The 245418-nt window shown below is 39.5% G+C and overlaps 16 protein-coding genes across 27 annotated transcripts; 9 read left to right on the top strand and 7 right to left on the bottom strand.

The window, feature by feature from the left end:
- The first annotated feature begins 2931 nt into the window (after nucleotides 1–2931).
- On the top strand, nucleotides 2932–18174 carry pmt (phosphoethanolamine methyltransferase). Of its 4 annotated transcripts, none has more exons than XM_072673595.1 (12): nucleotides 2932–2996; nucleotides 5292–5472; nucleotides 8251–8406; nucleotides 10627–10763; nucleotides 11857–12014; nucleotides 12804–12998; nucleotides 15195–15284; nucleotides 15371–15460; nucleotides 16011–16133; nucleotides 16464–16595; nucleotides 17606–17722; nucleotides 17826–18174. In XM_072673595.1, the coding sequence occupies exons 1-12, from the start codon at nucleotides 2969–2971 to the stop codon at nucleotides 17934–17936; spliced, it is 1518 nt and encodes a 505-aa protein (XP_072529696.1). In that variant the 5' UTR covers nucleotides 2932–2968; the 3' UTR covers nucleotides 17937–18174. The 4 variants fall into 4 exon arrangements, with proteins under 4 accessions (XP_072529696.1, XP_072529700.1, XP_072529698.1 ...); XM_072673599.1 differs by lacking the exon at nucleotides 2932–2996 and adding an exon at nucleotides 3207–3334; XM_072673597.1 differs by lacking the exon at nucleotides 2932–2996 and adding an exon at nucleotides 3250–3334 and having other exon boundaries at nucleotides 5295–5472.
- A 3900-nt stretch (nucleotides 18175–22074) lies between these two features.
- On the top strand, nucleotides 22075–46726 carry LOC140545742 (MORC family CW-type zinc finger protein 3). Of its 2 annotated transcripts, none has more exons than XM_072668711.1 (17): nucleotides 22075–22287; nucleotides 22376–22448; nucleotides 23951–24083; nucleotides 27592–27812; nucleotides 28437–28584; nucleotides 31517–31679; nucleotides 31813–31941; nucleotides 32905–33024; nucleotides 33151–33254; nucleotides 33394–33555; nucleotides 34813–34932; nucleotides 38621–38698; nucleotides 38923–38962; nucleotides 41693–41853; nucleotides 41967–42639; nucleotides 44019–44287; nucleotides 45485–46726. In XM_072668711.1, the coding sequence occupies exons 1-17, from the start codon at nucleotides 22249–22251 to the stop codon at nucleotides 45633–45635; spliced, it is 2784 nt and encodes a 927-aa protein (XP_072524812.1). In that variant the 5' UTR covers nucleotides 22075–22248; the 3' UTR covers nucleotides 45636–46726. The 2 variants fall into 2 exon arrangements, with proteins under 2 accessions (XP_072524812.1, XP_072524819.1); XM_072668718.1 differs by having other exon boundaries at nucleotides 41693–41835.
- Nucleotides 44386–208468, top strand: rpl26 (ribosomal protein L26). Of its 3 annotated transcripts, none has more exons than XM_072668772.1 (4): nucleotides 44386–44389; nucleotides 205826–206000; nucleotides 206260–206400; nucleotides 208300–208468. In XM_072668772.1, the coding sequence occupies exons 2-4, from the start codon at nucleotides 205833–205835 to the stop codon at nucleotides 208426–208428; spliced, it is 438 nt and encodes a 145-aa protein (XP_072524873.1). In that variant the 5' UTR covers nucleotides 44386–44389; nucleotides 205826–205832; the 3' UTR covers nucleotides 208429–208468. The 3 variants fall into 3 exon arrangements, with proteins under 3 accessions (XP_072524873.1, XP_072524865.1, XP_072524857.1); XM_072668764.1 differs by lacking the exon at nucleotides 44386–44389 and adding an exon at nucleotides 180496–180499; XM_072668756.1 differs by lacking the exon at nucleotides 44386–44389 and adding an exon at nucleotides 204909–204968 and having other exon boundaries at nucleotides 205828–206000.
- Nucleotides 47853–72737, bottom strand: tbc1d9b (TBC1 domain family member 9b). Of its 2 annotated transcripts, XM_072668690.1 has the most exons (23): nucleotides 72453–72737; nucleotides 70252–70362; nucleotides 68331–68449; nucleotides 67963–68191; nucleotides 67242–67500; nucleotides 66388–66595; nucleotides 64023–64202; nucleotides 62736–62903; nucleotides 62162–62312; nucleotides 61144–61358; nucleotides 60522–60639; nucleotides 60097–60299; nucleotides 59706–59788; nucleotides 59092–59221; nucleotides 58863–58961; nucleotides 58682–58750; nucleotides 57472–57712; nucleotides 56986–57051; nucleotides 55188–55259; nucleotides 54716–54766; nucleotides 53219–53281; nucleotides 52901–52998; nucleotides 47853–51286 (listed from the first exon to the last, which is right to left on the bottom strand). In XM_072668690.1, exons 1-23 carry the CDS (start codon nucleotides 72568–72570, stop codon nucleotides 50645–50647), a joined length of 3693 nt encoding a protein of 1230 aa, XP_072524791.1. In that variant the 5' UTR covers nucleotides 72571–72737; the 3' UTR covers nucleotides 47853–50644. The 2 variants fall into 2 exon arrangements, with proteins under 2 accessions (XP_072524791.1, XP_072524799.1); XM_072668698.1 differs by lacking the exon at nucleotides 54716–54766.
- bbs12 (Bardet-Biedl syndrome 12) lies at nucleotides 75518–79107 on the bottom strand. Its single transcript, XM_072673600.1, has 2 exons — nucleotides 78966–79107; nucleotides 75518–77573 (listed from the first exon to the last, which is right to left on the bottom strand). Exon 2 carries the CDS (start codon nucleotides 77571–77573, stop codon nucleotides 75639–75641), a length of 1935 nt encoding a protein of 644 aa, XP_072529701.1. The 5' UTR covers nucleotides 78966–79107; the 3' UTR covers nucleotides 75518–75638.
- Nucleotides 79322–83241, top strand: cetn4 (centrin 4). Its single transcript, XM_072673601.1, has 5 exons — nucleotides 79322–79415; nucleotides 80994–81149; nucleotides 81519–81647; nucleotides 82663–82800; nucleotides 82938–83241. The coding sequence occupies exons 1-5, from the start codon at nucleotides 79413–79415 to the stop codon at nucleotides 83025–83027; spliced, it is 516 nt and encodes a 171-aa protein (XP_072529702.1). The 5' UTR covers nucleotides 79322–79412; the 3' UTR covers nucleotides 83028–83241.
- il21 (interleukin 21) lies at nucleotides 115007–117881 on the top strand. Of its 2 annotated transcripts, XM_072673603.1 has the most exons (7): nucleotides 115007–115097; nucleotides 115218–115312; nucleotides 115406–115447; nucleotides 116400–116513; nucleotides 116745–116783; nucleotides 116895–116978; nucleotides 117373–117881. In XM_072673603.1, exons 2-7 carry the CDS (start codon nucleotides 115262–115264, stop codon nucleotides 117391–117393), a joined length of 351 nt encoding a protein of 116 aa, XP_072529704.1. In that variant the 5' UTR covers nucleotides 115007–115097; nucleotides 115218–115261; the 3' UTR covers nucleotides 117394–117881. The 2 variants fall into 2 exon arrangements, with proteins under 2 accessions (XP_072529704.1, XP_072529703.1); XM_072673602.1 differs by having other exon boundaries at nucleotides 115020–115312.
- Nucleotides 147343–148523, top strand: il2 (interleukin 2). The gene is made up of 4 exons (XM_072673604.1): nucleotides 147343–147418; nucleotides 147535–147576; nucleotides 147983–148129; nucleotides 148233–148523. Exons 1-4 carry the CDS (start codon nucleotides 147404–147406, stop codon nucleotides 148335–148337), a joined length of 309 nt encoding a protein of 102 aa, XP_072529705.1. The 5' UTR covers nucleotides 147343–147403; the 3' UTR covers nucleotides 148338–148523.
- On the bottom strand, nucleotides 151114–163386 carry adad1 (adenosine deaminase domain containing 1 (testis-specific)). Its single transcript, XM_072673605.1, has 11 exons — nucleotides 163209–163386; nucleotides 162963–163097; nucleotides 162551–162718; nucleotides 161985–162059; nucleotides 161716–161841; nucleotides 156881–157004; nucleotides 156511–156681; nucleotides 155789–156021; nucleotides 155367–155601; nucleotides 151955–152087; nucleotides 151114–151389 (listed from the first exon to the last, which is right to left on the bottom strand). Exons 1-11 carry the CDS (start codon nucleotides 163384–163386, stop codon nucleotides 151276–151278), a joined length of 1692 nt encoding a protein of 563 aa, XP_072529706.1. The 3' UTR covers nucleotides 151114–151275.
- On the bottom strand, nucleotides 170521–178769 carry tcof1 (treacle ribosome biogenesis factor 1). The gene is made up of 8 exons (XM_072668679.1): nucleotides 178558–178769; nucleotides 175612–175667; nucleotides 175234–175298; nucleotides 174401–174468; nucleotides 174123–174297; nucleotides 172021–173841; nucleotides 171822–171904; nucleotides 170521–170978 (listed from the first exon to the last, which is right to left on the bottom strand). The coding sequence occupies exons 1-8, from the start codon at nucleotides 178672–178674 to the stop codon at nucleotides 170916–170918; spliced, it is 2448 nt and encodes an 815-aa protein (XP_072524780.1). The 5' UTR covers nucleotides 178675–178769; the 3' UTR covers nucleotides 170521–170915.
- On the top strand, nucleotides 192931–196500 carry arsia (arylsulfatase family, member Ia). The gene is made up of 2 exons (XM_072673606.1): nucleotides 192931–193289; nucleotides 195102–196500. The coding sequence occupies exons 1-2, from the start codon at nucleotides 192988–192990 to the stop codon at nucleotides 196498–196500; spliced, it is 1701 nt and encodes a 566-aa protein (XP_072529707.1). The 5' UTR covers nucleotides 192931–192987.
- On the bottom strand, nucleotides 198210–200930 carry LOC140549859 (interleukin-17B-like). Its single transcript, XM_072673607.1, has 3 exons — nucleotides 200910–200930; nucleotides 200483–200796; nucleotides 198210–198462 (listed from the first exon to the last, which is right to left on the bottom strand). Exons 1-3 carry the CDS (start codon nucleotides 200928–200930, stop codon nucleotides 198210–198212), a joined length of 588 nt encoding a protein of 195 aa, XP_072529708.1.
- Nucleotides 208469–211696: 3228 nt separating the features above from the next.
- atp6v0e1 (ATPase H+ transporting V0 subunit e1) lies at nucleotides 211697–214249 on the top strand. Its single transcript, XM_072668831.1, has 4 exons — nucleotides 211697–211913; nucleotides 212505–212552; nucleotides 213698–213826; nucleotides 213915–214249. The coding sequence occupies exons 1-3, from the start codon at nucleotides 211810–211812 to the stop codon at nucleotides 213789–213791; spliced, it is 246 nt and encodes an 81-aa protein (XP_072524932.1). The 5' UTR covers nucleotides 211697–211809; the 3' UTR covers nucleotides 213792–213826; nucleotides 213915–214249.
- On the bottom strand, nucleotides 214116–220714 carry LOC140545820 (thiosulfate sulfurtransferase/rhodanese-like domain-containing protein 2). Of its 2 annotated transcripts, XM_072668811.1 has the most exons (10): nucleotides 220610–220712; nucleotides 220338–220493; nucleotides 219106–219395; nucleotides 218009–218117; nucleotides 217794–217916; nucleotides 217583–217688; nucleotides 217370–217485; nucleotides 217125–217283; nucleotides 216885–217023; nucleotides 214116–214779 (listed from the first exon to the last, which is right to left on the bottom strand). In XM_072668811.1, the coding sequence occupies exons 2-10, from the start codon at nucleotides 220467–220469 to the stop codon at nucleotides 214547–214549; spliced, it is 1407 nt and encodes a 468-aa protein (XP_072524912.1). In that variant the 5' UTR covers nucleotides 220470–220493; nucleotides 220610–220712; the 3' UTR covers nucleotides 214116–214546. The 2 variants fall into 2 exon arrangements, with proteins under 2 accessions (XP_072524912.1, XP_072524921.1); XM_072668820.1 differs by having other exon boundaries at nucleotides 217583–217649; nucleotides 220338–220714.
- A 24-nt stretch (nucleotides 220715–220738) lies between these two features.
- On the top strand, nucleotides 220739–230852 carry LOC140545801 (nuclear cap-binding protein subunit 1). Of its 3 annotated transcripts, none has more exons than XM_072668784.1 (23): nucleotides 220739–220923; nucleotides 222338–222426; nucleotides 222614–222714; nucleotides 222816–222972; nucleotides 223066–223173; nucleotides 223255–223376; nucleotides 223863–223932; nucleotides 224354–224569; nucleotides 224759–224856; nucleotides 224959–225022; nucleotides 225252–225362; nucleotides 225643–225707; nucleotides 226079–226141; nucleotides 226400–226474; nucleotides 226560–226663; nucleotides 227147–227269; nucleotides 227384–227486; nucleotides 227768–227861; nucleotides 228560–228663; nucleotides 229042–229159; nucleotides 229474–229617; nucleotides 229833–229946; nucleotides 230176–230852. In XM_072668784.1, the coding sequence occupies exons 1-23, from the start codon at nucleotides 220890–220892 to the stop codon at nucleotides 230287–230289; spliced, it is 2391 nt and encodes a 796-aa protein (XP_072524885.1). In that variant the 5' UTR covers nucleotides 220739–220889; the 3' UTR covers nucleotides 230290–230852. The 3 variants fall into 3 exon arrangements, with proteins under 3 accessions (XP_072524885.1, XP_072524893.1, XP_072524902.1); XM_072668792.1 differs by having other exon boundaries at nucleotides 229477–229617; XM_072668801.1 differs by lacking the exons at nucleotides 220739–220923; nucleotides 222338–222426; nucleotides 222614–222714; ... (2 more) ...; nucleotides 223255–223376; nucleotides 223863–223932 and having other exon boundaries at nucleotides 224408–224603.
- A 1114-nt stretch (nucleotides 230853–231966) lies between these two features.
- Nucleotides 231967–242674, bottom strand: slc49a3 (solute carrier family 49 member 3). The gene is made up of 10 exons (XM_072668857.1): nucleotides 242532–242674; nucleotides 238508–238666; nucleotides 236394–236610; nucleotides 236230–236306; nucleotides 235997–236134; nucleotides 235632–235748; nucleotides 235231–235383; nucleotides 234983–235140; nucleotides 233716–233828; nucleotides 231967–232329 (listed from the first exon to the last, which is right to left on the bottom strand). The coding sequence occupies exons 1-10, from the start codon at nucleotides 242667–242669 to the stop codon at nucleotides 232157–232159; spliced, it is 1443 nt and encodes a 480-aa protein (XP_072524958.1). The 5' UTR covers nucleotides 242670–242674; the 3' UTR covers nucleotides 231967–232156.
- Between the last annotated feature and the right edge of the window lie 2744 nt (nucleotides 242675–245418).

Raw genomic sequence — 245418 nt, forward strand, 5'->3', positions numbered from 1 at the left:
ATACAAGCCCAAAACTCTCAACATGCTCAAACCACACCCTGGTTGCCCTTAAGGTAATGCAGTTTGAGAGACGTTTTGGGTTTGTATTTATGAAAAAATTGGAGGCTATTGACTTCTATTTATTAGCAACAACTCATAGCCCAGCACGAAACTAAAAAGCAAAAACTGGACACCAAGCTTTACTGATTGTCTGAGTGACCAGATGTCCATAGTGCAAATTGGATATTAAAATGCAGTCCTTTCCACTTCTGAATATGACTCACATGATTTAGATTATTGACAGAGGGGGTGTGCTGTTGTACATGCTGATCTACTGCTATTCACTGGTGGAAAATGCAGATTAGGTCACCATAACCGTGACACTGGACTTTGTACGTGCAGTGTTGGAACCCTGTCAAATGTTAAAACGACAGAGTTATCAGTGTGTCCTGAGTTGTACATTATACTTCCATCAAGGTTACTGTGTCCGACCAGGGACACCTGCCCAAAATGACTACTTCAAGGCAACAGTGGTGCAGATAAGCAGGCAGATGTGTTCGGAGTGGGTTGGTTTATACTGAAGGCCCACTTCTTACATCACCACTCTACACTCTGTCATCAGACTCTGTGGCCTCATTTGTACAACATACAATTGCAATCAAAATGATTCAATCCCAATTGGAAATAAGTTTTTTGGCAAAGGACATAGGAACAATTTGAATATCTTAACACAGTTAAGTTCTCCAAATTCAACACTAAATTCCACTTTTAATTACATCTGCAGTCTCAGAATTATTCAACCACTTCATGACAAGCGTCTTTAGTTTTTGGTAGAGACCCTTTTGCTGTTATGACCTGCTGCAAATGTGATGCATACCCAGACATCAGCTTCTTTGAGCATTGCTGAGGAATCTTTGCCCAGTCCCAATGGGTAGTGGCCTCTAGTTCACATTCTTGGGTTTGTGTGCTGCAACTATAGTTTTCAATGGGTTTTCTATGGGATTCAAGTCAAGTGACTATGATGGCCACTCCAAAATCTTCCAGGACTTCTTCTGAAACCAAGTCAAGGTAAACTTTTAGGTATGCTTAGTATGCTTAGGGTCATTGTCCTGTTGGAAGGCCCAATGATGCCCAAAAACTTCTGGTTCCTTTTCCTTGATGAAAGTTTGTATGTCTTCCTAATAAATCTAAATTACATTAGGGGTGATAATCATGTAACCATAATTATAATAATTATAATAATAATTATGATTGTAACTGTGTAAGATAATTAACCATGCTTATTGCCACTTTACAGGACCAGTTGGTAAACTGCAGGCTCACTACTAGGTTATTACTATGTAGTGCCGTGTATATAAAGCCTATGGTTTAGACTTAGTGGTTTTCAACTCTAGTCCTAGTCTCCACTGTGCTGAATAGTTTCAACTATTCTCTGGTTCAACGTGCCAGATCAAGCTCTGGAAGGGCTTAATTGTTATTTGATGAGCTGGATCAAATACGTTGGGGCAGGGAATAGCTGGAAGTATTCAGAGTACTGGGTTGCCAAGACTAGGAACAAAAAAACACTAGTTTAGACTTGATATTGGACAAGAGAAGCTGTAGGGTCACTAGATAAAAGCAAATAAAGTGTTATGTTATAAATACGTCAACAGTCAAGTGGAGCAGGATTCAGAAATTATTTTTCAGACAAAGAACTTGAAATTGAAAGATCAGAACTGGACAGCATTTATCTTGTTAGCTCCATTCTGATTCCTTTCTCTTGTTTTCCCTCATGATCTCAGTGGCATTTTCATGCCATTGCCGCGCTGAGTTTGTTAATTATTAGTAATAAATTAATAAAAACGTGAAAGTAAGGCATGTTAAAGTGAGTAAAACAGTAAGAAAACATCTTCTAAACCTTCCTGCCTGAGCAAAACATTTAGTAGTATGCACACGGGTCACAGACAAATGTGGTTGTAATACGTAGCATATTGTTGCTGTCCACTGAAAAGCATGTACCTCCAAAATAAAAGAAAAAAAATACAGGAGAAGGCAAAATGTTAATGAAAGTCAGTGTAGTCACTCTTCACTCTTGGTCTATTCCTTCTGAAGTAACTACACAGTGCACAGAGTTCAAACAATGGAGACAAATGAAAATGGTCGTCAAGTAAAAGGTTACATCTTTGCAATATTATCAATATAACAATCCAGTTTCTGTGCAAGATCAAGAAAAATGGTTCTTCGAGCAATGCTATTGAAGAACCACTTTTGGTTCCATAAAGAACCATGTCTGTAATACAGATGTGTGAAACCAAGTTTCTGCAAGGTTATCATTCACACATCTCATTAAAAAAGGTAAAGGTGCACGTATTTGTCACTGTACACTGTACAGCGAAATGTGTCCTCCGCATTTAACCCATCTGGTAGTGAACACACACTCACATGTGTTAGGGGCAGTGAGTACAGACACACACCCAGAGTGGCGGGCAGCCAACTCCAGCGCCCGGGGAGCAGAGAGGGTAAAGGGCCTTGCTCAAGGGCCCAACAGTGGCAGCTTGCCGAGCCCGGGAATCGAACCCACAACCCTGTTATCAATATCCCGGCGCTCTAACCGCTGAGCCACCACTGCCCTTTAACTCTATTGTGTCTCTTAAAGAACCATTTGTAACACCTTTATTTATGGTGTACTCCATGTTTACAGATAATATTGTGTCATTTAGTGTCAAAAACGCATCAGAAAGTCTATTCGGCCTGCAATTTGCATGGTGCTAACCGGTGTCTATTATTTTGCTACTTATTAACCTCATTGCTCCAAAACTGGCCAACATGTCATAGCTGATCAACTTCATTTAAAATAAAGGAGGTGGCTTTTTGTCTGAACTGCCACTTTAACTATTATAAGCCACTCTGCAGCTCTGACCACTGGCTCTGCTCTGATGTCCAGGTCACAGTTTCAGCAGCTGCATGAGGCAACATTGCGCAACCCTGCCACAGCAGCCAAAAGCCGGGCATGGGGGCGGAGTCAGCAAGACCTGGAGGTACAATCTATTACAACTGAGGACTTTTATTATATGATAACTCATATTATTCACTGCTATTTTAAGATGTAGCGCTCTGTCGAAACGGCTATTATCCATATCCTCAACACGGCGTCCTGCGTCTTGATTTTCTCCTTAACCAATCAAATAGCGCGTTGATCGGCTTATATGCGCTCAGCTCCGCCCACGTTCACACGCCGCTCCCAGGCTGAAGCCTCGCGAGCCAAGGTGTACGACAAGTGGCGAAGGAGGGGGGCCCGCTACGAGCTCGTGCTGCAGAAGCAGAGAGGAGTGCAGGGAAATCCCGCTCCACCTCATCACGCGCCACACATCGGACGGTCAGGAAGGCTATTCTTTAACATGATTATTCATGGATAGCTCCCTTCTCTCCCCTCCCCTCCCCTCCCCTTGCGTGCGCGCCTCCACATGGTCAAGCTCGCGCCCCTGCATGCTAGGACCGTGCATTAGTATTTAAAGGGAGACACGCTGGCAGGGTTCAGTATGATCATTACAGTAACGGGATATTTACCCTGACGCCTAGTTTAATGAAAGGCATTAGACGCCTCTGACTGCTTGGTTTGATAAGATTTGCTAACTTGTTAATATTAATTAATATTGTTTGTATCATTTCTGAACGTTCTCGTCACTAATTATGGACAAAGGTAAGAAGATTCCCACCAGGATAACTTTTGCTTGTACGATCAGGTGGTCTTGAGGGGCACATTGTATTTGGCAAGAATGGAAACAGAGCACAGAGCTGTGAAACTCACCTACAGAAGCAGAATGCTTTGATTGACAGCTGTGCTTTTCAATGGTTTGTCATGATTCATCATGACTGCAGCAGCTCACAGGGACACGGGGACAATGGTAGTTAGAATGGTTCAGCTCTTGGCAAAGCTTACTGGCTGGTGCAACATGTGGGTGTTGGAGTGGGTACCTGAAAAACTGTATTATAGAATTGAATGGTAATTATAGATCTAGTGTAGGTTTATTATGTAGAATTGGCATGTAAACACTAAGAGTTATCAGGTTACTCTTGTTTTCTCTTGTTGGTAAAAACTTTGTTTGCTTACTGCTGTGTTAGTGTGCTACAGGCTAAAGAGAGTGGACCATAATGCATAGTACACATAGATTTGTATTGATCATTTATCAGAAAGGGTAATATTACTAAATATTATTACCATATTATTAAAATGGTACTAAACTGTGCCTTGATGGGTCTCATTACCATTAGGGAACATAATTGCACCATGTTCCTTTGCAGTTGCAGTTTTTAGTTTGCACCTATTTGGACTCCAAAGTAATTATTTGAATTAATTTACTTTACGAAGTGTAAAGCCTCTATGTTTGGAGAAAGAGAATGTAGTGTTCCTTTAAGACCCATTTAAAGTACATGACTAAAACTGAACCACCTTAACATTTACATTTACATTTACATTTACGGCATTTAGCAGACGCTCTTATCCAGAGCGACTTACAAAGTGCTTTGCTATTTACCCAAGAAAAGCCTTAGCTAGTTAGAATAGGCTAATACCTTAAGGACCAGGTTGTACCTTGATGTTTGTACCATTATGAACAAAATGCACTTGTAGAGTATAATGTATTTATTCATTGTTAAAGTGCCAGTTTTCACTTCAAAAGGATTTTGTAATTACCAAAGATGGGGCTTTCCTCTCTGATATTTTCCCCAATTTAGTCATTTCCAATTCCCACTCACCAGCTAGGATTCCCCCGTCATACAATTCTACCAGTGCCAGGAAGATGAAGTCGAGCGTGTGCTTCCCCCAAGTCACATAAAGCCAGCCAATCTCATTGGACAGGACACAACACGCTTGGAGGAGAACATTAACTGCCAGTTCTCTTACATCAGCTAACAGATGTCCACACTGACTAGCATCACACTGATTTATGGAGCGAGGGCCATCCTAATTTTGCTGTCTTGGACTCCGAGCCAAGATCTACTACAAGTGATCTACTGATAATAGGACCAATGTTTAGATGAATGTGGCACTCTGAACTGAGCTGAAAAAAGAACAGAACGTGTATTTTAATGTATATTATAAACAGTGAGACAGCTCTTTGTATGTAGTTATTAGAGCCAGTAGAGTGAGACCTTCATAACTTCGCTTTGGAGAGAGGAATATCGACTGCTTGATTAATATATTTCCCACACAAAATAGGTTTCTACAAACTCTAATAAAAGATTGTGCAATTCATAAATCGCCCTGCTTTGTAAGCTCCAACATAACTGCTCTATCAACATTACACGCCCTGACATGTTATAAACTGTCTCAGTAGGAAAAGAACGGACCAGCATGACTGAGTTCTGGAAAGAACATTCCCAGCAGGCTACAGTAGAGGAGATGATGCTGGACTCCAACGCCCGTGTGTTGACCCAGCACGAGTTACCTGAGATACTGGAGCTGTTGCCCAGCCTGGATGGCATCAATATACTGGAGCTGGGAGCCGGCATTGGGTTAGTGATCTTTTCACAGACATGCACAGGCAGGAGTACAGAAGCAAGTAGTTAATTCTAAATATTTTACATCAGTTTCCCAGCTGACGACACAGTTACTGATCTAGTTTAACCAAAAAGGGCTTTCCAAAATCCAATTCAATTAAACTTAATTCAAACTTATTTATATAGCGCTTTTACAGAGATTCGGGTCCGAGCCTCTTTTGAACAAGCTAGTGGCAACAGTGGCAAGGAAAAACTCCCTCAGATCGAGAGGAAGAAACCTTGAAGACTCAAAAGGGGAACCCATCCTCCTCTGGTCGACACTGAATAATAACAATAACAAGCAAAAAATTAATAAAAACAACAATAAAACAAAACTGAATTAAGAGGAAAATGGCAAATGTGCCGTCAAGCCATAAAAGATGAAAATGTGAGTGAGATGAAAAAATCCATGCAGATAAACAGTCAGAATCATAGTCATGCAGTGAGGTGAGGATGAATTGATGGAAGGCCCCAGAGCAGGACAGCGGGCAGAAGGGTAGTGGAGAGCCATGTCTGGTGGTACCAGGATGGAACAGTTGGAACTGAACATCTCAGTACATGAGAAAGAGACAGAAAGAAAACAGAAAGGAGGGAAAACACACAGGATTAGGAGGACAGCAGCAAAATCTTATGGGAAGTTTTTACAGCGGGATGGGATCCAATGGGTAGGCAAGAGCAGCCAACCACAAACGGACTTGCGGAAGTGGCAAGCAGACAGCAGGGGGCATCTCAGCACATAGGGGAGAGAAAAGAAAAGAGAGAAGTGAAGAAGTGTTTAGGAGTTTGAGTTGGCTGATGTATGAACTGTAAATGAAGTAGATTAGAGAGACTGCAGTACTGATCAGAGACCTGTGAACTGAGCAGTAGAGCAGTACAGTCCAACCATGTTAGTATGCATACATCATGCTACATCAGCGAGGATAACAGTACAGTGCATTGGAGAGCTTGTGGAAAAAGGTAGGTTATAATGTACATTTCAACACAGAGAGAGGTTCTCTTCTCTACTGTATTTTATGTTCTTTGTTGTGGTAACTACAAATCTACTTGCACTGATCAGTAGAGTTTATGTTTATGTTCGTCCCTTATTACAAAAAAAGGTTTATTTAGTGTTTCTTCCAAACACTTGGATTGTTAGCTCATACTGTAGCTTATATCCCATTCTGTAGACCTGTACTCCACAGTCCAAATTTAACAGGCTTTCTCAGCTAGACTAGCGTAATCATGCTGCAATCACCAGTGCTAATCAGATTAATGGTGCTTTCTATTATGTAACAGTATGGAGCTTTAGAGTGGACTGTATTAGGTGTCACAGTAATAAACGCATATTGTGTGTAATTACACAGAATAAATATGACATGTCTGTGTGAGTTTAAGTAATACTGAAATATGTTTTTTATTAGTCCAGTTTTAGGAGGATGATGGCTGTGGCTCCTTTAGACTGCCATAGCATACAGTGAACTGGACTGAGAGTCACTGACTTTTACAAATGATGAATTTTAGTACATTACAGGAAGTGTAACCGTTTAGAATAAACATTTCAAATGTGATTAATATTTAATTACATTCATATATAGAGAATTACATTTTCTGTATCATTATCTTCACTGTTTATGCAGTTTATTTATTTAGTTTTTAACATATTTTTGATAGGGTTGACGTCAGGACTTTGGGATTCCATAGCCACCTCTGATGTGTTTTTGGAGTCGTCCTGTTGAAACCTAATTGTGTCAAAATTGTAACCATCTAGCCATCTTATGATTTAAGGATATGCTAAAGACTTCTGACATAGTCCTCCTTCTTAATTATTCTATCCCCTTTGTGCAACATACTAATTCCACCAGCAACAAAACAGTCCCAAAACATGATGCTACCACCACCATGCTTAACAGCTCATGCAGTGTTCTTAGGGTTAAATGCCTTACTCCTCCAAACATACCTCTGGTCATTATTGCATAATAACTTAATTTTTGCCTCATTGACTGTAGACAGTGGCACTGGAGTTTTAGCAGCTCATGTTAGGCCCATGTCGTGGTGGTTTTTGGGTTGTTCTTTACCATCTAAACTTTCCTCTCGTGTGCACTTTTTTCATTCATTTACATTTACAGAACTTATCATTTTGCCATGTGATTCCATGGTGAGTGTAAGCTTGCTACCACAACAGTAAGCCTATTTACTAAAAGTTGTAATGCAATGTGGGTGCTTATTGGTTGCTTTTATGACTAATAACAGACATGCACTATTATGTTTATAAGGAACATGGTGATGAAACCAGTGCATGGTCGATATTTAGCAAATCAGACCTTTAGGCAGGACATGGACTTTGCCACTTGAATGAGAACACTCAAATCGGTAATCTGTTTGTGTAAATTCTGTGGTCACAAAATGGCTTGGTAGTATATTAACATCCTCTGGCACACAACAGTTATGGGTAAAAGGTGATCAGCAGATCACTGTTTTATAATACGACCATTGTAGTAGAGTCCAACACAGTTGCATGAAGATTTAAACCTGTAGAGATTTAAATATTCAACACATTAGGTCTGTTAGTACTTTCTGTTTCTTAATATCTTGTGAAATATTACATGAATTAAAAACAATATGAAGAAATGTGGACTCCTAACTACTAGTCAAAGTGCTGTAATGGTTAACATGAAATAAATGTTCCTCAAAAAGAGGACCTAAGTGGAGCATAATGATAACAGTGGGATGCTCTTTACATTTACATAAATAATTACTGAACTTTGACCTTCCCAGGCGCTACACATGTCATCTCATCGGCAAGGCCCGTCATGTGACGGCTGTGGACTTCATGGAGAACTTTGTGGAGAAGAACAGAAAAGAAAACAGTCACCTTGGCAACGCAGACTTTATCCAAGCTGATGTCACACAGCTGGAGCTGTCTGAAAACAGGTGGGTTGAGAGCTGAAGAAAGGCAGTTCACAGGTGCCTCTGATCCTGTAATACATGTAGTTCCACTGGCACTAATAATGAATCAATGGCGAATGAGCACACAAATGCTATTACTCCCAGTGCTGTACAAATGTAAATTTGGTCTGTGTCAATCAGCATTTTATCAGCCTTATGATCCATAATAATGATTGATAGCTCAATCGGATAGGTTTATGTCCATGTATACACTTCATTCAGAATACATTAGGCCAATTAAGGCTTTTCATCATACAATCTATTTGACTGAACACACTGAGAAATCCTGTGAATAGTCTGTTAAATAGAAAAGTAATAGCCATGGAAACGCTTGTGTTGCATTTCCTTCAGTATACTGCTGTGGAGCAGTGGAACGATGTCCATCCAATACTTTGGGGATAAGTTGAGAGTTGGGGATGAGGTGCGGTGGTCACCATCCAACATCCTGATCTCACCAAAAACGGTTTTGTCGCTAAATGCAATCAAATCCTCACAGCAATGCTCCAAAATCTAGTAGAAAGCCCTTGCTTGACAGTAGAAACAGTTACTCCAAACAAAAGCAAAATAAGCTCTTTTTTTAATGCCCTTGATTTCACAAGAAACAGTAGTTGAGCAGGTATCCCAATACGTTTGTCCATATAGTGTATTTTCAATCTACATTTTCCCAATCATTACTAAGGTATTAAAACTAGCAGCAGTTACTATGACATCAACCTCAAAGTTAAATTGTATTTACATTCATTGTGCATCTTCTTCATCTGTATCGTCTGCTTTAGTTTGCCTTTTTTTGTCAAGATCTTATTACAGGCATTTCTATACAAACTGGTGTGGCTATTCTTTGGTAATAGAAGTTTGTACTTAACACTTTTTGGCAGTCCATATGCTGTTTCAGACAAAAAAGCATTTCTTATTGCATGTTAAATTACAGAGTGGGGTCGCTGAGTGCTGAGGTACACTTGCTGTTAGAGCTGCAAAGGGGTGCTAACTCCATATTAATGCCAATGGAAATAGAATGGCTTATGTTATAAAAGTTCCTGTAGGTGTTATGTGCTGTCCCAATACTTCTTATATACTCTTCATATAATGTAATGCGAACATTTACAGTCTGTCATAAAATAAAATAAAATGGAATCTAAAATGTAAAGTCATAATTAGCAAGGAAGAAGCTTTTTTTTTTTTTTTTACAATTATTACAGTTATTAAAATGTGCCAAAGACTTTTCTCAGTCCTAGTGTGAAGAAATATTCTAGTGGTTTTCAGAAAAGTTACTCCTTAAAGGGTTTTAGACAGGATTTAAAAAGCATTTCTGATACTGATTATGTCTTTGATACTGATAATGATTTTGTCTTTTAATCAACATCTGCACCTTAAATACCATCTGTGCTGTAATATCACATAATCACACTTTGACATGAGGGAAACATGATTTCCCAATGCTGTCATTACATTTACAATCACATTTAAGACATTTAACAGATGCTCTTATCCAGAGTGACTTACAGAAGTGCTTTGCTATTTACTCAGTAAATATCCTTAGCTAGTTTGTACAGGCTAGGATCCAAAAGATAACTCTAAGCTTAGATGCTACTAAATACAAAAGGTATTATGGGGACCACAATACTTTAAAATACACTTCGCCCAAGTACTCTTAGAAGAAATGGGTCTTGTCTGTGTTTGAAGGCAGCAAGCAGACACCCATGGGGTAGTTCGTTCCACCACTTTGGTGCCAGGACAGAAACATGTCTGGATGCTTGTCTTCCGTGGATCTTAAAGGATAATGGGTTAAACCGAGCTGTGCTTGAAGATTGAAGGGATCTTGGTACAGATCGGGTTCTGAGCATTGCCCTCAAGTATGGGGGGCTGGTCCATTCTTGGCTTTGTAGGCCAGCATTAGGGTTTTCTTACGTTTTTGTGTTTGTGCCACAAACCACTATTTTGAGTAAGCAAACATGCTAAAGTAGTAGAATGAAACTTTATACTTTGGTTGGCTTTTATTGTTATTGTTATGATTAAACCCATCAGAAATAAGTTCTACGTCAGGGGTGGGCAATTCCATCCCTGGAGCACTTGTTTTGTGCATATCCTGCTTTACTGTGAATTACTAGGTTTAGGTCTGTAGAGCAGAAGGATGTAGGAGTGTGGAAGATGTAGTAATTAAACGCAAAAGTGGATTGTGTTTGAATAAGTGTCTTTTTTCCCTCACAGTTTTGACCTGATCTTCTCTAACTGGCTGTTCATGTATCTGAGTGAAGAGGAGCTGCACTCACTGGCAAAGAAGCTGCTGTCCTGGCTCCGCCCTGGAGGATACCTCTTCTTCAGAGAATCCTGCTTCCACCAATCAGGTTATCCAGAGTGATATATCCAAACAGCCATTCCCAGCCCTGAGGGGACACTTTTTTGTTTTCTATTATACCTTATTTAACTCAGCAACTAAATCCTTAATGAAAGTAAGTTAGAACAATAAAAGTGCAAAAATATACAAATAAAAGAGAAGAAGACTGTAGTATAAGATAGTAGTAGTATTTACACCTCTGTCTTTATTAGTGCTCAGGTGCATCGTATACACTATATGGACAAAAGTATTGGGACACACCCCTTAATCATTGTATTCAGGTGTTTAATTCAGTTCCATTGCCACAGGAGTATAAAATGAAGCCCATAGTCAAACACTTTGCCTTTACCAACATTAGTGAAAGAATAGGTGGTATTAGGAGTTCAATAAATTCCAGCGCCGCAAAGGGGGACCAACTTAATATCAATGCCTATGGTTTTAGAATGTTAAATGTTATTGTGAAATGTTATTTTATGGAAAATGGAATAAAAAATAAAGGTCATGATTAGCAAGGAGGAAATATTATATACTATTATAATATATATATTATATATATATATATATATATATATATATATATAGTTATAGTATAGTATATATATATAGTTATAGTATAAGTTTTGTAATTATTGCAGTTATTACAATGTGGCAAATATCTTTAGAAACCCTAGTGTGAAGAAATATTCTGTGAGCTAATGGTTTTTGGAAAAGTTACTCCATAAAGGGTTTCAGACAGGATTTAAATTAAGCTATTAATAAGCTTAATTGTACAACAGTTTCATTAAATGTAATGCACCTCTTGTGCATAGCTTTAATATGAGGTTAAAAGACTAAGATAATCAGGTTTGTTTCCACTGCTGGACTAGTCCAAAATACAGCGGTATGTGGCTTTCAACCCAACCTGTTTTATTTTAGTTTATATATTTTAGGTTTTGACTTGAAACTGCTATAAACTATGCTAATAATGTCCTATGTCAAAACTCACATGTAACATATTGTTTTAAACACTCCCCCAAAGAAAGTCACACAATTATACATTTGTAAATGAATACCATAAGTTTGTAACATGATTCTTTAGTGTTTCTGCTTTTTATATTTTATAGGAGACTGTAAGAGAGATTTTAACCCCACCCACTACCGCTCGCCAGCTCACTATAACCACCTGATGACTTCTGTGACAATGGAGGAGTCAGGGGAGGGTGGTACACACTCCTATGGGTTTGAGACGGTCCTGTGCAAAACAGTACAGACCTATATCAAGGTAACAGAGGAGTATGTTTTATTTCAATATCATATAACAGCTATAGCTCAGTGTACAAGCTCAGTATTGTCCTTATTGTTTTATCTCATTATTATTCTAAGATAAGATATTTATATAAGATTTCTCATCATGTTTGCATGCATTTGCATGTCTTTACCATGTAACATAGGACAACCTTTATTATGTACTTTTAGCATTCTGTATACTTCCCTTGTCCTAAGGGTCATAAATTACCTGATGACAATCTTATTTACCCTGTGGGTGTACAGCTTTAATGGAAGTATGAACAGAGGCAGTGTTTCACTTTTTTCTAATGTTGGGGTCACTCAGTGGATAAAAGGATTGAATAGAATGATTGACAACACATTTTCATTAAACCATTATTTAATAAATATTGAGAGGTTTTTGGACTACCTGCACATTTCTGCTACAAATTAAAATATCTACTTTTACTTACAAGGCAGTGTCAATTATCAGACAGGTTTTCAAACATTAAAACAAACATGTTTACCTAAGGCAGCATTATGTCAGAATTGCCATTCCTTGCTCCTGGGCTTGATTGACATTGATTGATTGATTGACTGATATTGAAATCAGTATGCTTTCATGGTCTTAATTAGCAGCCCCGAAACCACATTTTATTGAACCTTTGTAAAAGATCCCTGCTCCATTTCTCCTTGCATTAAGATGTTCTCTGTGTTCTTATAGGCTCCCTTTTTCGCTGATGGTGTTGTGGGAATATCTGGTATTACATTAGAATCTCTCTCTCTTGATTTCTCTCATTCGCAGATGAAAAAGAATCAGAACCAGGTGTGCTGGTTGATGCAGAAGGCTCGCCGGGACACAGTCCAGCAGCACCAAGGCGGTTTCAGCACATTCCAGCAGTTTCTGGACAACCAGCAGTACACACGCAGGGGCATCCTGCGCTATGAGAAGATGTTTGGTTCTGGCTTTGTCAGCACTGGGGGACCAAGTACAACCAAGGTCAGGAATTGAGAGAACATGGTGAACATGGTTAGGAGGTCAAGGAAAGGAGAGCTAATTAGGCTATTAGCTATTATCTTACTCAACATGTCTCGTATGTCTCCTTTAACTCGCAAAAACCTACTTAACTTTCAATGGAAGTCAAAGGATTTTATTCCTAGTTCCTAATTTTGGAGCACTGGTCCGTTCGTCATGAAATGTCGATGCAGTGTATAGAACTGTCAGATTCAATATATGTCAAAAAGTTAAATGGTAAAAATGGAGATACAAGATGATAAGGTTTTTGTATGACAGTGGATCATAACATTTAGTATATACCTTGCAAAAGTATTACATTTTTCGAGTTTTAATACCTCACAACCTGGATTTTTTATGGATCATTTGAGAGTTTGCATCATTTCATTTACAGAACGTTGAACTTTTTTTTTTAAATGACAAAAACAACAAACAGGACAAAATAACAGACAACTTCAGTGTGCATAACTATTCACCCCCTAATGCCAGTACTTTGTAGAGCCACCTTTTACAGCAGTTACAGCTGCAGGTCACTTTGGATATGTCTCTGTGAGCTTACTCTGTGAGCTTGCATTCGCATTGAACAGCAATATTCCAGTCTAACCACATATTCTCAATTGGATTAAGGTCTTATTGTGGTCGTATGGATAGATACTCATTCTCTGTTTGGAAAAAACTGCAGCTCTTTCAGGGTTACCTTTGGTCTCTGTGCTGCCTCTCTGATCAATGCCCTCCTTGCCCGGTCTAAGAGTTTTGGTAGGCGGCCCTCTCTTGGCAGCTTTGTTGTGGCATCATGTTCTTTTCATTTGATGCTAATGGATTTGATGGCGCTCCGGGGGATCATCAGAGATTTGGATATTTTATTATAACCCAACCCTGACTTTTACTTCCCTACAACTTTGTCTCTGACTTGTTTGGAGATCTCTTTGATCTTTCATTGGTGCCTCTTGCTGAATGGTGTTGCAGCCTCTGGGCCTTTCAGAAAAGGTGTGCATATACATAGACAGATCATGTGACACTTAAATTGTACACAGGTGGACTTCATTTCACTAAGCATGTGACTTCTGAAGGTAATTGGTTGCACCAGAATTTTTAAGGGCTTCATAGCAAAGGATCTGCACATACATATGCTCACGCCAATTTTCAGTTTTTTTTTATTTCCACAATATTTTGATATATTAATGTTTTGTGAAATTTTGAATCAAATAGAGGATCATCAAATAACTCAGGTTCAACACCAGATGTTCTGTATAAAAAGGTCCCTTAATTTCACAATTAACACAAACAAACCAAAAGCAAACCTGGCAGAATGCTTTCAGCTTCACAATGAGACTTGCTGTTACTCACCACTCACACTGGATCGGGAGAGCCCATAGATCCTGGTAAGAGACAGTCGTCTCAGTAAACCACCGAGCTGGACCTGCAGTTCCACTCAGCCGACTCTCACCAGAAAAAGACGAAACCCTTTATATCTTTAACAAAATGAAGAACTGTGCGTGGACGGGGGCGGGGGCCAACCGCTCCCACCAGGCACCCAAAACCAGTCTTCCCTTAACCCTTAATTCCAGTGGTTGATAGCAGCACCCTCAAGAAAAACAAGTTATAATTGATTATATAAACGTTAGTTTACAGTATTACATAACCCTTGACTTAAAACAGCTGTATAGACCTGTTTCAACAAATTGCCAATACATTATGACCATACTATGATTATGATACTTTTAATATAAGATGAACATGGACATTATACCCACTTATATTCTGATATGTAGACCAAATTAGCATGGTTCTGCAGTGCACCTGCACTGCTTCGTAATGCCTTTCATAGTACAAACACCCTTGCAGCCTATCCAAAGCAGTAGGCCTCTTCCTAGTGGTTACATCCAGTAAGTTGCTCATATGATACAGTGTGTACTAATTGAACGAGTGTACTCTAAGGCGATGTCTGGGCTTCCGCAGGGCAGAATTTATTATTATTTTATTATTTTTCTCATTTCACTTCACCAACTTAGAATATTTTGTGCAGATGCATCACATACAATTCAGATAAAAAAAATTAAATACAGGTTGTAATGTAACAAAATAGGTGAACAGTCAAGGGGCATGAATATGTTTGCCAGGCACTGATGCAGGTTGTGCTAAGTCCAGGTTGTGTCTTCTAATATCTTGATTTCAATTCAGGAGTTTGTTGACCTGCTGAATCTGAGCCCAGGACAGAAGGTCCTTGACGTTGGCTGTGGAATAGGGGGAGGAGATTTCTATATGGCCAAGGTGAGCCACAGGGTCACTGACCAAATGGTCAGCTTAACAGCATCATCAGAGTCCTGGGGTCTTACTTTTGTTTGTTTGAATGACAGAACTTCGGGGTGGAGGTTTTGGGAATGGACCTATCAGCAAACATGGTGGAGATTGCAATGGAGAGGGCAGTACAAGAGAAACTTCCGTCTGTGAGTGACTCTTTTGACATAATGTTCATAATCCAAGGCCATAAATAAGAAGTGCAATGTCTTCTTAGAATTAGAAAATTAGAGAAGTGTTATCCTTACAGAAAAAGGAGCAATTTTCCACCTACCTCTAATGTAGTTATTTAAGATAAGAGTATGAATTCTACATCAAACCCATCTAAAACATCTGCTGCAAAGTGTGTTTTTGTCCACTTTCATAGTTTATGGTGAGTCATACTGTTCCCTAAACACCACAGATGAGTCTGTGCAGTGTAGTTCAAATTTATGGTGATATTTGTTTTCATATTTATGGGAAAGATTTGGGTGATTATTGACTACTAGTGTTTGTTAATAAGGTTAAACTTGTAGCTCCAGCTCTAAACTAAACAGAAAATGTCCTGGCTGTTGGCAGTTATACCTGGTGGAAAATGTTTTAGGGGGTTACCAGTACATTGCTTACCAAGGTTCTGAATGTTTAAGCAAATGATATGAAATAATATGAAATGTTTTTGCACTTTGAGAAAGTGATGTGTGAATGTCCACTCTGCGCCAGGTTCAGTTTGAGGTGTCAGACGCCACCAAGAGAACATTTCCAGAAGGCTCCTTTGATGTGGTGTACAGCAGAGACACCATTCTGCACATCTGCGACAAGCTGGACCTCTTTAGAAAACTCCATGTGAGTCTGTGTGAGCATTAATGCGTTAGCAATACAGCACTTTTTGTGCAAACTGTTAACTTACTTCAGTGCTGTCTCGGTTACACAAAGGTGCCAAGCTAAACAAGAAAAAGAGGCTGCAGTAAATGGCCCAGTTTAAATCCCACAAGAAAAACAGCGAGGGGTCACAGTGCCCTCTTCTGCTCAGATTGTAGATGTGCGTATGGTGAATCTACTTTTACCTTCACATGACTTGAAAGGAAAATGAACAGGAAACGAAGTGAATCGCGTGTGTCAGTGTATTTGTTGTGTGTTTAGCTCTATGTGTGTGTTTGTGTGTATCTGGTATAGTCGTGGCTGAAACCTGGAGGGAAGTTGCTGATCAGTGATTACTGCTGTGGAGAGAAGCCTTGGACTCCTGCCTTCCAGGAGTATGTTAACCAGAGAGGCTACATCCTGTACACACCTCAGAGATATGGCAAGGTGAGGTAACTACTGGAGGTAACCCACATTTGATACACAGCACTGCAGGACATGGACAAAACACTGCTATTGTGATCATATTGTTAGATATTGCAAATCTGCACCACATTAGTTAATCAATAATGTGAGATGGTTAAAGACTGGCCTTGGAGAATCTTAATTCATCCTGGTTAAGATGCATGCAGCACTCTGAAAAAACACTGATGTGATTGGCTGAACTGCTCATTTGTTTAATGCAGTCTGATACAAAATAGCTAGACATAGGATATCAGTATGACAGTTAACAAACAATATATCATGAACCCCTAATGTTTGCATATCCTAATAAACTGACAACACAGAGAGCACGCTTGATCCTAATGTCAGAAACCTTGCTCAAAGATGGATACTTGTTTCCCAGATCCAGAGTACATCCTGCCTTTCTTTTGTCAAAATTATTTACAGCTTAAGATAAGTTAAAAAGTCCATAAGTATAAATATGGAGTTGGTCCCCCTATTTCAGCTAGAACAGCAGGTTTGGAACTCCGCAGTTATTAAGTCAGCAGAGCGTTGCAGACTCTGTGACCTCGCTCTTTAACTTTCTGTGGTCTGCCACTTCACAGTTGAATTGGTGTGGTGCCTAAATACTTTTCAATAATATCACTCAGTTGATCATGTCATTTCAAGGAGGAAAAAAAAACTACAGACTAACTTGTTGCAACCACGTTGAAATTTAGTGAACCACCCATTCTTTCAATAATGTGTGTAAAGGCAGACTGCATGGCTAGGTGCTTAATTTTTTTTTTTTACATCTATGGCAATGGAACTGAATGAAACAGCTGAATCCAGTGATTAAGAGCTGCGCCCAGTGAAACTGCTCAAACTCTGGAAAATCCTGGAATCCTTAACCATGGTAAACAATAAGTGGCAAGAGTGGCAAGAGGTCTGAAGTCTGTACCCAAGTGTTTTCCTCATGCCACAATACTTCCTTTGGGCATACTAACAGTGTGTGTGTTTCTGTATGTGTTTAGTTTTTGGAAGAGGCGGGCTTCACTAATGTGAGAGCAGAAGACAGAACTGCCCAGTTCATTCAGGTGATAAAGGACGAGCTTAAAAGAGCAGAGGAGATTCAAAACGAATTTATACAGGTGACAGATCACACACACACACACACACACAGTAAAGAAGATCATAAGGATGATTATATACAGTTTATCAGTAGTTTATAATAGTTTGTCTCCTTCCCTGTAGGAGTTTTCTCAGGAGGACTATGACGCAATTTTAAATGGCTGGACAGAAAAGCTACAGCGCTGTGAGGCTGGAGATCAGCGGTGGGGTCTGTTCTTTGCCACCAGAAACTGAGAGAGAGAGTGAGAGACACATGTAAAGGGGGGGGCAAGAGAGAAAGAGTAAAAGAAAGACATTGGGGAGAGAGGAAGAGAGATTGAAAGAGAGAGACTGACAGAAACATGACACTACATGATCTGTTTAAAAAGTTGAATAAAGCTAATTCCACAATCAAGCATTCTGTAAATTACGAGACCAGTAGTTCTTTATTTTTATGTATTGTCAAATTCCTTAAATAAAACAATGTTTGTGAGCTGAAGTTGTTTCTGCATGACTTTAACACTCAGAAGTCTCAGAAGTTATTATACTTGTGTACTGTACATTTAGCTAATATTGTATACATACAATTAATGACATTTACGTTCATACATGTAAAAGAATGATTTTAACATGACCCTTATCACATGTTCCTGTGGAAATGTGATTGGTTGTACACAGATCGGTCATTACATCTGTCAAGGGGTGTAATGTATTAGGTAGTAATTGAACATTCAGTTCTTCAAGGTGTTGTGGCATTAGAGTCTGAGCCACTAAAGCATCTCCAAGACATCAGGCAGGTGTTCTGGGGTGTTTCTGGTATGCAGTGATTAGTACCTACTAAAACTGGTCCAAGAAAGGACAACCATAAACCGGCGACAGGGTCATGGGCACCTAAGGACACATGAAGGCCCCACCGGACGGACCACCGGATATGTACCACTGGGAATTAGATGTTTTTGTTCTGGAAGTAGATTTTTAAGAATGCAATCAAATCCAGGGCCCAGAGGCTTAACAGCAAACCAGCAAAGTTATGGCATGTGTTCTCTAAGACCTTAATATATATGGGTTGTGTCAGTTTATGAAAGATGGTGTTCTGTGATACAGCTCAAAAAACATTTTGTGGCACCTTTATTTTTCAGAGTGTAATACCTAAAGAATTGGGATTAATAGCTACACCAACCTTTTGGGGATTTATACCCCTTCCCATTATAACTTCATATGAATGCTTGCGTTGTTCGGCAAGAGAGGCAGCACTTGGGTTTGCCAGAGATCTTCCAGTGAGACAAGCAGATTTCCTTTAGTCCCTGCCAACACACTTTAGCCCCAAACATTATGTTGAGTAACTGCAGCACATCAATCACCTGAAAATATAGGACATGTGTTCTCCTAGACATAAACATAGGTTGCCTACATAGAGAGAAACAGAAACATACTCCTATGCTCTTTATAGGTAAATGCAAACTCATTATGGATATAACTGTAACTCTAAACGGTCGTTTATATGAAACTGGGAGAACCCATGTACACTCCCTTTATGAGTTAATATTTGGTAGGAAGCCCCACCTAAATGAAGAGATATAGTCTGATGTACCAAAAACACAGAATGCAGTTGAAGCAGTACACGAGCAGTATACTGTGTCCAACCCTTTCACCAATGCTCTTGTGGTTGAAAGCACTTGTGGTTAAATGTCCTATTAATATCATTGATTTGATATTGAACACTGGATGAGCAGATGACCACATATTACTAGACATAGTCTAAGTGGAGACCTAGACACCTAAGTGGATATTCACATCTAGATTTGGGAAAAGATGGTTCTGAGAAACCAGACACACAGTGAATGCTTGTTTGTTAACATAAAAACCTTGAAGCAGTTGAAGACACACCCTTTTCATACCCAGACCCCAGATTTAAATAAATAAATAAATAAATAAAAAACATAATAATAATAACAATAATAATAAAAGAGCCATATCACATCTAATCTAAATCTATAACCTGTAGACAAGTGTTTTATTAGTTGTTTATTTATGTATTGTTGTTATTTATTTATATAGCAGACAAACAAAAACATGTGTGTGTTTGTGTGAAGTGTAAAGTGAATGCGGAATGGTGTTACCCGAGTCATGGGTAGGTCTTCTCACTGCAGTGGTGATAATGCTAGCAGTGGTTTGGTTTCCTGTGTATAAAATAGTTTGCTATTTTACACCTTAACATCACCAGAGGCCATATGATGCCAGCTGATGTCATTGTTGCAACTCTATGAGAACTTCAAACCGTGTTTTTAGACAAAGCAGCTATAATGTTTAGTTTGCTTTGTGCAGACTTTCAGAGAATCAACATCATTTTGATGCAGTTCTTTAAATACTATTCCACAATGAAAGAAAATAACCATAAACAGTAAAAACGTCAAGCTATTTCAGCTGCAGTAAAAAGTCATGGGATAGCAGTATGGAAATTGATTATAAAGTGGCGTTACCTCAGGGGGCGGCTAGGGAATGCCCACAGCTGTATAGTTGTGAGGTGTTATCCTGTGAGTGAGGTTGAACACTGGCCAGCATGCTCATGGCAGGGTAACATGAATTATGAGTTCATACATAATTTATGAGTTTGAGTAAGGCATGATAGTTGGTGCCTGATGGATGACATTCTAAGTTGTGTAAGCACTAACATTCCTGGATCCACAGCAACACCTGTGTACCAGGAACACGTCATTGAAGACATTACCACCCACAGTGGACAAGAGTGCTTAATGATCGTGACTGGTGGCATCAAGCTAGAATTGTCCTTGCGAAAAGACAAGCCATTCTGGCAGATATCACATCCACATTCAATGCAGGAGGTCCAACACGCATATCATATATACCTGGGCTCTGGCGATTGCTAACCGGACTCTAGCGGACAGACGAGTCACAGTACCAACTGATACAGGCTGATAGATAGGGTTTGTGTGGCACAGATCGCATGAAGCCCTGGGGTCTGACATGAGCCCAAGCAGGAATTTATGGGATGTGGTGAAGAGGTCCATTTGCAGCCAAGATCATGCATCTACAAATACCATGTAGCTCAGGATGGCTGTCCAGATGGCATGGCTCAACATCCCTTCAGACGTCCATGGCGAGTTGCTGCCCTTTGTGTTCCTACACATGTTAGTGTAAAGCCTCAATGACCTTTTGAACTAATTTTCTGAGAACTAATGAGTGGATTATGAAAGTAAGTGAAAGACATTGGCCTCGTTACTCTTCTCAGGGCTATATATATATGACCATTCTCAGTACTACATGGTGTTTTTTAGCACTATATTGAACCCATTTTCAGTACTACGTAGTATTTTTCAGCACTATACTGAACCATTTTTCAGTACTATATGAAACCTCCTTTCAGTACTGTACAGAAACCTGTTTTGGTACTGCATAGAACTCTTTTCAGGGCTATATATGACCCTTTTCAGTACTATAGTATTTTTCAGCACTGTACTGAACCCATTTTCAGTACTATATGAAACCTGCTTGTATAGAAACCTGTTTCAGTACTGCATATAATATATATATATATATATATATTGTTTCAGGGCTATAAATGACCCTTTCAGTACTACATAGTACTATATAAAAGCTAATTTCAGTACTGTATAGAAATCTGTTTCAGTACTGCACAGAACTCTTTTCAGGGTTATATATATATGATCCTTTTTTAGTACTATAGTATGTTTTAGCAGTATATTGAACCGATTTTCAGTACTATATAAAACCTCAGTTCAGTACTGTATAGTAACCTGTTTCAGGACAGCATAGAACTCTTCTCAGGTCTATATATGACCCTTTTCAGTACTATAGTCTTATTCAGCACTATACTGAACCCATGTTCAGTACTATATAAAACCTCCTTTCAGTATGGTATAGTAACCTGTTTCAGTACTGCATATAACTCTTGTCAGGGCTATAAATTACTCTTTCAGTAATACATAGTCTTTTTTAGCACTATATTAACCCCATTTTTATTATTATAGTATTTTTCAGCACTATACTGAACCCATGTTCAGTACTATATAAAACCTTCTTTCAGTACTGCATAGAACTCTTTTCAGGGCTATACAGGACCCTTTCAGTACTATAGTCTTTTTAAGCACTATACTGAACCTGTACTGAAATTGTCATGACTTTATACAGCACAGCCCTTTTCAGTATTATAAATAACCCTTTCAGGTTATGATATTTGCAGTGTGTAAACTAAAACACACTCACAACAAGCAGTTCAGGACAGTGGAACAAACTGCTGTGGGCTTTAGCTGGAACTGCCAAACTTTGCATACCGTGCATCAAACGCGACGTCGATTGGGGGATTTCTGAAGCCCTGCCTGCCAAAGCTGTGTACGCAGACGCTCAGAGGCGCAGACAGAGCAGAGACACTACGCGAGGGCCACCGCAGAAGTGAAAGAGGAAGCACGACTAACGATTTCCTCGGCAGAATGCGAGACCGCGCGCGGCAGGAAGACTTTTGGTGTGTGTGATATCGCTGTATGTTGCAGTGACGCGCTGCGCCCGCCGTATTCAGAGGAATAACACCATGGCGAGGCTAAGCGAGCATGGGATCCGCCTCAGTTCCGTGCGTATTACTGATGCACACAAACTACTGCAATATGGCTGTTGTGTTGTTCTGCAATGTACCATGTCCTGCGCTTGTGTCCTTCTAGATGAGCCCATCTTACCTTGACAGCAACTCCACCAGTCACACGTGGCCTTTCAGTGCTGTCGCAGAGTTAGTAGGTAAGGCGTCCTGCTTGTTTCTCGCAGCCTGTAGAACTGAAAACTTTCCACCAAGCTTTCACTTTAGCAGATCCACTTCCGCAGTGGGAACGCTGAGTTTGGCTCAATCTGGGCACCTGCTGCGCCTCCAGCCGACCATTGACCTGTGCGTTATGGCTGAAAGTGTGCACACCAGGATCCTTCTCAATCTCAATCTCAGTTAACCTGTGTGTTTCCTTTCCTGTTCGTTGTTAAGAGTATCTGCCTGGCCTCCAGTGAAAACCCAGCAGCTAGTGCAGGGAACAGACATAAGAATTATTACATCTTGGCTTTTAGTGATTTGATCTTAAAAATCTAGCCTGAATATCTTAATATTAATATTAATATTAATTATCTTAATATTAGTCTTGATTTGAGATTGCTGTCAGATTATTATTTTTTTTTCCTGACTTTAGTTTGTCTAGTTAAATTGTCTTATTCCAGCATCAAATAATTTTGCTTATATCAAGGAAAAATCAGTATAATTCGGCTTATTTCAAGATAAATCTGTAACTATTCTTATGCTTATATGTAATAATGGAGATCATTTAGCTTATTTCACAAAAACAGTGCAGACAGTATTACTTACAATACTTGCAACTATGAGTTCAGTCAAGTAAAACTGACAGCTCGTATGCAGTATTTGCTTACATTAGTCCCAAAGTGACAAACGGTTGTTCTGATTAGATCTGAAGATGATTTTGCCTGAAGATATTAGGGTTGTAGTGTGGTTGTGGACAGAAATGCAAAAATGCATAAACAAATGCATGCAAAGATGATTCAGTGTGTTTACAGTTTACACCGTACCATTGCCTTACCCATAGTCTGTCAGGCCTTTGTAAATTTGTAAACCGTCTTGTCAAGGTTTGTTAGTTTAGCAGTGTGTGGTACACTTGTTTTAGAGTCAGCTTCACTCACCGTGGAGGGGATGAATGCATGTGTTGCCGTATGACTGAATGAGTGCAGAAATAGACTGTTCCTCTATGACTCATTTGCACCCACAACTGTTTGAGGAACATGTGTAACTGAGCTGGCTTCTTCATTTGTTATCTATCTGTGACTGTGCATTCCCCAACTTGGCTCATCAACACGACTGTGTGTGACTTACGGAGAAGTGAAGTGAAGAGAATAGAGTTGGTTATCTTGTTACTGTGGCACCTGTTAAGATCTGGGATGTATTAGACAGTGAGTGATCAAGCAGTTCTTGAAGGTCATATGTTGGAAGCAGGAATAATGAGCGTGTAAGGTGTGTAAGTGTAAGGGTCTGAGCAACTTTGAGGAGGACCAGATTGTGATGGCTAGACACATGTCCCACAGAGGAACTACTGTAGCACTGCAGTACTGTTAAATTGCTGTCAATGTCTGGGGGTCGATGCCTTGATGGCTCAGAGCTGTTTTAGTGGGTTGAATGGGGGGGGGCTACACAATATAAAGCAGGTGGTTTTAATGTTATGTCTAATCAGTGTAATCTCTCTGTGTGATAGATAATGCGTCTGATCCTGGAGTCACAGCCAAGCAGATCTGGATCGATGTGGTAACTGTAAAGGGGCATCACTGTCTCAGTTTTACGGATAATGGCAGTGGGATGACGCCCAACAAGCTGCATAAAATGCTCAGGTGAGTTAGGAACTGTTATTTATAGATAGTAGCAAAGAAACTCTCATGCAAGAAAACTCGCTTCCTCAGACAAACACAGGGCAGATTTTAGTTGGTCTATATTTGGGCCCTGGCATTACTGCTGCTCTATAAATACAAGGTTAATTACTAAATGAACTCTACTAGTGTTAGCCATGTCACACATACAGTCTGGGTTACCTATGTGCATCACTAAATGTCCACCCAGCCCAACAAATTGTCTTGTTTCTTAAAAATACACCATTGAATTAGAATGTTTTATAAAGAGTCTGAGAGTCTGTTATCTGTCATTGGGGCTGCATCATATGGACATGATGATAAAAATATGAATAATCAAACAGGCCTAATATTTTTAACAAGATATGCATCAATCAGTCACTCAAGGATAAGGTGGGTGTATACCACCCATAACCACCCCATCCCATGGCACCCGCTTCAAATGCCCAGTGCATCATAATATACAAGGAATTGGAGGTTGACTACGCACACTGTCTTAATGTTATATATTTTGTAATTCATATAAATGTGACTTGCATGTGTTGTAGTTCAAGGTAATCATTTAAAGGAGTGATTCTCAAGCTTTTTATGCTTTATTTAAGCACCCTTTTTTAAGGGGCTTTGAGCAGGTTGTAATCTTTGGACATATCTTATGACAGAAATGTTCTTGCCTGTTTCACAGAGATCTAAATTAGTTCTAAGCTGTCTATCTTCGTGTAATGAAACAGGGCCACTGCTAGCCTGGAGACCACAGCACTGCTCATACACCATGCATCATTTCCTAATTCTCTAAAAAAAACTCATAGACTTAAAAATGAGCTCATGGCCTGTGCTGGTGCTGGTGTAGCTGCTCTCATATCAAACGTGTGTCATGTTCAGGTTTAACCTTTGAAGTTATTACTGTTGTTTTGATAAACATATGATTTACGTGACTGTATTACATGTAACACAATTACACCAACAGGTTTGAGTCTGAACCTCTGTCTTTTTTATGGTCTGTGTTCTTTTTTATGGTCTGTGTTGGGATGTCCCAATCTGATCCAGTGGCATGGGATCGTTTTTTTTTATTATTATTATTTTTATTGATCGGGTTTTGGCTTTTAAAGTACTGATCCTTAGTTTTGTTGTGGCGTGCTCTCTGTGCCTTTAATAGATTTTTAGATTCTGCAGTGGGGAACCTAGACAGCGTTAATTTGTGGCATTATTTTGAGCAAAAAAAGTTCAGGTGAGAGGACAACTTTAGCTTTTGCTGTTTGCTCAGAGTCTTGTAATGTGATGCAGCACCACAAATGACACACAGAACAGCAGTTAAAAACATTAGTTAGTTTATAGTCAAGTCAAATTTATTTGTAAAGCGCTTTTTACAGCTGTTGTTGTCAGCTTTACATAATCAGTAATACAGTACAAGACAGAAAAAAAGAAATAACATAAGAAAGACCCCCAGTGAGCAAGCCAACGACGTCAGTGGCAAGGAAAAACTCCCTCAGAGCTGGAGGAAGAAACCTTGGGAGGAACCAAGACTCACAAGGGGGACCCGACCCATCCTCCTCTGGTTAGAACTGTTTATAAATTATTGACAAAAGTTACCAAACCATCTATACTGTTGAACTGCTCAGGCTGCTGGTTAGACTGGTAGGTGGCAGCTGGTCTGACGCAGGTAGAGGGGACCTTCTTAGCGGGCAGTCTTCCAGCAGGTCGGGCTGGGTGACCATTTACTTATATGTCTGAAGAGGATGATTTAGACAACCGTTTTTGTCCTTGCTTTCAAAACCTCCCAATTTGGTTTTACTCGTTCATTGACAGATATTTTATTCCATTATATCCGTTTACTCTTGAATTACGCCTGTTTAGACACTAAACTATCTTCCAAATGCTCCGTTCTGCCAGCAGGAGAACCATTTTCCTTTCTTTGGTTCTTCTAAACCAGTTCTGAACAGTGTATTGAGAACCGAGGAAGAGGCTAATGCACACATCATAGAAAAGCAAATAATCGCTCATTTAGTCTTGACCAGGGCTCACTGGTAAAAGAGATTTGCGCGTTGACCTTGCTAAAATAAAGGTGAATAATCAGTGCACCGTAAATTAGTTATTACACATCAGTGGTCAACAAACAGCAACAGCTATCAGTTCAGACACACTTACACACGGTAAGTGATTTTACAGCAGCTATCTAAACACTATAAAGTTATTTTAAAAAAAGTAAAATCTGGTTATATGAAACATTTACTAAAATATAGTGATTTTACTGGTGTTTGTCTTCTCCGCCCCTGCTCCTTCTTCTCTGTCATGTCTCTCTCCTTGTCACTGCCATGTGTAAGTTACTCTTACGCTCGTTTTCTCTCTCTCTGTATTCCTTATCTCACTGTTGTTAAGACTGACAATAAACAAGTATTTCACTCAAACTCTGGCTTTAACATGTCATTTCACCTTACAAAATCATGGAGGATTAGACAAGGCCGATGTGTCCGCATTTTCTGGCATGTGTGTATGTGTGTGGACATTGAACACATTAAACGTGCTAACTAATTGATTAACACACTATAGACTGTATTAAGAACCTCAGAGGGGACCCCAGGCACTAGATGGAACATGCTGGTTATTTGCTGTGTAAGCGTTGTGTTGTCAGTTGGAGAGGGACACCACACTGAAGGAGGCTTTCCAGCTACTGCATCTTTGTTTTGAAGTGAACTCAAGCTAGTAGAGAATATCAAGGGACTCTTGGCTGAGCTAGAACCCACTTCCCAGCCGGATGGCTTTGGACTTTTGTGATGGGCCTGGAGGCCACACAGGGCCGTCGCACGTGCTAAAAGCCGTGGTTCCTCCTCCACAGAAGAGAAAAGTAGCATCCGTCGCCAGATGTGCCTGAGAGCCCAGCTTGCTCCTGGAGCCCAGCTTGAGAAAATATCCGCTTACACTACATTGGATAGTCAATAACACCATTATCCCATAGGAACGCTAATGTTATCACCATGATGATATTTAAACAACGCTGTGTCACCATCAATAACATAATTTACCATCACTGCACCAGGTCTGTTAAAAGCTGGCATAACAACAGCCAGCCATGTATAGTCAGCCCCCTATTTTCCAGTGTTCTGATGGGGCTGTAAGCGTCTACATGCAGCATGGACAGGTTTGAGGTACCTCACACTAAATATGCTGGGCTGTTCTCTTCACAGATGTTTGTGTAGAAGTGTGTCTCTATTGAGATCTTTACTTAACTCATTGACACAGTGTGTTAATTCCTAATGTATCTGCACCATTCCTAGTATCTAGTTACGTCCTGGTATCTACACAATACCAAATAGTAAGCCTACGTGTTTAAGACATGATGGTTGTTGTCTCTATAATGAGATAGACTCCTCTGTATCCTGTACATCATGGAACATAGAAAAGCGATGTGTTTTCCTTTACTTGACGACTTGTTGTAGCGTGTTAATCACTCTTGTCCGTCTGTGTGTCTCTCTTTCTCTGCCGTTCTCTCTCTTTTTAGTTTTGGTTTTACAGAGAAAGGATCTGGTAAGGGCAGTCACCAGGCCATAGGAGTCTATGGTAATGGCTTCAAGTCAGGTTCAATGCGTTTGGGCCGCGATGCTCTGATCTTCACGAAGAATGGAGGATGTCAGAGTGTGGGCATGCTCTCACAGACATTCCTGCAGGCCATCAAATCTCAGGCTGTCATAGTACCCATCACTCCCTTCAACCAACAGACCAATATCCTTAATGAAATCATTAATTATAGTATTACCACTCGCATGTGCACACACACACACACACACACATAGATATTACATGTGTTATTCGTAGTGTTACAGTTTTGCTTGAACACTAACAGTGTCGATTTAACACTGACAAATTTACTGTGTGGAAGATGAACCAGGAACCATTGTTTTATAGTGGCGGTCTGGTTTCTCTCTTCATTCACTACGACTTAAAAAATACAGTATTGAATCTAGTTGTAGTGTTGAGGTAAGAGGTTAGGTGCCAACCAGACACAGGCTTTGCAGTTGCTTGACCGAAAAGATGTACCATTAATGACAGTTGAATGTTATGTTGATGTAACAGAAAATGTGTATTTGTTCAAAGTCTGTATAAATGACTCTAGTTATTTAAATGCTTTATATTATGTACCGTAATTGTTGCATCATTTCTTGTCATAATTTGTTATAATTAAAAAGAATAGTTACTTAAGAATTGTGTTTAAGTAGTGTTTTAATTATGCTTTGTTACTCTGCAAACTCCAATTAGTTAAAACATGATGCCTCCAGATTTACTTAGGAATTTTGGATGTGTGTGTGCTTCCTTCCTGCCTTCCATCCTTAACCACCGCTCTCTCACAGTCTTTGGTGATAACAGAGGATTCTGAGGCGAGTCTGAGAGCCATACTCACTCACTCCATTTTCAAGTCAGTGTTTGAGCTGCAGGAACAGCTGGATTCAATCCCAGGCAAGAAGGGCACCAAGATCCTCATCTGGAACATACGGAGGTATGTGGTATACCAGCAGGGTGAGGTAGAAATCTCTAAATAGGACATTAAAGTCATAAATAATGCTCAGAAAATGATATGTGTATTTTTTAGAAAGAATCTCAGCTGGGGGGAAGCTCAGAGACCTCGAAGGTCCATCGAAGCCATATATTTTTAGAATGGGGTTCTGTTGTTGTATTTTATCAGACAGTAATGCACAAAGAAGTTACAATTCATTGGTTAAACGTAATTATGATTGAATAAACTAAAATGCATAAGCATAATAAACGACAAGGAAGGAGATCCATTTATGATCAACTGAAACTTCTGTGAGATGAACTAGCCTGCACCCTCAAGGCCGTTTGAACAATAACTCTATCAGCCAGCTAGGTTTTGGTAGTGATAAAATAAGATAAGCTAGAGAGTTGCTGAGCTACGGCCTTAAACTCAAAGACCTTACATTGCACTCGGTTATATGAATTCCATATATCATATGTGAGTTTATATTGGTTACTTGCTGGTTACATAACCACATGGGACGCACTGCCTTGTGAGGTGTTGGCTACACCGGTCAGTAATCAGTAAGTGATCCACTTTTTTATGTGCCTATGTTTTGACAAGCAGCAGCTAGCCCAGGTAATTCTTTCTTTGAATAGTTTATTTTAATAGTAGCATTTAGACCACTTGATATCTTTTGCCTCACGTGCAATGTCTGTTTATAGCACATGTACAACAGTGGTCTAAACAGAATGCAGAAAAGCAGTAGTGGATTGGTCTTGGTGGCTCAGCGGTCAGAGCTATTGATGACAGGGTTATGGGTTGAATGGGTGGGTCGGCAAGCTGCCACTGTTTTGGGCCCTTTACCCTCTCTGCTGCCCACTGCTCTGGGGGTGTGTGTGCTCACTGTCCCTAGTTTACTAGTGTGTGTTTGCACATCCCTAAATCTGTGTTGCTAAAATATAGAATCTAAAGCTATGTACAAATGTATAAAGCATGTACAGTGCACAGTTTAGTATTATTAATTCAAGGTGTTCAAGTGGACTATGTGAAAATAAGTTAAATGTGTGGTGTGAATCACTAACAGACGTTTAAACTCCAGCAGATGTTAATTTAGCTGATGTACAGTGCTTCTAGAAAGTTAGTAAGCCTTCATAATTGGCTCAGCGGTTAGTGCAACCCTTAAGCAAGTCTCTTAACCTTCTCTGCTCCCAGGACGCTGCAGCGATCACTTTGCACTATCCACTGCATGTGTGTTTTCTCACTAGTGAGTATATATGTGTGTTTAGTGCACAGATAGGATAAAGGAAGAGGTCAGATTCTATCACTAGTGTCGAACACAAATGGGGAATATGGTTGTCTTTGTCTTCATTTATATTTATTGCTTTCTGTAATTGGTGGCCCACGTGAGCAGCAATACCTTCAACCAAATATTTTTAGTAACTGGTGATCAGACCGGCAGAACAAGTAGAAGGAATTGTGCCCTATTCTTTTTTACGTCTGATTTAACTCAGTGATGTTGATAAGCCTGCTTCCACAGGTCCTTCCGCAACATTTCTGTTGGGTTAAGATCTGGACTTGCCATGACTTGGCAAACCATCCTGGACCCAAAGCATAATCACAAATCATGATAGCACACCCCTGTGCTTAACACGTGGGCTTTTAGCTTACTGATGCAGTCTTAAGCAAACTACAGATAGACAGCAGTGTTCTTTTTGGAGAGTAGTAGCTTCCTCCTTGCTATCTTACCATGCATACATGTTCATGTTCAGTGTTCACCTGATGGTGGACTGGTGAACATACAGACAAGCAAAAGAGACCTGTAGGCACCTGAATGTTACCTTGAGATTCTGTGTGACTTCCTGTAATAGTATTTGCAGTTGCAGTGATTTTGTCCGGATGACCATTCCTTGGTAGAGTCCATTTATAAAGGATCTGCCTCACAGTGGATCGGTAGAATATAAACTTCAGAATTGTTTTTTGTAACCTCTTTTGAGGCATGACCCTCTTAAACCTGTATGATGAAAACCAGAGCGTGATAAAGAAGGTCCACGGTTATGTTATGTTAAAACGTGAGAGGACCTGGTAAACTCACCCCAGATTGATATACTCCTAATTCCTGCCGCTGACTTCAATTACACTTGTCAATTAAGTCATACTCCTAGATGTTCAGCATGTTTTGCCTAATAATATAAATGTGAAAAAATAATATTTTAGAGCTTAGAGAATTTAGAGCTTAAATAAAGATCTGATCGCAGGTTGAAGTTATGCAGAAAATGGAATGTAAAGGGTTCGTAAACTTTCTAGCAGCACTGTAAACTGTTCATCTGGAATTTATTTATTTTTATGTCTGTGGATTTGTGCAGGCAAGGATGGAGAAGAGCTTTTTCCCCAACATGAGAAAAATGAAAAATATATTATATATATATATATATATAGTTATATTTCTTCATTATTACTTGACACTATATCTGTATTACCACATCACAGCCTTCTTGTCCAGTGACAAATCGACCCTAGGTGTGCACACATGAGTTTCCAAGAAATGTGCTAGTTCATTTAAACTAGAATTTTTCCATGATCAGATCACCTAAATGTGTCTCCACATTGACCAAAATTTGATTTGCAGATATGCAGATATGCTTAGTATGACCTACTTTAAAGGTCTGTTGAAGAGCTGTTGTCAGTCGGTCTACAGGAAATCAAGTCTAAGATGGGATGCATTTCTAGCACATCATTCATTTGCATTATTTAAATAGCCACATGAGTAACCAGCTAAGGTTTCATTGAGACAATGCACCCATGGTTTGTCCTGACATGAAGTGATGGCCATGTGCTCATCAGTAACATCAGTGCACTGTAACAAGGGTGTAGTGTGTAGTTTTTAAAATAAAAAAGTGAATGAAAATGTCTCTAAATGAGCGTGTGTTTTGTGTTCTCCTTGCCTCATTGACAGGAACAAGGACGGAAAGCCTGAGTTTGACTTTGATGCAGACAAGGAAGACATTCGCCTGCCAGAGATCCGTTCTGAGGAGATGGAGGGGGTGAAGAGCAAAAGGAGTTACTTTGGCCCTCGCAGAACTGACCACATCGTCCCAGAGATGGACTATTCACTCAGGGTAAGGGGGGAGAGGGAGAAGGGGGGGTGAGTTTTAAAGTGTTGAATAACAGGGTTAAGATAAAGTAAAGAGTGAAATAAGAGAATGACCACCTCTATCTCTTTCTCTCTCTCTCTCTCTCTCTCTCTCTCAGGCATATCTCAGTATTCTGTATCTGAAACCCAGGATCCAGATCATTCTCAGGCAGAGAAAAGTTCAGACCAAGCTAGTGTCCAAAAGTCTTTCCATGATAGAAAATGATGTTTACAAACCACAATTTATTGTATCCTTTCACACACCTCTCATCAGGTGGACATTGCAAGAGCTGAATACTTTTTAAGTATTATAAATAAATGGTTAAAATCTCTTAAAATAGCATTGCAACAGCATTGCAACTTTACAGAAATAGGAAAAAAATAAAAAGTCAATGTAAGGTTTAAGTCAATGTAGACCAAATAAGTTCACAACCTCTACAGAGACACATATCTTCACATTCTAAAGCATATATACTGTTTATATGCCTATTTTCTTATTTTTGTTGCTTAAATGGCATGAAAAACCTTGAGCTGTTAAGCCAATAAGATATTTAAGCATATTTAAGCTGATTCTCTATTTATTAAGGTTTGTAATGCTGAACTATGTTGGCAGATACACCAGCATCATATCATACTGTTTAACTTTATGAACGGATACGTAAGTCACTGCTCTTTACACAGATTTTGTCATTGATGACTAGGTCATCCTCACACACATTGGCAAACATCCCAGTTAGCATCCTTTTCCTCATACATTTTCTTGCTTGCTAGAACCATTAGAATTGTAATGTTGGATGCAAGACATCATGTATTCACATGTTTATCACTGAAGAAAAACGTTACCTGTTGTGTTAAATGTGCAATTTTTCACTAATCAAGCTAAGCTGATTGTGCAAGCTAACACTATTTGTCCATCTTCACAGGCAGCTCTGAAACTGATTACATTACATTTGTACAACTATTCACCAAGGGATTTGTATCTCGTGAAACAGAGTAGCATACAGTTATACATATGCAGAGAGGCTTTTAATATGCTAGTTGTGTACTACAGTACATGAAACATGTCTCTTAAAAGCCTTGGAAAATGTTTTTCTAAAAAGAGTGAGAACCCTGAATATGTTGAATTAAGAAAAGAAGTTAAGTTTGTTCATAAAGAGGATTTGTGTATCTGCGAACCAGACAAAAACAATCCCTAACCATACCAAAATCAGAATGAGCGAGTGAAGATTACCTTTGGCTTCAACCGTAAGAACAAAGATCATTATGGCATCATGATGTACCACAACAACAGACTCATTAAGTCCTATGAGAAAGTGGGCTGCCAAATTAAGGTACTGAATGTAACACTCATTCCCCATAAGTGTGATTATCTTCAGGAGGACTGGGAATATCAGAATATAAACATTGCTGATTCATTTTCTTGTGGAAATGTTCTTTGTTCATTTTCTCTCTCTTAGTCTTCAGGGCAAAGATCAGGAGTAGGGGTTATTGGAGTCATTGAGTGTAACTTCCTTAAACCAGCCCACAACAAGCAGGACTTTGAATATACCAAAGAGTACAGGTATAGCAAACACTCTCATTGCCTGATTGCTGCTTTTTACCATAGTACTGCTTCAGTCCATGCAGACTATTACCGAAAACAACTGCTACACTAGATGTCACCACTGAATAGACTTAATTGTTGATCTCTTTTTTCTTAGGCTCACTATAGCGGCTCTCGGCATCAAGCTCAATGACTACTGGCGCGAGAAAAAGGAAAAAAAAGCAAAAGAGAGAGCTTTCCAAGCCTTAGAGAGGAAAAGTGTGGACGGGAGTAAGGAGGAAAAGGAAGAGGATGAGGATGAGGAAGAGGAGGAAGAAGTGTAAGCTGTTTTATTTGCCATGTTGCTGTTGGACAACACTGAAAACTAGGGCTACACAATATGGACAAAACAGCACATGATGATTATAGTGTTATGCACTGCAATAAGCCTAGTAATACATCCCGTGACATTTGATATTAATTTACTGTATTACATGAATGCTTTACTTAATGAAACACCCACAGAAATAGGGCAGCAACTAACATTTAAAGTAGAGATCACCAATCCCCAATGGACTAATGGGCTAATGCTAATTCTAGGCCGATGCTGATATTCAATATTTTCTACCTATCTACCTAAGCAAATTAATCAGCATGGAATAGCTTTACAAAAAAATAGTGTATTTGTAGGGGATTACAAACACAGTAAAATAAACAAAATGCTGAGATGGTAGTGATGTGCTAATATTATATATTCACTATATTAGATATTCATTCTTCTTCAGCACTTACAGTTGACCAGGGCGGACCTAGCAGTGCAGAAATGTCATAAATCCCATGGCCGTGTTATGTTTAAAGACCTTATTTTGTGTGCTTGATTTTATACAGCTGTAAGCACTAGATGTGGCTGAAACACCTGAACTCAGAAATGAAGATAGGACTAGGACTAGGATGCAGGTCCTCCAGATCTCTCCACATAAATAGCTGTATGGAGGCTATTCATAAGCAGTACATACATACTACATTAATACAATAATACATGAGATTAAAAATATTGAATGATTTAAATGGTTGAATGGCTGACATACATCTGATATGTTCAGCTCCCTTGGAGTGAGCAAATGAATGCAGTGTATTTAGTTACTTAGTTACTGTTGGTTGGTCGATTGATGAATAAAACAGAGAAAATTAGGCTGATCTAGTAAGGAACGGGCTGTTGCAATAGCAGGCAAATTTTCTGTTAGACCACAGAGTTCACACATCTACATAAATTGTTCACACACGCTCTCTGCGACTCTCAACGCCTCACGCACAGCCAACCTCAGACCTATTGAGCTGGTGATGAAGATAAGGAAACAGTCTTGTCAAGTCTACAGCTGAGCATGAATAGAACCCGGAGGAAAGTGAAGGAACTTTATCTGTAAATCAACTCAAAAGGAAATAGCAGCTGGTTTTGCACCTAACTGAAGCGTACACATGATAAAAATATCTGCTCACTTGCAAAAAAAAAAACTATAACGGTTCATCTGCAGTGGGATATATGGATGGAAAGCTATACTGTTGAATATAAAGAAACGTATAATTCTTTCTCTTCCAGTGATGTGTCATGGATTCAGTGTGAGGAGTGTATGAAGTGGAGAGGTATTCCCACTCATCTGTTCAGAGGGAATGTTCCAGACCGCTTCACCTGTAGCCAGCATCCCAACTCTCGGCTCAGGTTAGAGTTAACACTAGGAAAAACTTCACCCACTCACACCTTGATGGCTCTTAAGCTCAGAGGTCACAACAGGTTACGTTGGCTTGAAAATACCAGCTGTTCTCTTTATAATATCTTCTTCCCTCCAATCAAGACATTTACATTTACATTTACATTTACGGCATTTAGCAGACGCTCTTATCCAGAGCGACTTACAAAGTGCTTTGCTATTTACCCAAGAAAACCTCAGCTAGTTAGAATAGACTAATACAAAAGATACCTCCAAGCTTAGACATTGCTAAACACAATACAATAAGGCGACCATAGAACTATTCGTCCAAGTACTCTCTGAAGAGGTGGGTCTTCAGTCTGCGTTTGAAGACAGCGAGCGACTCTGCCGTTCGGACATCCAGGGGCAGCTCGTTCCACCACTTTGGTGCCAGGACAGAAAAAAGCCTGGACGCTTGCCTCTTAGGTCTTGCCACACTCTTTGTACCATAGTAGAAGTGCTTTTTCTTATTAATTAGACATTTATTTTTTATTTTTTAAGTATTAAAGAACCCGCATCTGTAGCTTTTTTATTCATATTTTCTCTGAAGTCCACTTAAGATACTTGTGGGGATTGATGAACCATGTCGTAATTCATTAATTTTTATATGAACATTTTCTGATATACGTAAATAACCTCTATTCTGATTGGCTGACTGGTATGCCTCATTCAGAAAGCAGGCCTCCAGTAATGTCATGTACCGCCATAGTACATTGAGACGGATTGTAAAAGTGGATACTGCCCAACACTGAACTCTATGAATAAGATACTAATCACTAAAACAATAGATTTAAAAAAAAAAAAACATTTCTGCAGATGATATACCACATGCAAGGTATACACGCTTGAGTGAATGGTATTACATTCTTAATAATGTTAACATATTACCTCAAACTACAAATGGTGAGCACCACAGATCACTTAATCAGCTGGATGTGTACCAGAATGCATGTGTCTGTTGTTACTAAGCAAGCAAAGCATTAGTTAACATTAATGCTAAAGGGTGTGTCTACTCTAAACGAACCCAGTCTGACTCTTGACTCTCTGGTGAAATATTGCTGTGAAAATAGCAACACTAGACTAAAAAGGAAAGACCTAGTTTGTTGACTGTCTGATGTCCATTATATACTAAGAACTCTGACATCTGAGGTCTAGAATAAAAAGTGTAGCTTAATCAGGGTTGCCTATTTCCCCTTTACGTCTCCAAAACAGTGATGCTCATTTCTACACCTACAAATAAGACTTTAGCCTAATAATTCTAATGGCACAATAAGTGTCGCAGTTAGAGCTGAAGATAAACAACCAAAGCACACTGTGCTAACTGTTATTAGTAGCTCAATAGAGTTATTACTGTAGTCTTAATTCATTACCATAGATTGTTCAAGTCCTGTATATGTCTTCTTTGTACTCTCAGTTCACTCTATTAGGGTCTTGAGTCTCACCTCCTTCTCAGGGGGAGGTGTGAATATTTAGTAAGTGCTAAGCTTTTATGACCTAGCAGTCAAAAAGTGCTTGCAGTGCAACACGTTTTTGTTTTAATAATGCAAAATTGGCAAAACAGAATTGTTTGACCTTAGCCAATGTAGCCAATATGGGTCAGGGGCTGTGTTAATGGAAAACATCTTGCTTCTGAAATCCTGTTGTATCTGTTTAGTCACCTTGGCAACTTTAGTTTTAAATTTAAGTCATGAGATATCCCAGAATAACAGCTTGAAAAGAAAAGAGCAGAATAGGAGAACGCAAACAGTGTCCTAACTTAACCCTCTGTTTCTGCAGTTAGTGTGAGAATGATAACAGACAATTCTGGCAAAAAACAGTCCAGTTAAGGCACTTGTGGGTCATTTTTGGCAATGGTGTTTTGTGTATTGTGGTGCCAGCTGTGACAGCCACATGTAAGGTTTATCATGGCATTTAAAACATCCAGGCTGCCATGTGACATATTTATACAGCATTTCTTTTTTGGCCTAAAACTTCCCCAGCTGAAGGCAGCTGTGGCTGTGTTCTGGCATCCAGATTTCATTGACATTTTTGGCATCAATCCACTGTTTGTGTGCTACAGAAGTAACATCAGTGACTAGCAAACTGTTATTCATATTTAATAAGACTGGTTTCATTATGTGTGCATGTTTTTCTGCAGTTAAAAAAATCCTAAACGTTCCCCCTTATTACCTACTAGATGTTGTTGAAAACCTACCAGATAAAATATTGCAGTGGTAGACTCAGATGACACAGTCAATCATGTGGCTGCTTATTTACCATATCAGCATTTAAAGCCTTGGTAAATGAAATGGCAACACCCTGGTAAAAAGCAGGGGGCACACTGACTCTTTACAACTTCCAATTTATATTTTTTTAGCTGGCTAACAAACACAGATTTGTTTGTGATTAAGACTCAGCAACTAGTGGTGTAACAGATCGAAGAAGTTTAACCATAACAGTGAGGAACACTGCCGCTGTTACTTTTTACAGTAATGATTCCCTCAATCTGGACGCAGAGATGCAGTAAAAACACAGACTGAACAGAGTGTGTGGGTGAACTGCTGAGCAACACGACCACACACCTGCAGTGACGTCACTCTGGTGTGTGAGTGGAGAGCAGAGTTCTATTAGTGTGAGGAGTGGGAGTCTCATATGTACACTGACAGAGTGTAAAAAGAAGAAAAGGAAGTCAACCTCAGACCTATGGACTTTTAATGTGGAACATAGAGCTGGGCAATATGACTATATTTTATCGTACTGTGATAAATTGTGTTATCGTGATACACGGTATGCTTTTCTAAGCATATCGAGGATACTGTTAGGGCTTAATAAACACTGATCAGCTGCAGTTTTTTTCACAGTGTAATTAAACTGGTGCAGCAGATATTGAATAAAAATCACTCTATTCAGTACAGAAGAGAATCTGAATAGTAGTTTAAAAGAATCTGTTGCTACAAATGTATTTAGTCTTACATGTATCGTGATAAATATTGTGTCTCGGGGAAAAAAGTCTTTAAATATCGTGATATAGTATTTTTATCATATCGCCCAGCCCAAGTGGAACCTATGAAGAAAATTGGAGAGTGAGAAAGAGGCACTTACTCCACTCAGCTGCTACATCACATACACACTGTCAAAATGAAAGTCACTAATCCAAACAAACGAACAGACTGTCCAAATAAATCACTAATACAAATGAAGCAGTAACACAAAATGTTCTTTTTTGCTGATCCAAAAAATTATCCGATACTCAAATGGATGATCCAATCTTACACCACTTCTTGCAACCTCTTGGAATAACATTTGAATCACTTAGCAACATCATAGCAACCACTGCCTAGCAGAAACCCTAGCAACCACCTGAGACAATAAAGCAACCACACTATATACTTTGACATCCTCCTGGAATACTAAATCAAACACTTTAGCAGACTACATATCATATTAACCACTTAGTAACACCCTAGCAACCACCTGCTTTCTTACTGTGTCCTTTCCAGTGACATGTAGGTGCTTCTTTTCAACAGATTCCATCAGCACTGCCTCTCATGCTTAGAATGTATGTTATGTCTGTTTGAAGAATGTGTGTATGGGTCTGAATGTGTGTCCATGTGCATGAACACACTGTCATCATACAACCAACTGACCTGATCATGTTACCTTCATGTTGTTTTCTTTAAGGAGCTGCTTAGTGCCAGAGGAACCAGAGGAGACGGTAGACGAGCTGACACCCAGCTATGAGAAAACATACAAAAAACAGTAAAGTGACCACTAGCCACCAGTGTCTTTAAGTGTGGGGGTCTTTGTGTGTGTGACATTGTAGGTGTTTCTGTTAAACCACATCCTGAGTACTCAGTTGTGAGAATAGTGTATTCCAGTTGGGTGTAAAAAAACCACACCTAATTTTTTCCATCTAAATTATAATTGGCTTTACATTAATAATCTGCCACAAACATTAACCAAGTGTGTTTAATTGTTTATAGGGAACAAGGCCCTGTCAAAAGAAGAGGAAAGTCTGTGGAGGTGAGGAGATACTAAGCATGAGCATGTGCACACACACACATACAGACACACACACTCTAACACACACATGCATGCATAATCACACAAAGACCAGTGGTGTTGGTTTCATCGTCTACTTTCTTGGAAGGTATGTTTCTGTCTGCAGTCTTAAGTACTGTATAATAGAATAGAAGGGGAAAAGACACTGTAATGAAAGCTAGCCAGTCAGGTGTTTTGGAAGGCTAAGGGAGGAAAATATTTTCTATGGCATCACTCAAAGAACTCTTTGTAGCGTCTTTATTTCTAAGTTGTGTGGTCAAAGGTATAGGGACATCTGATCATTCATTGTTTCTTCCAAAATCAAGGGAATTAAAAAGTGTTTATCCTGCTTTTGTTGGAATAACTGTTTTAGATTTTAGATTTTGGAACATTGCTGGGACGATTTGATTGCATTCCGCGACAAAAGCGGTAGTGAGGTCGGGATGTCAAATGACCACGTCACCTCACCCCAACTCCCCAACTCTGCCCAAAAGTTTTGAATGGAGCACCATCATTCCAGAGAACACAGTTCTACTGCTCCACAGCTCAATGCTGGACGACTTTATACCCTGTCAAGCCAACACCTGGCATTCGCCATGGTGCCAATGAGTTCATGCTTATCTGCTCCAGGGATTTTTGCACATCTGTACATCTGCTATGCAATGTAGCTGAATGCATTCATTAGAAGGGGTGTCCATAAACATTTGGCCATATGGCTTAAGTATTACACATCTAGTTAAACATGCTCATATGTACACATACACACACACACATACTGTGTACAGTTTTTCTCTTTCTTCGTCTCTGTCTGTACAGTGTCTATAAATTTGTAGAAAAGGGGAAATGCTATGTACATTTACAGTGTGAGAGTTCACTGTTAGTCACCACAGCTTACATGTACACTGAGCGTGGTTTATGGGGGAGGAGAAGTTGTGGCTTGTCTGGCAAAAACAGATGTTGCAGTGCCTTTGCACAGACAGGTTATTTATATAAAATATTACATTCATATAAAAATTTATCCATATCATTCATCTGACAATCATCCAGTCTGCTTGCATTTTGACTTCAGTGTTGACCAAATAGTAAAAATAGCAAATAGACAGCCTAAAACAAAATTAACCAAACAATTTGGTATGCAGATATCACTCTTGAGGGGCTTAATATGTACTAACGCGAACATGCCCCCACCTCTCTCAGAATACTGGCAGTTTCAGGTGTTTTTTTTTTTTTTTTTGGTTTGCATGGTTTTTGGTTCTACTACTGGGAGGCTCTGACACTATCTATAGTAGCGATCAAGAGGAAGTGAATCTAAAGCCATGTGTTAAAAATAGTCCAGAGTAGAACCTGTTTATGTGGAAACTCGTTTCATACTTGTGCTTGCAAGGTGAGAAACAATATTTTGCATGCAGTAACCTGTCTTCCTTTTTGCAGAGTGGGTGGTAGACCTTTCATTACACTGAATTATCATTAAAAATGCAGTAAAAAAAAAAAAAAAAAAAAAAAGGTTTTACACTCTCTCTACCAGGGTTTTTCTTTTCTTTTTTCTTTACCCATTTCATGAACCCCTAAACTCACTTGATTGAATTCAACATTTCAGAGAACCAGTGTTTCCATAAAATTGTAAATTTAGGAACATTAGGCATATATGTACCGGCATATTTAAATGGTTTAATCAAAGTTCTTTGTAAGCAGGTGTAGCTTGGCTAGCTGCATGGCCCCATTGGCTGCAGCTGTAAAATAGATTACATTTTGGTCCACTATCAGTGTTTTCTCTAAAACCAGACTTGATGTAGGTATTTTAAGCAATTTACTGTGTTGGTGTCACATTTTATTGGCTCAGGGAAATCATGATAGATCATGATAGAAGAATCATGGCCTTATACATTGATTTCAAGAAGTGCAGTAATTATTTCATTTACTCCATAAACGTCTATCAAATGAATGTGTGTGCAGCTAAATTTTAATTTAGAGATTATATTCAGAGTTCAAAATCACATGCACACATTTCACATATAACAGAAATGCATAAAAAGAGTGTTTGGATGATCAAGTAGAACAGAGGGGTACTGCACATGTCAGTAAACCTAAACCAAACTAATATTAAAGTTTGTAAAATATTGTACAAAGGGGCCAGGGAATAGGCCAGTTTACCTCAGCGACACTGCCACTGCTATATCCCACTGCTGTGTCAATGAATTTATCTGCATATATATAAGAGCATATCACATAAACTGAATACAAAAAAGCAAATATTTAAGATAAGATAATCCTTTATTAGTCCCACAGTGGGGAAATTCTCAGTGTCACAGCAGAAAGTGATAGCAAGACATTCAGATGCAAAAACTTAGATAAATTACCAATATATACACAATAAATAAATAATATAACAAATAAAAAATAGAAGTAAAAAAAGCAATAGCAATATTATTTACAGATAATTGCAAATAACTCTTAATTGCACATGTGGGGGGAGGTGGTTATGCCTACTGGTTATATACTTTAATATATGTTTTAAACTCATCCAAGCTGGAAAGCATGGCAGCTTTTAATGTTAGGGGAGATGGTGATGATGTCTTAAGTCTTTACATGAACTGTCACTGACATAGTTTATCATTTCTATCTAACAGTACAATCCTTTAAAGCTGAACATCCTCACTCCATGGTTACAGAGACAATATAGAAGAAAAAGAATTTTGTATTTGTATGTTTAAGGGCAAGAAAAGTGGAGCTCCTCCTCAATGCAAAGGGGTGTCGGAGCCCCCCTCAGAAGACACAGATGAGGAAGCTGTTATGGACATCACAGAGCCTGAGAACAAGGGAAGAAACTCCACGCCAGAGTCGTCACAATCCCAAGGGTCTGAAAAGAATATACAGTAACTTTGCAATTTAGTCTACAGCACACAGTATATTGCAAGCTTTTTCAGATTATTCACAATAACTATTCACCACAGCTTGTTAACTCTGATGTTTTGTTCCTCATGCGTAGGAACAAAAGGAAAGCAACATGGTCAAACAGTGAAACAGAAACCAAGTCCCCAAAACGCCCTGAGACCACAGATCTTTCTGAAGAAGCAGAGAAAATAACACCCACAACAACTTCAAGTACAACAGCTGAAAAAACTTTAGAAACAGAGGAGGCAAACAGCAAAAAGGCCCCGAGTATGGTGCCCCAAGAGGACAAAACACAAACTCCTACAGAGCCTCCTGCTGTAGACTCAAACCAGAGTCCCCCAGAACAGCAGGCCTCACAGGGCCCCCAGCCTAAAGAGCAGCCCAGGCTTGCCTCTGGCTCCCTTGGTTGGCCACCCACTCTCAACCCCCAATCTTCCATGGCCTGGTCCCATCCCCTTCCGCCAGCACAGACCGTTGTGGTGCCTCCCCTCAGCCGCACCAGCCGCCAGTCAGTCTCTCCTTTAACTGTGGAAGGCCTGGACCGGCCAGCACTTACGCAGAGACTGGCTCAGCTGGAACGGGAGGCCAAACGGCTTAAGAGGACCCTCGGCCTTCAGGACCCAGCTGTGGAAACAGCTATGTTAGCGGAAGGGGAAGTGTCCGGATTGGCAGGAGAGGGGGTGGCAGTGCCCTCTCCTCAGAACGCAGAAACGCTGACCTCTAATGCGGAGGTCCAAACCAAAGCAACAGCTTCTACAGCATCCAAGGTTAGAAAGAAAGCTTTTCAGAGTCAGAGGTACAGGCATACTCCATATCCACAGGAGAATACCTTAAGGATTTGCATGTACCAGCTTACATTTACACTAATGTAGGTTACATTTCAGCACAAGAAAAGTAATAATTTAACCTTTACCAGGGTAGGCCAGGGAAGCCTCACCTGGAAGGCCTCACTGAACAGAAAACATTAAGGTGGTCTACAAATGCAAGTCATGCAAATATCAGAACATCAGATTACTTAAAATGCTCAATCCAGCCTTCCTATTCGCTTTGTGGTGGGTCCAGAACCTATCTGGAATTTTTTGGTGCAAGGCAGGGATGCCCAGGTAGTGCTGGATGATATGATTTTAGATCAGTATCACGACTAATAGAACATTTTACCTTGATTATGATTAATGGATGATTGTAGATTGAAGATCTGTGCTGCTCCGGTTGCTCAGTTGACTCTGTGCTTAAGTTCTCCTCCATGTTGCATCCATATCGGAGTCACCTGACTACACACACAATAATATGATTTTAAGGGGACAGTATATGAACTCACACAGTGGGCAAATGACTTAACAGAATAGGCCCTTTTGGAAACTAAACAAATCAAATCACATTTTCACACACAAAAAATCTTGCTCTTAAAGTAATGCTGCTAACATGTAGTTTAACTAGTCTTTTAGGTCGTAACAATATTTGCAGCAATACAAGCGTCCTATCACCTTCCACCAGCTCAGACCGTTGTGGTGCCTCCCCTCAGCCGCACCAGCCGCCAGTCAGTCACTCCCTTAACTATGAAAGGCCTTGATCAGCCACCAGTTACGCAGAGACTAGCTCAGCTGTATGCAACTTCATATGTCAGTATTTAAACCCTAAAAAATGTAAACCCTAATCTATATTAACAGGAATCATCTTAACAACACCTTTACTGTTAACAGTCTTGCACCCCCATGGACCCCCAGTGTTGGACAAATAGTAACATAGAGGCGTTTTATGTAGCTAGCTAATTGTTACAGTTACGTTGCTGAGCTAGGCTAGTTAGTCTGTCTTACTATATGGTCAGTGATGATGTAGGCTACTGCTTTCTATATGAGTAGGTCAGGTTGTGTAGTCGCTATACCACTGGTCAAAGAACCTTCAAGTATTAGGCAAAACGGGCAGAAGTGAGTTTACTTTCTTGATGAAATAAAAGTAGAGCAGTTGGTAAGAGCAATATTTATATTGTGCTGTATATATAGATATGCACATGTATTTTACATAACATTTAAATAAGAGCAGCAAGTGGAAGGTAGTTTCATTTCAGTGATAACTAAGAGAATTGCTGTAGGGCAGCACTGATTTAGAATGATAACCCTTAAATTTGTGCTTTTCTGTCCTCCTACAGAAAGCAGGGCCTCAGCCAGACAAACAAAGCTCTTTGCAGAGAAACAGCAATCCTCCAGGCGAGCAGGAGGCACCAGTGAGCCCCACAGATGAACTGCATTGGACTAAAGCATTGGCTCAGCTGCAGAGCCAAAATCAGGCTCTCTTTACAGAGGTGAACAAACTAAAAAGAGAGCGAGAGCAGCTCCTGGGCAAAGTAAGACAAGGAGAAAGAGACACACGGGAGAAGAGAGACCAAAGCACAAGCACACCCTCTAACGCTAATGACAGGTGTGTACACATGCATCAGAAAATTCTTTCCTTCTCTTTACTCTTCTCATCTTTCTATTTGAAGGTAAACCAAGGCCTTTCTCTCCACTGTAAAGGAATACTCTAGTGTTTTTACAATGTGATGAAGTGGTATGTGCAGTTTTGTTTTAGCTCTGTCTAAGGTCTGTAACTGTTTATCTGTTTGCAGTGAGGCTATGTTTGTGCCAGCTGTCCAGAAAAAAATATTAAATTATATATAAATATATAACTTATATTATAAATTATATAGTATAGAAAGTTTGAACAGCTTCTTTTTATTTGATCAGCCCATTTGATTACAAGAATGGAAGGACAATTGTCTCAGAAAATGAGAATTGCTAGCAAGTGTGTACATAATAAATAAATCATCAAATAAATATATATAACAATTTATTTATTTTTATATAATAAATTTATATATAATAAATATAAACATAATGTGACTCTTTCTACATTGACTTCCATTGAAAGTGAAGGTGTTTTTCCTTCTCATGTGAGTCCCTGCGTGATCTCTGTAGGTTGTAGGTTGCACCAACGGCCGCCCTTACCACTCCATTTTTTTACACACTATATTTTAGCCCACTGTACCTCACAGAATTGCTTCAGCTTAGTGACCTTCATGCAGACCTTCATGCAGGAACGGTACATCAGGCCCTACCATTTCAGTAGGATTTCTGCTGAAACTAGACTATACCCAAAATCTATGTTTATTGTTTTTTAACCACTGTGAAGTAGACCTGCCTGTGTGCTTGATATAAATGTATTGTTCCCTCAGTGGTAACAAGGTGTCAAGGTACTGATGCACAAAGCATCCCCTTCATGCTGCCACCACCTTGCTTTGCAACATGCATAACAGGGCCCACGGCAACCAAACTATTACTACTGTGAATTTTGAGCACACAGTTTTTCTGTTCAGTGAAGCATGGTCCATTTGTTGTTCATAGTAATCAATGGTACAATAGAATGCAAAAAAAAGAAACGCGAGAGTATTCCTTTAATCCTCTTCCTTCCCTGTAATTCATACAGCTCAGAAACATAATAAACACCTAAGTTCCACCCCGCTACTCTCTACACTACATTTTTATTATTTTCTTTTCTTATTTCCAGTCTTTCCGTATTCCTCTCTCCCTGTTATTGACCTGAAAAAATAAGCTTCTCTTTGGCTGTTTCTCTCCACAGCATTGCACTGGAGCGTTTACGTGCTATCCGTCGGAATGTTGTGTCTCTCCTCTCCTCCATCCTGCCTAATTTGGACATGCATGGTATCAGCTATGACACGGGAGATGTGGACAGCATCCTGCAGCAGATCATCCAGGCTAACAACCTCTGATCTCAGTACAGTGCTTAATAACTGAGCTCCACAAGAAGGAAGTACATACAGTTGGAATCGCAATCTTTCAACCCCCATTGTGAATTCAACACATGCCGCTTTTAGTGACGGCTGCAGTCTCAGAATGATTCAACCCCCCTGAATAGAATGCCTCATAAGAGCAAACGTTTGCAAATTAGGTTTCAGATTGAGGGCTTCATTATTTGCATCACACATCGAATACCTGGACTGGCTGGTGGCAGGTGCTCAAAACTCTTGCAAAAGATCCAAAAAGTCGCCAAAGGCCTCGAATCCCGTTCAGCTCCAAACTGCTCAAAACCATAAAAATAAGCCACAGAAGTTTTGGGATTTTCGTTTGTGGAGTGAAACTGGAAATTGGAACTTTTCGGGTCTGTGGATCAGCGGCATTTCTAGAGGAGAAGGAATGAAGCATATGCTGAAAAAAACCCTGCCTACAGTGAAGCATGGTGGTGTCTCAGTGGTGCTCTGGGGCTGCTTTGCTGGGCCACTGACCATGAGGAATGGGCTAAGATTCCTCAGGAAGACCTCCAAAAGCTGGTATCTGGCTGTGCAACACGTTTGCAGAAGGTCATAACAGCAAAAGGGTCTCTACTAAGCACTGAAGACACTCATGAAGGGGTTGAATAATTCTGAGACTGCTAGCGTCATTAAGTGTCAGTGTGCTGAATTTAAAGAAAGCACTTGTTCTGTTAGTTGTGTTGAGCTATTTAAAGTGGTCTTGTTTAAATGGTTCAAGGGTTGAATCATTTCAATTGCAACTGCAGGCCACAAACTTCTGATCTCAGTATAGTGCCTTAACAAAAGAGGCTTTAATCTTGTTACATAGCATCTAAGCGAGGCTTATACATTCTTATATATTATTTTTATCAGTGCTGGCAAGTAGAGAGTGCTCCAAGTAATAGTCGGCCTAATATTTTATGTTGTTTCTTGTTTCTTTTGGCCAAATCCCTTTTTTTATGAAAAGACAGTTATGTTTACTATATTCTATTGTGTTACTGCTTATTTTTCTCCAGGGATATTGCAGCAATAAAGGAAACCAGTTTTTTTTTTTATTAAAACAACACAATGTACAGCAGCTTTGCATATTTTGTTACTGAGAGACCTCTAAAAGGAGAATTCCACCACTCACAGGTGAAATAACATTGATCACATTGTTACTGTGACACCTGTCTGGCAGCAAGAGAACAGTCGGTTCTTGAAGTCGAGGTGTTGGAATCAGGAAAAATGAGCAAGGATAAGGATCTGAGGTCCAGATTGTGATGGCAAGACAACCGGGTCAAAACATCTACAAAAAATAAGGTCTTGTGGGGTGTTCCCAGTATGCAGTGACCACAATCTACAAAAAGTACTCCAAAAAAAAGGACCTGGTAAACTGACGACAGGATCATGGGCACTCAGGACTCACTGATGCACTCCATGGAGGCCTCACCTCACAGTGTAGAAGATCTGCTGTTAACATGTGTTTCACGGTGAACCACTCAGAACCTCTTGTTTATAGCTCTACAGTTGAAGTATGCAGAAATCTTGGAAAATGGTCTCAGAGCGGCTCAGTGGTCTAATGCAGGGGTCACAAGTTTGGATCCTGAGCCATGCCACTTTGCCTTCATACGCCATAGTCAGGGAGAGCACAAATGCCCACGCTCTCTCTCCTCATCACAGTTAAGCAATGTTGGCCGGCACAGGCATCTGTTGGCTGGTGCAGTGGCACTGGGGACCTGGGGCTTTCCTCCAAGCGTGTTGGCTGCCTGGCAATGCCACATTGAGAAGAGTTTGAAAAGAGGCGGTTGTTGGCTTCATGTGTATCAGAGATGTGTCTCACCCTCCTAGTTTCAGGAGCGTTGCAAGGCCTAGGGGGGAGTTATGAACAGGTGGGTTCATTGGCAGTACCAAATTGGGACAAAAAGGGGGGAACTCTACTTTAAAGTTGACATGAATGAAGCACCTTTTCATTCTTTGCTTTGAATAAACCATCAGGTATAAGGGAGGATCTGCTTTTTGCAAGATGAGGAAAAAAGCGGGGGGGGGGTTCGAAAAATTATGGGTTTGTAATATTTCACCTCCGTCCATTGCTGCATGATAATGTCATTTTAAAAATCAGAAGAGAATTTAGAGGTGACAGAAGTCAAAACATTTCAGTGAACTCTTAACAGGAAGTCCATAAAGCAGAAGACCACACTCAGAGCTCAGACACAAGTATTTTAGTTTATACATTTCTTTATTACACAGTATAATACAGTACTGATCAATGAGGAACTTTAAATTGAACAAACTTTAAATGAGCAAATAACCAGTAATATGGAGTAAATACTGTAAGTGTATTGCGACTACATCTTTCCCACTGAGACAAACATGAAATTCAGTATGAAACCAACAAAACATTTTTTATACATTAATAAGCAGATTCAGCAAAAGATACTGGTTACACTCACAGTGTGGCATGGAAATTATGAAGCATTCACACACTTGGTTTGTTGTAAGCTGTTTACAATACAGTTCACAGGCACAGGAGGAGAACCAAGAGGTTTGACAGCAGACTGCACATTTACACATGCTTAGTAGTGAGTTACGGGATTAACTGGATATATACAGCATATTACCATATACCATGTTAGCAGGTCAGGCTACTACTTTACCTTTTCTTGCCCTGATCTGCCAGGATTCACAACAATGCAACAGCATCTGATCTCCACCTTTCCTCAGAATCTGTCCACCACAATCCATATGATCAGAATATAGCCAGCTTCACCTGTCCGCGTGAACGTTTTCCTCCAATAGCCCAGCTAGTTAGCAGGCGGTACCTGAGGGGTGGACATTAGGGTTAAACGAAGTGGACAAAGTAGTGATGCACCCTGCGATGTATTAAAAACGTATTGTTGAAGCACTAATGAAACACTGATGGGTAACGTTTTGTATCCATGTTATTTTACATTTGACGGCTCATAGGAACTCTTTAATTACCCATAACACTTATCTGGAGCATGTGAGATTGGTCCAGTTGCTTACACATAAAATAAAAAATCTTGTTTCATTCAGTTTCTTGGGCTCATTAACAGATTGCATCCTTCCACAATACCAGTATCGCAGAGGCTGATAGTAGGATATGATTCTAGTGGATATGTACTGGGGCTACATAAGGGGTTAGATATTAGTGCCGTCAGCCAAGCGGCAAACGTTGGAAAAAAAGTATGAAACAATCAGACTCCACTCCACCATTATCAGATTGAAGTGGGTCCAGATGTCTTCCCGGCAATGAGTAATCTTTTCCATGGACAGGAGTAGTTCAGGGCCTGTTTAAAGTTAGAAACCAAAGATGGATGCTTGGACTGGCATTTTCTAATGGAATGTAAATGAAAGCAGTTGTAAATGATAAAGAAGGGCATCTTTCAGCACGTGTAGTCGGCCTCAATTTGATCAGGTTAGAGATTGAGATTAATTTAAAGCTATTTATTCAGTACAAAAGGTAAAAATTAAAAAATAGATAAAGGGAAAACTAATGAAATGGGGAAAACAAAGCAAGAAAAGCACTGACAGTGAAAACAGCTGCATTATTAAACACACAATAATAAAAACAGGTCATACAAGAATATAAGCAGATATTTACAGCTTAAGACAACTATTAGCGAGTGCTTAACAGAGATGTTGCATATACTAATTAGGTGGCAAGCAATGGCCATGATAAAGTGACTAGAACACAAGGCCAGATTTCAGTCAAGAAACTAAGAACATGCCAAAACAAGCACTGTAAAACTCTAGAATGGCAGCTGGTTCTAGACTCGCCAGTCAGCATGTTCTGTCCTTCTGGGTGGCTGAAATGTAGGCAATACAGTAATGACTTCTAGAAAATGTAGTTAGCAAATAATAAGTCTGTGATTGTACTTGCATAACGCACTAGTGTTTCAAGAATACTGCAACTAAAACTAAATCTAGGTTCAACAAGAATTTTAAAAATATGAAATAAAAGCATGGATGAGAAGAACTCTATTACTTTAATGCTAACGGGTAGGCGTTGGTTACTGACCCTCCAAGAAAGACACAAAGGAAAAACTTTGTAGTTTGTAGTCCCTGACTAACAACTTGTCATTCTGCTCACATCCATAACAGACTAGTTCAGTAAGGCAAATGATATACTTTGGAGGAGAAAGCTGCTGAACACACATTCATACGTACAAACACACGCATACACACACAATCTGAAAGTCCCTTCAACCACAGCTAAAAGTGTAACGGGAATAACGGGATTTTAACAAACCCTGTTCTCACAAAGGACACTTCCTATTTTAAAACCCATGTCTGAATATGACACATACTTAGTGTAGGACTGATACGTTTTCAAATGTATCCGTCAGAAAACGGACGTGTGATTATGGAATAAAGTGACGCTTACCTTTCTAATCAAATATTTACTATCTGAACAACAGCATGTTTGTTTTCATCCTGCTTACTTAAATGAGAATTCCTTAAGAAAAGGTTTCTTTTTGAAACTTAAAATATGCATGTTTAGAGTCCAAGGCTACACGCTCCATCTATGATCCGGCGGTCCAACAGCAAACTCTACTAACCAGTACTGATCTCCGGTCAACGACCAAGCCTAATCAGCAGTAAACACAAAGCAACAAAAACACAACACTGGCCTAAGTAAAACAAAAGTACTGGCTGAGGACTGAGCTCAGATCTACAAGTAGAGTCTAGCAGACCACGCACACAAACAGTAGGCGAAAATAGCTTACTGTTCAGCTTGTGAGACAAAAAGCAACGGAGCAAAAGTGCTGAAGTAAGAAGCTCACTACATGGTTGGAAGGTGACAAGAACGAGAGAGTGAACATTGATGGGCTAGCGATCGTAAAATGGCAAATCTATGCACATAAACATGAACCGCTGCTTGGGTAAACACAAACAGGAAAAACAAAACAGGCATGCTTGGTCTGCGTAGGTGCAACTGTGTTGGTGTGTGTGTGTGTGTGTGTGTGTGTGTGTGTGTGTGTGTGTTCTCAGGTGGAGAGTTGAGCTAGCTCGTGGTCACTGGATGAACTGATCTGTCTTTCTACAGCTCTCTGGGACTTATATGCAGCCATCTTGCTTTTTATATCGTGTTTCTTCTCAAAGTAGTTAACAAGAGCCGGTTCGGTTAGCAACGATGCTAGCACTTGCTCGAACGAGATCGACCAATCTGCATCTGGTGCACTACCCCGCCTGCAATCATTCCCGCTTCCAGCTCCACCCATTCCACCAGCACAACCAATTAGAACAGTGTCGTCTGCGATATCCTCGCACTGCAGGGAGCCTGCGCTGACAACAGAATATGACGAAATCGATGTGTCGTCCTTCGCTTCCTCATCTGAGCCATTTGCTGGCGGAGTAGTGTTCTCCAGCTGGGCCTCCGCTAGTGCTTTCGACACCAGGGACTGTCCAGATCCAGCCTCCCCAGAGGAGTCTTCTTTTTCAATGGCTTCTTCTGCTGGAGGAGCCTGGAGCTCAGACTTCTTGCTGCCATTGTTGGTGAACTTCTTGCCCACCTCTCCAATGCGAAGTAGTAGGCTGGCCACTGTAGCGATGGCGTGATAGAGCTCCTGCTCCTGTGGGTCCTCACTGAACATATTATAGAGAGTCTTGCACAGCTCAATGAACTGTTCCTGAATTAAAAAAATAAATAAAAGATTCATGAAAAGTCAAAATGTGCAAAGATTCTTCTAAAACAAAGAGCTACATAACAGCTATATAACAATGTTATTTTTGTATTCTTTAAATAGTAGGTTTTGCAAAGCAATTTGAAGCTTTCTTCCCCAAAGAACTGACGTCTTGGGTTGTTTGTGATCTGGGAAAATGTCCAAGTTACTTCTCTTTAGGTTCTACCTTCTCGAGTTACAGAAGCTCTCGACTCTGTGGCCCAATTGTGGCTACTACAAATAAATTGGTTACTTAAAAGGCTATTAAAATTATTGATCAGCTTCAATTTTCTAAGGATAAACCTGTCTGACCACAAGCACAGTAAAGTTAGGTAAATTTCAAAGGTGCTGTACATTTTAAAGGCATTAGGACACATCTCTGACCTCATTCAAATACTTAACTAAAACTGTTGTGAGCAATGTCTCCGCTCATTAACAATATTTCTCCTTAACAATCAGTGGGACATGAGTTCTAAGCACCCCCTACTGGCCAGAGATAAAAGTGCTTTACTGTGCTTCCATCAACATGAACACAGAGAAATAAAAAAAATGTACATATTTGCCAATTAACAGTGGTGAACTGAGCGATTATAGGTAACATGAGGCATTGGGGTGGGAATCTCTAGGCACCTTGACGCATTTTTTTTCAATAAAGGAACAACTGCAAAGATTTGCAGTGGGTTATGGCGGGGAAAAAAAAGCCTTACCCTCCCTAGTAGCCTCGACACAGTAGGCAACTTGAGCACTGGCTAAGAGGCCAGGATTAGAGTGTGTGGGCAAATTAGTGGGCAAAGCATTTCACATGCAGAAATTTAGCCAGTTCAGCAGCAACAGCCATGTTGGAGAGTCATCAGTAACTATATCTTTGAGTGAGCAGCCATCACTCATTTTGGAGGAGATTGAATGCTAGCTGCCACTCATCAGTGAAAAACGTGCAGTTAAGGTGTCACATTTGTGGCAACGCATGTCTACGCATCACATGTAAAAGCTATCCTACCTATTTGACTTCGATTTTGGTCTCGTTGGAGGTAAATATATCAGTCACAAATTTGGGATGGCGCGCTGCTGTATCTCGTCTTCAAATTGCACAACATAGAGCAGAGGCCCCGGTTCTCATTGACAGAATATGGAGGCAAAACCTTGGCAATAAAAGGTATGGGTTGAAGCTTTGACACCACTTGCTCTGTGGTCCTTTGGCAGCAAAAAATGATTTTTGACATTTGTAATTAGATTCAGAATCGTCCACATCCGCAGAGACATGCATCTAAGAATCCAATTTTCCTCACACTCCTATGAGCCACAGTTATTATTCTAAACCACTGGCTGAATTATTTATATTAATGTTTTTTTTCCCCCCACAGGTGCAACTTAAATTAGATACAGCACCAGTACCACTGTTTAAGTGCCCAGTAGTGGTATGGCAACGGCTAATAAATTTAAAACCCACCTTGGTGGTTTCTTTACTAGAACTGGAATACCAGTTACAGAAGCAGATATCTCACAGTGCAGTATGTCTTTAAATGTATCAACAGCTGTAATTCCTCAAACACAAACAAATAGTAATGTAGTCACTCCATTTACCTGGTTCATTCTGGGCAGGTCTTTGATGGTCTCCTTCTTTGGTTCTTTCTCTTTAGCCCACATTCTTAGGTAATACTTATAGTCCTTCACCTTCTCTTCTGAAAGCAAGCAGCAGCACAAGAACAGCAATGAAAGCATTTCAGTAGCAGGTGATGACTTTAAATTCCCAACAGCATGCAACAACTAAAAACTGAACGTTCTCTGAGTGCATCAGTGTTCTCTCAAGTGGCAAAAATCATGAGCCAAGAGTTGTTGTTTTTTTTTCTCCTATACCAGTAATGGATCATAATAAAAGCAGTAACCGGGCATATGCTGTACCTTTCTTCTCGTCCGAGTCTCCTCCTGCTTCACCCATCTCCTTCGCTTCCTTTACCTCTTCACCTACAGAGTAAACACGTCAGTAACATGCTAATAATGTATTTATAACAATTACATCCAAAGCTTTTAGCATAATCGAGAAGTGTTTATGTTGGATATAAATGTAGGATTAAATGTTAAGACTTTAAATGATAAGTGAATGAATGAAGAGCCCACTAGAAAGGTTAAACTGGGAAATGGCATGGGAAATCCCTTTAAGGTAGTAGATTTAATTATTAAAATGTTGTCCATTGTATATAGTGTGAAAGGAAAGAGAGGAAAGGTATAAGTAGGAAACTGTAATTTAGAGGTTAGAAACTGGTGTATTAGAAGTGCAGGGTTTTAAAACACAGCAAACAGATAAACATTCAAACTTTTAATGTTAAATATGTTTTGCCTAATTTTGCCTAATGGGAATAAAGTTGTGCACCTTATAGTCCTAAATACCGTTGATAAAAGCACACTTTCTATTCAGAACGTATGGCATTAACCCATTCTCCAGTGAGGAACCCAATCTTACATCCCTGTCCGTTTATACCCCTCTCAAGGACCCTTGAGCAGTTACTACAGATACTGCAACACCCTCATCATGCTATTAGCTAAGGTTAGCCTGGGTTAGTCTACCTATTAGCCAGAGCAAATTGTCTTGCATTTGTCAATTAGCACTGCCATAGCAATTTTACATGCTTGGCTAAAGCTGGCTTTTTGTTCAAAGACACACTATATGTCCGAATGTCAGTCTAATGAATGCATTCACTTTTAATAAGTTGCACCAACTGCTGACACAGATCTGCAAATTCATACACAGAGCTTGTCCACTCCCTGTAGACAAGCTGTGTGTATGAATCTCTGGAGCACCATGACTAATGCCAGGTGTCGGCTAGAGGGATATAAAGCTCCCAGCAATGAGCTGTGGAGCAGTGGAATGGTGTGGAACAGTGGAAGGATGGTGCTCCATCCAATACTGGGAGGATTTGGACATGAGGTGCAGTGATGATTATCCAACACCCTGACCTTACTAACGCTCTTGTCACTAAATGCTTTTAGTTCGATTCCCCAGCCCTTAGTTAACAAAACTGTTGGATATGTACAATTCATACAATAATGTTGAGATAATGTTCTATATAATAAATGTTATAAATACAGCACTTATACATGATTTTTAAATTTGAGATGATGTCATTTATCATAATAATATTGGTTTTGAATATTCAAACATTCTGACTCGTTTCTACTGTACACTGAGAAAGGGGCATTTGCAAAGTTTAACACTGTTATAGCTGAAGGTACCAAGTGATCGAGTGCTACAAACATCCCTGGAATATGAAATCACACACCCACACACCCACACACCCACACACCCACACACCCACACACCCACACACCCACACACCCACACACCCACACACCCACACACCCCCTAAAAAGCTTTTCTGTTGTTACATCACAAACACAAACCTGAGGCCACTTCCTGGACCAGGAAGTCCAGATGAGACAAGGAGGGAGGATCTAGAGGTCAAACAGCAAGAGAGGTGAGAGAAAAAAAGGATAGAGGAGAGCAGAGAGCAAAAGACAGAAATATTGCAAGCAAAATGGGCATTCAGAGCATTTGAGACAATATAGAAAATGAGACTGGCCAGATATTAATGCCAATTCTGTTACTGATTAGTAGAACTGAATTGTTCCATGCAGAGACACATGCAGGGATGCAGTATAAGTCTAGACATCAATTTCCTTTTAAAAAAGAGGGAAGAGACACTGAAAAGACATTATCCATGTGTGGCGTTCACAAAACTAAAATATTCCAGGAATGTAAGATGAAGATGATTCCAGGAAAATTAAAATATATACATTTTCCCATGAAGTTGATTCTAATGTTTGCAGCTAGTAACATTTCACGATCAGCGTTACTGTGCGTGTGTGTGATTACCTTGTGGTGTGTCATCATCAGTGAAAAACTGCGTGGCCTCCAGAGCAGACTCTGCCTCTTCCGGGCATAAAGCTGCAGTAACAGTAACACAGTCAACAGCTGTGTTAAAGTCTCACTTTAGCAAGACAAACACTTCAGCCACCAAAGCTCACCCACACATCACTAACACATAGAAAATGCCAAACAACAAGAATGTGTGATGACAGAGGCAAACTCATTTCCTTAGCTTGAGCTACTGACTCCTCTCCAAACTACAACAGGCTGTGTTCAGACAAAATGGTAACCTTAAAAATAGATGAGTCTGGTGCAACTTCACTATCCAACAAGATGCTTAGTAAAATTACATGTTTAAAGCAGAAGTTTGAAGTTTCAGAATTCAGGCCTTCATCTTCACAAACATTTAACAGATCACTGGAGCTGTGAAGTTCCTCCCTGCTTTAAATGCTCCACCATCGTTCCAGTCCCCAAGAAATCCTCCATCACAGGACTGAATGACTACAGGCCTGTCGCTCTAACATCTGCGGTCATGAAATTCTTTGAACGTCTGGTGCTGTCCCATCTGAAGGATGTCACAGGACACCTGCTGGACCCCCTACAGTTTGCATATCCGGCAAAAAGGTCAGTGGATGATGCAGTCGGCATATGTCTGCATTACATCCTGCAACATCTCGACTGCCCAGGGACATATACAAGAATTCTGTTTCTTGACTTCAGGTCCTGGACATTCTGTCCTCCAAACTCTCCCAGCTCACTGTTTCACCTGCCATGTGTCAGTGGATCACCAGCATCCTGACAACCAGGAAGCAGCACACAGACTGTCAACATTGGTGCTCCTCAAGGATGTGTTCTCACCACACTGCTCTTCTCTTTCTACACCAATGACTGCACCTCTAATGACCCGTCTGTTAAACTTCTGAAGTTTGCAGAGGACACTGATGAGTCTGTATATCGGCAAGAGGTTGAACAGACAGTACTCTGGTGCAGTCAGAACAACCTGGAGCTGAACACGCTCAAGACTGTAGAGATGAGAGTGAACTTTAGGAAACACCCTCCAGCTCTGCTGCCCCTCACTGTCTTCAACAACCCAGTGTCAGTTGCAGAGACCTTCAGTTTCCTGGATACCACCATTTCTCATGATCTGAAGTGGGAGCCCAACATCTCCTCCACCCTCAATAAGGCCCAGCAGGGGATGTACTTTCTGCGTCAGCTGAGGAAGTTGGGTCTGCCTCAGGAGCTGTTGAGCCAGTTCTACACTGCAGTCATTGAATTCATCCTGTGTACATCCATTACTGTCTGGTTAGGAGCAGCCACAAAGCAGGACAGGTACAGGCTGGAGCAAACAGTGAGGACAGCTGAGAGAATCATCTGTGCTTCTCTGCCCCCTTTTAGTACTGCTCAAGAACCAGAAAACGGGCAGAGAAAATCCTTACAGACTCCTCGCACCCTGGTCACAACCTCTTTCAGCTGCTCCAATCTGGCACAGAACGCTACAGAACTATGTCCACTAAGACTGTCAAGACACAAGAACAGCTTTTATGCTCAGGCAATCACCCTCATCAACACCTGTCACCATCATCAGCTAAAGGCCATAAATATTACTTTTTACTGCACCATTACTCATTCCACACTGCTGTGGTTGCACAATATTTCATCTGTATATTGCTGCATACTGCTATTCTGTAAATAACACTGTAAAGCACACTGTATAGAAATGTCCTTGTTAATTTGGATTAAAATTAGTCATTATAGGAGATTATAGGAGGCGTAGCCCCATGCTGCATTAAGTGGAAGTGTGTACCTGGAGGCAGATGTAATTTATAGAGCAGCTTCAGTTTCTCAGTCATATCACCATGATACATCCCACCTGGGAAAAACAGAGGCATGGAAAAGCAGGTGAATCTCCATACACATTGCTTATTAGGTCTATTAAATCAAGTACAATTTTACATTTTAAATTTTATATATACACAATTTGATCATACTTTGTTATAACATTAAGTGCTTGTTTTAATCATTCTGGCTTGATCCATTTTTCTTTTTTTTTTTTATCAAGTGTTAACAATTAACGTAAGTACTAATCAATATAAAAAAGAAGTATCTAGGACATCTATTCAACAAAACCAGATAACTTTGTATTTTTAAAAGCGTCTATTGTTCAAACTAGACAAACCATATGGTCACCTGCAATGATGACACAGTAATCCACTTTCAGTGTCCTGAATAATGACTAGTCAACCAGGAAATACAAGCAGCTGAGCAATCCAATTTTGAGATGTGCACTCACTGAGGCCAGTGACGAACTCTTTAAAGTTGATGAGGGAGTCTTTGTTAAGGTCGAGCAGACGGAACAGGCGAGTGGACAGCGTGGCCGTGTGCATGCCGCAACTCCAGGGTGCCATCGCTGTGAAGAGCTGACCAAACTGACCGCAGTCGATGCGGTACTGCTCTAGATAGGGGAGGCTTGGGTCATGACGCTCTGCAGCAGTGCTACTCGCCCCCCAGTAACAGCTCATTATGTGCTTGGCCTGGAGGAGAGAAAGACAATGGACCCAGTGGGAGGGGCCTTGTAGTAGCCTGTACACTGTACAAAATCCAAATACATCCTGCGCATGTATTACCTCACACATTCTGTAACAAAAAATATTTTATATAATATATAATCATCAGTTTTTGAAGTTCTTCTTGTGCTTATAAACGCAACCATTGTACAGATGTTTAGATTTGACCAGTGTTCCAAATTGATATTCAATGATGTATTTACTTCACAAAACCCATATAACAATATAGTTGTATCAAACAATATAGTTTCTTCAATACTACTCCTAAATCCTACATTTTAGAAATGTTAGTGTATCGGCATCAGCGGATAAACTTTATGGCCAAATGTATGTGGATACCTGACCATCACATGCACATGCTGTGCATGAGGTTGTTGACATGCAAAGTCCAAGGGTGTTAAAATAGAGTTCCTTCTTTGCAGCTCTAACAACCTCCACTTTTCTGGTGTGTCTAGAAATGTATGACCATTTTGTTAAACCATTTCTAAAGATGCACTGACATTTGATGAAATGGCCTTTCATTAATCTCCTGACACAGAATTCTACCAACAACTGATGCTGCTTCAAAAATCAGCATTAAAAAAAATGTGACAATAAAAATAATAATAATAATAATAATAATAATAACAATAATAATAACAACAACAACCAGTTGATCAGGGCAGCTCTAGGAGAGCAGAAATTTCACAAAAAGACATCATCGGACAGTGGTACTTTTAAAGTCACTGAGCTATTCAGAAGAGGAGATTTAGAGACTGCATAGTTATGTGCTTGTTTTTATACACGTGTTAGAAATGGGAACTGAAACACAATAATTAGGAGGCAAAATACTCAATGGTGGGGAGAGAACACAGTCAATTAAAGTGCATGACCTTGCATAGAGAAAGACGTCCACATCCACACACAACGTGAACTTAGCAGACAGCGAGTTCTTACCTTGAACAGAACATAAAGATCCTCCAGCTCCTCAATAGTGAAGGCAGACTCGGTCATGATGGCCCTCACCTGCCCACACACACACACACACAGCTGTTTCACAAAACACAGTCCACACACATGCATCCCTTAAATGTATATTTAAGCGCACACACACACACCCACAAACATGCACACTCACCACACTCCTCTTGGCTGTGTCCTCTAAAGATTGGATGACCTTTAACCTTTGCTTGAACCTCATCTGCTCAATGACATCAGCACGCAGGCTGCCAAACTTCTACACAGAGAAGAAGAGAGAGAAATGGTGCATTTAACAGAAAAATGTTTATTATCAGGGACACTTTTTTTCCAGGGAAAGATATATATGACAACGAAAAAGAAACATGCACAAGTTCTTCCCCTCTCACATCATAGGATGTTTTAATGAGCTCAAAGACGTCAATCTCTGGAGGTGGCTCATCACCACTGGTCAGCAGGGCGTGAAGGTGGGGTATGGGTGGAGAAACTGTCTGCTTGTTCACAACATTATCCAAATACCTGAGGAACAGGTCAATCAGAGAATTTAACATTATTGTTTTCTCTACACAACATTAGGGACGTGCACAGGTTCTCAAGTACTCAATTAAACATTCCAGGTGCCAGCATTCAAGTACTGAACTGACTATTAGACTTTTTGAGTGGTTCACAATTAGCACAATCATACACAAAAAGGCTCTGCACAGCATGTTCAATTAAGTCCATTTTACAAATAAATCAGCATTTAAATAAATAAAAATTAACAAATAATAGGCAAAAACAGTAAATTATTTTAATAAAGCTTCTACAATTTTTCCATAAACAGCAATTCAATGAGCCTTACTGTGTGAAGTAACAAGGTTGAAGTTCAGACACAAATGTAGCAAATACAGCATTGCTTACAGCATCAAGCATTTTCAAAAATACTGGGCAGTGGACGGCATTAAGAATACATTTGTTGCTTTTTGTGCAGTTGCTGGTCACTGCCCTCTGATTACAGACTCACCTTCCTAGTATTGTCATGGCCTCCCCCTCATCTGTGCAGGCTAGCAGCTGCTCCATGTTAGCATGAAGCACGGCTAGTGACACCTAAACCAGAAGAGGACAGGTAGAAAAGTCAATTACCAGCACTGACCCAAAGTCCACCATGAAGTCATCATTGGGAATAATCTAAACTCCACTTAATTAATAAAACTATTACCTATTATTGAATTTTAAGAAGTTACAATGGGACATCTTTCTCCTATAAAGCCCCCCCAACTCTGAAATAAACTTCCTACTGGCGTTCGGGACTCTGATAAGTCATCTGATAATCCAGGCTGATAAGTCATTGTGAAAATTGCTATATAAATAAATTTAAATTTGTGGACACATTTGGTATCTGTTTATGTCCTAACCTGGAAGATGACTTTTATGCCCTCATAGAAGAAGCAGTCAACAAGCAGCACAGCGCTGTCGAAGGGCATGACAGACAGGAACAGGGTAAGGAACCAGGAGAGAGAGATGGTGGAGATCACACCCAGCTCCTGCATGTGCTCGTACAGCAGTGGCAAACACTCCCGTGTAAGCTCCTCAAACACACCTTGGTCCACCAGTGCTCCTAAGAGATTCGGACAGAAGAAAAACAGTACTTTTAGCTTCGGAATGGCAAACATAGGGAAACACCACATTTGAACTTTTATTTAAAAGCAGCAATACCCCGTACATGCTTTAATATCTATATATCTGTAGAGATTATCGTCTGTAGAGTATTGTCAGCTTTTAAAACATGACGTACAGGACCAAAAAACTGTCTCCTGAGAGTCACAGAAGTGTGACTCACCTACGACTCTGGTGTTGTAGTAGTCAGGTAGCATCCTTTCACACAAGGCCACCAGCAGCCAGAACGCCTCTTCTTCAGTGCAGTACAGCAACAACACTGACGTTACTATATTCATGGCCTACAATGAGATACACACAAACAACTCTGATATATCGGAAATACCAGATGCTCCGTCATCAGGCAAATGAAATATGAACAGTTCGGTCGTTGTATTTATATAGTACATTTTAAAGAAATGTACAAATGTGTTTTCAAAATAAACAAGATACAGACTATAGACTGGAACACAGATATAAAAATGTAGTAACATACAGGGGAAAAAAGAAGAAAAGAAAATACAAATGAATAAATTAAACCGTAAAATAATTAAAATGGAAACTGGATAAATGGTAATAAAACAAAAATAAAACCATAAAATGCAGTAATATCAAAGAGGGGGGGGTGGAGAAGATAAGTAGTGACCAAAAAAAATGCAAGTTCTACAAAATAAAATATATTTACACACTATTTAAAATTGCAATATTAAAAAGGGTTGTGCTGAGTGATTTTGCCTCCAAGTACCTAGAAGAGTTTAGTTTATTTGAATGTATTTCAGATCTCTGCGGTCTGTTTGTGTGTCTACCTGACAGTAGCCAATGCCTGGGTTGCGGTAGGCATATGCAGTAAGCACTCTTCGGAGAGCAGCTATCCCCATCTCATTCTGGAACGCATGGTGCTCTGGCATGGAGCGATGCAGGTCTCGCTCAATCTCCTCCGTCGCCAGTGTACATTTTCCCATCGCTGCCTCAACCAGCTCTGCATAGTAACCTGGATGTGTCGCCATCTCATTTTGAGCACCTACAGAGCGAGGGAGTGTGAGACCAGCAGATACAGAGAGAGAAAGACAGATACAAAGAGAGAAACAGAAAGATGTGTGTTTAAGATATGTGTCTAAAAGCATTTCCACAATCATGTCTGTGAATGTGTTGATTAGCCAGTTCCATTAAAACACTACAGCCCTAATGAGATCTGAATAATGCAGTAAATGCTGTAATTAATTTGTAAAATAACTTGATGCACTTTCGATATTCAATCGGTCCAAGAAATAGAGTTTTGCTCAGGATCTGAATAGGGCAAGGAAGAATACTACCAGTGTCTACCAATTAATGCTTACATATGCACAAACCAGGAAGGCAAAGGACATGTGACTATGAAAGCAAACCTCAAAACCTGTGAGCATCCCTAAAGAGGACAGGAGGTATGTTTGTTTTCACATTAGTGACTCATGTGATCATGAGGAGTCACAGACTGGGGACAAAAGTTCAGGTCAATGCAGTGGTTACCATGGCTGCATGTTACTCACCCTGACAATGGTGCAATTACAAAATCACGAGTCACTTCATGCAGTCTCATTTGTGCAATAATTAAAGTTTAAGATTGCTTTGCTTTTGCCTCATTTTCCAAATTCTTTAAAAACTTATAATCACAAGTCAGTACCTATCTAAATACATTATAATATAAATGTTTAATAAGAAAAAGAACTTCAATCACCAATTTTGTGAACTACAAAAGGGTTTATTTTGTTATTTTTGAACAAGGGTTACAAAAGTGTCAGAGGACATGAAAGCGCAATGCCCCTGTTGAGAAGAAAGAGGAATTACCTGAAAAAAGTAGCCAGAGCTCCCCTCTCAGACTCTCAGGAATTCCTTTCAGCACCAGGTCTCTCGTCTTAGACGTTCGGTACATACACACACCTCGCCCAAACTCAAAGAAATGAATATTCCACGACTCTTCTTTCATCTTCTCTTTTGTCTAAACAGCGAATGACATTGAGTGAATAAAGTAACAATATGCTCTTTTAGTTCTTAGCCAAGGCTCTGAACCAAGGAAAAACAAACAATCAGTCTTGATTAGGCGTCCCCTTGCCCATAATGCGACCTCAGTCAATCCGCTCAGGTAAGGATTATCCATTTTAATCCACGCTCCCACTAATTTTGTGCTTCGTGTCGAAGCAGAATACTACACTGACCCTCCATAATCTGTGGGGGGGGGGGTGGAACAAACATGAATGAATCACAGGACACCAGACCCCTAATTACCAGTTCTCCATTTGAAACAGCAGGTGAAATGCTCTCTGAAGAGACTGATGTAATTCTTACCTGACAGAACTGACGCTGGCAAGGGGCTAGGGGGTGCACTGCAAAGTATTTAAGAAAAGAAATAATGTATGCTTACTGCTTTGGGTCCCAGATCTTCAGGCTGGTCCTTTTGGTAGATACTGAGCAGGCCCTGCTTAGCGGTGGGGAGGCTGGAGCTGTAGTGTTGGACCTGAGGGAGCTCTCCTGCTCCCAGTACTGGTGGGGTTGGCGGGAGAGAAGTAGGGGTGCTGGGACTTGGAGTTTCCTGGCAGACAAAAAAAAAAAAAGGTGTTAAATAAAAGTATAGTGTCCTCTTACAGGCCTTTAGTCCACAACACAAACTTAAGAAAACCATAGACACAAAAGTATTGGGACACTGAAAGGAGCTTTTATGACCATTCTAAATCCAATGGCATTAAGAGCAGGTTTGAAACTCAGCACTCAGAGACACTGCTCTGTAACTTTACATGGTCTGCCAATTCGTGGTTGAGTTGCTGGTGTTCCTAAATGCTTCTACTTACAGTTGAAATATCTAGGAGAGAAGGAATTTCATTAACTGACCTGTCGCAATGGTTGCATCCTATTATAGTACCCATTCTTTCATGGCTATGTGATGCAAATATTTTTGTCTATATAGTGTATCTAGGGGAAATTTCATGCATCATTTCTGCTAAATCACTTGCTTACACAGCCAGATTGAAGATAGTACTGAGTAAACAGAAATAACAGGACACAAGTGTAATCGATAAACAGATTTAACAGGTTATTGACTCCTGATAGGTTGTTTTATGGATTATGCTGAGCCAACACTATGCACATTTTAGCCAGATAAGACCCTTCCCAGGTCAACTCCACTGGAAATGGCAAAAGGCATGGATGACCTGGTGATTGTCAAGAAAATAATTACAAAAAAAAAAAAGAAAATAAATAATAATAAAAATAAAAAGAACATAAATAAATCAATAAAAACTGCAGGGACATGGAGAGACCAGTCCAGTGGACCTAAGAGGTGGATGAGCTTTACCTTACAGTGACACTCCGTCACAGTTGACAGTTCATACAAGCAGGCTGCTTATTACTTCCAGCTCCTGCTGTAGAATATACAGCGAAAGGTGTCTGCATTTCCACAACCACATATACATGCCCCATCTTTGACTAATCATTAGTTAAATTAAAGGCAGCTCAGCTACAGAGGTCAGTCCACAGGGAACTGAACCAGTGACCTTCTGGTCCTAAGCCCTCTTCTCTAACATTTAGGCCACAGCTTCCCCACCGCTTGTGAACTTCATATGTCTTAAGATGCTAGGTTTCTTTGTTTTTAAAATCTGCTAGGATTTCACAAGTCATGTAATGGAAGCCCAGTTTTACTGTTTGTGTGACTCACAGATTGTCCAGCAAGTCCACAGAGTCGGTCAGGAGTGCGCTGCAGAAAGTCTGATATGCGCTGAACCAGGAAGTCACGGTCTTTGAGGTTGGCAAACAGGAAGGTCATCTTATTTTTAGTGCTGATGGACAGCGGACTGGGCAAAACACTGCTGCTATCAGCTTTCTCTACTATAGAGACCTACAGAAAGAGGAAGAAAGAGAGTCATATGATGTGAAATTATGTGCTTGTAACGTAAGAGCATGTGTGTGTGTTTAGATTGCACAATGTGGGACTATCTCTCTGAGGCAAGTTGTGTTTGTGTGTTCATCAGTGAAAGAGAGGGAGAATGATCACATGACATTTCTAAGCTCCATGAAATTGATCGTGATAGTGTGTATGGCCGCACAATATGCAGACAGTTAATCACAACAACTTTTGAAATACAGATATGCAGGCTGCGATATGCAAATGAGCTTTCTAAACAATGACAATATTTTTCACTGGATGCTGAGAGCGACTCAACCAGTTAGTATTTCTGTGCTTTGATGAATTAAGGTTTTCATGTAATCGAGCAAAAGTGAAATGTGATGTTTAATAAAAGACGTTAGATATCTATAAAAAAAAATTAAAAAAAGTTTAGAAGCAAAGATTGGTAGCAGACAATGGTTCATTGTGTGTTCTTAGATGGCTTCAGATCTCATGGTTATGGCTGTATAAAAAAGTAAACTGTCCTTTTTACTCAGATTTTATGCACATGGCAATAAATCATAATCCCTGCATAATGGTATGCATTGTCTCACCAGGTTCTTGCCAATATACAGCCCTAAGAATAAACATAATGAACAGTTAAAAGGGAGTACAGAAATGCTCAACTGGCCAAACTCGTTGACCTGGGACATTTACAGAAAAGTTGACTAATTAAAATCATCACCTGTCAATTTAAACCTAATAAAGTAAAGTCATAGCTAATGACATCACTACCGCAAACTAGTACAATTGTAGTGCACAATAAGGCTGTTGGAAAAGTTGAGGTTTGCTAAACAGGGGTATACAGGCTCCAGAAATATGTGAATATGTATTTATTTCATTAAAAAACTTTTTATGGTGACAGTAGCCATTACTGCTTCACATATTTTACACACCACTCTGGAAGAGAGAATTACCAGCATATTCAAAGTGTATTTACAGGGTAGCAGTGAAAGAGTAGTTTTTAAGCTGTGCATTTTGTCAATAGCCATTTAGTTTTGCCTGCCTTCCACATTTCACATTTGCCACATTTACTTTCACTGCTCACACAATCACCAGAAAGCACTTGTTTGCTTTTTAATATTACAGTCCCACCAGCCAAACAATGTTACTTTGGCACAATATTAGTTAATTTGATTTGTTGCATTATCACAGCACTTGTTTGTGCAAAATGTAAATGACAATAATTTTGTTTATTATCATTATGCTAATTGCTATTTTTTTGCTCCTGGGTTGGGGAGTGTAATTCATTTTAAAACCACTGCCAATATTACTGAAAAATATTTACCACTCTTATCCTACAGTTACTGCATTACTGCACCATTATTCATTTTACACATGTGTACAGTGCTGTGGTTACACAATTTAATCTGTGTAGTGTTGTATACTGCTATTCTGTGAATAACACTGTAAAGCACACAGTATAGAAATGTCCTCATATAGTCTATGTATACTGTGTATATTATTGTTCTATTGTTCTCTGTATATTGTGCATTGTCTGTAAATTATATGAGTAGCTGTACATTGTTAATACTAGAGAAACAAGGAATTTGTTTCCGGCTGTTAGTGTGAGTGTGAACATACTTGGTCAATAAATCTGATTCTGAATATTTAAATCACACTTTAAGCCCCTCCCCACAGAAGCTATCAATCATTTGTTGACTAAGAGAAATACAGCCCCGGCATCTGAAGTGAAAGAAGCAAGTGGACTGACCGTAATACTGCAGGATTTTAAACAAACGTGTTACACAGCTCTTGTGAAAGGTGTCATGCCACTCCAACAAAGTTACAGCGCAGTAGCAGCATTCCGTCCTAAAGTGGCAACGACAGATGCCATTCTCCCTACTACGGTCAGTGTACAATCAAAATTATGTTGAAGCTGTTAGTTTAAGCTAAAACGGTTTCATAATGTTGATTTAATGCCTATTCTTTTTTGTTCCCATTGACATTCTATATTGACAACACAATTGCCTGTTGTAATAGTACCAAAATACTATCATTATGTCCAGATTGTGCAACCTCAATCATCCCTTATGCTCTAATGGCTGTACATGTCAGTACTTCTGGAGAGAGTATGAATTGACAAGCACTCTTCATGTCACTGAGTGAGTGAATGAGTAAGTGAGTGAGTGGTGACCTCTCTGAGTGGTATGATGAGTTGACACAGATCCTCCTCTCTGCTGGCGAAGCAGATATAGTTGTTGGAGACAAACATCTGGCCGACGACATGCATCTTAGCGAAGGGTGTCCACAGGGTGCAATCTGTGTGTCCATCCAGCCGTTCGTCCTGCGTCAGGCGGAACAGAGCTCGGTAGCGCTCATTTTTGGCCCGTGCATCCAGGTCCCTGACATAAGCAGATAAACACAAAACAGATGTGTTTTCCACTCTGCGACTCTGTGATAGAGCACACTCTACGCAACACGAGAAACAGTAGCGATAATAAGCTCCCAACGTTTTTTGGAACTAGGACAAGTTCCAGGCCACCATCAACCTGCAGTGCTGTGCAAAAGGCTTGGACCACATGAGAAAATTACAGAAGCATTTTTAATGCCGGTCAGTGAGATGGCTTAGCCAGTTCCAAACCTCTCTAGAAGGCTATCCAGTATATACTAATCATCTTATACTTGGTTGGCCAGTCAATATCTGAGTTAAATCAGGCTAAATCAGGAAATGAAGAAGTGTATACAGTGCTTGGTGTCTACTAAGGAAAACATCAATCAGACCTCCAACCATCTGTCTGTCTGTCTGTCTGTCTGTCTGTCAAACCATCTCACAAGATACCCTTACCACTTTCTTTGTACTAATGCAAATAAGCAAAAACATTCAATATAGTTTACACTGTTTGTTCAGCGGACCGGAGTCTTTAGCACTTTTTTCACTATATAATGTTTCATATTAATTCAACTTTGTAATTTCTAATCACTCAAGAAGCTCTGTTGGTTAATTCCAGTCAAGGTGCACACAAGAAGCCTGCAGGACTGGTAGCTAACCTCTTGAGTGCAGAGACATTTTTCAGGGTCTTGCAGGGCTTTGGGAGAGAGCGATCAGCAGCAAAGCCCTCGTTGTCCAGGAGCTGCCTCATGGCAATGTTTGCCAGCTGCTCCATCAGCTTAAAGGTGTCATTGATGTTTAGGAACATGGAGAAGTAATGCTCAGTGTCACGGGTGCTCACACGCACACTCTCCGGAAACACCAGCGTGGCATTCTTATCCAACTGAGTCACATCGGTCCACTGCACCACCAACGTCACTACACACAGAGGGAGAGGGAAAGGGAGAATGAAACCCTAAAGAAGTGCAAGGCCAATTGTGCTCTCTCTGTTCATAGTGATCACCACTGAACCCCTTAGAGATCCCTGGCAGTTGTTCTTCACACAGAGTCATTATTTCATGCTAAATGATAAATGGTCCAACAGAAACGCTCCAAAATGATCTGAAATAAATTACATTGACTTGAACTGAATGTTGAAAGTTTTTGCTTTTGCGGTAAAGCTGCCATTTTGGAATTAGCCACAAAGCCACTTTTCCTGAGGAAAAGCAAATTGGAGTAAATTAAAGTAAATAACATTAACTATAGGCAGCTGATGAGAGAAACACAGCATCTCACTTTCTTTCCACCCTAATTCTCCATTCAGTCAATCCTAACTGCATTAAATCCTGTCTTTTTCCATCCGTTCTGCCTTCATTCCACCTGCCTCTCTCAAACACTCACCTTCTTTCCCAAGTAAAAAGGAATAAAAGCAAAGGTGATTGACAGAGAGGTAAAGCCAGCCCTGCCGCGGAACTCTGCCCTTCCAGTAACTGCAGGAGTAGTAGTTCACCAGCTTCTCCTCCTCCGGCATCCCAAACAGCTTCCGCATCTTCAGCTCTGCCTCTCGAAACTTCCCACAGTCCTCGTCTTCCTGTGCCTGACGGCTCTTGTTCTCCTCAGCAATGATGCCCTGTGGACATGGGGGGGGTGGGGGGGGTGGTAGACTTGGGGTTAATTTGGTTAATTTGGCCCCTCTCCCCCAGTGTGAACTGCAGTCATACCCTACAGTACAGTCTGAAGCTGTTAGTTGGCATTAATTGGGGGCTCACCTGAATCTTGCCTTTGACAAAGGTGGTGATGTCATCATCGTTGTCAAAGATAGAGAGAGTCTGCAGTAAATTAGTCTCAAGCCATTCCCAATGCTCCGTTATCTCCTTGCGAGATGAACCTGATAAGACACACACACACACACACACACCATAAAAATCAGCAAAGCAAAGTCACATGACACAGCTTTTAGAGTTCCTCCATTTTCAATTATGACTTTTTCATGATACCAACAGAAACTTTCCATGGCTTACATTCAACAGCCAAACAACTGAGAAGGGTCTGACTGCAGAGCAGAGGAGCCACACTATTACACCAGCAGTTTCACTCCTGAAGTTTTAGGCCAGTGGCACTGAATGCATGGGCAGTTGGAAGCCGTGCTTGTAAAGACCAGTGACTGTTTGGAGACGGGTGTTTGTATGTGTCACCATTCATATTACCGTTCAAAAAGGGATATCATTATTATTTCAATAAAATATTAATGCCAGTTTAGAGCAATTTTATTTCTCCACGTGTAAGTGTATACATATAAGCCAGATGCTACTGAAGTCTACTTTCAACCTTAAATTAAAGGTTCAATTCTATATTTTATGCTCATAATTACTTTATTAAAAAGTAATACAATTACTCATAAAATGCTAATTTAGGTATTACATTCTTAGGCCTACATGTTAGTAAAGCCAACTATCAACTTTGACTAAAAGTCAATGGTATTTAAGCTACATGTCTACACAGGCCATTAGCTTACCCAGACTGCATGAGCTGAAGTGTGTGTACTATTTACCCTGCGAATGTCTAGATGTTTAGCCCAACGCAAATTTATCACAAGTATGTCATAAACCCACCTAAAATGACTGAAATTGCTTAGCCTCGCTAAGATAAACCGAAACAAGTGCGCATGAAACTGTTGCTGGCCTGAAACTGAGGCTCTGCAGTCAAATATTATTAAACTGATTTTAGATTTTTAGATTTTATGCATTTACTTGACCAAAGTAGTTTTGAGATTGTTCATTATAAACATTTTAAATAGCAGAAGTCTCCTCCATTTCATTTAGTTTTGTGTAGTTCTTTATATTTAGACAGCTTTTCAAGCATGACTAGACTGCATGAAGGGAAAGAAAAAAATTGGAGTGAATGTTTTTGTGAGTGCATTTTTATTTAAACCTTTAGAGAAGGTTCTTTAACTCCAGTCTTAGAGAGGCAAAGTCTTAAAACGTTCAGCGATTGAATTTCCCTGCTCAAACACACCTGATTCAACTTATCAGTTAACTGCCAGATTTCATTTGTGTGTTTGAATAGGAAGTCAGCAAACTCTGCTGGACACTTCCAGGATTTGCAGATCTCAATGCACCCTGAAGTTGATGGAGTCAAGATCTTGCTATTTTCAGGTCAGCTGGAGAATTTTCTATGAGATTTTTTCATTTAAAGTTGAATAACCAATCATAATGCATCTCACATTTAAAATATATACATGCTACAAAGGGCTCTTTATACCACAGAAAAAAACATTTTGCAATTAAAAAAATGATGTGTGAAGAACTATTACATTCAGTAAAAGGTTCCTCAAACTAAAAATAGTTGTTTGCACATAAACATCTCTTTTACAAACAAGGTATTTCATGAACCCAAAAGTGGTTCTTCTAGGCACTGCTCAAAGAACCATTTAGAGCACCTTTCTCTTTAAGCGTGAAACATGGTGTCAGAGAGGGTCAACTTTTTACACGGGAGCGGCGGGAGAGGAGAAAATGACATTGTTCCCAACTTACACCTTTTTTGGTTGACATACTCAGAACATAAAGTGCAAAGTGTAATAAGTGAATATAGCTTTGTCATCACTCTGAACTCTTCTAAAATCCACACAAACCTCAGGATTTTCAAACTGTCGATCGTCTCAAACGTAAAAGTAAGAGGTTCAGTACTGACCACAGGCAATGCTCCAAAAGAGCTGCGAGTCTCCAGTCTGGTGCAGGATTCTATATGGAGCTACACGAGCACTGGAGTCCAACACAACGTCAAGCGTACCAACGAGAAGACCTGAGGAAGAGAAATGAAAGCAGAGTAACTTCACTTTCCCCCCAAATAACAGATTCACAGGTTGTGCAGAGGCAGATGCTAGAAAATGTAACACACAGTGTAGAAAGTTCACTCCTTGGGTCAATAACAGTGCAAAGCCCAGTTCTCCTTCCTAGGTCCACATACTTCAGTTAACTCACTACATACTAAGAACAGCATTTTTCCCCACAGATTTTACTCGACTGACTCAGCCATCTCTCTCAACAGGCTGTTTGTGTCAGTCATTCACTAGACTCCCAATACACAACAATTGTAACAGTGCTTGCTTGTGTGCATTTCTCTCATCGGAGTCTGTACTCTGATCTCCAGGCCGCACAAGTAGTTAATATGCAGCAAGAAATCTCAGTGATCTCAGCATGGTGGCAAATAAATGGACTTACACAATTGCAAAATTGGACTATGCATCCCAAACTAGGCCAAGACCTTTTGAAGTCTTGCAACTGCCATCTGTTGAGCTTGAATATTTGTGATTTAACTTAATTTCTGGCATCGTTGGGGGAAGAGGTTTCAGAGGCAACTTGTGCTTACAAGTGTGAAAACAAAGGCTCTGTTGTCTGATGTGACGCACTCTTCCTTAAAGAAGGAATATTTGTTTTTACACAGTCTGGGAGGAGTTGTAGTCAGAATGCATGGGAACATTTAGACAAGCTAACAAAACAGAAAAAAAGAGCTGTAAAATGAAAAATCAGCCCTTCACAAGCAACTAAATTGTGTATGAGTAAATAAACTTTTCACAGAACTTATGTGCTGGGTTTGCCCCCCAAAATGTGTTAGCATCCTAACACATTTTCATCAATTTAGAGGATCTTAACAGGCTTTTGGAAAACTGGACCCTAATTGATCTGAAGTGAGAACATGGTGGGTGGTCAAATCTTGAAGGAGGTGGGCAATATGACAACACTTGATTGTATTATTAGCCTTGCTTATTTGAATGGAGTGCAGACATTTCCACCAACTACACATGGGAGACTACTTGAATAAGAAATATATGGAGTTCCTAAAATCTGCTGCTACTGATGCACCATTGATTTGCTGTGGTCTACATTGCATAGCCACTTTACCACTCCTTGCATTTTTTATTTTTTATTATATACTTTATTAATATTAATTTTTTTTTTCCGCATGTAATTGCGAAATCTTCATGCTGCTGTAATATGTGATCTCTCTGTTGGGTAGATATTTATTTTCTATACGTGTCCAAAAAAAAAACAAAAAACAACAAAAAAAAAACTCGTCAGCCTATCGACTGGCCTTACTCGTGGTGCTCATACTTTTCCACTATTTTGATCAAATCAACACACCCACGTGACCTACATACTCTTTTTGTTTGTGCTCAGGCAAAGTCAGGTATCACTATAAACTTCAGACAAGGACTTAAATTCTATGTTATTAATTTCTGTGTCTAAATCATGTATTTATATGTGCTCCTCTGCTGCTAGTAGACTAGCTAGCACTCGCTCCTAGATGGTAAATAATGATACATGGTGTTTTCCTATTTGCACGCCAGGGCAATAGACTGTTCCCCAACCAGAACACCACTGTAAAACCAAATAGCGACACTGGGGTTGTTAAAAAAATCCCCATAATCGAAAAAACTAAAAATATAAAGCTTAAAAATATAAAAACGTTTAGCGCAAAAAGCAGAAGAGCAGCCGCCCCTCTGCTCACGGAGCCACACGGGGATGATTCAGTGCGTTACACCGACTGACCTCATCCACACCAGGAGACACACAGCCTGAAACACAGCCAGTCGTCTTCCTGCACTGTACAAACAGCTGTAGTGTCTATCTGGGGCGAGAAATGGCAGTTCTCGGACGTTACACCGAATCTCCACCACGTCAACAAACAGCAGCTAGCGAACGCTAGCCAGTGAGCTAGCTAGCTAACCAACCTGCAGGGCAGTCAGGGCTGGACCGAGTAAACACCCAGCAGAGCCACCAGCCCCGGTGTCATTCAGCACACTAGCAACACATGGATGCATGGTGGGGGTTAACGCTGTGTTTTACAGTAAATGAGCACCGTAGCCCCGCTTAAACTGCACAAACACACACCCGTGATGCCGCCTCCTTTGCCATGTCCCTTCCTCCGCTGGAGGATGAAGAAGGGGTTCGCCCTCTCGCTGACCCACAGCGCATTAGCGAGCAGCACCTCCTCTGGAGTAATCCACATGATCTGCTGCTCAATGTCTTCCTCTCTGCCCCAGAATCAGTCGTGCCTCGCTAACATCCACTCTGACCATGCCAGACTGGACAGACTCCTCGTCTGCCGTCACTGTTTGTCTACACGGGCAGCAGCAGCAGCAGCAGCAGCACGGAGGAAAAGCAGCAACTCTGATGACATCACCAACATGACGCCGCGCTGGAAACCCTTTCAAAATAGCAGTGGGCTTCACCTTCCGGGGTCTCCACCATGGCGGCCCAGGCCATTCTGAAAAGCCCTATTCTATTCTAAAAAAGTATCAGGGTAGAAAAACAATATTTAGAGACAAAAATCAGAAACTTATAGGAAAATTCAGTTTTCTATATTTAAAAAAAACAATTCTCTCAATTTATTAAATTATACCTCTGATTTAAACAGTAATTCTCTCTTTAAATAATTATTTTCTTCAATTACAAAAAATCTCTCAATTTAATAAACCATTCCTTTAGTTAAATCTAGGGGAAATTTTATGAAACTGAATAAATTATTTATTAAAAGTCTCTTAATATTATTTTTTACCTTTTACCAAATACATTGCATTACATGTGTTGATCTCGTTCATTTAAGCTTACTCTACACTATTTAAAAAGTGTGTTTATTCATACTTCAGACGTTTTTGACTGTACTCTCTTCTTCTATAATCGTATTTCTCAAGTAATAAGTGTTCTGCTTTGAAAGAGATGGTAATCAATGATTGGTTTATCATTAATTAGTTAATTAGTTTATAATCTATTTAACGAGTAGCTTGATTGCTTGATTGATTTAGTCACACACCTAATCTCTTCTTGGTGCGTCACACTTGAAGAGCACGGTCTCACGGACTTTTTTAGCTGTAACAAGAGGAAAAGGCGCCTCTTAGTGGTGGATGGTGGTAAAACACTGCATGTTCATGCCCTCTGGGCTCATCTTTATGGCAGCCAATTTGGTTGTCAGCATGTCATGAGCTTCTGCAGGCCCATGACACTGAACCAATGATGAGTCTAACACATCGAGCTAATCAAAAACAACGTGGTCTAGAGAGGTCTAGCTATGAAAAGCTTTCACAGAAATTGAGCTGCTATACATTTTCTAACTTATCACTCCAGTCACTTGCAAGGATCCACAAAGTCTCCTCACAGGGTCTCTGAAGAGACAGTTGATAGGCCTCTCTCACAGTCATATCTCCAATGATCTGGACCAGACTCCCTAGTAGAATACAGTACCCATACTTTCACTTTCTGCACACTTTCTCTGGTGTTTTTTTACACCACTGAGTAAAATACACTCTAGATACTGCTTTCCAGCCAAGTGTAGCCAAATATATCTGTGTGCTATGATGTGTTATGAACACCTGGACTATTCTTGGTGTACTTGACTCAAATTGAAACACTCGGTTTAACTGTGTTGCTTCTTTCGGTAACATATACTTTTAAATCAGCCACTGTAAGAAACCTTAGACAACTCCATTTTTATTAAGTGTGTGGTATTACTGTACTTTAACTATTTTTAATAAACTACTGAATAAATGCAATAAATAATTATATGAATTAAAAACTTTTTAATAAGCTAATTTCTACAGAGATATTGATTCTGCATAAATGTTTTGTCCTGTGGGGTGGGAACTGTATACCTGGTTTGATGTGTTGCAATTTATTAGCCTTAGCATTTCTGAACATCACCAACTTGGAAAAATGTGGGACAGGTTCGTTGTCATGATAATGAAAGCTGTGTTCTTGAAATACCACTGCAGGCTTTGACCTTACATCTTTACAATCAGTGAAATGTTTTCTCTACACCAGTGGTCCCCTAGGCCCCTCCACACTGATCCAGGTGCTTGAAGAAACACATATTGAGAAAATCTTTCTTAGAAAATATAACAATAAAGATTGGTAACGAAATAATTATACATAAACAAATACATGTGGATGAGGCTTTATATTGGGACTGTCACCAAAACAGTAACTTTACAGAAAATGAACAAAAACCATCTGAACTGAATGGAAATCAGTGTAAAGATTCATGTATTCATGTTGGAGCATTTCTGTTTGTCCATTCATCATGAAATTCTGACAACTGCTAGATTCACATTATGCCAAAAAGTGAAAAACATTTATAGAATGAAATAGAGACGTGGAACAGGTGATTTGTGATGATGATTTTTAAAATTGTGATGTGATTTTTAAATAGCATTTCCTGAAACTACTATGGTTTAGAAACACTGTGTTAATGTTATATATTAATGCTTCCATCAAGTCCTACTTGGAAATTCCTACTTATGACAGCAAAGGTCATATGAATGTGTTCAAGTGGTTTTGCTTGAAACAACATGGAGGGGAAGGTGTTTTTTTTTTTGTTTACTTTTGGTTTCTGTCATCAAACAGAGAACATTTGAGTGTTGCAACAAAGTGCCGAATGTTTTTCTCCATTTAGAAGCATCACATGGCATATGCTCATATCTAATTTTGTATGTTGCTGAGGGATAAACCATTATGAACCATCTGCCGAATAACCTCATACCATTACCAGTGGGAGCTCGGATTCTTAAGTATCCAGCTCGAAAAGTTGTGGCTCATCAGAAAATCTAGTAATTACGACATTGTGGTGCAAACATTCATATGTGCTCCACGTGTGAATACGATATGACACAATATGATTTTTTGGTGGGCCAAATCAAACCTCTTCAAGGGCCGAATTTGGCCAGTGGGCCCCCCTTGCAGCAGCTGTGAAATCTAGCTGCGTCTGAAAAGCTGAATGAAACTTTCTTGAATTTTGCCTGATCTGGCAGCCATGTGGATCTACCTGTCGGTCAGACAAAACCAAAAAAAGCAGACATGACAGGATCATATTATCCAGACACAGCCTCTGTGCAGCAAAAAAGCATCCTTCATTTAGTCAACACTTGATGACTAGATGTTAATTAAGCACTTTAGAGACCATGTTTATATAAAACACTTTATTTAGTGTATTTTTTTCAAAAAGAAATGGGTAAAAATAAATAAATAAATAAATAAATAAATGCTTAGCAATACAGCACATGGGACCAAACATATTACAGATTGTCAGAGAAACCTGACATCTCCACACTGCCCTTCACTCTCATTCATTCCTGTAATAATCTCTGTATCTGTCTGAAGGATCAAAAACACCAGATCTAGAGCTCTTCTCCAAGCCTCAAACTTCACTGTCATATTATCATAAACTTCCAACACCTCTCCTTGTCTCTCTACCATCCCATCTGGCCATCCTAGAGGGCTCTTGCTCTTAAAGTCCTTTAGGTGTTGGACAATACATGTCCATGCCAGTGCTTTGCCCTTGACCTGACCAGCATTTACCATAAGAGTGGAAATATAGTCCATCCAGCCCTCCGCCATCATCCTCAGAATCACCTGCTCATGGGGTCCTGTTGCTCTAGCTGCATCGGTCTCTCTGCCTGTAGTGGGCCGGTCCACATATTTGTAGAGCTGGTGAGTGCATAGCAGTTCGGTCCCCCCTGCACCGGGCAGCAGCTTTCCGTCGCCGAGTGCATGGTGCAGACGATATGCGCAGCTCCAGAACTGGTCTTCCAGGCTCTGGAGCTGAGCATGGACTGAACTAGCGATGACTGCCGTGACCAGAGAAGTCCCACTTGCCACAATGTTCAACAGGGTCAATTCCGCCTTCCCTGTACCACAATAATCTTCCAGCACGTTAACGTGGACTCCAGCGCCCACACACCGCGTGCTAAGCTGTGTGACATAAGCAATAGGAACAGCTCCGGTGGTTGTAGCGAAGTGATTCAAAATCGTGACCTTCACATGCTCAATAACCAGGACGTTGTGTCTGAGGCAGTGGTTCTTTAGCTGTGTGGAGACCATTCCGCTCACAAGGAGAACGTCTACGCTGAGGTTCAGAAGTATTCCCAATGCAAGGTCTGTCCATTCCTCCTCCCGACTGTCCCCTGTGGAGATGCACTCACTAAAGTAGGTGGTCTTTTTAGGCCTGTTGAAACCTATGTGACGGTACGCCTCGGTGAGGTCACCATTCACAAGGCCAATTTTTAACATCCGCTCTTTGAAATGCTTGATTACTGACACCTGCTCCACACATGACTTTACAACATACCCATGGACTACACGAGAGTGCTCCTCAGACAGCCCTGGCAATGGGCACGTTACCAGTCTATCAACATCTAGAACACTGCAACGCTGACCTCCAGGGCCATATCTAGACTGAATCCTGCTAGCCTCCATCACTAACCTCATGGAAGCCTCACATCCGTGGCTGACAGCTTCGGCTAGCTGTACTAACTCAAACGTCTTTGAGTATTTTTGGTATGAAGTTTCCACAGACCGTGTCCCCTCAGCCTCTGTGCTACTTGAATTGAAGTGCCTGCTGTGCTTGAGCTTTATTCTGTGCTTCAGAGAAAGGTTCTCTTTGATGGCCCTAATAGTTACACCATTAGTTACACCATTTCTGGCCCTAATAGTGTCCTGAGATGACTGCTTCACTCCTATATCCAACAAAAGCTCTGTAGATAAACCATCCGCAGCACTCACATGGTACCCACAACTCGGATGCTTTAGTAAAGCAGTCTTACTGACAAGCTCCTCCACAGTCACCGCATTACACCTGCAAGCTTCCACACACAGGTCCAGGCCCTTTGACATGCCAGCTATGATGTGTGGAATTGAGATGCCTTTGTGAAGACACTCCAGCACCACCCTACTCCAGACCCCTGCAAGGAAAACCAGTGTGCCTGTGCCAGAGTGGAGCGTCTCTTGGTGAGTCCGAGTGGTCTCATGCAGCAGTTGCCCAACAGAGCTGCTGAGCTCCAGCTGCTCCAGGAGACGGTAACAGGAGCAGACCAGTGCTGCCTCCTCACTCGCCTCATCTTGGATGAATTTGTAGCGTTTGTTAGGGCCCAAAAAAGCATTGGCGGCAGCAGCTATGGCTTCCAGCTGCTGGAGCCCAGTATGGCGACCCTGGTTTAATGCTCCAGTTCCCAGTATTGACATCTGTGAAGATAAGGGATAGAAATGAGTAGAGGGTTAAAATGATGTAGCTGCTTGCTAGACTGCAGTGAATGTCTGTGATTTAAGACACAGTATGTTGTAAATTTGTCTTCTAATTAGTATCTTAATACAGATATTCCTCAAAAACTACCAATCATTTTGCTGGATTAAGTTCTATTTCTTGAATGTAGACTATTGAAGTTGTTTCACTGCCACACTTCAATTTATAACATCTTATATTCAATCTGCACAGCTCAAATAATCTGTTTTTTTATTGTTGCAAGATGTGAATTTAGCTTACACAATACTGCATGTACAGTAAATTTCTACAGTCACATATATTAATATTACTATATCATACTTTAACTATCTTTTAAGAAAAATGTTTGTACTGGGAAAAAAAAACAAATGTACAAATGTTTACTTTAATAATTACTGTGTATTATGTGTATGCTACTGCACAAAATGATTTCCATTTGGTATCAAAATTAAATTTTATACTTGTAAAGGTGCACGTATTTGTCACTGTACTGTACACCGTACAGCAAAATGCGTCCTCCGCATTTAACCCATCTGTGGTAGTGAACACACACACACACACACACACACACTAGTGAACTAGGGGCAGTGAGTAGACACACACACCCAGAGCGGTGGGCAGCCAACTCCAGCGCCCGGGGAGCAGAGAGGGTAAAGGGCCTTGCTCAAGGGCCCAACAGCGGCAGCTTGCCAAGCCCAGGAATCGAAACCCAGAACCTTGTTATCGATAGCCCGGCGCTCTAACCGCTGAGCCACCACTGCACCAAATTGTTCTCTTGGCAGATTACAAATTGGAAAGCCTGGGTAAGAGTGCAGGGTCCTCTTCTCTAAAACTTATTTCTGTATGTATGTATGTATGTATGTATATGTGTGTGTGTGTAATATATATATACACATACATATACACACACACACACACACACACACACACACACATACATATATATATATGTGTGTGTGTGTATGTATGTGTATATATATATGTATGTATGTATATATATATATATATATATATATATATATATATATATATATATATATATAGTCCCAAAAGTATCAAGGTACAGAATAGTATATAGCTAGCTAGTATTTAGAGATTAGTTTAGATGGGGTATTTATTTATTTATACTTATTTATGAATTATATTTAATAATATATTATATGTATATTTATTTATTAAAGTAAAGAAATTATTAAGAACTTTTCAAGCCTCTAAATACGAGTCATCTACGTTGTCCCTTTAAGGCTCCGTAATAAACTCATGCAGCTACATTAGCCAGTGCTAGCACTACCGTTAGCCCTCTTAGCGAGCTCCCTCTGACTCCAGTTAAACCCAGAAAATAACTGACGACTGACCGCGTAAGAACCGGCCAACCCTTTAACCTCGCCGAGCAGAGAGTCCGAGGTCCAGCTCTGACTGAGTTATCTAGCCAACAGAGCAAACAACAACCTTCTCCTCCAAAACTCGCCCTCCTCTTTAGCCAGCAGCATCGCAGCCAGCGTACGCGCAGAGCCGCCACACACATGCGCACTGCAGGTCAGCCCCAAATCCCCGCTTGTTGCTAAGAGACAGACTAAACGAACGCACAACTGCCAATCAAACGGCGAAGGCCCGCCCACACGTTTCTGATTGGTCTGCTAGCATAATTCGTGCAGGAAAACTAGATTTCTATTGAAGCGTTTCGCTGTCAGTCTCCTGGTGGCCACGCCTATCAGAAAGTTGAACTAACCTAGCCGAACGGCGGAGTATTTACGTTTGGTCTATCCTGAAGAGTAGCTATATTGTTTGGAGACAAGTTTAGTATGGTAAGACGTTCGCTGACCTGCTCGCTTATATTTACTCCAAAATACGGGTTAAGATGGGCAATTCTACCTTGATCGTAACTTAGAAACAGCGAACACCTGACAGATGCCATTGTTAGCTAGCAGGGAAGCTATAGCTAACGCTGGGCTGTTATGGTAACACTAACGTTAACTAGTGCTAACGGACTTAGCTAGCTAGCTAGTTCTTGTAAGCTTGCTCTTTCGTTATCTAGCTATACTTTCAGGGTGACAGTGAGTTAACTCTGGTCATTCAGCCTGCATCACCAATACTGTGTCTCTGAATGGGTGAAACTACGTCTCATTTTACTTAGCTAGAGATAGCTAACTAAGATATATAGCTAGTTAGTTAGGCTTCAACTCAGATGTCCACATGTGCACACAGCATTAATGTTGACCATCTCAGTTGCCTCTACCCTAACCCTCATTTTTAAGGGATTAAAAAACCTTGAGAGCACCTAGTTTTGCTTAGGTAACTCATTAATGTCCATATCTGAATATATGTTAGTCCTGGGGACACCTGGATTGGGGATAAAATATTAGGAGCTAGCTAGTGTCAAACTTTGATGGGTAGGATACCCAGGCACAAGCTATCGCCTTTTGTTTTCTGCACAATCATTGTAATAGTATATAATAGTATGTGTTTATCTGTATTTATTGTTAAGAACCTTGGTAGTTTTTGACCAATTAGAAATTTGAGAAATATTAATAATATTTAAATACAGTTAACCTGCAGTTAATCCACACTACAAATGAAAACATTCAGTGAACATTGTTTCCAACACCCAACCAAAGAAAACTGTAGCATTAAGCAAAGTGTAAGCAAACCCTACAACTTACCCTAGTAGGCAGGGTAAACTGTGACGGTTGTAAAAATATAAATGAAGCTATGTAAATGTTATCAACTACAGTTCTGTGTTTGCACCAAATGAGCTTTCTAAGCTAAATACATAAATATCTGCACAAAGAAAATATTAAACCACAAAATAGAAGAGCACATATCAGCACAACAAAACTTTAAATATATTTCATTATTATTTTGAATTGAAAAATAGTCAATATTGAAAAATTAAAAATTATGTACAGTAGAAGAAAAATCCGTGGTCAAACAGATTTATTTTTTAATGACTGTTAGGGCAACTCTGTTCTCTACTGCTAGACGGTCATTTAAAGTATATACAACATTTTGGGGCTCCAAGAGGCTCAGCAGTCTAATATGCTACCACTATGATCCTGAGGTCGCAAGTCCGAGAGAGCGCAGTTGTACGGGCTGTCTCCAGGTGTGTAGATGGCACGGCCTTGCCTCATCACTCTTAACTGATGTTGGCTGGCACAGGCGTCTGTTAGCTGGTACGGTGGAGGTGAGGACCAGTGGGTTAACAGGTGGGTTAATTGGGAGAAAAAGGGGAAAAAAAAAAAAAAAGGAGGTACAAACATTTGCACAGTAACAATGAATCTATTATTGTTTCAGTATGTACAATTTCATATTTAATAAATGATACAGTTGTGGCATCTGTAAGTGAAAATACAGCCAGTGGATTCACTTTCTTGTATTTCAAACAGGCATCAAGCTTCAGAAAACCCAGCGCAGCGGCAACCCAGCGGAAAAAAGCCGGTCCCAAACTGGATCTGACAGAGGAACAAAAGCAGGAGATTCGAGAAGCATTTGATCTGTTTGACACTGATGGTTCAGGCACTATTGATGTTAAAGAGCTTAAGGTAAGAGCAAGTAAATGTATGTTACTATTTATATGGAAAACAAATCACAGGCAATCCCGTATTTAATTCTAATTCACGCGGTCATTAGGTAAAATAAGAATGTGAATCTTATACAGTAAAGGAACTAAGCAAAAAAGGAACCTGCAATAGCAAGACTACTAGTTTAAGCTCTCGATCTAGTTTCCATTCCTGGATTTTGTAATGACTAATGATTTATCCAACTGTTCATGTAGCTGAACTGGATTACTCTGATCCCTTTGCTTTAATTTTAGGTCATACATGTACAAAAACATATGACAATGTTAGTAGAATAATTGGTGATTGCCACTGATCTTGTGAATCTGTAATAATCTGTAATAATTTATTCAGGTTGCTATGCGAGCTCTTGGCTTTGAGCCAAAGAAGGAAGAGATAAAGAAGATGATTGCTGACGTTGATAAAGAAGGCTCAGGCACCATCGACTTCAATGATTTTCTCTCCATGATGACCCAGAAAATGGTGAATTGTCTAAATCAGCAGAAAAGTAAAACGCATGAAGAAACATCCCATGCCCTTAAAACATCATGTTGAATATAGTGTGAACGGGCTTTTAAAACATGACCAAGCATGTGATAAAAAATATATAATATACAGTGGCACCCCTGTTTACATTTTCTGTTCCTGCCAATAGTTGAGTAGAAGGTGTACTGATTCCCAAAAGACAGATGACACATCCCATTCAACATTTTAAAAAAGATTAGTATCTTTGTTTTTGCACAATTCTGGAGTTTAAAAAAAAAATTAAAGGAGCACTATGGAAATTATTTGAGCTCAACGTTACATTTTAACAAGGTCTCTGATCCTAATTAGCCTATGAGGACTATCTTTTTTTTGTATTTTTCTTCCCCAATGGACGCTCAGAAATGTATTTTCTGCCGTGTCTAACTGGTGGTTTTATGTGTCCGTCATCTGCCTCTCATATGTAATTGCTGGATTTGTGCGACCATCTATGTGTTGTGTGACACTGACCAATAGACCCTCAGAAATGTATTTTCTGCCTCTCGCTGTTTATAAACTAGTTTATTCAGACATTTCACTGCTTTCATGAATCTCACACTCTGGTATATCCATTTCAAGCACAAAGACAATTTATTCATCACACTCATCCACATGAGTATGTATTCAAAAGAAATGAACGAAAAAAAATCTTCAATCTCGTCACACAGCTAATGACACCTAGGTCATATGAGGTCTCATTATAGAGACAGCTAAAGCTATTCTGAACATTGATATTAAACATGTGGGTATTATATGCTAGTACTTTTAAAACGTGGTTAAGGAGATATTTTACAAAAAATATTAACTTTATGTTTTTGGAAATCTGCTCCATAGACTTTTGCATGCCACTGTACATATCAGAAAGGTGGTCTGTGACATACATCAGCACACTGTTCTAATACTGTATCTACAGCAAAACAAGAATGCGTTCTCTAGGCTTGCTGAATATTGTGATTTTACTGATTTTCCAATACAGAGTGAAAAAGACTCAAAAGAAGAAATCCTGAAAGCATTCCGATTGTTTGATGATGACGGGACGGGCAAAATTTCCTTCAAAAATCTCAAACGAGTTGCCAAAGAGCTTGGAGAGAATCTCACAGACGAGGAATTACAGGTGAGGATCCTTTCATGTTTCTGATCACGCATATAATTAAGAACAATCGGCTGATGGCATCAGAGAAATGCTTTGTTGTCGTTGCTTTTTGGTCATTTTGTTGTACATTATGCCAACATTCATTTCCTCTCTGTCAGGAAATGATCGACGAGGCAGACCGAGATGGAGACGGAGAAATTAACGAACAGGAGTTCTTGCGGATAATGAAGAAGACCAACCTGTACTAAACTCTGTTGTTTTCTTTCTCGCTCTCTTTTCTTACTTCGTATTGTTTGATCAATGCGACAGCAGTTCGACAATTTCTTTCTCTTTTTTTTGCAGCACGGCAGAAAATGTTATACAGCTTATTTTTTTCTTTAATAACATTTGTAAAAATACAAAAATAAATCTACAGACATTTTGTACAATACTGAATAAAAATAAAACATATATTAGATATTATTAGGTTTTTTTGTATATGTATTAAGTAATAATGCATTTAACGTTCAGGCAGTTAAAACTCAGCTCTTAGCTTTTATTTTATAGACAAAAAGAGTTCCTCAGGTTTAATGCCTGTTTCGCTGTAGGGGGCATCCTTGTATTTGCTTGGCCTTGTGTCAAATGATAATCAAGTCATTCTGAAGCCACAGATGTAGATTAAAATCTGCAAGCAAGAGAAAAGCTAGAACCATACAGTATACATCTGACAGTGTTTAGCATCAGGTGAACAAATGCTAGTGTTCTTTAAATCTTTTAAACTTAAGACAACAGATAGCAATTAGCAATTTATCAAGAGCACAGTGACCCTGTCTCAGCTTCAGGTCCTGAAGAGACAGCTTAATACTCCTGGAAATTACAACATGCAGCATTGTGCAAAATCTTGGTCCACCTGAAAAAGTAAATGAAGTCATTTATCTGGGCAGGAAGCAGCTGAAAGTGTATGGAATTGAACAAATCCATACAGTGATTTGAGTTCACAGAGAAGTCAGAACCAAGCCCATGTTCTTCTAGCAACATATCAATGTAATTCTGTGAACAGTACTGTGTGTTGAGTCCAAGAGTACCTTGGGTGAAGTTGAGTGCACTTTGAAAGCCCACCTTATGGGCTTAGATAAAAGGGACACATTTATTGCTCTATCCAAGATTCCAACAGCGGGTCGAGATTCAAGATTTAAGAGTTTTATTGTCATATGCACAGCAGACAGGCAGCTACACTGTACAGTGAAATCCTCCACTTACACATGCGTTCAAGACATATGATAAAGACTATACACATAATTAAACTAGAGATATATTAAAATAGACATAAATAGGTAGTTTAGCTAGAGTTCATCCAGTCAGAGGGATGGGATTGAAGAAGTGACCAAGGAGTAACCAACTTCAGATATAGTTACATGATAAAAATGAAGAACCTTTATTTAAGAAACCTTTGTCTTTAACATTTTACACCAATGGACATTTGATCTATGGGATATAAGAGATTGAGGTAATTAAACTGAATACATAAAATATATATATATATATATATATATATATATATTTTTTTTTTTATTTTTTTTTTCAGAGATCATCTAGACAATGGCCAGGACAGGAACAGTGTGCTTTGGACAGATGCATCCTGAGTCTAGCCCTTATGTTTGTTTTTTTGACAGCAAGTGTTTCCTTACTGCACATCTCCCATAAAATCAAACATGTGCTATAGTGCTGGGTGATATGACCTCAGATCAGTATCATGAGTAATTAAACATTTTACCTTGATTATGATTAATGAACATTTATTTAAGCTGCTTGAGTTGCTCAGTTTGTTTAGTGTTTGAGATCTCCATGTTGCTTCCATGGCGCAGATGGGATGGGGAAGACTACACACATTACAGTACACGAGACACATACAGACATAAAAAAAAAATATATATATATATATATATATATATATATATATATATATATAATTTTATTGTTATTATGTGTCTCATGTACTGTAATGTGTGTAGTCTTCCTAGTCCCGTCTGCGCCATGGAAGCAACATGGATGGATATATAAACACAGGCAAGACAACACTGACTAGAGGTTCTGAATGTTGATTTTGATTCATTTTCAATTAATTGCTCAGCCCTAGTGTGCCAACTTTGACCTTGACTGTGGCAAAAGCTACTTGTTGGTCCTGCAATGGCATGCTAGGACAGCCTGGCTGGGGCATATTGGCATGTTCAAGCTCACTGTTGCACATAGCATCTGAACTGTGCGTCCATCTTCCTAAGAAAAGCTGCATGAGAATCTTCAAACCAGACAGCTCAATAAATTCTGGGTTTTCCGTGTTCATTTAGCGTACATCGCTTGTAGGCTTTATATTACAGTGCAATGTGGGATTGTTACAGTTCACTGTTTTCACAACCCCAAAGCACCTAAAGTAGTATACTGTATGGTAAATATGACACCACTAGACTTCTCCAAAATTCTCTTCAATGAAGTTCTAATCACCTCCAGCTGATGTGGAGCACATAAGTCAAATGTTAGGCATTTTAAGTAGTAATTAATGTGGAGGTGGTTTCCCTCAAAAAAATCTGTTTAGTTACATTACTCCCATATTTCCATATAAGTAAAATAGAAAGAAGTCCATGTTTAAATATGTATTTAAAAAATACAACAGTTTTCATTGGGCGTCTTTTTTCACATGACTGTATGTTGTCATTTTCAGTACATACAGCACTGTGGAATTGGCAGAGGCTTGTCTGATCCCTTAAAACCTCATTTTTAATTTTTTAAAAACCTACCTAACCTATATTAGTTTTGTAGCAGTTCCTGAATAATAAGTCATATTCTTCAGCTTATTATTTAGTTATGAATCAGAATTTGTTAAAGAATTAGCCTGTATTTCAAGTGTTCAATGCCTTTGTGTGGGGCGAAAACACTGATAGACGTTCACTTCAAATGAAGGACAGATATGAGTTGGCTTACAGTGGACTTACAGACATGCCTTCAAAGTGTAGTGCACTCCAGGGCAGCAGCATGCTGCATCATGGGGCAGACCATCAGCAGTGAAAAGTGCACCAACAAAATGACTCAGCCTCAGTGAAATGGTCTGCATATTACTGAAATGACTGAGACCAAACACAAATGACTAATGTGTCAGTAAAAGTGATTTTGAACTTGCTGTTTGGAAAAGCGATCAGTAAAAGTGATTTCGGATTTAAAGATGAAGCCATAGAACAGACAATGAACAGGAGGCTTCACAGGAACATGTGTAACATGGCTGTAAGGCAATTCGGGGATACTTTCTTTTTGTGAGGGTTAGTCTACAAAAATACTCTGTTTGAAACCTGCCTCTAGATACCTTATACGGCCTATACCTGAGTTATAAACAGGAATTTTGTCATGGTGCTCATTTTCCGAGCGCTTTGCAAAACCTTCAAGCGTTGGAGGGCAGGCTGAGCGTGGGGTGAAAGTGCTGTTTACAAGTTTCAGACACCAAAAAAACTCAAAATGGAAAGAAGGAAACAGAGAAATCAAGTGCGTCAATCTGTTCATAGTATTGGCATGTCAGTGTCTTAAATAGCCTGTTGGTCACCTTTTCATTAGTCGCTTGTAAACGTCATGGTGTTTTCAAAAACCTTTTGAACCTTTAGGTCTTAACCCTTAGTACATCGCGGACGTGCTGACAATCAGATTAAAGCAAAATACAACCTTATCTGAACTGACACTTTTCGTAGAGGCAAGCCGAGCTCTATTCTCCTGCCTTGGTGGGTTAAAAATTCAGTTGTCTGAAAGAATTTTAATACGTTGTAAATTGGACAGATTAGATCCAGTGGGTTTAGCTGATTCTTGGACACGTAGACTCCATCCCACCCAGTGTGTTTTTACCTTAGAAATCACAAGCAGTCTAGTCTTTTCAACTCTCATTTGTATCATTTAGGCCATTTCAGAAATGTCAGATGCTGACAATTTGTTCAGTCAGATTAAAACTGAGTGGAGCGTGGTCCTGCAGCTTGTCGTCTCCATGTACGTTAACAGTCTAAATGCCAGAAAACAACTCTTCCCAGAAGCCTTTTGAAAACATCTCGCCACATTGCGAAAGCGTGCCCCACTTAGTACCATACCTCCAGCCTTATAGGAAAATTAGCTTTGAAGTCAAAAATAAGGCTCCCACATACAACATTCTGGACAGGAACTGGCCTCTGGTTTCCTTTAAATCTCACAATTTCCACAATAACATCAAGCTATGATTCTTTTAGCAAAAGTCTGTCAGTTAACCCCTAAAGGTCAGGAATGTGTCATTGCTTCAGATATGAGGTACAGTAATGCCACCGATAGCCCGGATAAGACAGGACCCCTCAGTCTGAACCCGCCAACAGCCCTGTCAGCTCTGAGTTGAGAACAACTGCTGATCACAGCAAATGGTATGTACTATATATATTACCACTTTCCACTTTAGTGTGTGTCTGACACGTATCTGATCAATCAGCATTACTAAAATATTTTATGTGTGTGGAATCCTATGACGACTTCCTATGATGCACCAGTATGGTTATGTTTTCTCAGTCATATGTATGACATGTTTGAAGTGCATTTCAAATATAGAGTAGCTGTAAAGTGATGTACCAAGAGCACCGATATGGAAACTACAAACCCAATTTTGCCCATTTTTGTGTTTTTTGTCCACTATAAAACCCACACTTAAGTTAAGGAAGGGCTTTTTATTGGCTTTTTTAGCCAATTAGTCAAATTGGGTGTGTTTGAGCAGGGAAAATGTATATAAACAAATATGCAGGACAGATGTTCTACAACACCTAACACCCTGCTGGTTTCATATTGTATAATAGTTCCAACTTCAGTCTTTAAATGAAAGGGTGTTTACTGAAAAGACTGAAAAGGCATTTTATTATTACTCTCTGAAAGCAAATTGGCATGAATGACAATACATGGAGCAACCATGTACATGCTGTACTTTCAGATATACTTAATACATATAACTCATTCTACTGTTTTTCTGGATAGCAAAACATCTTAAACAAACATCTTATGGAAATCAATAAAGTACGACTAACTGAACTAAGCTCAACTCAAACTCATTTCCAAGCTGACTGATTGCTGTCATAGGGTTATAAATAGGATGATCACTGGTATAGACACAACATTTTAGTATGGCACACGCAAGCGTCTGTAAACCGATTATTCCTAGTGTACAGAGCCACCCATACAGGCCATCCCCCACCTACACCCTGCTGCCTTCCTGTATGCTTACCGTAATATCTGCAAAAGTGCTTTCTCAGTCTGAATAACTGTGAAAACTGAAACATGTATGTCCTTTTACATGACATCAATATCATATTAATGTCCAGGGTTGCTGATTTGTAAAGGCATGTATGTGTAATATATGAGCAGTGTGAACATGTATTAGTTTCTCATTTTGACTTTATGCTTGCTGCTCCTTTCTCTGAAATCTGATTCAACAGCCATGTTCTTGTTAAATACTTCACTGTACAAGCTGTTTTTTTTTTTTTAAGTTAAGCCTGCTCTGTGACTTGGTTGGGTAATTTTCTCAGTACTAGGTAGTGTGTTTTGTTGGGTAATTTCTAGTTTTGGGTAGTTAACCCACTACTGGAACAACCCAGCCAATGGGTTGGTTTTCCTATTCCACAGTGATCGAGGACTGTCTAAAAGAGAAACAGTTGTTGGATTTAGCTCTTACAATGGAGGTGGGGGGTTAATACTAAAACAAAATGAAAATACTCATTATATATTTTATTCTCATTATTTTAGGTCTTAGTTGTATACTTTTGGCCAGAAGTGCCATCATGTAGTAATGTTTTAGCAAAGATAATTGGGTTACCAAACACTTGATTAAACAGACAATAAAAATCCATTTGAAATATTACTAAATAAAATGTATACAGTTTATAGATTAGTTCATTAACATTTTATTTTAATTAATAATACAACCCTAGAAAAGTAACACATTTGTTGATTTTCTGTAAAGGAAATACAAATCCTCTACATGAAACATAAAGTAGAATAGCCAGATAACATAGGATTAAAGGAGAAGAGCTGAGGGACATTCAGGAGCATGTTAAATCAGATCATTTTAAACTGCAGGTGAGTTTCTGTGTCTTTGCTACAATAGCACAGGCATTTCAATAATGCACTCCTATATATTTAATCCCAGCTGCAATTCTATTCTGAAATGATTGTGTGCTTACATACACACACACAAATACACACACACATAGCTATCTGCTTGATGTTTTTATTGCTTTATTGAAGACTGACATAAATCTACATAAATATTTCTCTTAACTCACTGAATTACATCAAAATTGACAAAAGCCTCCTTTAAACTTTATCTTAAAATTTATGTGAGTTTATTTATGTGAGTTGTTCAGGTGAGTCTTGTGCAGGTGTCATGCTGTAGCAAACTTTGACTATTCAGTATAATCTGTCTGTGTCAAAACTTTCAAATAGAAATCCTGACTGGACAATCTTTCATTTGTTGGTTCAAAAAGGAATAAATAAATAAATAAATAAATAAAATTAAATTAAATTCCTAATTCTCAGAAATAATCTGAATAAAAAGAATTAAAAATATATATTTTCTAATAATTCAAAAAAGACTCCTAGTGAGCAGTTTTGGTAGAAACTTGTGTGATAATAAACAGATTACTGTCTCATTACTGGATTTTTGTCTTTAATTTTACAAACCTGTTTCTACAGTTTTGGCCCACAGTGTATACATATCCATATCCAAGTATTTGGACAGTGCAATATGTTTTTGTAATTTAGCTGTACATGGATTTGAAATTAGGCAATTAAGATGTTAAGAATGAATTTAAATAAATTAAAAGGGGTTTCAAATACTGCATTAACTGTTTGGAGGCACTAAAGAGAAATGGCTGTAATTCCCAATGAGATTTCTCTCCTGAAATGCTTTGCCAGGCCTTTTCTTCAGTTGTTGCTTGTTTATTGGCCTTTCTGCCTTCAGTTTTGTCTTGAAAACCCTGAAAGGATTATATTTCCTGACAGGGTTTCTACTTTCTTTGCTTGGCCCATTGCCAGTTACCATGAACTGGACTAAGAGGAAAACATTCTGATGATGATGATAAACACATTAATTTTATCAATAAACACTACTGACCAAGTTTCATCGGCAGCTAAACATGCCCATGCCATAACAGTACATCTACCATGTTGACAGATAAAGGTGTGGTATACTTCAGATTATGAACCCTCTCTTTTCCTTCTCTGTACCTAATCTGGATTTCATCTGTCCCAGTAATCTTGTTCTAGAACTGGGCAGAGTAATCTGGCTTTCTGTTCTCGAGTGTTTCTAGTGGTTTGCATCTTGAAGTAAACTCTCTGTGTTTTAATTTATGAAGGCTTATCTTGATTGTACACTTTGACAATGATATGCCTACTTACGCAAAAGACCAAGGACAGATTTCCCTATTCTTCTATTCTATTTAGTTGTCTTCCAGGGTGTTCCAGGTTATTTTCATGTTGCCGAGCTCGCCAGTGTGTTCTTCTTTTTAATAATGTACTAAACTGTTAATCTAGCCACTCCTAGTTTCTGCTCCCTCTGGTCCTTTAGTTTTTCAGCCTAATTATGGCCTCCTTCACTTGCCTTAAAAAGCCTAGTTTCCCCAAATTAACTGACCACAAACTTAGACACACAAAACACACTAATTTAGGTGACATTAGTGACATTACATGTGCTATAGAAACCATGGAAATAAAATTTAATTAAATGAGTAATCTTAATTTCACTTAGACTATATTATTATATGTTATATTTCTTATTTTAGTGTCATCATTATTTTATCATCATTAAAACATAATCACAGCATTTCAGATATCTACAGTATATGTATGTATGTAGATTTTTGTACTTTTCAGAGACAAAAACAAAAATTATACATGATTACTTAATTATTAATTATTACTTTATTATATAATTATTACATGATGAACTTAAGCTGATTCTAGTAGAAATTCAAAAATAGGTGGGGGTGCTGGAACACGACATTGTTGACTGATCATTGTTGACAGTATCTTAATCACACAGCTAAACAAGCTTCCCCTTAGGTTGGAACTTCATGAGTAGAATAGTAAGGCAGTGGGATTTTATAAAGTGACAGTACTAAAGTGGCGAGTGGAAGTAGGGTCTTCTAATAAAGCAGATGGCATTAGACATTTAATTTGCATAACCAGTGTGACTGTCATTATTTTCATAATTAATATTTTCATTTGCTGTTACGTCCTACAAGAGTTTTCTTACGCAGCAGGTCTGACACATGTATTTTGTGATCTGGCTCCGTCAAATCAACAAATGTAAACTGACAAAAAACGAAGAAGAAATCACATTAATTTTAGACATTATTTTTCTTGTAAAACTGACTAATACCATATGATTTGCTACTGAATGCTAATAATCTTACTACTTACTAGCACATTAGGATCATTTTCCATTTTTGTAACTATCCACTAAATTGTGTATATATATATTTGGTAATTACATAATGAATGGATAGTTACAAAAATGTAATTGTTCTTGATCCTAATATATATATACACACACACACACACACATATATATATATATATATATATATATATATATATATATATATATATATCCTGATGACAGTTAGCAACCAGCTTTCCAGAGTGGATGACAAAAAGAAAATTTACAGATTCAAAGTAACAAAAGCTCCCAAAAATAGTCAGGAAAATCTAATCAAAATGTACTGCCCACTTTTGCTGCAGATCAGTCCTGAGCTGTTTTTATTTTGAGTTTTTGTTAAATAACCTCTCGCCAGACTATTACATCAACAAAACATCACCAAACTAGCTGCTGTCAAGCATCTGATAAGTAAAAGTAATAATCTTTTGCCGCTTGTTTAATGCTTGTAAATAAAACATAGTGACCTATTATGTACCTATTATTAAGTGTACAAGTTATACAAGTCTGTACCTTGATCTTAAGATAAGATAAGATAAGATAATCCTTTATTAGTCCCACAGTGGGGAAATTCTCAGTGTCACAGCAGAAAGGGATAGCAAGACACTCAGTTACAAAAAAAATTTAGATAAATAATTTACACTATATAAATAAAAATTCAAAAAGCAATCACAATATTATTTACAGGTTATTGCAAATGACTCTTAATTGCACATGTGGAAGGGGGTGTATTGCACATAGTATTTTTACATTGAGGGACCTCTGTTCCCTGAACATGTCTGTGTAGTTTAGGTGTGTGTGTATGTGGTCCGCTGGGAGCAGTGCTGGTTGTGCAGTCTGACGGCAGCAGGAAGGAAGGACCTGCGATACCGCTCCTTCACACACTTGGGGTGAAGCAGCCTGTCGCTAAAGGAGCTGCCCAGTGCTGCCAGAGTCTCATGCATGGGGTGGGAGCTGTTCTCCAGCATGGATGCCAGCTTGGCTGTCATCCTCCTGTCTCCCACCACCTGCACTGGGTCTAAGAAGCACCCCAGGACAGAGCCAGACGGCCCTCTTTATGAGTTTGTTCAGCCTGTCGTTGAGATGCCATTAAGTGACCATTTAAGTGGAGAATTAATATAGAATTGTTATTTTGAAGTGAAGTGCTTCATGAAGTGCATCATGTTTTCTTTACAGGTAATTTGTTATACTATTACACATTGGAGGAAACTTTATGCATATTTTTAAATCACCTTGCAGATAAAACATTGCCTTTAATCTGCCAAAATAGCTGACCTATTCTCCTCTTAAACATATGACCGAATGCAGTGCTGTTTTCCCCACACAACAAATGCACGTCATTTACACCCACCTGTGAAAGGTGACACGCTCTAATAAGAACAACATGCAAAGGAAACCTGGTTTTACAGGTTAAGGGGTCCTGTGGTTAAGGTGTAGTTCCACTGCAAGCCTATTAAAGGGAAACCCCCCAATGAGCACTTTGTCACTGATCAAAAATAGCCAACATTTTTGTCATAATATTAGCACTACTCACAGTATAAAGTACATAAACTCTCACTGGTTTGAGAAATACTGGCAGGTGTAGAAAGTACTGTTGAGAGTGAAAGCTGACAAACAGCTCTGTATGATGCCATAATTTGTATTTATTTATTTTTCAATGTTATTAAAAGGTAACTAAAACATTCTACAATTAACATTATCATAAAAGAGTAAAAATCTATTATGTTGGCTATAGAAGAGAAACTGAGAGTTATGGCATTATGGGGACTTTTATTCGTTCGATTCGTTCAGTGCAGATTTGTATTTGCTTAAGAAGAACTTTAAGAAATCAATTACAACAATTCTGCAACTGCAGTACATGTTAAAAGTGTTGCTGTTGTGTGTGTGTGTTACTGTTATGCTTAGAAACAGTAATGCTCAAACTGTTGCAATTTTCACTTTACATTCAAATATTTTGTACTTCATTAAATTACACTTGTCTTATACTCTCTAATAACAGTTTAGTAAGTCCAGCTTGTTTAAAATAAAAGCTTGTATCCTCATTAACCCTTTGTGAACTCACTCACCAACAGCTTATACAGTGCCCTCCATAATTATTGGCACCCCTGGTTAAGATGTGTTCTTTAGCTTCTAATAAATTGAGTTTCTTTCTAAATAATATAGGACCACGATGGAAAAAAGAGTAAAATCCAACCTTTAACTCAAGTGAAATTTAAGGGGGAAAAAAAAATCCCTGACTAAGAAATAATTATTCTTCATAAAATCACCTGTTCCACAATTATTGGCACCCCTAACATTTCTTAGGAAATAAATGTAATTAAAGTATTTCTGTCAATTCTACAGTCGTTTACGAAGTTGATCAGAGTATGTAGGAACATTTAATTAGTAATTCACAACTTCCTGTTTTCCTGGGGTATAAATATGACATGACACAGAGGCCATTTCTCTTCAACATGGGAAAGACAAAGGAACATACCATTCAAGTAAGGCAGATGTGTGTTGACCTCCACAAGTCAGGCAATGGCTACAAGAAAATAGCCACTCACCTACACCTGTCCATATCTACTGTCAGAGGAATTATTAAGAAGTATAAAACAACTGGAACAGTGGTAAACAAGCCTGGACGAGGACGCAAGTTTATTTTGCCACCACGCACAGTGAGGAGGATGATAAGAGAAATAAAAAGGTCTCCAAAGCTCACTGTTACAGAATTGCAACAAATGGTGGCTTCTTGGGGTCACAAAGTCTCCAAAACAACCATCAGGCGCTATCTGCATGCCAACAAGCTGTTTGGGAGGCATGTACAGAAAAAACCTTTTCTCACTCACAATCATAAACGCAAACGTTTGGAGTTTGCTAAGCAGTACTGGAACTTCAACTGGGGCCGTGTGCTTTGGTCAGATGAAACTAAGATAGAGCTTTTTGGCAACAAATGCTCTAAGTGGGTCTGGTGTAACACAAGAGCTGAGTATGCAGAAAAGCACCTCATGCCCACTGTGAAATATGGGGGAGGATCAGTGATGCTGTGGGCCTGTTTCTCTTCCAAAGGCCCTGGGAACCTTGTTAGGGTGCATGGCATCATGAATGCTTTGAAATACCAGGACATTTTAAAACAAAATCTGGAGGCTTCTGCCTAAAAGCTGAAGATGGGTCATCACTGGGTCTTTCAGCAAGATAATGACCCAAAACATATGGCCAAATCTACACAGAAATGGTTCACCACACACAGAATCAAGCTCCTCCCATGGCCATCTCAGTCCCCAGACCTCAACCCCATTGAAAACCTGTGGGGTGAGCTGAAGAGGACAGTGCAGAGGAGAGGACCCAGGTCGCTGGATGATTTAGAGAGATTGTGCAAAGAGGAATGGTCAAAGATCCCTCTATCTGTATTCTCCCATCTTGTGAAACATTATAAGAGAAGATTAGGTGCTGTTTTGTTGGCAAAAGGGGGTTGTACAAAGTATTAACATCAGGGGTGCCAATAATTGTGGCACACATGATTTGATGTTAAACAATTATTTCTTAATGTGGGATTTTTTTCCTACTGAATAAATTCACTTGAGTTAAAGGTTGGATTTTACTCTTTTTTTCCATTGTGGTCCTATATTATTTAGAAAAAAACTCAATTTATTAGAAGCTAAAGAACACATCTTAACCAGGGGTGCCAATAATTATGGAGGGCACTGTATATCTATCTTGAACAGAACCAGTCAAGCTGCTGATGTTTGGCCAAAAATATGTTTAATTGTCAAATTCGATTGTACTGCATGGCAGCTGCTCAGGCTGCAAGAACAACATGAGTGTCTGTAACTTATCAGGGAAGGAAGCTGTTTACTTCAGCTGGCTGGGTCAAACAATAACAGACAGGTGTCAGACATAACTGCTGTGTATAATGACAGTTAACAGCTAACTACTGATCTGTGAAGTAACATTAGACACAGTAAGCAGAGGCTGTTCAATTAGTTTGTGAAATTAGCTGATTAGCTCACGATGAGCTGATTAGTGGCCTGGATATTTTTGTTTACTAAAATAGTTGATTTTTTTTTTACTAAAACTATTATCTATTTTAATACTAATAATTTACATTACAATAATTAAATAACTAAAGAAAAAAGTCTAAAAATAGACTACATAAAAAGCAATACATTTTAATCAAAAGACATGCTATGATATCATTTAAAAGGTCACGCTTAGAGAAAACTGAATTTTATTTTCAGTTTTTCAGTCATGGCCCCCACCTGTGGAGTTACCTCACCTAGTAACCTCAAAGTCTCAAAGCTACTGCACTTAGATTTTTCTTCTGATCTGTTTGTTGGCAATGGCAACACAGCAACACAGCTTAAAATCATGTTGATTCCTCCTGTTGGAGGTCTGTCAACTCTGTCAACAAGGTCTGAAAACACGAGAACAGGAGATTTGCTGTGAGCCTCAGGTAGCATCTGATGATTACTGACAAAGGGCAATCCAGTGTGACCCAGCTGTATTGGCAGCATACTTTGGAGAAGTTCAGATGTTCATGTTGATGGTACTCTGCACTCTCATTTAGCTTCCACCACTCCGAAAGGGCATGATCACTATCCCTAGGTGAATGGAAGCTATAGCCCCCCCACACACATACTTTAACTGGGTCAGTTCCAGCTGCAAGGGTCCAGAGCAGTGGACAGTCAGAATTTTCCCTTTTATCTCTACTCCCACAACACTGTGTTTTTTTTTTCTTCTTAGGAACGGTCATACCAAGGCACATGCCTGGCCTCCCACAGCAGTAACAACAGTGTTCTTTTCAGTCTCAAGGTTCTTAACAAGGCCTGCCTCAACTCTACAGACGTCAGCCTGATGAACATCAATGTGAATGCTCTCTCCCTCTTAGCTAGTGAGGGTGTGTGCAGAGACAAAGTTGATGTTCTATCGTAGACCATCTCTATTGTCTTTATCTCAAATTATTTATTATTTAAAAACATGTCATGCTAAATGCCTGTGATTGGTCGTTTTATATGTCAGTCATACAGCAATGGAAACTTTCCTGGTCTGGTTTAGGAGGCTGCATAGGTTGTGGAATTGGTTTCATCTTGCTTAGCTTTTGCACAAAATAAAGTACTCTAGGGTTTGTGATTTCCAGAAAAAAAATATTTTTGTTCTCTTTACTTCAGGGACTTTGGTCAATCAGGGCAATCTTCCCACAGGGCAGACTAAAGGATTTGGTAGTTGAATAGTCAATAGGCAACCACTAATGCTAAACAGTAAACGTCAGATGTGAGCTCTATCAGACCAATGATCAGTTTCCTCTTCATGTTTTGCGCGACTCCTTACAAACGACTGGGCAGTGCAGCAATGCACACAATGACCATTAATCCTAATCCAACGTCACAATATGGACAAATGTTTTATTGGACAAATAGTTTCTTCTGAAATTAAGGGTAACAAAAAAAAATGTATTTTGTTTTTGTTGGAGTAACTGTCTCTACTGCCCAGGGAAGGCTTTCTACTAGATTTTGGAGCAATGCTGTGAAGATTTGATTGCATTCAGCAACCAAAGTGTTAGTGAAGACAGATATTGGATGATCATGACCCCTCATGCTGAGGGGGGTTATACTCCTGTAGCCCAGGACTGGCATTAGATATGGTGCCAATAGGTTAATGTTTGTCTGCTTCAGAAGATCCTATTATATTGACAGTACTTCTCTAGAAGGACTAGACAAGCTGTGTGTTTTTACACATGTACACATCTGTGCTGTTTTCTCTCAAACTCAATTCCATGGTCACAGGTATATAAAACCAAGCACCTAGGCATGAAGACTGCTTCTATAAACATCTGTGAAAAAACGGGTCGCTCTCAGGAACTGTGAATTCCAGCGTGGTACCGTGATAGGATGCCACTTGTGTCCAGTCGTGACATTTCCTTGCTTCTAAATATTCCACAGTCAACTGTCAGTGGTATTACAACAAATTGGAAGTGATTGGAAACATCAGCAACTCAGCCACAAAGTGGTAGTCACGTAAAATGACAGAGCAGGGTCAGAGTCAATCGCTACAGACGTCCAAAATGTGGCTCTCAGATTAGCTCAAGAACAGTGCATAGAGAGCTTAATGGAATGGGTTTCTATGGCCGAGTAGCTGCATCCAAGCCTTACATCACCAAGTGCTATGCAAAGCGTTGGATGCATTGTGCCAAGTGTAAAGTTTGGTGGAGGGGGGATTATTATGGTGTGGGGTTGTTTTTCAGGAGTTGGGTTCAGCCCCTTAGTTCCAGTGAAAGGAACCCTTAATGCTTAGCATACCATGTGTGCGAAGGCAATCTAATATAATTTTGGCAATATAGTGTATTTCTACTTCCTTAACATAAAATATTGTTCTTCCTGTAGCTACTTCAGCAAAACTCATTTAGTTTTCCCTTACAGCAGTGTAATGAGCCGTGAAGTCATAGAAGAGGTCACAGAGATACCAGACGAGAGGGCTATGAATCAGCCAGCTGTAATGACATGCAGACCTTTTAGTTTACAACTGCAGAGGACATTAAGACACTAAAAAAACAAAACAGTACTTAAAAGAAACAAAACGTAACAACCTATTTCAACAATAAACATTGCATAGAAAATGCTAATAATCAGCTAACTGGTTATTCTCCCAAAAACACTGCAATATATATTTATTAATCAAATCATCAGTAAAATCAACGGGAAACATTGTAATATCTGAAGTATCTTGGTTAGTTTTATTTATTGTTATAAATAAAACATAAAACGTATTGCTGGCACAATTCCATAGCCATACCACACTAGACGACCACTACAAAACCAGAACTGCAGAATGCAACCCACACTATATTCACAAGCTAAACCAATAAACAACGTACAATTGCCAACAGCCCCACTGTAACAGCCAAGGGCAACTAAGATTGTTTGAAAAATCTTTAAAAGATATGAAATATTTTACATATATGTTTTTTTTTCTCATAAAAGAGGGGAAAACACAATAAACCATACATAGCGGAAACTGTTGAACTGTGCTTTGGCTAGATGGTTTCATTCAACCCACAACTTAGACTTTTACGCTTCAAGTTCTAACTTTGATATTCAAATCATGTGGTTCATGTTGTGCAGACAATCTGCACATAAAGGGTTTTTTTTTACAGCAGCTGTTGTATCAGAAAACTTATTTCCAACAGTGCAGCCGGCTTACAATTAGCTAAAAGACTTTAAATACTTGTTACTTGTTCCCCTTAGATTGATTAACCAATAATTATGAAATTCAGAACATTGGGTATGTTAAGCACTTGGCTCCCCCAAAATGTACACGTCCACTAGCGAAACCTAATGGCAAAACGCAACAGCCACTCCAGGAGAATAAGGTGTTGATGATCCTTGTTGTTCAGAACAGCACCACTGGACTCTGCTAGTTGTAGTTACCGGAATATGAGCTGCTACGTGAACCCACTCTCCATGACCTTGGCTTTTCTTGTGCCAGTGTCCACAGAAGAGAAGCTCAAACAACCAGACGTTTATTCCTGAGGCCAGCACCAGACGACGCAAAAGCTGGGGAAGCTAGAAAGAATCCGTACTAGGCCTTAACCTAATGTTAGCCTGGCTTTTACCATCTCTTCTCTTCATCGTCCACTCCCTTAAAAACAACCGGACTACCTGATTACCAAACTGGAGCTAAACATCAGAGAGGAAAGTATCTGCTTATTTTCGACTCGAAAAGGACAAATGCGGGGACACAAGCAAGGCTAAAAGCTAACTCAGCTACATCACTTTAGCTTGCTAAAAAATTAACCACAGTGTTTTTATTACAGAGTTAAAAACTAATCTGTGCGGCTCCTGTGAGTCTTTGCGGTGCTGTAAGAGCAAAACACTCATTCACTCACTCGTTGTTTTTTCCCAAGAGGAAACTCAGCCCAAACCAGGACCACATACATAAGTACAAACGAAAAGTAGATCTAGCACTGTCAGCTGTAGCGCTTTATTTAGGAGTTCTTAGAATGCAAGTCCATTATTGAAGAGTGTACACCTCATTTACCACAGATCAGCTTATGGTAGCGAAACTCCATCTGTTTGAGGAATCCCCAGCACAGCGTCACACTCCGAGAGCCGTCCCTCTCCACCTGCCTGGGGGTCACCTGGGTTTTTCCCTATCATAAAGACACAGAACAGGCATACAACAGCTGACCATCTCCCCCCACCGCTTGTCCTGTAATCCTGGGGTTCTTTCACATGTGACTTTATTACCTTTATTGAGCTGTATAGAAGTGATGTTAACAGTTAGGTCATGAAATCTAGGAACGTAGCCACGAATGAAAACACATTACAGGCAATAAAAGAAAAATTAAATAATAGCATTAAATAAATTTATTAAAAATAAAAGGAATGCCCTTTCAGGGGAGGTTCACCAACATGCTATTTTTATCTCACCTACTATAAATAAAAACAAAAACAACCTGTTGTTGTCTTGATTCAAAACAGTGAGAAGTGAGAAGGCCCACTCAGCTGCAATCATACACACACAATCTCACACACTCACAGAGATCTGCTGCTGATTCAGAATGAGAAGAGGAACTGAGAGCTCTTTGTAGTTTCCTTGCAGAGACGAAGAAAGTCTCGCATATGTAAACCCCTCACACACGTGCCATTTGATGCACCTCTCGACTGAACGCAAAGAGTCACATTAATCATTAGTCACTGTTTATTCCTGAGGTTTTCCAGTCTCAACCAAGAAGCGTTTTTCTGATGGATTATAAATAATAAAGGTAAGCGTAGTAGTTACGTGAATCATCAATTTATTAGAGCTCCGATCAATAACCAACATGTGACTAGAACAGGTAAAGGGGACAGTGGTGCAGGGCTTCCTCAAACAGGGTGCAAAATATGTTTTAAAAATGACTTCTATTCACCAAGTACTGACACTGGGCTAAGTGACATGATATTTATATTACAGTCACGTTAAACCAGTGGTCTAATGTAAAACCCTTAATATGTTGAAAAATGTTATAAAATTTAGTTGTTAAAATGTAAATGTTTTGTTGAAAATGAGATTCTAGTTATTCGTGGTTCTGAGGTGAGGAGTATTTTTTTTACTATTATTTTTTTTTTTTAGATTAAGTTTTTTTGTTAAATCTATTAGTCAGTTTCCCTAAAAAAAAGCCAAATAAAATATACATCAAACAAAAGAGATTCAATTATTTCTTCTTTAATAAAAATGTATTCACTTTTGCAAAGCAATAAACAGGATGTAATGACTGATACAGTGCTTATATCTCCTGAGGCCTTTAATGTTTGTAATGTGTCTCTTCAGCTTTCTCTCTCACTTGTCAGCGAGAGTCAAAGTGAGAGAGTAAGTCATGCGAGAGTTTGGAGAAAGTGTGTTTAGTTTAGAAGAAATCTGACGAGTAATCAAACAACTGCACGTCTGTGGGCTGCTGAAATGGTTGAGTTGCTTCAGTCTTTTCTGCATTCAGCGACGTGACAGTCCTCTCGTACCATTATGAAAGTAGTCTTTTATTGCGCTACAGCATATTCTATCTTCTGTCAGATCAGACCAGACAAGATAGCCTTCACTGGCCTCAAGGAGAAAACACCCGGTCGTTGGTTCATGGTTTGTGACTAAGAGCACCCCACAAGCCTTGCCATTGTGGAGAAGTATATCAGTTGTCACATATCAGTTGTCAATGTAAAAAGATTTCTTTCCCAGTCTTTCCCAGCGACCAAATTGTCAAAGTGAAAATTGGAGGTTTTTGCCCATCAGTGACTATATACTGCATATGATGTATGAAGTGGCATGCAAAAGTGGGCTCCCTTGGTCAAACTTTGTTACCATAAAGAGAGCTAAAGAGCCATTCCCTCAGTCTGTAATGTAAGCAAGCAAGGACTCTTGTCGGTAAATGCAATCAAATCCTCACAGCAATGGTCAAAAATGTAGAAAAAAAGCTTTCCCTGGACAGCAGAGACAGTAACTCCAACTAAAGCAGAATAAAGTTCCCTTTTGCTAGATCGGATCATGCCTTCAGTTTATGGGAAAGGACCGTGAGAAAGGGGGTGAAACTCAGGAATATTTTCAACTGAAGCTTGGCTGGCTTTTCTTTGTGGTAGGAATCCCAAAAACGTCACGGGAATCAGGAACTGGTCTTGGATCACTTTATGTAGGGTACACCTGGACACCGGCAAGCCAAGTGTGACAAGTCAGAGGCAAGGAAAAACTACCTCAGTAGGGAAACCCATCCTCCTTTAATTGGCACCGGATTGTGGAAAGATACTTTGATCTTGTAGACATGTTTTAGTTATGGGAGTATTAAGAGTCAGTGGAGGCAAGAGATGGTTGTAAGGTTGAGATGGATGTTAGAAGGTCAGAAGAGTGGCTTGTGAGTATTGGTGACTTATTCAGATGAGTAATCTGGAGGCGGCTGATTGTGCAGCAAGAGTTAGATGGTCTGTTTACTATGAAAGGTGGTTCAGTCATGCAGGTAAGAGTCCCCAAAAAAGGCAAAATATGCCAGATGCCAGATGCGGTTGCAACAGACAAAGGGGCCAAGGGAGATAGCCCAGCAGAGCCAAAAGGTCCGCAGGCAGCAAAGAAAGCATCATGATGCCCACAGGGAGTCGCAGGGTCCAGAGCAAAAGCCAAACATGCTGCAACCCAACAGTGGTCCGACCCAGGGGAGGGGGAGCCAAGGCAATGTTGGGGTAATGCAGTAGGAGAGAGTAAGGCCTGCAGCCAGGGGCCAGAAAAGGAGATGATGGAAGGAAAAAAGGGAGAGATGAAAGGGGCAGCCAGGTGTGTGGAAGGGATGAAGAGGACAGAACCAACAGCCAAGGACCAAAATGGAAAGGGAGGAAGAAGAGGTAGAAAGAGGTAGCAAGAAAAAGGGAGCGGGCTATAAGGAGGAATGATGCGCGAGAAGAGTGCAGTGGAGCTGAAACGGTTGGGGTGGGACCATCTAGGTAGAGTTTAACTGCGCCAGACAAAGTAGAGTCAAATTAAGTTGGGAAGTTGAGTGAATTTGAAGAGTGCAAGGAGGAGATTAATTGAAGGGATCCGTGCTGAGCAGAGTGGAATGGGGAAGAGCCGAGAAGAAAGGAGACCAAGGAAAGAGATGAGCAAGGAATTTACAGGATGTTGGATTAGGGAAGCGTGGCTTTAGGCATGTTTCTCCTACCAAAATTCAGTTATTTCATTAAGAAACAATGAATAAGCAGATGTCCCAAAACTTTGGTATATATAGTGTAGGTCTGGTGAATAAAGGTGCAGAATTTTATTAAAAGTATACCTCACCAACTATTAAGAACGGAAGTGGGTCAATAATGCTTTTGTGTTGCAGCCAGTGGCATGGAGAACATTTCACTGGTAGGGGGAAGAATGGATTCAATTAAATTCAATTACCAGCAATTCCTAAAAGCGAACACCACTATCTGTGAAAAAAAATGATAATTCTAAAGACACCTTAAAATCCCCAATGGATTTGCCATTGTCCTATTATGTATTCATGTAAATATATATGGATTTATACTCTTTTTTGGGTGCCATAAAGTCAAGTCAAGTCAAGTCAAGTCAAGTCAAGTCAAGTCAAGTCAAGTCAAGTCAAGTGGGTTTATTGTCATTTCAACTACATACAGAGTACACAGTGAAACGAAACAACGTTCCTCCAGGACCATGGTGCAACATAGACAGTGCATACAAGACACAAGTGCAACACAAACAAACAAGTGCGGACAGACAACACGACACAGTACAGACAGAGGATAATAAATAATGACGGTAGTGTGGAAGTTGTGCAATGTGCAATAAATAGAGTCCAGTGAGGTAGTAAAGTTATTAGTGCAAATGCTTGTGCAAAAAATGCTTCCCATGTTATTTGGGGTAAATGGTTGGAAAGAAAGATGGGGGAAAGTCTTTTTGTATGTCTTTTTTATCTTTAAAATGAAAAAATCAAAAAAGGAATCTGTTAATAGACCTAAAAAGATCAATGCAAGGTCAATTATCTTACAGGACTAGAAGCTTTTTGCTTAGAGAAATGACAACAACTGAAAGTTACTTAACTAGCATATATAAGCTGTAATATATACAAAAAGTGGTAAAAAGTGCCCGGCATGCTGTGTGTGTGTGTTTTTATTTCAGGGCTGTAAAATGGTTACAAAAAGGTATATATGCTATTGTACTACAATAGACTAAAACTAAATAATATGATATGACTAAACCTAACATTTATAAAAAAAATAAAATAAAACAGCAACTAAAAAAAACAATCAGATGTTGGAAAGATGTATTAATAGATAGAGAAAAGCAAACATTTTACTTTCTGACTTCCTGGGAGAGTTTAAAAATCACATCAGTAGAAAATACTTTTAAACCATAATAGCTGTGCTGTAGCAACACCTCTTCTAAATCTAAAAAGAAAATAAACCCTTAAAGGATATTGATGAGAGTACACAAGATCCCAAAATGGTAACATCACTAGATCAGCCACTAATTTTGAAACAAAAAAATGTCTGCTTTTGACGTGGCGGTTAACCAAAACCTTGTGTGAATAGGCATGTTCTCAGTCTAGAGTTAAAAACTGAGAGTGTGTCTGAAACAAGTGTGAACTGAAGCAGGGAGGTTGTTCCAGAGTTAGGAGGCCTTGTGAGCAAAAAGATTAACCTCCTGCAGTGTTTTTTTCTGGATCCAAAGAGTTCCCAGCGCAATGCAAATGAAGTGTGTGTGATGGATTATGAGACTCATCAGTCAGATAGTGAGGGGCATGGCCATTTGGCTAATAAAGCCTTATTTGTCAGAAGAAGCACCTACTAATCAATTTGCTACTGAACTGGCAGCTTGTGCAGGGATGTAAGAGTAAGAGTGGCAGAGTCAAATACTTTTGAGTACTCTAGCTGCTGCATTTGGGAGCTGGAGCTTTTTTTTTTTTTAGATTTAGAGGAAGGAGTAGCCAGAAAGGACATAGTGATGATCTAAACTCGAGGCTGTGATTAAGAACAAGTACGAAAGTTAAGTAGAATTAATTGTTTTTCCTGTAGACCTTTCTTTATTTATAAACCAGTATTACACTATATGTGCTGATGTAAATCTAATCTGCTTCCTCTAATCTGCTTCCTGACAAACATCCATGCTGTCTTTGATATTTCTGAATAAAGTGTGTACTGTCAACATGTCTGGTTTTGTTGCTTATGTTCTTTTAAAGAGCTATTAGTTGGTTTGAGAATGTTCCAAGCACACGGTTTATACCTACTTGCTGTTAGAGCTGGGCAATACGACAATATTTTAGCATATTGTGATAAATATTGTTTTCTAAGCATATTGAGGATATTGTTATTGCTTAATTAACACACATCAACTGTATGTTTTATATGTAATTAGACTGGTTTAATTACATGAAGTGCATCAGATGCTGAATACTGTACTCAGAATGAGAGATTATCTGAACAGTAGCTCTTATTAGGAAAAATGTCTTTAAATATTGACATAGTATTTTTACCATATCACCCAGCCGTACTTGCTGTCATTAATTTTATGTTCAGAAGTAAAATAATAATACCTGGATGGCGAGTGATGCACCATTCTCTATCTAAATATTTTTGTTGTTGACCATCAGAACATATCCAGAAAATAAGGCCTTGCATAGTTGTTTCTAATATAAGCTGTTGTTGAGAAGTAATCAATTGTCAGGGTTAATAATGACGCCTAACAACACACGTCTTAGACACACTTGGTCTCGGAGAAGGAGGCAAGTCTGGACTGTATCTTATGAGGTGTCGCTGGTGTCTACTGCCCAGACTCTGGTTGCTTAATTTCTGTAGAATGGAGGGGAATGGAACCAACATGGCCATATTTCACTGCTCTTGTGCATCAGCAACACCATGTTGGTTCATGGTTTGTCCCTCCTTCGACCACTGGCGATATGAGGACTCAAGCCTTTACGTACATCACGCCTTTACGATACCATGATCATTGTGTTTCATGAAAATGTCTTCAACTAATGAGATTTCATATTTTTAGCCATTTTCCCTTTTTTGGAAGAATTTTATGATTAATTGCAATTGTAAAAAAAAAAAAAAAAAAAAAGCACCTACAAAATGTCACCATCTGGTGGCAGGTATGAAGTACTGTAGCCCAGTAGAGCCAACTCTTTAACCAGCAAGCTAATAGATGCTACATTTGTCACTAAATCACTTCCATTTCATTTGATAAATAGGCTTCCTTGTGGCATGTATAAACATATTATTCTCTTAGCCCACCAGCATTAGTGTACCAGTTACCATGTTAAAGTATTATGATGCATTAATCTCAAGTGAACAGCTCATATTTTCTCCGGTACGTAATATTCACTCATTAACTTAAAAACATCACAATGAGTCACACTGCATGAATGTAGTCACTACTTTAAGTTGCTAACTTGTTACTGTCACAGATATGCAAATGCACATACACACACAGCTTGTCTAGTCCCTGTAAAGGACTCTATAGAGAAGAGCCTAAATATGAACCTATTGGCACAATGCCTAATACCAGGCATGGGCTAGAGGGGTAAAATGCATTGAGCAATGATGCAATGATGGATGATGCTCCAGCCAAAACTTTTGGGATGAGTTGGGGAGTTTGGGATGAAGTGGGGTGGTGATCATCCAACATCCTGACCTCACTAATGCTACTGTTGTTGAATGCAACCAAATCCTCACAGCAATGCTCCAAAATCTAGTAGATGGCCTTACCTGGACAGTAGAGACAGTTAGTCCAACAAAAGAAGGATCAACTCTTTGCTAATACCCTTGCTGTGTTTTTATTATATTAGAAATGAGACATTCTTCCAGAAGCGTACATTTCACTTCTAAACATCTTGGTGGAAAACAAGTATCTCCTTCACAAATCTGAACACAGAATCATATAGAAGACACATATCGTGCCACTTTAGCATGTCGTAATGCTTGAATAAAATACATTTAATATGCATTTCACACCTAAAATGTCAGGACCTGTCACATGTATATGTAAGAAAGGTTTTCTAATGAATTTCTTTGGCACATAGCATTTTCTTATTGACCTCATGTCCCTGGTTGTGTAATTTCTACAAGAAATATAAGCAACATTTTGGTCACCTGTAGTGGCAAGAACAGAATTACCACCAGGCACTCATGTAACTGTGTATCATAATGTTCTATGTGACAGGACAGATGCTGCGACAGGACTGACTTAATGGGGTTTGCTGTGTTTTGTATTCTTTAATTACGCTTTTCATTTCTTATTTTGATGTTGATGTAATTTTACACTATTTTATTTCAAAGCTAATAAAAATTACAATTATATCTATATGTACTGAAATATCCTCAAAAGCAGTGCGACACAGGCCTTGGTAAAGGACAGACCACATTTAAAACATCTGTCTATGACTATAAAAAGGTTCAATGCAGGCATAAAATACATTAAATGCAATAAAGACAATGTCAAGGAACAATGCCGTTCATTTGCAAGGCTCTGTTACAAGGCTGTTAGATCTTGTAATGCAGGGCTTGACGTGACAGCAATTCTAGATGTGATTGTTTAGCCTCAAAGCTGTTGGCAGCGAAGCAAAAATTCCAGAAAGCTTTTTATTCATGTTCTGGATTTCAAACAATTTCGTCCTTTTCTGGGATATTATGGCGTGACAGGGCCTACAGTTTTGTATCTTCCTTGAAAAAGTCAAGCTTAAAATCACACAATTCAACAAGAGAAGTGAGCTATGATCAACTTCAGCATTACTTTGGTCAACTGATGTCACTTCCTCTAAGTCATAACCCTTACATTAATTCTGTAACCTTTTTAGGAAATGTTTTATGTAAATGTGACAAGATCTTGTGGAATTCAGATAGCCTAATGCATGACATCCTTTACAGAACAGCTCACACAAATCAAATCAATCATCTTGGCATCTTTAGATGATACAAGTTATATTAACTGTAAAAAATGTCCAGGACAGATAATGTAGGTTTCTGGTAGAATGTCCCAAATATTGTAAAAGTTACTTTACACCCCAGCCTTTAACAGATACCAATATATTTAGTACAGCAAAGTTACTAGTTAAAAAATATAGTTAAAACAACAGTTTAAAAAAGTTTCTAGTTAAAACAGTCAAAAACAAAACTTGTAAACTGAATTTGTAACTGCAGCTGAACTCTCTTCATCATGATAGTGGCTTCTGCCCTTCATCTCCTGACAGCTTCAGCTCATACACAGCATAACAACAAAGGATATATCATCACGTAAGCATCCATAAGGGGGTAGCTCAGCAAGCAGGAAGCATTTGTTACGTTTGAAACAGCCACTGTTTGCATTTGGGCGAAGTAAAGAACTGATGTGATGTGTAACATGATCTTTACTGTTGCAAGCCAAAGTCTATGGGGGTGCAAAAGCATCCGCTGCACCCTCAGTGTTTTTTAACATCTCTGCATAATGCACACTATAATGATGTATGCACCCCCATTTATTTCCAGTGAACCCTCGGTGATTTTGCTCTGGACCCAAGTCAGTATCCCTGTAACATCTCCTACTATTACTCATCTCACTAAATCTTTTCTTTTGTGGCTGACATCATGGCTTGCTACAAAACGGAAATGTGATAAGAGGTGTATGAGATAAAAATGTGATGAACAACAAAGGAATATGTTGTTTATAATATACTAATCTCTGTCCTTAAAACCACAGTTTGTCCTCTGACACAGGTGTCTCCAATCACTCCTGAAACCTGATGAGTGTTTTAGACATGTGATTGTCGTCTCCTCCTGGGGGGTGGTTCTGATCTACAGAGCATTTCAGTGGATATTGTAGAAATATCTGAATTCATCAAAAATATACAAATAGTTTTACAATGACTATAACATTAGCACCACTAACAGGTGAAGTGAAAAACACTGATTTTCTTCATCTACCGTGGCATCTGTCAAAGGGTGAATATATTAGACAGCAAGTGAACAGTCAGTTCCTAAAGGTCATGTGTTAAATGCAGGAGAAATGAACCAGTAGAACTATGAGACACTTTGAAAAAGATTAAATTGTGCTGGCTAGACGACTGGGTCAGAACATCTCCAAAACAACGGGCAGGTCTTTTCTGGTATGCAGCAGTCAGCACCTCCCAAAAGTGGTCCAGGAAAGGACAAACAGTGACTCTGCAACAGGGTCATGGGAACCTAAGGCTCACTGATGCTTGTGGAGATACAACAGATACCACAGGGTGCCTTCAGAGATATCGTGGAGTCCATGCCTCAAATGGGCAAAGATGTTGTAGCAGCAGAAGGGGAACCTAAGGAATATTAGGCAGGTGGTGTTAATGTTATAGCTGTACACTGACAGTTTTCTGCTATACAGCCAACTTAAACTTTATTATTAATAGTGATTTTTAGTGGATAAATGCATTGAAATTTAAAGAGCATGCTCTTGACCTGAGTTCCATGAGATGAGTCAAATTCTCTGATTGAAATGAACTGCATATTGGTGAAATGACTGAGACCATATCCATATGACTAATATGTCAGTAAAAGTGAGGTGAAGTTTTTAAGACACTGAAGTCGGATAAATGTGGAATAAGACCTAACAAGGAATAATGGATTTTTAAAGAAAATAAAAATTTAATATGAATTTCTAGGCTACCTAGGGGTCAAATGTTTATTGCCATGTCACATGAGCACAGATGTGAAAGTGAGTGAAAAATGTAGGTTAATTGTCCCTCATAGTATTAAAATACACAAATATATACACAATAAAAATCTACTGTGGTCAATACTATGGTCATATATATGATGATGATGTGTGTGTGTGTGGGCAAACATAGGAATAGGCGTTAGAATCTTAGCCACTTTGACAAGTACTAAATTGTGATCAACTGAATCAGAGCATCTCTGAAACATGAGGCAGGTCTTGTGGGGTTTTTCTAGTATGCATTAGTCATTTACTACCAAAAGTGATGCATGAAAGAACAACTGGTGAACCAGAAACAGGGCCATGGGCCTAAGGCTCACAGATGCTCATGGAGCATCTCACGACTTACAGGACTTAAATGGACAGATCTATTGTAGTGGCACAAAGGGGAGGGGGGTACTTAATATAAGGCAGGAGATGTTAATGTTAGGCTGTCGGTGTACATAGTCGGTATGACTGGGCTGTTAGTTCCAGTTCCAGTTAATAAAGTGCAGGGTGCAGAGTGTGCTTATAAGGGGTGAATAAGATAAGAACGCATTTTGCCAGGATGCTCATTTTCCGAGAGATTTGCAAAATGTTAAAGCGTTGGAGGACAGTCTGAAGAACTGTTTGAAGGTTTCACACAAAATCAAACTTGAAATGGAAAGTAGGAAATGAAATGATGTGTTAATTTGCCAGCAGTTTAAAACCATGTCTGTTTACATGTGCAATATCGGTCACTTATTGATCAGTCGCTAACAAATATCATGATGTTTTCATCCTTTAAATGTTAACATGGACATGTTGATCAGATGTAGCAGATTACAACATGCTTCATGATTTTAAAATGCATAGTTTATGTATACACTTGGTAGGGAAATATACACTTTTATACTTAAATCTAAAAAAACTAAAAAATGTGTAATTCATAGGAAAAAAGATATATGATAAAAAGATTTTATTAGTCGACTGATAACGCCACCCACCCGTTTCAGCGCTTGTATGTTGGTGTTTTAACCACATGCGGTTTGGCCTTTTTTAGCACTCATTTGAACATTTATAAGCTCCAGGCCATTTTAGCAATATACCATATACTGATAAATTGTTCAATCAGATAAAACAAACATGGGTGCTGTCCTATAGCTTTTCCCCGGAAACCTTTTGAAGACACATCGCTGTGTTCAAATCGCAAAGAATACTCCCACACACAACATTCTGGACAAGAACTGGCCTCTGGTTTCTTCTAAACCCTCTGTTTCCACAACAACACCAGCCTGAAGTTCTTGCAGCAAACAGCTGTCAGTTAACCCCTAAAGGTCAGGAATGTGTCATTGCTTCAGATATGAGATACAGTAATACCATTAATAGCCCTGATAAAGACAAGACCCCACAGTCTGAACCTGACAACTCGCCTGTACTCTCTGAGTTGAGAACCACTGCTGATCACAGCAAATGGTAGGTACTCTATACATTTCCATATTCCATGTACTTCAGCGTATGTGACACATGTTTGATGTCATTGAACAGCGGTTGCGTCATAGGCAGTGTTTTATGTGTGTGGTGGTAGACCAGTGTGTGGAATAGTCAATTAAGTGTATTAAATTGAAATGGAATTCATCTAAATGTATAATATTTAAATGAAATCAAGTTAAGATATTACTATGTAAATACATGTTTAAAGTACATTTACATGATGCTTAAACTTATGTTGCATACAAAACATACAAACTTAAAGTATGTTTTTGAATATAAAACAAATTATGAGTGTATAGTGGCTAGTCAGTGGCACTGCAGCTTTTTTAAAAAAGGTCTTGTATCTAGTATCCTAGTATCATTTTGAAGATTGACTATAGTAATGCAATTGTAAGGTTTTATTAGCTTTGACAATATGGTTTTACATGAGAATATATTATTATTGTTATTATTATGAATTATAATAATAATACTAAGTTTTTATTTTAATGGGATTTAGAGAAGTGTTTGGCATTCTTGGGTTCAGTAGTTCTCGTTGTTTATCCAAAAACAACACTTCCTACACGTTAACATGTTTTCAGTCATCTAGCTATGTGATAAGAATGAGAACTAATAACTCAAACATCCTTCTAGATGATTACTGATTATAGGTAGAAATTGTATACAGGGCGACACTTACTGAGAAAACCTTACTCACTAAAAAAACAAGGGGAATGAGTGTCAAAAAAGCCAAAGCATTCAATCATATATCCTCAGTTTTTAGACATTTTATAATGTACAAATTATTAGGACAAAAGACCTCAAAAAGAGAGATGCCAATAATGTATCAATAAGTTAAATATAAACATAGCTGACTTCCAGGTTGACTGATACTATTCCACAACTATAAATAGGACGATCGCTGATGGAGGAACGGATTCCATATAAGTATGGCACACGCAAGCATCTAGACTGATTATTCCTAGTGTGTAGAGCCTCCCATAGAGGCCATCCCCCACCTACACCCTGCTGTCTTCCTGTATGCTTACCGTAATATCCGCAAAACCGGCGTGCTTTGTTCTCTCGGTCTGAATAACCTTGAAAACTGAAACCGCATGTCCGTTTACACGACACCAATATCGCTCATGTCCACAGCTTGTTTGTAAGTGCATATATGTGTTGTGCCAATTTTATGTCTGTGTGTGTGGGTTGTTTATTTTGACTATGTGAGATCATATAAGTCCACATCAAAAAAGAAAGTGGTTACGGCATGGGTCCATAATTTTAGACGTTTTCGCAAACATTTAGGCCTCCTAACATCCTGCCATGGTACACTGATGCTGGAGATATAACACACATAACACTGAAAACACTGAACCACACAGACCTTTTAATATTCCTCAGTACAAGTTGGAGTTTTAAGCAATTGAAGCAAATGCAGCACCAACAACTGAGGAGCCAACGTCCACTCATCAGTGACCTAAAGCAATTGCACAGCAATGCCAGTAAACCAAAGTGAATATTTCTTTCATCTGTGCATGGTTTCTATTTTAGTATATGATACCAGTGAGGGTGAAGGAGTAGAATTCACTGACCCCAAATTAAAATAATTTGGAAAGATATCAGATATGAGCATGACTCAGTGACCTGAAAATAACACTCGAGTCTGTCTGATTACTCAGGGAGACTGGTGAGACTCTGGCCTGCCTCCACTCAGCTGGGTTGTGCTGGCAAAATTCCATTTTTGCTCAACATTAGTCGACCACCACAAAAATACAAGCGTGCGTAAAGCAACCCCCACAATAGTCACAAGTGAAACAAAACCAACAGCTGTCAGCAGCCCCAACTGAGGCAGCAGCCAAAGAGAAACCGAATGATTTGTATCGGCGCTGCCCAATGAAGAACGCGTATCTCCAAAGAAGGCAAACATTCTCTTAACCTTAAATGAAAGTCAATGTAAAAGTCAAAGTCATTTAAAGGATTTTTATTGGTCTATTCATTCAGAATGAATTACACTCTGTCCCAGGCATCTACAGGGTTCAAACCATGGAGAAAACTAAAAACGGGCAAAAATGGAGATACATGGCTTTCATTAGACAGCAGCAATATAAACTCTGAATCAGGGGGAAACATTTAATTAAAGAAAGGTGAAACTCAAAGATTCATTTTTGACACATGCTTTTAAATGTTCCAACACTGCTATTCAAATGATGTGGTTTGCAGGGGCCTTAATAGAAAAGGGTGAGTAAGAATTCTGTGTAGTTGCTAAAATAAACCCAGATTTACAATGATTTCTGCATGGAAATACGCAAACTGAAACCAGCTTGTTAGCTGACAGGTTTTCAGTCCTTTTTAAAGATTGTAGATGCATTTCAAAAGTCTCCTTTTTTTTTAAACTAAAGTTTTCACTGTGTTTGTACTGTGTAACATTATAAAATGGCCTGTATAGCTATATATACTACAGCTACATACACAGAAGTATTACAAATATATCATATCAATATTATGTACAATAACTCAATTTTTTTTTTTTTTATATAAATAACAGCTCATTTAAAAGTCTCTCTTAACCAGTATATTACTGCGTTGGGTGCTAACTTTAGATTAACTTTACTCAGAACCAGAATAATCTTTATTTAAAAGTGTGTTACACATACAAGAAATTTTACTTGGTGTGGTTAACATCTTTACAGCTGTGCAAATAATCATAGTCATAAATGTATTACTCAGTGCTGTAATACATTTACAAAAGGCAAAGCTGGGATCATAACTGCTTGTGGCTATCTGTTATTCTTATTATTATCATCATTATTATTATTATTACTGTTCTTGACCACTTTTTTTACATTGTTTTAACATTTTAGTTTGACTTTACTGATTTAGCTTTAGCTAGAGTTCTGTTCATATTTCATGAATAAATATATGCTGCTTTATTTGCTATCAAATACATTTTCCCAAGCAGTTCAGTTTTTTTTCTTTGGTTTTGCTTCTTTGACCACATTTCTTTTTCAAGACTACTGCGTTTAACACTGCCAACCACAAACAACCATATCCTTCATTCTCCCTCTCCCCTCTCAATCACACATTCAAGTACACAGCACTGGGCAGCTCCTTTAGTGACAGGCTGCTTCACCCCAAATGTGTGAAGGAGCGGTATCGCAGGTCCTTCCTTCCTGCTGCCGTCAGACTGCACAACCAGCACTGCTCCCAGTGGACCACATACACACACACTTAAACTACACACTGTTCAGGGAACAGAGGTCCCTCAATGCAAAAATACTATGTGCAATACCCCCCCGTGCAATTAAAAGTCATTTGCTGTAAAGAATATTGTTATTGCTTTTTTAATTCTTATTTATATTGTGTATATAGTGTTAATTATTTATCTACATTTTTGTAACTGAGTGTCTTGCTATCCCTTTCTGCTGTGAAACTGAGAATTTCCCCACTGCGGGACTAATAAAGGATTATCTCATCTTATCTTATCTTAAGATTTGACCTGAGGCACCCTGTCAATAAGTAGGCACTAAACTTCGACAGTGTGCACTTTAACTCCTTATCCAGGAGTCCTCAGCATGCATGTCCATCATTAAAGAGTTCACACCTCATTCACCAAGAGTGGCTTGTGGTAGCGAAACTCGGCTCCTGACACGATTACAGGAGGAAAGTTGTGAGTCATTTCGTTTTTACTTGAATGCATTCTCTTCCATGAGCTGAGACAGAGACTCCATCTGTCAGAGGAATCCCCAGCACAGCACACTCGTCGTCCCTACCGCTGTCCCTCTCCACCAGCCTGGGGGTCACCTGGGCTTTTCCCTACCATAAAGACACATGTCCCCCACCCACCGCTTCCTGCTTAGTCAAGCCTATGTCCTGTCATTGGTCGACGTAGGGGTTCTTTCACAGGCTCAAGCGTGACTTCATTTCCTTCGCCGTGATGTATGCTTCTGATTATGTCATTAAGACCAGGCAGTTACCCACTAATGCCACAAGTGGAGATGACACAAACACCCATGCAAATGTACATGTAACACATACAAACAATTCCCACAGAATTCTGTGTGGAAGAATCAGACACAATGGGGGGGTGGAGGGTGAGGTAAATATGCAGAAAATCATAAAGTTAAGTCTATTATGATCTAAGCAAAACCAAAGCAAAAACCACACAATCTAAAAAATCCAGTGTTTGGATGGACAAAAGTTTCGGGGTGGGACTGGAGTTTCACAATGACCTTTTTTCTTTTGGTGCAAATCGTTGATCTTCCCTTTTCAGAAGAAGCCAATGTTACAAATCTGCTATTTTTATCTGGCATGTAGAAAAGAACATTAAAAAGACTTCCTGTTGTTGTCTTGAATCAACATGGTTTTGAGTGGGAAGGCACATTGAAAAAGCACCTTTCTACACTAACATACGCTCAGCTGCACTGACATCTCTCTGTCACACACACACACACACACACACACACACACACATACACACACACATACACACACACACCCCTAGACCCGCTGCTGATTCAGAATGAGAAGAGGAACTGAGAACCCTTCGTAGTTTCCTGCAAAATGTGCAAAAAAGACAGGTCAGGTTCACACACACACATAGACATACACATACACACACACTCTCGCATCCGTACACCCCCCCACGCACGCGCCTTTCGACGCACCTTTCGGCGGCAGTCGTAACGGAGTCAATGGAAAAGAAAAAGTCATTAGTCACTGTTTGTCCCTGAGTTTTTCCTTTCTCAACTCAGAAGCGGTTTTCCTGAGTCCCGAAGGATCATATAAAAAGGTAAGTGTGCACCTTTAGTCAGTATGAACAGCACCTAATCAAAGAATCAGTAGTCCATTAGAGCTATAGTACAGGTTAGGATGAGGACGATTTTCTCTTGTGTTCTGTGTGCTCTGCTAGCACTGGCGTGCTGGACTGAAACAGCATCTGCTTCGGATAGCAACATGCTCCACGCTACAATTAAACTTCTAACGCAGTTCAACTTAACAGTAAAGGTTAGTTGCTCATTTTAAACATTTGCCTTGATGTTGTGCAATGTGTCTCAAAATTGACTTATTTTTAATAACTTATTTTATTCTGCTTTGCAGCAAACAAACACCCGTTTCTCCACGCCTACCAATGGCATTGAGGTAAGCAACCTGATATCTGTTCTACATTGTCAAATAAATTCAAATGTGTTCTTCAGCTGAAATTTCTTGCTTCAGGCTTACAATGAAATAAAACTTAAACATCAAATCAGCTGCATCATGTTAGCAGTTATGGATATTTAAATAAGTGCAGAATTGAGAAAATATGATTCATTACAAACCACTGTTATTTAATACCACAAAGGATTTATTTCACTTTTGCAAAGAAGTGAATAGTTAACAATGAGATGAATGGGTTATAGTCATCATAAAATCTGTGTCTCACTGTGCAACCTGCTGAAAGAGAGACAGTCTTTAGGGTTTTAAGTGTTCTCTATGGCTTGTGAGAGAGAGAGAGAGAGAGAGAGAGAGAGAGAGAGTCAAAGTGAAAAAGTAAGTCATGCAAGAGTTTGAAAAGTGTGTCTAGTTTAGGAGAATTTTGATGAGTAATGAAACAATAGCATGTATGTGGGCTGCTGGAATGGTCGCGTTGCTTCAGTGTTTTCTGCATTCAGCCTCTCCCGCGCTCTCTGCCAGCGCGGAGAGTCTCCTTTTATCAAAATGAGTCAAAAACTGACATTTTCCATATTTAACAACAAACATGGTTGTTTTTGTAAATGCAGTTGTACGTTCTCACGGAACAGTCTCAAAATACAAGTAGTTTCATGTGGAAATTATGATGGTTCCCTGTTGGTTCTGTGAACTGAGCTCAGGAAGGGGAATTCAAAATAAATGCACAGCACTATTTCTGAGAAGCAAAGAGATGTTGATCGTAACATTTTTTTTGTTTTTTTTAATCTTCGGCATCACCGACATACTTGATGCCTTCACTAAACCAGATTGTTGACTCAGAGTCTCCTGATCTCAGATTTCATAAGATGAAATTGAATTGATGAAATTTCATAAAATGAAATTGAACAAAAGGATTTACAAAATGCTTCTTGTTTGTGTTTAGGACTGCTGCTCCCAGTCTGCCCTAAAGTGTTTCCAGTCCCAGCTGAATACAATTACCAGCAATAATAAGGAACTGCAGCACAAACTACAAAAGAATCTGCTTAAGTCCAGCATTGTAAGTAGAACCAAGTTACTTGAGAGTGTCACAAATCAATAGCCTTTCTTCACTTGGTAAAAGATTTGTAGGTCTATTTTAATAACCAAGTTGTCGTATGATAATTTACTATATATAATACATAGAATAATCTATAAGAAAAGACAAAATTCTATGTTTCTCTATTGTCCTTAATGCAGACGTTTTTAAAATTGTAATAGCCTTAACCCCCTGTTGTTGATGTTGTTGTAGGTGAAGGGTGTGGACAGGTGCACTGTGGAAGAGAAAGCGGTGAGTATCAACAACAAGGCAGAACACTTGCTACAATTTGATATCCTGTGTCTTAGACCAGATCCCAATATGCCAAAAACTGATTTTATCTGCTCTGTATTCCATCTTTAGAGAGTCCAGTGTGCGTCTTGCAACTCTTACAACAAGACCGACAGTCAGGTTTTCCTGAAGAATTTACTGCTCCTTTTGCAGAAGGTGAGTTATTTTTTACGAATTCACTATTATCTGTCTGAGCACATGACATTTCCTGGTACCCTCATTGAAAAAAAGTTAATATAGTGTAGATTTGATCAGTGTACAGAAAGGCATCTGCCTGGTGTCAGGCCCTCTGTGATGCTCATACTGATATCATTGGCCTCCTTTGACAAATAAATGAATAATCTACCATCTGGTCACATGCTTCTTAACTAATACCACGAGGCCCCTTTTGGGCATGGTCAGATATCCTGCTCACAAACTTTTTGTTGGCTTTTGGCTGAAACTTAAACTGGCCCAAATTTGCAAGCTTTTTTGAATAATGAGGGGGAAATGTGTGTCTAATAGATACAAAATCTCAATCTGTGAATAATATTGTTCTTTTCTATTGCAGGCTTATTCACGACTAAATTAAGTGTGATGATAATGATGGAATGCGAATGTGTGGACGACACTACCTCATGAAGACTTGGTGCAGCCTTCTGGACCAACTTATCTATTTATTGACTATTTATTCATTGTTTTCTTTATTATTTCTTTTTGGTGAGAAATTGTCTTATTTTCTATATTTTTATATGTTTTCAGAGTGGTTAAGAGGTGGAGCAAATCTTTAGAAATGTCTATGAAATGTGTTAAAAATGCATAGAAATATTCAGTAATGAGTGTCAGACTGGTCTAACGTTGTTAAAAAAATGGTATAGGAGGAAGAGTTAATCTAGGCCTGATGGATTTATAGATGCTGCTATAGCTCCTCCTATTGTAAGGGCAATATAATGACAGCCTTGTCCTTATATGTTTACCTCTTGTCCAAAATGAGCAAAATCAAATGTCTCAAAGGTTAATTGAAGTATCTTCAAGAATGAAATACTCATGTCTCATAATGAGACTTACTGTATCACAACTGTCCTGAATTCAACGTGATATTTTTATATTTGTTATTTATTTCCTATTAAAAGTATTTTAGCAGAAATCATGGTTGTGGAAATGATTACAAGCTAAGCTTTTACAAAACACAGCAATACATATAGCAAATAAGTAAGACCTTCTGTTTGAAAAATTGCACACACATCTAGTCAAACAAAAGTTTGCAAGAAGTGCAGAAGACAAGAAAAAAAATAGAAAGGATGGTAAAGATTTCCACTTTGACAGCACCTTCCTTGTGAATAAAGACCTGGCAAACCTATTTATATCCCCTTTCAGACATGCATGGTCACCCAGAACTATTTCAAACATTACCCAGAGGAGCTGTATGTGTGAATGCAAATGTCTGAGTCATTTGTATTGGACATTAACAGGACTTTATCCCTAGTACAGAGTCCGGGTAATGTCCGATTGGAGCCGAACGTTTTCCAGAAATTTCACAGCTTCATACAGAATTAATACCTCATGCACACACTATGCTGGCCGATGCCTTTTGTCTTAACCAGGTGAAACGTTTAGTGAGAACATCTCCGGATGTATGCGTCTGAAGAATCATGTCTGGAATTAACCTGCTCAAAGGCAACAAGACATCTTTTGCGGATCTGTAGATCAAACTGTGCAACTCGAGCTATCCATGTTGAGATCCCTAACATCATGTCTTGTACCTCACACAGCTCAGCTAGGGCCCCAAGAGAGACATCATATTGTTGCTCCAGCAAACTAAGACAACCCCTTTCCGTAGGAAAACTCTGCAGGACTGACTCATGTGATGCCAGGATCTACATAGGTTTACCATATCAAATTTATTAAAAGTTAGGAAATCTGAAAGTAAAAGAAGCATGTGGACACTACAGGATTTTATACAAATATGACTTGGGTTACGCACCATTTCACAGTTCTTGCAAGAAGCCTTGTGGCCAGTCCACCAAAGTTACTTGGGGCATTAGCAGCGCTTTGGTTATCAATCAAAATTCATTTATCTGTTATTTTAAGGTACAATTGCTACATAAGTGTACATAAAAGGAAAATAATATATACGCATTTATATTTGTGTGGATTATATGCTCATTTTTTGCATCTGCAAATTCTAATAAGGAAATCACTGATTCTTGAGGTAAGGGACAAAATAATTCTTTATTTTTTTTGTACAATTATGAAAACTGACATGTATTCACTTTATAACTTTATTTGTGTCAACTCAGTCAGACACACCAAAAGGCCTATTTTATTTTCTCAATTCAACAAGAATGTAAACTCTTTAAGTACCTAATAATGGGGATCTGTAAGGAATAAAATGCATTATATTCATTTTTTATCTCTTTTCATACTATTTATTTTTGTTTTCGATAGGTAGTTTTTATGGTAAATAATTTCATTTTATGTTTTATGGGATATTTATATTATGCATTTCTAGTATTTAAACACTTTTCTGGCAGTTTAGCATTATGACCTCTTGCTGAGGACAGACTAGGTTATGTATTTTTCCAAGTTACAACAGACACTGAAACCAATGTTTGCAGTGTTTGCAACCAAGGTTAAGCCTCAAAGAATTTATTGACAAGTATATAGTGGTGCCATCTAGTGGCCTTTTGGTCCTCTACAGCCTTTTGCTAGTCATAATGTTGTGTTCTACAATATATAGATAATCCTTCTAAGATAAAAATTGTTATAGCAGTGGTTAATTTCACATAAAAAAAATCTAAATACATAACTAGCATATCTACAGTTATCTACAAAAAGACCAGAAGCGGAATTTAATATGACTGCAAATTCCCCCTGAAATGTATTCATCAGTTTCAAAAAATATATCATGTTCTCAACATTCTCAGCAAATACGGCATCAGCACCCTTCTTTCTTTCTGCATTCTTAAAAGGGAATTTCTCCTTATTTAATATTGCAGCCCTAATATCTAATTACTTTTTAGGTAAATTCCAGAAAGCCCAAGTGGTTTTATACGAACAATCAGTTTAATCTTTTTCATTGGTTGCAGCCTCTATTCCTAAATTAAAAGAGTAATTTATAGTCTTAGTAGTAAATTTCTTTAGCACAGCACACCTTTTTTTGGCTCATTTGCAGTGTTAATACTTGGCATACGGTGACAAACTGCACACAGAAAACTTTACACAAAACCTTACCTGACTTGAGTGGTAATCTAGCCATTTTCTATTGAAATATTTTGAACTAGAGGTCACTCCTTTACTCTGGAAACATGTAAGTTTTCATTCCAGTCAAACAGAGGCACAGTTTATATAACTAATCAAGCACTGAAGGGTGCTGATGAAACTGATTGTGAATATGCAGCCACAATAGCCCTTTTTGGATAAAATTGGTGACTCCTGCTATAAACAATGTGGGCAGTATTGTCATGACGTACTACTGTTTGCAAATTCTTCTGGTAGGTAGTTCAAAATGTAAGCAAGAAATGGCATTTAACTAGATCGGTGTAAGTTGAGGTCTGGAAACTGCTGGTAGGATTGAGTTTGGCCTCCACCAATCCACTGTGAGGTAGATGACACAAATAGAGGAAATTCAGAGCTTCTGTTTTTCTCCCAATGAGTGGTTGTCCAGCTAAAATATTACTCCAATGGTTGAACAATATTATGGGTCACAATAAACATAAAAAAGTGCCTGCATCTCCTTTCAAAAGAACGCAAAACCAAGACATCTACCTATATACAAAGGCATTGGGGCACAGCACCTAATCATTGAATTCAGGTGTTTTAGGTCAGGTTTTATTCTGTCCCTTTGTCACAGGTTTATAAAATCAAACATCTAGTCATGCAGTCTGCTTTACAAACATTTTAGAAAGAATGGATGGTTTTAAAGAGCTCAGTGAATTCCAGCATGTTACTGTAATAGGATGCCACCATTTCAACAAATCAATTCAACAAAAGCTGATTAATTTTATTTCCATCTAGATATTCCATAACCAACTGTGAATGATATTATTTAAGTATTTAAGTGGAAGCGTATAAAAACCACAGCAACTAAGCCACAAAGTTACAGAGTAGCTGAATGCAACCAAGAATATATATCACCAAGAATAATGACATGCATTGGATAGAGTGATGTAAAGCATACCATCGCTGGACACTTATTCTGTGGAGTGAGGAATCACGATTTACTATCTGACATTCTGAGGAATGAGTCCGAGTTTGGCAAATGCCAGGAGAACATTGCCTGCCTGTGTGAACTGCGCCAACTGTAATGTTTGGTGGAGGAGGGATAATGCTATAGGGTTGTTTTTCAGGGGTTGGCCTAGGACACTTAGCCTTAGCATACCAAGGCATTTTGGACAGTTGTATGCTTCCAACTTTGTGGAAACAGTTCAGGGAAGACCATTTTCAGTTCTAGCATGGCTGTGCCTCAGTGAACAAACCAAGGTCATAAAGGCATGGTTGAAAGAGTCTGAAGTCAAAGAACTTCAGAGCCCTGAATTCAGCACTATCATTAACCCTTCGGTAAATGAAAGAAAAACCCACAAAGATCACAGAAATAACATGAAATTTGACAAAAGTAATAATAAATATGCTATGCTAAGAATATGCTAAAAATGCTATGAAAATGAGCAAATGAAAATCCAACATTGATTTTGCACCATGGTTCAACAGAATTATTTAAATAAATAAACTCATTAAACAGGCCTGGACAAAAATTATGGTACCCCTGAAAATAATGTGACCAGGGACATGTTAAATCAAGGTGTGTCCACTAATCAGCATCACAATCTTGTAATCAGTCAGTAATGGGCCTATATATAGAGCTACACATAGTCACTGTGCTGTTTGGTGACATGGCGTGTACCACACTCAACATGGACCAGAGGAAGCAAAAAAAAAGTTGTCTCAGGAGATTAGAAAGAAAATTATAGACAAGCATGTTAAATGTAAAGGTTATAAGACCATCTCCAAGCAGCTTGATGGTCCTGTGACTACAGTTGCACATGGGACACAGGGTGTCTTGAATCTGTGCAGGGTACAATGAAATCTCAAGACTATCAAGGGATTCTAGAGAGAAATGAGCTGCCCAGTGTCAGAAAGCTTGGTCTAAGTCGTAGGTCATGATCATGAACACACAGCTAAAAACACCCAAGAATGGCTAAGAGGAAAACATTGGACTATTCTGAAGTGACCTTCTATGAGCCCTGACCTAAATCCTATTGGGCATCTTTGGAAGGAGCTGAAACATGCCATCTGGAAAAGGCACCCTTCAAACCTGAGACAACAAGAGCAGTTTGCTCATGAGGAGTGGGCCAAATACCTGCTGAGAGATGCAGAAGTCTCATTGACAGTTAAAGGAAATGTTTAATTGCAGTGATTGCATTAAAAGGTTGTACAACAAAATATTAAGTTAAGGGTACCATTATTTCTGTCCAGGCCTGTTTCATGAGCTTATTTTTTAAAATAATTCTGTTGAAGTATGGTTGAAAAGCAATGTCTGACTTTCATTGGTTAATTTTCATAGCATTTTTATTTATTATTACTTTTGTCAGATTCAAGTTATTTCTGTGACCATTGTGGGTTTTTCTTTCATTAACCGAGGTGTACCAACAATTTGGTCAACATGTTTATGTGGTATGTGGTACGGCAGTCCCAATCATTTAAAAATTCCAAAACTTTATGGCTTGGTCACATTTCACCTGGGCCTGTGAGGGTCTCTCTTACATCTTCATGTGAAGTCTAAGAAGTTCTAGCTCCAATTCCACTGTTTTGTAGTGCCTGAAGAGTTACCAAAAGATAAATGTTATGACTTTGTATTTAGTTTTTGAGCATATTACTGAGGTCACCTCTGTTAACATACAGGCTTCACAAATCAACAAAATATATACTCTAGCATTACTCTTGCTGCATTTGCTTCAAAAAAAAAACAAAAAAACATTCCTTCTCAAACCTGAATGAAAGAGTAAGAGTCTATTGAGTGAGAGAGTATGCATTTAATGAATGGAATTGTACCCTTACCTTGATCTTCATTGCTTGGTGGGACAGCACTTCCTCCCCTTAAGGATCACTGTGGGGTTAGCACCAGCACGTATACTTAAAATTTGATGGGTAATAAACAGGCAGTTAATTAGTAATATTATGATATCAAATTACAATTCTCTAGTACTGTCTATTGCCTTGAAGTTACTAAATAACAAGTAAAAGGTTTGAAATGGCACAATAGTGGTGACATGATTAAACTATTAATAATTCACATCCCAATTTTTATAAAACAAGCCCCTTTCAGACATGTACGGTAACCCCAAATTTTCCAGACATTTCCTGGAGCAGCTGGATGAGTGAATGCAAATGTTAGAGTCCATTGTTCACATGTGAAAATTGCTTTAGTCAGCAAATGCAGTAAAGAATCGAATAGTACTACACAATTTGACAGTCATTGTATTCATTCATTCAATTCATTAATTAAAATGTTTATTCACAGCATAGCATCTCACACCGTTTCTTTCAAATGTTGCTAGTTTTCTCAAACATATGGGTTATTACCCCCCCCCCCCAAAAAAAAAAAAAAACAAAAAAAAAAAAAAAAAAAAACAATGAACTACTTGGGATGAAATTGTGGTATTATTGTTGTCTTTAAATGATCAGGTACAAAGTAACAGGTTGCAATGACACTGAAACTAAAGGGCACAGAAATTGTAAAATTGTTTTCAGCTGGCTATTGCATCTCCCAATAGGTGAGAGCATCAGTTCTGCAGCAGAGAAGCACAAAATGTAACTTTAATGCTACAACGTACAACAGTGTGAATATACGTCAAAATAAGCTACAGTGCTAGCTTTGGCCTTAGCTAAGAAAACAGTCTCTGATTTGATGATGCATTACTCACAGGGCTCTATGATTTCCACAATGATAGATAGCTTATAAATAAACAGATAGCTTATTTAGTTTTTAGTTTTCTTTAAAGTTAGCTATAAAGATGGAAATGTGCAAAATCAGACAGTCAGACAGTAAGTCATCAACTGATTATAAATCGAATTTTATTGAACAAACATCCCAATGACAACAGCATTTTTTCAAAAATAGCTCAAAATGCAATTTTCCAGAATATTACGCACAACACAGTCAAAACATTTTATAGATGAAAAATCTGTTGCATTTACAGCATTAAAAGTCACATTTACTGAAATCAAGCTATTTTAATCAAAACAGGCCAAGTGCAATGTTAACATGGGACCCCTTGAGATCACCTTCACAATTCTTGCATCCACTGAGCTTGTGGGTTTTTGTTTCTGCTTGAATTTCTTTGCGGGATGTCAGAATATCCCCTGGAGCTGCTGTTCTGATATGAACTGCCTCCCACTCTCATAGATCTTTTGCTTGAAGATACTTAAAAGGTTATCAATAGGGTTGAGGTTAGGGGAGGTCGGTGGCCACACCATATGTTTCTGTCCTGCATATTGATGCATATTGATGGTGAAGATGATTTGCCATGGCTTGGTTCTTCTTTTTGTACCATGGAAGAAAGTGGTCAGTCTCCCCCATGATTCCGACCCAAAACATGACTCCCTGCTGATGTTGCAGCCTTGTTGAGACATGGCGGCCATAACCAACCATACACTACTCCATCCATCTGGACCATTCAGAATCCTACACCTTGAGGTTTGCAGGACTCCTGAGGCAGCAGCTCCAAGAACCTGTTTGCTGCTTTGTAACGGCATTTTAACACAATAAATTTGTCGGGCAAAAACCTTCCTCATTACGCCTTTATCAGCATGAACCCGTATGTGCTCTGAATCAGCCACAAATCTCTTCATAGTACAATGATCACGCACATTTTTGTGAAATATCTAATGACGCTTTTCGGCAGCAGAGAGACCCTTTTTCCCATATTACTTGAAACCTGTGGCCTGCGTAATAATGTGGAACGTCCTTCTTAAGTAGTTTTCCTTTAATTTGATTGCTTTCAATGATCCAAAGCCTTTAGACACAATACCATCCATGAGTTCAACTGAAAAACAAAAAAATGCATCATATTTTAAGGTGCATGTATTTGTCACTGTACTATGTACAGCGAAATGTGTCCTTTGCATTTGACCTATCCATGAGCCCAGAGCGACGGGCAGCAAACTCCAGCACTCGGTGAGCAGAGAAGGTGAAAGGCCTTGCTCAGGGGCCCAACAGTGGCAGCTTGCCAAGCCCGGGTACCGAACCCACAACCCTGTCATCAATAGCCCGGAGCTTTAACTGCTGAGCCACCACTGCCCCTTAGCCACTATTGTCCTTCTTTTTCCTTCCGCATTATTATTTGCACACGGCATACTTAAAAAAAAAAAATGATTATACACTGAGGCAGAGGGCCAGAAAATTAGAGCAACCCGTGTCATAACCAATGTACCAATTAAATATATATTTAGCAAGGAATATTACTGCATGCTGTTGCAAAGGGGGTGTTCTACATTCATTATGTGGCTGCAAACATGCATGCAGTTCGTAGGTGTATTTCATTTTCAAATGGTGCAACGCTATGAGTACTACCTCTGCCCTCTTGTGGAAACTAACCTAAACTACAGATGGATGTATATTTTCCACAATTCTATAAACATTATTTTTATACATTGTTTACATAGTAACACTATTTTAACCCACAACTCAAAGGTAGCTTGGGATTTTACAGCCCTGATATCAATGCTTAGACAAAAACAACTTCCACTTCATTACCATTATTGTATCATTTGCTGTAACATTTATTAAAACAACTATACTGAAACCACATTGGAAGGAGGTCTGAGACTGATCCCTTTGTGAGTGAACTTCGAGAGGTCTGAATTAGTTTAAGATACAATTAGTTTTAAATTAGTTTTGGAATTATGTTTTGATACAAATAAAAACATGGCTCAGGGATGTGAGACCACATGAACTGTTGACACAACCCACGTGTGAAAACACCAACGAAGCTGAGCTGCATTTGTTTAAGAAGAACTATGTGACCATTTAAAACCTTAAAACATACTGCAGAAATCATACCAAGCATACATTAGGATCATAAAGTGTTTGGATCTCACAGTAAGCCTCGATCAATCAATAATGAAAAGTAAATACATCACGCCACCTACACACATTCTAAAAAAAGCTTCCCTCAAAACTCAGCAACAAAGCATGATGTAGGCTTGTGAGGGAAGCCACAGACACCTAAAAAATCTAAATCAACCATAGACCATTCAGTGGCTTAAAATGCAGTCAAACACATTTTTACCAAAACAACACGGGGGGAGCTGGCAATTGACCCATACTACATATTCACAGTTCACACAACTTATTTTGAAAACAAGGACACACAGGATATTTGATGCAAAGCACCAAAACATAAAGAGTAACAGTTTAACCCCTTTGTGGAGAATTTTAAGATATCCTAGATTACAAGACAGGCCCATTAAAGTTTAAGTAGACGTTGTATCTTTAAAAAAGGTACTCTTTCGAACTATTAACATACAGAATCAGGCAAGACACTAAACTGAGAAGCCCGAGCAATTTTGCAACTGCGGCAGCTCACTGACCTGGTAAATGCTTTACTGCAATGCACAAACTATTGATAAGGCTTGATCACACTGTGAAATGCATTAAATATAAGCTGCAATGTTTAGAACTACTAAATTGCTAAGCAACATTTGATGTTCTTTAGGGCAAGCTCATGGAACCCTGCATTGTTGCTTATAAACATCAACATGGCAACATTATGCATTTGAAGAGGACCAATTATCATTCATGTCCTTGAGTTTGTAGACCCTCTGAGAGATGGATTAAAAAAAATGTTGTGTTATGCTGGCAGTTTTATGTTCTGAAAAGAAATCTAATAACGATATATATATATATATATATATAGAGAGAGAGAGAGAGAGAGAGAGAGAGGAATAGGTCCACAGACGTTTTTTCTTTATTATATATATAATAGGTCTGTGGACCCATTCCTCTGTGTCACAAAGAGGACGGTATATGTTTATCCTGCAAAAATAAACTAATGTAACATATTAGTAGGATATGTAGCTAGCTACTAGGTTCACAGAATGTACACATGAGGTCTGTACTTTTTTTATACGGTCATGGTTCTCCCTCGATGAAAGGTCAAAAATGCAGGGCATTCCTATGTTTGTAATACCCACTGATGAATTAAGCCTACTTTAGTCCTAGGACATCGAAGGTTATTTAGGCTGTAAGAAAAAAGTTATTCGAATTAGAGTGACACAAACAAACTAAATAACTGATTATTACATCTGTTAGTGTGCTTGGCTTAACTATTTCCAAATCGCCCTAACAGGGAACCTTGTAATGTTTGGCTAATCAGTTATTTAATAAACTAAATGAAATGTAATGGTTGTGAAATATATGAAATCTATGCAGCAGCTGGAATGAGTGAACACCTTAAAAGCATTATATTCTTTTAGCTTCATTTGTTAATATATTTTTAATACTGCTGAGCTAAATAGTTGTAAACAGTTCCAATGGCTGCCTAATGCTGGGATAAGACTGCAAGAATTTAGATGAGATGATTTTCACACAATATTGTTAAAGCTGACAAATTGCCATTGTTGGGCCTGAATATGAACGTTGTAACCGGCGAACAGCCATGTCGCGAGACCTACTCGAAGAACAGCAATTTGATGCCTGGGATACTGCACGACACCAAATGTCACTGTTCATTGACGGAGGATAGAGGTTTCAGAAAAAGTCTGTTGAACTGTGGCAACAAAACCCAACTGATTTTTTCACTAAAATCTGTGAATCTAACTGGCCTGTCTGAGAAAAGAGGTACAGGCAAAGTAAAGACCACAATTTGGAAACCTCAAGACTTTGTAGTAGTACTAGAAAGTGGGACCAGCAGTGGGCAACACTGAGTGAAAGACAAGACAAAGAGAAATATATATATACACAGTGGGGAAAAAAGTATTTGGTCAGTCACCAATTGTGCAAGTTCTCCCACTTAAAAAATGAGAGAGGCCAGTAATTGACATCATAGGTAGACCTGATGTCTCTCACGTAGAACTGTGAGAGACAAAATGAGAAAAAAAAAAAAATGAGAAAATCACACTGTCTGATTTTTATAGAATTTATTTGCAAATAATGGTGGAAAATAAGTATTTAAAGTTCATCTCAATAAGATAAGATAAGATAAGATAAGATAGTCCTTTATTAGTCCCGCAGTGGGGAAATTCCCAGTGTAACAGCAGAAAGGGATAGCAAGACACAAAAATTTGGATAAATAATTTACACTATATACACAATATAAATAAGAATTAAAAGAGCAATAACAATACTATTTACAGCAAAAGACTCTTAATTGCACATGGGGGGGGGGGGGGGGGGGGGTATTGCACATAGTATTCCCTGAACATGAACATGTGTGTGTAGTTAAGTGTGTGTGTATGTGGTCCGCTGGGAGCAGTGCTGGTTGTGCAGTCTGACGGCAGCAGGAAGGAAGGACCTGCGATACCGCTCCTTCACACACTTGGGGTGAAGCAGCCTGTCGCTAAAGGGAGCTGCCCAGTGCTGCCAGAGTCTCATGCATGGGGTGGGAGCTGTTCTCCAGCATGGATGCCAGCTTGGCTGTCATCCTCCTGTCTCCCACCACCTGCACTGGGTCTAAGAAGCACCCCAGGACAGAGCCGGCCCTCTTTATGAGTTTGTCCAGTCTCTTCTTATCTGCCGTCGAGATGCTACTGCCCCAGCAGACCACTCCATAAAAGATGGCAGATGCGACCACTGTGTCGAAGAATGTCCTCAGGAGTGCTCCCTGCACTCCAAAGGACCTCAATCTCCTCAGCAGGTAGAGTCTGCTCTGGCCTTTCTTGTAGAGTGCAGCAGTGTTGACTGACCAGTCCAGTTTGTTGTTCAGATGAACACCCAGGTATTTATAAGAGTCCACACTCTCGATGTTCATACCCTGGATGTTCACTGATGGAGGGGGGGTGTCTGCACCTGCAGAAATCCACCACCAGTTCTTTGGTCTTTCCAGCGTTTATCTGAAGGTGGTTCTGCAGACACCAGTCCACAAAGTCCTGAATAAGTTCTCTGTACTCGCTGTCCTCCTCATTGGATATGAGGCCGACGATCGCTGAGTCATCAGAGAACTTCTGGAGGTGACAGGTCGGTGAGCTGTACATGAAGTCAGCAGTGTACAGGGTGAAGAGGAACGGTGCCAAGACCGTTCCTTGAGGGGCTCCTGTGCTGCTGACCACCAAGTCAGAGACACAGTCCCGTGCCCTCACATACTGTGGTCGGTCGGTGAGGTAGTCCAGTATCCAGTTTGACAGGTGACTGTCCACTCCACAATGTCCCAACTTGTCCTTTAGAAGCCCTGGCTGTATGGTGTTAAAAGCACTGGAGAAATCGAAGGTGATCCTCACAGTGCTGCCGGGCTTCTCCAGGTGAGAAAGAGCTCTGTGTAGAAGATAGATGACAGCATCATCCACCCCGACACCAGGCTGGTAGGCGAACTGAAGAGGGTCCATGGATGGGCTCACCAGAGGGCGGATGTGGTTGAGGACCAGCCTCTCCAGTGACTTCATCAGATGGGAAGTCAGTGCCACCGGCCTGTAGCTGTTTAGGTCCTTTGGGTGCTGTGTTTTGGGCACAGGTACCACACAAGATGTTTTTCACAGCTGTGGTACTCTTCCCAGTTTCAGGCTCATGTTGAACATATGCTCAACTACCCTGCACAGCTGATCAGCGCAGGACTTGAGGAGCCTGGCACTGATTCCATCAGGACCTGTAGCTTTCTTAGGCTTGATCTTCCTCAGCTCATTTCTCACCTGGGTTGTTGTGAAGGACAGGTTGGAGCAGGGGGGCTGGGTGCTGGAATGTGTGAATGGGTGGTTGATGCTGCCAGACGATGAGCCATTAGGGAATGATGATGGTGATGATTGTGAGCCAAAAGTTCTGAGAGAAGAAGAAGGGGGAGGGCAGCATGATGGTAGTGCTGCTGAGTGGGGATACAGCAGGGGTGTCTTTGTGGGGGCAGGGCTAGGTGATTGATCAAATCTGTTAAAAAATAGATTGAGATCATTCACCCACTTCTGGTCCCCCGCCACCTGGGAGTTGGACTTTGTGTGGCCAGAAATGGTTTGAAGGCCTTTCCACGCTCCCCTGACGTTGTTCTGCTGCAACTGTTCCTCCAGCTTCCTCTTGTAGCTGGCTTTCCCCTCCCTGATCTTCCTTCTCAGTTCCCTCTGCACAGCTTTCAGCTCATCCTTGTCACCAGATCTGAAGGCCCTCTTTTTCGCTTTTAGGAGAGCCTTTATATCTGGATTAATCCATGGCTTGTTGTTGGAAAAACACCAAACAGTCTTGGTGGGCACGGTGTTATCCACACAGAAGTTGACGTAGTCCGTAATGCAGTGAGTGAGATTGTCAATGTCCTCCCCATTAGGATCACACAGTTCTTCCCACACCGTTGTTTCGAAGCAGTCCTTCAGAGCCTCCTCAGACTCCTTAGACCATTTCTTCACTGTACGGGTGACAGCTGGTTCCCTATGTACAATACTTTGTTATATATCCTTTGTTGGCAATGACAGAGGTCAAACATTTTCTATAAGTCTTCACAAGGTTGGCACACACTGTTTGTATGTTGGGTCATTCCTGCATGCAGATCTCCTCTAGAGCAGTGATGTTCTACTGTGAAATCTACTGTGGGAGCAATAATCAGAAAATGGGAGACCTACAAGACCACTGCTAATCTCCCTCAATCAGGGGCTCCACGCAAGATCTCAGCCCGTGGGGTCAAAATGATCACAAGAACGGTGAGCAAAAATCCCAGAACCACACGGGGGGACCTAGTGAATGACCTGCAGAAAGCTGGGACCAACGTTACAAAGGCTACAGTCAGTAACACACTACGCCACCAGGGACTCAGATCTTGCAGTGCCAGATGTGTTCCCCTGCTTAAGCCAGTACATATCCGGGCGCGTCTGAAGTTTGCTAGAGAGTATTGGGAGAATGTCTTATGGTCAGACGAAACCAAAGTAGAACTGTTTGGTACAAACACAACTCGTGTTTGGAGGAGAGAGAATGCTGAGTTGCATCCAAAGAACACCATACCAACTATGAAGCATGGGGGTGGCAACATCATGCTTTGGGGCTGTTTCTCTGCAAAGGGACTATGACGACTGGTCCGTGTACATGAGAGAATGAATGGGGCCATGTATTTTGAGTTTTTTAAGTGCAAACCTCCTTCCATCAGCAAGGGCATTGAAGATGAAACGTGGCTGGGTCTTTCAGCATGACAATGATCCCAAGCACACTGCCAGGGAAACAAAGGTCCTGGAGTGGCCTAGCCAGTCTCCTAATCTCAACCCCATAGAAAACCTTTGGAGGGAGTTGAAAGTCCGTGTTGCCCGCCAACAGCCCCAAAACATCACTGCTTTAGAGGAGATCTGCATGGAGGAATGGGCCAACATACCAGCAATGGTGTGTGCCAACCTTGTGAAGACTTACAGAAAACATTTGACCTCTGTCATTGCCAACAAAGGATATATAACAAAGTATTGAGATGAACTTTTGTTATTGACCAAATACTTATTCTCCACCATTATTTGCAAATAAATTCTTTAAAAATCAGACAATGTGATTTTCTGATTTTTTTTTTCTCATTTTGTCTCTCATAGTTGAGGTCTCCCTATGATGTCAATTACAGGCCTCTCTCATCTTTTTAAGTTGGAGAACTTGCACAATTGGTGACTGACTAAATACTTTTTCCCCCCACTGTATATATATATATATATATATATATATATATATATACACAGTCATGCCCGAAAGTATTCATACCCCTGGCAAAGTTTGATTTAAATTTACTTTTATTTAACCAGAAGTTATATTTTTGCCTTGAAACGACACAGGCATCTCCCAGGAGATAACACGATGATGTACAAGAGGCATCATTCTGGGAAAAAGTATTTCTCAGCTTTTATACACATTTGAACAAAAAGTGGCATGTCCAAAATTATTCATACCCTTTGAAAACTGTCACAGTATATGGGAAAATCCAAAGTTCTATACCATTCCAAATAGTCCAAGCTGTTTTAAAGCATCCTAATTATCCTGATTCATTGGGAACAGCTGTTTTAATCAACTCAACAGGAGAAAAACAGCAGCTCTCTGCAGTTGGTTTGTGGACAGTCATGGCTAAGACAAAGGAGCTCACTAAGGACCTGCGGCTGTGCATTGTGGCCGCTCACAAGTCAGGAAAGGGCTATAAAGCCATATCAAAATGTTTTCAAGTTCCAGTGGCTACAGTGCAAAGTATTATTAAAAAATACAAGAAGTTCCGCACTGTGGAAAATCTCAGAAGATGTGGTCGGAAGCCAAAAGTGACACCTGTGCTGGCCAGGAGAATAGTGAGAGAGGTGAAGAAAAATCCAAGGATCACCACCAAGGCCATCCTGGTGAATCTGGACTCTGCTGGTGGCGACATCTCAAGGCAGACAGTTCAACGGACACTGCACACTGCTGGGTTCCACGGACGCAGGCCAAGGAGGACACCACTTCTCCAGAAAAGGCACACAAAAGTCCGCTTGACCTTTGCAAATGCTCATCTGGACAAAGAAGAAGACTTCTGGTGTTCTGTTTTATGGTCAGATTAAACAAAAATTGAATTGTTTGGCCACAATGATGTGTGCACCATTTGGCGTAAAAAAGGAGAAGCCTTCAACCCTAAGAACACCATCCCCACTGTCAAACATGGTGGTGGGAACCTAATGTTTTGGGGGTGTTTTTCAGCCAATGGACCAGGGAACTTGATCGCAGTAAATGGCACCATGAAAAAAGAGCAATACATCAAGATTCTCAACAACATCATCAGGCAGTCTGCAGAGAAACTTGGCCTTGGGAACCGGTGGACATTTCAGCACAACAACGACCCAAAACACACAACCAAAGTGGTGAAGAAATGGTTAGCAGACAAAAACATTAATGTTTTGCAGTGGCCCAGCCAGAGTCCTGACTTGAATCCAATTGAGAATCTGTGGAGGGAGCTAAAGATCAGGGTGATGGCAAGGAGACCCTCGAACCTCAAAGAGTTGGAGCTCATCACTAAAGATGAATGGGCAAAAATACCAGTGGAGACATGCAAAAAGCTGGTCAGCAATTACAGGAAGCGTTTGATTGCTGTAATAGCCAATAAAGGCTTTTCTATTAATTATTGAGAAGGGTATGAATAATTTTGGACATGCCACTTTTTGTTCAAATGTGTATAAAAGCTGAGAAATATTTTTTCCCACGATGATGCCTCTTGTACATCATCGTGTTATCTCCTGGGAGATGCCTGTGTCATTTCCAGGCAAAAATATAATTTCTGGTTAAATAAAAGTAAATTAAAGTCAAACTTTGACAGGGGTATGAATACTTTCGGGCATGACTGTATATGTTTTTTTTGTTTTTTTTTATTTATGGACAAATGTACATTTCCACAGGCAGTTTGAGAGAATCAGTGGGTGGGCCTGGGCTCACTGGGCTCCTTCACAGCACTACCACTGATCTAAATGTATATTAGTACTGATGTACTAATGAATGATACTGAATGATACTGATAAGATAAAGGCATGCATAGATTTCTCATCTTTTTAAGTGGGAGAACTTGCACAATTGGTGACTGCCTAAATACTTTTTATATATATATATATATTACAATGTTTTCTTGTAGTCCTCCTTAAGTCCTCCTTAACACAAAATAGAAACAATTATTTAAGTAATACAAATACACAAAAAATAAGTTATGAAACTATTAAATTACAGTCTCAAGATCAAGACCGAACTCAGGTATTACATTTATCAAACTCACAGTCAGACCAAAGCCTTTTATAAAGTAAACCAGCATCGGTTTCTTTAAACATGTCACAATGACAAGCTGAATTAGATGATTATAGCCCAAAGTCTGATGATTCTGTTACCACTTACCAAACTGGTCAACATAGTGAACAACTAAATATACAGTTAAAATATGAACATAAAAGCTAAAGCTCTAGTTTAAAGATGTTTGAACAACGCTAGGTGGACATCTGGGTCACACCAGAGGGAAAAGTTTTTAGCGTCTCTTAGAGGTTACGGTTTTCCATTTAATTTTTATCTACAGGGGAAACACGCCCTCATGTGGTCACAGACATTCTGATACTGCAGCAAAAGAGAAAAAGTCATTGCCTCAAAGGATGTATACTAATATACTCACAAATAGCCACATAAATTTGTTCAGTGCGGCATTAGCATTAGGAGCTACATACATTGCTAAAAGAATCACATAATGAAAAATCCAATCTGGATTCAGGCCTCATCATAGCACTGAGACAGCTCTAGTTAAGATAACAAATGATGATCTTGCCACCAATCAAGGCTGCATATCCCTGATGGTGCTACTCGAGTTTGTAAATGTAAATGATGCATCTTTTAATTATACATAAGAGACGTAGAATCCCCCAAGGATCTATTTTTTACCATTATTATTCACATTATACTTTATAGTTTACTACACATTATAGTTCTTCAACTAGTTTAAAATGCTGCAGGAAGGCTCCTTACTAAAACTAGAAAATCTGATTATATCAGTCCAGTTCTATCAGCACAATTTCGTATTGAATAAAAATCTTCTTCTATTGACATATAAACCTTACATGGGCTTGCTCCCTGCGAGTGCCTGCGAGACCTCATGTCCTATTATGAACCATTATGATTATAGGGTGCTGGCTTTTTACTAGTTCCCAGAATTCAAAAGGCTTTGGCAGGGATAAGAGCCATTTCGTTTGAAGCCATCAATTCTGGAATAGCCTTACAGATAATTGCCAGGAGTCAAACACAGTCCAAATTTTCAAGTCTAGAAAACCTTTTTTGGTAATTAATTTTCCCTTTGGAAAAAATATGCAGATCTTGGGGTTCATGGACATGGGGAACTGTGGTAACAAGGATAACTGTGGTGGACCATCATCATTATCCCTGTACCAAAGAAGTCCCTAGTGTCCCGAGATGCTGGCGCCATCATGCCACCACCTGCACATGATTACTCCAGTGTGTGGGCAATGGAGCAGATGCCAGGGTGCTCCCATGTCTGTGTTACCTTCTGGCTCTCTCTTTTTTAGTTAGGCTGCTATAGTCAGCTCTGCCGAAATTGCCTGCCAAACTCCGATAATGTTCATATTCTCTGTACTCTATAAATCCAAACAGGACAAATTCCACCAATGTTAATGACTGCCCACCTCTCCGACCTGACAATAATGGAAGCTTGGACGTCAGGCTCTCCTGTTACCCGCCTCAAACAACCTACTTCTTCAGCTATTGCCCCCCCCCCTCAGACTAGGTGCACACCTAACACTTATTTGGAAGGCTGTTGGGTGGTGGAATTCAATGATTATTATTCAAATAATTCCATGAAAAATCCAGTATCAAACTTGACATAAATGTCCATGCCGAGTGCAAATGTCCACATTTTAGACAGTACCTTAACATATGTTCAGAGAATGAATATAGTAATTAGACCAAATATGACCCAATATCCTCCAACACATAGCTTTTAAAGTCAGGAATCTCAGCTGCTATAATGGAAATGGACAGATACAGTCAGTGACTGGAAGGCATTAATAACTTTTTTTAAGATTTTATTTTTATAAAAGCACTATGCTTGAGTATGAAGAGTGAGAACAGTTAAGAACAGACTCCTGAGTGTAAGTTTTTTCAGTACAGCAACATTTAATGTTTTAGAGTGTTGCTTGTTAAATCTTTGGCATCATTTTAATGTGTAAATTGCTGAACTAACAATATTATTTTTCTTTTATTACAGAGTTATGATATGTGGTTAGTCAAAAAAGTCCAACTGCTCCCTACATGCTGACAGGTGCACAAAAAATGTTTTGCACAGGTGTCTGTAGATTTGTCATTACATGCATCAAAATACCACAAGGGTATGATTTCCAGCTGGGGATTTCAAGTGGACAGCCACAACAGCTGCACATCTTCAAACTGCATACACAACAGTGACAACATGCTGTGTGTGCACTGTCTGAAAGGACTAATGTTTAATGCACTGCTTACCTCGTGCATACGCATTATGGTGAGAAAGCACTATGATGTGTTTGTCACCTAGCTATGGACACAGAGTCAATACCATACTACAGAGATGAACAGATCTGGGCCATGTCAGACCACAGTGACCAGGGTTTTACTCTCATGTTGATGTAATGTTCGTATCTCATCAACATGTCTCAACCTAGTTGGGGCATATCACTGGCATGACTGACATAAAAAAAAATTGCCAGGTAAAAAAGGTTAGGTTAGATTTTCACATATTCAGTGTTAATTACAGATAAAGATATAAACAGTGATTTCAAGCTTAAAATACTATTTTAAAATACTTAAAATACTGGTTCACACATTTAGTGGCGAAGCACTCTTATACCTATGAAGTGAATGATTTTATATTTTAACTAACAGAGGGTCCATTAATGAATGATAAATTGATGAGAAGCACTACAAAATTGATGTTAAGCGTTGAAAAATGACTTCTGTACTAATTGCTTTTGTTTAGAACAACAATCAAAGAACAACTATATATTTTTAATATAACTGCTTGCTTGGTTAAATTTAAACTTAGAGTGGTTGTATATCTGCTAAATTGCTGACTAATCAATGCTCACATGCATAATATGCCGAACAATTTCGAAATGAAACAAGCAAACCAAATGAATGACACTATTTCACTCTCTCATACTCTCACACAGAATAAATAACTTTTGGAAAGTGGCTTTTTTACCGGCTTAGGTAAAAAAGACAAACACATTTCTTGAAGCCTCTATCTGGCCATTTTCATGATTCACATCTCCGATCTGCTTAAAAAACTGATCAGTGTTAGCAATAAGCTTCTTTCACCTATCTTCCCACACATTCAATCTCTTTACAACCAAAATTGAAATGAATCCCTTCGGAAGTATGGTCCCACCACTGGTATTTGCCGTGGCTGGGCCCTGGTTGGCGTGGTCCCAATCATGGGATTGGAATGTAGAACGTGATGTAACAATCAGCTTAGTTCCACTAGTTCATCCAACCTGCTTCCACCCAGCCCACGGCGGGTCTCGACAACACTAAAACACCCATGTTAATCAACACAAGTTTGTCTGTCATACTAGTCACACGCTTGTAGTCTCAGTTCTTGCCTGTTGATCCCCCCACACCGTTCTACAAAGATGGACACTTGATTTGGTATGTAACGGTCAAAATCTAGTTGCGCTGTTGCTCACTCCACGCAGAACGTTACAGAGAGCCAGAACTCACTTTGTCTTTTACAGCACCAACACCATTACTGACACAGGTGTTGTTTATGTTGCCAAAGTGATGCCACTACTAATTGTGTATTTTCAGAATTCTGGACAGCTGCTTAGAGGAGCCCACTGCTGCTGATTTAGTTCAGAAGTCAGAGTATTTATAAAGTTTTTTGAATTTGCATCATCTGGCCTTTTCCAACATTGCATGTGAACTTGTGCATGTCACTGTATATCCTCCACACAACAGGGTTGGTTATAAACACAAATGGACAATGACAGAAGTCCCTCGGAACCTCTCTCTCTCACACACACACACACACATACATACATATACATATATATATATATATATATATATATATATATATATATATATATATATATAATACAAGATAATCCTTTATTAGTTAATCCTTATTATATATATATATAATAATGGGTGGGCCATTTATTTGGATACACCTAAATAAAATGGGAATGGTTGGTGATATTAACGTCCTGTTTGTGGCACATTAGTAAATGGGAGGGGGAAAACTTTTTAAGATGGGTGGTGACCATGGTGGCCATTTTGAAGTCGGACATTTTGGATCCAACTTTAGTTTTATCAATGGGAAGAGGGTCATATGACATCAAACTTATTGAGAATTTCACAAGAAAAACAATGGTGTACTTGGTTTTAACGTAACTTTATTCTTTCATGAGTTATTTACAAGTTTCTGACCACTTATAAAATGTGTTCAAAGTGCTGCCCATTGTGTTGGATTGTCAATGCAACCCTATTCTCCCACTCTTCACACACTGATAGCAACACCGCAGAAGAAATGCTCCCATATACTAATGTGCCACAAACAGGAAGTTAATATCACCAACCATTCCCATTTTATTTAGGTGTATCCATATAAATGCCCCCCTCATATATATGTAAATATATACATATACACACACACACATGTAAAATTTTGTCACGACCTTTTCTCATATTTACTACTCATGGCTACAAAGTTGACCATCCAAAATGCACAAGCAACCATGTAGCCAAAAAGGCAACAGATATTACACAGATCAAATGTCCTGTGCTTTACTAGAACACCATGATAATAATCTTACACAAAATACTTTATCCTCAAAGCAGAAAATATTTCTGCTGTCCAAAGTCATCTGTACCTAGTGTTTTCAATGAAGCCACACAATGTCAATAAAAGTTGTTGAAGGGTTGTGCCTTGTAAGCCTTGTAAGTATTTCATTTGGAACTAATGCTTTGGTGTCAGTGGAAGTGGTACATTGAACAAAGTGGATGGAAGGAAAAAGGAGGACTGCATCTGAATTCTTCAGCATAACCTAAAACTATCGATATAGACAGCTAAAACTGGGACACAATTGGGTACTCCAACAAGACAGTGAGCCCAAATACACATCAAAGGTGGCCATGGAATCGATAAAACAGGCTATCATTAAGCTTTTGGAATGGCCTTCCTAAAGTCCTGTCTTATGTGATAGATCCTGTTAGGTCACTCTTCACAAATTGGTCACACCAGCATATTTTTTATATTTTTAAAATATCTTCAGATAAATGACTATGGTGGCACAAAGTCAAAGTATTAATTTTATACCTGAATATCTGTGTGTACCATTTTCTCTACATGAATTCTAGCTGATATTTATTCCTGTACTTGTTTGTGTACAAGATGCTGTTTACAAAACCAGAATGGCATACGTTCCTGAACTCCGCTTTACTCTTTTATGTATCATTTAAACACACAGCACATCCCTTCTCTACATATTTGTATTTATTGTCTTTGTACTTCAAGTCAATGCACCCTGTCTTGTGTTTTGTCTATTGTATGTCCTACCTATTCTGCACTGGAAACTTAGCCCAACAGTGTTTGGGTGTACTGTACAATGCTGTATTAGTATAATGACAAAGTTGCATTAAATCCCATTGAATCGTTGTCAGTCTCTGAAAGGTTTCGTGTTATGACAAGTTTGCAATTCCAAAAATGTTGATGAATATATACAGTGAATGAGAATATATATTTAAGGTCTTGTGTCATCATACAGAGGTTTACTATGCGCTTCTATTTAAAGTACACCACCAAGGTCCCCGGTCAGTGTTAAACTGTGTGACACACTTCAGAAGATTTGTCATGTTCCCCCACACCCACACTTTCTAGGCAAGCTACTCTATGTGAGTAAAATCTTCAGAATATTCCAGTTCTGAGTGGAATTCAACATTTTGCTGTAAAACTGAGCTATTCTCTTTGTGTGAGGTCAAAAGCCCAACACTACTACACCACATTTAACACAATGGGCCAAATATGACATTTGTGATTCAACAATACTGATAACCTGGCTCTTTCTTTTCTCTCTCTCTCTCTCTCTCTCACTTATTTTCCCACACACCCATGTGAGAGTTTTGTAAGTGGGCAATTACAAAACCAACTGTAGAAGAAATTAACTTACACAAGCCTACAGAAAATATCCACACTATAAATATTTCTATGGCAATACCATCCAACCTATGTACAGCAAAGATTCATAGGTAACTGTTTAAAAAAAACACGAATTTAGTATCTTAAGCCTTTGAAGTATAATGTAACATTATTGTCTTAAGGTTTGCAACTCCACTTTTAGGGTATAGTCCATAGCATAACCTTCATTTTCATGTTTTCTGAAGGTTTTCTGAAAACAGAAGAACTGACTTGAGAACAGACATGTGACTTCATAAAAATGGGGTTGTTGTCTACAGAGTCCTATTTAAAATAAAATAAAAACTTCTGTTGCTCTTTGGTCTAAATACTAATCCTCTGTGAGCTCCATGCGCTTAGTTAACACCACACTCCACAGCGAGCCAATTATTGTGATGGCTTTTTTTAAGATAAAGTCTCAGACCTCAAAGGGCAATGGTTTCTTCGAAGACATTGTTAGGAAAGTTTAGGTGGTGCCAATGTTGAAGCTTTATAAACACTTCACAAACCTTGTCTCAACAATCAATCACTCTTGGGCTGCCTAGCACTGAAAATTACAATTACTGATGTCCACAAAGCAGGAGGAGGCTATAAGTAAAGCGGTTTCCTCAGCTTATAATGTAATATGAAATGAACAGAAATGGTGGAGTTTTACTATCTGTAAAACTAAAACCTTTCCATTCTATCACTAAAGTTTGGGCCATTAAAAGAAGACACATTGTATTTTAGTTGGAGGTGATTGCACTGAAGTTATACGACTAACTGAAAGAAACCGCATCCGCAAGTAAAAAACGTATTGATTAAAACGTTTAAAATTACTGACTACTTTATCTAGCAGGAATATAAGGGCAGCTAAATGGATGCAGGGTATATGTAATTCATTTGTAGGTAATTAAAGCTTTAGGTTGAATCTTTGGCGTTTCTTGTGTTCCCATTCCATTGCATTTTGACAGTCATCCGTAAAAAGTCTCAGGTTTTCAAGTGCTGCAATGCATGTCACAGTACTTGCGCCTATATTATTTTATCACCCCCCATTCTGTCCAGGTCAAAGCATAGCCAAACAACTTAGCAAGGAGTTCATACAGCCTACATTCAAACATTTTGAAAGTTAATATACATAATGTACTATAGTCATGTATTTTATGGGTCTGACAAGTCTTCCACTTTAAAAATACAAAAATAAAAGCCAGTTATCCTTGACAATCAGTCCTTCACAGTTTTTAAAATCATATTTATTTTAAAGAACATATTTATATATATTTTGGTTGCAAGGCTTGTTTAGATAATGCAGAGTTGTGAACTAATTGTGTTTTGAATCATTTTACCAGATTATTTCAGTAAAAAATTACAATGACTCCCTTAGTCCTTTGCAACTAATCCCACATATGGTGTAACACTGTAAATAAATTGTTTTGGCTATTATTGTTTGTTTTTGTATATTATTCTCCTTGTATAATGTAGTATAGATTACGCATTGCATGAGTATTGTGTATATTGTATGACATTATATGTGCATTGTCATATTATATTATCTGTATATTATCTGTATAAAAGACACCTATCCACAGCCTCAAACAAACTCCAAACTTAACCATGGCCAAGACCAAAGAGCTGTCGAAGGACACCAGGAAGAAAACTGTAGACCTGCACCAGGCTGGGAAGAGTGAATCTACAATAGGCAAGCAGGTTGGTGTGAAAAAATTGTGGGAGCAATTCTAAGAAAATGGAAGACATACAAGACCACTGATAATCTCCCTCGATCTGGGGCCCCACGCAAGATCTCATCCCGTGTGGTCAAACTGAACGGTGAACAAAAATCCCAGAACTACACAAAGGGACCTAATGAATGACCTGCAGAGACCAAAGTAACAAAGGCTACCATCAGTAACACACTACGCCGAGAGGGACTCAAATCTTGCAGTGCCAGGCGTGTCCCACTGCTTTAGCCAGTACATGTCCAGGCCTGTCTGAAGTTTGCCAGAAAGCATATGAATGATCCAGAGAAGGATTGGGAGAATATCATGTGGTCAGATGAAACCAAAATAGAACTTTTTGGTAAAAACTCAACTCGTTGTGTTGGGAGAAAGGAGAATGCTTAGTTGCATCCCAAGAACACCATACCTACTGTGAAGCATGGGGGTGGAAATATCATGCTTATGGGCTGCTATTCTGCAAACAGGACAGGACGACTGATCTGCGTTAATCACCTACAATATGATTTCCTGGATTAATTCTCATTTTGTCTCTCATAGTTGATGTGTACCTATGATGAAAATTACAGACCTCTCTCATCTTTCTAAGTAAACCTGCATAAATCAGTGGCTGACTAAATACTTTTTTTGCCTCACTGTGTGTGTGTATGTGCATAACAGATCTGCATGTTGGTTGCTTATGAAAAATATTAATCTTGGTCAAGCTATATTTAATTAATTAATTATATAAATAAATAAATGTTAGGCCCTGCATTCCCTTTCCCTGACTAGAACATGAAAAAGGAATGCTGGCGAACATCATAATGGTGACTTCAGAAATCATGACAGCTGCTACTGATTGCCTCATTCACAGTAATAAAAGACCATTCATCATTTGAACAATAATGGTGTTATTGCACATAAAACCTGCACATTAAGATGACCTACTGTGCACCTAGTGGGCTCCCAGGTGGCACAACTACCTAAGCGTTGGTCCAGTCGGGAGAGCATGGCCACACGTACACAGTTGACCTCACTCTGTGGGTTGGTAGAATGGCCTTCACTTTCACTCTCAGTAAAATGCTAGCCAACAAGGATGTCAGTTAGCTGATGTAATGGAGTTTGCACCATTCTCCACTATGCCAATGACGCTGTGGTGGTTCGAAAAGATGTGGTGGCTGGCTTCACGTGACTCAGAGGATGCACGTCAGCCTTCACCCCCCTAATTTAATAGTTTAGTGGCATTGTGTGTGATGGGGAGACCTACTAACAAGTGAAACTGGTAATGACCGCATAGGTAAACCGGGGACAGGGCTTTGGGTGGGACATCTCATCTAGAGATGGTGTACAAAGAAACCCTGGAGATTGATAGCATGCTTTTCCATGACAACACAAGTCACAGAATTAGCCACAGAATGACACACACTCTTCCAAATACAACAAGAGGGCTTTTCCCTGTTGACCTGCCTTCTTTCTCTTCATTTTCCATACAGCGTTGTGGCCATTAAAGGACATAGTGAATTAGTGTATTTTATGCTGGGTAAAACTACATCAGTAACATTAATCTGCCTTTTTTGCATCAGCTCTTACCTCAGTACCTCAATTACCTTCAATTACCATTCTGCATATTCTGCATGGATTTTTTGCAGCCCAAAGAAACAAGCAGTCACTGCCCTAATTACTCAGTTGCCCATGTTGAAAACATGTTGAAGACATAGTCAGTTTAGGATTCCCTGACCACCCTTAATTGCTATTCCCCCATAACAGCTTCAAAACAGTTAAATGTCCAAAGATGTTTTCTAGCAATAAGTAAATTATCTACTTGCCCACACATATTAAACTCTTGCTGCCAACAGAGAAGGCGGACATCAGCAGTACATAAGATCTTATCAACAGTCTTCACAGTGTGGCACATCAATGTCAGAAACCAAAAAGTGTATGCAATGACAACTGTTTATGACAAAAATCTATTATCTGTCCAATTATGTTAATTGTAAGCTTGTCCTTCAAAAGTACCAGGATGCATCTTAACATTTTCATGCTTAGCACCCTCAGATTGACACTAAGATAAGATGGCTAGAGATAACATATGGAAACCCTGGAGAGGTGTAGCAGACTGTTCCATGACCTCAACAGTCCGTTGACACCATTAGGATTAGAATGACACTTGTGATTCAGACGCCCACTCCAGAGGATGCCAGAGGGCTTTTCCCTGCCAATCTACTTTCTTTCACAAGTCTCACTGGTGTTTCCTATATGACTTATAACTGACCACTAAAGGGCAGTTAGGGTGTATCCTATGGAGGTGAAAACTGTTCTTATAATAGCATACTGATAATATTTAAATCATTCCTAATCTCAAGATCTCCTGTAGTGTAAGGCACTGAGGGAGCTTTGCTTAAGTCAACTTATACACAACACTTCCTTGTGCACATCAAAGGCAAATCATTTATTTAAAGAAAAATGAACTGGTACTTCCTTATATGATCTAATGAACAGCTCAGTGACCAACTACCAAAATGAATAACCAGTGGTCTATAAAAAAGTACAACTGAATATCACATCCAATGGTTAGTTTGACTCAGTGGGAACTACACAACTGCAGTAGCATGTCCCATTTACACCTAAACCACATTTTGACGTCATCTTGGACCTGTACCAAAAAAAAAAAGTTTATGACCCCCCCGGTAACAATGAGCCATAAACTATGTTAAAATACATTTTTTTGCATCTAAAAGGCAAAAATGTCTATACCGTTTCTAAAAATGGTATTTGTCTATTTGTCATAGACAAATACCATTTAGTAAACACCAACTAGGTGCTGCACAAAGGACATTCTGCATTCATAAATGGACATTCTATTTTGATATTCACTTCAATTATTCAATTATTACTATGTTACTGTTTATTACTATCTACTCACTATTATCTTGCTAACTACACCATTTTGAACTGTATATACACTTTTGCACATCTGCACTTTATAATAACATCTTACCACATCCTCATTCTTCCTGCATTAGATTTTAAACTGCACATTAAAACTATTCAATACCTTCTCCTATCGTGTCTATCTTGTCTTTCATGTTTCATATTATCGGACAGTCGTCAAAGCATTTTACAACTAGTTCTATTGAATATAACTGGGCATGTGTGTAAGACATTTTGATTTGATTTGTGTTTTAGAATTAAATTAGATTAAATATCACATTTTACTCTACAACTTCCACTGCTTTATGACCTAAGTATATTTAATAACCATCAAAATTAAAATATTTAGGATTTGTTAGCCTCAAAAGCATGTTGTATAGCATCAGTTTATACATTGTATAGTACAAAAAAACAGGGAACAAGGTAGAGCTGGGCAATATGATGATATTTTATCGTATAGTGACAAATTTTGTTATCATGATAATATGCTTTTCTAAGCATTTCAAAAATACTGTTAGTGCTTATAGAACACTAATCAACTGCAACTTTCTTTACCAACAGTGTAATTAAACTGTTTTAATTAGATTAAGTGCAGCAGATGTTGAATAAAAATCACTACATTTAGTATGTGAGAGTATATGAATAGTAGTTTTTAAGAATCTGTCACTAGTGATTTAGGTGATTACATAAATAGTGAGAAATATTGTGTATCGTGAAAATGTCTTTAATTATCACAATACAGTATTTTTACCCTATTGCCCAGCCCTAGAACAGGGTCTTTGTCAGTTAGGGATAAGTGATTAAGTGACTTGTATGGTTATTATTATTTTGCCACAAGTCATGAATACAACACTACAAAGGCTGCAAATAAATAGATAAACCAAGACAACATGTCAAGACAAGTCACAACATGTCAAGAAGCATGGTCCCATGTGTGTATGGTAAAGGTCACCAGTCCCTAATTTTCCACTTTAATTTTACTCCACTTTCACAACTGCCAACTATTCAGTGTCATTTTGCTGCATAGTGTCAGTACTATACTAACAGAAGTTGGATTTCCCAAGAGAGGGGAACCCCCATTTGTGACACATACAAGACTTAACACTTGCACACCTGTAGCTGTTTTTTGTTGTTCAATGTTTAGCCACTGAACACTAAAACTGATCACACTATTTTATAAGGCGGCAATTGTATCTGCATATATGCTACATGTTATTGTATATGTTATTGTAATTTCTTTGGTGTATATGTTTTTTAAAGAGGACTTTCACTCACTTCAACACAGGTTCTTTCACACATACACACACTCACACACACTTTTCCCTTCTGCACCCACTCAACCCTGTATTTCACAAATTTCTAGGTGACTTAGAATGCATTAGGAAAAAATTAGGGACAAAAATTCCCTACTCGCACTCTCAATACTGTATTATATGATTCTGATTTTGACACAAATAAAATGTATTAACCTTACCATTCTGACACACAAAAGTCATTATCATGGATATGTAAAGATACATATTTTACATTACAAACAACTTACATAACCAATTTAGACCTTTTACATTCCATCCCCAAATGTTGTCACTGCCAGTTCCTACCCGCAAGTTAGGTCTCCCCAATACACGGCCCTACCACTGCTGTGAAGGTTAAGGCTAGCATGTGCTTCCTTGTGAAATGTGCCACATCGCAACATTACTGGACAGCTGAATGCGCCTACAGGGAGAACACTGCCTGCACTGGCTATCATGATTGGGGGGGCGTCAATTATGATCTCTTAGACAACTGGCCATGGACCAAGGATCAAACTCTCCTAATGATGGAGACTAACACTCTGACAGTTGTGATCTTTTACAGTCCTTTGCTCATTTCTGTGTTCAAAACATCATGCCTAAAACATGTCCTATCATCCCGCCATCAGTAAAGGAGCTGAGCTGAAACTGTAGGAGCTTAAACTAAATTTTCAGAAAACCCTGAAAGTTTCTCCTCAAAACATTTTAAAGTGAGCTTTTGCTCAAAAACAGCTAAGTGCAAGTTTAATTTACCCAAATGCTACACAATATCTGATTATGGAATTTGGAGATTTATTATAATTAACATAATATATTAAGTCTTCATCAATCATCATCCAATTAGTCATCATCTAGAGATGAGCTTCAAGTACTTTCCTCCAATATTATGTTGATCACTAAATTTTCTATTAGTTTAGATGCAAAAAGAGAGCAATCTTTTATTTTTTTATCTTTTATTTTAGCAACTGAATCGACTGAACAACCTTCTATGCCCAAATTGAGTAACAGAACTGTGTGTGTAACTTTGTGGAAGAAAAATTCCAAGCTATACAAATACCATACTTTAGTTATTTGACAAAAACTGGGATGGCACATTTAAACTGGATGAATCGCATGGCCACCTCCTGCAGTTTATATGTTTCCACTGCATGAAAATATCAGTCCTGTAATTAGACACAGTGCAAAGGCATGATACAGATGCATCCTTTAAGCAGATCTGTGGACTCAAATGTAAATCAAAGAAACTGTGAAAAAGTGTATTTTTTTTTACTAATGTTCTACTGTTTGTGTGTATATCCGCAAGAAATAAGTAAGACTGTTTAAACAAGCTTATCGAACATTTCAACAACTAAATTAGAGTCAAAACTGGCAGTCAACCATCTATCAGTCAACCATCTGTACCTTCATCATAATATTACACAATATAACCCACAAAGCAAGGGCAAGGTAGCAGGGGTTTTTCTGTCATCCTTTAGATGGACCACATACTCTCTCTTTCCTTCACTTACTCTCTATCACACACATGCACGCAGAGAGGCGGAGGGGGTGAGGGAGAAAGAAAAATCCCAAGAGTCATCAAAGGAAAAAAAAAAACCTTCAACAGCTGATTGAACTTGCTAATATCTAGTCCTCGGCCCACCCATTCAATTTTCCACACCTGAGAGTGTATAAAAATGCAGGCAGAAATAAACACCCAACTATAAGCAACTCAAGGTCTTAAACTGAAGACAACTCGGTGGAGGAATTATTTAACTAACACCATGCCTTCTCTACATTGGATACTAGTCCTGACTGTGGCTTTTCTACACTACTTGACTGCTACTCCTGTCCCCACGCCTTCTGCTAGAGAGGATATAGAACAAAAAACGAAAACATTACTAAGCATAATCGATCTCTTAATGAACAGCACCTGCGTAAGTGCCACACTTAAAACTTCAACCCGGTATTTAAATAATTAGCTTTTTATTTAACCATGTGTCTTACGATTTGATTTAAAATGCTATTTTTTTTACCTTTAATCTCACAACAGAAAGAAGAGGATTCTACATTCTACAGTGCCTCAAATGTCCAGGTAAGCAAATACAAAAGTTGTGGGGTTTTTTTTCAGCCATAGGTTTTCTTCTCTTTCTTACACTAAATGTTTTTTCCCAACATACACTCGCTAAACAGATATAAACTGATCAGTTACACAGGAAGAAGGTTGCTTTGAAGATGCTAAACCTCAAGCCAGAATACAGAGCTCTCACAGCTATTCTCAGAAAGGCAGAGAGAGAAAAGGTTAGGGAGGTAAAAGACTGCAGACAACAAGCACTCTTAAATTCAGCGATAATTGAGAATGAGTTGAACGGTAGTTGAAGGCATTGAAGGTGCAAATGTCATTTTTAAATCAACCACTGTAGTCTAAGATGTTTGCTGCAGTACAGAGCAAAATATTTCATAATCACAAATCTAACCTCTATTTTGTCCTCTCTCCCCAGCCTGAGAATATCGGGACAGCGCTGACCTGCACCATGAAAGAACTGGCAACAGTTCCAAAACAGTGCTTTGATGACAACAAAAAGATACGACACTGCCTGAAAGCAAGTGGATTAATAATGAACATTCTGGACATGAGTCCCAAGACAGTAAGTATTCATCTTATTCTCGATCCAGCTCAAACAACTTAAACATTTCCAGTGACATTTAAAACCAAACAGACTCTCTGAGCAATTTTTCTGTTTGTTCTAGAAACAAGAGTACAGTGCATGCGAGATTCATGAGGAAAAGCCCTATAAAGAATTCCTCAGTGACCTGAAGAAACTCATCCAACAGCTATTCAGCTCTACAGGATAGACATCAACCTCAAGAACTCAGCTGACTTAGGAATATTCCTTAGTTCCAAAAATACAGAGGAAAGGTGCCTCTATCCATTGAAAATGAATGAAAAAGTATTTCCTTTGTATTTATTTGAGGTGTGGTTGTCTGTGAATAAGTGTTAATGATAGCTGATGAATGTAACTTCCATGAAGATAGTGAAATTCTAGAGTAAATTTCTATCTCTCTCTCTTTACATAAAGCACTAGAAAATTAACATAAGCTTGCTATGTTACTGAATATTTATGTATTTATTAAAATATTTAATATGTAATTTATACAATAAATGCTGAAAATCAAAAGAGAAAAGTACTGCATATGTTTTTTTCTAAAACTCTGTGTTGTGTTCATTCAAAGAACCTGCTGGATTTTAAACTGTTAAGAAAAGCAGAGGTTTCCATTGGGGGAGTCTGTAGGATTAACCTTTACAAAAAAGGCTTTAAATAGCTTGTTCAGTGTTTCACTGCTAGGTGGACATTAGAGTGACCTCATATGGGAAGTCCCTAGGTCGCATGATGGTAAAATGAGGCTATGAACAGCATGGAAAATGAAGTTACCTTCACCCACTTTTACCAACAGCCTACAGTTATGTCTGCTTTGTCTGTGCTTGGACACAAGCATTATCTCCTAATCAAACTACACATGCAGATCCAGCACAAACAGTCAGCCAGATTTGTAATAAAATCATAATAAAATCATAAAAAAAAATAAGATTCTGTACCATGTCTGAAAGTAGTTTTGTTAACATGCTTGTAAAATCATATAGCAATCATCAATCCTACCAGTTCTCCTTTCACAAAATAATGTACAGTTGCCATGACCTATTATAGGCAACATATGTTCCACAAAAAACTACAGAATAACATCACGAAGAAAGGTTTATAGCTTATGTGGCAATTACTACTGCTTTCAGTCAAAACACAAGGCAATATACCCTTTGATACAACTTAAGGCACATTACGCTCAGTGTACAAAATACACCCTCTTATGATGGAGTCACAAGCCAGATTTATGTTTCAGGAAAACCTTAAGTCACCTTAAGTAGCTTTCTAAAAAACATCTGCATTTCTTTACAATAGGAGAAAGTACTACTATGTGGGTGTGATGTTTTGTTACAAGTTTTACTTCTGTGCATCATACTCTGATCAGTTTTTCCCCCAAGAGAGTGTTTCTACACACCAGCTTGACAATTTTGGCCTAAAAAACCTGAGTGAGTGAACCAGAAAAAAAATACCACCACAATGAGTAGTCTATCATACTCTACTATCAATCCCATCACACATTCTCCTCATCTTATTGCTAAAAATCTGTCAGTAAATGTTATATGATGAAGAATGGATGGGTCCAACACAGTGTGTATGCAAGAGTTACAAACTTGTTACATATCAGGTAACAATTTTTATTATTTTTTTTTATTAAATACGTTTCACACCTTTGTTGTTATTCAACAGTCACAAGCTAAGTAAGGGATGCTTCTGAGAGGGATTTAACTGCATTAAATAAACTACAGCTGCATCCTAAATTAGGTCTGTGTACAACACATCAGCACATAACAGTAAGCCGGCCTTATTTGTTTACTTTCTAGCGTAAGAGTTGCCCCCCCCCGGCCTGTGCTTGTGGGTAGAGCCAAAATGGGTCTTCCTGTACCGAACTGCAATGGGTTTGCAAGTTAGCATATCTCCAACACAGCTAATAATAGTTTTTAAATCCTGCACACCACATTACTTTTGTTTCTGGCATGCAGGTGCTCTTAAGTGGTAATGTTGATATTAAGACTGATACTAATTTTAACAACAGGGCATTTGCAGATTAAACAAATTGCCAATAAACTGAGTAAATCTTAAACATCAAACTGCTTCCCGGCTTCAAAGCAAGCAGTGCACATTAACAATCTTTAAGCTGCATGGTCCCCCATATTTGTTCTTGCGGGTGGTTTCCTGTGCCTTTCCACACTAATAGCAGGCACTAACCTGATGAAAAAATTGCATGCATCAAGCAAAAACACAGGGCCTCTGGAAAAAGTTCAAATTGGTACATACAGAAAATGATGTTAGTAATATCTGATCCATAATCCTCAGAGAATGTGTATGCCCAACTCTCCTTCCCTTGCAAGTAGCACATGGCATCAAGAGTAAAATTTTGATCCTCTCTCTCACACTCCCTCTTTTACACATATAAATACTGAATGCATCTAGTCGCAGTCTCGCTTTTAACAGGAAGCCCTGAGGTTTCCTGTATACTACTAGTAACAGAGAGGACGCACTCTCACCTCAGACCCTCACCTTTTGAAACTATCACTTCATAAAGGAAGACCTCTCATCACTACCCTGTGTATCTTACAAGACTTGACACTCTGGAGCATGAATAATATGAACCTAAAATGATGAACCAATTTCCAAGTGAAACCTAAGGGCATATTTTTTTTGTCACGGTTTAAGTGTCATTCACTTTAAGTGTTTCTTTTTTGAATGTTTATTTTGTCAAGCTTTAAGTGCCATTCATTTTTTTACACAGGTCTTTTGTTTAACACAAGTGCCACTGGTCATCAGACTTACTGTTCCTAAGTACAGTTAAATTCTAAGCAGAAGTATTCTACTGCAGTTAACAAACAATAAACCATTACTTTATGTCAGAAAAACTCAGCAAGGTAAACAATTATGTAACAAACATTTCCTTGGTCTCTCTATGTTTCAAACTTGACATCTTTTAGAGCCCTAATTCAAAGAAAAAATAAAACCTTCAACAGAAAATGTTTGTCAATGTTTTCAGAAACATAATGTATCATGAGTTTCACACAACCAAATATTCTTTGATTTAGGCCATAAACTCTTTCAAAAATGTAATGGGATAATGTAATGGTTCTAAGCCTCCTCACATAATTTTCAAACCTGTCTTCAACGATTTTCATCTGTGGACTTCACATTGTGAAGTGATCGCTGATTGGTGGTTTCTCTACCCACTGTCCGTAGCCCCTTATGGCCAAATACGACTTTAACACACTCTTCGCTTCCTGGTATGGCTTGGCCATCATCTGGATAGCAACAGAAACTCAGTCAGACAATTAATATCAATAGGAAGGGATAGACATGATCTTTACAAACATTAAGTAAACAAGACAGAAGAACACCGGGCAGTTTTGATGCTTGATTAAAAGTACTGGATTTAAGATGCATCTGTGGACCTGTTCAGAAACAGGAATCCCTTTTTAATGATCACAGAAACAATCAAACTCAATCCCGACCCTTCTTTCTTGCCAGTCATTGTTAATTGACTAATTCCTTTACTATAGGGTCATCATAACATTAACAGAAAACATACTGATGTTGCTAGACAGTGGTACTACAAAATCTGCACTATAAAGTTGCGGCACTTTATTCTTAGTTACTATATGAATAAATGAATAAAACATTTATTCATTATAAAATTCTAAAGTGTTTATTATTACAAAACCACTTCAAATGCACGCATCAAGATGAAATTAGATGGGAAATTTTGTTATATAATTAATATGACAGTAAAGACTGCTCGTGATGTTTTCAGAAGAAAGCTGGGACTTGTGGAATTGGAAGAGCAATATCAACAACCCCTTACAATACCTTGGCCTCCCTGTAGGATACAGCAGCAAGCAGCTCTTCTCTCTGCGCCGCTTTCGATACCAAGTTGAAACGACTCAACATGGCAGCCTTACACAGACGACTGGCAAGAGCAGGGCCGCTCTTAAAGGGAGACCTGAGAGTTATGAGCATAGAAATACAAAACAGTGATTAAAATAATAATGCTGCATAAACTAGATTGAGATATCTAAAATCAAACAACCCAGAGTTTTTTGCAGAGAGCTTCATTGCACAATTCTTTGGGAAATTGAACCTAGAAAATGTAATAGCACAATGCTGAAAGACAATGTGTGTCAAAAAAGTACACTTAGAAATTCAAATGTTTAGACCCACAACAGGTTCATCATCTCTAACAGAGAACATAACTGATGGTATATGAAAGAATAAAGTTGTGCGTCAAGGTGGCAAATTCTCACAGCTAAATGTGGGTGGATATTAGATCAAATGGGTTTGGGGCTGTAATGTTATGTAACATGCCTGCATCTTTTTAAAAAAGAACTTACACCTCACACATCAAATAACACTGACCTTTTACTTTGGGTACTAAACTATTCCGCTTCCTGTTTTGAAATCTGTGTCCGTAAGCATACACAAATCCTGTTGGTGTGGGTTCATGCATGAGTGCTGCACAGAAGTGCTACTGGAGTGCAAATAGCAACTCTGGGGTGGAGGGGCAGCTATTTCAGCGACATACTGCTATCGCTTTATCATACCTAAAATAAATTGTTCCACTTAACTTACTTTGTTTACTAGTAGTAATTTATAATCACATCAATAGAGCAAAAAAAAAGTGGATTTAATTCATTCTTGTTTTAGGTGTAATGTAATTTCTATGTATAGCAAGTTAGCAAGCTTTGCTTAGAGCATACTGGTGCAGACTGACTCCTGAAGTTCAGCTCAGTTTACCACTCACCACAACTTCAACACGTGTTACAACTTTCCACAAAGAGGTAAGCTTGCTCAGCAACAAATGGGACAGTGAAGGATGAGTCAAAGTCATGCTAACTTCGAGCCAGGAAACTAATTTAAGATGTTATGGCACAACCAGTGGAACCACTTCCAGTTTGTGATTCTACTTGCGTGGGTGAAAAAAGATTTTCTTTAATATCTCTAAATTCCCACGTACAAAGAGAATTGTACATGTATTCTCACATCCACTGAAACAGCCTAAGAAAACTGACTGTTGCATTAGTCACATAATACAATCTTGCAAAACACTGCCAATGTCAGTCCTATAATCACAAACCGATATCAGTCCCTGCATGTGCAGTTCTCAAGTAACCAAAAAGGTAGAACTTACTGCGACACACAAAAAGAAAAAGTAGGTAGCCACAGCAGTCAGATAACTGGAGCTTGGCGCTTTCAATAGGTAGTCAGAGAGGTCAGTTAACTGGTGCTTGGCGCTTCTAGTAGGTAGCAACAGCAGTCACAAATTAAGTTTGGCGCTTCTAGTAGGGTGTCTGAGCGGACTGATAAGCTGAGCTCTGTGTTTTTATAGGTAGGTCAGAGTATTGCCATATTAAATAAAAAGAATTCATCATTTCTTGGGCAACATATACTATGTTTTATTTAACATAGGTTGAGCCACAGTTGAAATGAAACTTATGCCACTGCTTACTAACAACCCCCTTGGCAAGTATCACAACTTGTAAACACTTTTTGTAGCTAGCAAACAATTTGTGTATGGGGATTTGCACTCATTGCCCCTGGCAAATGACTTCTAGTTCTATGAGAATAATTCAGTTTGAAACATCTTATATGCACTGTTCTTTTAAGGTCTAGCCACAAATAATTAAAAAATGTTTAGGTCTGGGGACTGTGAGGGCAAATGCAAAACATTCAGCTTGTACCTCTTGAGGTAGTCCACTGTCACACTGCCTGTTCTCAAACTGACTGTGTTGACTGACTTGACCAAATTCCCTAAAATGCACCTGTCAAACTCCCTCACCCATACACCAATCATCAAGCAACTTTCAGATCCTCATCCCTTGAATACTAATAAAGTTCATCTTTTTACCTATGTATTTAAACCTGTTGGGTCACCTTATTGCAAAGTAATCCCCGTCTTTCAGCTGCACATTGAGCATTTCCTGTTTATCTGCCTTATCATGTTTTTCACCAGTCTTCCTCTTACTGTTGTTCAGTCTTTTGCCTTGCCATTTAAATCTGTCAGCTGTTTGGTGGTGGTTGTTTTTTTTTTGGTTTTGTCCCTGTTTGTTTTTTTGACTTATCCTTTTTGCCTATGCCCATGCATCTTGTATTGATCATCACAGTTTTGACCCTGCTTTGTTTGGACTACACTCTTTGGACCATACCTTTTTTGAATTAAGCCTTTGGTTTATTTTACATCCGCCAGCATGGTTTTGTCACATTACGTTACATCCATTGTGGAATCTGAAGATGTCTGTTACAGAATTCCCTTGTAATAAAATGTATTTATGCTTCCCTCTAATAATATGTTTCCTGACAGGCATTGTCACAGACAAACAAGCCCAAAGCATGATGAATCCACCTCTGTGCTTAACAGTTGGAGAGGTGTTTTTTTCATTAAATATAATGCACTTTCCCAAAATTCTCAAACCCATCGCTCCTGTTAACTGCCATTTATTTATTAAAGTATTAACTTAGAAAATAGCTACATGAAACATCTTGCTAACATATAGCCTTCTCCTGCTTTGTTAGCATACATTCTTTTTACTTTCAGAGTGCTAGGCAGCTGCTTAGATTTGATTTTTCTCACTCTAAAACTGTACGAAACAAAAAATACATACATTTTGCTAAAAAGCTATGAATGTTTCATCTTTAAGCCCTTTGAAGATTGGTTCATCTTCTACTCACAGTAACAGAAAATGTGACCAGGGATGCCCACACTTTTGTATGCCATTTCATCTATCCAATATAGTCCTTCACTAACAGGAAACCACAAAATATTGTTTTCTGATCAAAAATCATTCAAATTACCAGGACTGTTAAGCTGTACAAAAGTTCTCCTCGAATCGAAATTCCCAGCAGAGATTGCTGGGAATACTGCAATTAATGCAGTTTTATTATACAAATACTGTTTTCTTTGCAGAGAGCCTCTAGTTCTAAGAAATTCTTTGGTTGTCTTGCATGCAAAGCTAAATATTTTACATATTTTCTATATACAAATTAAAAAGTGACAGAAATCAAATGCTATGGTCTTCGCTTCACATCTAAAGCAGCTGAACATGTGGGAGATTTTGGATCAATGTGTTCTCTGTTCTCGTGTGCTCTGTACAGCCCATAACATGCCACCAAAAAAAAAAAAAAAGAGATATATTATACTTTAGGGTACTGACAGCCAGTGATACTGCAATAGAGAGCAACCTAAGTACAAGCAGAATACAACTAAGTTGTAGTGATGTAAACTCACTCCTCTACTGTTTTGCCGTCCAGACTGTCAACAACCTCAAATGAGACATCTCCCTGGCTCCAGTTGAGGCTGAGTGATCTTTGGCTGCTGTGGCCATCTGTAGCCATCACTGAGGGCACCAGGTTAATGTGTGGCCTATACACACAGTAGTACATGGGAAGCTTGGAAGTGATGCCATCCACTCTCTGATTTATTGCTACTTCCATACCACGTGTATCATTGCAACTTTTATCACCTAAAGTCACACACACACACACAAATAGTAAACCATATCTTACAAACAGGTACGCACACCACACAGTCTGGATACCAAAGTAATTAGATATATACTGATACTCCAGTTCACTAGTTACATTCCTTCTAGTTATACAAAATATACTAGCATTTAAGATAAAGAAAAGCTGCTTGGTTTTCAGGCTTACCGATAAGAATGCTACTGACGTAGATGGGTTCAATGAAGTGGCTTAGCAGTGCCCCCTGAAAACCCAAAACCTGCCACTGTGTGATTTTGTCACTAGCAGACATACTGACTATACGAGAACCACTCTGTTCAAATGTAGAGGAGAAGATGGAAAAGACCTTCCCATCAATTGTCACATGCAGTCCGATCTGATTATTCACTTCCCATGCAGAAATGGACAAAGGATTCAGGCGACTAGAGAAAGTGCATCAGAGAAAGACAAAGACAGTAAGAGAAAGCAATGTAAAAACCACAAGAAAAAAGTCAGCTAGTAGTAATGGTTATGTGATAAAGCAAGCACTTGACAATGCAAGTTCTTATTTTTCCAGATTTGAATGTCTCTTTTACATTTATCTTTACATGCCAAAGAAATTATGTGATCAATTAATCTGCCCTTTATAATTTTGAAAACAAATAATCAGTGCAGGATCTCTTATACTGTTACAATTAGCTTTGAAGTTTAGACATAAACATGCATCTAATCTCTTCAGATACTTAGTTTAAACAGTACTAAATGAAAAGCATACACATCCTATCCTGAGCAATATTTAAGCAATGCCATTTTGTAAAACTGTAGGATAATCCAAAAGATTTATCCCAGGTTTATCCAAAATCTCTCTCAGTGGTTTTCTAGCTAAAGAGGTAGCTAATGCCAAGAAGAAAAAATGGTGTATGAATCCTTACAGATGAGAAGGTATTTGAGCAGCTCCTTTGGGTAACTGGTTGAGGTACAAATGCAGGGTGATGTGATTCTTCAGACACAGTAGTTTGGTACTCTGATCCTGCTGAAAGATAGACTTCTCTTCCAAAGCACGGTTCTTACTGAAGAACAATAGCAAGTGTCTGTACAGATACCTATTCAATATTAAACACAAAAACAGAAACATATCTCTATGTATCCGAAATAACACAGAGTGACTCACTTTTACTTAACTGAACAAACATGCAGCTACTACTCAAGGATGTTTAACTGAATGGGAAAATGGGAACAGAACAAGGAAAAAGCAAATGTTTTTAATCTGACAGAAAATCCGCAAACTGTAAGACAACAGACCTCATAAGAGATCTCCGTGCAGTGACCACAGCATGGGAGTCATGAAGGATGCGGCCATTAGGTGAGAGGCTCTCCTTAGTGTTAAAATTGCCTGTGCCAAGAGCCACTACTTCACACCCAGTTGCTGCAGGAAGACAGAGAACACAGGTAAACTCAAAAGTTAAATCAACACATCCTGCAATCAGAAATTCATAAGAATATGCGTGTGCTCAAAAATCAAGCAACATCTACAACTAGGCTAGGCATAATAATTATGTTATCAACTTGTACAATAACTTGACAAGGCCTCAATAATTCTTGCTGACGTCTGTGTTTACTTCAAGAGGCCTTTACTGCCAAGACAAGAAGCTTTTATTGTCAGCACTCATTACTGCATCTATGTGGTGGGGATACAGTGCAGAGGTAGTATGAAGTATACGCAGTCAGCTTATAACTTACTTGTATGTTTGTTAGAAAACAATGAATGTAAACAGTATTCTAGCCAGTCCCTTTGACCTTGGTCAAAACCTTTCAGAAATGTACATGTAAATGGATTTTTTAAATCTTGGAAAGCATTTAGCAAAAGTTTGCATTATTAATTATTAAACCTCCAGAAACTTCCCACGTTGTAAATGCAATAACACCTTTACTACCAAATTTTTGGATTTTGGTTGGCAACCAACAAAAATGTGCTAACTGGACATTTGGAGGCATTGGAATGAAACTGTACATTGTACATCAATGTTTTTGACATTTTGCAGATCTTTTGAGACTCCACATCTATTTTGAGGCCATTCTAAAAACACAGCTCAACATTTGTTTTCTGGCTCTATAATGGCATGCAGTGCTTGGATTATTGCAACAGTAAGCCCCTAACATAAGACCTAATACTGTGCATAGCTTCAGAGGTCCCTTACCCGGGTGTGTTATGTGCAGAGGATACCTGAAACTGTGCAGTCCAAAGACATCAATGTGTTCTACATCTAAATTAGACTACAAATAGAGTGCGACTGTCATGGTTTGCCAAAATGTTCTAAAAAATACACAAGTATGTAGAAAATCAAACCAACTTTACTGCTAACAAAACATTGCTTTATTAGGCCAGATCATTTAAAACTGATCTCAATAATGAAAAGTTATTTCTCTTTGTTAATATATAGGAGCTTGATGGAAAATGTAAATAGTTAGTTTCCAAACATACTCACTTGCCAATCCATACAGAAACTATGTTGCAAAAATAGCAGATTTGAAATCGCGATTTGAAACTATTTCTCTGATGTCATGAAAACTAACACCCACTTATTCAGCCTACCATTGTTTAGCTCCTCCCACACACACTGCAGGAGTGTTTTCAGGAGTGTTTCAGTTCTCAAAGTGCCCTTTGAATGAGGCACAATAGAGGGCAGCCAATCAAAACAGCTCAGTTAACTTGAATCAGTTTGAAAAGGGAGTACCAGACAATATGCTTAATTGTAAGGGATAAAGAGAGGTTGGAAATTGTCAATTATAAATTAATCACAGCTGTTTTTGGAACATGGCAGCACAATCGCTGTTAATAAAAAAATAGATATTATACACTTACATTTACAGTATTTAGCAGACGCTCTTATCCAGAGAGACTTACAAAAGTGCTTTGCTATTTACTCAAGAAAAACCTCAGCTTGTTTGAATAGACAAAAAATTCAAAGATACCTCTAAGTTTAGACACTACTAAACACAAGTCCATAAGGTAACCACTCTGCCTTTTGCCCAAGTATTCTCAAAAGAGGAGGGTCTTCATCTGCGTTTGAAGACAGCGAGCGACTCTGCAGCTCAGACACCCAGGGGAAGTTCGTTCCACCATTTTGGTGCCAGGACAGAAAAAAGCCTGGATGCTTGTCTTCCGTGGGTTTTGAGGGATGGCGGGTTGAGTCGAGCTGTGCTTGAAGCTCGAAGGCTTCTTGGTGCGGATCGGCTTTTGACCATTGCCATCAGATACGGAGTGACTGGTCCAGTCTTGGCTTTGTAGGCCAGCGTCAGGGTTTTGAATCTGATGCGGGCAGCAGCTACAGGAAGCCAGTGAAGAGAATGCAGCAGTGGAGTGACATGGCTGAATTAAGGAATTTAACATAATGTAGGGTATCAGTTCATTAGGATAACACAAGTTCTGATTGGCCCATTAAAAAGGTAACAGTATATCTGCAGTTTGGCCAAAGAATGACTGAACTGCTGCGGTCCTGTGCTTGGGAAAGGAGTGACTATGCTCCCATGAATGGCACATTTATCACTAAAACCAGTGAAAAAACATGGTTTTATGTATGGTTACAAAAGAAATGCCATTTAATTGCTCAAGACACATTTAAGTCAATGTACTGGATGTTTAGTCACTAGAATTTAATTATTAGCAACAGAAATGAGGCTAAATGAGCTAGTTTTATACCAAAAACCACATGGCACAGCAGCTTAAGCTAAAACATAAGAGTTCTGAAAGGAAAATGGTTTAGCAACACACAGCTCTTATCTTTCTTGTGGTTCCACAGCATAATTAGCAAACAGGTACAGTCAAGGCAACAGAAGTTCAGCAAGATGTTTTGCCAAACGCTCGCTGGAATAACACAGATTGAACAGTACCAACTTTGGCTACTCTTTGATGGTGTACACAAATCAAAATCTACACAATATATTAAAACCAGAACATGACCACAAAAACCACAGCAGATGACACATGGTTTAAAAGTTACCCTGAGACAAGCATTCATTTAAAGCCTTCAAGATAAACAGAATAATCTCAATGGTCTCTTCCGCCGAACATCCCCTTTTTCACATTGTACCTTTCAGCTGGAAAAAGTGAGTATGTGAAAAGGTAGATGAAACAATACCAAACGATAAATTCACTGAATCTATACAAGTGGAGTGAGTGAGAGAATGGCGAAAGCCCAAAACATCTTCTCTTACACATCGAAGTTACATGACTATCAAGGGGAAATCCTTGATGTTTGGGGGAGTACGAGAGGAGGCCATCCTTATCCCAGTGTGTGGGGGGAAGTAATACTGTCATCAGACTATAAGTGTTACTTTCCAACCACAAAGTAATTACTGCAAATTAATGGATCTGTAACAGAGTTGTAAATGTCTCACCTGTCAGTGCAGCATCATTACTCCTTGAGTTTGTAAATAACAATGGACTGAAAGGTTTGTTTCAGGTAACATCTCGGCTGGCCTTTTAAATCAAAATCGGGGCTGGATAGCTTGACATAGCAATTAAAGCATTGAAACCCTTGCTTCTAACAACCTATGTGTGTGAAGAAGGTTCTCTTACATTGTTTATTCTGTATCTCACTATGGAAACCATATGTCTTCCTCTACCTACAAGCTTCATGGACACTTGTATTCAGGAGAGGTGCAGCTTTTTCAACATTTGAATAAGCAACTGTTTGAAATAGCATGAGATAGCTCACTTCTAAATCAGAGAACCAGAGTTACGCAAGTAATCAAGTATTTTTTTTTTTTGTAAAGTGGCAACAACAATATTGCACAGTACATTTACATTTAAGGCATTTAGCAGATGCTCTTATCCAGAGTGACTTACAAAAGTGCTTTGCTATTTACTCAAGAAAAACCTCAGCTAGTTTAAATAGGTTAAAAAAGACCTCTAAGTTTAGACACTACTAAACACAAGTCAGTAAGGAGACCACTCTGATATTCGCCCAAGTATTCTCGGATGAGGTGGGTCTTCAGTCTGCATTTGAAGACAGCGAGTGACTCTGCCGTTTGGAAACCCAGGGGAAGCTTGTTCCACCACTTTGGTGCCAGGACAGAAAAAAGCCTGAACGCTTGTCTTCCGTGCATTTTGAGGGATGGCGGGTCGAGCCGAGCCGTACTTGAAGATCGAAAGGCTCTTGGTGCGGATCGGCTTTTGACCATTGCCATCAAGTACGGAGGGGCTGATCCTTTCTTGGCTTTGTTGGCCAGCATCAAGGTTCTGAATCTGATGCGGGCAGCTACAGGAAGCCAGTGAAGAGAACGCAGCAGTGTCAGGAGTAACATGGTTGAATTTAGGAACGTTGAAGACGACTTGTGCCACTGCATTTTGGATAAGTTGCAGGGGCCTGATGGTGCGCAGACAGAAGAGAGTTGGAGTAGTCAAGTCTTGAAGTGCCGAGAGACTGAACGAGCACCTGGGCGGCCTCTCTAGAGTGGAAGGGTCGAATTCTCTGGATGTTGTACAGGACAAATCTGCATGACCGAGTTACGTTTGCAAAATGACTTGAGAATGATAACTGATCATCCATGACTACACCAAGGTTTTAAGCTTCTGTAGAAGGAGTGACCAACATACTGGACATAAGGCACAAACTCTGGGTGTCAATGCCCCCATTAACCCTAGATGGACTATCATGTTAATTGTGTCTTATGTTTATGTGAAGTAAATATGTGCATTATAGAATCCAAATGTCCAATTATATTTATGGTATACATTTTATATGCTACATGTTCCAGCTGTAATATCCACATGATATCCCCCACCCACACACCACATCCACCTACGATGGACTGGTCTGTGGAAAAACTGTCAATTTAAATTTGCATTTCAAAAAGGTTTGGCGACTCCTGGAAAACAGGATGTCTCATTGTGAATCTCATAAGTAGTTCAAACAGTATGACTACCCTTTAACAGGACACGTTTTTTAATCAGACCAGTCAAAGCCATGTGTAACACTGGAACATGTATGAGAAAACGTATGAGAAAAGGATCAGAAATTAACAGGTTAGATTTGGTTTGACCCAACACAAGAGGATCACCATGTGACACAAAAAGGTAATATCAACAAGCCATCAAGAGAGCCTGCATATTCTTTGTCACCACAGAGACTTACGAGACTGAGTAACGAACGCAGCCACTGTTCCACCACAGACAGAGAACTCGGGGTAACCGTCAGTCAGCTTGGAGAACATCTCTCTAATGGCAGTGGGCACCAGGTCTTTAATAGGATTCTTCCTCTCTAAGTCAAACACATACACATAATATAACTTTTAACAGTAAGACAGAAGCTTTTGACCAATGCTATTAAGAGCATTAAGTCTTTTTCTCCCTGACTCTTTGTATATGTCAGCAAGTGACTGACAGCAATAACAGTAAATTTACCAAACACTGTTCTTCCAGGATGGGTCTCTTGCACTGGGTAGTCTCTCTCCTTCACTGGCAGCGGAGGGGGTCCCACTGATATACAGAAGCATGTACACAAAGACATACAAACACATACACAAGTAAACACTTCACAAGTGACATAGTAACACCTATGACAATTAAATAGAGAACTGCTCGAAATCCAGTACAGCTATATTTATTTTGGACTATATAGTCAAGCTTTTTAAATTAAAACAAAGTATTTTTTAAATATGTATACAACTCATGGTGAATCTGCAAAACACCACATCAGTACTTCATAGGTGAACCAATGGTATCTTTTTAGACCATCAGTACAAGTTTCCCTCTGTTTAACCACAGAACTAATACTGACGTCTCCCTCTACCTACATGCTGGAAAACCCATCAGTAAAGCTCCATGGACGACCTGTATTCAGGACAGGTGCTATATATATATATATATATATATATATATATATATATATATATATATATATATATATATATTTGTAATGACTTTTGTTTAAAAAAAAAAAAAAAAAAAAAAAAAAACGAGCAGATTACCAGGAGCGTCAGGCAGTACACCATCATTCTCCAAAACGGGCAATAGTTCCTCAAGTGCCAACTGAGCCGCTTTGGCCCTGGCTTCCTTCTTATTGCTGCCCATGCCAGTCTTATACTCCACTCCATCGATCACAGCGCAGAATGCAAAGTAGAAACCTGTAATTCCTCCTATTAAAAACATAACATAACATAAGGACATACAAAACAGCTACAAAATGGGTAGTCACCTGCAATCAACCAGTCACTTTGCCAAGGGTGATGCCATTAATCATCAAATTCCTCTATAGAGACCTTTTCCTCACCAATTCCCAGTCTCAACAGTATGAGCATGTTCTCTCTTGCCAAATACAGCAGACCCCCCCACCCCCCTTCATTTAAATGCATGAACACACCCCAAGCAAAGGTTAATTACCTGTAGTGACAGTCTCTTTCATTTCCACCTGGAACTGCAGCACCTGTGAGAGCTGGTACAGCAAAGACACAGCATGAGTCTCTCCTCGCTTATACCTGTCTATCAGCCCTTTGGGGATGTTTTTTGGTTTGGAGCCTGTTAAAATATATAGACACAAACATTCGACTGAGGTTTCATCAAAAATCAATTATAAAAGCAGAGAAATAAAGAGAATAAGACTGAGATTTAAAAAAAAATGGACTAAACTGATTTTATCTGGGTAGTTGCCAGCTTGGTCGAGTGGATTGGGTTTTTTGGTGTTGAATTCAGGGGCAGGCTGCGGGACAAAAGATGGGCAACCAGGTGCAGCAACCATGTTCTTCTTGAGCACCTGAGCAAAATTGATTCCTCTGGTCACACGGTATGGTCCTCCACGTCCCATCATTTTGGCACTGCAGAAACAAGAGTATTTTTAATGAATTGGGCTGGGATTTCTTAGCTCAAAGATCATTATTTTATGATCACTGGAGAATTAACACTTTAGACAAAACCACATATCACCAGCAACCTTGTATGTCCATTCTTACAGTTTTTGGCTTTTGGACATGACCTGGATAAGGCAGTTGTTCTTTACACTGGGTGAAATTTCATGTTCAACAGATCAATAGACCAACAGAAATGCTCGAGATTTTTTCTTCTCCTGTAAAGTTGCCGTTTTGGAGGTTTCTTGTGTGGCTGCGACGATATTAATGCTCCCAGTTCGCCTAGATCTATTTGGATCCTGCTTTTTCGACATAGGTTGTACTATTAGCTAGTTAGCTATATAGCGCTAGCTAGCTAACGTTGCTGGCTAGCTATCTAGATAGCGGCTTTCGCCAACAAGCATAATATTATCTTTATCGCGAAAGGCTCTGTTGCGCAAAAATACATTTACACAAACAAACGAACTGTTAGCTACCTGAAACACAGCAGATTTACAGCATGTAGCAGCTTGCTCCAGTTAGCTACATTTAAGCGTATTCAAAATTGTTTACGTTCAAGAGGCTAACGCTAGCTAGCTAGCCGCGTCTCTGTCGTGTTAGCAAAGTGAACGTTCACACATAGTTGGTTTCATTAGCACTACCACTCTTCTAGATGGCCGTGGAGTGTCTGCTAAAGGAAATGGAAAACAGACACTTCGTGTTTTATTCACCTACAGTCGTTAAACAGCGCGTTTGTCTTCACGTCTTCTCGAAAGTGAACCGGGTGAACCTGGTTTACCTGCCAACCGAAACCACTTGGCGGTTCCTCGACGAACCTTCCTGGCGCGCGAGCCTCACATCGTTGTACCGCCACACTCGCAGGCTTTTTCGGTAATGTTACAATTCCAGTTACATGCAGATGCACTCGTAGGATCTGTAGTATTTTTAAATACTTGATTTATTAACTCACTGTTTGGGACTTAATCATAAATAAGATATTTTGGTATGTCATTTAATTTGCTTACAAGTTCGTCAATTTATTAGGGTAGGTAATGCATGCATGGTTGAACGGATGGGTGGATGGAGGGATGGTAGATGGGCAGTGGATGGTTAAAGGGAAGTTAATACATGCATGGTTAACCTGATAAGTGGGTGGATGGATGGATGGAGACATGGTAGATGGGCAGTGTATGGTTAAAGGGAAGTTAATGCATGCATGGTTGAACTGATGGATGGATGGGTGGATGGAGGGATGGTAGATGGGCAGTGGATGGTTAAAGGGAAGTTAATGCATGCATGGTTGAACGGATGGGTGGATGGAGGGATGGTAGATGGGCAGTGGATGGTTAAAGGGAAGTTAATACATGCATGGTTAACCTGATAGGTGGGTGGATGGATGGATGGAGACATGGTAGATGGGCAGTGTATGGTTAAAGGGAAGTTAATGCATGCATGGTTGAACTGATGGATGGATGGGTGGATGGATGGATGGAGACATGGTAGATGGGCAGTGTATGGTTAAAGGCTAGTTAATGCATGCATGGTTGAACTGATGGATGGATGGGTGGATGGAGGGATGGTAGATGGGCAGTGTATGGTTAAAGGGAAGTTAATGTATGCATGGTTGAATTGATGGATGGATGGATGATAGATGGGCAGTGGATGGTTAAAGGGTAGTTAATGCATGCATGGTTGAATGGGTGGATGGATAGATGGATGAATGATAGATGGGCAGTGGATGGTTGAAGGGTAGTTAATGCATGCATGGTTGAATGGATGGATGGATGGGTGGATGGATGATAGATGGGCAGTGGATGGTAGTTAATGCATGCATGGTTGAACTGATGAATGGATGGGTGGATGGAGGGATGGTAGATGGGCAGTGGATGGTTGAAGGGTAGTTAATGCATGCATGGTTGAACTGATGGAGGGATGATAGCTGGGCAGTGTATGGTTAAAGGGAAGTTAATGCATGCATGGTTGAACTGATGGATGGATGGGTGGATGGAGGGATGGTAGATGGGCAGTGTATAGTTAAAGGGAAGTTAATGTATGCATGGTTGAATTGATGGATGGATGAATGATAGATGGGCAGTGGATGGTTGAAGGGTAGTTAATGCATGCATGGTTGAATGGATGGATGGATGAATGATAGATGGGCAGTGGATGGTTGAAGGGTAGTTAATGCATGCATGGTTGAATTGATGGATGGATGAATGATAGATGGGCAGTGGATGGTTGAAGGGTAGTTAATGCATGCATGGTTGAATGGATGGATGGCTGGATGAATGATAGATGGGCAGTGGATGGTTGAAGGGTAGTTAATGCATGCATGGTTAAATGGATGGATGGATGGGTGGATGGATGATAGATGGGCAGTGGATGGATGGATGAATGATAGATGGGCAGTGGATGGTAGTTAATGCATGCATGGTTGAACTGATGGATGGATGGTAGATGGGCAGTGGATGGTTGAAGGGTAGTTAATGCATGCATGGTTAAATGGATGGATGGATGGGTGGATGGATGATAGATGGGCAGTGGATGGATGGATGAATGATAGATGGGCAGTGGATGGTAGTTAATGCATGCATGGTTGAACTGATGGATGGATGGTAGATGGGCAGTGGATGGTTGAAGGGTAGTTAATGCATGCATGGTAGAACTGATGGATGGATGGATGGATGGGTGGATGGAGGGATGGTAGATGGGCAGTGGATGGTTAAAGGGAAGTTAATGCATGCATGGTTAACCTGATAGGTGGGTGGATGGATGGAGACATGGTAGATGGGCAATGTATGGTTAAAGGGTAGTTAATGCATGCATGGTTGAACTGATGGATGGATGGTAGATGGGCAGTGTATGGTTAAAGGGAAGTTAATGCATGCATGGTTGAACTGATGGGTGGATGGAGGGATGGTAGATGGGCAGTGTATGGTTAAAGGGAAGTTAATGCATGCATAGTTGAACTGATGGGTGGATGGAGGGATGGTAGATGGGCAGTGTATGGTTAAAGGGAAGTTAATGCATGCATGGTTGAATTGATGGATGGAGGGATGGATGAATGATAGATGGGCAGTGGATGGTTGAAGGGTAGTTAATGCATGCATGGTTGAATTGATGGATGAATAGATGGGTATAGATGAGCAGTGGATGGTTTAATGAATGGTTGGATACAATTCCAGGAGTTTTAGGCACAATTCTAGTTAAAGATATACATATATATATATATATATATATATATATATATATATATATATTATTTTTATTTTTATTTTTTTTTACTTTATACCTGTGTGTTTAATATTTGTCCATCTCACAGTTTTGAACTTGACAAAATCACATTAAATGTTTTAAAATGTATTTTTAAAGGATACGTGGTTATCAAGTGTTTTAATTTACATATAACTGCACAGCATTGTCTACATGCATTTCAACTATATTAAGTTGCATACACACATGGATATATAGATTGAAAAGTAATACATGGATGAACGGCTGATGGATGGGTATCAACTCAGTGTTTTGTTCCTGCGTATTCCATATGTGTGCAATCAGCTTCAGATCAGGGGAAAATTCAGAGATCAGAGCAACACCTTGAACTGTTTGTCATGTTCCTCAAACCATTCCAGAAAAAAGAGGCCACTGCTATGGGGGAAAACAGTTGCCATCAAGGCATGTGACTGATTCAGCTGCAATTTTGCTTAGGTCTTCACTCAGTGCCCATTTATCTCACATCCAATATATGAACTACAGACACCTCTTCAGTTGCTGCCTAACATATAGCCCAGAAATTGATGCACTGCTGTTAAGAGATAATCAATGTTTTTTTTTTTGTTTTTTTTTATGTGTGAGCGGTCATAATGTTTTAGCTCTTCAGGGTATATTTAGTGGTGTGGAACCATAATGAAAAACATAAGTTCAAACATTTCAGTGGTTCCTGGTTTATGGGTAATCGTTTGTCTTCATGGCAACTACTTGTTACAGACCTCTGCTGCACATTTTTACCAACGCCTCAGATACAACAGGATATTGCAGGGAGGGGGGCCTACTATAATCTGTTTACATGATCTTAACACAGTGTTCTCTGGGTCTAGGCTTTATATGTTTGTTTTTTCCCTGAAAAAAAGCCCCAGAAAACTAAGAGGTCATAAAGAATAGGGAAAGAATATTTTACAGTTTTCAGTTTGATTCATGACCTTATTATGACATTTTCATTAGTGGACTTCTCTGAACTTCCATTCCGCTATTAGTTGCAGAATGAGAGGTGGTGACCCGTGATTAAGAGTGAAAGGGATGGTGGTCTGTGCGGATAAAGAGGCAGAGAGAGGGTGACATCATGGCCCATGCTGGGTGGCAGAAAAGGACAGCAATGGGGGTTTTTAGATGGTTAACATGTGTGTATGTCTGCTTTACATTGGCCGCTTGGTCTTGTGTGTTTGTGTGTTAGGAAAAATAGGTCAGGTTGGTCAAAGTATATGTATCTATACACATACATATTTAAAAATAGAACCGTTTTACTACAAAGCAGTAGGTTTGAAACTGAACATCAGAGTAAAAAACAAACAACATTTCTCAACTCCATTAGATCTGATAGTACGAAGTAGCTGCAAGTATTAAAACTAATATTATCAGTTAAATTCTGTGGGTGGATGGCCATTCCATTCATACGTGGATCTGGAAACTGACTAGCATTTAGAGAAAACTCTCATGGAGATTGTTTTCTGGTGGTAAATACAATCCTTTGAAATGGAAAGGAATGGAGGACATTTGAAAGACGCAAAACCCCCTCCACTGCGGAAACATTTACTAACCAATGCTAGGCCAGCTCTCACAGCGCTGTTGGGCCTCGCGTATAACCAGTAGGGGTTTCCCCACCTGATTCATCTCATGCACACTATGCATTGATCCTTATGGAAGCTTAACAGATACGATGATTAGATGATTTTTTGTTTTGGTTTGTTTTGTTTTTTTTTTCATATTTTTTTTGTCCTTTTCAGTAAGATAATCTGTGTGCTCTAATGGTCTGAACAGGAAAATTAAAGCGGAAGCATATAGCTGAAGGCTTTTCACCTCAGTGGCAGAGCATAGCCCACACATACACGTACACACCAATATCAATGCCTGGAAAAACCTCAATATGTTGGTGACGTGTTCTGTTTCCATACAGAAGCATTCAGATCTGAACACATCTGACCAGTCCCTGCTCTGGCCTTTTCAGAGGCTTATTAAAATTTGCATGCAACCAATGCATATGCCTAAGGCATCATTTCACACGTTCAGCAAATAGCAGGGCATGTTACTGTACAAGTTCATGTGCTAATGCTGATGCACCCAGCCTTGGGTGCTGCAGTTCTGTGGTGTGACCATACTGAGTTCATCATCTTCCTTCCTATAAATGGTTTTATTTTTAGTCACTTTGTCCTGGTGTTTTAGTCATATGAGGATTTGAGTCGGCCTCCCCGTTGTGGAAACTCCAGCGTATGCTTTCGCGGCTTTTCACGATGCACTTTGATTTGATCCCTAAAATATCCAGTCACAACAAGTGGTGTGAAATTGAAATCTTTGCCATAGGCTTTAAAATGCAATGGTTCCAGTCTGCACTTTCCGTTCATGCACCCCCTCACTTATTACCCACCTTATTAACAACTCAGTGAATCATCTCTTCTGCTGTAGTCTAATTCATTCGAGGATTTGACAGAGAGAGCAAGAATAACTAAGAGGAAGAGCTTAGTCAGAAGTTAGTCTTTGGCCAGATTTGTCATCATGTTATGTTAATGTGGAGGCTGAGGCATTGATTATTTTGTAATATTTGGCAAAGTTTAATATGCAGCCTAAGCCTTGATTCCCAACACCACCACCACTACAGGCTAACCATAACGTGTCATGGTTTCTCATAAGCATATTACCGTAACCCAACCTTTCTGCCACTGTCAGAGTATAGCACACATAAAATCATGGATTTCATCAGCTCTATCAATTATTGATTGATAATAATTTGATTCTATAAATAGCACAGTGAGCAGATAAAGAGGTTACCGAGATTACCACAGTTTTATCACAACCACTAGAGGGCAGATTACTCACAACTATATTACACATATAAGGTCACAAGTTCAGCGCTATACAGCTTGGACAGCAAGTTTGAACCAGACTGCTTACAATTGATTTTTCCACAAGTACCTGAATATTTTGATTGTAGCCTTTAGGTTCATTTACCAAAAAGTAGATTTTTCATTTACAGTACTTTCTTTAGTTCTCAATTCATTCAGGTTTCCATTTAGATGACGAGAGACACTGAAATACAAAGTAACAGGATCATCATATAAATGTATGGAAAAACTGTAGTCTGTAATAGTTGCTTCTGCATATCAGGAAAAAAAAAACATTCATAAGTTAGAAAACACATTGTGGTACATAGTATCACAGTCTTCATTATTGTCCACTTCATTAGTACACTTTCACATTGTGTGTAGGTTTCCTGACTGGTGTAAATGATTAAATCGTACTTGAATAAAATCTATTTACATTACATTGTTCCTGTAAAGTTCTCATTCTGGAAGTAGTAGACACCATGGCCATTAATACTGTAGTGTGTAACTGATTAACAAATATATAATGAGAATATGTAAACAGAAAAAAATAAAACTAAAGCGGCCTTCTGACACGTTGGGCAGTTGGTGTTCTCTTTATGAGGTCTTTGTCACAGTCCTTTTACTAATCAGCTGCCATCATTGTTTAACTAAATCTAAATCTCAAATGAATTTCTCAAGGCCCACATTTTTGCACTATCCCAGCTTGGAATACAAGAGAAACTAGCCATTAAGGACTCTGCCTGATAAATGTGTGCTGGGTTATCATCATGCAGTAAAAATATTCAAGAACAGCTGTTGTATGTAAGTTTTGTCATCAACCCATCTTTAAATATAAACAGATTCATGTTAATCAAGGCACCTTTTCAAAAATTCAAACTTAATCTTGTTTTGTACCACGTGTCCAAGCTAGGGTCATATGAGAAGTGAATTTGACCTCAAGGGAAAATGTCCCCAACATGAAAAAACTAGTCACTTTCCAATTCTGTGTTTGGGAATCATTTGAACCAGATCAACATACACAAGTAAGAAAATGTGAAAATATATTTATCAAAAACATAGAAATACAGGCATTCTGTAGCACATAGCAGACACCACTTTCTCTTTACAAGACATCCCATGGGGGGGGGGGGGGCAATTCTGTTTGGATGAGTCTCCACATCTACAAATCAGCAGCATCTTTAAAATAATTCATGACTTAAAATTAATATATAAAAGATAACTGAGCAATAATTTGGGTATTAAAAACTACAGACATTAAGAATCATCCAAAGCTTTCCCTTAAGAAAACTCACTCACATGCTCACACACACATATATACTGTATATACACAGAGACACACAGCGAAAATACATAGGACGGCATGAGGTCATATGTCTGCGGTCCAAAGCATTTGGACTATGACCAATCAGTTCTTGCTTTTAATTTTGTCCTTCTTGAGTCACATCATTGATGTGTTCCTTTTCTTTTGAAGACTTCTTTTTCTAAACAACAAAAAAAGCAAATGGTTAATCAGTGTTCTCACTCTTGCAGCAGAAATTAACTGCTGAAAGTGCAAAACACACACTAACAGAGAGAGATCTACATTTCACATACTGATGCAGGGTGTCGAACCCTGGACCTGCTAATCAACCATCTCCAGAATTTCGTTTCAAACTCAATCCAGCACATCAATCCAGTTAATAAAGTAAACCAGTGATGGGTTACTGACCAGGCCAGTGCTCAAGGTTCCCCTACTGCCTGTGGCCTCGGCAGATTGAAGACCACAAGGCCCAAGGCAGCTCAACAACTATGGATAGTCACCAAATGAGATGAATAAACAGAATACAAATCTTGAATTTGTCATTGTAAAGGCACAGCTTCCTCAATCAAAGTAAACACAGCTTTTAGCCCTCTACAAATGATCACACAAACACAGTCTATATATAACCTATGTATTATAAATAAATATTTAATATATTTAATAAATAAATATCTATCAATTATTTATAAATAAAAATGATATTTATTTTTGGCAAATCTTGTTCAAGTGTAAGGACTGACCCATCTAAAGACTTTAGACTTTAGTGCCCAGGGGTCTCTGGAGACCATAAACTGTTCCAAGACTGCCAGGAACATCTGAACATAAGACCTTGTGCTGAAACTAAAGTCTCCAGGGCCAGGATTGACAACTCTTAATTTAAAGTAGCTGCACTATACACACAATTCCTTAAAACAGAAAAGAATAGGGGTAAACTGTTTTTTGTTTTCTTGAGAAGCACTGGATAACAAACTCCCTGCAGATCATCAAAGTCAACATTCAGACATGCATGATATTAAACCATTACCTTTTTTGGAGATTCTTCCTCAGGGGCCGGAGAGGACAGAAGTGTTTTTTGCTCCTCTCTATCTTTCTTTTTCTTCTTCTTCTCTGCACATTGTTTACGGAAGGGACAGAGACAAATGAAACATAAATAAGAAACAAATTGTTTTCATTATGAGGACGTTAGGAAGCGTCTTGCATCACAACTAGAACAAAAGGCTTACTTTTTTTCTCTGGACTGCTTGCCAGGCTGTCCGCCAACTCTTCTGGTTGCAGTGCTGGTGGAAGTTCTGCACTTTCATCATTTTCTTTCTTCTTTTTCTTTTCTTTCTTCCTCCTCTTTGGTTCTGGACCTTCCTCCAGAACTGAGGCATTTAGATTGTCTTCATATTTACTCTTCCTTTTCTTTTCTCTGTGCTGATTTTGATTACTGGGAGAGCTAACTTCCTCTGATAAAGCATTCTGGTCAGTTGAAAGGCCATTGCCATCATCTACTTTGGATTTAACACTTTGTGATGATTTAGAGATCAAAGGAGTCTCATCACTGTCTACATTGTCCAACTTCTTGCTTTTGCTCTTTTTTGAGGAGCTTTTTGCTTTGTCTGCTTCCTCAGCATCCAAATTTGTCTCCTTAGAAGGAGTTGCAGCCTGATCAATCTCAAGACTTTTCTTGGTTTTAGACTTTTTAAATGGGGTCTCTGGGACAGAAGCATCTGACAGGCTATTAACAGTAAGCTGTTTGGGGGTTTTAGAAGGCGTAACCTCAGGTATAACTGCTTCTGTGTGTGTACTACATGCATGACTTTCCTTCTTCTTAGATGGAGTGTCAGTCCCATTGAGCTCTGAGACGCTGTCCGTTTTCTTAGCTTTTACTTTCTTAGAGTGTTTCTGGTCTGTACCTGGATCTACAATACTTTGTTTAGCTGCCTTAGTTGATTTATTTGATGGAGACTCTAACTGATCAGATTTTGACTGACTACTGACATCTTCAGCCTCGCCTTCTCCAGAAGGTGTGCTCAAGTCTACAGCTTGTGAAGGTTCTCTAGCTTTCTTAACTTTTTTTTTCTTAGAGCAAGTCTCAACCTGTGAGGAACTTGGTATATCACCAGATGTTTTAACATTGTCTCTTTTGGATGGGGTCTCCGACTGATCAGACATTACTTGCCTGCTGGAAACCTCAGCATCAGCTTCTCGTGATGGGGTCTTCACATGTTCCAGGCCTGCAGGTTTAACAGATTTCTTGGATTTGGCTTTCTTAGAGGGAGTCTTAACCAACATAGGATCTGAAAGCTCATCATTTTTTCCTGACTGGTCATATGTGTCACTACTTACATCCTCAGTGTCGACGTCTTTAAGAGGAGTCTCTAGATTAACAGATTTCTTAGATTTTACAGGTTTACAGTTTGGAAGATCATTAGCTTTTTTTGACTTCTTAGATGTTAAAGGGATACTGGTTATTTCAGTGTCCACTCCTGTAGAAGGAGTGTCCACATTTACAGGCTCCGGAGATTTAATTGTTTTCGATTTAGCCTTCTTAGAGGGAGCATCAACCTGTTGAAGTTCTGATGGATAACCTGGGTTCTCAGTTCCAAGACTTTGGGTTAGAGTTTCAGTGTTATTAGATTCAGACTGGTTATCCGTCTTTTTACGCTTTTTCTTTTTAGATGGATCTTTAATACCGCGACTCTCCAAGAGGCCATCTGTCTTAGGAATTACAACCTGTTCTGAAAGACTGCTAGAAATGTCTGTTTCCGAAATTTTGTCTTTATCTTTTGTTTTCTTAGATGGAGTTTTAACCGCTTCTGGTGAAACAATGCTGGTAGTTTTCTTGGTTCTTGGCTTTGAAGGTTTGTCAGTTTTCTTTATTTTTGAGGGACTGGTGGCAGTTTTAGCTTTGGTGTTCTTGACCGAGGGCTTGGCATTTATATTCTTGCTTTTTTCTTTTTTCATCTGTGCTGGCTTTCTTCTTTTTACAGACTTCTCTGGAGAGGTGACAGCCGTGCTGCTGGGGTGTGTCAAGGCATCCATCTTTGCTATGTCTGCATCTAGAAGACAACATGGTAATGCCATTAATGAAATTATAAGCAGACCGCTGTACACTGTACATATTTTAGCCGCACTTTTACATTCAGACATTAACTGAACGACTGCATACTAGTCTTGGGTAAGACACCTTTTCCACAAAAGACTGCTTTGTCAAGATTAGCCCTATACACTTGTTTCTACATGGGCAGCCTTGTGCTAGTGGGTTGTAATTCACAAGAACACAGAAGCACAGAACAGAGCATCCACTGAGACATACTACTGTGCCTTTTTTTTGTCTCACCAGACAATTCAAATGCTAGTCTCTTCCACTTCTCCACATCCAGACTGGAATCTGAGTCAGAATCATCTCCTGCTGCTGGGCTTTTGGATGTCAGATCTGTTTGGCCTTCCGCTGGCTCTGAGGACTTCTCCTTTTTCTTTGTTCTTTTCCTTTTCTTCTCTGATACAGCGGTCGTCTGAACAAGGGTGGAAGTAAAGTTTGATAAATGAATAAGAAACTTGTGTGCAAGGGCATAAATGACTGAACATCCTACAAATATTAAGATTAAGGTCACATACCTGTATTTTTTTCTTGCTTGTAGGGCTGATATTGTGTCTCGCGTTCCTGGGCTTTTTAGGTTTAGACACTGGAAAAAAGGAAAATAATTTTGTAAAAAAGATATATGAGGAGAACAGCAAGCTTGCTTTATCAGTAATCCTACTTTTATTTAGTAATACAAATATACTGTCACTATTGTAATGTCGCATTCTACGTGTGCAAATATATCCATGTCGAAATTGTGAGTTCAGCTTCTTTAAGGTGCAGCAATTCCTGACACAGGCAATCAACTGCGCACACCTTTTTTCTTTAAAAAGTCAAAGGTATGTAAAGCCCCCAGCAGCGAGCTATGCAGAAGTGAAGCTGCATTCTCTAGACAGATGGAGCTCCTGCTAAACTTTAGGGTATTTCAGAGCACTTTTTATAATCCCAAAACTAATAATTCAACATCAGTACCTGATCTCATTATTGCCAGCACATCCACAGTCACATCTAGTGTATGCATCAAATTACAGTCCTAAGCAAAGCAAACATCAGTGTTCTGACTCTTTAAACCCACAGATTTCTGAGATGAATTTAAAACTAGCCGAATACAAAATAGCATGTTATTAGATTTAAAAATTAATACGTTATTAGAGTATTAAGCAACCATTTAATACGTGTGTTATTTTTATATAAATATATACATTTTTTATTGTTTACAACATTATGTATAGTATAGATGTCTATTTTTGTTCACACAGTGGAAATGGTTTCAAATTGCGTCAAAGGAAAAAATAAATAAATAAAACGGGGAGAAGAAAGACAAATTGAAAGCTGTTGCAAATCTATTCAAACTGTTTATATACATTACCTGAACTTTCTGAGCTGCTGATGGTTTTCTTTTCACAAGCACGTCTTCCTTGTGGATCTTCCTCACTTCAAAAAATGCAAGAAAAATAAGGAAACACCTAATGAGACTGTCAGATGGCTAAAAGCGAGCATAGTGCAGCGGCAGCACTGTTATTCATATGAATCTAAAATCACATCAGCAGAAAATGTACCAAATCTCAGTACAGTGACTATTTGCAAAAACCACTCTTAAACTGTAGGGCAGAGTTAAAAATGCTGCGTCATCTGCTTTTCAGCTCTGTTTTAGTTTAGCAAATACAATAAATGCCATTGGTCAAAGGGAGGAGCTGTCCAAACTGTGTGGCTCAATTCTTATCAGGTAAACCTAACCAACACTTACCTCATCCATTTCTTGAATATGTCGCTCAGAGAGACTTTCACACTCTTAGTTTCCACCTACAAAATAATAATCAGAATAAACAGAATTTAAGTAAACCAGAAGATATCCAGCAACTTAGCAGATCAAACCACTTACTGTCTTGGTCACAAACAGACCATTGGCCTGTGCCAAAACAATCAAATGATCTGACGGTTACCTTAATGTTGAATTTTACAAAACACTGTCTATTTCATCAATGAGTTGTAGCTCTGTGAACCTGCTGTTGTCGGAGTGTTTTAGCTTCTTGCTTTCAACACGCCCAAGCTCCTGCTTCATGTTTCTCAGTGCTCCTGCTGTACACATACACTGTGCTACTAACCAGTAAACTGTCTTAGAAATCACACATAGTGGCTACCACACACTGCTTCACATCACTGACACCATGTCTCCTTGTATTTTGCTGAGCACTTTATATATATATTTTATATATAAAGTTTATATATACACATTTAATTATTTATTTTAATAATTTTTATACTCTGATAGTGAAACTGTGATATTTCTGACCAAGTTATCTTCTATGCAAATGAAATATGTGCTCATTCGCTTTCAAGTATGTACCATTTCCCCCAAACGTGCACACCCTGAATACTGCATCAAAGCAGCACACACTCTTTGACTTAAATGAGCCCTTACACACTCCCAATATATTGTACTGGAATGATGGAACACCACTGAGCTGTGCTAGCATGGCCTGTCCTACCTCGGCTGCTGCACAGACTTTGGGACGCAACTGCAGTCTGATCATGTCCTGCACTAATAATCTCAGTATGCTGCTCCTCTGTTTTCCTTATATATGTCATTAATGTGCAAGAATGATCAGCAAACACCTTCCCCATGGCAGACTAGGCTACATCTGCCTAGGTATCATGACTCAAATATCAGGATAAGTCTGGATAAGAGAAATGTGGTATATGTAAATGTACTAAATCAAATCATCACTAATAGTTTGTTTTTTAAGCAGTTTGTTGGTACAATACTGTATGGCAGCCATTTCATTAAACAAAGCTGAGTTAGCTGTTAGGTAACTTTATGCCATTCATAGTCTGCAAATTCAGCTATGTGAAAGACAAGTGGAGATCCGGCAAAGACATGAAAGCTGTGATTGGCAGTCAAGGTTATTTCACCATAGTGATTTTTAAATGCTCTAACAGTTTAAATATTACCACTGTGTTGTTTACATTAGAATAATAACTTCTTTGCATTATAATCATTTCATTTCTTTGCATTATTTTTAGTGTGTTTTTTAGCAGTTGTCATTTCTGCAAATAAATGCTCTAATAGCAATATTTTTATTTGGAATTTAGGGAAAATGTTGTCCATGGTTTATGAAATACAACACAAATGTTAATTTCCCTAAACACATTTCCAATAAATAGTCAAACCAGAGAAACTGATAATGTAGGGTGGTCTCTTATTTATTTTCCCCAGAGCTGTATATTAAGAGTACCAGACACAGAAGCTGTTTTTTTTCTCATGTCATCATCCTCATAAATAACTGACCAGTAATATCTAATAATCTAATAATCTGCTAATCCATAGCTGTAGTTCTGCAGCTGATTACACCCTGCTTCCGTTCCACAACAAACAATTTCATTGTCATACTTGATGTGCACTACTGTTTGCACAATCACACAATAACTTTGTTTTGTGTAATATGTACACTGTCTATACAATATTGTCCTTCTATAGCCTGCTTACTGCTTGCATACTGAGTATACAATATCTGTAAAAAAAAAAAAAAAAATCTATATATCTGTATAGTCTGTAAACTGCTATGGTATTATAGAGACACCAATGGCCAGAACCAAAATTTAAAAAATTCCTTGTGTATGTGTCAACATACTTGGCCAATAAATCAGATTAAGATCATGCAGTAGACCTGTGGGCTGACTTATCGTGAAAAGTATGGCGATGTGGACAGTGTGTACACTTTCACCATTCCCCCTGGCTTTCCACACAGGTACTGTGCATAACTGCTGTTTATACCAAACCATAATCCATCTGAATACGAGCATCGCCCACATTCCTCTACTGCAGTCACTGCACATATGCACCTTAACATTGCTTGTGTTAAAATAGCTCTCTACTGTCCAGGAAAGGCTTTCTACTAGACTTTGGCACATTGCTGAGTGGGTTTGATTGCATCCAGTAAAAAGATCACCATCACACATCTACTTCTCAACTCTTCCTAACAGCACTGGAAGTTGCACCATCATCCCAGAAAACACAGTCCCACTGCTCCACGCTTTGCACACCTCTAGCCCACACTTGGCTTTAGGCATGGCAGGGACATAAGGTACACAGGTATATGCTTATCTTCTTCAAAGAGCCCTATTCTATTGGCAATACTTCTCTACAGGGACTTGACAAACGGTGCGTTTGCACATTTGTCTCAGCAATGGAAGCAACTTGTAGCTGAATACATTGATTAAGGTGTCCACAAATATGTGGACAAAGCGTATTGGGTATATATTGTATATTATTTTGCTTCTATGTTTATTTAGCTTTATGATTGACACCTACACCACGAGAAATGCATAACTCTGATGCTGATTCCTGAGCTTTGGTCTCGATTCTGGACATTCAAAAAGTCAAAGTACCCCTCAAGCCTACTTAGAAATCAGAGGGACACTGCAGCGTTAAACTACACTGCCAAAACACGTTTCAATGACCACTCAAACCAGGGCAGCCAAACAAGCAAGTAATGCAAAAATAGACCACCACCATCATCATCATCATCATCATCATCATCATCACTCTCTCCGTGTTAAACTGTCTACTGCAGTCTGGGAGCTTCAGGCATGAAACACGGCCACAGTCACTACGCTTCCTACCGCAGTCCAGTGCAAACCAGTGCAAGTGTGCCAAACTTATTAACACGTGAAAACGTAGCTAGCTGGAAACCTGAGGGGCGTGCTTCCTCAGCACGTTGGCCGCTTTCTTGTGTCCATTCTTCTTCAGGTGCAGGTATATCAGCTTAATTAAGGCGCCGTCCGAAACGTCAGTGTTTTGGGATGCCATGTCTCCCAAAAACAGTAAAATGCGATGTTTATAAAGACACTTTGTCGCATGAGTGTAGCCTAGCTAGCTTCCTGCACCTCCATGCTTTTTGCCTAGCACCTTTGAACCAGCGACGTCGCGTAGCTGGCGCAGAGCATTGTGGGAAATGTAGTTTGGTTAGGGAGCTCTGCTCACGGAGAAGTGGACTTGCAGGGTAAGGCCTGAATTGAACGTCAGTTCAACATGACACGGTTTTGAACGTCTGTAAGTTGACCGGAAATACCTTGCCTTCCTATTTATCAGCATTTTAGATTTTCAACTCTGAAAAGGTGTTCATACTATGATCACCAGCCAAATTAAAATGTGCTTGTAGTTCAAGTAAGTCTTACATTCATTTCAGCTAGTTTAATAAAAGGAAATTAGACTAAAATCGACACATTGATAGAATACTGCAGTTCACAGTGCTGTAGGTCGCTTGGACGCTAGGAGCAGGGACGCAGTCATGGATTTTGGGCCCTCTGAGAAGGTTACACTGGGCCCTGTTACCACACAGCCCTTGAAAATGTAGCTAACACCTAAACTAACAGTTCTGCCAAATACTCAAAACAAAGGGGACCTGCTAAACCAGCACCAGGCCAAACCTAGACCAGCATAAAAGACATGACCGGATGTGCTTCTGTTTTGCAGCAGGGTATCAAAATGTACATCAGTCACAAAAACATTCTCCGCCCTCCATAAAATTCCTCTCAGAACTAATTTTCTCTTTCTCTTTTTATCTTCTCCGAGTAAATGGCCACCCAGCCCGACCTGCTGGAAGATTTCCCGCTGAGGTCCCCTCTACCTGCGTCAAACCAGCTGCCACCTACCAGTCCGGCCAGCGGGCACCCCCACCCGCCACCACCCATGGCGGACTGGCGGCTCTCCCGCCTGCCGCTGCTGCCTGTTTGGTCAGCAAAAGACCCATTTCCTGAAGGTGTCATTCAGAGATACTTTCACATTTGTAGTTTTTTCACAATTAAACTGAAGGTCTTTCTGCACTAGGTCTGTCCCTAATAATTATAAACCAAATTTGAGAAAGTCAGTCATCTTTTTTTGCTGGGGCTAAAATAGGGCTGGGTAATATGGTAAAAATACTGTATCATGATATTTAAATCCTTTTATATATATATATATATATAAGAATGTTATATTGTGAGACTAATATCTGCTAATACTAATATCACAGACTAAAAGCATCAGTAGAGACAGATCCTTATAAACTGCTATTCAGATCTGCTGCTCTTCATCTAATTAAACCAGTCTAATTATCCTGTTTTTAATGAAATCTGCAGCTTTTCAGTGTTTATTAAGCAATAACAGTATCCTCGATATGCTTAGACAAGCATATTGTTATCATGCTAACAAAATTGATCATGATACGATACAATATCATCATGTTGCCCAGCTCTAGACTGAATGCACATAAGACATAAAAACAGGTTCTTTAAAAGTTCTTTAGTAAAGGCAATGGTTATATACAGTATATCATAACATGACAACCAGAAGAACCATTTGAATGCTTTTTATTTTTTTATTTTGTTTTATTATTACTGTAAAGGACTACGCAGCTAAGTCATCTTTACACTGGTTAATGTAATGTGTGAATAAATCTCATGATTTCATTTAATTTGATTCTCTGAGTTGGTGGAAAACATTTTGTAGATGGTCCTATATAGAACCTTCTAAACAGCACCGACCCGTTTTGCTTAAATTTATATAAAAAAAATATATAGCTATTGCTGCTTATTTCCAATGCAAGTCCAAATTCAATGAATGTAGATAAGCAAAAAGATGTTATTGGAATACTCTACATTTCTTTCCTTTTAATTAGACCAACAAGGTTCCGGGGAAACTGGAACCAAGCTGATCTTTCATTTTAATGTGAACATAGCGCAAACCAAAACCTGCATATGGCAAAGCAATATTACTCTTGTGAAAAGAATGATAAAGCTATGTCTGATAGCCTGAAAGCTCAAAAACAAATGTATTTAATTACCAACATATCATTTGTCTATTTCATATATTTTTTTCATGGAAGTCTGATGTAGTCACACCAACCATATAGATGGTTGGTGTGGCGCAACAGCTAACACCACTACCTGGCAGTGAGCTACCATGCCATGTGGTAGACTGGGGTTCGATTCCTGGTCTGGGTGACTATGCTGCGCTACACCAATAAGACAAGGGCAAGACTCCTAACACTACATTGGCCCACCTCTGTAATACCAGTAACCTTGTAAGTCGCTCTGGATAAGAGCGTCAGCTAAATGCCACAAATGCAAAAAAAAAATAAATAAATGCAAATGATCTATATGTATACCCTGATGTATATATAAATGTATACCCAGTTTTTCCAACGGTCATGAATCCAGTAAACCAGTAAAACCATCACAATCCTCAAAAACCTGTTGTTTGTAAAAGTTAGTGTTATCACATAGATTTTTTTTTATCTAGTGCCCTCAACATATGTCAGAAGGGTGGATCAGTGGCACTGCTCAGCAGCTTGTCTGGATCTTCATGAAGAAGAACTCACTGGAAGGTGAGATGTTTCCTGTAAGCTCTCTGTACACACACAAAAATACACACATAGCCCAGATTTATTTGAAGGTGCTGAAATGTTTTAAAACAGCGCTCTCTTCTCTTTCCTGAAGTTCTGAAGTCCTGTTTCCTCCGTGGTTTAAAAAATCTCTCTAGTCAGCACACACATGACTGTCATATTTGGAGAAAATATCCAATTCGTAAGCGGTGGGTGTAAAACCATAAACAAACCTTCCATCGACATGATGCAAATAGACAGATCTCAGCCTTTTTTAATGCTTGCCAGTTTGGTCTCATTTAACAGAAACAGGTGTGTTTGCTTTGCTGGTTAGGCTTGTGTGTGTGTGTGTGTGTGTGTGTGTGTGAGTTTAGATCGTGTGCTAGGGGTCTAGGGCAGTGATGATGTTTGTGTACACTGAGTTGAGGCCAAATGTGTTAGAGCTTTTTATATGTGTGTGCAGATTGGAGGAAGAGAAATCAGAGGGCACTGGGTACGCAAGCTTGCAGTGTGGCTGCGTGTGTTGGGGCAGTGATAGAGCGGCTGGTGTGTGGCCACAGTCGTTTGGGCATTTGTGTGTGCAGTAGTAATGTTGACAGGACGTGTGTGTGTGGAGTGGTGTGTATGTATGGTTTCAGTCATACAGTCTGGGGTATATATGGGGTATAAACTGTATATACTATGATTAGTAATCAATGGAAATAGCTCAAATGCATCAAATATTAAATATTTATGTTCTTAGTTTTAATATTTGCTACTATTCATTTTCAGAGTGCTTTTTTATTTGCCTATGAATTCATACAATTCATTTTTAAAAATCTGAACTAAAAGAATGACTGGGCTTTTTTAATGCTTAAGTAAAGGGCTCAATATCACAAAAAGAAAAAAAACTAATTCTCCTCACTTTTTGCAATAACAGGGTTTAATGTTCTGAATAAACATAATTAAAGTGTCAAAATGTACCATTTATTCTCCAGTCCTACAATCTCCACTGAACATATTGGAATGAAAAGGCAAGTTCATTTGTTTTTACTCTACACTAAAGACATTTGAGTCATACAAGCTTATCAGTCAAGCATGGTGGAGGTAGTGTCATGCCTCAGGCTTGCATGGCTGCTCCATAAATGGACTCACTAATCGTTATTCATGTTATAGCTCATGATGGTAAAAGCAGAATGACCAATTTACAGGGAAATGCATCCAGTCAAATTGGTAAGAACTTGGGAAGAGCAATCAAGATCATGTAGCAAGATAATGAACCTCGACTGCTAGGGGAAATACGTGCAATGTGTTTGGCTAGCTAAGTGAATCACGAGCCCTTAACCCAATTGAGTGTGCATTTCAGGTCCTGAAGAAGAGACTGAGGTGAGAAACCTCTCAAAACAAACAAAACTGAAGGAAGCTGCAGTAAAAGCCTAGAAAAGCATCACAAAAGAGTGCAACAGTTCTTTTTAGTGGGTCACGGGCCTGATGCAGTTACTGCAAGCAAGGGATATGCAAAAGATTTAGTGTCATTTAGGTTGAAACTAGGCTATCTGATACAATACTTTTACACACCAAATGTTGGAAAGTTATTTAACACACTCAAATGTAAGGAATCATGGAATAAAAGCTTAAATTCTAACATATCATCTCAAATTCCTCTTATTATCTTTGGTTTAGAGGACATTGTATATGGAAACTAGCTTGTTTAAATGTATTATTTAGATGTAAAAGCATTTACATATATCTACCCTTTCGGCTTAGACTGTTTTAAGATGAAACACAATATAGGACAATTGAAATATAGCAAATTAACATACAGCATATCACAAAAGTGAGTACACCCCTCACATTTCTGCAGATATTTAAGTATATCTCTTCATGGGACAACACTATGTACAGTATGAGAGAGTGTGAGAGCTGTACTACAAAATTGCTCCCTGCTCCCTATGCACACCTGCTCCCTATGCACACCTGCTCAATTTGGACATTTAGGGGTGTAGTCTCTTAGGGGTGTACTCACTTTTGTTGCCGGTGGTTTAGACATTAATGGCTGTATATTGAGTTATATTGAGGGAAGAATACATTTACACTGTTATATAAGCTGCACACAGACTACTTTTCATTGTGTCAAAGTGTCATTTTGTTGTCCCATGAAAAGATATACTCACTTTTGTGATACACTGTATATCAGTCTTAAAGCCTGTATAATTCTAAGGGATAAGGCGAGGTTGGAAAAATATCTTGTAAAAATGAATGATGATCGTTTCTGCTACATAAACAGACAGAAATTTCATAAGTGAATGTCAAGACAAAGAAAATACAAGAAAATGTAAGACATAGGCCCCATGTTTCATCTTAGGATAAATCACTAAACTGTAGGTGGTCTTTTTACAGGCTAGGTCCTTCATATTCTGCAGCCTAATGTCTTGGTGTTGGTCCAGAGTGGTTGGAGAGTGGATGTGTGTATGATTAGTACTAGTACAGTTAGTTGTGCCGTAGTGGTGCATTTGTGCTTGGGTGGGGTGGGGGGTTTCAAATGGATCACCTGAGGAGGGGTGAGTTGGGTGACCAGGGGGTCAGAGCAGTAAAAGAGCTCCTTTCATGAGCATAAGCGAAAAAAGAAAAACAGGCTGTTTTCCAAACCTAACACCAAGAAATGTTCAGACAGGCAAAATGAGTTCGGTCCTGCTTCATTAATATAGTGCAGACATAAATGTGGATGGAAACATAGATTCACATGTGCTTTTCAAAGGGATCTGAAATGAGGGATACCAATATGATCATTAATGTTAGGGTTGATTTGTATTCATGGGTGTATATCATGTGGATAACTCCTTTACTTGAAGTATGGCAAAAAACAGAATCAGACCTTTGGTAGCCTTTGGTAAAACTAATTCATGTAATGTAATTAGAAGACATCTGTCAGTGCGTGTGTGTTCTGGCTCTGCTACTTCAGACTACACTCACAAATGTTTCTATTTCCTTGTGGACTAAAAACTACCTTGCATTCCTCAGGTTCTGCTGCTGAAGATGAAATAAAGCCACCTCCCATATCCACTTTCCTCCGTAAGGTGGCCTCTCCATAACTAATATGTTTACAGAATAAATGACCATCTCCTTCATAACTACACCCTCTTTTGTCCGCTGTAGATCCCAGTATTTGAATTCATTAATCGGATGGAGTGAGAAGCACTTAAAATATGTCCAATACCTATACCAAAGTAAACATTTACAGGGGTGGTCAGAAGTGTACCTACACGCATCATGGACATGAATATCATGCCACTATTGGGCTTTCAATGATTTCTTTAACTGTATTTTCTCTGGGGTAGAATGAACATACAATCGTAAAAGACACAAGTTTTCATTTATTAAAGATTTTTTCAAAATCAATACAGGGTCAGAATTCTACATACAGGGTCAAACATATACACACAGCAGTCTAATATTCAGTTAAATATACCTTAGCAAGTTTCACCCTGACCAGACACTTTTGGTACCCAATAACAAGCTTCTGGCAGAATTCTGCTTTGATAGTTGACCATTCTTCTTGGCAGAGCTGCTAAAGTCAAAATTTGCTGGTTTCCTGGGACAGTCTCAACCTTTAAAGGACAGTAAACATATTTTCAATAGGGTTGAGGTCAGGACAGAAGCCCATTGCAAAAGCTAATGTTAACCTGATTTTACACTGTCCTGGCGGTCTAACTGATGGTTTGAGGTCACGCTACTTCTTCATTATTCAGTCCACTCTGTGCAATGTACTACTTCCACTGACAGAAAAACAGCTTCACAGTTAGTACAGTGTTCTTGGGGATGAATATCTTGACTCTTGACATCTTTGTCTCATCTGATCATAACATGTTTCTTTACAAGGTTTTTTCTTTTTACATGTGGTCAATTGCAACCTTTATTTGAGTGCGTTTGTTTTTTCTTGGATGGCAGCTTGTTTAACCATGTACTTGTTTGACTGTGAACATTGACACTGGTGTTTCAGCAGCTTCCAGTTAATGGCAGGCCTGTGCCTGTGAAGGTTCTTGGGTTGTTCCTGACCATCCAAATCAGTTTCCTCTAGCTGAGGGTGACTGATTGGGTCCTCTTCCAGACCATGGCAAAGTGACAACACCTCAGAAACAGTTGTACTTACATACATACAACTGTTTGAACTGATAAACTTGGAATCTACAGTTGTTTAGAAATGGCTCATAGAGACATTCTGGGCTTGTGTAAATCTAAGATCATTCTTCTCTGATCTGCACTGAGACTTTCCTGTTGTACCAATCCAACAAAAGATTTCAAACAAACCATTTTTATGTGGACACAAAAAAACTTCCAGCTGTAGTCAATCATGATCACTAACAGGAATGTAAGAGACCTTGGTGTTGGTATTATATTAGGACATTTTTAAACTTTTGGCACCACTGAATTAATAATCGAAGTGTGCATGTGTATAATTTTGACCCTGTATGTATAATTTTGACATTGTGTTCATTTCAAAAAACAGCAAATATTTTAAACCTATGCATCAAATTCCTGTTTTTTTTATATTAAAGATGTATGTTGTACACTCCGCCCCCAAAAAGAATGTTTCCAAGACATCATATAATAAATATTGCCTTGACATTTATGTCCATGATAAGTATATGTAAACTTCCGATCACAAGTGTGTAACATTTGATTTAGTAGTCCAATTTGCAATTTGACTGTATTATGTCTAATGTGGCATCAATGCCCAAAAGTAGCATAAACTTTGCAATTTGAGTACATGTCCAATTCAATAAAAACGTTCACATTTGATCATAGACAAGTCAAATCATTCAAATGATTAAAGCTGTCTGTTCTGCAGCTACTACTAGCATGATTCAGCGCTGTTAGTCACACAAATCAGCTACCGGGGAGAAGCTTGCCATTTTTAACCATAAATTAAACACTGGCCTGGAGCATTTTATGGAACAGCCTCTCATAAATATGTAAAAAAAAAAAAGCCATATGTACGGTCTAATACAAACATTTGAGCACCCCTGATCAAATTACATGCAAGTCTGGAAGCTGTCCACAAGAATTGCCCCAATTTCTCTCTCCTACCTAAAAACCTTCTCCTTAACCACTTCTGGTTCTCTCTCATTTGCTCAACTGCTCCCTTTCCTCTGCTACCGTCACAGCTGCTGCTCTTTTCCTGTGATTAACTAACAGAACATGCTTTCATGCCAGTCATTGATGTGCCACATTCCGAAACGTCAGGCACATAGGCGTATCACATAAGCATACACATGCTACAAATGGGTGCATACATAAGCACATGTGTGTACGTAGGCTACGAAGCGAGGGGGAGGGACATATATGTTAGGAAATTAGTAAGGGAAAGGTCGTTCTCTTTATATCTTTTCAGAGATGATGCAGAATCAGAAGTTATCCATCCAGCAAAATGAACTAAATAAACACATTCATTCGATCTCAGATAAAATGACTGTAGTGGTTTGAGAGCGAAAGGTGTGGTGGTTTACGGGAAGTGCTGGCCTTGATTAGAGTGAGACTGGTGTTAGCAGAAGGAGCCAATGCTATTCAATAACGTTGTTCTAGGTTTGCCAAGTCCAACATCTGCTCCGTACTCTGCATTCAGCTCTACTGGGTCCTTCTGTAATTATTTCCTTTCATGGGTTCACTTTTTCTCCAACTGTAAAGAAAAGGCTTCAGTAGCTCAGTACAGAGGGATTGGAGGTACAAAAGAGCATGTGTTGGGCAAAGCTATGAAAAATACCCAACAATGAAATTAGTTTTCTGTGTTAATAATGGCAAAGTAAAAGTAATCACAAAAATATTACCAATGCAATCATCTGAAGCATTCTGTGTAATGTCTGTATTATTAACTGTATATTTGAGAAAGAAAGTGGGACAGTGCCCACATAATGGACGTAATGCACAAATATAGAACTGTGATGCTGGGCGTTGCACCATCACTTCTCTCGGTCTGCAAGTCTCTGCAATATACTGAATTTATTAAAGTAATATTAAAGTGACTTAAACTAGACTAAACTCCAACACCCATAACTAGCTACTGTAAAGCAACACTCATCTGAGTGAAGTTTAAGAAATAATACAAGACTTTCTAAGAACATATAGAAATGTTCATACAAATAAATTCATCCAAATTAAAGTGCCTTGCCAGTATGTATGCAAACTCTTAGTTTTGATAACAAATTACAGTGATTGCGACTCGGCTGGGGTAGAACATTAACCTTTGTGTTCAACCACAGCTGTGTTGCTTTGGCCTGATTGTGGTTCTTTTGAAGTGATTAGTGCCACGATCACTGGAAGCTGAAAGTGGTGAATATGGTGTTTCTTCTGGTGGTTCTTCCATCTCTGAATAAACTAACAGAGTTCTAGCGTTAGTGTCCTCACTGTAGCAGCAGAGTGAGAGGAAGAACTACAGCATGCGCATTCACAGCTTGATCGCTTGTTCTGCTCAATGTTGAGGCGGCTTCATCAAACCCAGTGACTGTGCCATCCACCGCTCTGGCGGTGATAATGTGGGTTTGAAATGATTCGTACCAATTTTATAATTGTAACGAGTAACAATGCAGCACATCAAAATGTAACGTAAGTCAAAGTATTAAACTATTAAAAATATGTAGTGAAGGAAAAGTGGAAGTAGGAGAAAACAGTAATACTCCAGTAGATACAGATACAGCATTTTAGTACTTAAGTACAGTAGTGTCATCTCTGTGTTCCAATAGTTTTCCAGCTGGATTCGCCGCAGTATCTGTATTTTGAATTAGCATAATATGATGCTGCCACCTCCACACTTCACTGTTGGGATGGTGGTTGTTAAAGAAGGGCCAGGGTCAGCATGTTTGCCTCACACATTTAAAATATTGGTCAAAACGTGACAGTTCTGCATGTTTTCACAAAACATTCATTTTAGCTGGGTCACTCTGATGCGTTCAGATAAACTCCAGATGTGATTTGATGTGTTTTTCTTCAGTTTTGGCTTCTTGGTAGATATACCTTCCCATAGCAGCCAGTTGGACTCCAAGATCTTACTATGCTGCACCTTCACTCCAGTCTCAGGTACTTAACTCTGTTGCTCCTTCATAGTGATTGTTGTGATTGTTGTGACTCTTTGTGGCTTCCACTTCTCACTCTGATACACAGCTTAGGGCAATATTTTTCCTCAGTGTAAACTCAGAGCTTCCTCAGCACAGGGTTTGACTACTTATGCAAACTGACTTTTTAAGTTTCAGTTATTGTGTCAAAAAACATTTTCTTAAATAAAAACTATATCGCATTTTAAAGTAATTAATTTGCGGCACAGTCTTTTAAAATAAAGTGTAATTTGTAATGTAGACATTTCTGATGACTTGTGTAGGTTCAATACATTTACAAAGCACTGTATATGTTTATCACTATTAGTAAAGTCATTGTGGAATTATAATTATTTTATTCTTGAAATAAATATTAAATGTAAAACATAGATTGGACAGTGAAGCACCTTTACTGTTGCAGTAATAAATACTGGCCAGCTGCAGTTTAAAGCTAAAATTCCTGACTGGACTCGTTCAACTCCAACTTCAGATGAAAGAGTCAGGGTATGTTAAATATGCTACATCCAAAAGTACAGGGTTTATTTCTAGGCCAGATATGTTTACATAATATTTTTGTTTCTTTGGCTTTCTTTTTCTTTCACTCATTGGTCACACTGTTGAAACAGTGGTTGTTATGAGCCAAGTGACTGCAACCAAAAGAATGTGACTGAAGAATTCAAAACATCCATTAATAGATGACTATGAGACCAGTTTCTCTAAAGGGTCTTCAAATTCCTTCAAATGCCACAAAATAAATATTTAACATCATTCAGTTTAAAATGCTACATTTTTAGTTGAAGACTAAAGAGATGTTGGATTTTTTGATGTGTGAGCTCAAACTCTCTGGATGTTATTCATCTTAAGGTGGATTTGTTGTTCTTGACTCTGGGATGTAATGTAATGTTTACCTAATGGTGTGAAATGTTTTCAAGGCCACCTTAAGTCAACCTTAAGTTACCTGAAATGATGCTGCTTACTTTTTGTTTGTGCTGTTTGTCACAGAAATATATTAAAACATTAAATTCAGTAAATCAGTCATGCAGATACAGTCAGCGTGTGCTCATTCACTTACAAGTCAAGTTCATTCAAGTCAAGTCAAATTTATTTGTATAGCATAATTACATAATTACTAATTAGTAAAAGACAGAAAAAAAAGAAATAACATAAGAAGACATGAAGGGTCCAAGACCCCCAGTGAGCAAGCCAACGTCAAGGTGGCAAGGTAAAACTCCCTCAGAGCTGAAGGAAGAAACTTTGTGAGGAACCAAGACTCACAAGGGGGACCCATCCTCCTCTGGTCAGAACTATTTATAAATTATTGATAAAAGTTACCAAACCATCTAAACTGCTCAGGTGTGCAACATATTCATAATCATAATACAATAATCATGGTGTAGTAGAGCTTAATATAGTCATGGCAGTGATGGTCAGAGTAATGATAGTTAATAGTGGTAATATTAATAGTGGCAGATAGTTAAGAGTCCACCTAACACTCTTACACAGCTGCATAAGTCTCTCCCAGACACACACTGAATAGGCCGATGATCAGTGGATCAGTGGCTTATGTGTGCTCTGCTGATGCTGATGGCTTCCTCACTTAATGCAACCCTGGTGGCTGCTAAACAATACATACGCTACATGGACAAAAGTATTGGGACACCTGCTTATTCACTGTTACATGAAAATCAATGGTATTTAAAAAAAGGTTTATCCTGTTAATCCTGATTTTGCTGGAGTAACTATCTATGGTCCTGGGAAGGCTTTCTACTAGATTATAAAAGCATTGCTGTGCATATTTGATTGCATTCAGTGACAAGAGCATTAGTGAGGTCAGGATGTTGGATGAGCATCACCCCACCTCATCCCCAACTCCCTAACTCCCCCCAAAAGGATTGGGTGGAGCACCAACACAGTTTCACTGCTGCACTACTCAATGCTGGGGGGTGTTATACCCCATTAGCCCACAGTTGGCATTAGATATGGTGCAAAAGGTACGTGTTTATTTACAACTGGGAGTCTTATTCTAATGTCAGTGCTTGTCTATAGGGACTAGACAGGCTGTGTGTGGGGGGTGCATTGGCACATCTGTTTCAGCAAAACCAAAGAGGCATACGTTAAGTACCCCAAAACTTAACTGTTGTTTGTTTCATAAGTTGCAATTCTTTTGAATCATCTTTCTATTTTAAATACTTAATAATTTACAGGCACACAGGCATGTTAACATCCAATTGCTAAGCCAGTTCTCTGTTTTCCTTTTTCCCTATTTTTGAGCCTCTGGTCTCAAAGTGTTTCATTATTTAACATATTTGGAGTTTCCTCACCACAGTCGCCTTTGGCTTGGTCAAATTGGGGCTTGAACATCACATATCTATTTGTTCTAGCCTTAGAGATTGTTGGTGTTTGTGGGTGTTGGGTTTTATGTTTTTCAGGGGACTGAGACGTTCTTCTGGAGGCTGTTGGGAAGAACTGAAAATGTAGGCTCAGGCCGCAGGTGTATAAACTATGAGACAACAAGCAACAACAATCTTCTAGTGATTCACTGAGGATAGAGATGGAGTGTTCCCGAAGAAGGACACGGTGGCATAGAGAGATAAGAACTTGTTTGTGCTTATCTTCAAGCTGTTGGAGCAGCCAGAGTGGAGCCTTTCATGGTTGATTGGAGTTGAACAACAAGATGTTAATTGGACACTGTTAACAAAGTCTTGTTTATATACGCCAGCCAGTGTTTTTTATTTAGTCATCAGTCACAAGTGTGGACATGCTTTAAACACAAATCGTAGTCTGAAGTATGGGGATACTTGATGTTAATGTAGCAAATGAGCCATTTAATCTGTGTAGAGGTATAATTGCTTTGAGCAAGTCTGAGTTAGTTTAGGGGAGGGGAGATACCCAAGGACACTCTCATCCCCACCTTGCTTTCTCTTCTCTCTTCCTCTGTTTAAGTGAAGGTGTGGACCTACATTTTTCTGTACTTATGCGCCTGTAATTCAGTCATTTATAAGGCATTTTTTCTGTATCTTTTAATCATTTTTGTAATTTTTTTATTCATTCATCTTGACTGGATGTTTTTTATATATTAAGATAGATAATTTACCACAACACGACTAAGATGAACCTAATACTTCAGATAGCAAACATGGTTAATCGAATAAACTGCCAGTTTACCAAACTGCACTGTAAAAGCCCAGATAACACACCCCGTGTGGGACCTGTATGGCAGCCAGAAGGCTATGTCCATGGGATCCAAATAGGCCCAACATTTGCATGTCCACCAGGGTTAGAGATGCGACCAGGAGGGGTTAAACATAAGGCCTATTTGGGCTGTACTCTGCACATAAGGCCTAGATGAGATCAATCTGAGATCAGGGTTCAACCTGGGGTTCAACCTGGAACTCCACCCCTGTAGGCTCCACATGAGCACATTGGTCTGGGAAGTGCTTCATCTGTTCAAGGTCTTATGTGCGTCATGTGATAACAAGCAGGATTTATTTAAGTTCACAGGTTTTCTCTTTCTACAGTGTGGGGTGCTGTCCTTAGCATTAAGTTTAACTTAATATTAGTTAAGGAACATAATTGAACTATATTTTATTGTTGTTGTTTTGGTTTGTTTGTTTATTCTTGAGTTGCATTCAGTTCATACAGCCTTGGCATGCCTTGACTCCAGACTTTCTACTTTTTATTCTAACCACTACATCATTAAAGTCCATTCCCATGTTTCTACTACATGTTTTAATTCCTGTTCAGATTTCAGAGTTTCACATTAAGCCTTTATCAAATGATCCTACAGGCTGCTGAGGCTGCGCTGTGGAAGCCACACATTACAGTGCTCCTTTATGTTCCTCTCCAGCAGAGATGGTATCTGCTATTCCTGTGTGGGCTCTGTGGGACGACGCTGTACGACTTAGTACCTGCTCTTGGCCATTCGGTTCCTACTCACAATACGAACAGTCACAGCCCAATAAAGAGAACCCTTGTGCACCAGAACACGGACCCCGTTGAAGCCCGGTGAGGACCCCAGCTCCCACAAAATGCCCCCAAAGGCCCAAAAACGTGAGCTTTTAGGACGGGCCTCCTGTTTGTGTTTGCAGAGTCATGAAGAGCATTTTGTGATGGGCGAGGCATCGGCGAGGGCTGAGGGCTGTTTTCCATTTGAAGCCATTGCAGAGACCCCATAGAGAGACTGCATGTTTTATATGTTAGCCATGTTTAGAGTGAATGCTGGAAGCTGGAGAGTAATTTGCTCATGATGAACAGAGGCGATAAAGCGAGGGAGTGACCGTGCAGCCTGAAATACATGGCACAGGCAGTCTGGCACAAAGGTTACATACATTGCAGAAGTTCATAGAGTTCATATAGGTCATATTATGGAGTTCTACGCTTGTCTTTCTACAATGTTTGTGAAATTTGGATGGAGTATGCACGTGACCCCCCAAATTATGCCTCGTTCTTGGAAGTCTTGCCGGGCGGGGTTATGCCCAGAGCTTTTAAGGAAACCTGTGATAATCCTCGAAAGCAAACGGAGCGTGCAGGATGAGGAGGAGGGGGAGGAGGGGGAGGAGGGGGGGGGGGGGCTAGGAGGATGTGGCTCTTTGCCTGGACACTCATTCACTGCAGACCTTCGACATGGGAGCAGCGCATCCCTCCTACCTGCTCTTACTCAAAAGTGCTGTCTAGGCTGTGAAGTGGAAAAGCAACATGGCACTGTCGCCGATCACGAGTCTGTCCGTGATGAGCCTGCTCAGTGTAGGCTACCTGTCCTGGGACTGGACGAGCCCCAACCAGGTCGAGAATGAGCCCGTGGCTGCCATGCCCGGCCACCGAGCCCCTCACATCATCTTTATCCTGACGGACGACCTGGGCTTCAACGACATCGGCTACCACAACCCAGCGATCCGCACTCCCACGCTGGACAAACTGGCCGCCGAGGGGGTGAAGCTGGAGAACTACTACGTGCAGCCCATCTGCACCCCGTCCCGCAGCCAGCTGCTCACGGGCAGGTAAGGATCTAATGAAACGTCAGCATCGTTTTAGCTGGTACATGGTAGCATTTAGTCAGACTTTGGGTGTTTTCTGGGTCTAATCAGAACAGCTTACCTCTATTACTCTATTACAAAATAAAATACATTCCTAATGCAAGAAGTTTGAGTAAGTAAGGAACTTTTACATCACCTGAAGGTCATTTGTATCAACTTTAGACCATATAAATATACGTCACACTCACATCTCTATTGCAAACATGGTTCTTCATAAAACTAGAAGTGGTTCTTCTGAGGCATCAGTCAAAGAACCATGTAAAGCACCTTTATTTTAGGAGAATATGGTTCTTTGGTTCTGTATCTGAGGAGCTTTGCTGGTGCTCACATTTTCCCTTTCAAGCTTAGACGGATTAGACTGATGCCTGCCGGATGAATGAGTTCTGTTCTGTTGAGCTGGGATCCCCAGTCACACCCTGCACACTGTTTGTGCTTTCCCTCATTTAGCACACCTAGTGTGACACATTTACTTACTAATTAACAAGCTTCTACACTCAGAACAAAAGGTAGCAAGGCACCCTGGAGGGTACTTCTTTAGGAGTGGGGGTTAGAAAACAGCTGCTTTTTGCTGTGAAATGGTACAAATATAAGAGGGCAATATACTTAGTTGCTTAGTCCTCATGGCTTTATTAGGTCTGTGCATTAATCTGTGCAGTGTGTTTTTCTGGCTTAGCTGGAGGGTAATGGCATTCTGGTGGGAAGGCAACAGTAAGGCAACACCCAGTCAACGCTGATCTTATCAGCATTAAAAACCAAATAAACACGTGGGAAGGGCAAGCAAACAGCACTTACATTTCAGTTGACCAAAGTCTTCATGTCCATAAACCCTTAGATCTGCACCTTTTATCCAACAAGGAAACTGAGGTTTTCAGCCAAGACCTAAATATTGAGTCCAAAACTATTTTTATTAGACTTTTCCAAAAAAGAAAAAAGCTAGTATAATAATATTGTGTATACATGCATCACTGAGAGATCAGAATCAAGCTTTTTCAACTAAGAAGCTATTAAGATTAATCAGATAGTCTTGTTTCTGGCGGCTTTTATGGCAAGTAGAAGGCCCTCTGTTTTGCCAGAGTGTAGCAGGGAGACGTTATTTGACATCCAGTCTTTTGTCTTTTACCCAACCTTTACTCTTATTATGCTTAAGTGTCTCATCTGGTTTGGCCAATATACACAATTGTGTGTCATCTGTGTAGCAGTGAAGGCAGTTGCCAGTGGTAGTGTGTACAACACAAATAGTAGAGGTCCTAAAACGGAGCCTTGTGGGATGCCGTATTTTATTTGTGTATGCACAGACGCTTCACGTTTACACGTTTACATTTACCAACCCTATAGTAATCAGTCAGGTTAGCTCTGGCCATGGCAAATGCTCCCAACAAGCGTTCCTAGCGTGTCTAGCAGGATAGTGTGTACTTCATGCAAGTATAGTTAGCACAATTATTATTGACGAAGGAAGCACAACTAAACAGGTCATCCTCGGTGCACATCAAAGGCTCTCGGCCTGCCAAACTGAACTGATTCATTTGTCAAATCGAGTTTTACAGCATATGTATCTCAAGGAAAGGTTGTTCCTGTCGTGGGTGTTATTATGTAAAACTATTTGTAAAAATAAATAAAATATCATGAGCAGCTAGAGTGTAGTAAAGATTAGAGTGCCAAAGCAGCAATCATCCTGCCATGCGATCTCACATCTGACCACCATCATCTTGATGTCTTGATGACTCTCATCTACATTATGTTAATTAATTCATTATGAACTACCCTTCCTTCCCTCAGGTATCAGATTCACACTGGTCTCCAGCATTCAATCATCCGGTCACGTCAGCCTAACTGCCTGCCCTTTGACATGGTCACCCTGCCACAGCGCCTCCAGGAAGCTGGCTACTCCACCCACATGGTAGGGAAGTGGCACCTAGGCTTCTACAAGAGAGACTGCCTGCCCACACGGAGAGGCTTTCACACTTATTTTGGCTCTCTGACAGGGGGAGTTGACTACTACACTTACGACTCCTGTGACGGCCCAGGAATGTGCGGGTATGACCTCCACGAGGGGGAGTCGGTGGCATGGGGACATGGGGGCAAATATTCCACCCACCTGTACACTCGTAGAGTACGGAAGATCCTTGCCTCACATGACCCATCAGAGAGGCCTCTCTTTATTTTCCTGTCCTTTCAGGCTGTGCACACACCCTTGCAGTGTCCCAAGGAGTACATCTACCCCTACCGCAGCATGGGGAATGTCATGCGCCGCAAGTATGCTGGAATGGTATCGGCTGTAGACGAGGCGGTGCGGAATGTGACTTATGCACTGAGGAAGTATGGCTATTATCGCAACAGCGTGATTGTCTTCTCCACAGATAACGGGGGCCAGCCACAATTTGGAGGGAGCAACTGGCCCCTCAGAGGCAGGAAGGGGACGTATTGGGAAGGAGGTGTCCGTGGAGTTGGATTTGTCCACAGTCCACTTCTCAGGCAACGGAGGAAGGTCAGCAAGGCTCTGATCCACATCACCGACTGGTACCCAACGCTGATGAGCCTGGCAGGGGGCAATGTGTCTTGGACACAGGGACTGGACGGGTACAACATGTGGGATACTATCAGTGAGGGCAAGGAGTCTCCACGTCTTGAGATCTTGCACAATATCGACCCACTTTACGTCCAGGCACGGCATGGCTCCCTCCGGGCTGGTTTTGGCATCTGGAACACAGCCGTGCAAGCGGCAGTGCGGATGGGGGACTGGAAACTGCTGACTGGAGAGCCAGGGTATGGGGACTGGACCCCACCACAGATGTTGGGAAATTTCCCAGGGGGCTGGTGGGAACTGGAGCGCCATGCAGAACCACGCAAGTCAGTGTGGCTCTTTAATGTGAGTGGAGATCCATATGAGCGCTACGACCTGGCTGAGCAGAGGCCGGATGTGGTGAAGCAGCTGCTGGCCAGGCTGGCCTTTTATAACCGTACGGCTGTGCCAGTGCGCTACCCACCTGAGGACCCCAGAGCAGATCCCAGCCTCCATGGTGGGGCCTGGAAGCCTTGGGCCGGGGATGACGAAGCAGACTGCTGGAACAAAATTTATCAAAGGAGGAACAAAGACAAGAAGGCCAAAAAGAAGTTGAGCAAAACAAAGTCATTTTTTAAAAAACTGAACACAAGGATGATGTCCAATAGAATATGAGTATGCATGAAATACATCTCAATTAACAGTATTTATTTGTGGTAGCATATTCTTCGATTCACACAGAGAGAAAGAGCTCTCTTTATTTACGAATGTCCTATGGACAAATTCAGTTGAGTACTTGACTGCATGTTGATGCATATTCTACCTCTTTTTTCTACTACAGTGATTGTAATTTCCTTTTTGTACAGTTTTACATTTTTTTTACTACAGCCTACAGATGAAGACTTGGTAACTGATTAATAATAATGAATGAATGGATGTTTGTTATCTGCTTAAAAAAATCATGATAACTTTTGCTGTCTTTTAGAAAGAGACAGGCATCTCTGTTTCCCTTCTGTCAATATGATTGCTGGCATGCAACATTTTGTCACTGTCATGCATAGACCTCATATGTCCAAAATTGTGACTCTACAGGAGAAAAATATTTAACTTTTAGTGGATGTCAATGTAATAGGACTCAAATTATGTCCAAATGTAAAAAGAATAGCAAAAATGGAGATACAAGGTTTTTGCAGGACATAGACAATTTGCTATTTAAGCTAATCCTATAGTATAGTCCTATCCATTTTTGATTTCATTTATTTTAAACCACTGGCCAAAGTATTTGACACATTGTCCTGTGATTTGACAGTAAGTGCTGTGTATGTATGTGATGAATAAAGTGAAGAAACCAGGCCTCTGCCTGAATGGGTGAGGCGTCTGCATGCAGACTGCACTGCCCTCTAGTGGCCATTGCCATGAACGGCGATTATACAGAACAGCGTCCTAACTCTAGACCCCTGCCCTGCACGTTGTGTTTAAAACACACCTGATCCAAGTAATCAGCTATTTAACACGTTTGTCCTGGGTTAAAATGAGAGTCTCGGAGCAGGAAACACTTAGAACAGAGCAGTGTAATGAACCTGTGCTCCTGAGCTCAGAGAGCAACTAGAGGCGATTGGTATATACACTGTATTACAGCGCAATGAGTTTTTACTCATTTTAAAATATTATAGTTCTAGAAAACCCCATTCATTTTCTATATAGACAATTTAAAAAGTTCATTTATGTGTTTTTAAGTGTTTTAAACACCCAGCAGGAGCTTCCAGCTACACGAGCAACCAGAGAAAAGCAGAGAAAACTAAGAAAAAGGCACAAAAACATTTGTACCCTGTATAGCTGGTGACTGATTAATAATAATGAATGAATGGATGTTTGTTATCTGCTTAAAAATCATGATAACATTTGCTTTCCTTCTGTCAATATGATTGCTAGCATGCAACATGTCACTGTCATGCATAGACCTCATATGTCCAAACTGGTGACTTTACAGGAGGAGGGGAAAAACGTAACTTCCAGTGAACGTCAATGTAATAGGAGTCAAATTATGTCCAAATGTAAAAAAAAAATGGAGATACAAGGTTTTTGCAGGACAAGGTTTTTGTACACTGGTGTATTAAACTATTATACAGAGGGAAGCACCAGTATCCCGGAACAGCGCCCTCTGCGGTCACAGAATTCGGCGGTCACAGATTTCGGTGTAACACCAACTGGGGGCGTAGAAGCGGCGTGTGAGGTTTGGCTACTCCAATAATCATCATGTTCAAAACTGTGGCTTTTTTAAAAGGTCAAGGTTTATTTCAACAATGCGAACACGAGCAGTACCAGTACAAACCATACACACATTAATATACATTTATGACAGGTTGCTGAAAGTTCGTCGTGGTTCAGCCCACTATACACGTGCAGCCCACAGCGATGCTCTCCACCACGGTCCTGTAACGCCGCACACATTTCTTACGGCGCCCCTTGCGGCCGGACGGCGGGTCACACAGCAGCCTGCGGACCGGGAGCTGCGTGTAGATTAGCGCACTGCTCATGGACAGGTCCTCCTGCATGGTGAAGGGGTTGATGCAGCCTGAACATGAGCATTTAGCCTCCGGGATGTCCACTGGCCTGCGTTTCTCGTCGTGGTTGATTCTGCACAAAGAACAGCAGCTGTTACCAAACGCACTTTTTTTATCCTGTAACATGGTGGAGGCTTGAGCTGTGGTATAGATGAGTAACACATTATTGGTATACATGAGTAGTACCCCCACCCCTTTTTTTTGACATCTTATCCTCTTGTCCGGGTCAGGGCCACGGTGGGTCCTACCCGGGAGCACTGGGCGCAAGGCCATCGTAGGGCACTACATACACACAGCATAGCCCATTTACCTACAGAGCAGGCAGTCTGCAGCACTTCCCCCGGCTAAATGAGCCGAGCTGTCTGATTCTCCTCTGTCAGCTTCAGAGGGAGAGATGTTTCAACACTGGTGATGATTGATTGATTGATTGATTGATTGATTGTATTTTCTATTTTGCCAAAAGTTAAATATAAAATATATTGGCTGTTTATGTTTGGGGGAGGATGCGTTTTCCATATGGCCTCCAATTACAGCAGAACATCTGCAGACAAACCTGAAGGACCAAACTGCAGTAGAGAATCTGAAATCCATCATTACTTTTAATACATGTATTTCCAGTGATGAATTAGTTTATTCTATTTACTTTATTTACAAAAACACACTTTTTAGTTTAGAAAAAAAAAAAAATATATATATATATATATATATATATATATATGTTTTTTTTTTTTTTAAAGTATGTTAAGTACAGATATAAGTAGATGTCACTTTATCTTTCATCGTGATGAAATTATGGCAAAAAAAAAAATCTTACCATATTCACTCAATGGCAGTACTCTTTTGAGAGATGCCATAGAAGTGAAACCGATGTGACGGTTCTTTACCTATTTAATGGTTCTATACACTCCAAAAGTGGTTCATTATGGAATCAAAAATGGTTCCTCAATGGTAACATTCAAGCAACCCTTTGCAGTACATAGAGTGTATGAACACTGATCACTTCTGATTCCTCCAGAAACCTGCTCTCATAAAGAGTCTTTTTTAACGGTTCCTGTAAAAGCAATGTTTCTACAAGGAGCCACAGCCACTCAAAGAATGATTTGAAAACTTAATTATTCATTTTTGATCTTTGCTTGTTAAAATTGTTGCACAAATAAAAGGAAAGCCTCCAGTAGATAGGTCGTTGTAAAAACTACAGATTGTGCTGGATAATCGTGATACATGTTAATAAGGGAAGATAATCATCAGGGGCTTAAATAAGTGCAGTACATATGCCTGGAATAATGATACATTCACACCTGATTTGTTAAGGCATGTGCACTTATTTCAGATTTCAGATATTTCTATTTTACTGTCATTTGTCTGACATAGATTACAGTGTATTAAAACAGAAGATCAAATAGTATTGTACAAATCATACATCTTACTGTTAGATTTACTGTTAGAGTTAGCGCCAAAATCCATTATTGGGACAAGATGCCCATGTTTAAAGTTGGCTGTTCATACGTTTATACGGCTTCATATGCACAGATATGGTTTAACTTTAAAGGACAAATGGATATGGCTTTCAGTGTTCTCCATTTTCCCAATATACATATACACTATATGTCCAAATATTTGTGGTCACATTCTAATGAATGCATTCAGCTGCTTTAAGTTGCACACACACACACACACACACAAACTTGTCTAGTCCCTGTAGAGGGCTAGATGGGTATAAACCCCCCAGCTTTAAGCTATGGAGCAGTGAAACCATGTTCTCTGAAATAATGGCGCTCCATCCAATAATTTTGGGACAAGTTTGGGAGATAGGGATGAGGTGGGGTGGTGATCCTCCTAGATTCTGACCTCAAAATGTAGTAGAGATCCTTCACTAGACAGTTACGGAATGAGCTGAATAACAAAATAAACTGGTGTCCCAATACTTTTGTCCATATAGTGTATGTCTGATAACTGAAAAATTATCGATTTTAGAAAATAGTGCAAGATAATATAAAACAAACTGAATATAGTCACCATCAGGTCTTCCTGTTTATGCACAGCACTAGAGTCGAACAAGTGCCAGTAGACAAAGCTGAAGACGATTAGCTCACCTGTAGGACCACGGGGAGAGGCTCCGACTGTTAGACATCCAAAGCTGCCGGTCCACCACACATTTACTTTTGGAAAGAGCCGGGTTGCTCTTCACCTGGGACACCATGTCCTCTATGGTTTTATCAAAGTCCATGTCTCCTGACCCTGCTGTAGCCTCACTGGTCAGGATTGGGTCTAGAGGCATCCTTAAGGAAGAACCATTCCTCTGCGTATGAGGTTCCTGATGGTTTTCCAGTTTGCGCTTCCGCATCTTCACTCCTTTATTTGCTGATGTCCATGCCAAAGCGTTCAGCACCATCAGGAACATTATCAACTGTTAGAGACAACCAAGGAGCACCTGATCATTCTTCAGCCTTTCTTCTGTTCTACTCAAACTGTATAAAATGTTGAGACAAAGTGCTTTTAGAAGCAGCTTGAGCTACTTACCTCATTCCAAAAGTTGCGCATGGTCTCCAGTCGTGATGTTTTTAACACCAGGGTTCAACCAGGAATTGAATGCCTTTTCTGGCAAGGAACTTATGAACCAGTCACAACCACATTACATACCAGGTTTTGTCAGAGGCAGGGACACACCTGTGCTGGGTAGCTCAAGGTGTGGCCAGAGGAACACTGCGTCCACTATCACCTTACAAATGCTCAAAAGAACATAAAGTAGGATATGCATGCTCCTTCAGCAGGCATCATTTATCTGACCTTATGCACCTCAGTACTGTATGTTCATACTCATGTGCCAACTAGAACATGCTGATGGTTGTTAGGATTCCTTTTTACACCAATGCTTACATTTGCATTATGTAAGGCATTACTTTATAGATAACTAAAGGCATTTCAGCCATTAAGCAGCATATTTAATTATATTTAGGTATTATACAGTCTGATGTATACGTTTAGGCACCCTTGGCCAAATGACACTATCATTTATCATTTTTAATTCAGACTCATTTTCAAGCTTTAAAGACTCTCTGACTTCAAACATTGTACTAACATTCATCAAACATTGTCCAAAGACCAAAAATGTTAATAAATGCCCACAAAGCAGAGGAAGGCTATTAGTAAGTTGGCCAAGCTTTCTTAGATTGGAACTGTTGAGGTGAAAATGAGCTTTGGAAGACCAAGAAACCTCTTGAAGAGAACTGCTCAAATGCTGGTAAGAAAGGCAAATCAACATTTTAACATGACTGTTTGTATAAACATTTAGCTGAGGTAAAAGGGTGGTGCAACATTCAGCTGTGCAGCATTGCAGAGTTCTTTATGAAAGAATCATAAAAAAGGAAACATAAGGAAACAAGGAAACAATAGTTTTAGATAGAGAGAAAGAATGGATTCCTTCAAAATACCAGCAACACCACCAGGATGCATATGTCAAAGGATCTGTTAAAAGGCTGAAGCCGAAGAGAGGACGGGTTTTACAACAGCTTAAAGATCCAAAATGTGCCTCAAAATCTGAAAGTTTGTGGACACCCCATCTAATGAACGCGTCCAGCTACTTAAAGGTGCACCCATTGATGACAGTATTGCCAATAGGATATGATCAGATAAACATGAACCTCTTGGCACCATGCCTAATGCTAGTTGTGAGTTAGAGGGGTATAAACCCCAAGTATTGAGTTGTGGAGTGGCGAGACTGTGTTTTCTAGAATGGTCCAATACTTTTCATCTAATACTTTTAGTATGAGTTGGGGTAGTGGTCATCAAACAATTTGTCCATCACTAATGCTCTTATCACTAAATACAATCAAATCTCCACAGCAATGCTCCAAAATCTAGTAGACAGCCTTCCCTGGGCAGTAGAGACATAGTTAGGCCAACAAAAGCAGGATAAACTATTTTTGAGAAATGAGCAGGTGTCCCAATACTTTTGTCCATATAGTGCAGCATGGAGTATGTGGTGACGAGAACTGAAAATCTTTACAGTAAGAAAAACAGTAGCTGTGCATTCAGTTCTGCTGAAAAAAGCATGTGTTAAGTCTGATTAGCTGCAGAGGCTGTAATTACTACTTCACAATGTAATTTGGCCTAGCGTGCCCAAACTTTTGCAATGGCTGGGTATTAAGACTTTGTGTTCCTGTACTCTTCATGTCTGTTTTTCACTCAAATACTCCTTTTATTCCTGTTTCAGTACGGTCTAAACCCTCTTCACACAAAGCAAACAACAAGGACTTTGAAGGTATACAGGTGCACTCTGGGAACTCCCTCGTACAGAATGGTGCCAGCTACTACGGATGTGAGCCATCAAAGGGTTTCTCTTTGATCCTCTTTGTATTGGCATTTTCATTTCAATAGGTCCTATTGAGAGTCAAAGAAAGAACACCTGCTTCCACAGCATGTTAGCGCAGTTCAGTTGAAGATTTCCTCTTCAAAAGAGCCGAGCGTTTCAGTGTGCCGAAGCCCATCTGCTACACTGGAGTTGATCCAGAAATGACTGAAAATACATGTACAGCGGTATAGCAGTATATCATCATAGTCATCAAAGCGCTTCATTATTATTATTATATACTATTAGTATATTATTATATACTATTTGTACCATGTATGACTGTGTATGTGTTCAATAAACTTTGATTTGGTATGATTTGCTAGCCCAGTTTTTTTTTTGCTTGTTTTCATGACATGAGATCAACAACGAATATGGTCTGCATATGCATTTCTTACTTTAGGATCCATTTCTTTGGCCATATGATTCATTAGTTTAAGCAGGGTTGTCATAATGAGATTAGAAATGCTTTTTGTAACTAAGCCTTGACCAAAAATGCAGCGTACAAAACCAAAGCTAGTCGAGACTGTGTGTCTCCAGGCTCCAATGTGCCAATATAACACCAAATAATCACGACAGCACTGACAGACATTAAAAATATACCTAAAATAGAATAAATAGATAAACATACATAGAAAAACTGAAACAAATATCCCACATAGTAAGATTATTGCACCAGGAATGGGAAATTTGAGGAAGGTCAATCAACACACAAACAAAATCTACAGCAAGATCAACAACAGATTAATCAAATGAATAACTAGCGCTAATATTAATCACTTTATATTAAATTCTATTTAAATCAGCCAGGGACAAAAATGATCTCAGCTGTAAATGTTTCTGCAGATCATTCCACGCAGACAGAGCATTACAGCTAAAAGCAGCCTTGCCATATTCAGACCTGACTACTGGAATATCAAAAGCAATACTACTATCAGAATGTAAATTGTACCAAGTCTTGTTTGTTGATAGAAAAGCAGACATATCATTGCTTAATAGAAAACAATTATTTCATGTATTTATTTCTTCACACTGAACATGGAGGCCAACCAGTCACTGAATTCAGAACCAGCACAAAGAGCTTGGAAATGACATGAAATTTGTCAGCTGTGGCAGGAGCTACCTGTAGGTCCCGAGGTGGCATTTTTGGATTGTTGGAGACAATTCACGCATCTTGCAGTCTCACCCAAAGCAGTGGGCAGCCAACTCCAGCGCCCGGGGAGCAGAGAAGGTAAAGGGCCTTGCTCAAGGGCCCAACAGTGGCAGCTTGCCAAGCCCGGGAATCAAACCCACAACCCTGTTATCGACAGCCCTCTAACCGCTGAGCCACCACTGAGCAAATGGCCCTTGGTTTAAATATGCTATAGAATAAACAAAGGTTTTCATTTTTATTTATTTATTTATTTATTAGTTACCTGATTTGTTTACATGAGTATATGTTTCAGTGACTTCTCCAGACTCTGTATTAGATAGATCACCTGATATAGTTTTCTCAGGGTGAAACTGTGCCCTCATTGTACTCTAATTATATACATGCTGGTAATATAAATAATAAATAATAATGTCAGTGATTTTAAAGACCGTCTCTCCAGACTGGTTATAAATACCTCAGAACCACTTTTGATTACATACAGAAACACTTGCAAATGTTTAAAGCATTAGAAAGGTTCACATTATTCACAGTATGGTTGTTTATGGAAGAATGCTCTGCTCAAGGAACCATTTGTAGCACCTGTAGCAGTTTTTAAGAGAAGTTCATTTAGCTCCATGTTTCAATATTGATTAAATATTAATTTAAGATTAAATGTTCCTTGGTTTAAATATGCTTAAAAAAAATAAAAGTTTTCATTTTATGGGGTTACCCTTTGTGTTTACATGACTATACGTATCAGTGACTTCATATCAAGTATTATCATATATATAATAATATAGTTTCCTCGAAGTAAAAATGTGCCCTCATCGAACTCTAATTATATAATCGGTAATAAATAATAAATAATAAATAATAAATAATAATGTCAGCGACTTTAAAGACCGTCTCTCCAGACTCGTTATAAATGAAGCCTGTTCTGCCAGTAAGGGCTGGGGTCCCGCTGACCTCCTCCGCTCGGAACTGAACCTGGAGCTCCTCCTCAGTTCGCGTTTCCAACTCTCGCGAGATCTGGTCGCCGACTAATTCGGGCGGAAGTAGTTTTGCAGCCTCTTTTCCGGCGGCCATAGCGGAATACTCGGTAGGGTGAGAGATGTCGGCAATGCTGTTTAAGTTTAATCTCTGTCCATCCGTACCGCTGTAACTTGTGTGTAGTCCAAATCACAAACTGACGGTACAGAACACCACAGAGCTTATTATGGCCGTGTTATTTGTGAAGGATTGTGGTCCAGTCTCTCGATATTTTGACAGGAGAGCTCAGCTAGCTTGTTGCTAAGAGCCAGGCTCTGAACAGTGTGACTGAGTCGGTAGTTTCTGCTTTAGCGCTCAGATATGTAGCATGTGCGGAATACGGGTTGCATACGAGCCCGAGTTTAATGTTTGCCGTGGTCCTGGTGTGTGTATGACATGTTTATGCGCGTTGAGGGGGCTAAAAGCTTCTGTTAGCCGTGAGAACTGTGTATGGAGACGTGTGTGTGTGTGTGTGTAAAGCCTACTTCAGGGGTCGTTTACAGGTATAGGCCGCTATGAATATCAGTGTAAACAGTGATTAGTAAATTAGTGACCGTGAATAGCAACAGGGCAATGCTTGTGATTGCTGTGTTGGATGAGTTGTTGGTCTTAACAACCAACACCCAAGTCGACTGAGTCTGATTTCAGTGCAGTAGAGCAGGGCTCCCCAGTCCTAGTCATCAAGACTCCACACTTGCACTTAAACTGTGCAGTCTTTTAACTAGCAGACCCTCTAACTAACTCTCAAGGGGCATGGTTATAGTTTAAGCAGTACAAACAAAACTGCAGAGCATGAGCTCCCCAAGAGTGATCGTGTCCCAGTGTAAGAAAGTCTGCTTGGTAAAGGATGGACTCACTGCTTTTTTTTTTTCCTGCCTCCCCTCCTAATTGACTGACTGTTCTAATGGTCCACTTTTCTTGTTCCACAGCCACCATGAAGACCAATCCGTTTGTGACCTCCTCCCGGCGCAAGAACCGCAAGAGGCACTTCAATGCCCCATCACATGTTCGCAGAAAGATCATGTCTTCACCTCTCTCAAAAGAGCTCCGCCAGAAATACAATGTGAGGTCCATGCCCATCCGTAAGGACGATGAGGTCCAGGTAAGGTCACTACCTTCTTTAATGGGAGCTTGTCAGTCAGCATTGAGGTGTTTTGATGGTGTGTGAGTGCTTGTATGAAGTGTTTTGTAAGAAACTGTTGTACTTTGGCCTTGTTTAGAAGCAGTTCTAAAGTGTTCTTACACTTGTTTAATTTTTAGCAAAGCTTTTACCTACTACTGTCTGTTAGTTAATATTTGTCTATGAAAGTCTGCAGGACCTTTTTGTTTAATTTTATTTTCTTGTTCTCTGCTGTCAATAGGTCGTCCGGGGACACTACAAAGGCCAGCAGATTGGCAAAGTTGTCCAGGTATACAGGAAGAAGTACGTCATCTACATTGAACGCGTACAGCGTGAGAAGGCCAATGGCACCACAGTGCATGTTGGCATCCATCCTAGCAAGGTATGAGATGACAACTTCTCGCTGAATTTGTTGTGACTTATAGTTGAGTGGGGCTGAAGCTTCTGAGATTATTCTCAGGGAGACGTTTCTGTCTACAGCGTCATTCCTTTCTTAAACTCTTCCCAGAGTGCAGAGAAGTGAACCTAGAGCACTGAGATTTGTAGGTAGAGTAGCACATGATGGAAATAAGTCGACCTCCTTACCAGTCTTATGTCTGACCAACAGCAATCCAGTGCCCAGACCAGCACTTTGCCAGTGTTCTGATCCCCCTTTTCTACCAATCTGGTTTCTGTAGTCTTGAGCTGATATTGCTTTTTCTCAGACTGTTGAATTGAGCAAGTGCTGGTGATGTCAATTTGGAGAGTTTTTGTCCATTGTGTAACCCTCATTGACAGTTCACAGGCGCATATATATATATCAGCCCAGAATAACGTGTAAGGTGTCTAAAGTGCTAAACATTGTAGATATGGTGGCATAGTTCCTGCCTAATAAACATTAAAAAGAACATACTACTTCACTACAGATGGGCTGTGTTATTGGATTAGACGTTTGACTAGGTGCCATTAGACATAAGTGTTTCTGTGTGCCATCAGATGGTTTTGCTATGAAAAGCTTGGCTTTGCAGCAATTCCTTGTGGGTTAGTAGAGCAGCAGTTTCCTTATTTTGTGCTGCTCTTTAGTGGCTCAGGATTAGTCAGAGCAAGTTTTTAAATTGGTTGCATACAATTAGTGGAATAATTAAATTATAGTTCCCTTCAGGAGTCAAACACTAACTAAAAGCTGTGGACCATTTGATGTCCTAAACTGAATAAGTTATTTACACTTGCTTGTAATGGTATGAAATCAGTATCATGCCCATGTGCACCCAATAGCCAGAATAAGTTCCTCGTCTAAGAAACGGGACTAAACTTTAAATGTTTACAAGTAATGTATTAAAGACTATTCAATTAAGTCCATTGTGCAGCAGGTTATTTAATTGTCTATTTAATGTTCCCTGAACAGCATGGCTAAGGTTAGATGTGCTGGGGTACTTGACTGTTTGAGGTGCCAGTACTCAAGTAAATGGTAAATTATGCAGCCAGTTTTTCAGGTGGGAGGTGATAATCAGCTGTGCTATGTAGATTTCTTGAATGTAGGTGCACTCTTTTAAAAATCTGTTTCTACTTAGCCTGTAGCTTTTTTGGCCAGGTCTGCTTGTTTCTGGTTTGTTTTGTCAGGCATATTTTTCTTGATGTACAGAAAGATCTAATCAGTTGTCATAGTTTGCCACAACTTCTTAAGTCCGTGTAATTGGACATCACTCTAATTTCAGGTGCCTACATCCACATTTTTTAAATGATATATTGCATACATTTGTTAATTGTATTAATTGTTGCTGTGCTACTAATACATGAAAGTGAGTCACTTTCTCCTAAAGAACCTGATTATTGGTTAGCTTGAACTGTTCAGGTTTCTTACAGATTGGTGCATTCTGGAATTGTCAGGTAAATGTTTCTTTACCTTCATTGAAACCCTTATACGTTTAAAGACATTTACCATTAAAAGTCTTTAAACGTATAAGGGTTTCAATGAAAGTAAAGAAACATTTACTTGACATTTACTCACATCCTTATTACAAAAGATATTGAGAAATACCATAGAACCACTTTAGATTCCGTAGAGAACCTTTTAGATTGGTAAAAAAAACTTATCAAGCAAATGTTTCAAGCCTTAGAAAGGTTGTTCACTTTATTCACAGTATGGTTCTTTGTGGAAGAACGCTTTGCTCAAGGAACCATTTGTAGCACATAGATTTGTTTGGATGATGTTAGTCAGGGGGACAGTATTTATTTATTAATTGTTTTCCCTGTGTAGTTTTGTGTGAATATTGAATGTTTTGATTTTGTTTGGTTTGATCAGGTCGTGATCACCAGGCTGAAGCTTGACAAGGATCGCAAGAAGATCCTGGAGCGTAAAGCCAAGTCTCGGCAAGACGGCAAGGAGAAGGGCAAATACAAGGAGGAGACCATTGAGAAGATGCAGGAGTGAACATTATCTTTTGAACAATAAAAGACTGGAGAAAAACAAACCTGTGTTTTTTATCATTTTTGTATGTCAGTGAAGTGCGGTTGTGTTATCAAAATACTGCAGAAAAAATGGAAAGCACAGCTGTATTAAATGTTATTAAATGTACTTTCACTAGTTTCTCCATTCATTCCTAAAGACTAACTACATTTATTACTGCTGTATGAAATTGCATAATCTGTTATTTGGGAAGCTCCTCTATAGCCATTTTACTGCAGTGCTGCTGTGTCAATGCTTTTTCCTCCAAAGTACCTCAAAGCAGAAAATCTTATACTTCCTCAGTTCAGAATATTTGAGTTCGTCAATTCTTAAGCAATAAAATAGCTTTCTAAATGAGTAACCTAATTTGGTCAGCCCCATTGAGATGTATTAAAAGGGGCTGATGGAGGGGTGGGTAATTTATTTTTAAGTCTCGGGATTTTCACAGGAAAGTTTATTGCCAGTCTGGTATAAAGAGCTGATCAAATATGGGCTCAAATTAGTTTCATCTTTCTCTGTTTATAAGCCGTCTGTTGCATGTCTTGCTGATAAGACAATGACTTGTGCATCATTTGAGTTATCCATAAAATGTGGTGTTCGTTGTTTTTGCTAAAACACACTGAGGATGGCTCAGCATTGCTAATGAAAGAAGAGTGACCATATTTTGGTTTTCAAAAAAGAGAATACTTGGGACATGTATCCACTGAGGTCTGGGGTTGCCTAAGTTGCAAAACTATGGCAGTGTGAGGGTGGGAGAAAGGTAAATACCTAGACTACACTGGACAAAAGTATTGAGACACCTCATTCATTGATGTGAAATCAAATATATTTAAAAAGAATTAATCTGACTTTTGTTGAAGTAACTACTGGCAGTGGCGGTTCTAGATTTCAACTGGGGGAGGGCAGTCTAGGGCCAGTTATACTGCTTTGTAGGCATGAAGAAACAAAGAATGAAATCAATATCATTCAAACTTTTATTTATAGTTTTCAGTAACAATTTCCCAATTTATAATTTTGCATAATCTGAATTCTATATCTATTATGTTTAATAAAAACATAACAAATTATCACTTTTTAATGTATTTTCTATTATTTAATAGATTAGATAGATAACTTTACTAATCCCAGATGGAAAGTCAGGTATTACAGCAGCACAGACATACAGTGAAAAGCAAACAAGAACAAAGCAATGTAAAGAGCAACTTAGCCTCCCATATATGTACAAATACATAAACAGAAGAAAGATATAATAGGAATATAACAAAGCAGTTAAAGTGGAACATGCAGTATGTAAGGCGCATAAATATGCAGATGACAGTGCAGTGCGGATTGTCATACAATACCAAAAAGAAATCTGAATATCCAGTATAATACCAACAACTGAGTGACTGCTCTGTAAACAGTTATTCAGTAATAAATCACATTAATGTCAGTGATTATTACCAATATCCATGTAAATAGACAATAGTAATGCAATATAGAAGGCATATACTAAAACAGTGCAGTGTAAACAGTAAACCCAAGCCCGTCCTGATAGGGCTCAATATACATCCCGGCACAGTGATGAGGTGTACAATAGGATCTACTGTACCGTTCCTTGCTACAGTGGAGCTGAATGAGTCTGTTGCTGAGAGTACACCTACTCCATGACCTACTGTCTGACCAGTAGGTCATGGAGTAGGTGTGATGTGTTGTCCAGTATGGCCATGAGTTTGTTAAGTGACCTGCTTTCCACCACCGCCTCAAAACCTTCAAGCGAGCTTCCCAAAACTGAACCAGCCTTCTTGATCCGTTTGTTAGGCTTTCTTGCATCTCCTCCTCTGATGTGCCCCCCCTACAGATCTCCAACATCAGTAAAGGACCTGAGTCTCCTCAGAAAATTGAGCCTGCTCATCCCTTCTTGAACACACCTTTCTTGTTTTGACCCTCCAGTCGAGTTTGCTGTCGAGCAGGACACCCAGGTATTTGTAGGTTTCCACTTTGTGACAGGACTCTTCCTCCTAACGTCCCCTACCATCTCCTTGGATTTGGTCACATTGGGAAGTAGGTGGTTTCTTGCACACCACTCAACAAAGCTGTTCACCAGGTCTCTGTATTCTCCTTCTTGCTCATCCCTGATGCATCCGACCACCATAGAGTCATCAGAAAATTCCTGAAGATGGTTGAGGTCTGACCTGTTCTGGAAGTCAGTGGTGTGCAGGGTAAAGAGGTAGGGGGAGAGCACTGTTCCTTGAGGTGCTCCAGCACTACTGACCAGACAATCAGACCGGCAGGTTCCCAGCTGCACATACAAGGGTCTTCCAGACAGATAGTTCAAAACCCAGGCAATCATGGGCTTGTCCACCTTCATACTACCCATCTTCTCCCCCCAGCATGAGCGGGATGAGTTGGATTGTGTCGAACACACAAGAGAAGGCAAAAAAAGTGATTCTCACAGTGGTGCTGCGCTTGTCCAAATGGACTAAAATGAATAAAATGTCCAAGCGTGTTGTGAGGGGGGCACTGGCCAAGAAAAATGGACGTATAAACAAATTAAAAAAACAATTAAGAAAAAATACATGGGGTTACTCCAGGATCTTTTCTCCCACCTCACAAAAACACACATGATGGTAGCGGCTATGCTAAATTGCCCCTAGTTGTCAGTGAGAGTGAATGGCTGTGTGTGTGGTACCATATGATGGACTGGTGTCCTGCTCAGGGGGTGTTTCTGCCTTGCATCCATTGCATCCAGGACCCTGAACATGAAAAACATGGATACATGCATGGCAATTGAGATATATAGATACAATATAGATAGAAAATATTTAAACAACTTAATTAAACTATTAGATTAAACAGTAAGTAAATAGTTTTTAAGAGTTACATGCCATCTGGAAGTAGTTCAAACCAGTATAATAATTTGTAATATATTGTTTTTGCTGGCTTGGTTGTTCTTGGTTGTTCTTAACACGTGTCCTTATGAATGAACCAATGAACTTAGAATACAGTCATTTACACTGACCTCCATTGAAGGCTAAGCAGCTTTTTCCTTCTCCTGTAAAGCTGCCAGTTTGGAGATACAGGGTTCTTGCATGTGAGACGACAATATCATAGTGGATATGACAAAAATCATATCGTATCGCATCATATCTAAGATGAGGGGGAAGGCTGGGCCGGTCCGGGTGGTCCTGTGGTGTAAGGTTGGTCTTCAGGGACGCTGATGGACTCCGCCTCCAGCGGGTCACGTGCTCAGCTCCGCTCGCTGCGGCTGCAGCTGCTGCTGTTGTGAAGTTTGTGGAGTCGCAGTTAGTAGAAGTTGGCAGCGCTTCTCCCGCGCTGGTTTAGCCTTCAAAACTAGACTCGTTTTGGTCTGGGAGAGACGAAAACATGGCAGAGCTGTCGTTTGTTATCCCAATGTGCGTAGTGACCCTGTTTTGGGGCATTGTTGGAGGAGTGGTGCCGTGGTTTATTCCTAAAGGACCGAATCATGGGTGAGTTTATGTGCTAGCATTGGGTGCTAAGCTAGCTACAAAAGTTGTATTAGCTAGGTTAGCTGGTTAGACAACTCTTTAAAACACTTTAAAAACTATTTCTTTACTATTTGTTAACTTTTGGTCATGTCTGGTGAACTTTATGAAGAAAACATGGGGTTAGCAAAACGAGCTGAAGGGGCCGAGAGTCCAATGGTGTAGCATAGCTAAATGATGTGGTGCTAGCTCCCTGAATGGCAGCTAGTTCAATCTTCTACAGGGAGCGAGCTTAAACATAGTGTCTTAAGTCGAGAAACTAAAAGAAATGGTGTTATACACAGCACAGAGTTTGTATTAGATCTCAAAGTTGAGCAAATGGGTGGAAATTCCAGCCTGCATGGGAGGATTAATCAGCTCGTGTGTCTGCTTCCCCATTAAGGACTGGCTATGCATCATGAATCATGTGACAGTCAAATGACACCCGAGGATTGAGCACTGAGCTTCAACATGCTTCCAGATGATGATCAATTAAAGGGCTAAACCTTTTTGCTTAAGCACCAGCATTTTGCTTCACTGAACTAATTGCCAATGTGTTTTTCTGTCTGACCCCAGAGTTATTGTGACCATGTTGGTGCTGACTGCAGTCTGCTGCTATCTGTTGTAAGTATAACACAGCAATTGCTGTATTTTGCCCAGAATTATAAGTCACATTTATTTGTATAGTGCTTTTACAACCTGTTGTCACAAAGCAGCTTTGCAGAAATCTGTAAATAAGACAGAAGGAAAAACGATCAGTAAACCATAACCTGAAGAGGGTAATCTAAAGCTGGCAGTGGCAAGGAAAACCCCCTCAAAGCTGTGGAGAAATCTTAGGAGGAACCAAGGCCTACAAGGAGGACCCATCCTCCTCTGATTAAAACTTGAATAATTAGAATGTAATTATTATAAAATGGTAGGAATTGTAGAAATGCTTAGCAGATCCAAGTGCTGCTACATAAGGGTGTAGGTAGATGGTGTGTAGTGTAGTAGATGAAGTCAATTAAAGGTAGGCAGTTAGTCTGGGGCAGACAGCAAGAGACCCCCAACAGTCTGCCTTCCATCAACGTCAGTTAAAACGCCCCCTTTCCTTCTGCTGGAGTTGTACTGTGTTGTGTGTCAGCTGAATGTCAGACATTGCCTTTGGTGACTGGGCCTCCAATGAACATTGATCAGATAAAAAAAAAAAAAAAAACAGCACATTGCCGTCAATACAGGACACGGGCAGTTTATTGACCTTTCAGTTCCGGCCTGTGAATTGGTTTGTGATGCACGCCAACCAGTGAATGTGTACCTAGTGGTGTGTGTCTCGAAGTGAATGCGTACTCATTCTATTATTTAGTATGTAGATGCAGAGTTAGGGTCATGTTTCATTCTCAAAATAACCACCAGGAGGCAGCACATACATTGTCCAGGATTCTGAGACTATGTGTACAGTAATTCAGAGCTGTGGTTCCCAACCCTGGTTCTGGACAACCCCCTGCAACCTCCCTACAAATTCTAGTGGTTTGTGCTTTCAAGACACCAACTTCAACTGAGGAAGAGCTTGTTAATTAGCGGATTAGCAGGCTCGGGTGTGTGGAGCAATGTAAACACTCTGTAAAAATGTGTAGTGCAGGGGTCCTCCAGAACCACTGATTTGAAAAATAAGAGCAGTTAAATTTATAAAGTGTACATCCTCCACACGTCTAGAGCCCAGTGGAGTGTGTTGTAGGAATGTGATGTATTTGTTTTAACCTCTTGTGTCCATTTTTGTTCTGCCTGTTTAGCTGGCTGATTGCTATTCTAGCACAGCTGAACCCGTTGTTTGGGCCAACGCTGAACAATGACACCATCTGGTACCTTTATCATCATTGGGGCTAGCTTGCACCAGTGATGCTATTCTCATCGTGCATCAGGTAAACTTGTGCTAATGCCTTTCGTAATACTCTTTTTAGAATGGATAATAGAAGTGTAATAATCACATATGTACATTTCTCTCTGCAGATGCTTGTACATTGACCAAAGTTTAACTCTTCACTTTCTCAAAAAGGAATGCTTCTCATTTGTGAGGCCTTATGTATAGTTTTGACAATAAGAATGAAATCATATTGTTGTGTGAGTACGAAATACTGCTGTATAGATGCGTGTTATCTTGTGAAGGACACCTTGAACAAACCAAACATGACACAATTTTGTCTTTCCATTGTTCAGGCTTTTGTATTGACCACTGAATGGTACATTTATCCTGTGGTTGTGCAATGCATTTCCTTGTCCTTAGGGTTGTATTTATGTAAGTGAGTGAATGGCTATGAATAAAGATTTGGAGATGATGTAATTTATTTCAGAATCACAGCAGATTTTATTCAAAATGCTACTCATGTTTTAAAAGCACAGCCCCACAGTTGTAGGTATGAACTGTCTTCAATGCAAAGCAAAAAGAAATACAATCCATGGTAGTTCAGTTAAATGTTTTAAAGTGACCAAAGCAAGACATTAAAACTTGCAGCTGATTTGAACCTGACAGTAAAATCTGATCCATAAAACTTCATTCTTGAAAACATACAATTATGTCCCTCCATGTACCACCATGCATGCTTCATACAGTCCTGTCTTCTGGAAACCTCAGCGGATTCTCGTCATAAAGAATCTTTCGGGATCCTGGGCCGGGAGTCAGTACACTCACACTCCTCTCTGTGTGGATGTCCATGTGAGGGGCTGTAATTGGGAGCCTGCTCTTTGGCTTGGCAAACAGGACAACAGGCTGTAAGACCCTTCTGCCTGCAAGAGGTGCAGGACAAGACCAGCTGGCAGCAGAAATCAGTAGAGCACAGCTGATACTGGTCCCAAGGGTCTCCACAGTACCTACAATCTATAGATAAGGGAGGTACAGGCTAATTAACACCAACAGCATGTCTGTATGTAGTGCTGGGCAATATGTTGTGAAAACTGGTTATACAGATTTTTAGTTTTTGTAGATGACATTAGACCAGTTATTACTTTTTATTTAAAATAATAATGTCTACATTTTCATTTTAGTTTCAGTGGTATGCAAGACCTGACACTTAACATATTTTACATGCTTGGTGCTTGAGGTTATTTTGGAAAAAAGATGCAGCACAAGACATTTACATAATTCAAAAAATATTTTATATAAATACACTTAAAATACCATGTAAGACATCCCACTGTGTGATTACCATGGGATGGAAGTTTAAGAGAAGAAAAACAGATAAAGCGGTCTTTGTTTGTTAAACAAATGTTTGTATACAGTGCCCTCCATAATTATTGGCACCCCTGGTTAAGATGTGTTCTTTAGCTTCTAATAAATTTAGTTTTTTTTCTAAATAATATAGGACCACGATGGAAAAAAGAGTAAAATCCAACCTAATCCCTGACTAAGAAATAATTATTCTTCATAAAATCACCTGTTTCATAATTATTGGCACCCCTAACATTTCTTAGGAAATAAATGTAATTAAAGTATTTCTGTCAATTCTACAGTCGTTTACGAAGTTGATCAGAGTATGTAGGAACATTTAATTAGTAATTCACAACTTCCTGTTTCCCTGGGGTATAAATATGACATGACACAGAGGCCATTTCTCTTCAACATGGGAAAGACAAAGGAACATACCATTCAAGTAAGGCAGATGTGTGTTGACCTCCACAAGTCAGGCAATGGCTACAAGAAAATAGCCACTCACCTACACCTGTCCATATCTACTGTCAGAGGAATTATTAAGAAGTTTAAAACAACTGGAACAGTGGTAAACAAGCCTGGACGAGGACGCAAGTTTATTTTGCCACCACGCACAGTGAGGAGGATGATAAGAGAAATAAAAAGGTCTCCAAAGCTCACTGTTACAGAATTGCAACAAATGGTGGCTTCTTGGGGTCACAAAGTCTCCAAAACAACCATCAGGCGCTATCTGCATGCCAACAAGCTGTTTGGGAGGCATGCACGGAAAAAAACCTTTTCTCACTCACAATCATAAACGCAAACGTTTGGAGTTTGCTAAGCAGTACTGGAACTTCAACTGGGACCGTGTGCTTTGGTCAGATGAAACTAAGATAGAGCTTTTTGGCAACAAATGCTCTAAGTGGGTCTGGTGTAACACAAGAGCTGAGTATGCAGAAAAGCACCTCATGCCCACTGTGAAATATGGGGGAGGATCAGTGATGCTGTGGGCCTGTTTCTCTTCCAAAGGCCCTGGGAACCTTGTTAGGGTGCATGGCATCATGAATGCTTTGAAATACCAGGACATTTTAAAACAAAATCTGGAGGCTTCTGCCTAAAAGCTGAAGATGGGTCATCACTGGGTCTTTCAGCAAGATAATGACCCAAAACATATGGCCAAATCTACACAGAAATGGTTCACCACACACAGAATCAAGCTCCTCCCATGGTCATCTCAGTCCCCAGACCTCAACCCCATTGAAAACCTGTGGGGTGAGCTGAAGAGGAGAGTGCAGAGGAGAGGACCCAGGTCGCTGGATGATTTAGAGAGATTGTGCAAAGAGGAATGGTCAAAGATCCCTCTATCTGTATTCTCCCATCTTGTGAAACATTATAAGAGAAGATTAGGTGCTGTTTTGTTGGCAAAAGGGGGTTGTACAAAGTATTAACCTCAGGGGTGCCAATAATTGTGGCACACATAATTTGATGTTAAACAATTATTTCTTAATGTGGGATTTTTTTCCTACTGAATAAATTCACTTGAGTTAAAGGTTGGATTTTACTCTTTTTTCCATCGTGGTCCTATATTATTTAGAAAAAAACTCAATTTATTAGAAGCTAAAGAACACATCTTAACCAGGGGTGCCAATAATTATGGAGGGCACTGTATAAGACTAGTAGTGGATGAATGGGTTAATACAACCCATTCAACCACAGCTAATATTTACACACTCCTTGTAGAATGTTTGTGTAATGGTTAGAAATAGTTTCTACTGTATTAATTTCATATTCAGTACCTGAGATGATGTCATTGTTGAACGAGATTGCATAACGGTCATCAAACACAAAGAGTTTGCCTCGGTAGAAGCCCTCAGGGAACTGCTCCAGGTACTTGTGGATGCCGCCCTTCAGCTGATACACTTCCTTACATATATTCTGCAGAAATACAGAAAATGACAATTACTGAGCAACTAATAATGGGAAAAATTGTCACTGTGTTCATGTCGTTCTGAAAATGCGAAAAAAAAAAAACTCACTTTTGAGCGAAGGTAGGCTGACCCTCGCTCACACCGTATACCCCCTGTGCAGTACATAAGGACCTTTTTGTTGCGGAAGAGATCCAGGTTCTTCTCCACATAGTCAGGAAAGTAGCTGAATTTGCGGATGTCAGGCGCCAAACAATTCCTGAACTGGCCCTGAAGACAAGTTGTTCACTATTGATTCAGCTTTTGAAAACTTCTCAAACTGATGAAACTTAATTCACTGAGGAGAACAGACTTACAATTTTACTCTCATAGAAGTTTCTGCAGTCCAGCAGTATCGTATCACTCTTTGAAGAAGCATCTTCAAGCAGAGACTGCACTGCTTTGTGAAATTCTTCAGGTTCCAAATGAGTTCCTTTGTGGAAACAAATACACAATTACTTCTTAAAATGTTTTGTTTGTTTTTCGGTTGAATATAACTTTAATAACTTTATCAATCTCTTCTTATTTACCTGCTAATCTGTAAGAGATAATATCTGGATCCACACCCATTGGGACGATTTCTTTATAGACTCCAACCTTAAGTTCAGAAAAGCACTCTGCACTACCTTCACTGGTCTAAGAGGATAATCACACACATACTTTTATTTAAATTACAAATAATTTATAGTAGTATGAATTTTTACACATTTGCTTTCCTCTCACTCTTTGTGCTATATTTACCTTAAAATCTGTCACTTGCATTACTTTGAAAATGGGATGCGACAGCATTGCCTTGATGTAAAGCTTTGTGGCTGTTTTGGTTCCACCAACAGTTCCATTAATGCCTTCGGTGGCCACACGTACCTGTAGGAAAACAAATTCCAGAGAAGTGTAACAATATACTGTGACAATTCCTGTGCAAATTCCCGTCATCAGGAGGAGAGCACTGTGTTTACCTTGCCGGTGAGGTGAAGTTTTGAACATAGCTCAGACTGCCAATAACAAATGAGCTTGGGATCTTGGATCTGGCAATAGCAGTAATACAGGAGAACTTCACCTGGACCTCTGAAAGTAGTCAACAAAACAAAAATCATGAGCACATATTCAAAATATCCAAAACATTAAGACCATCTGCCTAATGTACTAGGGACCAAAACAGCTCACTCTACAAGACCTGTGAAGGTGCTCTGTGGTATCTGGCACCAAGATGTTACAGCAGATTACTCAAAATTCAGTCAGCTGTGCACGCTGTGGACTTATCAGACCAAGTGACCTTCTTCCATTGCTCCAAAATCCATTACAAAGCACTGATAGCTCACTGTTTTTACGTTTGATTGTGGACTGGGGTTATCTAGGGCACTCTGACTGGTCTGCAGCTACACGGCAGGGAGTGACACACTGTGTGTTGCGAGATTCTTCCCATAACAATCATTAAAAAAAATTTCTTAGTGGCTCTTTGTCGGTTCCACCCAGATGGGATAGCTTTCGATGCCCTTGCACATCAATGAGACTTGAGTGTTTAACACTCTGACAGTAGGTATCCACACCAGCTGACTAGGAGCACACCACAAGCCTTGCCTTGTCAAAGTCACTCAGGTCTTCACATCTGACCATTTCTCCTGCTTTTAACACGTTGACTACAAGAATGGACTGCTCAATTACCTTCTAATGTTCATCACAGACCTTGACATTTCCCTTTGTTACAAGATCATCAGTGTTACACACTTCAGCTATAACAGTCCATAACAGTGCTCATCTATTCAGCCTACAGCAATATAGCTCCACTCATTTACATTCCAGATATGAGGAGTTTAGGCACTTACTTCTTTTTTGAAACGACAAGGCATCTTATGTGTTAAGATCATCTTAACTGGTAGTGTTCAGTGTAAAGCCATTTAAGTAGCCATTTAAATAGTGATTTTAGTGATTATTTTTTTGCTCATTTCTAAAAGATAAATAAAAATAAAAATAAATAAATAATCATCTTAAAATCAGTTACATAGTACCATATAACCCATGTGTTAGAAAATTCTAATATTAAATGATACCGTACTTGCTGAGCTCCTTCTCAGAGAGGTGGCTTGTACTGGGTATCCAGGAAGATGCATCTTCTAACTGACTCTCATTCAAGTCTTTTTGGTCTGGAGAAGCCCCCTCGCTCTGGCTTAACATCAATTCCAAGGCCACAGTGGTGAGCTGCTCAATCTCGTCAGCGTGGAGGTTTGAAACATGTTTGTGAATTGAGGATGGGTCTGAGAAAGTCTTGTCACAGCACCGCCAAAGTGGTGAGGTATCTGAGGGAGACCTTGAGACCCTCTTAGATGCCACAAACGTTGCAAAAGTCTGAAAAAGACAGAAGACAGTTTTGAGTGCAAACAATGAGACAATTATACACAGAGCCGATTCTTATCTAGTGTGTATAAGTGTTTTTGTAAATACTACATCATCCACATTTCACTTAATATATAAAACATGCAAAATATTCCCTACTAAAGTTAGTAGTGTTGCAACATGTAGATTCTTTTTCCCAATACAGAAGCTGCAATACCACACACACTATGATTCATATACAGATACATCTGTAATATTTATGATAACAGCATCCCCTAACAGTGATCCTTCAAGGGCTTATTATACAGTACTACATCCAAAGTACACAATCCAAAGATGTAATATAGTGTTACAAATGATCAACCCTAATATCTATTACTGTTATATTAACATCAAGTTTTTATTATTAGGCAAATTTTTACATTTTTAGGTTTTATTACATGTTTGACCACATGTATTGCAGTATTGGTAAATTATTTCAAAAGTAAATGCTGTAAAAAAAAGTAAATGTGATTACTCTATTAAAATCAATTACTAATCTATTTATGAATTAATCTGTGAATCAGCACTATATATATATATATATATATATATATATATATATATATATATATAATTCTAGCTAGTCCTTCTAGTTTTTACTTTTTTTTTTTAAATAAGATAAATATTTTTATTTGTTTTATTTTTTTATCATGCCTACAACAAGTACTGCATGTAGGTTTTGATAAAAGGACTTTTTTTTTTTTACCTCTGCATCAAAACCGTATATTATCATGGGGCAAAAAACATAATACATGAGATGTGTGTATTGTTGCACTTATTTAATAACTTAAGGGGATTTTTTTACATTGAAATGATCTATTAATTTATAGATAGTCGTAGATAAATCGTGGGGACGTTTTCAGTCTCTACATATTTTCCACAGCCACAGCTGGCCAACACAAAAACACTTACCCTCTTCTTCATGTACGAGTAGCACTTTCGACTCGTTGAAATCTCGGGCTTCTCATGCTTGGGGGTCCCGGGAGTAAGACCCTCCACATCCAAATGAACAAGAACACTCTCCGCCAAGCCACCACTGTCCATTTCTAACCTGAACACACGCTGATCCTGCAAACGAGTCAGATCTGCATATGGCTGCACTTACTGTTAGCTAACGGCGCTATAAGGCGGCATTACGATATGATTTCCAGATATTCAGATCCCAGCAAATCCTGATTACTTACCACAAATAGTTAACAATTTGAGTCCTAAAAGCAGATCAGCTGAGGTTATAAAACTCCTGTCTCCGCCACGCAGCGCCGATGTTTCGGGGGGGGAAACTCCTGCTGCTCCGGAACTGTATCTAAACAGTCCCGCCCTCCTTTTATTTCCCATAGCGGTGGCTCTCCGTTGTAGCTTCGACACATTTTAGCTTCTGGGCTCCAAAAATAACTGGATAACCCAGAGAAGAAATAACCTAGAAGGTCTGCACATTTCTGAAGACTGATAACCGTGCTCTGAAAGATGTCGAGGAGAAGGCACAGCGACGAGAATGACGGTGAGTGAGCGGCTGAATGCCGCCCTTTGCTCGGCGAGGCTGAAGTTGGCTTCTCGTTAGCTAGAATTGGCCAGTCCACCTTAAATGCTGCAGCAGCTACGTTTAATGAGCCAGGACTGGATACAGGAGTCTGGCTGTAACGGCCGCGCCACTTAAGGTGGACCGGAAGATTTGAATTAGCTTGGTGCTTCGTGCCGTACGGTTAGCGGTTTTAGGCAAATGCTGAAGTGAGACAATGGCGCAGGTCGGGAGGAGCATAACGATCCATGTAGTTATTATTTGGCTTGTTTTATGAGAGTATTCGGATTTTCCAAGATTTCCGGCTAAACCTTTATCCTCACCATGAAGGATAACGTTAGCAGCGAAGCTAACGGAATAGCTAGCAGCTAGCTAGCACTAGCTAGCTAGCTAACGTTAACCCAAGAAAGCCATGCTGTTTCATTGCTGTTTCTCCTCAAAGAGAAGGGGCAAACCTGCTCTCTTTCCCAACACAAACGCCACTATTTCCAAACTCTGTGTTTTCACTCTCCTGGACTGACTTTATTAAGATACTTTCATTTAAAATGTTAGCTGTGGCTCACAGCTCTGCGCCTGATGCTGAAACGTCGTTCGCCCTCCTTTTCCCACAGAGTAGACTCAGGGTTTATCACACCGGCCAGCCATTTAAACGGGTCCCTTAATTAGTATCAAGGTAGTAAAAATAATATTTAGGGGCTAAAACGTTTTAATAAAAGTCCGTTTCTGCAATTTAATAATGAATTAAGTATTTTTGACTGAAATAACACTGATCAACTCCATTTTTCCTTATTGAGAAAGCACAAATCCTTCATTTAGAAATGTTAAATAAGGGCCAAACTGATTTCTTAAGACCTTATTTACATTTTATCTTCTATATTTGATGGGTGTAAATACTCCCCACACCCTCTTCATAGGCTTTGTCTCCTTAAATGAAGAATTAGGATCCTAATTGTCATTATACCTCCACAGTACAACTACATGTCCCAGCTTAGAAATGCTGCTCACCTGGGGCAGTGAGGGTTATTGGCCTTTCTTTTCTTTTAAGGGCCCAACAGTGGTAACAATGATGGATCTGGGTATCAGTCTTGAAGTATTGTGACACCCCCCCCCCCCCCCCCCCCCCATCACTGCCTATAGGACAAGCACCCCATCTATATCTAATTAAAAATTAATTGCAGTTGGCTTATTTAGTATTTTAGTACAAGCATATTCTGTGTTCTCTCATTGTAGTAATACCTGTTTACACTTTTGTACTTTCTGTACTAGATTTGATGTGGATCAGGCAGGCCCTGCGTTGTGGCTTTTTTCAAATTTTGTTGCTGAACTACCATACAGGCTGCCTGCCTGCCTCTAACTGAAGATGAGAAAATAAATGTGCTCTTCTCTTGTAATACAGGAGGTCAGCCTCACAAAAGGAGGAGGACGTCTGAGCCTATTGAAATTGAGGACCGACTTGAATCACTGATATGCAGAGTTGGAGAAAAAGTAAGACTGTGGAGAACATATGACTGAGGCTGAGATGTCTGAAATTGCAACTCAGACACTGTCATTTTTAGTTCTTGGCCTTGTCATTTCTGGAATGCCACATACTAATCTTTTTTAATACAAAAGCCAGCTTGGATGACCAAACCTCCCTGTTTCCCCCTTTTTCTTTGTGTTTTTCTGCGTTCAGAGTACTTCCTCTTTGGAGAGTAATTTGGAAGGCCTTGCAGGTGTCTTGGAAGCAGATCTGCCTAATTACAAGAACAAAATCCTACGCATCTTGTGTGCTGTGTAAGTTGTTTGTTTTGCTCATTTATTTATTCTTAACAATTGAATGCAAAGTGCAAAATTAAGCAAAACATTGGACATGACCATTAAATGCTTGTCAACAGTGCACGGCTTTTGCCAGAGAAGCTGACTGTGTACACAACACTGGTGGGCCTTCTAAATGCACGGAACTATAACTTTGGTGGGGAGTTTGTTGAGGCCATGATCAGACAGCTCAAGGAGACACTAAAGTCCAACCTCTACTCTGAAGCTGTTTACCTGGTTAGTATTCCAAGACTGAAAATATGACTAAACAGATTGTTTGTTTTCTTTAATTTTTAAATTATTTCTGACTTGCTCAATTTGCCTTTTTAGGTGCGCTTCCTTAGTGACCTGGTGAACTGCCATGTCATTGCTGCTCCTTCCATGGTTGCCATGTTTGAAAACTTTGTTAGCGTCACACAGGAGGAAGACATACCCCAGGTGATGTTGCAAAAAAATATTTTAAAGGCTCTCCTAGTGTGTGCTCAAAGTAATACCGTAGCTAACTTTGTTCTTTTACAGGTGCGCTCTGACTGGTATGTGTATGCTGTGCTGTCCTGTTTGCCCTGGGTTGGGAAAGAGCTCTATGAGAAGAAGGATGTGGAGATGGATCGCCTACTTAACCAGATTGATGGTTACCTGAAGTGCGTCCTTGTTCTTGTTATTTCTGGAAATGGGGACACATGAGTGATGATGCACAATTCAGTACAAACCTACTTTATATATACATATAAGTAATATGGACACCTGATTTATTGTTTCTTCCAAAATCAAGATAATTAAAGAGTACTAGATGTTTGAATATTACTGTGGAAATCCCACCTTATCCCTGACTCCCTAACTTGTCCCAAAAATACTGGATGTAGCTCAGTCATTTAAGGAACACAGTGCATAGTGCTGGAGAGCTTTATACCCTCTCACACACTCCTGGTGTCCTTAGGTTTACACTTATCTGCTCCATAGAGTAGTATTCTATTAGCAGTACTTCTCTAGAGGGACTAGACAAGCTGTGTGTTGCACTTGCACATATGTGTCAGCAACAGATACAACTTAAAGCAGCTGAAAGTGTCAAACATTTGGATATAAAGTGTATTTTAAATCGAGATTTATAAATATCTTTGTGTTTTCAGGAGACGACAGAAGATCCATGTGCCAATGTTGCAGGTTTGGACAGCAGAGAAGCCTCACCCTCAAGAAGAGGTGAGATTTACCTGCTCCTCACTGGCTTTAAGTTAGCACTGGCTGATTGGTTATTTTAGTGGTAATTCTCTGAGCTCAAAATGGTTTCATTTGATTGACAGGTGTGTTTGTGTGTGGGGGGTGTGAAGTCCTCTTTTATTAAGAATTTTCAACTTTCTCAAATGGTTTTATGGCACTTTTTAATTAAAAATGCACACTACTACCAGGAATATTTACACAATGTTGGTACACAGAAAACGTAAAACACAGTTAAGTTTAAAGAGGCTGACTGTGTGTGTTATTACATAACATACATTTTTGCACCACTACTCTTTAGATAATCACTCTTTAGATAATGAGTTTCATCACACAACAAACAGCAATAAAAATAAAGAAAAATTAAGCTAAGTATTTGACGTGAGCTCCCCTTTTTTTGCCCTAGTATCTGGACTGTCTATGGGCTCAAGTACAGAAGCTGAAGAAGGATCGCTGGCAAGAACGACACATCCTGCGGCCGTACATTGCCTTTGACAGCGTGCTGTGTGAGGCTCTGCAGCACAACCTGCCCCCCTTCACCCCGCCAGCCCACTCTGATGATGCGGTCTACCCTGTGCCACGCGTCATCTTTCGCATGTTTGACTACACTGATGCTCCTGAGGTGCGTCCTGGGCAGGGCTGTATTGCAGCCAATGGTGAGGCCAGCAGGGAACCTCCTACCAATCCAATGTTAGAAAGGCCTTTAAACGTGAATAGCTTGGGTCATATCTTACAAAGGTGCGCACTAAAGGCAGGGCTCTAAAAATTTATTATGATAAATGATAACATTCCTGTTTGTGTTGGGTCTCAGGGCCCTGTCATGCCTGGCAGTCACTCTGTGGAGAGGTTTGTGATTGAGGAGAACCTGCACTGCATCATCAAATCTCACTGGAGAGAGAGGAAGACCTGGTGAGCTTCTATCCTTCTTATTGCTCATTCCACTCGTCATATCTTTATCTTGCCGTATAGAAGGTTCTGATTTTGAGTCTTATGTTTTGTACTTGTTTGTAGTGCTGCTCAGTTGCTGAGCTATCCTGGCAAAAACAAGATTCCTCTCAACTATCATATTGTTGAGGTATGTCACAGGGTCACAGTGGAAACATGAAATACTGAAGTTGATCTCTGTTGCCACTTAAAGCTACCCCACCAAAAGGCTCCTTTTAAAATACCACAGAACAACATGTCATGGGTTATTTCCACCTCCTTTCCTCCACCAACTGTAATAAATACATATTTTGAGGTTTTATGACTGAACTATCTTCTGTAGCAGTGTTGATAGTAGTTTGACATTTTGTATCTTTTAGGTTATCTTCGGTGAGTTATTGCAGCTGCCTTCTCCTCCTCATATTGATGTCATGTACACGGCATTGCTGATCGAGCTCTGTAAGCTGCAGCCTGGATCATTACCTCAAGTTGTATCCTTACCTACTGTTGGACTGTTGTCTTATTCAGATGTTTTTACCTTTAGCATGCTGTAGGGGCATGTTTGTTTTGTATGTTGAAGGGAAATCTCTCTGCTTTTATATTACTATATTTTTCTTGATTCAGTAAGCAATTATTAGTAATTATTGGACTTAAATGTGGTTATGTGGCTAAACTAAAGTTTTCAGTATTATGTATAAACATGATTTGATATTCATTTTTATTCTGGTTTCTAAAAACAATTATTAAACCTTAACTTAAGCTTGCTTATAGCTTGCTCAAGCAACAGAGATGATGTATATGAGACTGGACACAATGAACACAACATGCATGGACAGGTGAGTGAGCGTATGTAATAACCAGTGGTTCTCAAACCAGTCCTTAGCGACCTCCAGATAGCTCAGATTTGTGCCCCAACAGCAATGAAGCATGTAGGTCTGGGATTGTATCTGCGAATCCGTATGGGAACCTCTGGTCCAGTGCACCCTAAAAATGAATGGCGTTGTATTGGGCTGTAATTTATTTGTAGTTTATATCTGGATTGTTTTACTTATCCTGAGACTATAAAGTCTTAAAATCTGCATATGCTTAAAACATGGCTTTACTTCAGGTTTCCCATAAATGGAGGCTATACATATGTATTGGGGGAAAATAAACAGATGTTTGAAGATCCACTTCCCTCAGTTTACAACTTCTGTTTCTGTTTCAGATTCATCAGTTGGTTTTCTCATCATCTGAGCAACTTTCAGTTTAGATGGAGCTGGGAAGACTGGTGAGCTCCACATCCACTTTGAATCTACATACTTTATACGTCCAATGAATCAACAATAGGGATGTTTTTGATCTATATAAACACATTCCCTGATCTGTACTTGCTGCACTACATCCAAATAAACATGAATTATTATGCTCTTAATACCCACAATATAAAATGTATCTTAATGAAATTGATTCATGCTGTTCTTAAAGTTTATTGGGTTATTTTATCATTTAAAAGCCACAGTTTCACTGATTTCTTCTGTTCTTATAGGGCTGACTGTTTAACAATGGACCTTGAAAAACCCAAGCCCAAATTTGTCAGAGAAGTGCTGGAGAAAAGCATGAGGTGTGTATAGGCTACTTATCTTGTATAAATTACTTTGGCTACCATATTCATACTAATTGTTTTTTTTTGTATACTTGTTTTACAGACTGTCCTATCACCAGCGGATTGTAGATATTGTGCCGGCTAGTTTTTCTGCTTTAATCCCAAGTGAACCACTGTTCCAGTATAAATATGATGATGAGAGCAAGAGTAAGTTCTTCCAGATGCAAGACTGCTTCCAGTAAGACTACTCCAGTTTAATGACTAGCATGTGTAGTGTGTGATTTTTATTTATTTATTATTATTATTATTTAAATTAGCTGTAAATTAAATTTTAAATAATAAATTTAAATTAACTTTCTTAATAGGAAGTGATCAGATTGCCCAAATAGTTGCAGTGGTTGGAAGCTGGACCTTTTCAAGTGTTTTCAAAGATTACTTACCTTTTATTAGGGCACTTTCTTTTCCACTCATTTAATTTGTAAAAATTAGAAAAAATGGGTTTTCCCCGCATATTTGTGTTTTGTCTACTGCATCACACGTGTCTCAATGCTTTGTTATTTACTCGATAAGTAATTGTGTTTTTAAGCAGGGAAAATACCTAAATTGGTAACAACTGCTGTAGCATAGGAAGAATTATTCTGAAGAAACTTTTTGAAAAAGGTATTTAACGGATGCCTGTTTGTATTTCAGGTTCCTTGCCTGGTTATGCGATGGCAGGAACCATAGCTAATGCCATCAAAAACAGAGCTTCAAATGAGGAGCTTCTCACAGTCTTGAAAGATGTTCCCAACCCCAACCAGGAGGACGATGATGGTATAGCATCTTTGTTTCTAATACTGATTTTTAATGCTGAGATAGATCTAATGCTGTGAAAAGATCTATAGAAAACGGTTGCTCTCTATTAACCCAGCTCTTCCCTCTCTCCAGATGAAGGAGATGGCTTCAACCCGCTGAAAATAGACGTGTTCCTGCAGACTCTGCTCCACTTGGCTGCCAAGTCATTCAGTCATTCCTTCAGTGCACTTGCCAAGTGAGTGCATTGTTCCAGAACCTCACACTGGCTGGCTTGCAGCCCTCTGGGTTTTTCATACCCACTTTTTGTTGTCATGGCTAGACAATAAAGAGTAACTGTACTTGTAGACATAGTATGTAGTGGAGTATCTCGAATACTGAAGCTTTAAATTAAAGAAACCTCAGATTTTTTTGGCAGCTTGGTTTTAGTTGCATAGCTCATAGAAGTTGGATCCCTTGCTGTGTCCATTCCGTTTTTTCATCTTATTGACTGCTTTCTTGTCTCCTCACATCTCTAAGGTTCCATGAAGTGCTGAAGGCTCTGACGGAGACAGATGAGGGAAAGCTGCACATTCTTAGAGTAGTTTATGAGGCCTGGAGGAATCACCCACAGGTTAGCTTATTCAGTTGATGCATATACAAAAGTTCTCCTCTGTATGAAGGTAGTAAACAAGTTTTGAGAGTTTTGCCATTTTTGTGCTGCTCACATGGACTATTGAGTAAATTGACAAATACAATATGAACTTGTTTTATTTAAAAAAAAACCTCAGTGGAGCTGAGCAAGTAGAACTAAGCTGTGTCCAAAACTTGCCCTTTTCATTATCCCCTACCTAAGAAAAGGATCACTATATAGAGCACTATTATAGGGAACGGAATTATACAAGATGGTGGACATTTTCAGACACCTCTCTATGTGCAAGCTTGCTGATGTTCTACAGCAGATTGCGTTGCATAAAAGATTGGTGTGTTTTGCTGTGTCTTTCTCATTGAAGCTGTACTTGAGTCTGCAAGTGATGTGATAGATGGGTATTCTATTTCTTGTACCCTGTATATTATGGTATGTTGTGGGATTGTTGTAGTGCATTATATAGGCACAGTTTCGGACACAGATCAAACAATCAGCTTGGCTAAAATATGTCTAACAGAGTAAACTGTTCCTCCATTCATAATCAGTGTAAGAATTTCCTCAGAGATACAATTGTAAACACAAGTGAATCTCATTACTTATTACTTAAGACCTAGGAAATGGAAAGCTGTTTGGCTTTCCTGGCTTTTTCTTTTAATTAATGACTGTCCTGTCTACCTCTTTAGATGATCGCCGTGCTGGTGGACAAAATGATTCGCACTCAGATAGTTGACTGTGCTGCTGTGGCCAACTGGGTCTTCTCTCCTGATATGGCTCATGATTTCACCCGGTATGTTTTCATGATATTCTAAGTTTAAATGTGTGCAATTAGACCAAACCAAGATGTTCACTAGAGCTGTATAAAATATCAAATTGCCTTTATGGTCCTGTTTAAATGGACACCAATATATACAGACACCACATGAGTGTCCTGTTGTATAAAATGTTTGTTTTACTATTTTTCTTCTCTGCAATGGTACAGCCCTTCCTCCTGTTACTTGTGTTTGAGTGCATTGTGGTGTTTACATGTTCAAATCTACTTCAGTACTCAAGCCAGTATCAGCCTGTTTTGATCGGACCAGGTTTGGCTCAACTAAGACCTTAGTCTGTGAAATTAAATCACACTGTTTGCATTAACATGGGCATTGTTGTTTTTTGGAACTGCCAGGTTTTACATGTGGGAGATTCTTCATTCCACCATCCGGAAGATGAACAAGCATGTCCAGAAGATCCAGAAGGAGCTGGAGGAGGCCAAAGACAAGCTGGAGAAACAGCAGCACAAGAAGGTAAGAGCTTAGAAGAATGGTCAAGTCAAGTGGGTTTTTATTGTCATTTCAACTACATACAGAGTACACAGTGAAACGAAACAACGTTCCTCCAGGACCATGGTGCAACATGGACACGGTGCAAACAGAACACAAGTGCAACACACAGTACAACACAGTCAGGCAGCCTCAATCAGGTTGTTATTCTTAGGTTAGTACATCTTGAGCCGCGAACAGAGTTGAGTATGTAGCGCAAACTTAATGTTGGCATGATAGGAAAAGTATTGCGTAAAAATGATATAAAGCATCACTTCTAACTGCTTGTGTATCTTCAGCAGAAGGATAGTGGAGATGAAGAGGACATGGAGAAGAACAGTGAGGATGAGGATGGACAGCTAGAGGAGCAGATTGAGAAGCTGCAGGAGAAAGTGGAGTCTGCACAGAGCGAACAGAAGAACCTCTTCCTTGTCATCTTCCAGGTAAAGCCATGCCTAAGAAATTGTTTGTTTAGCTTGTAGAAATGCTTGCCTGTAATAGGCATGTTGTGATGGTCTTGCAGCATAGGACAAAACCAGGGCCAGTTTCTGAAGCCACATTGCCTTTTTTTTTAACCCAGTATTGTTTTATTCAGCTGCAGTTCATTTATCTGAATTGATTGGAGGTTTTGTTTATTTATGCGGTTTCTTTCTCTTAGCGTTTCATCATGTTGCTGACTGAGCACTTGGTTCGCTGTGAGACAGGAAGTATGGACATAAACACCTGCTGGTATAAAAATTGCATTGAGCGTCTGCAGCAGATCTTTCTCATGGTACTTTTCATTTCATATATATATATATTGAATATAGTAATAGTGAATACAAAATAATGAATAAAAAGGTTCTGCTGATTAAGTAGTTTTACAAGCCTTTTTGCTAATTTTTGAGCTGCTGTTCGGTGCTCTCTTGGGTTTATATTAATTAAGGTGTGTGTGTGTGTGTGTGTTGGGTCTGTTTTGTCATGTCTGACATTTGTCCTCTCCATCTGTGTGTGATTGGCAGCATCATGTGACCATTCAGCAGTACATGGGCACCCTGGAGAACCTGCTGTTCACTGCTGAATTGGACCACCATATCCTGGCTGTGTACCAGCAGTTCTGCGCCCTGCAGCTTTGATGGACTTGCCAGCTAAGCGCGAAGGCACAACTGGGCACCCAGTTCAGACTCTGTTTTTGCTTGTATGTTATGTGGCATTCAAAGTATTGGCTACATTTACCAAACAACATGGAGATGGTATTTGTTTTCCCCTCAAGTAGAGATGAACAGTCATTGATATTTTTGTAGTGACTGTGTACCTTTTTTGTTTGTTTGTTTGTTTGTTTTTTTTGTTTGTTTTTTGTTTTTTTAATTCTTTGTTTCTCATTTGTTTTTTTTTTTGTTTTTTTTGTTTTGTTTTTTTCAATTTTACCCTATTAATTAATATTAGTTGGTATTGGCTATTAAGTAGGTTTTTTTAAAACCCAAATTTAAGTGGACTAATAGGGGCTTTCAGATTTATTCCAGCAAGCCTGACATCAGAACTCACTGCATTTTTATATGTATTTTATGTCCTTTTGATGGAGAAATGATTAAAAGGGGTTGTGAGTCTCAGTCTGCATAATGTAAGCTCTTCTCCCACTGTAATGAGGTATTTTGAAATTGTAAAGAAATACACTGAAATGTCTTCCTTTTTTAAGAAACACTGTCTCGTTGTTTTTTTGGCCACTTGGTGTCCACCAAGTCACCCACAACAACTCCGTAAGGGCTTGATGTTGGGCTGATTATGTTTGGGGGGGGGGGGGGGTGAATGACCTGGCACTTTCAGGATTAGGCTTTACTGGTCTATAGCCTGTAACTGGTCTCCAGCCCTGCAAATTGTAGTGTTTACCCTGCTGCCAACACACCTGATCCATCCAATCAGCTAATTGACAAACCCTGCCGGCTAAGGTGTGTTGGAAACAGGCCAAGTCTAAAATACACAGGACAATGGTTTTCTAGGACCACTGCGATTTTTATAAAGCACTGGACAAGAGCTTTAAAAGTAATGTTTTAGGTGGCAAGTGAAGTTGTTGCATGTTTGGCCAGCAGATGGTGTAGTGAGTAGGCTCCCAAAGTAAGACTTTGGTGTGCATGAAGACCTCCGTCCCTTGGACAGTTAAGAAAGCAAGAATAATTGTGGTGTTCCCATGTGTTTTAGGTTGCACTGTTGTAAACTATTTTTTGTCTGGGGAGGAGAGAAAATGCAGACATTTGAATTTCATACATATGGAGGTAAAATAACTAAACATGCAACTAAATGTCTTTAAAAAGTAATTTGTATGATGTGTGGACACCTCCACATGTGTTAATACTTAAGACAAGCATTACTTGAATTAGCTGCTGCTGACTGATTAAAAACATTGTTATAGGGGATTTGGAAGGAGCCTAATTTAAACCAAACTTGTTTGGTAAAGCGAGTGGGATCATCATCATCAGATCCAATGAGTCTGAGAAGGGATTTTAAAAGATCTCAGAACAGTTTGAGATCAGCTAATCCACTGTTTGCAAAATCATTTACAAGTGAAACAATGGCCAAAACGGCCAGGTCAGCCTGTGCATGTGCAAGTACTTAAAAGCCCGACATGACCAGGAAAACTCCTGCTAGACCACTCTTTTTAAAGAATGTATATATATTAGGCTTATGCAGGGATAGTTGCCCAGCACACTGGCACCATTTATTACAACATTTTTGCCCCTCCCCACTGCTTTGAATTAAAATAAAAAATCTGCTGCTTTAAATATAATTATTGAAGTACATATACTGAGTGCATTCAAAAGTTTATTATATTACCAAACTATTTACCATATCACTGCAGTACAGAACTAAACAGTAAACAACCTCATTAGAAAACCCTGATTTTATATAAACATTTGTATAAACATGGCAAGCATCATGCAAGTTGTTACAGTACACAGTAAGTCAGTGGTTTATATTGCTGTACGTCCAGCTGTTCTGTGCTGGATGTCAAGTGTCCATGGAGTCGTCTGTCTCTCTTCTCAGCGTCTGCTCGGACTCTGTCTGTGAGAAGTCTGCAGCTGCGTCGGCCTCTGCGCGAAGTCGTCTGTACTCTGTGTGGAAGAAGATCACGAAGCAGCAGGAAGCCACACAACACAGCCCTGCCATCACCAGCACCGGGACTGTGTGTGTGTGTGTAGGTAGAGATGAAAAAAAGAGAGTGTGAGAAGACAAATCAATGACTGGACCTCAGCCCAACACTATCATTATGAAGACACGTCTGGCCAAATACCACCCAGCAGCAGTCTCAATCTCGGCCTGTTCCCTTTCCCTGTTCACTGCTGCTCAGTTCCCCAACCCTGGTCTATGCCATACTTACTTGCCGTTGTTAAAACAATAGGTTTGGTCAAAAATAATGTATTAAGCTGAGGCTGGCGTCTGTAGTTTGCTTCTTTAGCTTTACACTGGAGCTATGAGGCTAATGTAGCTAAAAAGAAATGGAAGCCTAAAGCTACCAATTAGTCTTCTGGAAACTTGTGACTGTGACTTGCCAATGTGCTGGACATTGTATTAATATAACATTGTAATAAAAATGGTCATTTTATGTCATACACTGTCAGATATCACCGGAGCAGGTCTAGCTTCTGTTGCTTTTAGCTACATTAGTCACAGAGCTGCTCCAGGGCAAAACTGAAGAAGCAATGTTCAGACTAATGTGGCCAGGCAACTGGGCCTGTGTGTAGCTTTCATAGTGTATAGCTGAGGTGTGATCTTTTGTACCTTTCATATGCTAATGAGGGCAAATACAAACGAGTGGTGGGTGGGGCTGGTGAGACTAGCGCTGTATTGGGACTATTATTCTGAGGCACTGGTATTTAACACTGGCCCTGCTGTGGTTTGGGGGCTTCTCTTTAAGACTACTTGCCATTGCTTAGGTAACTGCTTCCAAATGAGCCCACACCCTGAACACCCTGAGCTGAGAATTCCACTCAATGTTTGATGATTTTTGATGGTTTGATGAAGAGACAGTGACAGGAACACACTGATCATTGCTCTCTAAGGCGTACAGTAGTTTTGAGTGATTTGTGGATGCATTTCACATTTCTTATTGCTTTGCTGTGGGGTGTTCATGCCATATATTTTTGCTCTGTGACTGTGGCCTCAAAGCCTGTGATATACATGAACAAGCGCAGGATCTACGGGCGGGTTCAAACATTTAGTAAACACTTATATACCTTAAAAATAGGTCAGCTTATTTGCATTGTAGTCACTGTAGTTAGGAATAGTAATAACAGTGGCGGTGCAATGAGGTCCCTAATCTTCTCCACATAGGGCCAGCGTGGCTGCAGGTTTTAATCCAACCAAGCAGGAGCATGCACCATTTAATGTTTGAGGACTGAGAGCAATTAATTCCCACTCCTCCATGCAGAAGTCTTTCAGCCGTGTGTCTTTTCAGCTTTACTCAGGTGTGCTCTTGTATGGTAAGGAGGAAATCCCTCAACCACACTGCTCTTTTACAGGTAAAATAGGCCACCCTAACAGCAGAGATGGGCGGATCATGCACTCACCCTTCCAGCTGAAGTTGGCATCACCATCAGCAGCACACATGGAGGTAGGGGAGTCTGCCAGTTTTTTGGTTAAAGCTTGTAAGGTCTTACTGTAGATTATGGACAGGAGCTGCCTAAGAAATTGACAGAGAAGAGTAAATAGTTTTACTGAGGCCAAAGGCTTTACTCTGTACAACCTAGACCTGTATCTCCTACCTCCAATATAAAAGCCTCGTAACATTTAATATTCATAATGTTTTTAAAGCTTAAAATCAGATTTAGTCTGATTGGCTACCCAATACAGAAAGGAACTAATTAAATAAACAAATAGCTGCCTCCTTCATTCTACACAAGGATCCTGCCTGAAAACCTTTTTTTTTGATGTGGGACACTTGCTTATTTATTGTTTCTTCCAAAATCAAGAGCTTTAAAAAGAGTTCTGTACCTGAAGAGTAAAGAGTAACTGTCTCTACTGTCCAGGGAACACTTTCTACTAGATTTTGGAGCATTGCTGTAAGAATTAAATACATCAAATGACTAAAGTGTCAATAAGGTCAGGATGTTGAATGATCACCATCCCAGCTCATCCCAACAGACCCACTACTCCACAGCACTATGTTCTAGCCCTTGGCTGGCATTAGGCATGGTGCCAATAAGCTCATGTTTATCTGCTTCAGAAAGTCATATTAAAAGTGCTTCTTTACAGGCACGAGACACGCTGTGTGTGCGTACATTGGTACATCTGTGTTAGCAATGGATGCAACTTCAAGTAGCTGAATGTGTCCATAAGAAGGGGTGTCCACAAACATTTGGACATATAGTGTACCTGTAGGTTCACTCTGTTTTTACTGTATTGTTACAGTTAATCAGGGGGGGCTATGAAAGGATGATCAAAGTTTTCTAGAAAAGAGCATTTCCTAAATAGAATGCATTTTGCAAGTTGTTCCCACTTCTATGTACTTGCTACGTGGTCACCAGTTTTTCCGTTAGTTTTGCTAAGCAGTTGCTAGGTGGTTGGTACAGTATACCAAGTGGTTGCTATGATGTTGCTAAGTGTTTACTAGATGAGTGCTGTAGTGTTGCTAGGTAGTTGCTGTGATGTCTCTGGTGGTTACTAAGGTGTTGTCAATTAATCCCATGTGGTTGGTGGGGTATTACTAGTGTATTTGTAGCATTGTGAGATAAAAAGGGCACACAAACCTTGCTGGATGCTGGACCTCCTGGACTAAAATTAAATAACCCATACCCTTGATATATTTAATAAGGTAATTAATATAAGACGATATACCCAGAAATAAAGATCAGACCAGCTGACGTTGCTTCTCCGACTGGATAGGAGCACTCTACCGACAGTTCCATGGCAACCGGATAGATGGAGAATCCAAATAAACCAAAAAGAGCACAAACTACCCCGACTGCAGCTTTCTGCTCCCTCATCTGAGAAACCTGGGAAAAACAGAGAGCACACTTAATAAATGGGAAATGACTGCATGCTCTTGTCCTAAAAGCATCAAGGAATCTCATCATTCTACTCACCACTGCAAACGCAGTGCAGGCCAGAGATGTAAGACACATGCTTATCTTGATGGCCTCAGTAAACATCTTCGTCTTGTCCACAAAATAGCCGAGTAGGGCAGCACCAATTACCCCAAACACGATGAAGAGAGCTCCACACATTCCGGCAAAATCCTGACGTAGATCCAATGAAACTTATCTGGCAGTTTATCCTAACCCAAGATAACTACTGACTAGCAAGCATAGAATACTGATACTGTATATCCACAGTCTTATGCAAAAGTGTGGCATCCTTGGACAATCTTTTTAATTTCACCTGTCAGTGGTAGTAAGGTTATAGCCGATTGGTGTATAGGCTATATAGAAGCTTTACTTGGTGCAAATGTTCTAAAAAGCCATTAGGATATGTGTTGTTGACTTACGTTTGGGTAGCCTTTGACACAAAGGATCTGCTCCAGCAGTGTGGAGAAGCAGGTGAAGATGCCAATGGTAGAGCTGAATCCCAGGAGCAGGATAACATAGGCCTTATTCTTCATCAGCTGCAGTTAGGCAGTGAGAGCCAAACAATGTTTCAGCCAAATACATTAGCTAGCAAGTAATGGAAGCAGAAACCCTAGCAGTTGGCACTGTGCAATTCCTCATACTCTGATTGGGTCTTGGTTGCCCAGCCACATTTTGGGTAAAAGACTATAATTTTTTACTGCACAAAACCATTACTTTTTAAATCTTCCATTGTATAGAAAGTTAGTATGCAATAACTACTAATGTGTGTCTGTGTGCATAGTACCAGTTTAATGCCCTGTACGAAAGGTTCGGAGCTGGAGGTCTCCGCACCAGCAGAGGGAGGCGTTGGGGGAACGCTCTCCCGTATCCCCACCGTTGCTAGGAAACAGACTACGATGGCAGGTATGGCGTATATAAGGAGCTGCAACAGTGACAGACAGTGTGGGTATAAGAGCATAGCTACGTACAGCGTGTAAAACAAGCTGAGACATTAATGACAGTTCATTTACATCTTACCAGTGTAAAAAGACTGCTGGTCTCACTAACGATCAGGGGAGAGAGGACATTAGCAAAGAGCAGTCCAAGAGGGTTTGCTGTAAGAGGAATATTAGTGTCAGCTGTAGCATTTACTCTTACTTTACTTTCCCAGTAAATAAATAAACTCTTGCAGAGAGACTCACACATGGAGGCGATCATGTTAGCTGTAGCACGTTGGTGCTCAGGGAACCAGAGTGCCACCAGTTTGGTGGGGGAGAAGATAACCAGAGGCTGGGACAGAGCAGACAAAGTCTGTCCTGCCATCACCACGGGGAACATGGCCCTTTCTGGGATACCACTGAGGACTCCTACCACTCGCATTACACTGCCTGTCATGTTGAGCCAGGAACCTAAGATCATCTGAGAAACCCAGAGAGGACACAAGGAAGAACTTCGTCATGCCAACAAGTCTACAGAGAAATTAACAAGGTTCCTCCATGGCTTTAGTAAAGCATACGTAAACATACAAGTCCTATTATTAAGTACTAGAATTGTTAGTTCTCTTGTCAAATCCTGAATATACAGCAGACACCTATTTTATTATACAGCATTCTGTACTGAACTGCAGAATCTCTTATATAAGCATCAACATAGGATATAGTATTTCTATTAAATAGTCTGGTTTATCTTAGAACTAGTTGGTTGGTTTTGGAGAGACTTTTCAGGGATTTTATTTTAATAATTTGTTTAATTCTTTTCCAATTTTGGTACTGCCAGTGAAGCCACCCATTCATAACTCCCCCTCGCATGAGCAATGCACTACCACACTAGTAAGGACTTGACATGTGACCTAAAAAAAGCCAGCCACTGCTTTTTTTTTAACTGCAGCCAGTGCAGCATTGCCAGGCTGCTGACATGCATTGAGAAAAGTGACAGGGAAGAGAGCAGTGTCTAGTCACAAGATTCTTTGGACCAAAATTGACTTAAGTGCCAAAATGAGGGGGAAATACAAGACTATGGAGATAAAAAGAAAGGACCCATGATTCAAAACATCAGTTAAACATGGTGGAGACACTGTTTTGGCATGGGCATTTCTGGCGTTACTGCTAATAGAAATAAGAAGATGAGTTCAGAAGTGAGATATAAATCTACTCAAATTTTGTTAAACACTAAAACTGATAGGGTAGGGCTTCACAATACAGATGGATAAACCTAAAACATAAAGAGAGTTACCAAGAGATTTTCACAGCAAACAAATGAAATTAGTCAGTAACTTAGTCAGGCACAATCCAACAAATGCTTTTCACCTTCTGAAGACAAACTTGAAGCAGCAAGCAGCAACTGAAGGAAGCTGCAGTAAAGGCCTGGCAAAGCATCTTAAGGGAGAAAACTCAGCATCTGATGACGTCCATATTTGCCGAACTTCATGCAGTCATTGATGGCAAAGGATTTCACAGGCATTAAGGATTAGATTAATGAGGTTGCACAAATGAATCACCTAGCAATGAATCAAGAGAATCCCAAAATCGATCTAAAGCACTAGCCAAGAGCTAATATGTATTAGTTACGAGCTAATAGTTTAATGCTAAAATAGTCTAGCATTAGGGACTGCAAATAAAATGGCTATGCTGGACTGTTAACATGCCACCCTTGAAAAAATCACTTAGTCAGTAATATTCTCTACAATGCACAATTTCATCAAACCCTCAGATGAATAGTGCTCACGTTTTGCTAAATAGACAGAATTTAACCACATTACGGAACAACATGAAGAACACAAAAGTAATAGTTATCATATCAAATCATTTGCCAGCTTGCAGGAGAGGAAGTGAAACATGTAGCAGACTTGCACAACTACTTTGTGAGAGACTGGTGTAGCAATGCATGGTGCACTGAAATACTAAATGGACAAAAGTACTGGGACACCTGCTTATGCATTGTTTATGCATTATTCTGAAATCACTGCTGCACAGATCAATACTGGGGGCATTATACACATCTAGCCTACACCTGACATTAGGCATGATGACAATAGATTCATGCTTATCTGCTCCAGAGAGTCCTATTCTATTGCCAATACTTCTCTACAGGGACTAGACAAGCTGTGTGTGCATGTGCACATCTGTGTCAGCAATGGGTGCAACCTAAAGTAATTGAGTGCATTTATTCAAAAGGGTGTCCACAAGCATTTGGACCTGTAGTGGAACTGGAATTTCTTCTGGAAAATACTGGGCTTCACGTGGAAATAGATAGCAGGCTATAATTAATCAGCTGTGTGAAAAGAAAGTGTGGCTCGCATTTGTGTTATTCTCCTTACGGTCAGCCGCAGTCCCAGGGTATCCAGCATCCATGTAGTGATGCAGCTGAGAGGGATGGCCACCACCATGTAGACCAGAGTGAGCCAGTTGACCTGGTCCAGAGACACTTGCAGGTCCTCTGCTGTCCGATCTGCCACAGGAGCAAAGGTCAGCCATATCTGCAGATAAACATGCAAACAACACAGTAGCCAGTCAATCAGTACATTAAGAAGGACACTTCATCAGAGCATAAGGACATGCATAAGCAGAGAACCTTAATTGAGTTTAGAAATCAGTGCCTAGACTAGTGCCTACAATTTTCAAAAAGGGTTCTGCAAAAGTTCCTTAGTAAAGGCAGTGGGTCTATATAGAACCATGCTTACTAAATTAACCATTTGGATGCAAAACACTATGTGTCAAAATGTTTGTGGACTTATTGACTCTCTAGAGCAGGTAAACAAAACTTTATTGACATCATGTCTAATGTCAAGCGTGTGTTAGAGGGGTAAAAAAGCCCCACAGCATTGAGCTGTGGAGCAGTAGAACTGTGTTTTTCCAGAATGATGGAGCTTCATCCAATACTTTTGAGAATGAAGTGGCGTGGTGAACATCGAACATCCTATTAGGGAGCATAGCATGACATTGCCACTCTGGGCCAGATTCTGCTGCTGCACTACATACTATTAGCAGAAACATAGTGACAATGCATAACTCATATCATATTCATGGAACGTTCTGTAATATTACTCTACCATATCAGTCTGCATGCTTCTTTCACTTCAGATGTTGTGTTTGGAAGTTCTGTATCCTTCAGCTTGTCAACAAATGCATGTGTATAGCTCCCCCTAATAGTCGCTCAAAGCACAACTACCAATTCTCCCATAATGCTCATGAAAAGGTTTCTTTGGACTGGTGGACATCCTTTTTGACATGGTTCTACAGTCCAAATGGTTTTGCTTTGAGGTTTTGCTTTCAGAAACTTTCTTTGGTACTATCTAGGATATCTAGCTCAGAGTAGGTCTGATCTTTGATGATACAGTGAGTCCAAGAAGTATTTGATCCCTTGCTGATTTTCTTCGTTGGCCCACTAATAAAGACATGATCATTCTATACTTTTAATGGTAGATGTATTCTTACATGGAGAGACAGAATATTAAAAAGAAAATCCAGAAAATAAATCTAAGGAATATATATTAATTGATTTGTATTTCATGGAGTGAAATAAGTATTTGATCCCTTAGTATTCATTAGCAGTTCTGGCTTTTACAGACCAGTTAGACACTCCCAATCAACTTGTTACCTGACCTGAAGCCACCTGTTCTCACTAATCACTTGTGTGAAAAACACCTGTCCACAGAATCAGACAGATCACACAGATTTCAAGTCTCCAACATGGGTAAAACCAAAGAGCTGTCACAGGACCTCAGAGTCAGAATTGTTGACCTTCACAAAGCTGGAATGGGCTACAAAAAGATTAGTAAGGTGTTGGATGTGAAAGTAACAACTATTGGTGCAATTATCAGAAAGTTTAAAGAGTATAACATGACAATCAACAGACCTCGGCCCGGTGCTCCAAAGAAGATTTCGCCTCGTGGGGTGGCAATGATGCTGAGAACAGTCAGAAATCGTCCTGCAACCACTCGGCAGGAGTTAGCAAATGACCTGAAGGCAGCTGGGACCACAGTTTGCAAGGAAACAATTGGCAACACTTTGCGCAACAATGGATTCACATCCTGCAGTGCCCGAAAGGTACCCCTGCTGAAGAGAGCACATGTGGAGGCGCGCCTCAAGTATGCCAATGATCATTTGAAAGATGAACCAAGTTATTGGGAGAAGGTTTTGTGGTCAGACGAGACCAAAATTGAACTTTTTGGCCTCAACTCCACCCGCCATGTGTGGAGGAAGAAAAATGCTGCCTATGACCCCAAGAACACTGTGCCCACCGTCAAGCATGGAGGTGGAAGCATAATGTTTTGGGGGTGTTTCTCTGCCAAGGGTACAGGGCTACTTCACCGCATCACTGGGAAGATGAATGGAGCCATGTACCGCACAATCCTGAGGGACAACCTCCTCCCCTCTGCCAGGGATCTGAAAATGGGCCGTGGTTGGGTCTTCCAACATGATAACGACCCTAAACATACAGCAAAGGCAACAAAGGATTGGCTCAAGAAAAATCACATTAAGGTCATGGAGTGGCCCAGCCAGTCGCCAGACCTCAATCCGATCGAAAATCTATGGAGGGAGCTGAAGGTCAGAGTTGCCAAGCGACAGCCCACCAACCTTCATGATTTAGAGAGGATCTGCAAAGAAGAGTGGGCCAAAATTCCCCCTGGTGTGTGTGCTAAACTTGTGGTTAACTACAACAAACGTCTCACCGCTGTGCTTGCAAACAAAGGCTTTGCCACTAAGTATTGAGTGTGTTTGGCAAGAGGGATCAAATACTTATTTTCCTCATTGAAATACAAATTAATTAAAATATATTCTTTAAAATTATATTCTGGATTTTTGTCTTGATATTCTGTCTCTCCATGTTAGAATATATCTACCATTAAAAGTGCAGAAGGATAGTGTCTTTATTAGTGGGCAAACAAAGAAAATCAGCAAGGGATCAAATACTTCTTGGACTCACTGTATATGTGTGTAAAAATAACATTTTTTGGTAAGTACTTAAAGGCACATTCATTTTCTGTCTTTAACCCCTTAAAAGCATATGGCCCGTTGGCAGGCTGAACGTGTTCAATACAAACTTCTATTACCAAAGAATAGCCCCAATAGTTTGTACAGAAGTGGCTGTAGTTACTGAATAATACACATTAGTGTGTAATAAGCCTTGGATTGTTAAGGGGTTAACTGTCTCACACCTGTGCCAATATTCATGAAGTTAGGCCACAAGAAATGTACAAGCCACACTCACACGGCCTGAGCCTGAGAAACACTGTACAACACACACTTTTAAAACTGAAACTCTATGGCCGACACAGTACTCCACCACACAGCGTTCACACCAGCAGACACTCTGTTAGTTTTATATTGAGCTATTCATAATTTACAGTCAGCGTGCAAATCTAATTGTTTGTAAATACAATGCTGTATTTGCTTGCTACTGTTTTGCATGTGTAACAGCTGTACGGGTTTGTTAGGTGTGATCTGCTCTGTATTTGGTGATCTGATCACTGCTCTGTATTTGGGTAAAAGTCACATATTTTTTTAAACACTGTCTACTGTATTTCTTAACTATGTATATATGCATAGCACACTTTGTGTGTTTGATAGTGACGCTTTGTATTTGACCATCCTTGCTGAAAAAACAGCCTGGCTGTTGACAAGCAGAGGGTATGTCTTCCTTCCCTGAGGGCATGTTGTTCTTTGTTGGTCTACCAGCGAACTATTTGAAGGGGCCCAAGAATAGAAACTTGTGGCTGTGACCAATTTACACCAATTTGGTTCCCCATTTACATTGTAGGGCATTTTCCTCTGAGTGCCTGAATCATGAAGTGGAATTTGACATTTTTTTTAAAGGCACTATAATCGGCCACAATGCCACAATCAGTATATAGTGCAGTACTAAAGAGGGATTAGGGACCTGTTTCGATCACATCCAGTGTTTTCCTTGGCACAGTTGAATAAGATTAGTCTTATTCGTCATTAGTCATTATATTTAAAGACATTGAAAAAGTGTCGTTAAGTAGCACATATAGACAACTTGACAGAATATTAGCAGAGATTCAGATATCATAGATCACCCAGCGGTTGCTCGAATTAAATATAATGGTGAGCAATTGCTTACAGCTAGAATTGCACATTATTAGGGTACTGTTTTGGACACTCAGTGTGGCACAGATGCAAAACGACCTGAAACTGAATTACAACTAAACACAATCAATAAAGCAAATAAAAACTACACACAATTTTGTTGTTCCCCCACATGTCAGACCAGACATTATGCGTCCATAATACACTTATATATATATTAACACACTAATAATAAGTACATTCGCTATTAACAAGTGTCTATGAAACAACAGACAATCCCGAGGGACCTACCACTGAGTTGGAGCAGTTCAGGAGGCAGAGGACACACAGGATGAACCACCTTCTTCTGTACACTCTGAACTCGCCGGGTTTCCTCAGAGCTGGGCTGCATTCAGCTCGTGTCTGGGTGTTGAGTGCTCCATCATCCATGAGTCAGGCTGGAGGAACAGTGAGCAGAGCGCGGAGATCTTCTCTCAGTCCCACAGGCAGGTCAACATCGCAGGTGGAAGCAGCAGCACTGTTAAACCTCCAATACCGTCTCAACTGTCAACCTCCATAGACCAGCACTTATCAGAGATGCCAAGACTGAGCCAGTATGCTTCTCTTATATTATATGCAAATGTTAGGTAAATCAAGTTCAGATGAGAGGACACACCCCTTCCCATAGTAAATACCATCTGTACATCCTCTTTCTCTCAGTGTAAATATGTGCACAAAATATTTTGTGGAGACAAACTTACATGTAAACATCTGAATGCAACAGATTGAGGGAAAAAGACAAAGCTGAACAGTAATGATGCTTTAGAGTGTGCAGACATGTGTCCCTGTAGAGGATGTGGCTCATTTACACTTAAAGTAAACAGTAAGTAAACAGCTGCCAACATGGTCAGGTCAGGCCATCCCAGCAAGTTCAGCCCAAGAGCAGACCACAAGATGAGTAAAGAAGTCATTCCAACAATCCTAAAATGTCATCACAGGACACACAGGTAGCTCGTGCCACAGCTGAAGTCAAAATACATGGATAGGGCAGAATGCTCTTATCAAACACAGGAGAGAAGAGAGATATCATTATCTGAAGCACAAGAAGAGGATAGTCTAGAGAATGAAGTACAGTGCTTGAAACATCACGAGCATTGAGGAATGTGAAGAAGACAATTATGGGGAAAGCAGTGAAGAAGAAACCTGAGAAGACCTCAGAAGTCTACTAGATTACTCATGCAGCGTTGTCAGATATACAGATGTTCAGATTCTCAGATCAGATAAGTCAAAAACTTATTTTAAGTCATATATAAGTCAAAAATCTCTCCGGGGGGGGGGGCTCGAATGGTCCAGCAGAATAAGGTTATGTTACTTTGACCAGGGGAATTGCTGACCAAAGGATCGCTGGCTGCATTAGAACCCTCCCAGTGTTGAAAGCACTGCATGGGATAGTGGGAAAATATGTATGGGTTGGGTAATTGGTGATCCATATTGGGGAGAAAATGGGAAAAGTCAGAAATAAAACTGGGAAAAAGCATCTGGCAGCATTTATTTTCATTCGGGCCTAAAACGTGCCAGTTTACCTTATATGATGAGGAAGGAGGAGTTTGACTTGACCACTGCTGTATGATTACAAATAAAAATTGATAGAATTAGCAGATCTATTCGTTACAGGAATCTAGTTTGGTCATCAGAAAGCAAACATACCTAAGCAGACTGGTATTTCCAGAGAGTGATGCACCCACTGCCAGATCTGATAATGAAAGGTTTCAAGAACTCAGTGATGATCCATTTCAGTGGTCTCTTTTATCCATTGGATGATGTACGGTGACACAATTTCCTTATGCACCTGTCCAGCTGCAGAGCTGTTAAACTATCGGGCACATGTTCCTTCAGAGTTCAACCATAAACCCAGAGCCGTGGAAAGCTACCGAATTCCATTTGTTCCTTTTATATACTGGGCCAGCATGCCTACAAGTCTGAATATACCAACTCACACTCATGACAACTTCATGTTGTAGTCGGCAGCCATACCCAGAGTAGGTTTGGTTGAAGGTCATGCTGTGGACCATTTGTGGACCACTGCAGTCAACTTTATGGAAATTAAATAAATAAGGAAATGGGTTGTTTCACCTTAGCAAAGAAACTAAAAGGTGTGGAGTCCTGAATAACATATCCTGCCACCTTTTCGAAAATGTTCTCAGACAGCTCAAAAAAAGATTTGCAAGCCTGAAAAGCCCATATAGCAAGTGATGCGCCATCTTTTCTCAGAGAAAAGCAAAAGCGTGAGAGTGATCCCTGCTGTACCCATGATCTGAAGATGGAGCACAGGAATGACCCAGTGCCACATGACATTAATACATTTCAGCAGTTCAGAAAATTCAGTGTACAGGTGTTCAGATCATTTAAGGCTCAGAAGACCATTCTTGTTTACGTATCCTCTGCCATCCTCTGACGTTGATATCTATCACCTGTCTGACCTGACTCATCAACTGCACAGCACATGTCCACTGTACCACTTATACATCAATACCATTACAACCATTACAACCATGCCTGTAGCTTATTATGATTTGACAGAAGACTGTAACAGAGGAGGAGTACTCACAGGCTGGGGTCTGCTTTCTGCTTTGTTGGTAGGAAGCCAGTCCCCCCACTAATAAGTGGAGCCAAGAATGATAGATGACAGGGTTAAAAGGGAGGAAGGGTGATGGGGTGCTGGAGGATTGCAAAGAAAAGTGAACAAGGTAGATATGGAATTGTGTTATTTTATAACTCCACTTCTACGATTCTTTTTTCTTCAGGAATGTACCTGGTTTGTTTTATTCCCAAAGGAAAGAATCAACCAAAGTCATATACTTCATATTTACAAATCAAGGAACAATTTAAAATACTCAATAAACACATTCTTTGGATCTCTTAAAGATTAAGTTAAAAAAAATCTGCCTTTAATTAGTGTTTCTTATGATGAAAAGTATATAACACATTGTTTGAGTGGTTTAACAACAACTAATGATATGATTTTCTGAGAAAATCTGAAAGTCTGGCCTGTTTAGGAGATTTCCGGCCACATGGGTATCTTCTATATTAACGTTCAGTCTAATAGATGCCAAGCTCATAGATCACAGGTAGATGCAGAGTTTACAGTTATCCTAGATCAGAATAATAAACATGATCAGAATATATATTTGGACACATT

This window comes from Salminus brasiliensis, chromosome 2 (genome assembly GCF_030463535.1).
Source record: "Salminus brasiliensis chromosome 2, fSalBra1.hap2, whole genome shotgun sequence".
In the NCBI taxonomy this organism is placed as follows: domain Eukaryota; kingdom Metazoa; phylum Chordata; class Actinopteri; order Characiformes; family Bryconidae; genus Salminus; species Salminus brasiliensis.

Coding starts and splice junctions, on each gene's coding strand:
- pmt (XM_072673595.1), top strand. CDS start 2,969: ATGGGGGCGGAGTCAGCAAGACCTGGAG. Junction 10,764..11,856: donor ATCCTGCTTCCACCAATCAG/GTTATCCAGAGT, acceptor TATATTTTATAG/GAGACTGTAAGAGAGATTTT. Junction 17,723..17,825: donor TTCAAAACGAATTTATACAG/GTGACAGATCAC, acceptor CCTTCCCTGTAG/GAGTTTTCTCAGGAGGACTA.
- LOC140545742 (XM_072668711.1), top strand. CDS start 22,249: ATGGCGAGGCTAAGCGAGCATGGGATCCGCCTCAGTTCC. Junction 24,084..27,591: donor AAGCTGCATAAAATGCTCAG/GTGAGTTAGGAA, acceptor CTCTCTTTTTAG/TTTTGGTTTTACAGAGAAAG. Junction 33,255..33,393: donor GAATATACCAAAGAGTACAG/GTATAGCAAACA, acceptor CTTTTTTCTTAG/GCTCACTATAGCGGCTCTCG.
- tbc1d9b (XM_072668690.1), bottom strand. CDS start 72,570: ATGTGGATTACTCCAGAGGAGGTGCTGCTCGCTAATGCGCTGTGGGTC. Junction 70,363..72,452: donor CAAAGGAGGCGGCATCACGG/GTGTGTGTTTGT, acceptor TCTCTTCCTCAG/GTCTTCTCGTTGGTACGCTT. Junction 62,313..62,735: donor AAGATCTGGGACCCAAAGCA/GTAAGCATACAT, acceptor TTCGCTGTTTAG/ACAAAAGAGAAGATGAAAGA.
- bbs12 (XM_072673600.1), bottom strand. CDS start 77,573: ATGTCAATACTGGGAACTGGAGCATTAAACCAGGGTCGCCATACTGGG.
- cetn4 (XM_072673601.1), top strand. Junction 81,150..81,518: donor TTGATGTTAAAGAGCTTAAG/GTAAGAGCAAGT, acceptor TAATTTATTCAG/GTTGCTATGCGAGCTCTTGG. Junction 81,648..82,662: donor CCATGATGACCCAGAAAATG/GTGAATTGTCTA, acceptor TTTCCAATACAG/AGTGAAAAAGACTCAAAAGA.
- il21 (XM_072673602.1), top strand. CDS start 115,178: ATGAGGACGATTTTCTCTTGTGTTCTGTGTGCTCTGCTAGCACTGGCG. Junction 115,448..116,399: donor CGCCTACCAATGGCATTGAG/GTAAGCAACCTG, acceptor GTTTGTGTTTAG/GACTGCTGCTCCCAGTCTGC. Junction 116,514..116,744: donor ATCTGCTTAAGTCCAGCATT/GTAAGTAGAACC, acceptor ATGTTGTTGTAG/GTGAAGGGTGTGGACAGGTG.
- il2 (XM_072673604.1), top strand. Junction 147,577..147,982: donor ACAGTGCCTCAAATGTCCAG/GTAAGCAAATAC, acceptor CTCTCTCCCCAG/CCTGAGAATATCGGGACAGC. Junction 148,130..148,232: donor TGGACATGAGTCCCAAGACA/GTAAGTATTCAT, acceptor TGTTTGTTCTAG/AAACAAGAGTACAGTGCATG.
- adad1 (XM_072673605.1), bottom strand. CDS start 163,386: ATGATGGGACGTGGAGGACCATACCGTGTGACCAGAGGAATCAATTTT. Junction 157,005..161,715: donor TGCGTTCGTTACTCAGTCTC/GTAAGTCTCTGT, acceptor GTCTTCCTGCAG/CAACTGGGTGTGAAGTAGTG. Junction 155,602..155,788: donor CGTCAGTAGCATTCTTATCG/GTAAGCCTGAAA, acceptor GTGTGACTTTAG/GTGATAAAAGTTGCAATGAT.
- tcof1 (XM_072668679.1), bottom strand. CDS start 178,674: ATGGCATCCCAAAACACTGACGTTTCGGACGGCGCCTTAATTAAGCTG. Junction 174,469..175,233: donor CAGCAGCTCAGAAAGTTCAG/GTAATGTATATA, acceptor CCTTTTTTCCAG/TGTCTAAACCTAAAAAGCCC. Junction 170,979..171,821: donor AGGAAGAATCTCCAAAAAAG/GTAATGGTTTAA, acceptor TTTGTTGTTTAG/AAAAAGAAGTCTTCAAAAGA.
- arsia (XM_072673606.1), top strand. CDS start 192,988: ATGGCACTGTCGCCGATCACGAGTCTGTCCGTGATGAGCCTGCTCAGT. Junction 193,290..195,101: donor AGCCAGCTGCTCACGGGCAG/GTAAGGATCTAA, acceptor TCCTTCCCTCAG/GTATCAGATTCACACTGGTC.
- LOC140549859 (XM_072673607.1), bottom strand. CDS start 200,930: ATGCGCAACTTTTGGAATGAG. Junction 200,797..200,909: donor TGCGCAACTTTTGGAATGAG/GTAAGTAGCTCA, acceptor TGTCTCTAACAG/TTGATAATGTTCCTGATGGT. Junction 198,463..200,482: donor CTCTCCCCGTGGTCCTACAG/GTGAGCTAATCG, acceptor TTCTTTGTGCAG/AATCAACCACGACGAGAAAC.
- rpl26 (XM_072668772.1), top strand. CDS start 205,833: ATGAAGACCAATCCGTTTGTGACCTCCTCCCGGCGCAAGAACCGCAAG. Junction 206,001..206,259: donor GTAAGGACGATGAGGTCCAG/GTAAGGTCACTA, acceptor TGCTGTCAATAG/GTCGTCCGGGGACACTACAA. Junction 206,401..208,299: donor TTGGCATCCATCCTAGCAAG/GTATGAGATGAC, acceptor TGGTTTGATCAG/GTCGTGATCACCAGGCTGAA.
- atp6v0e1 (XM_072668831.1), top strand. CDS start 211,810: ATGGCAGAGCTGTCGTTTGTTATCCCAATGTGCGTAGTGACCCTGTTT. Junction 211,914..212,504: donor CCTAAAGGACCGAATCATGG/GTGAGTTTATGT, acceptor GTCTGACCCCAG/AGTTATTGTGACCATGTTGG. Junction 212,553..213,697: donor GCAGTCTGCTGCTATCTGTT/GTAAGTATAACA, acceptor CTGCCTGTTTAG/CTGGCTGATTGCTATTCTAG.
- LOC140545820 (XM_072668811.1), bottom strand. CDS start 220,469: ATGGACAGTGGTGGCTTGGCGGAGAGTGTTCTTGTTCATTTGGATGTG. Junction 217,024..217,124: donor CAGCCTACCTTCGCTCAAAA/GTGAGTTTTTTT, acceptor GTATTTCTGCAG/AATATATGTAAGGAAGTGTA. Junction 214,780..216,884: donor CAACAATGACATCATCTCAG/GTACTGAATATG, acceptor CCTTATCTATAG/ATTGTAGGTACTGTGGAGAC.
- LOC140545801 (XM_072668784.1), top strand. CDS start 220,890: ATGTCGAGGAGAAGGCACAGCGACGAGAATGACG. Junction 223,933..224,353: donor AGCCTCACCCTCAAGAAGAG/GTGAGATTTACC, acceptor TTTTTGCCCTAG/TATCTGGACTGTCTATGGGC. Junction 228,664..229,041: donor ATGGCTCATGATTTCACCCG/GTATGTTTTCAT, acceptor TGGAACTGCCAG/GTTTTACATGTGGGAGATTC.
- slc49a3 (XM_072668857.1), bottom strand. CDS start 242,669: ATGGATGATGGAGCACTCAACACCCAGACACGAGCTGAATGCAGCCCA. Junction 235,141..235,230: donor CCTGCACTGCGTTTGCAGTG/GTGAGTAGAATG, acceptor TGTTTTTCCCAG/GTTTCTCAGATGAGGGAGCA. Junction 233,829..234,982: donor GGTCTGATCTTTATTTCTGG/GTATATCGTCTT, acceptor TCAATTTCTTAG/GCAGCTCCTGTCCATAATCT.